The 223,095-nt window shown below is 41.1% G+C and overlaps 7 protein-coding genes across 11 annotated transcripts; 3 read left to right on the top strand and 4 right to left on the bottom strand.

Moving 5' to 3' along the window:
• Positions 1 to 15,046: 15,046 nt before the first annotated feature.
• On the top strand, positions 15,047 to 21,393 carry LOC137294738 (ketohexokinase-like). Of its 3 annotated transcripts, none has more exons than XM_067825830.1 (8): positions 15,047 to 15,121; positions 16,262 to 16,401; positions 16,785 to 16,901; positions 16,985 to 17,119; positions 18,729 to 18,807; positions 19,000 to 19,123; positions 19,239 to 19,353; positions 19,601 to 21,393. In XM_067825830.1, exons 2-8 carry the CDS (start codon positions 16,304 to 16,306, stop codon positions 19,857 to 19,859), a joined length of 927 nt encoding a protein of 308 aa, XP_067681931.1. In that variant the 5' UTR covers positions 15,047 to 15,121; positions 16,262 to 16,303; the 3' UTR covers positions 19,860 to 21,393. The 3 variants fall into 3 exon arrangements, with proteins under 3 accessions (XP_067681931.1, XP_067681932.1, XP_067681930.1); XM_067825831.1 differs by having other exon boundaries at positions 15,066 to 15,121; positions 16,278 to 16,401; positions 19,601 to 21,133; XM_067825829.1 differs by lacking the exon at positions 15,047 to 15,121 and having other exon boundaries at positions 16,122 to 16,401; positions 19,601 to 21,133.
• A 2,569-nt stretch (positions 21,394 to 23,962) lies between these two features.
• On the bottom strand, positions 23,963 to 37,694 carry LOC137294737 (pecanex-like protein 4). The gene is made up of 10 exons (XM_067825828.1): positions 37,596 to 37,694; positions 36,129 to 36,982; positions 35,616 to 35,786; positions 34,062 to 34,594; positions 33,186 to 33,322; positions 32,144 to 32,618; positions 30,562 to 31,782; positions 29,722 to 29,842; positions 28,997 to 29,183; positions 23,963 to 27,030 (listed from the first exon to the last, which is right to left on the bottom strand). Exons 2-10 carry the CDS (start codon positions 36,842 to 36,844, stop codon positions 26,779 to 26,781), a joined length of 3,813 nt encoding a protein of 1,270 aa, XP_067681929.1. The 5' UTR covers positions 36,845 to 36,982; positions 37,596 to 37,694; the 3' UTR covers positions 23,963 to 26,778.
• Positions 37,695 to 37,871: 177 nt separating this feature from the next.
• On the top strand, positions 37,872 to 54,874 carry LOC137294735 (mediator of RNA polymerase II transcription subunit 17-like). 2 transcript variants are annotated; one of them, XM_067825825.1, is made up of 14 exons: positions 37,872 to 37,982; positions 39,097 to 39,276; positions 42,227 to 42,362; positions 46,008 to 46,185; positions 46,733 to 46,894; positions 47,163 to 47,293; positions 47,463 to 47,534; positions 47,907 to 47,966; positions 48,547 to 48,761; positions 49,464 to 49,520; positions 49,643 to 49,777; positions 50,799 to 50,913; positions 53,364 to 53,512; positions 53,961 to 54,874. In XM_067825825.1, the coding sequence occupies exons 1-14, from the start codon at positions 37,891 to 37,893 to the stop codon at positions 54,169 to 54,171; spliced, it is 1,893 nt and encodes a 630-aa protein (XP_067681926.1). In that variant the 5' UTR covers positions 37,872 to 37,890; the 3' UTR covers positions 54,172 to 54,874. The 2 variants fall into 2 exon arrangements, with proteins under 2 accessions (XP_067681926.1, XP_067681927.1); XM_067825826.1 differs by having other exon boundaries at positions 37,882 to 37,982; positions 48,565 to 48,761; positions 53,961 to 54,852.
• A 22,380-nt stretch (positions 54,875 to 77,254) lies between these two features.
• On the top strand, positions 77,255 to 88,521 carry LOC137294808 (solute carrier family 35 member F6-like). Its single transcript, XM_067825925.1, has 13 exons — positions 77,255 to 77,371; positions 78,954 to 79,045; positions 80,146 to 80,213; positions 80,471 to 80,523; positions 81,280 to 81,341; positions 81,754 to 81,833; positions 82,432 to 82,567; positions 83,089 to 83,183; positions 84,678 to 84,722; positions 84,898 to 85,078; positions 85,175 to 85,257; positions 86,012 to 86,054; positions 86,276 to 88,521. Exons 1-13 carry the CDS (start codon positions 77,277 to 77,279, stop codon positions 86,476 to 86,478), a joined length of 1,236 nt encoding a protein of 411 aa, XP_067682026.1. The 5' UTR covers positions 77,255 to 77,276; the 3' UTR covers positions 86,479 to 88,521.
• A 1,968-nt stretch (positions 88,522 to 90,489) lies between these two features.
• Positions 90,490 to 141,886, bottom strand: LOC137293767 (uncharacterized). Of its 2 annotated transcripts, none has more exons than XM_067824482.1 (20): positions 141,775 to 141,886; positions 140,092 to 140,144; positions 139,586 to 139,661; positions 139,166 to 139,305; positions 138,701 to 138,758; positions 136,691 to 136,773; positions 135,802 to 135,858; positions 134,853 to 134,927; positions 131,518 to 131,610; positions 130,001 to 130,128; positions 116,224 to 116,378; positions 115,841 to 116,134; positions 113,866 to 114,114; positions 113,409 to 113,515; positions 112,347 to 112,522; positions 105,440 to 105,626; positions 103,430 to 103,519; positions 100,474 to 103,060; positions 95,804 to 95,908; positions 90,490 to 91,112 (listed from the first exon to the last, which is right to left on the bottom strand). In XM_067824482.1, the coding sequence occupies exons 11-20, from the start codon at positions 116,311 to 116,313 to the stop codon at positions 91,074 to 91,076; spliced, it is 3,924 nt and encodes a 1,307-aa protein (XP_067680583.1). In that variant the 5' UTR covers positions 116,314 to 116,378; positions 130,001 to 130,128; positions 131,518 to 131,610; positions 134,853 to 134,927; positions 135,802 to 135,858; positions 136,691 to 136,773; positions 138,701 to 138,758; positions 139,166 to 139,305; positions 139,586 to 139,661; positions 140,092 to 140,144; positions 141,775 to 141,886; the 3' UTR covers positions 90,490 to 91,073. The 2 variants fall into 2 exon arrangements, with proteins under 2 accessions (XP_067680583.1, XP_067680582.1); XM_067824481.1 differs by having other exon boundaries at positions 116,228 to 116,378; positions 141,775 to 141,880.
• A 4,436-nt stretch (positions 141,887 to 146,322) lies between these two features.
• Positions 146,323 to 155,215, bottom strand: LOC137294736 (protein cornichon homolog 1-like). Its single transcript, XM_067825827.1, has 5 exons — positions 155,130 to 155,215; positions 154,390 to 154,458; positions 153,598 to 153,710; positions 152,066 to 152,209; positions 146,323 to 151,312 (listed from the first exon to the last, which is right to left on the bottom strand). Exons 1-5 carry the CDS (start codon positions 155,208 to 155,210, stop codon positions 151,285 to 151,287), a joined length of 435 nt encoding a protein of 144 aa, XP_067681928.1. The 5' UTR covers positions 155,211 to 155,215; the 3' UTR covers positions 146,323 to 151,284.
• A 13,468-nt stretch (positions 155,216 to 168,683) lies between these two features.
• LOC137295030 (uncharacterized) lies at positions 168,684 to 176,760 on the bottom strand. The gene is made up of 5 exons (XM_067826289.1): positions 176,684 to 176,760; positions 176,435 to 176,511; positions 174,735 to 176,049; positions 170,124 to 170,273; positions 168,684 to 169,271 (listed from the first exon to the last, which is right to left on the bottom strand). Exons 3-5 carry the CDS (start codon positions 174,931 to 174,933, stop codon positions 169,126 to 169,128), a joined length of 495 nt encoding a protein of 164 aa, XP_067682390.1. The 5' UTR covers positions 174,934 to 176,049; positions 176,435 to 176,511; positions 176,684 to 176,760; the 3' UTR covers positions 168,684 to 169,125.
• Positions 176,761 to 223,095: the final 46,335 nt, after the last annotated feature.

Below are 223,095 nucleotides of genomic sequence, written 5' to 3'. Positions count from 1 at the left end.
GTTGGTACTACGGATTTCAGATAAGGTCAGAAATGCCGGAAACGTTTCTACTTGAAGCCAAATTCAAGCCCCATATAAACACTTGTATATCACTTGAAATCATAGTTACCGTCCTTGAATCCAAGCTCTGCAGCAGAGCTATTCTGCTGGAGATCCGTTAGACTAACCGGTCTCTGAATAAACCAGTTTGGATAGCAAAATATAAACTCATTTATATTGTAAAGAAGCACCCCTGAGATGGTAGATTTGCCCTGAATCTGATGGAATTTATACTTAATCATTTCGGGCTTTCACATTGCTGCGAGGGTTGGGTAACAGAAAAATAATACGGTTCAGTGACTGTGAGACAGACTTGGAGGGTTAGGTAACAGGAAAAATAGTGCGGTTCAGTGATCGTGAAACAGACCTGGAGGGTTAGGTAACAGGAAAAACAGTGCGGTTCGGTGACTGTGAGACAGACTTGGAGAGTTAGGTAACAGGGAAACTAATGCGGTTCGGTGACTGTGAGACAGACTTGGAGAGTTAGGTAACAGGGAAACTAATGCGGTTCGGTGCCTGTGAGACAGTCTTGGAAGGTTAGGTAACAGGACAAATAGTGCGGTTCGGTGACTGAGACAGACTTGGAGGGTTAGGTAACAGGGAAACTAAAGCGGTTCAGTGACTGTGAGACAGACTTGGGGGGTTATTTAACAGGAAAAATAGTGCGGTTCAGTGATTGTGAGACAGACTTGGAGGGTTAGGTAACAGGAAAAATAGTGCCGTTCAGTGATTGTGAGACAGACTTGGAGGGTTAGGTAACAGGGGAAATAGTGCGGTTCGGTGACTGTGAGACAGACTTGGAGGGTTAGGCATTGGGGAAAATAATGCGGTTCAGTGACTGTGAGAGACAGACTTGGAGGGCCTGGCCTTAGGGAAAATAGCGTGGTTCAGGGACTGTGAGACAGACTTGGAGGGCTTAAAATGGCCTTAGGGAAAATAGCGTGGTTCAGGGACCGTGAGACAGACTTGGAGGGCTTAAAAACGGCTTTAAGGAAAATAGCGTGACTCAGGGACTGTGAGACAGACTTTAAGGCCCTCGCCTTAGGGAAAATAGCATGGTTCAGGGACTGTGAGACAGACTTGGAGGGTTAGGTAACAGGGAAACTAAAGCGGTTCAGGGACTGTGAGACAGACTTGGGGGGTTATTTAACAGGAAAAATAGTGCGGTTTAGTGATTGTGAGACAGACTTGGAGGGTTAGGTAACAGGGAAACTAATGCGGTTCAGTTACTGTGAGACAGACTTGGAGGGTTAGGTAACAGGGAAACTAATGCGGTTCGGTGACTGTGAGACAGACATGGGGCGTTATTTAACATGAAAAATAGTGCAGTTCGGTGACTGTGAGACAGACTTGGAGGGTTAGGTAACAGGGAAACTAAAGCGGTTCAGTGACTGTGAGACAGACTTGGGGGGTTATTTAATAGGAAAAATGGTGCGGTTCAGTGACCGTGAGACATACTTGGAAGGTTAGGTAACAGGAAAAATAGTGCCGTTCAGTGATTGTGAGACAGACTTGGAGGGTTAGGTAACAGGGGAAATAGTGCGGTTCGGTGACTGTGAGACAGACTTGGAGGGCTAGGCATTAGGGAAAATAATGCGGTTCAGTGACTGTGAGAGACAGACTTGGAGGGCTTAAAATGGCCTTAGGGAAAATAGCGTGGTTCAGGGACTGTGAGACAGACTTGGAGGGCTTAAAATGGCCTTAGGGAAAATAACGTGGTTCAGGGACTGTGAGACAGACTTGGAGGGCTTGGCCTTAGGAAAAATAACGTGGTTCAGGGACTGTGAGACAGACTTGGAGGGCCTGGCCTTAGGGAAAATAACGTGGTTCAGGGACTGTGAGACAGACTTGGAGGGCGTGGCCTTAGGGAAAATAGCGTGGTTCAGTGGACTGTGAGACAGACTTGGAGGGCTTACAATGGCATTAATGAAAATAACGTGGTTCAGGGACTGTGAGACAGACTTGGAGGCCCTCGCCTTAGGGAAAATAGCGTGGTTCAGGGACTGTGAGACAGACTTGGAGGGCTTGGCCTTAGGGAAAATAACGTAGTTCAGGGACTGTGAGACAGACTTGGAGGGCCTGGCCTTAGGGAAAATAACGTGGTTCAGTGGACTGTGAGACTTAGAAGGAAAGACAATACAGGGAAAATAGAGTGGTTCAGGGACTGTGATACAACTGGAAGCCCGTACACAGACTGCAAAATAACAGATGACATATTATATTGCACGATACATTCTGGCCCATTTTCTGACACTGAATTCATGCGTAACAGAGTCTAGATTAGCTATGTTTTTATAACATACATATATTCCCCTGCCCTGATGCAGGACTTCAGGCTGTCATTAACACTCTGAAACAAACATATGGACCGACTCCTTAGTAAGTTCAGAGAAATTAGATTTGTCGAAATTCTAAAACTGTCTTTCTCTCATACATTAAATGACGATTTAAGCAATACAGATCTTTAAATAGTTCACTTCAGAGGCTAAACGTTAACCTGGTCATGTTAATGCTGTTTATTTGGATTACGTAAACATTTACAAAGAACTGGAAAGGCCTGTTTACATGCGGCGTTAACGGTGGGGGCATACCGAGGGTAAAGGGCGACCTTCAGCGGCAGCAACTGATTGAAGTAGGCACTGGCTCAGTGTGGAAGCAGCTCCAAGAGATGTATATGCTGGAGACATTTACAAAGATGTTATCGTAAATGAAATAATTAGGTTATTGGAGTGCAGCTGTCGATGTCATAATTTGATTACAAGCTGGAAAACAAGTCTACATGGTCGAGCCATTTGGCTGTGGCAAATAGGGATCTGGGTGAAATACCGGATACTTGGTTGACAGTTTCTTGAATTTCCTTTTGAAAGGGATGTGTTTTTCGTTTGGATTCAGGTCAGTGTGTAGAACCAAACGCGTTGCACGAGTCTTTAATGAAGATGTATGTAAAGTATGTTGTATGTACTTTGCTAACACGACACACAACTTGTGGCCGTTTGCAACATCTGTTTGATATTTATTCATCAGATGGAACATTTTAAGTGTGTTTTCCAACACGGAATTCTAAATTTATTTCATTCTCTCAGATGCTTTGTAGGCAGTTAATCACGATGTCGCGACCTCCAGCAGCGAAACACATTTTCCCTACGGAAAAACTGATTCTCTCTTTTCCTGTTTCCTATTATGGATCTAGCTACTGCAGAGCGTGTAGTTCTAGGACATGTTGCTGTTAAGACTGCGACACATGAATATATGTCAGCATATATAGAAAGCGTTGGTTACATTTTTTCTAGAGCGTGTAAAAAAAGAGAAATCCATCGCTTGACATGCTAATGTGGTAATCTCAGACTTCACAGTGGATTTCCTTCAACCATATTTACGGTCAAACTTCACCTCCTAAAAGGATATTTATGACGTGGTTATTGTTTACAATGTTGTGTTTATATTTCATCATATCACTTAGCTGCAACTTATTTCAGGGTACACTGAAATTCATGTATGCACTTTCTCAGTAGCCCCATCGGACCCACACTCCAAGTGCGACACCCATCCTCTAGCACACAGTCAGCGATCTGACCCACTCAGCCTCCCCTGTGACTTCTACAGACTCTGAAGTCAGACAACTTGAAATCCAGATCATGTGCTTTCTAGATCGTATGGTTTTACATGTGTCCCATTTCCGAACAAACAGTGACATGTAAAAAGTGGTCAAATGTAACATATACTATGCTGGGGATTAAAATTGAAGTACTTTTTGGATCCCCTCCTCAGTGTGAGTCCACACTCTCAGTGCAAGAAACCTAAGGCTAAAAACATAAGTGATATGTTTCTCTGACATCGGAACGTCACTTTATTTGTGCGCGTAACAATTTTTCTTTGTCAAAAATATTTTTGAGTTGGCCGCGTCCCGACCATCCATTTGTCCGCTACAAGAATGAGTGTCTGTAAGAACGTGTTTGAGTGATTCTATACAAGTCATAACACACGTTAAACTTCCAAAGGTTTATATCTCAGAAGAAAAAAAAAAATAAAAGTGTGTTCCTCCCGCGTCACTTTTTTATGACAAAAATTAAAAGTCCTACCGAACTCGTCACTTTTTTAAAAATGTGCCCGTGAAACATTTAATTTTTTATGCAGCCTGAACACCTGCCGACAAATTCGGCGTGGAAGCCGCAGTGTCGGAGTGGGTTTGACTCGCCGATTGCAACACGCATATACATGATGTCGTATATAAGAAAGCCGGCTAATGTCGCCTTCTTGTAACTTAGCGAAAGGTCCTTCTGGCACGCGAGATTTTAAAGAGTTTTTTTGCATAGCATTTCAGTGGCAATATTCTATAACCTAGAAATATGAACGCAGTAGTTACAAACATATAAAACTACAGATACATAAATGATATGCATTACAACAATTTTACAAATCATATGTACTATAATCACATGGAAAGAATATGAGGAGTCTATGGTAATACACCAAATTCATTTAAAATTGTAAACGTAATGACATTTTGGGGAATAGTTTCGGGACTTCTGTTAGAAAAAAATGTTAAAAATTGGTCTTTTCTTGAACGTGTAGCAAAATGTTTCATGAATAAGCAATGTTTGTAGTAGTGATTCCGTTTCTTTGCTACACTTGGTACAAGATATTATGTGGTGGTGTTCATTTTCTAAAACATTGCACATTTCAGAGTGACGTTGTAATAGTGGGGATGCAGGTTTCCAACATCTTCCAGTTTTAATTTTGAGTTTATGATTCAATTACTTTAAAAATGCGACCTGGGAGCTTTGTTTTTAACAATGAAATAGGTAATTCTCAAGGTTTATGGATGACTTGACCAATATGTAAGTTCTTAATTATGTACACTCTAAACCTAAGTGTTCTAGTTCTGAACACTGTGAGAACACCTGTCCTGTAACAGATTTAGAACGCAGTCGGAGTGTTCTGATTTTGACACTTTGTGCTCTGCCGTCAGAACACTAGTGTTCCACTTACAGAAGGCCCGTGTTCTAGATTTCAGAGCACTCTTTGTGTGTTCTGTATGTGTTCAATTCACAACACCCCCGAACGCCTCGGACGCTGTAACAGATTTAGAAAACCCTTCGAGTGTTCTGAGCCTCATATCAGAACACCAGTGTTCTCAAACTCCCACCAGCCTTACTTGAACGTATAAAAACATTAAGAATATGAAGCCATTCAAAAGCTATTTAAGTATACCGAGAATATGGAAACGTGTTACTGTTTCAAATATTTTGTTAGAACGCAGCTGGGTAAATAGAGTGTAGGAGTAGTTAACGTATAACTTGAACTCACTTGTTTACATATTACCACATCTGCGGTTACAGTCGCATAGCATAGAAGAACGAGCTTAAAAAGAGCTCCTATATCTCAGGGTCGGGCAAGGATGAGATAACTTTCTCTGACGAAGCGTTTGTACTTTGAGGACACATCTGTTGAATTGACCACCTCTTCCACTACGAAGGCTTGAAGAACATGCCACCATGTACGCTCTAAGGTAGTTTAAATAAAAGATGTAGTACACCGACATGAGGTTCAGAACGTCAGCCATGATGCCACCCTCCACAGTCACCTCACATGACACGGTGTCGGCAGCGATGTGGAAGCCGACCAGAGCATCATCTCTCAGGAAGCCACAATTTGGGAACCATCGGAGGATTTTGTCTTCAGATCCCCCTCAATCTTTTCCAAGGTCACATCCTACAACACTACGCTAAAATGTCTTCATTCATTTGAAAGATACGCTATTTAATTTTATACTTAACCCATGACCCATAATTTTGAACGAAAGTACTATTCTTTTTCACCCATAAACAAATACGAAAACGCTTATCCAATAGTTTTGGTAAAAAAAAAAAACAAGTTCCGTTTTGTAAGAATATACACATTTACGCTTGTACATTGTGGAAGAATCTTTGTAACCACCTACTTAATGATACATTTCCTTAAATTACAGGATATAAAATAATGTAACACGTTTAGTTTTATATACCACTCATCCTTTTAACTTCTATCATTGACCTCTTTGTGGTCTTGTTTGATTTGGCACCCCGATGAAGCCTTGTTTTATCGTCGATGAGGTGAATCACAGCCAGCATTCTCATTGGATCCGAGAAAAAAAACCCAGTTGCTTAACAGTTCAGTCCACACACTTGAACATAATGTTTGAATCACGTAAATGTAATCAGGAGTGTTGCTGGAAATATATTCCTCGTATAACACACCCATGTCATTTGCACGAGTTACTTTATTAAATGCACCATGAATCCAGCCTGTCCACGCTCAAGTGTTCTATTTTCGGACGCCTAGTTTTCTATATATTTTCAGATATAATCAACTACGGCTGTGAGATTGAGGTTTAGCCAGCCATGCCGCAGCATGACCTTAGTATATGCTAATCTATACCCAAGGAAACATGTAACATTTAAATGCCGCTGTGTTCCTCGAGCTGAATAATGGCGGCCGCCAAGACACACAAATCAAACTTCAGTAGATACCTACGTCATTCCAATACTCCAGCAAATAAAGTTATGAAATTTGTGTGTAAATTTGTTTGTGGTAATTAACTATAGAAAATACCCTTAGTAAACCTCCAAATATCACTGACAATATGTTTTTTAACAATAGGGCCAAACAACTTTAGGTTGCGTTGGGGAAGAGATGACTGCACGTGACGTCATGACGTCACTTTCATGACGTCACTTTGTTAGATAATCAACTGTTCTAATCAGAACACACGCCGTCTGAATAGATATCAAATTAAACCTTACGGAACACATGAAGTCCTAATGTGTTCATTTTATCAAATGTAAAAGAACACTATGCGTGTACTCTGTTATTTATCACTTGTAAACCATATATAGCCAGACTTTATCCAAATATTTTGAACTTTTTGAGGAATCATTTTCCTCTTGCAAAAATAGATCTACATGTATTTTTATTCTCCTTCTGGTAAGAAAAGGTTAAAGTAAGAATAGAGAAAACATCAATTTCATCAAAATATTTTTAAATGTCCACTTGTATAGTGTTCAACATTGTCTTAAATATCTTAACAGCTTAATGATTTTGTTAAAGTATTTTATTCATTTCATTTCCGAAATCAGTCTTCTAATAACACATTGTGTTCTGAAATGAGAACACCTACCTCACACACTTTGAACACGTGTTCTAAAACAGAACACGCATGTTCTAAATATGGCCTATGCGTTACATTTCAGAACATGCACGGATCTGGAGTAAGCATATTCTATTCCCTCTAAACAGTCAATATTGTAAATGTCAATGTAGAGGACAGGGACCTAATACAGTCGGTGTAGTAGACGTCAGTGAGAGGACAGGGACCTAATACAGTCGGTGTTGTAGACGTCAGTGAGAGGACAGGGACCACTACAGTCGGTGTTGTAGACGTCAGTGAGAGAACAGGGGCATAATACAGTTGGTGTTGTAGACGTCAGTGAGAGGACAGGGACCTAATACAGTCGGTGTTGTAGACATCAGTGAGAGGACAGGAGTCTAATACAGTCGGTGTTGTAGACGTCAGTGAGAGGACAGGGACCTAATACAGTCGGTGTTGCAGACGTCAGTGAGAGGACGGGGGCCACTACAGTCGGTGTTGTAGACGTCAGTGAGAGGACGGGGGCCTAATACAGTCGGTGTTGTAGACGTCAGTGAGAGGACGGGGACCTAATACAGTCGGTGTTGTAGACGTCAGTGAGAGGACGGGGGCCACTACAGTCGGTGTTGTAGACGTCAGTGAGAGGACAGAGACAGAACAGATGTATCTTCTTGGTATTAGAGAAATAGCCATTACATCTAAAGAGTCAGTGTATTTGTAAACATATTTCCGGTTTATGTTTTTAACTTCCTATCAGTTCACTTCCCTGTCTGTCTTTGCTTTAGATTCTCATTCATTTCTTTTTCTTCTCGACACATTCTTCACAACCACGGGCCCACACGCGTTGCCTGTAGACATTTCACCAATGATTTCCACATGGACTGCGTCCAGTGCGTGGTCGCCCATTTCCTTAACGACTTCCAGTTGGTCTCGGGGCGCCTCATCATGATGTTAACCATCCAAAATCCTCCATCATTCCAAGCAGGAGCCATAAACGTATCGGACGCTGTGTCATCAAACTTATCACCACCTTACGTAGCTGTCATGAAGTTTTGCCGCCTTTCCTGACATAGCCATGTGTTGTTGACGGCCGCCATGCATCTAGGTGTTGGTGGGATAATCACTAACGGATTTATGCATTTCTAATGCTATTCACTGTATTCATCCTACCTGATTCACTGAAAGAAGAAAGCTAACATTCTCAATTCCAATTTCGCTTAAACGTGAAATAGATTTTGCACACTAAGATTTTACATTAAGCATGTATCTAAACACGACTCATTGCTGAAAAGCCCTGGCTAAAATCACTGTACGAAAACTTTTGACTATATTTTACGTGAACTTCGGTGACTGTTACGCGAGTGACTGATGGCATTAGGCCGCGCGTCTTGATCTACAAACAATATCAAGATGAAGGACACACACGCAATGTTTCCACATGTGTACCCGACCTGAGCTATCGTCTTGACGTAAGCCACAAGGTTCAATAAATCGTGCAGAAAGCGTCGCACTCGATATCTGTTTCAGATATCTCAGTTAGTTTGTTTTCAGACCTGAACTATTAAGGGTGAAAAAAATGTTTTATTTAGGTTAGGTTAAACTCCACATATACACTGTATGCTTTACTTCAAGATATTTTGCAACCATTCACGTTTTCGTACAGTTCGTGTACACATCGCTATTGAAATTGTTTGTTTTATGATTTCCGTTGTATGAAGTTCGAGTGTTATCACACTATTACAGCAGATGCCGTCTGTCGGAGGCTGATAGATATACTGGGGCGATTTGTCTATGCGTTAAGGTAAGGAGATACAGAAGACTGCAATGTTCGCGGTAACACAGAAACCTGCAAAAAAACAACAACACGCAAACAATATTTTGCATGCGTGTTTTTGGACGCATAGATTCTGATCTACTTAATTCTAAAAATACCTTAAAACAGCAACATATAAAAAGTTGTTTCAAGTTGTTTCAAAGGCATTTAGAAGTTGGAGGAATCAAACTAAAAGTGCTTTATGGTTCAACTTCTTTATTATACAAGGTCACAACGTTTCGAGACAGATTCTAGTCTCTTCTTCAGGTGAAGTGAGGGTAAAACTAAAGGGTTGCAGTATATATACACATAACAGTAGACTGATAACAATGGGTAACAAGATATACAGGTTTCTATTGATTGATGTACAGGCTTCGATTGATAGATGTACAGACTTCAACTTATGAACAGGCTTCAACTGATTGGTGTGCAGGCTTGTGTTGATTAGGTTAACGAGTTACAGGTAAAGATGTTTGGATAAAGGTTAGTCACTGAGGATAAGGTGTCTCCATGCCTTGGGTAACACCTCCGTCTCTGTTGATTGAGGGATTGTTCCGCTTGATTGCAATGGCTTCTAGGAGCTTCCGTTTTTTTTAAGTCATTGGCGTTCCTAACTAATGTCCTGGTGTTGTCCCAAACAATCTTGTGATTGCGGTTGTGCATGATGTGTTCACATACAGCAGACTTCTGATCCAAATTTTGAACTGATGTTTTGTGTTCTTTTAACCTGATAGCCAGTGGTCGACCAGTTTCACCAATATATGTCTCTTTACAACTGCATTGGATCTGGTAGATGCATCTTGCTGGGTTGTTGCATTTAGGTGTTGTTGGCCCACGTCCATTAGCTGATAGTAGCGTTTTCAGGTTGGTGTCGCTACGGAAGGTGACGTCTATTCCTGTTGTTTTCTTGATGAGACGGCTGATGCGATGACTTATCTGGCCATGGTATGGTATATTAATTCTGATGAATTAACATACCATACCAGGGCTTGACATGATTCGGGATTGTAATGAAAATTTCACGCGCAAAACAATTGAACTACGTATACTATCCACAAACGGAAACGCAGGGACGAGAAACCTGCTGCGAAAATGTTGCATTTTCAAACATGTTGAGCTCCACAAATAGACTTACCCCAACTTATGAGATGGTTGTGTCTATACAACCAAGTGGATACGTGTAGATGAAGGAGACGATGTGCGCAATGGTGACGATGTAAAACGACACCGACGTCAGGTTTCCTGGCTCTTAGACCAATCTATTTCAACCTGTTCCGTACAGTTTGACCGGATATCCTCTAAAGACAAGGCAACCTGGTTGCTGTGTTCTCACCCGTGGCACTACGATCACGCAACTGTAGTACCCGGATGTACAGAACTTCGTCTGCAGTGGTAACTCGAGGTCTGTCCGTACGGGGACGGCCATTTGTTATACCTGTTTGGTTGCAACGACCTGCGAGCCACGATACATTTCCCAGACTAACATTCAGACGCCTGGCAACACTAGACTGGTAATCTCCAGCATGTCAAGACGTGACGTAGTGATTTGACCTTGAAATTGCTTCAAAACAACTGCCAATTTCCGAAAGTAATATGGATTTTCATTGCCAGACAGTGCATGCTCTTTTTGCACAATTTTAAGTGGAAGTTGATTTCTGTTACGTTGTGGCGATACCTTTCTGATCCTTGTAAGCATTCTCATCGAAATCAACATTTTTAGGTAAAATCGATTTTCAGATAGTGCAGTTGTGTAAAGTCATCACTTGTGTTACATATTTTGACGATTGTTTGAACACAATATGTAATTAATAGATTTTGAAACATGTAAATCGCCTGTGCGTTGCTTTTTGGGATATATATATGTGTGTGTAATTTTCTGCACGCACTCGAACAGAACCTACCGCTTGCACAGCAGACTGGTAACACAAGGCAACGGCACTGTCTTGTCAAAAGGCAAGTTGTCCATATCATTGCTGTTCCAGCATACTCGTGCCCATACCTAAGTGCTAGGTTTTTGAGGGCTTCTTTCAGTAATAAAACATTCAATTATACAGTGACAAAATCTCACATTTTATAGTATGACCAGAAATCATTGAGAATTTGAGGAATGTATTTAACTGGATTTCTAGAACAAAAACCTTGACCAGCTCTCAAGTGCTTGGTTTCAATCAAGAGAGACAACTCCTTTAATCCGTTTTCAATAGAGTGTGAAAAATTATTCCCCTTTGTTTAGCAGTGATCAGTGATCCTTAGTATGGATGATTTAGAGAAGAGGCAGTTGATTTCAGAGTGTTATTTAACAAGGACATCAGATCAGCTGAAGTGATTTCAAGTAGACCAGGTATCCCTGTGTCCACTGTCTATCGTGTTTTGAAAATGTTGCAAATGGAAATGGCACTGAGCACCAGGGAGGCGCGTGTAGGCCCAGAAAATTGACTGTTGGTGACAGTAAGCGGCTTGGTATTCTTGTTTCTTAAAACAAACGAAGGAGTTTAGAAAACGTAAGGCTGGATATGATTGACAGAGGAACTGTGGAGACAATTAGAACTGAGCTGCATGCAGTGGGTTGACAGAAAAGTCAAGGAGTCCCAGCACCGATAATGAAACCCGAACAAAAAGAGCAATGGTTGAACTGGTGCTTACAGCATAGAAATTTTAACTGGGACAATGTGATTTTCTTTAGATGAAAGTTCTGTGTGGTTGTTTCCTAATACACTGACATTCTGGACCAAACAAACTGAAAAACACTTGTATCAGCGCCCTAAGTACAGTCCGAAGTTAAATGTGTGGGGTGGCATATCTGTGTTACGGGCAACGCCCCTCTGAATATTACTATTCAGGGAGTATGAACAGTGATCGGTACACACATATTATCGAAGGACATTTATTTCTATCTACTCACGTGTACCATGGAAACTTTTGGATTTTCCAGCAGGACAACGACCCAAAACATCGTTCAAAACATTCGTAGGCCTGGTTTCGGACCCAATATATGACATTGTTAGAGTGGCCAAGCTGTAGCCCTGATCTAAATCCAGTAGAAAATATTTGGGGACTTGTGAAGGAAAGTGTCAAGAAGAAACATCTGACAAATATTGCTGAAAATAAAGTGGTCAGATATGGGGATAGCATGGACCACGACCCTTTAACTTGTTTGAAGAACAATATGCCCCGCCTGCCTTGCTGCTCGTGGTGACTTGACAATTTACTATCTGTTCACCTTTGAATCTGGAGTTATGTTTCTGCTAGTATTCACATTTTACATGTGAGTAATAAGTGAAAAAAATTTAGAAAATTTAAATCTTTAAATGCTCAATAACTTCTGGTCATACTATAAATGAAAGTACTCATTGGTGAGACAGCCCCTGCTCCTTGCAACAGGTAGGTACAAAAGATTCTGGTAGTTACTTCGTTGTTTAACGCCGCATTCAGCTCTATCCTAGCAACATGGCGACAGTCTGTAACTGTAACTGGACCAGACAATCCAGTGATCAACAGCATGAGCATCCATCTACACAGTAAGGATACGGCGACACGTCTCAACCAAGTCACCGAGCCTGACCGCCAGATCCCGTTAGTCGCTTCTACAAACATGGACAAGTGAAGACCAGTTCTACGTCGGACCTGCAGGACAGATAAGACATGGGTTCCTGAGGACAAATTCTAGGTGAGATCTTCAAAGGAGAGATAAGACATGGGTTCCTGAAGACAAATTCTAGGTGAGATCTTCAAAGGAGAGATAAGACATGGGTTACTGAAGACAAATTCTAGGTGAGATCTTCAAAGGAGAGATAAGACATGAGTTACTGAAGACAAATTCTAGGTGAGATCTTCAAAGGAGAGATAAGCCATGGGTTCCTGAAGACGAATTCTAGGTGGGATCTTCGCGGGTGGTACAAAAGAACCGAACAGTGACAGCAGCAGAAAAAGACGGGATTAGGTACGACTCACTCACCCACTCAAACTGTTGGTGATTGTATGGCCAGATCCACATACTGAAGTGTCACCTTCCACTTGCCAGAGCGGTACGGAATAGGTCTGGCTTGGAAACATGATACGGACAAAGTACAATTTACAAAGGAAAATAACAGTTTTAGATTCAGTTAAGACACAACAACCTAATAATGTCATAGTTCTAATCACAAAAGACATTGTTTACAATTGCAAATAATACATGACTTAAGATCACATTTAAATCTGGTTCAAAAAGGAATTAAAGAAATTGCTATATGAAGCAAATGAACCCGTTGCATTTTCTCACTGCAACCAGACACACAGACTGAAATCACTGAATGCTCTTGATAAAGATACGCACCATCTTAAACGGGAAATATCACGCCCACAGGTAACACGGTTTGGAAATATCAAAATTAGCATCAACATGCTGATTGTCATGAAGCCATATATTGTATGTTCCATGCAGTGGAACATGTACTGCTTATATGGGTGATTGCACCGTGTATACAGAAATGGGAAATGAAATAAAATGCAGTAATTTTACCTTAAACCTAATTGACACACTCACTCAATGTTATTACTTTTGTGTGACAGTAGTGTGAGTAACAAAACCCCGCAATAGTAGAATATTTTTCCTTACTGAGTTTTGTTTGCATCCATACAGAATGAATGCCAAATATAATTTTTTCATGTGTGTAAGTATCGGGAGTGATTTGTGTGGGTTCAATGCAGTGACGAAAATAGTGAAAACATGGGATAAAAGCGACAATGAGCATGAATGAAAACGATGAATTGTCAGCTTTTGTTATAACTGCTGAACATCAAATGAAATGTGAAGAAAATGCCACGACGGACGCTTAAAGCATACACGCCATCAACCAAATGCAGACAGGCGACTCGACTTCGGCCTTAGCCAGGTTTTCCAACGTATCGCCACCCGCCAGATCAGTGTAATACTGAATGTTTATGCCTTTAAATTCTTATACTTCACAAACCGGAGCGTGAATAATCGTAGGAATTTCTCCTTGGCTTTTGCTTCTGCACCTACAAGGTTAACAGTTCAGATTTATAAAAGCACACATGAATAGAGGAATACCAAAATGTGAGAAAAAACACAGTAAAAAGCGGTATGTTTAACCAAATGTTTTAAGAGCATAAACCTCAAGTTTACGATTTTGTAAGCAATGATATATATGTATACAACCGTGTATAAAGTCAAGAACAGGCATATAGGTGCTTTTATCATGGTGTACGAAGGTGATCTAAACATGTGTGGGCAACAGTCATTATTTGGTATAGATGGAGACATGATGCCTTACTTCAGCAACAGTTTGCCGTGACTCCGAAAGATATCTGGTCAGACTGTGCGGGACAGGTTGAAAGAGACTGGTCTGAGAGCCAGGCGACCCTAAGTCGGGCACGTGCTACGTCGTCACCATCACGCGCGCTCATCGTCTCCCTTATCTACATTACCTTCTTCCAAACTGGTGTAAAAATTCATGCACTAAAGTCTGTTTATGAACGAACTACACATGTTCGAAAATACAACATTTTCGAAACAGATTTCGGATTATTTGGGGTTTTTTTGTTGGTTTTTTTTTTTTGTTGGTTTTTTTTTTTCATTTTTATAGTATATTATGACGGATGGTGGAAGAGGCAAGTGATGCAAACGTTCGTTAGCCACGCCACTTATCCGGGTTCGATTCCCCCACCTGAGTACAACAGTTCGAAGCCCATTTCTGGTGTCCCTTCCGTATTATTGCTGGAATATTGCCGGAATGTTGCTAAAATGTTGCTATACCCATGCTGACCCATACGAAAGCATACTTTCTGTTACTTCCCAAATTAATGTTTCTATGTATCCATTTTACTTTCCCGGTGTCTACACGTATCTGTAATAAAATCAGTCATTGATTAACGCCTCATCAAAAACTATTGGCGGCAGCCTGTTTGACCGCAACAGAAGATACAGTATAATGAAAGAACTGAATATTGCAAATATTGCTAACACCAAACTCTTTTGTACTCAAATGTTCGCGAAGGCCACGATGTCATCCTGTGACAGAACAGGATACAATTTTAGAGTGAGAGTATGTGACAAACACCGGCCTAGATTCAGTTAACTTGTGACCTGATTACACAGCTGCTAGGCTGCAATGGCGCACCGGATCTAACTCCTGTGTAGGGTGAGTACAGACCGGAACTAATGTTGTATGAATTCAGTGAAACTATTACTTCATATTAAATCGTATACTGCACTTGAGAAGACGTGCGCGTACATCCCAGGTGACACTCTGGCAACACCTACAGTTTTTCCGGTTTAACAGCGTGGTGCAAGGTGTGTACGCAGCAGCGTTCTCAGGGGCCCTGTTAGGGTTGAGCAAACAGGGACAGATGCAGCGATAGAGGCGGGCTATGCTGCATATCGTTTACTTACATTTCAGGTGCTTAAAAGTGATCTCTGTAGTATTATTCAAGTAACACATTTAAGATTTGGCTGCGTGATTGGTACAATTCTTCGTTATCTTATTTTACTCGTCTCATTCCGTTATAAGCAGGGTCTACCATGGAAATTATTCCATTTTGAATGGCAATGGTGCCGTTGTACAAAATGTTTGTAACAAGCCATGAAGTCAACTAAAATTGAGTATTATTTTCCCTCATTATATTTAAACATAGGGATAGAACTCTGTTAATTAAGGTACAAAATTAGTTAAAATATGTACTTATTTAATAGAACTAAGAGAACTGAGAGCTAATATCATCATACACCGAAAGATGCATTATTTTGCAGACGAACATTTGTTCTATAATGACTTTACGAAGTTTGTGGAGAGAAGTACATCTTTCTCAGGCTCTTTCGGAAAGTGTCTTTTGAATAATTACATGTTATGAAGTTCTGGCACACGATTACTGTTGTATTCAAGGTAAGTGTGAATACATCCGAGTTAGAGAACACGATATAAGAGGGCTATTACAATGGGTATTCCGTTCATATTTGAAGTGACTTGAAGGTAACCCACCTGTACCCAGAAACCACATATTATGGTTATATCGTGTACCTAACTGAGTAGGAGAAAAGCAATCATTATGGATGTCAACTTCTTTATTGTGAATAACACAACGTTTCGAAGTGTATGCTTGCTACACCATCAGGCGAGCAAACACAGGAGCAAGCATACCCTTGCCGTTTTATTCTCAATAAAGGTGATATCCATAAATATTGCTTTTCGCATGTTGTCCACTTCTAAATGACTTTCAAAGATTTACATGAGTTGGGTTACAATATGAACCACTTCTATTACTGCCATGTTATGTTACCCCAGCATATACTAGTAGTAGTGATCCACCACGTTCTACTGTGTACGATGTCACGTGATGGGAAGCGTGTGCTGTGCGTGGGCCTGGTGTGTCTGGATATTGTGAAGATGGTTGCAGACTATCCCCAGGAAGACTCCGCCCAACGGTGAGCCTTAGGAGATGCAGGGGTTGTCGTAATTTGAATCTGACAAGAACAGACCGTCCCAAAGTGGAATGTAATGAAAGATTAACTGAGATTCGAACGCACAACCATAGGGATCTGGTAGGAAGTGGCGAATGCCGGCAACTTTGGAAATATGCCCTTGCATACCTAGCAGGAACTGAAACTCTTCAGAATAACTTTGATCCCTCCGAATACCCTCGTAGACATTCCCTGTCTCACCTGTAAGTCTCTCGGGCTCTGATAATGAATTGATTAAACAAGGCTTCACGAGAGCAATTTGGAAGTTTTTTATTTTGTTATAAATCAATATGTAAAAACGGACAGCATCTATCCAAGATGACATTTTCTACTATTATTTGTAACAGGTGTTTGGATTGCGTGTGGCAACGCGGTGGCAATGCATCAAACACGTCATCAGTTTTGGCGTTACTGGGGCAACCAGTTGAATATTTCGGAACAGTAGCACAATCTCAAGAACTAAGGTAATACTACCTTCATAAATATGTTTTGGTGACTACACACCTTTATCACCTGAACAAAATATATCGCTGTGTGTTTTTTCCAGGTTTCTCAGGGAGGATTTTGCCAGCTACGGGGTCAGCCTTGACCACATCGTTGTGTGTCCGAACACGTCCTGCCCGCTGTCCGTGGTCATCGTCAACACCCGCAACGGCTCCAGAACCATACTGCATACTAACAAGTGGGTCAAACTGCAAACCATACTGCATACTAACATATCAGTCAAACTGCAAACCATACTGCATGCTAACAAGTCGTTCAAACTGCAAACCATACTGCATACTAACATGTCTGTCAAACTGCAAAGCATACTGCATACTAACATGTCGGTCATATTGCAAACCATACTGCATACTAACATATCAGTCAAACTGCAAAGCATACTGCATACTAACATGTCGGTCAAATTGCAAAGCATACTGTATACTAACACGTCGTTACAACTGCAAACCATACTGCATATTAACATGTCGGTCAAATTGCAAAGCATACTACATACTAACACGCCGTTACAACTGTAAACCATACTGCATACTGGCATGTCATTACAACTATAAACCATACTGCATACTGACACGTCAAACTGAAACCAATACTGCGTACTAATACGTCAGACAAACTGAAATCATTCTGCTTATTAACACGTCGGTCAAACTGCAAGCAGTACTGCATACTAACACTACCCGACGTTGTCCAAAACAAGTCAAACCATGCTGACTTCGACCCACTGACCTGTGAGGGCCGACTCATTAGAACCGTTGGTCTGTGGTACCATGTTCGATTGTGTGTCTTCAAAACGGTTTTCCTATGTACCTTTCTGTTACGTAAATTTCACATTTTTGCGTTATTTGTTGTTTTACGCCGCACTCAGCAATATTCCAACAATATGGCGGAGATGGGGCAAATTGTTATGGATAACAACTTCTTAATTGCGTGATTGCGACATTTCGTTTCGAACGGTACAAGAATCTTTAACGAAACGTCGCAATCACGCAATTAAGAAGTTCTTGTCCATAACAATTTGCCCTGTTTGTACACATCAACTTCTAAAATGCCACTCAAACAGATATGGCGGAAGTCTGTAAATAATCGAGTCTGGACCAGACAATCCAGTGATGAACGACACACAAGATCAATGAACAGTGAAACTATAGAGCAAAACACACGAGTTGGTTTACCGGCATAAAAGGCGATACAGCGGATCGAAATGTACGGTTGAAACAACGAACAGAGACTCCGTTGTATGTCTTTGTGCACCCACGAATGTACTGCATTTCACTTCTTGCACTGTTGAATCAGTGTTGGAAGCAGGTATATATATATGTCTTTCACTGTTGAAAGGAATCAGTGTTGGAAGCAGGTATATATATGTGTGTCTTTCACTGTTGAAAGAAGCACCCCTGAGCACTGCAGAAATTACTATATACATTAGGTGTCTTCCAATAGGTACTAGTACACAGTCCTTGCTGTGAGAGTAGATAGACACGTTGAAAGTCAAGTCGTATATCTTCCTCGTAATGCACTCCCTCTCGAAAATCAGATCATATACACTGTAATCAAACATCGCAGAAAATGCAGGACTGAAGCTTCTATTCGAATAAGGTAAAGAATGTGTCAACCCCTTTGATATAATTTGGTCTATAAAACAAACAAAGGGAAAAAACGACGAAGGGAGGTAACTCTAAATCAAGGTCGAGCTGATCATTATCAGAGTCCTTCAATCACTTTGCTGCCACGATAATCATTACACAGCCTTGATGTTAATGTCTATATGTGCTGTGTTTTTCCAGCAATCTGAGAGAAGCCAATGCGGATGACTTCAGGACAATAGATCTTTCCGGGAACAAATATAAGTGGATACATTTTGAGGTTTGTGTAATCATAATGATAATCTTGTTGTAAACATGGCATCTGATCACCTTACAATAAAGACATGTTTCTTCCGAATTCTTATGATAAAACCGTGTTTAATCGAACCCGACCGATGCTTTAGCCACTAGGAGTCACCTGTAACATCCACAAAATATTGTACAAGGTTGATTGTTTCCTGTGCTGTTGCAGTGTCGCCCCAATGTGCAGGAGACGGTCCGAATGCTGGAGCATGTGCACAATCATAATATAACAGCAGGTGTACACAGTGTTGTTACCTCTGTCGAGTTTGAAAAGCCAGGTCGGAAAGGGTGTGGTAAGTTTACTCTGATTGGCAGTATATATTTTGTGTTAGATCTATCCGCAGGGTTTGCTCAGACATTACTTCACAGACATCTTCAATGACAACTCATAGAAACGTTGTGTTGCAGAGCAGCTCTTTGCATTGCCGGACTACCTATTCCTGAGTAAGGAGTTTGCCCAGGATTTTGGCTATGACAATATGGAAGATGCAGTTGTAGGTTTCTCCACCAAGACTAAACCTGGGTATGTTACGTGACAAACAAATACACGAGACAGTATTTAACTGGATTGCCGGCTCAGACATTACATATTGGACTTTTTTACGTGGCGATGCCCCTCAATGATTCACACCCAATGTCGAATGATATAATGTCTCCCAGTCTCAGATTTATCTGGCCCTGACTGACACAGCTGTAAACCCGTAGTTTCAGTTGTCATGTCCCTCAAGTCATCGGCTCCATGCTGATGATTTATCTTGTCATTATTTCAGAGCCACGGTCATCTGTGCCTGGGGGGACAAGGGTGCTGCTGCCAAGTCGTCTGATTCAGACGTGGTTATTTCCCCTGCTGTAAAACTTGAACGTGTCGTTGACACCTTGGCGGCTGGTGACACATTCATTGCCGGATCTATTTTCTCTCTGTCTGGCGGAGAAGTATCTATAGCAGAGGCAATCGGTTATGGTTGTGAAGTGGCCGGGAAGAAGTGCGGGATGAGAGGACTTAAGGGTCTAGCGTCTCTGAAATCTTAAATTTGTGGATGTCCAAGTGTAAACCTCTACAATAGTCGAGGTGCTGCTTCGTAAGATGTGTGTGTGTAAGGCAGTGTGGCTCTGTTCTTCATGGTTAATGAGAAGGGATATTTCTGACTGTCAAAACATTGGACTGGTTTAATCATATCTACTTTAAGATAGTACTCAAGACGAGAAATCTTTATATGCGAGAAAAAAAATATGTACGTTGCAATTTTGCCCTGGATCTGTTATAGTAGTTTTAAATTTAAGTTAATGATAATGTTGCTTGAAATGGAAGTGTGACTATTAACCTTCAAGGACCCCATGTAGCCTGGTTTGTGGAATCCCACTGGAGCTGAAATGAAACTCCAGTGCATACAGATCCGCTGAGTAAAGCAATGCTGTTGTCGAACATAACATGGCTGGAACAAACTGAGGGGATAGAATAGCCAAGTGGGTAAAGCGTTGGCCCTCCAAGTCAGATTTCAGTTCTCCACATACGGACAGGGTGTGCCCCGTGGTGATACTACTGGAATATTGCTGAAAGTATCAAAAACACAACAGAAATCCACTTACAAGTCAAGTTGTACGAAATTATTGTGAAAACGGGAAGTAAGACTTGTTGCGGTGAGACAATCAATAATCGTCCAAATGCCGCTGACCTCCATGCTCGATGGCCACGTGCTGTAACGCACTTTTTAATTCGTCACATTGCCAACAGTCATCAAAAGTGCAGACAACGTCAAATTGTGTACTTGAGCCTGGTCACGTATTATGAGACACTGCTTTGATTGACGCGGTCGTATCTAGACACGTTGAACTCAAAGCCAATGTCAATCTGAGAAAGATTCGACAGAGAATCGGTATGGTATAGGGTGAAATTTCTGCATATAATACCAAACCCCGTATCACATTGTGCAAAACAGACAGTGCTATCGTGCCTTGCGGTTAAAGCGTTCGCTCTTCACGCCGGAGACCCGGGTTCGATTCCCCGTATGGGTCGAATGCGCGGAGTCAGTATCTGGTGTCTTGATCTTGCTGGATTTTGCTAAAAGCGGCGTAAAAGCAACTCACGCACTACAAGGCTGCGAGGCTACCCCATAGAACCAACGCTGTGCTGAGGTGATCGTTCAACTCCCATACTTGAACACTGGCCAGCGTAAATGAAGGCTACGACTGCCGTAAGTCTGTATGTTACTTATATACTTGTATCACTACTTTCTTCTAGACAACGGTTCAAGAATCTGTATCGAAACGTCACACTCAGGAAATGAAGAAGTTGTTATCCATAACAATTTGTCCAAGTTGTTTCCTAGGTATGCAGAAGATGTGTAAGTCTTTGTTGATCCTGTAAACTGTTGTCAACATATGCTATCAATCTACAGCTCCATGACTCCTGCACTCATCTTAATCAGGAATGGACTGTATTCACACAATAACGGTTCATGATATTTTAAAGTCGTTTTATTTTCTTTAGTTTACATGACACACAGTTATCAGTAGCATATGAAGACTAAATATGGGCAAAAACAATATTAAATTGTCTATTTCACTGAGTATGTCCACACGATATATACAAAAATATGTTTATCACAGAATTTCTGGTACAAAGTACCAATGGCAAAATACAGAAAATAAAACATACATTAAGAGACGACATTTTACATATGCAATACTCAAATAACTCCAAACCATCTATAATTTAGAGTTGCGTTTGCAGTCATCTTCATTCCCCTCCACGATCTGGTCTTGCAGAATTTCGTCGTATCACTACCTATGAGTTATTACCCACCATACGTCCCTCCACCGCTCACGAGTACACACGGCCTGCATGTGGCGTTGCAGGTCAAGCTATGAAATGAGGACGTAAGCATCTAAATAAGTGACTCCGTGCGAACTCTACGTTGGTTGATATTGAAGCAATGCGTTGAGTAAATAGCTACACAGTCACATGACACATTGAAAGAGACGAATCACCATTCGAAGATGTAATAAGCTAAGCGTTCATTGGCCAAACTCTGGCTTCTCTCTCCAGGGTAACGGTCATCTTGTGATTCGTTGGTTTGAAATAGCGACTGCACTGCAAAGTGGCCGTATGCACCGAATGGTGCTGGAGGGATATATACTGTATAAGTATTGACGGTTATACTACTGTACGTGAAATACACATACCTAAAATCCCCTCATCATCATCATCATCATCATCATCATCATCACCGATGGTTAGTTTATCAACAGAATGCAATGCCTCAGCAATGAAAATAGAAGCGAAATGTTACGCAGAAGATGCGCCAATTCCTTGTCATACGCCACATGCATCACTAGGGCTAAATAAAAAACGTTGAATGTTTCTCGGGCATCGGCACGTCACTTTTATTTGTGCGCGTGACAATTATTTTATTGCCATTTGAAAAAAAACAACATAATTTTGCCTTGGCCGCGTCCCGATCATCCATTTGTCCACTACACCAATGAGTGTCTGTAAGAACAAGTGTCACTGAATCTACAACTCGTTAACACGTGATTAACGTCCCACGCGGTATTTCTGAGAGAGAAAAAAAACAAAACAAATATGTTAAATCAAAAAATTTTAAGAAAAGTCCTACCCCTCTCGCCCCTTTTAAAAAATATGTGCCCGAGAAACATTAAGTATTTTATGCAGCCTAAAAACCAAAACTATATTAAGTCCTTGAAGGGCATTTAGAAGTGAAATGCATAAGGATGAAGATTTATGGATATCAACTTCTTTATATGAGAACACAACGTTTCGGAGTTAATGCGTACTCCTTCATCAGGTTTCCAACGTTTCGGAGTTAATGCTTACTCCTTCATCAGGTTTCCATCTGATGAAGGAGTACGCATTAACTCCGAAACGTTGTGTTCTCATATAAAGAAGTTGATATCCATAAATGTTCATCCTCAAAACTATATTAGCTGTTCATGCAGCTAAAACTGAACATCCATTTTGTGAGTATTGCACACAGAAATGAAAACAGGTACAAAACATGAAATTACCCTGTTTGGGGCAGACATTAATTACCATCATGTATAGAAAACACGTCACACCAGCACTAATAAAGATATTTTACCATTTTGCTATTTTCATCGTATTTGCTGCTAAGGGTACTCTCTCCAGTAGATGTATGGTCATAAATACCTTAAAGATTATTTAGTTCAAGTGTAGTTCTGACTTCTTTCAGCAGTACAAATGGACGGCTACAAACCTTTGAGCTAAATGATTTTGACATGTTTTTGTTTGATATGGGCATAAGTAGATCTCTTAACTATTCTACTTCCATGTTTTTTAAACATAGGCTTGTGTTGCGGTATCTCAACCTATGCCATCTATCAACATTCAACACAATACCTTTGATAGTGGAACACTTGACTCATAATGGTCTCCATGATAAAACAAAATACTGACTTTGCTGACTAATGAAAAGAAAGGAAAATAATTTTGATTATTAATATTTGACACAAATAAGGTTACAATTTATTACAAAATATAAGATACATCTATGATCATAAACACTATCCAAAACTGATTTAGTAATAAAAAAAATTAGAAAAGCATCAAACACAAGGGTATAACTTCATAAGCTGTTAATGAAATGTTTTCGCGAATGAATTTACAAGAGATTCCATATGGTACCAACGTTTACAGAAACTTTGTGCAACCATGGAAATACATGTAACATCATTACCATTCATAAACAGTCTAAGTAAACTTTGTCTCCGTGTATTTCGTTACACTCAGCCACTGAGTCTAATAAAATCCAGTAGAAGGTCGTGTCAGGTAACCTTTGAGCGACTAATGACCATCCAATCAAACGCGAGAGGGTTAAATAGATTTAACAACGGCTACTATTTAGGGATCGGGGGGGGGGACTTTCAAAATATTCAGGTCACTGACACCGATCTCTCCACAAACAAAAATCCAAATATAACACAATTATCTGACCTGCAGTATATATGCTTTGGGGTTTCTGTTGACAAGGTTACCATTAGCTAAAGGTCAAAATGTATGTGCGAATGTCCACTTTCGCGATTTGGTAAGCTGTGTTCTGATTGGTCAATCTCAAAGGTTACCTGACGCGACCTCCCATAAGGTTTTGTTAGACTCAGTTGTGAAGTGTAACGAAAGGTTCTGAGAGTTTACTTAGGCTGTATTCATAAACGACTTCTGTAAAAATATACATCTGGTTTTTTTTCAGTATCGTTTACCATTTTTCACTACCATTCAAATGACAATATATAACGAGTTGACATATTTATTGTTTCCTGTAAATTTGCACGCTGCACAAGCTGCATTTTTACAGTTTGTCTGTGACTACGTTGATGATAATACAACACCTAACACAAATGGCATTAAGAAATTAAAACAGATAAAGCTGTCTTCCCAAGATAATGCTGCACATGACTAAAAATAAATATTGGACAACCAATGCGTTCATAGACTCACCCATTTCTCCGCATGCCTTCAGTGTGTCTGCAGACACTAGTTGAGATTCTTTGGCTATTCCAGAATAGGAAAATATCATGAACAAAATGAATACATGTAAAAAACAGAATAGTGTAACACTCACTCACTCTCAAAGTTTGGGCAAAAGACTTGCCTTACATTAGATTTGCATCCAAAAAAAGCATGGAGTTTCTTAAACATGTCACAACACTGTATTTAAGTCATGTCATGGATACACACACACACCCAGTCATCAGAGGCATGGAGGAACAGTATACTAAATATCAGCTTATCAAATTTTGTCATCTCATATTCCCATCTCATATTTATTCTCGGAAAATATATTTTCAGTGTTATTTATCAATGAACTTAAAACTCTGTGAGGGAGTTTGGTGAATATCCCATTTACAACCACAGGAAAGCCAGATATTGGTTAATTATAGTCTGCTGGCAGTGAAAACGTACCAATGAATTTCACTTTAAACTAAAAACTAAATTAAACATATTGAAATAGAGATCGTGAATCATCATAATTTTACCTTGCCAACTTGAAGACATAAATCTCAGAACTTTATTCACCTCAGAATAAAAGTTGCTTAGCAAACAATCACAGATTCAAATTGCTGTTATTGGTTTGCATTACATGGGGGTAAGTGTAGTTAGAACGGTGAAACAAATGCATGTGTGGGACGTGATGAGCCTTAATATAGACAAACCCTCATGTTCTCAGTATTTCATTTCATCAACATACACAGCATATTCACTGCAAACAGACTATAGATAGTGTTGATCCAATATGGCCACAGAAACAAGGCTAGGGCTGAGGATAACGGATGCATGAGCTGCAGCAACTGGTGTGCAGCACGTAAAAACACACTGGTAGCTCTGTTGAATAGCTAAACTATTCCAGGTATATCACTATTATAGAACTATGATATCAGTAAAAAGTGACTGAGGGAGGTTAGCACAGTGACACGGGCCTGTAGAACTGTCTGACTTACAGAAAAACTCAAACAGAAAACAGAGACTCCTGCTAAAGTAATTACATGTCTTCACATTGCTGAACTATTGGTGGGTTTGGATCTTTAATCTGTAGTAACAAATTTATGATAAGTGAAAAACACTTCAAGGAAACTTAAAGGAAAGTATTAAACCTGAGGCAAATGACAGAGATGATGATTGCTGTGAAGCTGTTACATTCAAAGTTTGTTTGAAACAACCAGGAAAGCCAAGCTTGTCACCAATACAGCATGGTACAGCAAGAAATTTGACCTTTAAAAACAACTCAACAATAATAATAACAGAAAAATACATAAATCAAACATGTTCCATATTAATTAGCTTCACGTTTAAGTAGTACCATCCACAAAAACATGTGACCTTTATTGTGGCTGGCAATACACATATACAGCTATCATGTTCATTAGCATCATGAATGTTTGTATGACAGGAACTGAGACACTAAGCATGCTTCTACCATCCATGCAACAGTTTCCGGGAGGTGGGATAACAGTATTCACATGTTCCATTCAGTGAGTGGGTGGGGCTTAGCACAGCTATGTTCTCTGTAACAGTATGTGTAGACAAGGGGTTCATAGTGTGAGCATCAATCAAAGTTAGATGCCACACTAAATCAGTTTCTCAGGGGTCACCCATCAAAGCATTCACATTACTTGATTTCAAGGGCAAATGTTTCTTTTTTCACAACAGTGTAGTAGAAATCCATTAGTATGTTCAATCTGAGTCAATATCCTCACATCAAATCATTGGCACTTGCTTCACAACACTCCACATTTTCCATACTTATGAAGAAAAATAACACAATTTCATTTTATGTAGAAAATCATTATCAATAGGCAATAAAGCGGTACCTAGTTTGAGTTTCAAACCTCCTCTTGAGAGCTGAGACATCACAAACTGATAATCTAAATCTGTACCAATGACAGGTATCATGTTATATTTTCAAATACTGTAAACTGTCTTATTTCCAAGGCTTTTAATTTTCACGAGTGATGGTCATTAACCCTTGTCGCGCCTTCTTATTTTCGCGAGGTGATCTTGTTACAGGGGTGTCTCTGAATGTTTTTACATGACACGCAGGTGTGTGACCATTGAGTTGTTATAAAATGAACAGATTTGCAAAGTGATCTAAAGACAAATTTAACTGATTTCAGAATTAATCCTTTTTAATTGAGTGTTAGAGCAATGAAAATAGAATGTTAATCCAGATTAGCCCAGCGGTGCCACGTGTTTCAGCAATGACACCTGTATTGTTTTAGTGTTGTTAACTTACCTGAATAGAGTGTATGATATATCTATGTTATCGCATGTTTTTATTCTCGCATCATGAAGTTAGACACGAAGTTTGCGAAAATTAAAAGGTCACGAAAATTTGGCTGTTTACAGTATTTCACAGCATTAATTCATCGTAGCCCCTGTCGTTGCTGTCAAGGCCCCCCACCCTATGTAGGGCCTCTACAATGTTGGGATAGTAAGTGGCTCAGATGAGAAGATAGGGTAGCCAAGGGGAGGGTCTGCCGCCTGTACTGTCAGGTTTCTTAAAATGGTGGGATGTGCTTGAATGCTGTAGCGTTCCTCATCGTCGTTTGTCAGATAGAGAAGCTCCATGCTGAGGTTTGCCCACTGACCTCGGACAACCTCAGGGCTAAGCCGGCCGATGTGCACCATGACATCCTGGAGAGACAGCACCCGACTGCTGTATGTTCCCTGCAGGAGTTAAACAATATGTCAGCATCACACCAAGAAACATGTACACTTCCAGGGCTTACAAGAGGACTGTGGGCTGACACTACTTCTGCCTATGTAACATCCAAAACAAACTTAACATCATTCTAACATGATGAAGGACATGATTTTTCATCTCAACATGATCTCTCAGGGAATGCTGCTACAAAGTATTGCCGACCTTTAAGACTTCATAAATCAAATGATATCATAAATCGCTCTTCCCTTGAATCTGGTTGCTTTACATTTTACACTGTTTACTGTTTACAAGTCTGAAGGATGACTGTGGACAATTCATGGAATCTCACCCAAGTGTCATACATCAAATATCGCAGCACTTTGAGGTTTAAACCTTTGACTTAAACATGTGTCGCTATTGTGAATATACAAAGACGTTGATCATGCATAAAGACACGAAATTTTGTCATTTTTAGAAATTCAAGGTTTACAATTAACTTTGACCTATTGAAACAAAATTGTGACCAGCACAATCATATAGATCAAAATGGAAATCTCTGTTTTTCTTGTGCAGATCTTCAAACTTACCATTTTCCCAAAACTCACCTCAATTTTACACTATATACGAAATATATGAATATTTGCAAAGATGAATGACTGTGGAGGTATTCCAACATTGGTGGATTTGTTTGGCTCATGGAAAGCATGCCTACTACAACCATTTAGAAAATAAATGTGTCATGACTATAGTTATTCGGTATAGCTTCTTATACTGCAAGCATATACTGAAAACAATGTAAGAATATGTACTGAAACGTCATTGCTGTGAAAATAAAGAAGTTGATCCATCCATAAAGTTGCGTCATCTCTATACTACCAGCTTCTAGAATGCCATTTAAACGTCTTGAATTTCTATTGCTTGTCCTAAAAATCACTTGAAGAAAAATTACTTTCATACATGAATTAGGAGGGGTATCCCAAAAGCGGTCATCCTCACCTGGACAATTATAAATGCAACTGTTTCAATGTTTTATTTTTCTACATACTATCTGTCAAGCTCAAGCAAATTGTTTTTGCCATGTCCCAGACTCACGATCCCCATTTTGTTTGACTTTTCATCTTGGTACCCCCCCCAAAAAATGCAAAATCAGCAATAAATTCATCACTATCTTTAGGAATCAATATGAAAGAAAAAGAAAAATTTTGTGTGATAAGCAGAAGTCCTCTAAAATCAAACATAGATATTAAAGTGCATAAAAATGCAACTTGAAACAGCAACTGCTTGTTAAGGTGACTCCCCCAACGATATTTACTGACAGAGCTTGTTTCGGAGACACTATCCACTCCAACTTTCAGATGACGTAAACAAAAGGACATAACTTATTCTAATGTCTCACTTATTCATGCATGATGCCAAGGGTTCAAATGAAATACTGAATGGTCACAAAAGTGTCAGCTCTAAACATACTGTAAACAGTGCCAACCTGAATGTCTGGACAAAATGGTTTTGAAAACTTAAAATGGGGATGTCCTATAAAAACAGCCTCAACTAAATCCAAATCTTTGAATGGTGATGATAACGTTTATGCTAAACATATTTTATATCTTATTATCTGACCCCATGCCATCATCCAAGAGATACCAAATGACAGATTGCTTTTCACTTTCTGTAATGTTTTAAGAAATATTACACCCAAATGTGTTGTGCTGACAAATATCTTGTTAACCACATTAACCCCATATGTACAATTTCGGATATGCCTCTGCTGATGATTCCTTCAAATTAAAATGGAAGCTTTTCTAACAATGGACATTAGGAATATAGTGAGGCTGACCACGTTTGGGACACCCCTCGCACGTGACCATTCAAATACTGAGCAATATTTTACCAAATTTCAACTTGTGGATGTGCATTTTCTATTTCATGCATTGTTGTTGTTCAAATGAAACAAAGCAACATTCCCTGTAGGAGGTAGTGTGTACAACTGACCTGGATTGAGTTGTGTCCGAGGGAGAACAGGTTGTTCGTGTTGGCCAACACAGACTTGCTCCACTGCGGATCACTATCACGCCCAATGTACCAGCTGTCATCATAGTCCTGGAGGTATTCAATCAGCTCCTCGTCTGATGAGATCGGCCCCAGCAGCACTTCATCTATCATCAACTTCAACCCATATCTGCAGGTACAATACAATACAATGTATGCAACTTGTCCACTCTCTCCACTGAGCCAACAGGGACTGCTCATCCATACAGTATGTTTCACTGGACATAACATAAATACTAGTATGGACTCTGAAACTGGTGTAAATTTCTACAGAGCAGGCTCTTTTTACAACCACTAATGCAACCTAGTGTGGACTCCAGGTCAGAAATTGTCCCAGGATCCATACTTGTAAGAGCCAATTGTTGATTGGGTGGCAGTCCTGCTGATAATGTGTTACATCAGTCCAGCTATCATACAACAGTGCTCATTACATCCACCCACTGGCATGCCTGACCAGTCAGACTTTCACTTCCTTGTTAATCACTGCATGATACAATATTCCAGATATTTGACTGCAGCCTGTACATAATCAAGTCAGCACCAGACAATCAAGTGATGTATTGTGAACAAAAATCCTTGTCAACTGGTTATGAAGAAGTCAATTCATAGGTTGCTGGGGACCTGTACAAATCCAGAATCCCCATAATGGATGCAGTGATGCCAGTTACCTGAATGCTTTGATGACTAGGTTGTATAGTTCTTTGTCCTCTGCCAGCCAGTCCATCATGGCATTCCATGGAACATCACCAGTGTAACATTTGTACAGATAGTTGGGGCCATTTGGTTTGTCTGCAAGAAAATTATCATCACTGAATTAGCTTGCTTTTCAGTACAGACAATTCTTTTTCATACAACCAAATGTATCAAATTAGATACCAGTACTGATTGTCTAATGCTGCAATGAGCACCATTCCAGTAACTTAAAGTGTGAAACAGACAATCTCATGTTTGATATCATCAGCAATGATGTTTGCAGTTGGATATGATGACATGCAGTAACTATTTCCATGTGTCAGAAAATCCAATCCTGTTGATCGTCTCTAAAATAACTATGGGTTGAGGTAAGTTGAAATTGGGTTTAACGTCATACTTGAGAATACTTTGCTCATATGACTAAGTGCATGCGTGTATGAGTGGCTGCTTATACTAGCCAAGACGTATGAGAGAGATGGCATGCTATAGTCTTACATGGATCCACCACTCAGACACTGCATATGCCCCTGAGCTGACAAGTCCTTGTTTCATCCCCTTAACATGGAGTACCCGACAAGGTGATAACAATTACTATATCCTTGACACAGCCATATAGTTACAGATGTATGTCTGGTGAGGTAAACAATATCACATTTATCAACATGTATCAAGTGTGTGTTGAGTAGTCAATACAGCAGAAGTCAGCATGGATAGGTCATTTCAACTGGATTTTTAACAGGCTTTCCACAGTAAAATCTGTAAGCAATATTCTTCAGAAGTTGAAAGAAATGGATCGCCTTACTATCTCAACTTACTTTGACTATCAAATGCTGAAAAGCAAGCCATAATCAACTGAGAATAGCAGTTGGTCAGCGCATCATCAGCACCAACATCAATGGCTACTTTCTCCCCAGGCAATCCTGTGGCTGACCAGTCCAAAAGGCTGAGTACACTGCGGTACCAAGTGACGGGGAACTGACCAATATGCCTGGACAGTTGGGAGTACTCTATAGGCAGTTCCCGCCACTTGACGGGCAGGCTGATATGGGAGGAATGTTGACACTTAAAGTCCGGGGAACCTGCCAAGTTGGTGACAGGTTTGTATATATGGTTCACAGGATTCATTTTTGAGTTTGTGACTGGTTTTGAAAACACTGCAGCTGCCACTGGCTTCTTAGGCCGGGACATGTCTTGTGCAGGGAACCCAAACTCAAAATCATCCAACAAATCATCAATTTCATTATCAAACATGTTCTTTGTTGGTTTGGCCGCCTGTGAGTATGGAGCTGGTGAGGGTGCTTTGGGCTGTGACATTGAGTTCTTTGATGTTCTGAGATTCATCTTTTTACGATTGTCACTATCTGCATCAAAGTCATCCGACCAAATACTGTCAGTAAAACTGTGAATTGAAGATGACCAAGAAGCTTTCCTCTGCTTCTTGCCAACTGATTGGGCTGACGGTGGCCTTGCTCCATTGTCAACTGCAGCAAGGTTGTTCTTGATCAAAGAATTGTTCACTGACTGCACATTTGTCACAGTATTGTTTCGTTTGTTATTCAGATCTGATGTGTGGTGATTGTGATTAATTTCCTCATTAGTTTTAGTTTCTATCACAGGTTGCGCTTTCTTAATACTTTCTTCTTTCCTCTTTGTCTTGTTGACATGATGAAGGATCACCCACACAAGGCTTTTCACAAAGAATGTCATGGTGGTGTTGACACTGTCCCGAGTGTCAATCACACCTGTCAACACATTCCGTGCATCAGAGTATGTTTTGACTTGCGCTGAATCCATGGGGGTCAGAGAGTGCAAGGGGTACTTGTTAAAGGTGCAAGGTGAGAAGCCTCCCTCCTTCTCAAATGCTACTTCAAATATATCATCTAGTCGGGCTGCCTCGGCTGTGTGGCAGGAAGTCTCCTGCAGCTCCAATCCCTTTACACTGACGGTACAGAAGCCAGCCCCTCGCTCCAGGATCATCACCCACAACAGGCGGTCCTGGAAGCGCACCAGGTAGTGATTGCCTGGCTTCGGCTCACCTGGAACAACGGTCACAATCATGTTGATGAGGAACAATTCTCCAGACAAGCTTAAGTAAGTGAGTGAGTTTAGTTTTACACTGATTTTAGCAATATTTCAGCAATATCATGGCAGGGAACACCTGAGTGAGTTTCGTTTGACGCCGCACTCAGCAATAATCCAGCTATGTGGCGGTGGTCTGTAAATAATCGAGTCTGTACTTTGAGTACACCTCTGACATCCTAAACCTTAAGTATACATAAAGGAGTATATGTCTTAAATCAACTATAGACTATTGGAAACAGACCTGAGGTATCTCTTTTAACAAGGATGACAACTAAAACAAAATATCCTACACTCAATACATACAAAGCTACTGACCTAGACTCCCATTGGCAAATGCAGTCTTGAGGCCTCTTGCGAACTGGGGTGCGAATTGTCTGTAGTAGACCGTATCAGTGCACACATTGGCAGATCCACCTACAGCCTCTGCCCAAAACTTCTGCGGGCGAGGAAATCCAATAAAAAATAGTGGCAGGGTGAAGAGAGGTAGGAGTGGGGCTGAGAGAGCAGCAGCTGCCCCAAGTATTGCCAAAATAATGGGGAAGAAGATAAGAGAGAGAAAGATAACAATGGCAGTAGAGCCACGTCTCTGTTTCTTGTCAAGCCAGGAGGTGGAGATGAGGACAAAAAAGAAGTAGAGTTTGTTCATGAGCTGGAAGAGTCTGTCTCGAGCCAGTCCAATGATGAGGAGGAGTAGAGGTGCCCCTAGGGATGTGACAGTGGCAGAGCTTGCCAGGCTGAAGATGTGCAGCACTGACATCTCCAGGAGGCCATGGACACTACTCTGCCAAATCTGTTGGCAGAACAAACTTGACCTTATTTCACATTCACATCATCATACAAATGTGTGAGCTGGGTTTAAAGTCACTCTGATCCCTACTCCAGCTATATCTTGCCCTGCTAGTCTGTTAGCTTTATGTGGGAGGTAAGCCCGACATGGCGGCGGTGTCAGATGTGTTTACAAATTCTGACAGATATTAATATCTGACATACATAACTGATAGAAGCAAATAGCAGTGCTCTAGACAACCAGCCATCTATCGATCTTCTCATGTATGTAAGCACATTCTTTTGGTCTAAACCTTGTTACAATTGTAAAACATTACATCACAGAGTCAAACTTTTACTATTTACTTTGCTACTGCTGGGACAACATTGTAACACACATTTTGTAAATTCTTAATGAGTATCATTCTGCTTCCCCTCGTGACGTTTAAAAATTTGGTGAGCAATCAACAATTAAGGTGAATCTTCCAATCTTTTAACAATGACATAGATTTTTAAGACATCTAAGCTTACAAAGAGACACCATGTCATACCATTAGAAATAAGACATGCAAGACATCAATGCTGTACATACCACTCTGAAAGCTCGGACAACACCAAATGTGTACCATATGGCATGGTACATGTCCAGTCCATTTGTCGCAGATGTTGTCATCACATTGGTCTGTGTGACAATGAGAGACAAATATGCTAGCATCAGCAATGGGCCAACTGAAATCAAACAGATTCTGAATCAGGGTGGCAGAATGAACGAACAAGACATGGCAGACTTGTGTTCATGACATTCTTTGATGTTTTATTTACTCTAGCTCTATGTAGTGAATGTTCTAACATAATACTGATAAAATCCATTGACATATTTAATTAATTTCATTAAAGAGACAATAGCACCACTTCTCATCAACTGAAAAATGTGGATATATGTGCAAAGTCTTTTCTACATGATGAAGAAATGCTAAGCACATTGTTACATTTGAGTACATCAATAATGATCTGATGACGATGGTAGAGGACAGCGACTTAATAATGACAGAAACTTCAGCATTTGTTATGACTGCAATTTCTACCGAAGAACATAAAACAGAAAGAAGTCTTGACCATATGATGTTAAATTGTTTTCCTTTTTTTCAACCAGTATGTAGATGGTTTGCTAAAGTGTTTACCCCACCAGAAATTAGTTTAAACGAATGAATAATACTATTAAACAAAATATCATAGAAACCAAACAGTGTGACTTGATCATGTTGATAATGGATGAAACATTTCATTGTGGGCAATGGAACAAACAGTTATTTTAAGAACAGAGCTCTCAAATTCTCATGTACGTTGTACTCCACTTGTGTTCACCCAAGTTCAAACCTTCATATGGTACAGATGAGAGGAACCAACAAAGCAGTCAAATTTTATGAACATTTTCAGGATGATGACAAAGTTGAAAGTGTCCACTCACCAAAAGTAATAAACACCCTCCTCATCAAGCCAAGGTACAGAAGCTGAGTCTTCCTTCTTCTGTAGACCCTCTGAATCTGGGAGCTGTGAGGAAACAGTATATTCCTATATAATCCAAAGAAGACATACACGCCTTGTGAATCTCGCAGCAGTTTCTCTGCTACACAAACTCCAATGATGGCATAGCCCAGGATGTCCTTCACATTGGTGCTAATGCTTTGAGAATAGTAATTAAGTGTTGCACTTTCTCCCACAATTACAGCAAACATGATGAAATGATATGCAAATGTTGCTAAGCCCCATGTCCATAGAAATCCTTCATTTTTAGCCACCCGCTGGGACTCTCGAAGATTCTGACTGGAGGATATCCTGTTTGTAGTTCGGCACAGGTTCCAGATCTGTGTGCCTAGATGACCAAGGTCAATGCTAAGGATGTAGCCACATATGGCTGAAATGACAACTGTTGCAAACACAAAAGGAATGAAGTAGGCTGCCAAAAAAGCTCCAATGGACAGAACAAGTAGCACAATCAATCTGAAAGAAAACAAGAAACACTGTAAAAACATACTGTCAAGAGTTCTCATGGTCATTACTATGTTCTGCAGATGAGTGTACTTGCTATCTTGGGTCCTTAGCAACAGGAAAATGTTACATGTAACACACTACACATACTTCCAGTTGAAGGAACGAAGGGGGATCCTCACATGATAGGGAAAATAAAGACATTGAAGACTGCACAGTATTACCCATACAACATTCAATTTCATAGATATGTACTGCAATACCATCTAAATGACTTGGTGTATTAAGAATTCATGTAATTTAATGTAAATACTTGTGTTTCTTGGGAATTAAAAAGACCCTAGAAGAACTGACAATCTTCCTGGTACAGCAATTCCACGACAAATAATATCTCCAGTATTATCTGACAATATGTAGGTACTACCAAAGCTCAAGGATACAAGAATGTGCAAAACATCACACTCATACCTTATTGCCAGATATATATCATGATATATTGTCACTGTTTACACATCACTGCCACCAAAAAGATCTTTTTGTTTTCATCTTTCAGTCTTTCAGCTAAAAAATATAACTCAAAAATGCCAATTACAACATAATGAAATAGATATCACAATATTGATACCTATCACACACCTTGCAATGCTATGCAAATTTGCTACACAGGTTTCCAGGCAAAACACATGATAAACTACCCTAAATACTGTCACATGGAAGTATGTAACCACTAGTTAGCATGGTTACATGATACTAACATGAATAGAGAAAACACACTGAGTCAACTACCCACCATGCATTGTCAGCTATAACCATGATCACAACTTCAATGACATCAACCAAGGAAAAGTAACATTAATCATCACCTTGAAGCACAATGCATCTGCAACAACAACCTGGAGAGGAAAATCCAAAAAATGATGCTAACCAAATTTGTTTTTGATGACTGTTCACTGGTAATGAGGCAATCATCGATTGTGAGATTTCAACTAATTCCCAACACCATTGGTAACCATGTCTATGCTGAGGTACAAACCTTGCATTAGAAGCCATTGGTGAGCCTCCAAGAAGAAACACATGCACCTGTTCCATAAGCCAAAGGAAAAGGGCATCAACTGGCGGAAGGATGCCAGTCACCCACAAGAGAGGAAGGACAGCAAACAGGATGTGGAGAACCTGGTTGGCTACTTGGAAAGTGTTATAATACCTGAAGTTGGAAAACATGAATTTACATGCAATAATAATGCTGATGAGGAACGGTCATATTTCATAACGAAAATAAACCAATTCTGTACTGCTTTTCCAGGTTAACATGCAACACTGTGGTAAATGAAGGCTATGGAAGATCATTGAATGGATCTGACCACACTAAGACTTCACTATAACCAAACAAAAAGAATATTGCTTGTCATAAGGAATGTCATTACTCTTTACAGCAGAAAAGATCACAGAATGTAAATACTAAAACTTGAACTTCTGTCTGTATTTGTTGACAATGTTCATTCTATTCTTCGTTGACAACTTTTTATAATGTGCCATCATTACTTACCAGTACAATACATGGACAGATGTACAGACAAGAACATAAAATGGTCGCATGAGAGGGGCTATCTCATACACATCCATTGTTTTGAAAATAGCTGGCTCAGGTGGTGGTGCTGCTGTCAAAGAGTACTGAGCTACGCAAAGAGTCAACCAACCAAACATATGCAACACAGCAGTAGCGCCATAGTTAAAACCATACAGTCGGTTTAGTGTATAGGGCAACAGATACCACAGAGTCAATCCACACATCGCTCCAGACACGAGAGCATGAAAGAAAATGTTGAATTTGTAACTTTTCGGTGGGGTAACAAATTCTACAGTCTCTGCTCCACAGCAGGACTCAAATTCAATTTCATCCTCTTCTGCAAACAAATTTTTCTTGTTTCGTATTTTCAAGTCAAGTTCAGTCTGTTGCATTTTGACAACAGTGCTGATGACTTGCAGCACAAGCACAAATATAAACATACACGCACCATAGACACAGCAATAGAGAAGCAGTTGCTCCTGTATGACTTCATCGCTGTAATTTAATTCCAAAACAAGGGTAAAAATGCCGCCAAGTAGCCATGGAATGATCCACAGGAGAATCTGATTAAGATAAACATACGCTGGTGCATCATAGCCAAGGCGGAACTTTGGACCACCCAGGACAGTCTGTGGAAATCGTTTCCAGAAAAACTCCTGCTTGTAATCGTTCAGCAGTGGTACTCCAGTTCCCATGATTGTGATCTTGACTTTGCTCTGGGTGAAAGGAAGAAAACAGATGACTTCTGATGCACAGTGGACTTCAAGATGCTGTTGATGGTAGGCTGAGGTATCTGTGGGCAAGCTTCACCACCATTGTTTTCGTTGTCATTCCTGTAAAAATGTTAAACCCATGTGAAATAAACATCATCCCAAACCTGTTTCTTTTCTACCATGTCTTCTCTAACATGTTATGGTGACTGTAAATCTACACTTGAATTTACTGATTCATTACTGATAAATAGTCTGAAATTTCCAATATCCATAAGCCTGATAAGTATAGACATGAGGCTGACAGTGACAAACGTAATATTGGCACACTTTAAGTTGGACATTGAACATGATGGATATTTTAATGCTGAAAATGCTGACTGTCTGCCAAATGGGTATTCTGAGGAACATATTTCGTTGGGGTTCACAAGATCACTACATTTGTTAACCAACACTATAACTCATAAATGCTTATAACAAAAAGAAATAGGCCTAGTTTAGATCATGATGTGCTAACCATTTATACCATATTCACAACTGATAGTATTTCAATCTGAAACTGAAGGCAATATTCCACGGCTGTCAGAACAAGGAGTATGTTATGAATTATTCAAAACAAACAAACAAAAGATGGAATATTTAAATGCATTTTAAATAGGTCAATAAAGTTTCTTGAGGATTAATATTTAACTATTTACCGAAATTACATAATAATCATGCTATGATATAATTTTACCTTGCTTAAAAGACCTCATGAATGACCCAATTTGATACATTTATGTTGTCTTGAGCACAGACAAACATCAGCCATTTTGACACAAATGGCATTTCCTTTGCAACGACAAAGCTATCATCTTTGCTTTCGAATCACAAATGTTTTATATATTTTGTGTATTACTACTTATAAATATATATAAGTATTTATTTTATCGGGTTTAAGAAATATCTAGAGTCATGCTGGATATTATCATCTGGGAAAGAAAATAAAAGGATACGGAACTAATCCACGCACCTGCAAAGATATTTTCAAAATGGCGTTGGCCGGTGTGACAGTAACAGTTGAACCTGTGTTAGAACACCAAATTCAAGAAGTAAAGCTCGATGGACAGGAAGTTTACGTACCGTACGGATATTTTATGTTCACTTTATCAATGCACACAATTTATGTTAATGTGAGATGACAGAGTACATCCTACCATAAACAAATACGTTGCGTGCCGTCGTTTGTCATGTTAGTTCAGCGTTGTCTTTGACTTCATTCTGTGTATGGAAAGTTTTCAGGAAAAAGTGACCGTTCCATTTGGGGAAAATCGGGTGTACCTCATTGTTGAAATCATGCCACATCAGCATACTTCCATGGTTTCGACGTGTAGATACTTTCAGCAGGGGTAAACAAGATAATTTCAAAATTTCAGTTTTCATAAAATATGAAACATGTTTTATCCCACTTAACCCTCACTTGAAATGTATGTTGTTTGTTATAGTTATTTGGGGGGGTTAGATTTAGCATAATGTTATAGTTTACCTTTTTATATAAAAATTGCAAACCTTGTATTCTTAGGCATAGAAATTATTAAAGAGAAAGAAATAAGAAACTGAGGCTTTGTCCCAGTCCCTTTTCCTGTAATAATGATGATGTTTACCTTTACCATTACTGAGTGAGTGAGCGAGTTTAGTTTTACGCTGCACTCAGCAATATTCCAGCTATATGGCAGCGGTCTGTAAATAATTTTGTCTGGACCAAACAATCCAGTGATCAGCAACATGAGCATCGATGTGCGCAATTGGGAACCAATGACATGTGTCGACCTAGGCAGCAAGCCTGACCACCCGATCCCATTAGTTGCCTCTTACGACAAGCATAGTCGCCTTTTGTGGCAAGCATAGTTTGCCAAAGGCCTTTTCTATCCCGGGACCTTCACGGGTCTTACCATAACTGAAGGCATGATAGGCATCACTATTTATAAAGAATAATACAAAACATGTTTCGTATTCAGCACAGAAGTTATTGTGACAACACATGTCACTAAGACTAAGATTGGCTACCAGTTAGTCAAGTGACTTTTTACCAAATATATTATAGTGTAATGTGAATGTTTTTTTCAAATATTCAAAAGGAAAGCTTGTTCTTAATTTTGTCAAACATGACAACAAAACGCTAGTTGAAACATTTTGATGATAGTGTGGTAAACAGGGAAAGAATGCATGACCTTAATATTCTTCCCCTTTCTATGCAGGCCATTGTCTATGTCAGAGAACCTCTCAAAGCTTGCACATAAGATTGATTTCTACAAAGATGAGAGCGAGGGAAAGGGCAAACCAACATCAGAAGGAGAGAAAGATGGTGATGAGGAGAAAGTCCTGGCCCCTTTTCAGCCATCTCTGTGGCCCTGGGATTCAGTCCGAAATAAACTTAAGTAAGTGATTTAACACTGTTGGTTTTTAACATGTTTAAAGGTCACATGCAACCAAAAAATCAAATGTAATTAAAACACAGTTATCACTTATTCGATATATATAAATTACATTGCTGATTAACAATAAATAAATAAATAAAATTATAAGCATATAATTGTAAATCAAAAGTGATATATTTTGTACTTAGGATTACCTTCATCGAAATGAAGCAGCCACTATACTAAACCTAGTCAGAGGAAGTGGGCGTGTTAAGTGTGATCATGGTGATGGAGCGTTTTCACTGGCCACTGGTTCATTTGCCAATACGTTTAGCCAGCTCATTGTTTATGGCTTATAAGCCGGATAGGTATTAACTTGACTAAATACTTGTATTGACTATTTACTTGTTTGTGTACGCAACCAAGATTAGACTACTGCTCATGACCTCATACTCAGGGCAGGCATACTGTTTCAAGCTCCTTGAACCTGTTCACTGCGCATGCGTTATGAGCTGTTGAAACCACTTTTTCCCCAGCTGTGGGGGAAAATTAGTGAATCGTTTGAACTCCAGTTTCACAGGCTTTTTCTCATCGCATCATTGTGTTTTACGTTGCGTGTGACCTTTAAACATTGCCAATGCAGAAATAAAAAAAGTTGTATATCCCTGAAAATAGTCTTTGTTCTTCATGCTTATGTTGTGACTCAATGTTTGTAATTTGCTAAATGAAGGAAATTACATGTCATTCACACCTTCTTTGAGCATGTTTAACATATGTCTGAAGTGTATGCAGATTACTAATCATGTTTAACGTGTGTGAAGTGTGTGTTGGTTATTTTGACTGCCTCTGTGGCCAAGGGGATAGAAAATATGCAAGAGGACTAAAGACCTATATTTTGATCCTCAGCCAAATCATGCTGAAAGACTTAGAGGATGGTACTAGTTATCTTTGTTATTGCATGCTGTACCTGGCACTGGGCATTAAAGACAAATTAAGCATAGCTCCCCTTGTTTAAACTCTGTCATGGTACCATCAAACCAGCTTTTGTCCAACGCATATACAGTCACTCCCAGGGCCAGCATGGATGACTCCGGTACATAGGTTGTAGGACTACCTGTGGTAATGTTGGCAGTATACCTATCTGATCAATATTGGTAACAGTTCAAGTTGCTATTGTTCACTATTCATTCTGATTGTACAGACATTCCTTATGAGTTGATTGAAGAATCATTTTACTTCAGTGTCATCATGATCAATTTAGACAGTTGTCAGCTGACATGTATACAGTCAGGCCGCGTTAATCTGGACATTTCTGTTTTTCATCAAAAACGTTCGGATAGTGAAACGTACGGACTACTGAAACAAACTTTTATGATCACAACTACAGTAGGGTTACTTCCCTTTGACATGGCAATACAAAAACATACGAACGTATACAAGTTTATAAAGACTTTATTACAGTTTGTAGACATAATAACTTGAATATTCATATAATAACGAATCAATGCATACAATCATGTTTGGATAGATTATACATACACGTAACAAAACTCACTTGTGAAAGAAATCTATATGACGATAACAGTTCTGAATGGTGGAACTTTTTACTTCGGACCAAGCAGTTTTCTCAGTGCTTCACGGAGATTAAGCATCTGTGGCCGGTCGGCACACTGGATGAAATGCTTGACAAGATATTTCTTGTAGTGGGCCTTGAAAGTTCTCATGATGCCTGCATCCATTGGCTGAATGTGCGATGTGATGTTTAGAGGCAAGAAATTAACGTTCACGTTGGTCAGTTTGACATTGGCACACTTGTGACTGGCAGCATTGTCACAAAGTAAGATCACGTGTCAACCACTTGATTGCATCTGTCTGTCAAATGATCATTGTCAATCACAAAACATATCCGATGTCCGAAATTGTGTTCTTGCTGATAGAATGTCCGAAATCTTGACCAAAATGTTTACACATAAGATCAAAACTGGCTTTAGGGTTTTCTCTCTTTTTTTGTGCGGGACTTGCCATTATGACTGACAAGCGTCAGCTGATCTCATTTTGACACGATCAGTGTTTTATACAGGAAGTAAGCATGACAGGTATTACTCCAACTAACCAAAAGTGAGACCTACTAATTGATCAAAATCACAACCTAATGACATCTTCAACTTGCAAGTGTCACTTAACAATTACCACTGAATGGGGCTCATGGTGTGAAGGGATTATCCGAACCTTTTTGATGTACCGCCGGATTAATGAAACAAAACTATGTGTAATTAGCTAGTCTGTTACAGCTGATTAATGTTCAGATACAGAGAGAGAAGCACCGGATTATTGAATCAACAGGTAGTGAGTTTGCATAGTAAACATGATTGGTTACAGCTAGCTATTGTTCGGATATCGCGGGAATCGGATTGTCGGGGTCCGGACTAACGCTGCCTGACTGCATCTAGCTCTTAAGATATGAGGGGTATCATGTCCTATAGTCTAAGTAAACTTAGGCTCACTATCAGTGTTATTAATGGTAACCATGTCATTATGGTCATCAGGAAGCTGTAAGCCTATATCCCGCAGTTCAGATATCTGTGTGTTATGCATATTTTCATTTGCTGAGAGATCAGTGTCAGTGACGGGAAACTTTTTAAGTCCCGCTGAACCCTAAACAGTAGCTGTTGTCTGATAATTAAATCTGTTTGGCCTTCTCACATTTGATTGGATGGTGTAAGGTCGCTCAAAGGTTAGCTGATGTGAACTTATACTAGGACTTGTAAGACTCTGTAGTTAAATGTGATAAATAATTCTGAGCCTAAGATTACTTAGACAGCCATGTTGTAGAGATATGGGTTTGGGTTCATGGGAAGTAATATTTGACATGTCCCAGCTCTATTTCCGTTCTTCACTCCCATGGCATGGTGGGTATAAATAAACCAGATTCCTGTGTGATGATGATAAGATAGTCTTTTTGCTGTGACAGATCCTCCCTGACAGAGATCAGCGTGTTGTTAGATGTTCTCAACTTGGCCAAAGAGAAACGGTATATGGTTGCTGAAAATGTCTCACAAGAATCACCAGATCAGAAAGTTTCCTTACAACTTCTAGCAAAGAAGAAGGTGAAATATGTTGTTTCATGTGTATATTGATTATGATTAATTACTGTTTCTAATTCAACCCTTTTATTGATACATCAGCTGCTGGTAAGAGTTAGTGAATGACTTTTCTAGAGAATTTATGTAATATGAAGATATTTTGGTTCTCCAAAAATAGGAATATCCTTGCCTTTTGAGATGCTGATGAATATTTTTATAGTTTATTGATACAAGCATATGAATGTCAATCTTGATTGATGATTTAATTTAATAAACCTGTAGATGATAGATTATCATGCTCAATATCAAAAATATAAATTTTTCCTTATCCTGACTCATGCATAGTGGAATGCTTGAATCCCTTGCAGTTCCTTTCAAATCGTTAATCAACCACGAGTAGCCTCCCTTGAGCCCGTGCACTTTGGCACACCAACAGGCACATGACATGCCATGCTCTTCACTCCCTCCTTATTCGCCTTAGAGAACGGACATAAAGGCACCGGGGTCCTGGGGTTCTAATATCAACCAAATTACAGCTGTATTCAGTTTTGTTTATCTGTATATAACAAAAGAACTACCTAAGTGTGCATAACTTATTTGCCTTTTTAACTCAAGTGTTTCATAACATTTGATGAAAACTTGTTTGTGTTGCAAATATCAGTTGTCAGTGGTTGACCCGCATTCCTATTGTCCCTCTTGCACTGACATTTGCTCTTTCAGCTCAAGTTGTTTCCTTTGTCAACAGTTCAATAGTTATATACTACCTGTTCTTAGGCTTGCAGAGGAATATAATAGAAGGCATAACCAAGTCCCATTGAGTAAATATACTAGTACAAGCGCTAGTAATGCTTTATTGACTGATGCTGAAATCCATCATTCAAGTGAATCCGCTAGTGGCTCCCAGGGGTAGTCATCTGATGTAGTGGCATCTATCACCAGTCAGAATAGATCATCGTCTTCTGAGCTGCCGTCATCCCAGGCTATAAGAAGCACAGGGCAGCGTCAAGGGGCAATCGCCAGCCTGACCGGCCAGTGTTTGCAGGTGCGTCCCTTCCGGAAACGAAGCGTAGCGACAAGTCTACACTGGCACTTGGGAAGAAGAAATCGTCAGCTTCAAAGACGTCATCGAGCTCTTCACAGAAGTCAAGGTCCTTCTCTCTGGAGATGCTCCTACCACACGAAGCAGATGTTTTTGACAAACCCCCGATTCTCCTGCCAGATGTTCCAGTCTTCTATCAGCCTGTTACATCGGCTGGTGCGACAGCACTGGTTTCTACTCTGACACAGGACTTTAATCAACCCCTACAGCCATGATACCATAAGCAATACTCTCTCCTTTGACACTTTGCAGTTGTCAGTGTTTACTCGGTCTACTGACATCAGCCTAAGACTTGACATACAAGTGGAGATTGCAGTTATGCCCGTTACAGATTTTTGTCAACGATCACCTGAACATTGCCAACCTGTTTGTTCTACCGGATTATTAGTCATATCTCCCCAGGTGGGCACACAGAGACAGTGTCTATAGGGGAACTTACCTGACAAAGCCAAACTGCATAGTTCATCTCTACATAGATGCATCTCTCCAAGGATGGGGTGCTCATGTTGACAACAAAGTAGCCTTGGGGAAGTGGTCAAGACAAGATAATGCTCTTCTACTCATTAATCTCCTAGAGATGCAAGCAGTGATCAACACAATACAACAATGGTCAAGTTGACTCAGAAATGCCAAACACAGAGTTCACACAGACAGCTTCACGGTGGCATTCTACATGAGTTTGTTACAACTCACGTTTCACCTGTACAGCATCATTAACAAACTGAACATATTTGTGAAAATATGCCACAGACACTCAATCTCAACCACTGCAGCCATCTCCAACAGAATGGATGCTACACCCAGAGGCATTCCGACTCATAATACAGGCAATATGATTCCCAATAATAGATGTTTGCAACCAAGGTCAACAAACAGATACAGACATTTGTGTCACCAGTACTGGATCCACAAGCTCGGGCAACATACACTCTCAGCATACCATGGGAGGGACTTAACGCATATGCATGTCTGCCTCAGTACTACTACCTACTATTACACAAAATCAAGCGGACAACATGCCTACAACTGATTTTGGTCTCACCTTACTGGCCAGCAGGGTGTGGTTTCCCGACCTCCTACAAGATCTCGGAAACCAAACCTTAAAATTACCAGACTGGCTGAATCTGCTGATTCATCCACACACCAAGCAAGTACACGGCAACCCGTCAACATTCGAATCACGTATGGAAAGTATTAAAGCATGTTTGGAGAGGATATTCTGCCAGAGCGGCAAAGGCTGTCACTTTTGCCCTATGCACATCTACTCGGACACTTTAAAGATGATAAGTGGAAGAGATTTGCAACACATGCAAGGTGGAAAGGATTTAATGCAAGTAAAGCATCACATCCTCCAGTGGCAAATATGACATATGTTGCGGCTTACTGCTTGTTCCATTTAAGACATACAAGACACATAAAAGGCTCAACGTTATCAACATAGCTAGTGGCGCTCAGTACTTTTTACTATGCAGACTGGCATAAAGTTGACTAAAGTGTCAGAACTACTGGCGTTATTATGTTTCTTCCTTTTGGAAGACCAACAAAAGAAACTCGAGGCTCCCATCGTGGATCTCATCGTAGCACAACAACATCTTACAAGCGACGCTTATGAGCCTCTAGATCAGACGTCCTTGGACATGATAACACAAAAAACAATGTTTTCTGTTGCCCTGGCAACAGCCGCCTGGATGTCAGAAATGCATGTGCTACATTATGTGTGAAGACGCTTTGAAAAAACAGCACATCAAGCCACTGTGCACTTGATGAGAGATCAGTAACTCAGATGGCATTTTATTGCTAAGTATCAGTTGCTTGGACAGTCTGACAGACAATGTCATATCCCAGCACTGCCTACAGTTATTAGTCCAATTGGGAACTGCTTGATAACAATTATAATGGCTGGGTTGCTTCTGGAAATGTGATACATTGTTTGCTACCTTCACTACCTTGGAGATATCGTCTCCGAAGATGTTGCTGGCATTCACCAGTTCGATCCACTAGCTGTCACACAAAAGTCGCTGAGAAAATCTCACCTTTCTTTATCACGTGACTTGTCAGTGCCAGTACAATCCATGGAGTAAAATGGTTGAGAGTCCATGCACACGTCTCAGACTAGCATGATTATATCCCTGTACTTGTATCCGATATTTGTACCCAAAGAAGGGATTGCTTCTTCCGTGACACATGTATCAAAATGATGAGGTTGCTCTAAGATAACTCATGGGTGAATAATGGTTTTATGGGAACTTCAAGGTATTCAGGTGTTCCACTATGTTTGGATAGAAGAACGAGACAAGCATAATAACCATGAGTCAGATAAGTATGAAGTGTCAATTTTTCATCAGTAAATTACATTGATACGTCATTGCTAAACTTTCTAATTAATGATACCCCTGTCTGAAAATGTACTGGGTAACTGAAATGTGCTGGCAAACTGAAGATAATAGCTAGAATGTTATTGTGTGAGCAACATTCTTAGATATATGGACATTTGAAGGGTCATTTTCTGTCATATCAGTCAAGTTGTATCTGTTTTGAACTGTCAGTGACAAGTAACTCATCATCTACAGAGTCTGATAGAAGCCTCCGCATGCCTTATGAGAGGTGCTGACCGACTGAAGAAATCTCAGATAGATGCCTCTAACAGAACCCAGAATGACTTCCACATTGAACTGCTCAAATTGCGACAGAACTGGAGGCTTAAACGTGTGGGGAATACCATTTTTGGGGATCTCAGTTATAAATCTGGTGAGTCAAGAAACCCTGGTAAGTAATTTGTATTTGTCTTCAAAGTTGTCAGTCATATGTGTAACTAGTATTATATACAGTGTGGGTTCTGGCTCACATAGGTGCACCAGGGCCTAGAAGCTTCTAAACAGACCGGCTTGACTCCCACATCCACAAAAAAAGTAGTGAGAGAGTTTGTGCTTTGTGCAGTACCTTTTTTCCCGTCATTTTTTCTGTATCCATGCACCTGCAAAGTGACTAATTGGAGTGCACTTACACCAGTGACATCTTTAGAGATACTTTTTGCATTCTGGAACTAGATTTGCCCCAACTCAACTTTTTTTTGTGGCTGTGGGAGCCGAGTTGGCCTGTTTAGAGGATTCTAGGCCCAGGTGCACCTATGTCAGACACATGACCAAACCTTCCGAGCCTACTTTCTATTGTCAGCTCAGCATTTAAATGTTTCGTGACATATAGATTAAATGATGAAATTGAAAGATGCTTAACTGAGGTATAACAAATGCACAGTGTTGGTTTGTCTAGGTTTAATTCACTTGTTTGTCTGCAGCTGGTTCCAGGTTCATGCAAGCAGGCACATTCGAGGTTGTGAAAAGTACTGAGTCATCGTTAGAGCAGGAAGCAGGGGGTCCAAAGAGCTGCTTGGAGGTGCACATCCCCAGTGAGCTGGAGGGCGTGGCCTACATCCAGGTAGAGGTCAAGAGTGTCCCAGGTGAGGCCAGTATTTTATTTGGTCATCATTGTCCCTTATAAGTAGCATGCCTGAAAGTCTACTTCCTCATATGTAGTACAGTATTTGTTCTGTAAGTACTTGGTTGTTTTAACATTCAGTTTTTATGTCCATGACTTTAACCTTTGGTGAATAATTAATTCATCCATGTACTTACGATGGAGGAACGTAAAGTATACACATCTACAAAGAAGAAACATTGTGCAGTGGTAGTAATGCTGTTGGAACTCACTCCCTGTCTTTGTTTCAGACATGATGGATCTGACATCGGCGACGCTCAAGATGCCCGCTGGCCTGGGGTCGGTCCCATCTGATGCTTACTGGCAGCAGAAACTAGAAGTAGCACAAAATGTTCTCTTTTGTAAAGAATTATTTGCTCAGGTATTACATGTTGCTTTATTTTTTTGTTAATAGTTGAGTGAATATCGAATGATTATATATGTTTTTCTAGCTTATGTTCCAGTATTTTCTTGCAGTGATGTTTGATCACTTATCACACACTGAATGCATTGAACTACCTCTAGTATGAGAGATTTAAACTTCCTTTCAGTTAGCCAGAGAGGCTGTCCAGGTGAAAGGCACCTCCCCACACATGGTCATCAGCAACCAGATAATAACCAATGTGAGTAATGCGTACAGTTTTGTAGGTACTTGTCATTGTTGAAATGCTGGGGAAGAATACCAACCCCAGTGTACTTTGAAGTGGTTTTACTGTTTGTCATCATGAAAATGTATATATGAAGCAATTTTGGAACACGTTAGCCAGGATATTAGCGAAGCAGGATGAGGTTCTGTGCTTGTATAGCTGTATGGGCCTTTTTGCCCAATATAAAACAGCTGCATTACACACTGCAGGGTGGCAAGATTTGCATGCAGTCCAGAGGATATGTCATATATCTACCAGACCAAATTTGAAGAACCTGTGATTTGATTTGTTTAAACATTGTAATGTTTAATGCCATGCTAACAATATACTGATGAATGGTTCTTGCAGGTGTTTCCGGGGATTCAGCTATGCATAGTGCTCTGTCATTATACAGGAAAGGAAAAGAAGGTAAATATTCTTAACTGACTTAAAAAATGTGTGAGACACTGTGAGATATATTACACATTGACAGCAGAGATATGTCAGGCAGCCACATGAAGGATGTTTCTGTGTATGTCATGATTCTTGATCCATCATTTTCAGAATGGGGATGGTCCGGTATGTTTGTTTTCAAAAGCTATTGAGTTGCACCATGAAATTAAGAGGCAGATACAACAGTATTTTGTGCAAAATATCATACTGGAGTAAGAGTCCAAAATGACATACAAGTAGAAAGGGAGAATGATTGTTACATACTCACTGTGAACTAAGAACTTAAGGACACCTGTAGATTATACACCTGCAGATACTGTGGACCAGGGAGTTCAGTACACCTCTAGCTTGCACACCTGTAGACACTGTGGACCAGGGAGTTCAGTACACCTCTAGCTTGCATACCTGTAGACACTGTGGACCAGATAGTTCAGTACACTTCTAGTTTGCACACCTGTAGAGTTAAGTAGAGTTACAGTTAAGTAGACATGTAGCTTGCACACCCATAGGCACCCATGGACCAAAGAGTTAAGGTCCTTTCTGTGGTGTTGTGTAGATGCCTCTGTCACCTCAGAAGCTGGAGCACAACCACGTCCTGGAACACTCACTGCACCAACTCCTGAGAGAGGTCCACTACCGCAACGTAAATCTTGATCCACCACACCCTATGTTTGCCACGCTTGGTATGACAAAGCGCCGACGTCTGGCCGGACCTCAAGGCGTCACACGTGGGGAACTCATACAGATGGCAGCACGATATGGCAGATCAAGGTGAGCTGATTACCATAAGGCTTTGATGACATTTGCATTATCATTATCAGTGCAGATGTTATATCATTGCCAACTTTACATCCCATTGTAGTTGATCATTACTGATATTTAGACTGACACTATTAACTGTCTTGTTTTAGAGCCCATAATGCTGAACACCAAGGTTCTGTTGTCTGCATAGGTACACTGTGTGTATCCCAGTTGTTGTGGAATGTACTGTGACATATCTAAAACATTGCTCAAAGCAAAACCATAATCATGTTATGTTTAGGACATCAGATGTTTTTCAACTTTTTGCTCATGTGTGGCTGATTGGTCTGATAAAACAGTGTCATGGACATCATGTTAACTTCAAACAAGGATAAACAGTGTGGTGTCATTGTCACCAGCAGAGGTCCAGAACATGAAATCTAGGTTAGACCTGCTCCTCAGCATCCATACTTGTCGCAAGAAGCAAATAGGTCAAATTGGTTGGAGCATGTTCTTGTATCTCTGTTTTAGGGATTGTTGTTTTTGAGGTCAGTCACTTGATTGTTTCATTCTGAATTGATAGTGTACAAACTGTCATCATAATATGGCTCAATGCAGATTAACTAAAGAAACAAGGCCAAGGTCTGCAAAATAATAGAGGTTGATACACATCCATTGATGAGAAATAATCCAGACTGGTGATTGATATGTTCTGGTATGTTTACTCCCCAGTGACACCCTGTTGGAGCAGATCATCAAACAGACCAAACATGCTGTGCTACGAGTCAGGTGAGGAGCATGGCTGACACTTTATATTTTGTAGAAATGTTTTGTTTGGTTGTAGGAATGGCTAGAATTATTAGGAAAGGGATTTTTCAGTTTTGATTTTTATATTTGGCTTGGTTTTTCAGAACGATGCATTTGATAGATGAACTTGCTGTGTCAATTCAAGACCCACAGATCACTGCTCACTGGAACTGCCTGAACAACAGTCTGCAGTCTAGTGTGCGCATCAACATAACTTCATATGGCTACGAGAGTGTCAGGTAGGCTGGGCAGATGATAAATGGTTTTCGGGGTAGGCAGGATAGTGTCAGGGTGGATGGAAAGGAACTGGAGTAGGTCAGACAGACTGTTTATGTTACATATTTCTGGGGCAAGTTTGACAGTGTCTGGGGAAGGACTGACTGTGTGTGTGGCAGGTCTCACAGTATCAGGCAGGGGGTCAGTATCAGCAGGGATCAGTATCAGCAAGGGGTCAGACAGTATCAGCAGGGGGTCAGGCAACAGTTAGGGACAGGTCAGACAGTATCAGGAGGGGTCAGACATTGTCAGGAGGGAATCAGACAGTATCAGAAAGGGATCAGACAGTATCAGCAGGGGTCAGACAAGTGTTATGGACAGATCAGACAATATTGGACAAAGGTCAGACAGTATCAGCAGTGGATCAGGCAAATGTTGGGACAGGCCAGACAGTGTTTGGGACAGGTCAGACGAATGTTGGGACAGGTCAGACAGTGTTTGGGACAGGTCAGACGAATGTTGGGACAGGTCAGACAAATGTTGGGACAGGCCAGACAGTGTTTGGGACAGGTCAGACGAATGTTGGGATAGGTCAGACGAATGTTGGGACAGGTCAGACGAATGTTGGGGACAGGTCAGACAGTGTTTGGGACAGGTCAGACGAATGTTGGGACAGGTCAGACGAATGTTGGGGACAGGTCAGACAGTGTTTGGGACAGATCAGACAGTGTCAGGGGCAGGTAAGACCGTATCGGGAGGGGGCCAGACAGTATCAAGGGCAGGTTTTACCATGTTGGGTGCCAGTTAGACAGTGTCAGAAGGGTCAGATAGTGTCGTGGAGACAGTGTGACAGTGTTTCAGGTAAGTGGTAATGTCACAAACTTGCAAAGTTGAATTATTATGGGCACTAGATTGTGTTTATTTATATATTCATGTCGAGGATGTCGTAAGTGGTCATTCTTTGTCATGTTGCCATTGTAGGGTTGGTCTGATGTAACTGAACACCTGAGTGGAGTTTAATGAGTGGTTTGATTTTGTTTGCAGGACACACCTGAGTTTGGTGATTGGAGTGGACTCCATCCAGGTAATACTGAAAGATGGGCGGACGTGTACACTGTCATTTGAAGACAAGGAACTGAAGGATCTGATCCACTGGCAGGTAAAAACTCATGTTGCTGCTTGTGTCAGGGGCGTAGCTATCATTCTGAAAAAAGCTTTGCAACTTACCAGACCGACACAAAAATACTGGCTTGCTGCACTCCTTTTTTAATTCAAATACATGTAACAGAGCGGTGTGTGTGTCTTGAAGGCCTTCCTTATACGAGGCTAATAAACGACAATGGTGCAGAGGTTTCTAGTTCGCTAGCTTCTGATAAGAAGGCCTGAGTTTAGTATTAAGGAGGTCTGGGGTCCTTCAAATTTGCTCCTATAGTCTTTGAATCTACGGACTTGTAGAATGCTTTGTCTTTGAGAGTAAGGAAGATCTTATGATGTTCCTCCTGTATTCTGAATGATGTTTTGTGCTTGATTTCTTTGATGTTGAACCTTGATTCCCAATTTGTCTGTGATATTGAACCTTGAAGTTGATTCCCAGATTGTCATTGATTTTGAACCTAGAAGTTGATTCCCAGATTGTCTGTGATGTTGAACCTTGATTCCCAGATTGTTTGTGATGTTGAATCATGCTTTATACCAGTGCTCATGTCTTTCACCAGAGTGGTAAAAGAAAGCAATCACATCATTTTGAACACATCAAACTGACACTATGTCACATATATTTAATGCAGCTGGCACATTATAACACTTGCTCACTGGTTACAAGGGAGACATGGGTTGATGTACCCTCTCTTCAGCCGTGGCGAACTTTAAGGTCACATGCAACGCAAAACACAACTTTGTAGATTCTGATACCTTTTGGAATGGACTTACAGAAACAAATTATCAAAAATGCAATTTGAACTTATAATGTTGAAAAATAATGTGATGAAAAAAAGTCAGCAAAATTGCAGTTCAAACTATTCACTAATTTTCCTCCAGCGCTAGACCAAAAAGTGGTTTCACCAGCTGTGCTGTGCTGCACTGTGCCAATAGCACGTGTGCAGGGATTAGGTTCGCAAGGCTTGAACCGGGAACAAGTGAAGGATTATTGATGTGGTCAAAGCTGAAAAACAAGAGATGTTTTTGTTTTTTTTGTGATTACAACCATCTTGGTTCGGCAGTAGTAAATATACACTGCCCCCCTGCATGCAGATCTGCAGACCAAGCTTTCAAGATAGTGTAGCATTAGAAATACTAATTTCATTGCTAAAAATTGCTCAGCTTGAAAACGGAAATGTTATAATACATCTCAATAGAAAGATAGAAAATATATGTTGATTGTGACAAGCTGTCTCTGTCACAGACAAAAACTCAATATCTGTTTTATTGACATTGATGTGTGTGCCTGCCTGTCTGCTGATATGCAATACGCAGCTTCAGTCATTGACCACATGCAATTTGAACTTAACACCTTTCAGCCTATACACCATAAACAGAATACACAGATTTTTGGCTCATGTACCTGGGTTCTGTCTCTGTCACATTATGTAATTAGACAGACAGACAGGTGCGATTATTGTACACATGACGTTTTATTATGTCTGTGGGTTGCAATCAAACTGCATCCATTTTTCCTGAATGACTGGATTGGAGAGAAACCAGTGCAAACTCCCATTGTCAGTGTCAAGTTCTGCTTTGAGCTTAGACGAATGCCTGTTTCCAGCCCTAACACAGTAGTTCACCATCTCAGTATTTGTTGATTGGATTGAATGGAAATGTAGAGAGGATGTTTTTAAAACCCAACATCTCTAAGTACATTATTTATGGATAACAAGTTATGTAAATGTTGCAACGTATCAGTATGGATTCTTGTAGCGTTTTGACTCTTCAATGACAACAGTACATGAATCCATACTGAAACATCACATCATATACAAAGAAAGAAGATTTTATCCATAAAAATAAACTTACTTTCTTATTACTCACCATACTTCTGAAATGCCAATCAAATGCATCATCCCTATATACTCATAATGAGCCTTCTGTGTATGGACAAAGGAACCAGTCAATGAAAAGTCTTTGTTACACCTGAGTGCACACCCACCCATTATGGCTAGGTTTGATCTCCTGCGTGCTTTGTTTCGAGGGAAGTAAACTGAAGTACGCATTATTGCACTTTTGATTCAGGATTGGAAGCTTATATTTTTGTTGTTATTATGTGTCTTAAACAAGTGATAATTGTGTTTTGATTATGTTTGGTTTTTTTTCGTTGCATGTGACCTTTAAAGAAACTTAGAGGGTACATCAACCCATGAGTCCCAAGGGAAACAACATGTTTATCGTACTGTACACCTCAATGTTAGTTTTGAACTGCTTGAAGCACAGATATCTGATCATGATAAGGAGTACCAGAGTTAGGCAACAGCACATGAAGTGAAAAACAAATTCCCACAGTTCAGCATTTCCAATGGGTAACATAGAAAATGTTACTTGCATGTAAACTGGGTAAACTGATTGGCTCTGCCAATCACAAAGTGTATGTGATAATAACTGATGTGTCGCCCTGTTCAGGTGTCACAGTTCCACGTCTTGGTGGTACAGCAGCTGGTCAAGTTTCAAGGTTGGATGCTGCTGTCCCTCAGTGGCGGCATCGGATCTGGGGACATGGAGACATTCGGCACCGCGGCTTCCATCATGTTTGCTTCTCCCAAAGGAGACAGGTGGGTAACTCTCAGAACCACTTTACAGCACTCTAAAATATAGTAACATTTTGTTTATTCGGCATGGTGCTGAAAACAGATGAATACTTTTGTAAGTCTTCTGTTTGTGGGAGGAGACAGCAGTTGGGAATAGGGTGGTGATAAATCTTGGCTTAGGTGTCATTGTAGCCTGAAGTCCCATAGCTGTTACAGGTGAAGACTCAGGACATCAGGACGAAGTGGTGGGTGCTGGATCATGCCATGATAGTATAGTAATGGATAGTCAGACTCACTGTCCATGTAGTTACATGTCATGGTATTCTGAGTGTGTAGAATGATGCTTACGTTGTCACTGGAAAGTGTGGTCCATTATTTAAAGACCGCCATTATTCAGCTTAAATATTGCAGAGTACAGCATTAAACACATGAAAGAGATGAAATGACTAACACCTGAGTCCTGTTCTTCCAGAGTACTTGCGTTAAAGAGTGGACCATCAAGTGGGCTGTCACTTTCTTTGAAGAACCTTGATCCCTGCGAGTACAACAAGTCGTCGCCCGTCACAGACCCCAAATGGTACAATCTCGGTGGACAGTTTAAAGCTATTAATCTGGACAGACTAGAAGGGAGGAACTTTGCTAGCAAGATGGACATGTTAATGGCTAAACTGACGTCAGGATGAAGGGTTATGTTGTCACATTGCCAGTAACTTATGACCTGAAAGTGTCATATTGGGAAATAATGGATATGATACCATAGTGTCCAGCATTCTTCATCCAGTGTGAAAATGCAAAGGCTTTGAACCTTAAAGGATGTGTGAGGTTCACAAAAAAGAAACAGAGAGAATTGGAGGCCAGATGTGAGCAGTTCATGCACAGGTTACCTTGGAAACATTTCATTGTGGGAAGGTCAAGGTTTCTGTAATGGCATAGATCAAGGTCAAAGTTCATCCATGTGATTAGACATCATGTGTGTGAAGTGACACAGTTGTATCAAGTGAAGGTTTTTATGTGACCTTTTCTATGACTTTCCTTGTCATTGTCCTTGAAATGATCAAGGTCAGTGAGAACAACCAGTGTTAAGAAATTCCCTTATATTGCCATTGGCTCAATGTGTGAAACATTTTCAGTTTGTAAAGCTTATGGACACAGCTTTGAAAAAGGTTTTCACGACTATTGACATTTGTTTCATGACAAGAAGAATCGTTCATCCATTGATCAGTCTCATTCTGTGTATTGTGACATTTTCATAAACTTGTATATTTTGTACCTATGGAACATTGTTGAATCATTTAGTGAGTATGCAGAGATACTCCTGTAGAGATATGTTAATCATTGGCATGAAGCAATGTTTTCAGTGAAAATGAAAATAAGAGAGGATAAAAATGTTTTTATTTTACACTGAAATTACTGAATGCAACTTTATGCATTGGTTCACATTTATTAAGTGTATGGACAACCAGGTTAAAAGTTTGTAATCATCCTAGTTCAGTATTTCACATGGTATTTGCCACAGTCATGTTTCTAGATTGGTGAGCACCATACACATGCTGGCAGGTTCCACCAATGTGGTAAATTTTTAAGCCTCACTTTCAGGCTAACACTCTAATGTTATTGTGAAAGGATGTGTAAGGAAAATCACTCTCTAACGCTCTATAACACTACAACTGTGCATGTCAACATGTGTAAATATGTTGGCAGTCATTATTCTCCACAACCTGATCTTGCATTTGCACAAAATGTAGGCCATGAGCTGAAAATGTATCCATGAAGTCAACATCATTTTAATTGCCATTAACAATGGGATTTTCTGTTAGTGGTGTTGCCACGTGATACCTTTATACTTCCACCTCCCAGGTGAGGACATTCTCCCCACCTCTTTGGTCGCAATGTGATGCCCATTTCTGGTGTCTCCCTCTGTCATATTGATGGAATATTGCTGAAAGCCGCATAACCCAAACTCCCTCACTCACTCCCAGTCACCTATAACCCCTTGCACTATTATCAGTGATACTATCATTGCTGTGCAAGTGAAACGTGGATTAATGTGCAAAAAATGTATACAATGCTACTGCTAGTCATGTTTTGGACACCAAAGCCTGGTTGATTGTGAGTTTGAAACGAAATATGAGGTGTTGCTCCATGTCAAGCCAGATTCGTGATATACTGCCGCTGTCTAAACTCAACCAAATGGTCACCAGTGTTGTCCTGTAGATATCATCTCCATAAAGATGCTCTGACTTTCGATGAACATTGAATATCTTGCAGTTTCGTTTGGCGTCATTCATGTTTGTAGTATAGACAAGGCGCGTACACAAAGGTTTTCGGCGGATTCGTCATTACATTTAGTCTTAAGTATTTTCGCAGACACTTAATACACTGAAAAGAAAAAAAAATAGTTAGAGGATGTTCCGCATACTTTGCATTCAATACGCGTGTGTGCATCATGCTCCAAACGAACACGGGTATGTCCCAATGGTGCGCCGTGCAGTAACATGCATGTGCGAGTGGCGAATCTCTTCATTGGGATCGAGTCGTTATGAACTTGATTTTGTTTGTCTCAACAATACTTTTAACTTCTTTTAACACTAAATCCAAAGGTTAATTTAAAACTTCACTTAATGCTTTTGGGGTAGCAATTTTTGTAATATTTGAACATCAGCACTGACAACTTCAAGCTGCCCATAGGAGACATAGATGAAAACAAGGAGAGGCAATATAAGCACACGGTAGTAAATTCATCTTGGGTCGCAAACTTACTCTGACTTGAAGTTCGACAAATCGGCCCTTTTTACTCATTTTAACCATGTGTGCTATGCCTCCGACGATGGGGCGGAAGATCGATACTTCGAGCCCTACGGGGTTATGCCAATAAACGTTAAATGGTGGAACTTACTGCTACCCTGTGTGGCGCTCGCCGGTTTCGCGGGCTTTTTCTCTATCGCGGTTTTTTTCGACTTTATAGGTTGAATTGGCATTTTTGTTGATTTGTTTCGATACGTGCATACCGAAAGGCATCAGAATCTGCATAGTTGTGTTTTACGTTGCATGTGACCTTTAACGGGGTAAAATAAGGACTTGTCGACTCAAAGCAGGTGTATACGTCTCGGCGGGGTGCCCTGGTAATGGTATCTCAGAGAGCTTTCGCTGCAAAATCTGTACATGTCTGAGCTGAGCACAACCGTTGTTGTATAAGTGCAATAATCAAGAACGATACAACAAGCTCGCCCTATCACGTCTCACACCTGCAAGAATGAGGATGAACGGCTATAGTTCAAGCATTTGAAAATTGCCTACAACTTTCAAATCAATATTTTAAAACGTTCAGCAATATCTCAGGTTGGTAAAACAAGTCTGTATCTAACGACCCCCAAGGTAGAGTCATTCAAGTCAGATCTCTTATTCAGCTAGGGGCCCTCAATACGTGGAGTACGTGCACAGAGTTTAAACTATTTACCTTGCACATGATCGATTTGTGTCTTGTTGCTGAATGTCATTTCTTCATACAATGTTATGGATTTAAAGAGCGAAAAGAGAGCGAGAAACGGACATTTAGTGATTACACAATGCCATTTAGGAAGTGGTGAAATGTAATATATACACCTTATCAAAAGTAACGCACCACCACACTTTAAGAATGTTGTGGTACATAAAGATGACTGTGCGGACGAAAATGGTATTCAAAGACCGTTGAATAGGATATTTGTGATCTTTAGGTATCTTTCTCAGTTCTCATAGGCAAATCACCTGTAAAAAATGGTAATACATGAGTTCGAGGCAACATCTTTTAATGACAACAATACCAGACAAAACAAGCCCCTGAAAAGTATTGCCACCCACAGTTATTAAATGAACACAAGACATCGAATGTGCATAGAAATTGAACCTTATATGGGACAGTGTCTGACACGGAGAAATGTCTTCAATATCTTGTGTATCCACCTCTGGCAGCAATGGTCCCCCTGACACGACGTCTCATGCTCTCAAAGAGCCTCCGGATCCTCCTCAATGGTATTCTGTTCCACTCCTCCACCAAAGCCTGGGACAATTCTTGCAGGGAATTGACTTGGGGTTCCCTCTGCTTGACCTGGCGGCCCAGAATGTCCCACAGATACTCCAAGGGGGTTGAAGTCAGGGCTTCGAGCTGGCCATGGTATCGTGTCTATGGCATTGTTCCTGAGAAACTGGCGAACAGCATGGGCTCGATGAGGTCTAGCATTGTCGTCCATGACGACAGGTCTGCTTGCAGGATTGTGGTTGTCAAAATCAGGCACCACATGTTCATTCAGAATCTCATTCTGGTATCTCTGTCCATTAAGATTCCCAGGAATGATGACCAGATCAAACTTGCAGTCAAAGGAACAGCAACCCACACCATGACAATACCTCTTCCAAAGGGTACCTCCTCCTGGATGTTTCCCTGGTGAAATGCTGCTCCTCTTGACCTCCAGAATCGCGCACGGCCGTCTGTAACGTGCAGGAGGAACCGACTTTCGTCGGACCAGTGAATGCGCCGCCATGATCTAATGTTCCACCCCTCCTTGGTCTTCTGACTGGACGTCTTGCTCTCAGACATGCAGCATGAAGACGTCTCCGGACAGTGCCGATGGACAGTCTTTGGAAAGGGCGCCATAGGTTCAGTAGCAGCACACTGTTGAGGAATGGATTATACCTAGCCATTCGAACCAATGCTCTGTCCTCCCTGGCATCTGTTTTCCGTGGCCTCCCTGTCCTGGATCGGTCCTTAACATCTCCTGTGGCACCATGTTTGGCAATTAACCTGCAAATCGTCGTGTGGCTTAGATTCAATTCTCGGCCAACAGCATGACATCCCGGTCCTGTGAATACCAATGATCTGCCATCTTTGTCCAATGGACACCTTGGGTGCCATTTTAACCGAAAAGTCACTCAGGGGATGAAAAACGCAGCCTAATTTATCTGAGGGTAAACATGCATGCTTTAGGCAGAAAGAATGCACAGAACAACGTTTATTTCATAGAGACCTATCGTAAAAATCATCACTGGAGAAATTGTTAAGTTAGGGTAATTAATATTGGGTGGTGCGTTACTTTTGATGAGATATATATATACTCATGGAAAAATTTAAGGGAACGCATGTCGCTTAGGGCAATTCAAAATTTCTGTTTACTAACTTTAGCGCCGTATGTTATCGTTTTCGTGAAGAGCAGTTCACTCAAACTCACCATAATGCATGCACGTGCACTACATGCACATAGATTTACACGTTACATGTATGTGCACTGTCAAACACAACGGTTAAAAACATTGTTAACATGGCGAGACAGTACTTAACTTTGGCACAGAAATGGGAGGAGTTGGCATGGTTAATGGTGGAAGCTCATTACGACAGGTTGCAACAACTTTTCACACGTCTGTTAGCGTGATATCCAGACTTTGGAATCTCTATAGAGCGACTGGTGACGTCAAAATGAGGCGTGGTCGGGGACGGAAAAAGAAAACCACCCCACGGGATGCCCTGACACTACGCCTTATTGCTCTGCGAGACAGGTTCAAATCCTCCTCCAAAATCAATACGGAATTTTGGCGAAGAACAAACGTCAGAATTTGTTCACGTACAGTGCGTAATCGTCTTAAATCGGCTGGTCTAACAAGCCGCCGTCCATTGGTTGGAATCAACATAACTGAGCAACACTAGCGCTTGAGACTGCAGTGGGCACGGAACCATGGAGGAAGAACAGTACGTCAATGGAGAAACACCATGTTTAGTGATGAGAGCACGTACACACTAGACCATAATGAGGGTCGAATTCGAGTTTGGAGACGCGTTTGGGAACGTCACAGTGCCTGCACCATCAAACAGCATGATCGTTATGGAGGGGCACTGTTATGGCGTGGGGCGGGTTTACCTTTAACCACAAAACAGATCTTGTGCGTGTTGATGGCAGGATAACAGGCTACGATATCGTGACGAGATCTTGAACCCGATTGTGATCCCCTTAGCGCGTACAGCAGGTCGAATGTTCGAGTTCCAGCATGACAATGCCCGCCCTCACATCGCTCATGTTTGTCGGGACAGACTGAGGGCTGCAGGTGTCCGGGTGTTGCAATGGCCGGGTAAAAGTCCTGACCTTAACCCCATCGAACATCTTTCGGATGTTCTTGGCCGCAATGTTCGGGACAGACCTGTTCAACCCAACAATTTGGATGAGCTTTTAGTGGCTCTCCGGGAAGAGTGGCGTAGAATTCCGATTGGTACCATCCCTACACTCATTCGCAGCATGCCACGATGATGCCAAGCAGTTCTCCAGAGACATGGAGGACACACCCGATATTGATTTTCATCACTTGACATAAGCCTATTCATCTGTATGAACTTTTCTCTTACTGATTCAGAGATTAAAAGTCACAGCTATTTCATGCGTTCCCTTAAATTTTTCCGTGAGTATATATATGTGTGATATTGGGATTACACTTTCTTAGTAAAGTACAAATTTTAGTACTTTGTTGAATCCCATCCGAGATTCGAACCTACACCCTCAGAGTCAAACCCCAAATCGCCAGCACACAGTCATCCGCTTAACCCGCTCAGCTACTGCGACTCCCATTTGTCGGAGCTATAATCAGAACACAAACAGATACCCCGGATCGGTGTACGTCTGTCGTAATGTAAAATATATGTTATGTTTGCTTACTTAATTTTCTGTTTTGTAGAAATTATATTGTATGATTGTAATTGCTGTGAATAATGCGCGGTGGAAGTAATAAATATCGGGGGACACACGATTTCACTGCAGCTAATAGAAACATTGTATTTTTAACATTTTGAGTAAATTTACCGTCTCGTTGACTGTGGTTGTTATGATATAAAAAGGAAAACTAACACAGGTTCACCCACTTGAGGTCAGTAGAATGTTTTTTAGATTGCTCGATATTGTTGTCATAGCAATGACTGTTGGGGCTGTTATTTAGTCCGTAATCCATAATTGGGAAAATAATACAATCTTTTATGATAAATTAAGTACAAATTTGTCGGGACTCAGTGAGTAGTCCGGATTATGGAGAAAACCGGATTGCACAGATTCGACTATTGTTTTCATGCTTTAGTACAGAGTGTCAAGAGGGTGAGTGTGAACGAATGTTCACGAATATAATGACCCCGTAAGACTCAATCCTCTATATGCTTAAACCTATGCTATTAATAACAACACAGCAGCCTCTGAATCTATAACTTTTCCTTGCGTTTTTTCAACCGATCTTTCTATTGCTTCTTACGGTCAGAGCTCTACCCTGATTGTATAATCATATCTGCTACAGGCATGTACTATCTCATCTACACGGGACCAACAGTGCCTGAAGCATATCATGTCGATTACAGGAAGGAATGGTAATCAGAGCGAGAATGGGACTCGAACCCTCTCCGCGGATTCTCCACAAATGAGGTGTGCAACTATGCTCGGCCACTACTTACGGGATCGTATACTCACGAGAGCTTTGTGAAACGGGCCCCAAGGTTAGAACTCATCTTCAACAACCCATGCTTGTGAGATGCGACTAAAGCGATCGAGTAGTATAGGGAATGACAGTTCTAAAACACTTTCAAGAAAAGTCTATACAAAGCCTTATTTAGTAAATAAGGCTTTGGTTGGGCCCTTAGCTCTTGCTACTATTACCCCTACTACTTAACGTGTGTTGGAGGTAACACTGTGCCGTACGGTACGATCAATAATTCTTCTCTTACAAACCCCCTACCCGGCCCATCCCTCAAGTAGTATAAGTTAGGTTCGTCGGCTTTCATATCCACTTTATCTATGTTGTAAGTTTTGACTGACCATATAGGATCGGTGGCCCGCTTACGGCTATCACCCTCGTGTTCCCCCGGCTGGTATAGATACCTCACTAGGGCCCTATCTGGTATCTGTTTCTCCTTCCCACGCAATGGAGCGGGCGACTCTGCAACTATTGATTTTAGTTTGATAGCGTCTGCCGGTTTCTTACCGGTGAGACGGGTGACTTCATGGTTGATTGCCGACACCACCTTGGGTAACCTCGTGACCCATTCAGTCGATCGTTTTCCAGGGGTGGCCATCTCCCTAGCATACTGATGGCCGAACAAGCGCTCAGCCAAAGTCCTATTAAATCTCTCAACTATGGATTGGCTGCGATGGGCTCTGGCCGTGCCACGCCTGACCTTTGTATCGTGTTTGGCTAGCAGTTGTGACACGGCACCCATGAACTCCCGTCCGGGGTCAACTTGCAGCTCTGTTGGCCACGTCAGCGGGCTGCATTTGTATATGCGTTCGAATCCTCTGGCTACCTGGGTCGAATCTTTCGTGGTCAAGGGTTCGGCTTCCTTGTAACGACTGGCTACGTCCACTACGGTTAAGGCATACTTGTACCTCTTGTCGTGGGGTAGGAACAGTAGGTCTGCCTGGTGAACGCTATTAGGTATGTTAATACCAAACCTCCTTCTAGGCACGTAGCGTGGTGCCGGCAAATAGATCTGCCACAGGGCTTGTTTTTCAAGCCACGCTTTGGCTTCCTCCGGGGGTACTCGCGCTATTTTAGCTAGCTTATCTACTGCGCTAGCTCCTTTCCAGTACCCACGCGGGCTGTAGTAAATAGCCTCAAATTTTTTCATGTCCATACGCGTATGTGTTTATCCCATCAATAGCTATCCAACGTTTCGTGTCCATAGGCGACAGGGACGTCTTGTTTATAGTCAGTCCGTATATCTTATGTCCATCACTTCTAAGTGTGTTCATTTTATGCCTAAAGGTACGGGTCTTGAACAGGGCTTCCTTGAATCTGGCGTGTTTGATGTGTTGTTTCACCACATACTTCTTAACCCCCTTAGCCTTCCGGATCTCACTATTGTCGGCTTTCAGTATGGAGTACATCTTAGGTCTCAAACCTATGTACTCGGCTATGGGCGTGCCAGCACACTCGTCCTTCATCTTACCTAGGACCTTTTTATTTACCGTACTGTGTATGGCATGGGTCTTAGGGTAGTCGCTGGTGTCGTATAAATCGAGGTGTTTTTTCATGTCCTCGTACACGTCCTCGGTTCGAATCTCCATCAGCAGGGAATCCGTGTCAGTGTACAGCACTTCACACCTGTCACCGTACTGTTTCTTGAGCTCGTTGTAGTAAAAGTCGTACATCAGGTGTTTGGATAAATCGAGGATGCTCATCCCCACGTAAACAGGCCGGTTGAATTTTATGTGACTTTTCTTCATGTGTAGGGCAACCAGGTTGTCTGTGAATATCTTACTACGGTTGAATGCCGGACTGGCTATCAATCTCCTGAGCTTGTCTTCCTCACTCGACCGAACCAGCTTCACGGTCACGCGTTTCCTCAGGTTCTCCATAGTCTTACCAAACACCGAGTTGTTCATGAGCTTGTAGAGATTTTTCTCAAAATCACTGGTGGCTTTTTTTCGTAGGTCTGTGTTCATTCTGATGTAGGGCTCCATCCATGGGCTCTGGTCGAACATGAGCACCCTGTGTATTTTGGTCAGCCTCATACCCAACGACAGGTACAGCTGTAGGTTGCGATAGTGAACGATGTACTTGGTCTTATTCATTAAGTTAGGAACGAGTTTTTCAACGTCTGTCACACGCCCACCTAACAAGTTATGTTGGTACTCAGACATCCAGTCTGGGTTAACCCTCATACGTTCGGGGGCCAGGGTGTAGCTGTTGTGTGATGTGTGTAATTCCTTGGTATACTCTAAGTCAACCTCGAGGATATACCCTTTGTTCGAATCTGGTTTCTCCCATAACATCAACGTGGGGTACCCATTCGAATCCCCCTGTAGGTAGATACTGGCTCATGGCCCAGCCGTACAGGTTGTTTGCGTCGAGGTAGAGAATGTGATTGGTTGGCTTGCTAGGATCGTAACCTTTCACGTTTTGATTATTTGCTTTCGCGTATCGTTTGGATGCCATGGAAATCCCACCTCGCAAGCCTTTCTCAATGAATAGGTGCATGTCGTAATCTGTGAGCAATTCCAAATTAACTCCGGTCTTTTTAAGCAAGGCGTCCCACGACAGACCTGGGCTGGTGTAATACCATGCGGGGTCGAGTTTATACTGCTTGAAACACGTCCGCCTAAACGTCTCAAACACGTCGGCTAACAGCAGTACATCTGTCCTCAAGTACAGGTCGTGATAATCACCCAGGTTCTTACAACCCAGTTTATTCCATACGTTAGTCGCGTGCGAGTAATCATCTTGTGAGACGGATGCCTCATTCAGCTTGCTATAAAAGCAGTCAATAGGGGGTAGTCTGGTCTCGGTGAACTTGACCCAACTATCCATGTACTCATAGGGGTACACACCCTTCCTCATAAGCAGGGGTCTAGTCTCGGCGTCTGTGTATCGATCGGTGATAGGGAAGGTATTGTTGGCCTTGACCAGACTGTCGAGTGACGACAGGAGGAACTGAAACGAGTCAATGAACCTAAGTCCGTTTAAGCTGAAGGAGATGTATCTCTCCATGTTGTTGGGGATGCACGTTATATTACCATCGATTTTCGCGATGGCCTGCATGATCAAGTGTGAGTCGTACCCTCTCAAGTTGTGAAAGACAACGGGGATGTTTATTGTATTAGGGTTGATTTTAAGCTTGAGGTTGCACGCGCTGTGAGCGGCGCCTCTATACTTACCAGTTATGTGGCAGTGATCTCTCACCGAATCACCGTTAAGTGGTGAGTCACACACATGACATTTAGTGCTACGCTTGTGAGCTAGCTTGTCGTCTTGGGTCAGACGCATGGGAGCGATTTTATACAATGCATTCCTAATAATTTTTTCTTCCTCCTGCAAACACTTTAGAAACCTTTCAGCCGCGTCAGGGCCCCTATACACTACCGGAGCTTTCGTTTCCCCGTCACAACGGACGACAATGTATCCAAACCCACAGGCTTTATGCTCTTGTGTCTTGTGGGTGAAGCTACCACTGGGGGAATCCCCACCCACAACCAAGGCTTCGAAGTCGGCGTATATGATATAAGGCACAGACATTTGGTTCTTGTGGTTACTGAATTTTAGGATATTGTTATCTTCCTTAGGCATGTCGACTCGTATAGCCGTCTGCCCCACACCTTGGCAATCCTCCCGGTGGGATTCTAATAAATCAGCTCGACTGAAACCGTGTAGGCATCGTACACAAAAGTGTTTTTCCCCATCGTGTTTCGACTGGTCGTGCAACAACCGGCTGAGATGTTTTATCCACGTGTAGTGATACTTGTCACCTCGTTGGATCATGAATATATTGATAACTTGACGATCCTTCACCGGGCTGACCCTGTGTACTATTGTTTTGTTACCTTCGTGCCCAAAGACATTTATAGCCATATTATTCTGTTTTTCTACTTTAGTGATCTGGGATATGGGGGTGGGTTCATCTATACCATCCCAGTTGAGCCCATCATCCTGAGGATAATTAGAAGGCCTGTTCGGATTAGTGTCAGCTGGAAATAAGGCTGACCTGATAGCTAACCTCAGGCAATCGTTTCCTCTATTCTTAACGTTTACTATGGCATGTTTGTTCCTATAGTAGGGTGGCAAGGCTAGGTATGACCCGCCTCTGAACGGCACGTAGTTAGCTATGTCTAGATAGACATTATCGATTTTATCTACAGCCCACCCGGACCCCAAGTGTGTGTAGCATTCTAGGTATTCTCGTATCTGCTGAAAACTGGTATCGATTGATGTGTCAATGGTCTCTGTATGTGTGACGACCTCTTGTTTACCTCGGAAGTAAGGCTGAACATACTCAGTGGTACTCCCAACCTGCTTATCGAACGACATTTTCACTGTGATCTGAAACTTGATACTTCCTAGGTTATTTAGTTCCTGGTTGACCTTATCAGCTATCAGAGGCTTGATATCTGTAATGTCTATGTTTCTATCAACGTGCATGCGCCAACCTCTCAAATAGTTGCCTACAGCGTGCTCAGTGCGCACAAACTGTAGGTCAATAGCTCTATTCTGTCGTAATAATTCTACAAGCTGTGGTTTTCTCATACGGGAATACCCGCCTAAACCCAAATCGTGTGCCTCGGCTTTCAGTTGTTTTACAGTGGGAGGTTTTGCTACGGGGGCATGTGATAACAATGCGGTTAACCCGGCTCTCCCCAGGTTTGAATAACCCGTGTATCCAAGCTGTTTTGCTTGAGCTTTTAATTGTGTTACCGTAGGAGGGGCTTCTAAACCTAGTAATCTCAACAATGCTGACTTCCGCATTCGAGAATACCCGATCACACCTCTCTGTTTTGCGACCCGCTTCAGCTCGCGCACAGTAGTCATAGTGTTTACACCTAAGAGAACCAAAGTCTAATTGGTTCACAGTAAAGGGAGGTAACCCTTAAGTGGCTGTTTCACGCACTGTTGGATATGTTTAATTGGAGTCTATCTTGAGCAGTCGCCTACGTTCTTTTATGTAGCCCTTTTTATTCTCGTAGATGAGTTGATGTCTGACTACGTTCGCTCCGTGAGCTTTACATAGACAGTAGTGCCCTTTAACCCCGATACCACACACAGAACACGTGTAGTTAGGACTTCCCATATGGAAACAACAGAACCCCTGATTCCTGCATTTCCTACCACAGGCCTCGGTCTTCCCCATAAGTATGTATTCGCATCGGTATGGAGCGGGTCTCATGTTTACTTATATAGGTATTTTAATTTAATTGCTTCGCAACCAACGCAGTAGCTGCTATACCCAACACTATGAAGACCAGTTCACGATTCATTTGTCCCTTGGATGGTGTGTAGTACTGAGCGAGTGTGGGTTTATTGAGCGGTTCCAATTGTTTACCAGTTAGTAGGTAGTATTCTTTCATTGCTTCATCGACATCGTTGAATGTTTGAACGGCATGGTTTTCACGCTGGAGTTGTTCGTTAATAAAATCAATCCTCTGGAGGCGTTTTTTAGCGTACTCGGCCTGTGCCTTTTGTAAGTTCTCAGTAGCGAGATCGTGCCGCTTCCTGTCTTCCTGTATTTCAGCCGCGTGATCATCTCGTAGTTTCGAGAAGAGGAAATTACTCCCGGAAAATGCCAGGGCATTCACTAACGCCCCACCGACCATCATAGCTATTGTGGCCATCCCTATATTTATTTCATTATATTATCAGGTATTATCCCTTGTTTTACTAGGATGTCTTTTGTGGCCATCGCCATACCAAGGTTCATTATGAGCATACCCATATCCTGCAGGTTGAAATCTAGCTTGATAGTTGGTTGTTTAAGCACCATTTTAGTCAACCGAGCGTACCCTACTGCTAGACTGGCGACCACTGTGGCGTGGTATGCGTCGTTGACGAACGTTTTCCCCTCAGACATTATGTATATATAAAAATATTTTAAATTATAACATGATATGCGGGTCGACAGTGGGGGTAACCCCCACACCCCCAACAGTGGGGGTTACCACCTCAGGTACCACCTCACGGTGAGGGTTTCCCTCACGTGTATATAACCACGAGATAGCCAAGGCAGCAGTTACGCCTACAGCCAACAACAGTCGGGGGTTGGTCACTTTATGTTGGTTACACCACCGTTTTTTACCGGCAGCTACTCTCTTAGGATTCTTCTGTCTGGTTACTGTTGGGGTCACTTCCCCCACTGTGGGGTGTACCCCCACTGGTTCCTGTGAAGGAGTCACTTCCCTCACTGTGGGGGGTACCACCACTGGGGTTTCCTCCTCCTCCCTGGCATCCATCTATACTATTGTTATTTTTTTTTTCACTCTCAAATTGACAATGTTTTGCCGTGATAATCGCCGCCGTCACTGGAGCCAACAACATACCATATTTGTGGTACAGCCCGCAGCTGATAGAGCTCACGGCGTGTTCGATAAAAGGGTCTTTCTCGAGGTCCTCCCACAGGTAAAGTCGGCGCTCTGGTGGAATGGGAAGGAAGTATGATACAATACCGGTGTATATCTGGGTCATAGCCGATCCTATTGTCTTTGTCATTTCTGCTCCGAGCCGGGACTCGTATCTAGCGTACAGCTTATCGATTTCTTCGGCTGACATTTTGTGAATTTTATCCGGAGTGTAGTCTCCAAAGTAATGTTTGGCTTTGTCGCCAACAGCCAACGCCACCAGTTTCTCTCGCTTATCATCAGTGGGGGTACCCCCAGGTACCAACTGTTCGAGCAATTCCTCACACTCCATCTTATAATATAACAAGTAAGATTTAGTTTTAACTATATAATACCCGATGCAGACAAAACACAGAGAAATGAAGGTTAAGTTGCACACGACAAATACTTCAAATATCATAGCTATATGCTTAGCTTTGCTTAGCTTTGCTTAGCTTTGCTTAGCATACTATATAAGCCACGGGTTGGTCGGTCTTTAGCACGAGCTTAGCATGTTTAGTTTCAGCGAGCTGTTTCTTTACCCGTTCCCGTTCTAATTTGCTCATCACATCGTTCTCTCTCAAACACTCCTCAAACGAATCCCTGTCCTTGCAGTGAAATAAGGCCACCCATCGCGTCTGCTCCCTGAGGTCTTTCAACACCGAGTTGAACTTCTGCGTTAGCACCCAGACGCTGTGATTTGCATGCCGGCCGGAGAAGGCCAGGTACGATAGCATGTCTCTCTTTTTTGTTATCTCGCGATTAGCGCTGCAGTCGTCCAGTATGAACAGCGTCGGTTCCCCTTTAAATTTCTCGTGAAGAGCTTTCAACCAGTCCTGCAGGCGTGTTCCAGGGTCGATTTTGTGTACGTCCGGGTCCGTCATCACCCAAGGTCGCGCGTACGTTTTATTCATGCTCAGAGTAGGGCACATGATAACGATGTTATCGAACACATCCTTGTAGTAACCCTCCAACATATCCAACATGAAAACGGTCTTCCCACAGCCAGTCTGCCCGCACACTATGGCGCAGTGTGGGTCAGTGGGTAGTTGTGGGTACCCCCGGGTACCCCCACTAGTAGATGGCTTGCACGAATCTCCCATTGTCTATATTAAGTTGCGCGTCCATAATAACGTACAGATATAATTTCAACTTACCAGCGGGTTGAGCCTTCTTAGTAATCTGGATGGTTATCCCTTCGCTGCCGTTATCTATACGGCGTCCGCTACCGTACAGTTTATCATCATCCGTGGATCGCATGTCCAACCATAGGGCGTACTTGGTGGTCGGGTATTCACCGATCTGCACGGAGCCGAGGTCCAGGTCCTTTGTTATGTAGTCCCCCACTGGTAGCTTTTTTATCTCATCCCACTGCTGGTGTGGTCTCATACCATGACTGAACAGCTGGTTGGGCACGCCCTCGATGGTCACTTCCACCTTTTCAATCTCGGGGTTGAAAAACTTCTCGCTGTCCCTCCGGAATGGCTCGTAATCCTCCACGGGGACGACCAGGATACCTTTCATCGATCGCGCCGGCACGTTCAGGTTGATATTCCACACAGTGTCACTCTTATCTCGCACGACTGATCTATGCCTCAGTACGCGATCGTACAGGATAGCCATCTTCCCAGAGTACTGGCTTCGAACCTGCCTGGCCAGCTCCGGGCTAGTGACCATGTCGAACTCCAGAGAGATGTTGTCTATGGCATAACTGGCCTCATCACCGTTCGGCGTACGCACTACTTTGCTATAGTCGTTAAACGTGAGCTCGTATTCGAGCCTATCACCCAGCGCGGCCTGGTAAAACGGCGCGTGTCCCGTGAGCAACTCGAAGTCGAGCGGCACGCAGAATCGATTCCCGTATGCTCGAGCGATGGCCTTTTCACCGTCCGATAGCTTGTCTAGCTGGTCTGGCGTGAAGGCATACCCTATGCGCGACCGGGTTGATTTGCTGATACCCTGGTACACATCATTGACTCGTTCTCCCTCGCTTTTCCAGAGATCCCCGTAGCAGTGAAACACGTCGCTGTCGTCGAATCTCAGCACCTCGTTACCGCTGATCTTGACGGTCGTTTTCTTGATGATAGCTCGACCCACGTTCCGCACTAGCTCGCGTTTGTCGTTGTCGGAGGTCAACGTGATATTGAACGCCAGTCGAACAGTGCCTGGTACAATGAGGTCATTCTCACCAAGGTTTGGAAATCTAACCAGCAGAGTTTGATTCTGGTCTATCTTGCTGGGATTGTTGGTGATGGTCACCGACTGGCGCACGGCTCTGGCTCCTAATGGCTCTCTCAATCTTCTGAAAGGATCTAATTTTCTGCCGTACATTATTATATATAAACGAAATATATTTTTAATACTAAATAATGGCTGAAGACATACCTATGAATGAGATGTGGGACGATAGTGCCCAGGCATTCAATGATGACCAGGAGACCTCATTCTCGCAAGGTGGCGAGCTCCTTAAGGGCGCCGTCGACGATTATTACAACGCAGTTGAAAATAGAGACAACATCCAGCCGTTGGGAAGGGAATATTCCAAGTTTACCCTCGATAGAAATGGCACGCTGCGTTTTAAGGGGATCGATCTCGTGAATAAACGCACGAGAGAACCGCTTGCTTTATCAACACTGAGCAGTAAACATGGGAGTAAATTTGTCTGCGATGAACTAGGCTTCATAGATTACGGTGGCGCGCGACCTAAGCAGTATCCTCCGAAGTTAGTTCAAAGTCTGGAAGGCATCAGGGACGCCCCATCGGATCAAAACATGACTTATGATATTGAAAAGGTGTTGGACGACTACAAGAACAAGCCCTTCCCGGGTCTCGAAATTACCTTTCGGGAACTGAAGGGGTTGGACCTGTTGATGCAAACCATTCGTGGTCAGCTCTGGAAAAGCACGGCCAAAATGAGTGAGATAGACGACCACATCGCCTATGAAAAGAAAAAACTCGGTGAAACTGAGGACGAGTCTATGAAAGCCACCATCGAGGAACGAATACGTAATTTGGAAGATGAAAGGCAGACCTGGTTGGAGACAGCGTCCGGCTACAAAGAAAAGCTTAGATCCCAGGTCAGCCGTGTGCGGGAAACAATCAATCAAGTCCTCCACCGAGACACCACGTTAGCAGACAGGATTCGGATATTGTTCCGGGAGCAAGGGATCACCATCGCCAGCATTCTGACTGCATTGGGTTTCATTATATCAACCCTGGTGGTGTCACTGACAGGGGGTACCCCTGTGGGGCCTGCCGGCGGCGGGGGAACTCCCACACCTGCCGGTGGTGGTGTTAAAGACTGGATAAAAAAACTCGGGGAAGGCCTAGCTAAACTGGCTGGTAAAGCCGCCGAAGCCCTTCCCGGCATCCTGGGTAGCATCGTCTCGTGGTTGTTGAGCGCTCTGGCTAAAACTGCCACGTGGCTCAGTCAAAACATGTGGGCAGCCATCGTCGCCCTGGTGGGCCTGGTGTACGTAGCGGCTAAGAAATCTTTAACCAAATAAGTCCCAAAGCTACCCCACCAACCACCAGGGCCGTTTTACTATCAATATGCTGCTGATAGGAGGCCTGCATATGAGGGGCCACCTCCTGTGGTGTTGGTTGAACTTTAGACTCCGGGGGTGGCGCCACTATACCCGTTTCACGTGGTGGGATGTGTGGGATATAGGGGGTGTTAATATCGGGGTTGATACCCAACTTTTGATCCGCCGTGGCTATGACTATTTTGTTGTTATAACCCACCACTTTTTTTACTCTCAGTTGCATATCACTCGGAGCCATGTACAACCCCACGCCGAACACGTAGTTGACTTTCGATCTGGCGTATTCTAACACGTTTTGGTAACGGTCGATGGCCCGCGGGAGATCAACTGGAGAATTGATAGCATCCTCAACGTTGGAAACGAACTGTGTCTGAGCGTCGTAAGCAGTTCCCTTACCGAGGATGTTGGAATGCATCATCGACTGCGCACCCAACAGCGCCCACACGTATGTTCTAATCGAGTCGTTCAAACGTATTGTACCAGCACGAGTGAATCCTTTCGATGTTTTTGAGATCATTTTAGTCCAGGCTGTGGATGCATCATGATTGGTTTGTTTTATACAGCTGACATGGATCTTTTCATTCGTTGTGGGGCCTGTAAATGTATGACGGTTTGGGTTGTATGAACCATCTTTAGAACCGGGCCTATATGTTCCGGACCTGTAGAAGTACACGAGAACTATACCGAGACCATGGTTCGCACCAGGAAGGCGAAAGTCTTTATTCGTTGGAATCTCAAACTCCCCACAAACACGTTCATAAGCGCGTCTATCATAGGGGTTATTCGTCATACTCCACGCTTTATCTTGGGGAAGAGGAGCACTTATTTCCTTCAATATTCGTCTCGTTTGATAATAAATATGAAACAAAATAACCGCCTTACTCAGTTCGTCTATACCGTAGTCTGGTGTCACACCCGACCCTGTCGTCGCACACCACACAGCAAAGTTGAGTTGGTTCTGCCAAAACTGCATTGGGTTTTGATTCCAGTTTACCACCGCCTGCGCGTTATTAACGGACACGATATAGTTTTCAAAGATATTAATAAAGGTTGTTTTAAACCCCGTGCCATCTGCATTCACCACGATTTTCAAGTGTGCTAAGTCCATATTATAATATATAAATTATATATTATAATATGTACATAACACTTCCAGGAATAATGAGCGGTGAGGCAGTTCAGCTGACGCACGCGATCGATAACACGTCAGGTCAACTCGAAGTCGCACTCTGCGATATCACCTACCTACCGCAATGGACTAACATCAACGCCAGCAACAATAAGCTGTTCGTCAGTGGAACTCGCAGTCAGATAACTGACGGCTACTACAGCGTGTGCTCTCTAAACGACGAGGTCTTCAAACCCCTGGGAGCCGAACTCAAGATGAACGACTCAAACGGCACAGTGGTGTTAATCAACAACGGAAGAAACCCCTTGAGGCTCGGCCGACCATTAGCGAGGATACTCGGTATGTCTCCTGACGAGATAAAACCAACAACAACCGTCACAGGCACGAAGTTACCCTAGTACCGTACCGAGAGCTGTACATTCATCTCGGTCAGGTGAGCACAACGTACAACATTCAAGGAGGTCACCCTTCCACTATACTGAGAGCAGTGCCGGTGAAAACTGAGAAATACAACGACGGTAGAACCGAGTCGTTTTCACCACGGCAGTATAAGAGATTAATCCAGGGCAACATGCCTGAGCTGACAATATCGGTGTTAGATATAAATCATAATCCTGTAAATATAGGATACCTCAGCTTAACGCTTCATGTAAAATGACCAGCGCACAAGGGCCCGGAGTGAAAAAATGCGTCAATATCGGGATCTCCGACCTCGGAGACACACGCGGTTTCGACGCTCCCGGAGTAGATGGTAAATCGTACGCCTTGCAACTGAAAAACAACATTTACAAACGTGTTGAAATCCCCTCCGGTGGAACCCTAAGTGATATAGTAGATACCACAAGAGCAACAGTCAACACTAAGTACGCCCTTGTCAACACTGGTAATAATAATTGGATAATATACCCATCGTTCGGGGGTAAACTGTTCGACTTAGACGATGTTGAGAGCACTACCGTCGCCCGAAACAAGCCATATATACTCGTCTTCACCGAAGATGACAAGTGGGTGTTGTTACCCGATAACGACGACTGGTTTCTCAATATTAGACTCGTCTCTCCCTACGTGTTTACTGATAACAAAGAGAACCACCTAAACAAAGTCGTGAACAATGGAACCCTGCTCGTGGCTTATGTCCCAACTCAGAGACGTAGCATAGTCGTCAGCCCAGTCAACACTATAGCAGCCCACATGCTATCGAGTAAACCGGCCATACAAAACGTGAAATTGCAGTTGGTGTCTGAATTCGAAGGTGTGGTCACTATACTAGAGGATCTACCGGCAAACTCAACACTGATCATCAAAGTCTACCTAGGGGAACCATCTGGGAATGATGTCGAGATCGTGAAGGGGATCAAACTCGGGTGGGGGAAACAACATCAGTATCAAGTTTGCAATGTTTACGTGCGGGTGGATGTCGGCTCCAACACCAGTCTGCAGGGGGTCAACGTGATCGTGGAAAACAAGATATCACTAACCAATATCTTCCTGCCTGCCAACATACACTTCATGGGTATGAAGTTCACCCCTGAACTATTATCAAAAAACCAGTTGGAAATTATATCGTAATAGTATAATAATGACCAGTCATCATCCCAACACTACGCTTAACGACCTAGGAGATACGGAGGGATTCGATCAGCCTGGTGAGGAAGACGCCTTATATATCCTGCACTTCAAAGACAACGTGTACAGACGGGTGTCGTTATCAGATTTTAAAGAGCCCAAATGGAAGATCAACTTAACACTCGCCTCACCTTATATCACAATGGATGAAAATGAGTGGATCTCTAAGATTAGTAACAACGGTAGCTGGATCGGGGATTTCATCATTCCGGAGAGGGGATTCAAGATAATTATTAATTTCGTAAATAAGTTAAGTTCTGTAGGGAAAAAAAAATTAACATTTAGCAATCGTTTGAGTAATATAAATATTCTTGATATATTCTCCCCTTCCACACTCATCATAGAAGTCTTCTTTTATTTAAGCAATGAAAACACCTCAAGAATACACCAAAGTTTACCCGGGGTGACAATACGCTGGTATGACGAACACCTAGGCCAATATTGTCGTATTGTTATACAACGGGATACCCCGGGTCATATAAACCGCTTAATAAGCCTCAGTGGGGTTTTGATTACAACAGGAAAGTCTATTAACCTCTCACCTATTACCCTGACTAGTGGTCTAGACCTTATAGACTTCAAATTCACTTATGGACTATTAACTGAAACCCAATTAAAATATCTTTCATAATATATATTATAGGATGGGTCTGTACCCAGTCGTAGAGGAAGTAGCGAAGACGTTGGAAACCGTAGATGGGTTCCGCTTGAGGCAGTTATGTGATGTGAAACGTCAACTAGAACATGACCGTGACACGCGGAAAGCACTATGTAAGAAGTACAATAGAGCTTTCAATATCGTGGACGGGGCTGACACTACCCTTATGGCAACCAGCATGGGACTAGGGGCTGCAGGTCTTGGGTTGTTAACCACCATCGTGGCTGCACCTATAGTGCTAGGTTTTGAAATAACAGCTGGGATAGCAGGGGTGTTAGGGTTGGCGCTTAAGTTGGTATCACGCAGACTGCATCGTAAGGCATTGAAACACGACGAGATCAGGGTTCTGGCCGAAGCAAAGCTCAACACAGTGAGTGAGCATATTTCCACGGCACTCTGTTAGTAAGATCTCAGAAGAGGAGTTTCGTTCAATCCTCTCTGAACTCACAAAATATAATGGAATGAAACAAGATATTCGATCCAAGTCTCGTAAGTCTGCTATCAGCGAGGACGAGAAAAAAAAGTACATAGAACAGGGGATACAAAAAGCCCAGCAAGCCTTTATTACAAACACCAAAGTGATCGTAGGCGGTTCACGTTAAACTGATATAAACGTGTATTGATCGTACCGTACGGCACAGTGTTACCTCCAACACACGTTAAGTAGTAGGGGTAATGTATCTATACCAGCCGGGGGAACACGAGGGTGATAGCCGTAAGCGGGCCACCGATCCTATATGGTCAGTCAAAACTTACAACATAGATAAAGTGGATATGAAAGCCGACGAACCTAACTTATACTACTTGAGGGATGGGCCGGGTAGGGGGTTTGTAAGAGAAGAATTATTGATCGTACCGTACGGCACAGTGTTACCTCCAACACACGTTAAGTAGTAGGGGCAATAGTAGCAAGAGCTAAGGGCCCAACCAAAGCCTTATTTAGTAAATAAGGCTTTGTAGAGACTTTTCTTGAAAGTGTTTTAGAACTGTCATTCCCTATACTACTGATCGGGTGGTCAGACTGGCTGATTGGGTTAACACGTCATCGAATCCCAAATGCGTAGATTGATGTTCATGTTGTTGATCCTCGGGCTGTCTTGTCCAGAACCGATTACTTACACACCACCGTCACACAGCTGCAATATTGCATAGTGTGGCATAAATATAGATTTTTAATTAGCCTTTGCTCCAACAGTGCAATAGCTTCCGGTAACTATTTGCATACGATTAAATATTTTCGGAAAATTTATTTATGTGAGAGTTATTTTCCGAGAGTTGTAGATTATCTGTGGTTACAAGAAGTTATGATTTGTTTGTGACAAAAAATAGCGATATTTTCATCAACCGATACACTTGCGTCTGTAATCTCCGATCGATATCACTGATGCGCTCACTGTACAAAATCACCATCACTGGACGCCTGCCTTAAAGTACACATTAATGAAGCACCACCCATTTTCATGCTACAAGATTGTGTTTAACACAACACACTGATCACACATGATATGGAAACCAAAGAGATGATTATAATTTCGATAACTGAACCATCTAAAGTGTCAATCCATCAACTACCAACACTGCTACTACTTTCGGCTGTAATTTATTGATGGTCGTGGGGGGGCACTATAAACGTTATCAATAACCATGTCCCAAACTATGGTCACGTGGTCCATCGTACACAAAGTTCCCCCAAAACGTTCACTGTTCAATCCTAAGCCAACAGTAATGGAGATATCAGTATTTGGTGTATCCTCCCCTCGCACGGATAACTGCTGCAACCCTCCTCCTCATGCTGGAAACCAAACGCCGAATATACATCACTGGAATCCTCTGCCATTCCTCATGAAGAGCCTGGGCTAATTCCTGTACATTTTGAAAAGGTGGATCCCTTACTTGAACCTGACGCCCCAGATGGTCCCATAAATGCTCAGTTGGGTTGAGGTCAGAGCTTCTCGCATTCTAAGGTAATCTGTCAACTGTGTTGTTCTGCAAGTATGCGATAACAGCTATGGAACGATGGGACCTAGCATTATCGTCCATAAATACTGGCCGACAGGCGAGAGGGTGGTTATCAAAATGCAGGACAACAGCAGCTTCCAGTAATTCCTGTTGGTATCTCTGACCATTGAGTGTCCCTTGAATGGTGATAAGATTCAGCTTACAGTCATAGGAGATACAACCCCACACCATTACAGAGTCACCACCAAGGGGTTTAGCTGCATGGATCATCCGCTGTTGATAAGCCTCATTTCTCCTTCTCAAAACGGCCATCAGTAACACGAAGAAGAAAACGGCTTTCACCGGACCAATGGATCCTGCACCATGTCCTCAAAGTGTGGTTTTGCCGTTGATTACACCACGCCAAACGTTGAGCCTTGTGTCTATGAGTGAGTAAGGGATGTCTGATTGGACGACGTGGACGGAGTCCAGCGCGTGAATTTCATGCTAAGTGCATGTGTACTAGTATTTATACATAACTGGTTGACTTCTCTGTTTTGATCCTTTTTGCTACAATCGACAATTATTTTTCGTGGTGCTTAATTATTGCTGATTTGTATATTTTCGAAGCTCTCCTAGAACTTAGATAGTCGTAAGTTAATGTTAATGTATGGCGCACTTACGACTATCTTAGCGCTAAGAGAGCTTCGAAAATGTAGGTCCAGGGCTCCAGGGGGTGAATAGCTTCCTTCAGCTATTTGCTTATTGCAAAATACTTTGTAGAATCAGGGACACTATATAGATCTACAGATTATCCCAGGTAAAATATATTAACCTCAGATTACCATAGAAGTGCAACAATGAGATTCCTTGAAAAAAGGCTGAGTTTAAATTGTGATACATATATATTTCTCTGGAAACTGTAATTCCACGTTCATTTTTTTGTCTGATTTGTGAAATGTACTCAAAGTGCCTGGCAACGCACTCGGGATAACCGCGAATCACGTGATTGTTTTGTGTCACATGATCACTTGTCAAAATGGCGCTGTCCGGTATGCAGATAGCTCTGATGATTGGGATGCTTGTTACTGGTAGCATCAACACGATCAGTAAAAAAGCACAGAATGATTGTGTGTATGTCTTTGAATTCATTTCACGTTTTGTGATGGAGTGACAATAGTGCACCTCTCCACTTGCAGATTAGTTACGTTGACGTATGGACATTATTCTCGCCACACGCCTCTTCCGTAAACAGTGTCACTTTGAACATAAAGAAGTTCTTGCCTTTTTATTTTTTTCCTCAACCTTCTTTTTGACTACACTATGTATTTCACAACTCATACTACATACAGTTTTTTTGTTATTCTGTCAGTTTCAGTTAACCCGTAAACATTTTTTTCCACGTATAACTTTATCCCTATTAGAGCATGTTGAACCATTCTATACAAGTATGGAAGGATTCTGTCAAATTTCCGCAAGTATTTATTGACAAGTTGGAACAAAACAGTAATTGAATTTTCTTTTCTTTTATATTTCAACGTATTCATTTTGGATAAGTGTGACTTGGGTAATATGTTGGCATTCTATTCTCAAGTTTCGGCATGTTTCTAAATCGTATTGACATTTGACAGACTTTAATCCAAACTAGTGAAAATGGATATATAATAGTTTCACACAATACATGTGGCAGAATGCAAAAGGCACAATCAGACATCACAACAACAGACTCCAAATGTTATTTTATTTTTTAATGTAATCATGATTTCTCAATACTAGTTCAGTATTTCAAAGTAATTTTGACATATCCTGTCATTAGTACTTTTCATCCTCGATATCTGCAGGATACATGTTCCGATAAGTTTCTACTATACCCTGGATGCGTCTACGGGTGCATTGATTCTATTACCTGCCTCTTCTGGCTCCGCATTCTCACAGTAGCCAGTCAGCAAAGCCACTGTTACAGCCGACTTTGTCAGTGTCAACAAAGGTAGTGGTCGCAGCCGCGTAGGTTTGCAGTGCGATTTGGGGGAACTGATACAAATTAATTGATAGGTCTGATACTTAAAACAAACATATGCAAGAACTCCCTCAACCTCTTTCAGAGAACCTCTGCATAGTTTCTGTTGCCAAGTGTAATCAATTAGATATTTACAAAAGCGAAAGAGAGTAGTGATTGGTTTGCTCAACTTCCCAGCATAGAAACCTCTTTGGATAAAAAGCCAGCCAAGTGAGGTAATACGTTTATGATTTATCGGGCTGAGCTGAAGATGCATCCAGAGTATAATGGAGATCTATCCATCAGAACATATACCTAGGAGATATCAAGGATGTAGCACTTTTATGTTCATATAGTATTACCATATCTTCAATACAACTGAATTTATACATCATAACCCTGTCTTGAATTATTTTTACATTTATTCCTGTCTTCTGTGTACCCCTGAAGATTCGGGTAAGAATTGTTGTCACCCATGCTTGCTGTCAGAGGTGACTAATAGGATCAGGTGGTTAGGCTCGCTGACACATGTCATCGTACCCCAATGGTGAAGATCAGTGTTTATGCTGTTGATCACCAGATTGTCTGGTCGAGATTTGATTATTTACAGACTGTCGCTATATTGTAGTTATATTGCTAAGTGTGGCATAAAACCTCACTCGCTCACTGGCTCACCCACTCACCCGCTCACTCACTCTTCTATATCTTTTGTTTTGCCAGTGCCCCTGGATACCCAGACAGAAGCGCCAACAGTACAACAAAACCACATGACTTTGATCACCCCTGGTTTCAAACCTTCATCATGTTCATAGGTGAGTTCTAAACATTATCAGTGAGCGGACTGACTTGGACCTTCAGCATTTTTACAAGAGGCAAAGGTTTTCCTCTGCATAACGGTCTGTGGAAATCTGAAACCTGAAGCCAGAGTGTTTTTCATTTAGGTAAGCCATTTACTTACAGAGTATATTAAGCTGAACAAAAATAACTGAGAAAATATAGCTCAAGCCAAAATGAATTGAATGGAGACAGTTTTTCATCTTGCTTGATCATGTTGATCATTACAGAACACATCTTTGGTTCATTTTCATGATATCTGTGTATAGTGGTTTCCATGGGTTTGTGTTTATAACTGCATTTTGAAAATGAACTGGACATGAAACATAAACTTTGCTGAATATGACTGAAGGCTGTCAGAGGTGACAGATGGAAACATAAAGCAGTTTAAACATTTGTTGTTAGGCTGTTGTCACCTTGTCTTTCAGTTGGTAACTTTGGCTTTTATACTGAAAATACTAGTTTGATTCCCAACATAGGAAACATCTCTTGGTGCTGCTAGTTGTGATGCTGCTGCTGTATAAACACGCACAGACACACACAGACACAGACACAGACACACAACACACACATGCACATACGCACCCTCCCTTCTGCACTGTCCTCGAGGAATCTGCACCTCACACAGCAGAGAGAATGATCAGTTAGACTCAGATGTACCAGGTGTTTTCATGTAGTTCTAAGACGGAGTACTCAAAGGAAGAAACACCCAGCCATCACAGTGATGTCCACTTGGGGTGATTAGTAATGTAGTCTTGTGTGGTAGAGGTGTGACGATACAGGTATTTCAAGATACAATACAGATCTTGATATTTTGGGACGATATGATTCATACAAGAAATGCATACATTTTGTTTGATAGCATGTAATAGTGTAAATTTTGTCATAACCAACAATTTGTAGTAAAAATTTAAAAAATTTAAGGTCAGCGATACATATCACAATGCGAAAAAAGTATCAATATATTGTCACAATTATCAATGCCATGAAATATCGTCACACCTCCATTGTGTAGTATATTTGATATGCGCAGCAGATTTGATGTTGTTGGTGTGATGTCATGTTTGTGTTGTTTCAGGTGAAATGTCCTGTCTGTTTGGTTTATGTGTCATAAGAAGAAGAGAAAGAATTGCGTATGCAAAAGAGGTATGTAGATGAGAATGTGTGGGAAATTGCGTGATTTCAGTTGATTTATTAAATAATAATTGCCATTATTGCTCTAAATGAAATGTCAAGATCATCATTTTCTACAACAATGGAACCTCAGTTATGAATTATTTATGGTTTCATTGTATATTCAGGTTATATTTCTATTCTCTTCCCTCGGGTACTTTAGGAACTAGTAACATTCCAACAATTAGTGTAGGAGACCTTTTGTGTTGAATGATATATACATACTTTAGGTGACGAGCCAGACGCTTCCACAAGCTCCCATTCGTCCTCTACAACAGAAAAGGTGAGACTATCTCCAGGTTCTATGGGTACGTGCACAAGGTGGCTCAAGTTGTACTCCAGGAAACATTTGAGCCTTACAGCAACAAAAGCACACAAAGTAGCATCAAGTAACATTGCAATTTGCACATCTAAAAATAGCTCTACATCTCTGTCACTGCATTGAGGATTCAGTCATGTTGAGATAAAAAAATCAAGTTTGCAGTCAAATATTTAAAAGTACTTTGCTAAGGTGATTGGAAACTTTAAGCCACTTTGAAAATGTTTGATTTCTCTTAATTTTCTAATAGTTTCATTAGAAATTCCTTTGTTATTATTATTGTCAGTGCAAGTGGTCATTAGAGAAAGCATTTCTGGGAACTCAGATGTCGATTTTTGTAAAATGTTGTCAGAACAGTATAATGACATTTGTGATAGTTGTCTCCCAGGCTGGTGTGATTAAGCACAGTAAAATAATTTTGAAATAGCAAGATTAAAACTGGACTTTTATGGATTAGAAGATTGAGTTGCTCCTGAATATGATAGTTGTGTGTTTGAGCCTAAATTTACATTGTTTATAATGCATGTGAAATTAAGATTCAGTAAATGTTTTAGAATATAGGAAATTATTTGAATGTCACTGCTATATGCATGTCTGAGACATTGTTAGCTGTGATTGTACCTCTAGAAAATATTCTCTATCAGGATTTGTCTCAAAATCCGAAAGGAATACCAGAATATCTATACACGGTGTCTACTTATGCTATAATTCTCATTGCAGAATTTTTGAACTTATTCTGATTGTGCCGACGTTATGTGACCTTATTGGAACATCACTAGCTGGTAATTTTCCATTCTGTATTATTACTAATTAGGCTACAGAATAGAATGAGTATGTTAAGGAAATTACATCACTTCTATTATTATCCCAGGAGTTTTACACCAGTGGGGAGACTATTTTGTTTAATCAAATCCAAACATTAGGTCTGAAGATTAAACACTTCAACATGAGCCAGTGCCATCAAATACAAGAGAAGCAGAATATTTACTAGAATAAAGTAAGAAAATATATGTTGCTTCGTATAATAAAAGGAATGTGGTGCACATTCTGTCTGGGACAAGAGCTCCAAGTCAGTCAGCAACGTCTGGCAATGATGAAAACCCATCCATGAAGTTATTTTTTTCAAAAAGAGACTTCATAAGACTAGGCATGACTTTGCACATACAAGCTGAAACTGAGACAGTTGTGTTTCAGGGATTGGTCTCCTGTACGTGGATGCCTCTGTCTGGCAGATGCTGAGAGGGTCCATCATCATATTTGCTGGCATTCTGTCGGTAGGTCCAGTAAATCACATCATCATCCAGGTAGACATGATAACAGATATGCAAGCTGCAAGGTTAGTTTGGCCTTTCCATGACTTGGTATAAAGTTTTAAAACATGTCAGATGGTTGAAATAAGAATATTTATTACTGATTGCCTTGACAATCAAGGACTACTGGCTGTCACCAATCACAAGAGCTCCTTTCCTTCCCCAAGCAAGGACTACTTGCCTTCCCCAATCAAGCATTACTTTCCCTCTCCAATCAAGGATTACTTTCCTGCCCCAATCAAGGACTATTGGCCTTCCCCAGTCAATCAAGGTTTACGTGACTTTACCTGTCAAGGATTACTTTTCTGCCCCAATCAAGGATTACTTGCCTTGGAACATGTACTTTGATTGTTATCCCCTGCTGTGTGTTTAGAGCAAAGTGGAGTACTTAGCATTAGGTTCTGTCCGTACAAATGTATGTATGTACAAACTGGAATATCTTAAGAACCTGTTTCCTGTTTCAAAATCTTGACAACAGAATCATGTAAATGTTTGTATTGACTTTAATGTTTCATGGTATTTATTTCATGAATATTATTTTCATATCAGTGGCATGTTTCAGAAAATATTTTTGAAAAGGAAACTGACGTGTATCCACTGGTCTGGGATGATTGTGACGATGTTTGGTCTGGTGTTGGTGGGATGTTCTAGTGTGTTCAAGAGTCAAGCTGGATCATCTGCATCCAACACGTTGCTGGGTATGGATACAGTCTTCACAGCTGAGTTGATAACCTTGTTACAGGCAGCATTGCCCATCACACATTGGTCTTGTCTCATGTTTTGTTATGACATTAATCAATTATGTACAGTTTCATCTCTAAAACAGTGAAGGAATGACAAAGAAAAACAAAGGAATTTGACAAACATTTCTCCAGTCATTGTAGTGTGTGCTGTTTGAGCAGGAAGTAGTTAAAAATGCTAATGACTAGAAACATAGGAGATATATCAGAAGCAGTATTTTCTGGCTTTGCCTCGGAAATCTCAGAGTTTAAAATCCCCAATGCCTGCTTTGTGTAGCATCACTAGCTACAGACTCAGATGACTTGATACAGTGGTTCTACACTGTCCTCTTTATACTAGCATTCAGCAAGATAAATTTGTGATATTGCTCATGTAGTGGTTGAGTGAGTAATGTTTGTCCAGCTGGTTCTAGAGTGTAATACCTGACCATTAAAGTGAATAGTTATTGCCCATCTAGAGGTAGATGTGCTTCTTTCAGGTATTGCCTTGATAATCTCCAGTCAGATTGTCAGCGCCAGCCAAATGGTTCTTGAAGAGCTATTTTTGAAGAAAAGAAATTTTCCTCCTTTACAGGTATTTTGTTTTGAATTCCCAGTCAATAGTATTTATATATACTTACATGATTATTTTGTATTAATAATTGTTTTCATATATGTGGAGGGGTAGCCTAGTGGTTAAAGCGTTGGCTTGTCACGCCGAAGACCCGGCTTGAAATCCCCACATAGGTACAGTATGTGAAGCTCATTTCTAGTGTCCCTTGCCATGATGGTGCTGCAATATTGCTAAAAGCAGCATAAAACCAGTCAGTCAGTCAGTCAGTACATATATGTATCATCTCTTGTAGCATAGAAATACCAAGTGAGAGATTTTCTCTCAGCATGCCTTGCTACCAAACGACCTGCAACACTTCCATAAGACCCGTGAAGATGCAGGATAGAACTGATCTTCAGTAACCCATGCTTGTTGTAAGAGGCGACTAATGGGCTCAGGTGGCCAGATTCGCTGACTTGGTTGACACGTCATTGGTTTCCACTGGATTGTCTGGTCCAGACTTGAACGTTTACAAACTGCCGCCATAGCAGTATCTGTAATACTGCTGAGTGTGCTGTAAAACGTAACTCAATCACCACCATACAACCTTGCTACCAAACATCCTACATCACTTACCTCATTCCACACATCTTTCCATATGACATCCATACACCAACCTTGCTACCAAACATTCTACATCACTTACCTCATTCCACACATCTTTCCATATGACATCCACACACCAACCTTGCTACCAAACATCCTACATCACACCAACCTTGCTACCAAACATCCTACATCACTTACCTCATACCACACATCTTTCCATATGACATCCATACACCAACCTTGCTACCAAACATCCTACATCACACCAACCTTGCTACCAAACATCCTACATCACTTACCTCATACCACACATCTTTCCATATGACATCCATACACCAACCTTGCTACCAAACATCCTACATCACACCAACCTTGCTACCAAACATCCTACATCACTTACCTCATTCCACACATCTTTCCATATGACATCCATACACCAACCTTGGTACCAAACATTCTACATCACTTACCTCATTCCACACATCTTTCGATATGACATCCACACACCAACCTTGCTACCAAACATCCTACATCACACCAACCTTGCTACCAAACATCCTACATCACTTACCTCATACCACACATCTTTCCATATGACATCCATACACCAACCTTGCTACCAAACATCCTACATCACTTACCTCATACCACACATCTTTCCATATGACATCCATACACCAACCTTGGTACCAAACATCCTACATCACTTACCTCATACCACACATCTTTCCATATGACATCCATACACCAACCTTGGTACCAAACATCCTACATCACTTACCCCATTCCACACATCTTTCCATATGACATCCACACACCAACCTTGCTACCAAACATGTAGCTTTATTTCCAAATTCCAAACCTCACTTTTCAACAACTAACCTCATTTCTAAACAAGTCTAGATATTTCCTCTGTGTGTTTTTCAGGTTGTCGGTATGGAAGGGACATTTGGTCTGCTCTTGATGATGTTTGTGAGTATGAAATTAATGGATTTCCTGAGTATTTCTGTAACAACATTGCCATAAGTTAAAGTGAGCCTGGACCAGCAGAGTGGCATAGTCAACTTCCTGAAGGACAAGCGTGACATGCTCCCTCCATTGTGTTACATGGCCGCAAGACTGATATGGTTGGCTCTGTTTTTTTCAGATTGTGCTCCCTGCTATGTACTTTATCCCAGGGAAGCAGGTGAACAACAGCTATGAGAACAGTCTTGATGCTCTCTACCAGATAGGGAACAGTCCTCGTCTCCTGATATTCTGTCTGCTGTACCTCATCTCAATTGCATTTTATAATTACTTCGGGCTGTCTGTCACCAAGTCACTCACAGGTAATATTATTCATGTGTATACTGCTGTACGTCAAATGTATAACTGTTAGTTTGAAAAGACTTACAAAACACTGTGTTGTACACTGTGTGTTCCAGCTGTGCATAGGACACTGATTGACGCGTGTCGGACCATGCTGGTTTGGGGAGCGGATCTGTTCATCTTCTATGCATTTGACAAGGTAATTTGTATTCAAAAGGTGAGAAACAGTTGGTCAATATTTACACCTAAGTTAGCAGTAGTTCATGTATTTCCCACTATCCCCTAAAAATGGAGTTTGAGCAAGACAAACCAGCGATTGAAAGTATGAGCAACTGATTGTATGACCACACAATGCTAATAATCCATGTGAGGATTTTGTGTTAGAATAGATTCCTGGCCTATACTGGCAGCAACCCAAATGGTCAGGTGGTTAGACTCAGTCGATTGCATGTCATCGTATGCAACACCAAGGAACAATGCTCAAACTATCAATCACTGGATTGTCCGCAATCATACAGCTAGAATATTGCTGTCGGTGACTTTAAACAAAAAATGAGAACTAATTCAACTGACCAAAACATCTTACAAGTTACAGTTATGGCACCCAGGCCATCTGTCTACCCCAATCCTCATAGTGTCATTGTTAACGATCTGGATAAGATCGCTATTCAGCAAGCCATGCATGTCGTATAAGAGGTGACAAACAGGATTGTATGGTCAGGTTCACTGATTTGATTACACGTCATCATGTCCCAACTGTGTTGAACGATGCTCATGATTTTGATCACTGGATTGTTTGGTTGAGACCTGGTTATTTACAGATGGGCACCAAATAGATGGAATATTACTGAGTGCTGTGTTCAACAATAACAAACAATCAAACACCATAGTGTTCAGGATATAATGTTTCTAGAATAATCTATGAACATTCATGATTCTTTTCTTCATTGCAGAACTTTGGGGAGCCATTTGATAAGACATATGGACTGTTGCAAGGTAATACTCTGTCTCCATGGAACAAGCCTATGACCTGTCATCTCAGTGTATCATCCCACGAAAACTTACAGTTCAACACAACATATTTTAGACGACTGTGATATTGATGTTAAACCGTTATATGGAATTACTTCTCATGATTATGTATAGGAGTATAAACTTCATCATGTTCAACATAACACCATTCCTTGTGTCAAGAATCTTCCTCAATTATATTTCAGTTGATGGGTTCTTCTTCTTGATGATTGGCACAGCTCTGTACAACAATTTGCTGGATTTCTCCTGGTTACCGTGCTGTCAGACAGGCCAGGAGATGCAGCACATCCGCCCCGAACAGCGCCACATTCAGGGGGCTGAGGAATCCTACTCTTCTGTTGATGAACGCTCTCAACTTCTGGATGGCAATAAGCGTTCATATGACTAGACAGCTGTAAAACATGAAGTCAGCACTCATTGGAGATACATCATCCTAGTGAGTGAGTTTAGTTGTACGCCACACTCAGCAATAGCCCAGCTATATGGCAGCGGTCTGTAAATAATCGAGTCTGGACCAGACAATCCAGTGATCAACAACATAGCATCAATCTGTGCAATTGGAAACCGATGACGTGTCAACCAAGTCAGCGAGCCTGACCACCCAATCCCGTTAGTCGCCTCTTACGACAAGCTGAGTCACATTTATGGTAAGCATGGGTTTCTGAAGGCCTATTCTACCCCGGCACCTTCACGGATCTACATCATTCTAGGACCATAGGTTCAGCCACCATGATTGTTGTCAGTCTAAAATGCTGATCAGGTGTGAGCAGTGTGGACCAGGCTGACTGAGAGTCTACATCCCCACTCCATCATCATCATCAGTCACTATGTCAGTCACTGGCGTGGCAGGTTCAGCCAGCTATGATCACGAGGGAATATTGCCAAGGCATAACATTCACTTTCGGGAAAATTGACACTGCAAAGTTTTAAAAAACAAGATGGGCACAGATGAAGACTGTTGGTTTCTCAGGATTACAGCAAGATTGTAGCTAATTGTTGTGGTCCAGTTCCTCTATGCTCTTCCCAGCAGTGGATCTGTTCAGTCTAATCAACTGGACAACTCGATACATATTCTTGTCATGGGAAGTCCTCTTTAAGCAGAACCCTGACAGCTAAAAATGTTCTCCAATCACTTGTTACTTTGCATCTCAATGTTTGATAGGCAAATGTATTTTAGTTATGAAACTCAAAGGAAAACAATATTATGGTAATGTGTAACTGTTGAAAACACAATAAGTTGTTTCCATTTCAGTATTCAGTATTTTGTGTGACATCTTCTAGTCATATTAAGTGTTACCCTTAACACTTAAGCATTTACTGTAATATATGTGCTAAGCACCCAGGTCCTGGGGTTCAATCCCATCATGACTACTCCCAGTTTAACTACCCGAGTCTTTGCAGTTCAGGCCTTGTGTAGTCTTTCCAATTTTGTTTATAGAAAAGAAGAGGCTAAATTGTGATGTCATTCTGACTTTAAGTCACAATATGATTTGAATGACATCACCACCGCTGCAACGCAACATTACAACTACGTATGATAAAGTCTTCAAATTTTCAAGAATTGAACACTACTTGATCCAGCCAATCAGATTTAAGAAAACAGTGAGTTTTTCCCGACAATTTGGTTTGTTTTTAACAAACCACATTAACAGACTGAGAATGAAGCTATGGAGTGGTATTGTCAGTGGCAGTTTAAAAGAGTGGCAGTATGTTGGTGTTGCACTGACGAAATGGAGGCTACACTGATGTTGACAGTGTACACTGTGCAGCTTAGATCCTGTTTCACAATAGCATTTTCATAATTGGAATTCTAGTCAACATATCAGTGAACTCGCTTCTTGTCGTTGTATATTCACATTTCATTTGACACATCAGACTTTAATATCCTAATTCTACTGTGTTAAATCTTTTATACAATGTTGTACGAACTGTGTGAACAAAAAGACTTTTCATTTCCTAAATGTCACAATTCTTTGAATAATATCCAAATTTTACAGAATCGAAATCTTTTATACAATCTTGTATGAACTGTTTGAATATATAATGTACTTTCAAAAAAACACAAAAAACCCTTTTCATTTCCTACATGCTACGAACCTTGGAACAAGTAAACATCCTCTGTACACTCCCTAGTCATCTGTCTGTAGGCAAGCAATTTGGGGGGTTTTCCCACCCTTTCGAATGGTGCTACTGCATGGACATTTGTTGCAGATCTACAGCCGTTAATACAGAGTACATGGCATTGAGGTGACGGAGGTACTGGTTTTGTTAGTTTACCTCAATGCGAAACTTTCACTTTCAAAACCTCAATACTCAACTATTTTGTTTGTGAACTTTTTGACCAAAAAATCAGTATTTTGTATTTGTGGTTTTATGACTTTTTTTGCTGTTGTAAATATTGTACAGATACAAATAAATTGATACATCATTATGTTTTTGTTGACACGAAATGATCTTTGAAATAGGTTGTGATCTTAGTGAGGATGTGAGTTTAGTCTTACTCTGCACCCAGCTACAGTCCAGCTATATTGCAGTGGTATGTAAGAAAGCAAGTCTTGACCAGACAATCCAGTGATCAACAGCATGAGCATCAATATGCCCAGTTGGGAACTGATGATGTGTCAACCAAGTCAGTGAGCCTGGCCACCCAATCCCAATAGCCGCTTCTTATAACAAGCATGGGTTGCTGAAGACCTATTCTAACATGGATCTTCACATCACAACTGTTAAAAAAATGGAATCTGGACCAGACAATCCAGTGATCCACAGCATGAACATTGATCTGCACGATTGGGAACCAATGAAGTGGCGACCTGATCACCTATCCCATTAGTCGCCTTTTGTGGCAAGCAGATCTTAATGCAGAGTAAACTGTTGGACAGTGAAATCATACATCACATCGTAAGCCCATGGAGATCTAGATAAACGACTTCTTAAAATCGGTCCATTCACATAGAGAAAGAGAGGAAATTGTTATAATTTTTGTTGCATAGCATTATAAACACATCTCTATTGAAATTTGTGAGATGTGCCATATACTTGGGTGAGAACTAGACTAAGGAAATATGGTAAAATGCTGCACGGTATGTTTTGATATTCAAGAGTACTTGGTTCTTTTGTAATTTCCAAGGAATGGATGCCAGTAAATAAGTACAGTATTATGTCGAAACCTTTTCAATACAGGGTTGCATTCTATTTAAGACGGCACTGGATTATCTGGTTGCTGTGGTATTGCAGAGATACCAATCCTTAAGCTTTTGACCATTGAGTTCTGCCATTAGACTTAATCTTTGAAAATCATGCTTTTCTACTCAATTTATGAAAATCAATAAAAGGATACAATTTAACAGGGAAGTGTTTCACAACACTCTTAGCATTGTGCTCATTCCAATTAACTTGTCAAGAATTTCAGTAATTTGTGTCACATGACCAACAATTTTCATAATGATTGGTCACATGCATTTCTGCCTAGAATATTCCTTGTGTAAAACAGAGCACCAAGTCAAAGCATACAGCAGACAAGTATTACACTTTTTATGTCTAAATTACACTTTTTGACCTCCAGTATTACTTTTCTTCCCCAAAATAGGGATGGCATCTAGTATTGCTGACCGTGCTAACTTTCACCAACAACTGTGACGATGCTACTCACTATCTCATGCCATTCATCTAATCACCTGTCCTCCTGTTTCCCCTCCCTATCAGCCAGTTATCTTAGCAGTCCTTTTTCCCTACCCATCTATCTTCCCGTTTCCAGAACTGTTCGCATGTTGCATTACTCATCCCTTGGTTGCATTACTCCTACCATAGGTGCCCTAATTATTTGCTTGTTGCCATACTGATTCCCTTGTTGTCCTACTAATTCCCATGGTGACTGAACTGTCCTCCTGTTGCCCCACACATCCCCCATTTGACCAAACTGTCCTCTTTGTGCCCTATTGATCCTCCAGGTGCCCACACTGTCCTCTTTGTGCCCTATTGATCCTCCAGGTGCCCAAACTGTCCTCTTTGTGCCCTATTGATCCTCCAGGTGCCCAAACTGTCCTCTTTGTGCCCTATTGATCCTCCAGGTGCCCAATCTGTCCTCTTTGTGCCCTATTGATCCTCCAGGTGCCCAAACTGTCCTCTTTGTGCCCTATTGATCCTCCAGGTGCCCAAACTGTTCTCTTGGGTCCCTACTTCTCCTCTGGTTGCCCAAACTGTTGCCCTAATCAACCCTTTGGTTGCCCAATCTGTCCTGTTGCCATACTCATCCCCTGGTTGCCCAATCTGTCCTGTTGCCCTACTCATCCCCTGGTTGCTCAATCTGTCCTGTTGCCCTACTCATCCCCTGGTTGCCCAATCTGTCCTGCCACACTCATTTTGTGGTTCATCTTCAAGTAAACAACAATCACACAAATTCCTTTCAAACCTGTTTAATCAAACATATAAAAGACTAAAAAGCTACCACTCACACATATATGACAAACAGTATTACCTCTGAGCACTTATGCTGTTTAGTGTGCACACACAAATGTACATCAGCAAAGAAATTTTAGCACTATTAAAAATAAACGTACCACTAAAGCATGTCCTCACAAACACATTACTAAATGAAAAGAAAATTTTACAGTTTTACCATTTGTACCTTCTCATCTTCTCGAAATGTTCATGAAACCATCTACCTGTGTAATATGAAATAACTGAGTGTTCTCTTCTCAATGTTTACAATGAGTACAATCAGAGAAACCAAATTCAAATTGTTAATGAAAAATGATAATGATATAAAATAATAATGGGAAAACTAACAATTTGGGATTCTGCTTGTGCGTCCTGAGACAGCTTCTGATCTCCAAACAAATATGACTGTAAATCACAATAAGGGACAAAATGATGTGAAGCACTAATGTTTTCTACACTTCATATTTCAATGCACTGAGAAGTCAGGAATACACAGCAAACTGCAAAAGCTTTGGTACAAATCTTGAAGCAGTAACATCCAATCTAAGCTGAGATTCGGTCCTCCTCTTTGACAATTTCAGTCTGAAACAAGCACAAATAATGGTTAATTAAGACATCCTTTCCAGTAGGTTTTAGAAAGATGTCTGTGATGCCATTTTGTAATGTCGCTGAGTCAAGCCACCAGACTCACTCTGGTTTCAGCCTTGAAATCATTGGTCTCCTTCAATTAGATCTATTGTCTAACCTGACTTGTAGTTTAACCCACTTGCCAGCAACTATACTCAACTGCAAAAAAAATGTGACTTTTCAAAACCAAATGCACATTGTAGTTCTTACATGGTTGTGTTCTTATTGTAATTGTATCATTTTTTATATTTTTAAATCCAACTTGACAGTTATTATCAACCAAACATACCTAGAAGACAGTGGTGGCAAAAGGTTCCACATGACAAACGTAAAGATGAAAGTGCATGTGCAGATCACAACTACCAACACTACCAATGGAAGTGAGTCCTACACTCACCTGAAATCATTCTTGCATTGACACAAGAGTCATGCTTCAACTTCAGAGAGATGAGAAAAATCAAGCCATGGGACAATTGCAAATTGGATAGTTGGCATAGATGGTATCAGGCCACTAACAACATCAATGACCATCATGCAGTGGGCGACCTGCAGTAACATCACAATATCAAGACCAGCAGATTGAACGCAACCATCTGAAGGATCGCTTCACCAGAGCCACGGCAACAGATAGCTACAGCGATATGCCATATATTTAGGGACAAATCACCGATAGTGACAATCTGAAAATTTTAGTATTCATTTGAAATCCAGATTTTGTAAGTCACAGGTAACATACAGTCGTGAAATTTAACCTGACGCTAAACTAAAACCTTCTCTTTGAGCATGTGACAGTCACGTGACATATTCTGTCGTCTGCTTGTTTAAACTGATGATTTCTTGTAGCACGGGAAAAAATATTGAATTGTCACAATTCATGAAAGATTTAATCGTAGCGAAGTTCCTACAGCACAAAAAATAGAGTGAAATATCCAGTGATCTTGGTCCACCCAAGAACACAGTTTACAATGTTATAAAAGGATTTCAAGAATGTGGAAGCACTGAAAATTGGCTTAGAAATGGACGTCACCAATCACTGACTGAACGAGATACTTGCCAACTTTTAAAGGTAGTGAAAAGCAGGCACATTTCTCCATTATCAGAAATTACCTCAGCATTTAACCAGAATAGGATCAGGACTGTCTCTAAGCGTACAATTCAAAGGAAATTATTCCAAAATGAACATCAGGATTAGAGAAGTGAATGTGAAAAAAACGTCTCGCTTGGTGAATTAATGAAGAGTGGAGTCGTGTCATATTCAGTGATGAATGTAAAATAATTATTGGAGAAAATAACCATGTGTATGTGTGGAGAAGACCAGGAGAAGAGTACACCCCTCAGTGTTTGAGCACCGGGTGTCGTGCACGTCTTTCTTTGTTGATCTGGGCCTGTGTTACTTGGCACGGTGTTGGGACACTAACTGTTGTAAGATAAATGCTCAGAAATACATTGATATTCTTGACTCACAGTTATGGCCAGTTATTGTCCACCATTTCCCGAATGAAAATTACATATTTCAAGGTGACAATGCTTCTGTGCACAAAGTCCGTATCGTAGCAGAATATAAACAAAGAAATGACATCAATGACATGCTGTGGCCAGCAGAGTCTCCAGATGCCAATATCATAGAAAATTGTTGGCTAGTACTGAAAAATTGATGGCAACAACGTATTGTTTACATTAATATCCATAAGGACTTGAAGCAATAAATCTGACATGTGTGGGAAAATATATCTGTGAACTATATCAGAAACCTATATTTGTCTATTCCACGGAGTCTGAGGAAAATAATTGCTGTGATTGGATACATCACTAAAAATTGAGCTCATTACTTCAGTAATTTACTTTTTATGTGAGTTTGACTTTGATGCTACTGCGCGTTTCGCCAGTGACGTCAGCCATGTTTGTTCCTAAATATTAGGCACACCGCTGTAGACCAGTGGGACTCACGTGAGACCCATTGGTGCTGATACAGTACATCAATGTTTCTGTGAAAGAAACCTCTGCTGCTGAGGTACATATTGTGGTCCTCACTGCTCATTACTGCCCAAACCAAATGTAATGGGCGAGTCAGCATTGCAACCGACATTATGAAACATGGAGAACTCTGCATTATTCTGATGAAAGCTGATAATGTTTTGATGTCTGATGGCAGAGTGAAAGACAACGAAGGAGTGGGGAGCTGTTTTCCAGTGAGTGTATTGCTGAGAAGACTCATGGGGTGGTCCACGCATCATGGTGTAATTGGTCTTAACCAGAGAGTTGGACCCATGGTGTTCTCAAATCATGATCAAAGACAAAGAAATGGCATGACAGCTCTTGCTACACTGACCAAGTCATGGGACAACATGCCGTACCACACTTTGAACGTCAAAGAAGACTCATCCTTCATAACGACAACGCTTGTGCCCACAATGACAGAGCAACACTAAACAATACTAAACTTCCTGAGACAACATGGCATCCAAACCCTACAATGGCCTGCACTCAGTCCGGATTTATATCCAACAGAACACCTTTTTGGGACGAGATTCAAAGAAGACTGAATGACCTCCTGCCAAGGCCGACAACTCTGTCTCAGCTCGATCAAGCATTTTAGTGGAGTACAGTCCCAAGTGTCTATTCTTTTCATCGACCAGCTACTTCATTCCATGTACAGACAATGCAACACCATCTTCAATGCCTTCGGAAGTCAACACAATACTGATTGTAAGGTATCTTGGTGGTGAATTTGTGTGAACTCCCAAAATGTGTTCACCGTAATTCTCAAGTCAGAATGCAATCCTTCATTGTTACTTACAGCGAATTAATGTGTGTGGTTTAAGGAACCTCTATCGGTGTGCTTTTCTTTTGCAGTTCAGTATACTATATTGTCAACACATCATTCAAGACCAACAAAGAATTTTCTCAGTAGCCAGCCAGACCACACCAGCACACGAACCCATGAGCTCAATGACCTGTGGAAGGGTTGTGTGTCATAAAATGAGGCACTACTTTCTCAGCTGAGACTTTTGCCACAAGTGAGGCATAGCTTTGTGAAATTCTATTCATTCCAACAGCTCAGAGTGCATATATTTAATAAAGAAGTTGTATATCCATAGAACTAGCTCCCTTGTTCATCATACCAACTTCTCAATCCACCTTATAATAAAAATTGTCCAGAATACCCTAACTACATTCTTAATTAAATTTAATAACCAAAACATATAAATCTTTTATTTATTATTTCCTAAATGTCTACTACAACAACAGCAGACTGAAATAGACTAATATTTTCTTCTCTGTTATACATGTGAAACAGATGCTTCGTTTTATGGTTAGTAATATTTCAGCTGTAACACTGACCATCCCAGACAAGTCGGGACCAGGTAAGTCAACTCAAATCACAGAGGTTGGTGCTGGGGTAACAGGGTGGTTAAAGCATTTGCTCATCTTGCTGAAGAGTCAGGTTCGATTCCCCACATGGGTACAAAACAGGTTTTTACTCAAGTCCTGTATTTGAGGGTCCCTGAGAAACATGCTTAAAATTTTCAGGGGTCCTGGATAAGAAAATGTGGGTCCCAGACACTTAAATATTATTTATACTGTTATTGTATTGTGTTTCATGATCAACACATTAATTGTTACAGTAATCAAAGGAGTGAGTGAGTGAGTTTAATTTCATGCCATACTCAGAAACATTCCATCTATATGGCGGCGGTCTGTAAACAATCAAGTCTCGACAATGCAGTGATCAACAGCATGAACATCAATCTGCGCAATTAGGAACTGATGACGTGTCAATGACATCAGCGAGTCTGACCAACTGATTCCGTTAGTCGCCTCTTACGACAAGTAGAGTAGCCTTTAATGGCAAGCACGGTTTTCTGAAGGACTATTCTACCCCAGACTGTCATGGGTTCAGTAATGAAATTATGAGTGATACCATAACCCAGATAGTTGTGAACTCAACAGACAACTTACTGTTACTTGACTGGAATTTTGACAAAAGTATTTGGACTTTTTCTGTGTCCCTGGGGATGCACTCATAAATTTCATTGCATCCAGTCAATTTTAATGCGTATAGGATGCAGAATTTACACACTGTAAATCCCATATACGTGTGATGCCCATTTCAGGTGTCCCCATTGTAAAATTGCTGGAATATAGCTAAAAGCAGCGTAAAACTGAACTCATTCACAGTCAAAACAAAGAACATTCAACATTCAGCCAACATTCTGAAAGGCCATACAGTCATACAACACATGCTATTGCGCTATTGCTGAAATTTTAACAGGATCAAAATTATATAGCATTTATGAATGCATAACAGCAGGCAGTTGGATAGGGACACCATGCACTCAATGTCAGAACACGACTGGCTTGCTGATAACTATCAGGTACATATGTGGGTGTTATTTAGTTCAAGAGGCTGTTTCTGTTCTTTCCTGGTCTGTGGCCTGATGGTGAGCCTGTGTGGAACCTGCACCCCTTACAGAGATTATGGTTTACATTGCTTTCAGCAATATTCCCGCAATATCATGGCGGGCGACACCAGAAATGGCTTTCACACATTGTACCCATGTGGGAATCAAATACAGGCCTTCAGTGTGACAAGCAAATGCTTTAACCACTAGGCTCCTAGCAGAGCCTCAAGTAATCATACCAACCTCTTTGTAATCTTCCTGCTCTTTGTTTATTTCCAGTATTAAGGTTTTGATTTTTTTGTTAAGCTCCAAACGCTTCTGTCGTTGAAACCTTGGTGGGATGTTTGGCTGCAGAATGAAGACAAATCACATATCATAAATCTTTTTTGGATAATGTGTAACTTGGCAAGGTGCATACTATGACAGTGGACAGTGATTGGTAAATAGGTGGATCAGACAACCCACGGATTGACATCATTGCAAGGGGTTTAAACCCTATATTATGTGTGCCAATCAGAACTTTCCAACCATACTTATCCTCTCTATGGGCAGTATGTATGAAAGTTTTCTGATTACAGTTAAACAAACTGATCTCCAGGGATACATCGTCTGTATGCCATCACTGACATCCTTGAAATCAATACCTTCATATTCAAACACTTATCACTTATCATTTTATCAAAAGAGTCAAAATGTCAACTAGAAGCATTTTTTTTAAAATACACTGCAAACATACTACACAAATGAACTTTACTGTGACCTCAACTGTGCATCTGTCACTCATGACCTTTTCAGATCCTACTACTCCAGTATGTAATTTTCTGAATAGAATTGATATTTTATACTTATCCTGACTCATGCATAATTGCTTATCTCCTCTACCTGTTGAAGGTAGTGGAACACCTGAAATCCCTTGAAGTTCCCTTCTAAAAGAAGCGGACGTAAACTTCACACTCGCCCATGGGTTACCTCCCCTCCCGCGCACATGGTCAGCTGGTTGCCATGATACTCACTCACTCCTATAATCACACGACAAGAGAATATGAGAGTTCAGCGAGTCTGTGAGGGGCGGTGGCAGATGGGGGGCAATGCTGCCTGAGGAATCAAATGACGCTGTAAACTATCTAGTGTGTATTTGACATCTTTCCAGCATTGAAAGTCACCAACAACTTCCTGATATTGGAACAATAACACCACATTCAGTGCAGGGCGTTGTCTCTCAAAGACCAATCAGATTGTAGATGTGACATAAACAGCTTTCTTTGCAGGGCGTTGTTTCTCAGGTACCAATCATTTGTAGACATGACGTCACAGGTGTAGTAGACAACTGATCATCGTGAAATCTTGTTCAAACGGTGATATCCTTGATAGCATTTAGGTTTGTTTGCTGTTTGGCGAACACGTGTCTAGAAGAGTAAAACGAGTAAAGCGTGCAAAAAAAATTCAGCCCACTGAAACTGATGTAGACAAATTGTCTTCCAAGTAGAAGTGTCGGAATTTTCCCCCGAAGATAATACCGTAATCTCTTGTGATCAGAGGTGTATTTTGCAGTGGTATGTTGTTGTAGTCTTGAAAAAATCTTCGTGACATATTCACCGTTGAGAATTCTCAAATGCTTGAAGGTGCATGCATTGATGACTGTTGCCCGAGGTTGCAGTCGACATCTGCCATGTCTGTTGTAGATGAAAAGGGTTCTGAGGCATTGATGATGTCATCGGTGTCGATCTAGTTGCCGATGTCCATTGACTGATGTCTTCACTCCGCATCATCAATGGAGACTTGTAAAAAACCCTGATGTTCTTCTAAGGGGACAATCTCTTCCCAGAACGATTTCTACATCGAAGAGGGATGATTCTGTGATTATCTTACAGATGAAGACTTCGACTTCGATGACTTAGATTTCTTGGGCTGTGACAGCCCTGCCTCAACAGACAGTCTCTTCTGAGTCGTGGGAGGGGACTCGCCCGACCTTGGACACAACCTAGGAGATACTGCTGGCATATCGCTGGAATGAATCTCAGTATCAATAATTAAACAGTTAACCGATTTTATTTCACCAGATTTCGATATGGCTAATGTGAGCCGACGTTGTTTATCTCTAGCAGGTCTGTGAACAAACCATTAATATAATAAGAATTCTGCTTCAGACAATTTAATACAAAATACACGAGTATGAACAGAACATAAAGGTTTACATGCCGGCCAAAGTAAATGTGGGTCAACCGCCGACAGCCGTAACCTGCACTGAAAAAACGATTTCATGATTTTCTGAAATACGTGTTAGAAAAAGGCACCATAATCACAAATTTGTACAATAATAATAATAATAATAATAATAATAACTAGGATTGCCTCAAGGGCAATACTGACGGTCTTCAGACTTCCTCCATACACCCACCGTGGCTATCTTCACTTGAACAGTTTCTTTGGATGCCAGCTGGACCGTCTATTGCAGTGTTTTTTACATTAATTTGGCACAAAGTCAACAATGTTGACACGAACACAAACTTCACAAACTGCAGAAAAAAAGAAACTGGATGGCAAAGTCAAATATACAAACTACTGGAAAGATGACAACCTGACATTACCCAAACACTAACTGTTTTGTTTGTAGGTCATAGGTTCCAAATTGCCAAGTATACTGCTAAGTGCGACGTAAAACAATATACAAACTAATAGGTTCCAAATTGCGCAGGTCAATGCTCATGCTGTTGACCACTGGATTCTCTGGTCCAGACTCGATCAATGACACTGCAGCCATATACTTGGAATACTGCTAAGTGTGGCGTAAAACAATATACAAACTAATAGATTCCCAATTGCGCAGGTCGATGCTCATGCTGTTGACCACTGGATTGTCTGGTCCAGACTCGATCAATGACAGACCCCAACCATACACTTGGAATACTGCTAAGTGCGGCATAAAACAATATACAAACTAATAGGTTTCCAATTGCGCACGTCGATGCTCATGCTCTTGATCACTGGATTGTCTTGTCCACTCGATCATTGACAGACCGCAGCTATATAGTTGGAATACTGCTGAGTGTGGCGTAAAACAATATGCAAAGTAATAGGTTCCAAACTGTGCATGTTGATGCTCATGCTGTTGATCACTGGATTGTCTGGTCCAGATTCGATCATAAAGAGACCACAGCCATATACTTGGAATACTACTGAGTGCGGCGTAAAATTCAACTCACTCACTGTAACAGAATCGACTATTTCCTTAACCCTCATGTATTTCTGTGAAGATTCGCTGTTATGCCAGTGTAACGCAGGAATACGGCTGAATGCGGTGTAAAGCAATATGCAAACTACTGGAAAGATTAGAACCTGACATTTCCATACCACTAATACTGCTGAGTACGGCGTAAAGCAATATACAAAGTGATAGGTTCCACATTGCGCAGATCGATGCTCATGCTGTTGATCACTAGCTGGAATAATACTGAGTGCGGTGTAAAACTCAACTCACTGACTTGTACACGATCGACTATTTCCATAACGCGCCTGTGTTTCTGTGACCATTCAGTGTTAACGCAGAGTAATGCAGGTGAAGGGAAACTCAAGTTCTAATTTGAGTGTGCTATAGCGGTGTTAAAAATAGATATCTGCTTCTCACAGCGGGACTGGAACATTTTGTTAAAACTTGAGTTGATTTAGGCTGGAAATGTACAAATTTTCTTTCCGGCGTAATTGTAACGTAAGTATTGATTTACATAACCATAATGTGAAGCAAAGATGTTCCCCATTCAATGAGCTACAGTTTGGTATGATAAACGATGAAATCCATTGTGTTTCCGCAGAGTTATGACATTTTAATGAACCCTACCAAAATGCGTCTTTGAAAATTTGACCAACTTTGAAGGGCGATAACTCCGAAACTATTTGAGATATCAAGATGCCTTGAACAAATTAAGCTTTCCAGGGTATGGGCTTTCTAATGGTGTAACAAACATGATTGTGCCATATGCCGTTCTGGAGAAGAAGATTTTCAAAGACAGGCACTGTCAAAACGCTAAAATCGGCGAAAATTTCAGTTTTTTCAAAATAGTGCTAATTTTCTTCTGCTGCAAATCTTTTTTTACATGTTAAGTCGATGGGGAATTCAGTTGTCTACATTGTGTGTAATTTTGGTTAATTTATCTCTAATAGTTTTGGAGATATTAAGGGTGAAAGATTTTCACATTTTGGGTTGTCTGCCCTTACCGGAAGTCGGAAGTCGGGATTTTTTTTCCATTGTATACCTTTCAGCATATAGGCTATCATCCCTGAAAGTTTCATTGAAATTCATCCAGTGGTTAGGTCAGGAGAGCTGGCACAAAATTCGTACAAATAATAATAATAATTCGGATAATAACAGTATGTCTTCCGACTTTCAGTCTGAAGACCTAATAATAATAATATATATATATATATACAAGCCAAAAACTGCATACAACACAAATTTAGTTAGAAAAACCAAAAGAATGAAAGACTTATCGCCATAGGTGCCTCCAGCCACCCTCATCGGGCGATAGGCAGAAAGTGAGGGGAGGTAACTCATGGGCGAGTGTGAATTTTACATCACTTTTAGAAGGGAACTTCAAAGGATTTCAGGTGTTCCACTACCTTCGCCAGGAAGAGGAGATAAGCAATTAAGCATGAGTCGGGATAGGAAAAATAATTATGTAACAAGTTTCACTGGAATGACTAAGTACAAGATCATTTACTTGAAACAACAGTGTGCATGGATGTCACCAACACAAATCAAGGATCCTGAATAAAGGGATGAAGTATTTCAGTAATTCAATATTGAGACAAAATTCTGTGTGTGCAGTTTGGAAGTATGATAATGAGAGTCGTATATGAGAAAAGAACAAGCAATGACAATCATTTGTCCTTGTGCACTAGAAAAAGCCAAGGCTTACCCTCATGTTCCTTAAGCTGCAAGATTTGTCTGTGTGTGTCATGGGGGCTGTCATTTCACTGTTTATGAAGTTGCTGTTGTTCATATTTCCTTCAGAACTGGGCTGATTCTGCTGCATACAATACTTCAGCCCTGGTTGTCCAAAACCACCCTTGTTCTGCTGTCCCAAACCACTTGTATTCATTACCTTCTGCTGCCCTACACCACCATTGTTCACTGGCTCCTCTTGTCTTGTGATATGTGAGAGATCCTTTTGGCTGACATTACATCTGAGACTTTCCTGATGTGCTTCAGTCATGTGCTCCTTTTCCTGAATGACATCTGACATCTGCTGCCCACCACCATCCCTTTTGGTCTGCTGTCCTTGGCATTTCTCAACATCCACATCTAACCTACTGGCTTCTGAACTTTCAGAGAGTTCTGATTGATGGCCACTTGATTTGGATACAGAGTCCCTATGATGAGGGTGACATTTTACTTGGTTGATGGTGCTTCTCTCTTCAATCCCTTGATGCTTGTTTGAAGTGAATTCCTTAGCCCCAGACTCCTGTGTCTTCATCTGTTGTTGAAGGGAATAGGTGAAGACGGGAGGTGGACAGAAAGGCATCATGGGATGTGACATCAGAGGGTTAGCTATAAGTGGGCCCATCCATGGATACAGGTGAGACCACATAGCAGGCATGTAGCCAGAATTGCCTGGCAGGGGATATGCTGCAGATGTTGCTTTACTTGATGTCGTCTCAGATTCGTCAGAAGCACCACCTTGCACATAATTAGCTGGAGCTGGATGAGGGGTTGGCTGCTGTTGTCTTGGTCTGACTTCACTTTGTGCCACATACTGTAGATATGCCTGGATAAGATGTTCCGGAAGTCCGACAGGAAGGCCACCAGGTTGACTGGACTGCTGTGAAGGTCCAAGTCCACTGGCATTTCTTCCTGAAGATGGAGTGGTCTGTTCTGCTCGCTGGACATTGTAGTGATGGTTACTTAGTTTCTGATCATCTGTCATCATCCTTTCAGGAACTTGATCCTGCTCCTGACTGTCATTTAACACAGAGGTTATCAGAGGTATTCTTGGAATTGTGGTCTTCTCATGGTTTCTGTTGACAGTGATGCTACTTTCTGTTCTGCTTGCAGAAGGATTCTTTACACTTAATTCAGCAAAGGATGAAACAAGGAGATTGTTATCCCAGTTCTCCGGCTTCTGTGTGTGAGACTCCAGTGCCACTGGGGGCACTTGGACACTCGATTGATCTTTGTGATCATTCACTTTAGCGTGTGAAATTCCATTTAGAGGGATTTGTTTCAACACCTCTTGATCCACCAAAATATTTCTTTGTTGCCTGTGGACAGGAATTTTGTCAGCATTGTTTGAAGCAGAGTCCCAAAATCCTCCTACAAACCCTGACGAAACCTTGGTTTGTGTGAAACAGTCATGTCTCTCTGGAACTAGGTGTGAATCCAAAAGTGGCTCTGTGTTCGTCTCAGCCTCAATCTTGACAACACTTGCTAAACAAAATTTTTCTGTTTGCAGTGGACTATCAGTCTGCACAGGAGTGTCTGCTGCAGAATGCAAAGAGTTTTCTAGGAATCCTGGGACGGGTTTGGGAGTAAGCTTCCCTTCAGTTTGCTCAGTGCGATCTGCAGTACAAGGCAAAGTTTCTCCTAGCAACAAAGGGATGGGTTTGGGAGTAAGCAGATCTTCAGTCTGCTCAGTGCTATCTGCAGTACAAGGCAAAGTGTCTCCTAGCAACAAAGGGATGGGTTTGGGAGTAAGCTGCTCTTCAGTCTGCTCAGTGCTATCTGCAGTGCAACACAAAGTGTCTCCTAGCAACACATGGATCTGTTTGGGAGGTAAGAGAGTCTCATTTACTTTTTTCCCTGACTTTTCTTTCCTGGGCTTATACTTGAGCAGTGGATATGATGGGCCTTCTGTTTTCCATTGACACTCAACATCCCAGTCATCATTAGTGTCCTTGTGGCTTGAAGAGGCTCTTGAAAAGTTGGCTTTAACTTGGTTTCGAGCATCTTTGTTGACATTATTAGAGTTTTCATTAGTACTAAGCCAAGGTGTATTTGTAATCAGTCCATGTGATTTCTTCTCCTGATTAGCTTGACTGAACTGGATATTTCTGATAACACTCCCCTGCTGAGTATTTGTGCAAGTGCTGTCATGCAAGCTTGACCTTTCATAAATCAAAGATTTTGATTCACCAGTACAACTTTTATCAACAAGGTTTTTGAACTGATGGCATCTCTCCTCTGAACACTCATATTCTTTGAGTTCTGAATCAGTACTGTCTGTATCCGCTGACTTTGAGTAGCTCCAGTCATCTGCCGTGGGTTTGCCAGGGCAGAGAGACCAACTATCCCTTTTACCTGGTTTAGGTTTGCACACTTTCCTGGTTTCAGATTTTGGATTTAGGGGTAGACACCATGAAGGTCGGGTTTCAAATTCATCCAAGTTGTGGCTTGATTGATTGACAAACGCTCCAGGATACACCAAAAACTTGTCTGACAGAGGGTACTTCAATCTAGAAGGAGATGTAGAGGAGGCAGCTAGCTCTGACAGGCAAGTGTTCACGTTCCTGAAACAAATCCGTCAGTACAGATGCCTTCCAAACAGAACAACCCGAAAAAGCTTCCCGAAGGCTTTTTCAGTATTCCGAATGTCAAATTAAGTACAAAATACAAATTTTAGATTGCTAATACATTATTACTTCAATCACTGGTTTAAGCAAGGGATAGGTAGCCCTGGGTTGAAAGGTCCCCCAAGCGAGTACACTGTATGACACTGTCCTTTCAATGTGGCTCCTATGGTTAGGTTGTTGGACTTTGCTGTGCCTTCATGTATCCTGTGAATAGCCATCACAATTACATGAATCAAATCTAGTTCCTATAAACACAAATAGCAGTTTTCATGGGGACAGAAAGGTCTATGAGTGTTTATGCCTCACCTTGTGTTTGGCTGCTGCTGGGGTTTTGTGTAGTGGGCAGTTTCCATAATCTGTCGGTTTGCTTCTGTTTGTTCAAGCTGTTCCTGCCATCTACAACACATTAAAGTTTGCGAAAGCTACAATACCTAAAGCAAAGGGAGGGAGTGCTTCCAAGACTGACTTAAAACAAGGCATGTTCCTTCCTGTCAAATATCGGATGTTTTCCTTTCTGTGAATCAGTATGTTTGCTATCAAAGATCACACATACACCAGGGGGTACAAATACATAAATCATTTATTGACACTGTTATAAATGAAACCCCGTCGTTAAAACTACTCATTCCGACATTTAATTAACTTAAATCAACCTTTTCGACAACAGTGCACAATTCTCTCCCGTGAACAAAATTTCAACCAACCAGAAGGGCACGCCTTCGTGATGTAATATGAGGTATACCTATATGGGATGCTGTAGTATTCATCTACATTTCAGAGGGTGGATTATCTTGTTTATAGATTTGTCTAAACCTGCAACTGTGACATTTGTTTTGAAATATGAAAGATTTACGTTTGCACAATCTACTGTCATATAATTTCGTCACCTGCTTTGCATATCTATCAAAATCGCTTGTTGATATAATGGATATAAATCGTTCAAAATCATTTTGGTCATGGTTCAAAAACATATTTAACTGTGAGTAGGAAGTAGTTTTGATCTCTTTACTTCATGAAAACAAATCATAGTCTCAAACAGGCATTAGACTGTGACACCACGATTTTAAGAAATGGCGGCGCCCTGTTGCGAACATTTGCCAGTCTGAGAAAAAATGCTATTTAGAATTGATTACACCCAGTTGCAAAATCTAAACTACTTTCTACTGGCAGTAAAATATGTATTTGATTTACAGACAATAGGATTTTACATAACATTACTTATAACATACCAATTTCTCTCTTGGAAGCAAGATGGCTGTCAATATAATACTACTTACATTATTACTGTCACTTCGACCCAAACCCTCCATTGCTTCTGAGGAGGAAATCCTTACGTTACAAGTTGTGTCATGCAAAATCCTTTTGGTTATCAATCATTTACTCGTAATTAGTTTTGATTTTGTCAATTCGATGGAAACAAATCTAAATAGCATCTTCTATCTTGGAAACAAGGCAAGTGTCCAACCACCTGATTTATATGTAGAGGATTCCACAATGCTCACTTTGCATTCACAAACAACATTTTTAGCATGAACTGAGGGATCCCATGGACATCTGTGTATGGTGACACCATCACATGACAGCTGGAAGCATTTGACTGCAACCTAACGATTCAGGATGTCTTTGTTGACATCAAGAAATTAGACAATTGATGAGCTTATTACACATTTTATACACAACTAACTGAAAAACCTTCGTCACATGACCTCACTTAATGGCTCTGGAAAGAGAGTTATGTTACCTGTTAGTGGTTTCAATGGCAGGCGAGAGGGAAGGAAACAGGACAAATTGTTACGGATAACAACTTCTTTATTGCGTGAGTGCAATGTACTGATTCTTGTACTGTTGTCAAGCAGGAATGCTTGCACGTGTCAAGCGTGTCAACTTCTAAAATGCCACTCAAATGAGAGGGAAGGAGGCGGCCTGTTGGCAACTCGTTTTTTAAGAAAAAAAAAATGGGTATACCACTTAAGACTAACTGCAAGTCTTTCATACGTAATTGCTAAAAGGGTACAAAAAATGTGAGTTTACTCTTTCTCTAAACAACACACATAGCAATATTCTGGCAATAAGATGGCAACCAACCGTGTCTTTTTAATTTGAGCACACCATCATGGTAAAACAACACTTAATAAAGTCACCTAGTCTAACAACATTCATGACCTAACTTGGGGCTTTTGATAGTCAGTTCCTTTAATTATAACACTTTTTTTTGTTTCTTGACTTCTCTTTCTCTTGTTTCTTCTACATGATGACAAAGTTTTTAAGTTTGTCACCCCATCTATCTCAACTTACAGTAACAACCTATACACCTACTTTCTCTGCTGCATGTCGAGCTTGGCTGTTTGAATGTTAAGGGTCAGTGCCTGTTGCAGCATCGCCTCCTCTTCGTCAATGTTGCTTGGCTGCATCGTCGTCAGTTCCAGTTGTTTCCGAGTCCTCTCTCCCCATGGTGACTTACTTGTCACCACACGACTCCAAGTACTCTGACGGTTGGGAATTTCTAAATGTAAAAAATACTTTACTGCGAAGCCTGCTTGTGAGTTAGTGATATGTTGCCTTACATAACATTACCACATGTACAACTACTGGACTAACCCCATGTAGTCGCATGTTCAGGGCCAGGGTTTTACGTGATGTCAGATTCCTGCGTATTGGACGCAGAAAATTGATGAATGACTCCCAAACTAAGATCCAGTGTGTCTTTATGGACACAATATTTGAAAATTATTTTAAAAAAGAAGTCTAAAATAATATGTACAGTTGTCTGCTTCCCAAATTCAGTGGCTTTTCGCTCGCTAATGTGATGCAACAGCAGGAAGTACCTCAGTGTTTGAGGAATTTTCTCGTACCCTTGCCAAGAGCATTTTCGCTGTTGTAAGAAATGATTTTATTGGATAAGTATTCTAATGATGCTTATTGCCCACTGTCTGCTCTACGGATCATGATTAGTCAAAATTGTGCATGTGACCTAAGGCAGGCAATCATATTACAGCAATGGACATCGTGCTTGTAAACGAAAACTTATTCATTCAGACGAAACTTTGGGTAAAATCCCACTATTCTGAACGTGTTAGGAAAAACATAACCTAATACACTTATCTTATGGAACTTAGTGGATGTATCGTGCTTGGTTATGACATGTGTTATGGCAAATGTTTCATGCATGTATTTGAGCATTAAAATTCCCGTCTGAGCGTAAAGTTCGGGATGACAAAATTAAATTAAATGTCAAATTACATTACACGATCGCTCACAAAAGATGGAAACAATAAGTTATTGTGAACATTTGACAACTTTTATGAGCACTGTTGTTGATTTTATTCTTTTGTTTATTCCCTTTGATTACTTTCTCAAAACATTGTTACTTAGAACCCATTGCCTAAGCAAGTGTCCAAGAATTATTTTGGTCTTTTCTTCACTAACATAGCGAAAAATAGTTTATAATTCTAACCCTGTTGATAATATAGTCATCTGAAATTTAAGAAGTGTTTCCAGGCATTGTGAAAAGTCATAGATTTGATAAAAAAAAAGTCATCTGCTAGTTATGTTCTGAAACTTATATATTATTTTGATGCGACTACTGCCTGACTGGTTTACTTATATAATATCTGCTATATAATATTGATTAATATATTCTGTTTCCAGTCATTATTCTAATAACATTGAAAGAAACTACAGTATATCATAATAAAGTCATTATCAAATGGGAAGCATCCATGACCATTGATGTACATTTGAGTTTGATGGACTCCCAAATTTGAAAATATGCCATGAGTCCCCAGGACTCCATGTTTTGAGGAGCTATGTAAATCCCTGTTCAGGGCTAGATTTTATCATAAAAATCACATGCTTTTGCTCATCTTGACTCATGTTTATCATTTAAAGAATCCAACAAAAAAGGTGGTGGGGCAGTGACCTAACAGCATTCACTGTGGCTGTCAGTTGATACAGTCTGATAGCACACCTCCTGGAAACTGTTCTTGCAGTTTCCTTTAAAGTGTACACACAAAACAGTGACTGCCTTGTGAGAAAGATGGCAGAGCTGAAATCTGGTGGTTCAGTTTTATCCTTAAAGGTCACATGCAACGTAAAACATGCAACTTTGCAGATTCTGGTACCTCTCGGTATGCACTTACCGAAACAAATCATAAAAAATGTCAATTCAACCTATAAAGTTGAAAAAAAATGCAATGAAAAAAAAGCCCGCAAAATCGGAGTTCAAATGTTTCACTTAATTCCCCCCAGCGCTGGGGGGAAAACTGGTTTCAACAGCTGTGCTGCGCTGCGTCCATAACACATGCACAGTGAATAGGTTCGCGGAGCTTGAAACAGTATGCATGCCCAGCGGCTGAGGTCGTGAGCAGTAGTCTAATCTTAGTTGTGTACACAAACAAGTAAATAATCTACTCGTTACGTAAAACAACTTCTTGATTGTGGTAAGCAGTCTCTGTCACAGAGGATGCTGTGTCTGGTATATTCACACCTATATGTTTGTCTGCCTGTCTTTTAAAGACAACATGCCATACACAGCTTCAATAATTAAACACGTGCAATTTGGACTTAACACCTATCAGACTATACGATATAAAAAAAATTAAGTTGATTTATGACTCGTGCACCAGAGTCCCATGTCTGCCATATTATGTAATTAGGCACATGTGATGATACACATGACATGCTTTTATGTCTGTGGGTTGCAAACAAACTACATTCATTTTTTTTTGGATGACTGGATCTGATGGAAACTGGTGCAAATCTTGTCAGTTTCAAGCCCTGCTTTGTACTTGGATGAATGACCGATTCCAGCCACGCAGTAGTTTACCATCTCTACTGACATGATTTTTTATTGATATTTTATTCAGAGAACATGTATTTTCCAAACCCAACATCTCTATATACATTCTTCATGGATAATGGCTTCTTTTCGTGTATATGATTTTGTTTGACAACAGTATATGAATCCATACTGAAACGACGCATCAAGTACACAAAAAGAAGTTGTTATCCATAAAGAATCTTAGTTTCTTGTGACTGGCTATACTTCTAAAATGCCCATCAAACAGATCATCTTTCTGTACACACAAATGAACCCTCAGCATATCAGCAAATAAAACAGCCAATCGGAAGCCATCGTTACACTTGAGTGCATATCCACCCGCTATGACTGGGATTCGAGGGATTCGTTTCGGGGGAAGTAAGCCCAAGTACAAAATATTGCACTTTTGAATCGCAATTGTACGCTTATAATTGTGTTTATTTGGTTTTTTTAAGTAGCAATGTATATTATATGTCAGGAATAAGTGATAAATGTGTTTTAATAATGTTTGATTTTTTGGTTGCATGTGACCTTTAAGATGAACCAGCACAACCGAGAAACCTACAGTGATAGTCTCTAGTGTTGGGAAACGGAAACCAAATCCTCTCTCAATTATCAGACCATTATCGATATATACAATATATATACATTTTCAATAGAATCACATTTTTTTTTCGTTATACTAATAAAGACCAGACCAATTCTATTTCTTGTTTTACGGATTTTTGTCCTCTGAGAACTTAAAGGCAGGCAGGAAAAAAAAAAAAAAAAAATAATTTCCAATCAATGTAATATTCATTCTAAATGCTCAAAATATTTTACTTTTGGCAATTTATGAAATGAATATGGGTGCAAAAATAAGCTAGAAAGTATTTTCTTATGAGTTTAAATTTTTAGCCGATAAAAACATTAGGATTTTATTTTTTGAGTGGGGGAAATTAATTTTTATTTTTTTTCTCATTCTTGAAAAAATATGGCCGGCGGATCCGTAAAACAAGAAATAAAATTGGTCTGGCCTAAAGTTTTATTTTAACTTTTATAACTAATACTGAAATGCAATGATAAGTTACACATGCAAGAAAGACACTGGAATTGCAATTAAACAATAAAAGTGGATAAAAGTTAACAACGCACAGAGGTTTACATTTTTTAGCATGTTTGTTCGTGAATATTCATCAACATTTGTCAAGTGTGTTATACTAAAACAAATAACTTCTCATTTGAAATGTGTCTTTTTTTAACAGGGTTGTGAATTACTACTGGTAAACCTGTATATACCGGTACAGTATCTTGCAATACAATTATCGCAACATGGATCTGATTCTGCAAATGTATTTGGTCATATCAAGCTAGCTCCCTTTGAATTATCTGCCCTTGATTTCCACAGCACCATAATGTGCTGTGAAAGTACCAAATACTTGTATACTTTAATTTCTGTTCGTTCCATGTAACACTTTACAAGTGAAAGTGTCTTTATAAGTGGCTCCAAAAGTGCCATATATTCTACCAAATGCTTTCAGTTTTGTAGGTTTGAATGGTTTCACATGTGACGTTTTGGAGACATTGAGTGACCTCAGATGGAACAAACTTCTAAAAATAGCAAGATTTATTGTTGTCAGCTTCATGCTGAGAATAACACGACACTTCAGAGCGTATGCTTGCTCCATCATCATCAAGTCCTGAAGTAGCAAGCAGACACTTTGAGATGCATTGCTATCCACAATAAAGAAACTGACATCCATCAATATGGCTTTCCTGCATTCCACTTCTACATGTCCTTCAAAGATGTAATATCTTATTTGGGCATAGTAGTACAGCCTCTGGCTCTGAGTGACAATTAGGAGATTAACCTAAACACACTAGTTTTATCTCTGTTCTACCATGACCCATTTAAAATTGAACTTCCTCGCTCTGCAGAAGACACTGTGTAATCTGGCAGGGGATGAGAGGTGAGTTAAACACGTCTGTAAAGGGAGTGGTTGGTGCCATTTGTATTTTTTTATACATTTCACCATAGAAAATATTCTGTCTAAAGAAAAACAAACTACTGTTTATTCAATGCAATAATGTTATACCTAACAGCTTGTTTTTACAATCCCAACTCTACACAACTGAAAATAGCCAATTGTTTTGTTTGCCGTGATACTCCAACCCCCTGGTCACATAATAATGGAATCATCTGACCTACTTATTTTCTTGGAAATAGAGTTACGCAACAGTTTGAAATGGCGGACGAGCTAGTGTTTACATTTTGCAAAAGTCTGAAATTTGATGTGAGAGTGGAAAATACTTGACTGTCGAATCAGAACCCTCCAGAATAAATAAAAAAAATAGTTCCTTATTATAGACCCATGACCTGTAACTCATCAAAAACTGTTGACTTTTATGATCAGACAGTGTCGATCGTACCCTCACATACTTGCCTCCACCCTGGCATTAACAAAAGAGTGACAGTGCTGCTTTGTGACAGGTGTGCACAGGCGACTAACTTGGGATTCCTTGAAACTTAGTTTTCATCATTTGGGCACGGATTGAGGCCAAGCTTTCTTTAAAGTGTACAAACATAACAGTGACAGCCTTACAGGAAAGATGGCAGAGCAGAATTCTGGTGGTTCAGTTTTTTTTCATATATTATTGTGAACAATGCACAACAGGACATGATGGAGTAAATTTTGTGTTTCACTAGACCATTATTAATCTTGCGAATTTCCCATTCTAACAGAACAAATATAACATTTTCCAGGTAGGTAAACGTTTACTAATGTTTTCCTGCACAATTTTGTATAGAGAGGGGTGTATTTTTGCAAGGCATTCCGATTCATTTGTCAGATATTGGTTTTGTTGGGAGCTGTATATTTTCATAAAAGAGGGTACTATAATAGCGAATTTCCCAGATAATTGTGGAAGAAAAGTCACATAACTGAATTCTAATAAATTCAGTTGTGTTATAAGTCATGTTGGTGGTCAAGATGAAGTAGTGTTGCAGTGTTGTGTATACGTGTGTAGTGAAGTGACATAAAATGTTCAATCCAAAAATTTCAAACTGCATCTGTGGAAAATTCCAAAATCCGCGTCAAAATCCATGGAGTTGTTGCTGTTATGATCCGCCATCATTGTGGTCAAGCGCAAGTAGTTCTCCATATAAGACTTGTTAATGCGAGTTGAAATGGCCTAAAACCATATGAGCGTCAATTCTGGATTGACGCTCTCTGATTTTACGGAACCAATCTGAATCCAGTATTTTCTTGAGTCATGGTAGAATTATTTTTGTTTTATGATGGGGAATATGTTAACAATTTATCATAAAGGCCAAACATACAAATTTGGTAGGACTATAATGACATTCTAGTCAAGGATCTTAGTCACTGAAGGTCACACGAGATCTTTAGCTCAAGTAATTGACCTAAATCATGTTTTTGTTTCATTTTGCAATAGTTCATGTCAATGAAGGTTTATATTGGATTCGAATCAGAATGAATAACTGACATACAGTAACAATAATTACATACGTTTAGAAGGTTGAAGCACACTCTGTTGAAGACATCGCTACACATGAAAATCATGTTATACTATCACTTTTATCATTAAGTTCGGAAAACGTTGCAATACAGTACTTCAAATATAGACATTACATTAAGGCTCTATATGATTTTGTATATCTGCAAACCACTGGCATACAGCCATAAACAGTGACAATGGGCAGCCTGAAAGTATAATGTAATGCAGCTATGATAATGTTGCACACAGACAGCTATTATGAATTTATGACACATGCACTTGAAACCTTCCTGTCAATATATCACAATATATGAGGACTGGTCAAAAAGTTCTAAACCTACATAAGTTCTAGACACCAGCTAATCTAAGGATTGTTGTTGGGCACTGTTCTTCATCAGCATTTCCAATTATATAACTCTAATAGATCAACTAGTTCAAAAGCAACAGGTCGTTGAAGCATACTAGGGTATACATACAAGTACAGCAGATTTGAACTCGTCATTACCAGCATAGCATTTTCCACGGAGATGTTTCTTCAATTTCGGAAATTGGTGAAAGTCACTTGGGGCCAGGTCTGGTGAATATGAAGGATGAGGAAGTTCCTCAAAGCCACATTGATGTACTGCAGTCTTTGCCAATGAAGAGATGTGAGACGAAGCACTGTCATGTCTCCAGCCCTCAGCATCTCTCACATCATACTCATATGTACACTGTCCAAAAACACTCGTAAGATTAGTTGGTGCGACCAGACGAGAAATTATGCAGGCTTAGAGCTTTTTGACCAGCCCCTCATAGGTTGCAATATCTGTTAAATTATTGCAGTATATCACAATATGAAAATCAGGACAATATCCAGCCCTGAGTTTCAATCCTTCTTTCATTCATTAGAATACTGCTAATATGTACCTCTTTTGATGGGGTTTTCAACGGTAGTGATAAGAGGGGGTGTTTTAGATGTCCGTCTGGGTGTCTGTCTGTGAGGGGTGTGAGGCTCCGCCTTGTTGTGCTGCTTCTCATGGTAGGATATGCTCTCATAGTACTTCCTGCTCACAGGGAGAGTGGGAGCACTGTGCTGCCTCTCACTTCAAACAAGAAAACATCAATACTTAACTCCCTGTTCTGGGCTTCATATATAAGCATTTGATACACTATCTCAGAATGGCATAATATAACCTGCAGTCATGCGTATAAAGACAAGGACAGGTACGTAGGGGCAGTGATCATCACTATCTCAGAACGGCATAATATAGCCTGCAGTCATGCGTATAAAGACAAGGACAGGTACGTAGGGGCAGTGATCATCACACTAAATCCACACCAGGGTGAGATGAGCTATTTTTCAGCAAAATTTCATCTTTATATATACATGCTCGATATGCTGTTTTGATTTTTTTCAAAAGGAGATTGTGAAAAGGAAAGATACTTGACTTACAGCATCAGGCGAGTTGTAAGAGTGGTTTCATACTGTTCCAGACAATAATTCAGTCATTTTAAACCAAAATCAAAGGTTTTGTTCATGCCCAAATAACAAAACTCACCACAGAGAATTACGGACAAGTCTTTTTTCCTTATTAGCCCTGGGACTCAAATAAATGAATACCCAATAACCTGTAATCTCCACCCCACCCCCTACCAAGGTTAGTAACATAAATAGCCTCGCACTCAGATTGGTAGCCACAATCAGCCTCCACCCAAAGTATTGTTTCCCGCAACCAGCCTCTATCATTGTCTATTATCTTACGGTTTTACGCTACTCTTTCCTTTTTCAACAATAAAAGTTACATGCACTGAAATGATCAAAAACATTTTGAGCATTATTTCAGTTCCACAAATCACATAAATAACGACCAAAACACCCCCCACAAAAACTTATGTAGGTTATACATCTTCCAGCTGTTGACAAGCAATAATTCCAACCAGGATCTGCATCATCAGTTGTCTTGTGGGAGATAAAATAGAAATACTTGCGCCTCTTTCTTCAGTTCAAAGGCCTCTTCTTCATTTCTCAGACGTTCCTTTTCTCTCTGCTTCTGCAGGAGTTCATCTCGCTTCGTGTCCAGATCATCTTTGAATAACTGAAGAGCATGGAAAAAAAAAAACCAGCATAGAACAGTGGCATACAATGTCTTTCAAACTGGCAGTATGCCATTTGGAAAACAAGGAAAGCCCTTTATGGAACATTTGAACTGATGAAAATCCAATTCATTAATTCAAGGAGTGTACTCAGGAGCATAAAACATTCTGATGTGATGAACCATTAATTACTTGACTAAGTAAAGTTTCAGGTTGGTTCATGTGATCAACTTAAATGCTGACACTGGTGGTTATCAAGGATCCAAATTGTTTAGGATCGAGTTTACATCAAACTTGGGCACTAACTAAAGACCATCATTGTTGACACTTGTCAGTAACCATTGCTACTCACATCATGGCTGGGATTTTTACGGAGTCTCTCAAGCTCTGATTGCTGTGTTCTCAGCTGCGCGTCCCTGATGCGCAGTCTCTCCTCTCGTAGTTGCTGCTCTGTATGCCGTCTTGGCTGCTGCTTCATCAGCTCGTGGTAGGCATCAAGATGCTGGCTTAGCAGGGAGGTTTCAGGCGGGGTCTCAATTACTGGGGTGTTGCTTCTTCTGGCCGATCGAGGAGCATCATGCTGTCTCACATTTTCACAGCTCTGCCGAAAAGAATTAGAATGAACTGAAGTATTGAGTACTTAGAACCATATGTCTCTGGTATAATAAAGAGTTAATAATGAAACAAAACAATGTTCTCATCCATTTGTGACAATTTGTTTTAACCCATAGCAACTTATACCTACTGTTAACCCATAGTAACATGATAGTACAACTGCTAAACAAGACAACATTCGTTGAATCTATAGATTCACTTTAAATTACAGCATTTACAGTGGCCACATGTATAAGGAGACCCTCTTGTACACACCTTCAGATTCAATGCTTAAGTACTGTTGGAAATAGAAAAAAAGTGTTTTTTTAGGCTGTTATGTCAAAATAACTTACTTTGGCCTCACTGGGCCATTCAGAGGGATGCACAACAGGATATCCAGAAAAGCATGTTTACTTGCTAAAATCAAGCAAAACTTCGAAAAAACACGATGAAAACTACAGACTATAGATGGCAATTAGGTCACTCAGCTATGTATGACAACGGACCGTCAACACCTGTCATGAAATGCATGCATTGTCTACTGCCATAAGGGGCCATCTCAAAGATATTTTTTTGCTTTTTCATGTGAGTTGAATATGTCTCATCTATTGATTAACATCTTACGTGCCTTTCTTTTATCAAGTTTAAGTTCATATGAGTATGATTCCTGACACCCATAGAAAAGCACTGTATTAAATGTCTCAATATATATTGGACTGGATATTATATGTAAATTATGATGTGTCGCCTACTTCCTCAGTTTAATTCCTCGAAGGAATTATCATATATTAGCTACCTGTATCCTTAAGCCTGACCCCTCCAGATCAGTAAGCTCCTTAAGCAACAAGTAGGCATAGACACCTTTTCGACCTCTGCCACCATAAACAACCTCCTGCAGGCAAATGGTCGAAAATACCCACCAGCCATAAAACCTAATCCCAAGGGAGTAATCTATCAAACTGCCTGTAATTGTGGACACTTTGTGGAAACATCCAGACCCATCAACACCAGAAAGAAGGACCATCAGACATCAACCACCAAATCGGCCACATCAGACAACATAGCAACTCATCCCAATCATCGAATCAACTGGACAGATTTCACCATTCTTGCTAAAAACCAATCAGACCCAACACAAGATAATGGAAGGAGTGAGCGAGCGAGCGTTTTACGCTGCACTCAGCAATATTCCACCTATGTAGTGGTGGTCTGTAAATAATCGAGTCTGTACCAGACAACAACAGTGATCAACAAACGCGACAAGCATGGGTTGCTGAAGGCCTGTTCTACCCAGGGTAGACCTTCATGGGCCGCGACAAGCATGGGTTGCTGAAGGCCTGTTCTACCCAGGGTAGACCTTGACCGGCCAGATAACGGAAGGAATCAACATGAAACAATGCCAGCCCAGATTAACAATCTTCGCTGTGTGCCTCACTGGCTTCTATGTATATCCCCCTATCATATCATGACATTGTTGATCTCGTATACATCCCATGCTCTGTGTACCACTGGTTACCATCGGTTTCCATGTTTATACTTGCAATGACTTTGTTATCTCCTTATCTGTGATCAACACTTCCGATTCATGGAACATGTTTGATGTCAATACCCTCTGACACTGTTACGGTAACATCAATAAATCTACTCTCCTAGGTGCAGCCAACAAGCATGAAGTACACTACTTCATTCTAAACTAAATCATGCCAGAGATCACAATATCAAGCTGACCAAACCTTTTGACCGGTATAAAGGGCAGCAGCAACATCAGTCATTTTCCTTGTTTCGTCACCGCCTGCATCATCAGAACTTCTCTGTTTCCTCTTCACCTTGTCCATCAAGTCTGCCAGGCCTTTGTCACGCTCCTCCTTGGATATCTGTTTAGGATGTTTGTTATCAAAGGAGCCGCTTAAATTTTTCTGGCCATACTTGCTTTCTATGAAATCAGTGTTGTTGAAAGTCTTGTGAGGAAAGCTTCTCTGTTCTGATGGCAGTGATGGAGCATCTTGTGTTGAGGTCTGTTGTTTTTTCTGAAGAAGCATAATAATGAACGTTAAACATAAAAATGGCCGAATCTCTCGTTACACAACTAAATATATTTAAAAGCCAACGTAGACACTGACTGCTTTCTTTTTTTCAGATTTGCGTAGTTTCTTCTCTTGTTTATGTTCTTTAGCTTCGAGACGTCGCAAGTTTTCTTGTAATTCATGTTCTTTTCTCTTGGCTTCTGCAAGTTGCCTCTCAATTTCAAGTCTTTCTGGACTTTTTGTGACTCTGTAAGAAACAGAACAGTCACATAATCCATTTAATCACAAAAATGTAATTTTCTGAATAAAATTGATATTTTATACTTATCCTGACTCATGCTAATTGCTTATCTCTTCCCTGGCGAAGGTAGGGGAACACCTGAAATCCCTTGAAGTCCCCTTCCAGAAAGAAGCGGACGTAAAATACACTCACCCATGTGTAGCCTCCCTTTTCCCTCGCCCTAAGCCATGTGACCGGCCATGCTTGTCACTCTCCTTGTATATTGCCCGACACGCGAATATAGGAATTCAGCGTGCCTGTGCGTGGCGTCTGGGAGTGCTTCTTACATGAGTCAGGATATGTATAAAACATCAATTTTATTCATAAAAATTACATATTTTTCCTTATCCTGACTCATGCTAATTGCTTACAGAATCCGACGGAAACAGCGGTGGGTCAGGCCACGCTGGATTCTGCTGGCTGTCAAATACGTCCAATAATTTTCCCCCACACTGAACTTGTAACAGCGATAATATGGTCCTGCTCTTCTAATATTCATTGTAGATTCTGGGGGGATCACATCACATCACATCCATCCTTATCTTCAGCCAAAGTTTTCGCTGACTGGAATGTGTGACTAGCATCCTGCTAGATTCTGATGCAACTAATTGTTGAGATATTGTAATGAAGATTAGTTGCGACCCATCTTCAGGTACAAGTATCTTCATTACAAGTACAGGGTCATAATCACTCATGCTAGTCTGTTTAAGACATGTGCATGGACTTTCAACCATTATACTCCACAGAGCGTCTGGCTTCCACAAGTCAAGTGATAAAACGGGTGAGTGAACTCAGCGCCTTAGGGAAACTGTTAGTTGCTGAGCAACAATAAGAAGCACAAACTGATGAATGCCAGAGACGTCCTCCATGGCTGTGTCTCATAGGTAGTGGTTGGCAAACACTGTGTTTGACTTCCAAAAGCAGCCCTCCATTATAGTTGATAGCAAGCAATTCCCATGTAGCGGTAGCTCTGTAAGGGGTGCCAAGACTCTGACTTCATGTGGGTTGGAGGCTCGTGGAGGTTCAAATCCTGCTGCTTTAAAAGGCTCTCAAAGTAACAGCTCTGATCCACACTGACATAGTGCTGCAGGATACTCCCGTAAGTGTCTCAGTAGATATAGGGATAAACAGACGCTTGAAACGTTGCCTTCTAGACTTGGTATGTGCGATGTATATCTTCAATGCTCTGATTGGACAAAATGATAAATCTTGAGTATCAAGGGGTCCACGGATTGAAGATAGTGGACTCATGCAGTTGAAGTCTACAGCATGAATTTCTGACATTCGTGCAGCTGTAGCCAAGGCAAGTAAGAATAGCATCTTCTGAGTTAGCAGCTCAAGTGAGGTCCAATCAAGCGGCTTGTATGCATCACTTGTGAGATGTTGGAGTACAACGTTTAGATCCCATGCTGAGCTCTAAATCTACGTTATTGATCTTCCAACCTGAAGGAGCGTAACAAAGCAAGTGGCTCGTGTACTTTCGTCAACTTGGTCCCCAATTTCCATGGTGATGACTGAGCTGAGAGCTGCCAAGTATGTAGATAATGTAGAGCCTATCAGACCCCTGGAATATCGTAGGTGACATTAATATTCTGTTATCTGCGGATAAGCTGCCTTCATCGCCGTGAAGCCTTTCTTCTTGGTGTATGTCTCAAACCGCTTCCACTTGTCATCATGAAGGGTGCAAGTGAATTTTGATGGCGATCTCATTGACCCTTGCTTGATTATGTAGAAAGCCACTGTGAGTTGTCTGTGTGGATCATCAGTAGCTTGCCTTTCAGTGTTTAGATGGGCACCTCATCCTTCGAGAGACGTGTCTACAAAGAGATGGCTGTTGAACGCTGACTTATAAGTTTCTGCGCAGGCCCTCGACTGGGGAGTCCACCAAAGTGGGTATTATCTCAGATGTCCAGTGTCGTAAATCGGTCAAGACGTGAAACCGTGACTCAGGAATCGCTGTCATAGACATAGCTGTAGGCATCTTCGTCTGGTCATGTCCTGAGCTAACGTGAGCATACCAAGTAGACATCGTGACTGTTGTAGTGGTAACGGAGAGAGTAGAACCTGTTCTCACATCGACTTGACCTTTGACCCACCGAACTTCTGGGACAGCGATATATTTCAATGCAGTGATGAATCATAATCCCTCGGAATTTAGATTCACAAGTCATCCGAGCTGAGTTAGTAGTCTGGTAGTGAAGTCCACTTGTAGACTGAGTTGACTTCTCTCACGATGCGCTTGTATGCTGTGAAGATACGTCATTCTTCGTCTTAAGATCCTCATCCCTCCTCATTACGAATTGACATGCAAAGGGAGTCTATTTATAGTTGGCTGCCTGTCCGATCAGAAACTGTCATTCATTACTGCAGATCTCCTGATAGGCATAGCTGGATCTGCTGTTAGAAGACCTCTATGCCGTCTGAAGAATCAAATGACGCTGTAGATTGCTAATATAGTGTGTAATCGACATCTTTCCATTGCTGCAAGTGTGAAAGTTTAACGTAGATGACTTCCTGACACTGGGGCAATAACACCACATTCTGCGCAGGGCTTTGTCTCTCGGGGACCAATCAGATTGAAGACATGACATCAGCGGCAGGGCGTTGTCTCTCTGGGACCAACAGGTTGTAGACGTGATGTCACCGGGGTAGCAGTCAACTGATCATTGCGAAATCTTGTTCAAACGGTGATACCCTTTCTAGCAGTGGTATCTTGTAGTCGTCTCGAAGAATCTACCTATTCGTAGTTGAGAATTTCCCAATAGAGACGTCCACCCACTTTAGACGGTTGTGTGGGAACGGCTGAAGGTAGGAAACTCCAGTTGTTCATACCCTAATCTTCAATGTTTACCTCCTCTCTCTGGACTCCGGAGAACTTGGACTTGTTAGTGTAACACTGACTTGTCTGCTTGAGCACTGTTGTCAAGGTGTCGATGGACTTGATCATCCTGACTTCTCTGGAGTCTTGGGTGACATCCTTGCTACCTCATTAATCTTGTCGATGAAGTAGATTCAGTCCCACACTAGTTGACTGCTGATCCCTCATCTGAGTGACGAATGCTGACAGGATCATTCTCTTTTCCCCGTTGGCAGGTTTGCTGAACTTTGCGATGAGAGTCTCGTTGACGGCTCTAAACCGAAAAAAAAAAATGCATGTCGTAGCTGTGTCGAGCTGAGCAAGTCTCTTGTCGTCTATCTTGTAAGATTTGCTGCAGGCGGGACTGATGATTCATAAACTTCATCGATGTCCGTTGCTCTGACGAAGGGCTCCATACTATGAAGAGGGAAGCGACGAATGTTGAATAACGGTACATGTTGTTGTTGAAACTACGATGCCGACCTAGACTTCATTTTAGACGGCCCTGCTTATGTGGAAGATCTCTGAGATACAGGGGACGACACGCCGGACCCCCAGACATAGCCCCGGAAAAACGCCAGACATTTCACTGGAATGAATCTCAGGAGATGTAGTTAACAAATTATCAGAATTGAAATCACTTGTTTTAGACATGACTAATGCAAGCCGCCATTGCTTGTCCCTAGCACGTCGGTAAACAGACAATGAATAGAGAGTAAATTCTGAATCAGACAATTCTATGCAAAAGTTACACCGATTATAGAAGCACATATGGGTTTGCACGTCTGGCAAATTAAATGAGGATCAACCGCCAACAGCCGCAAATCTACATAGTAGACACGATTTCATCAATTGGGACTGTCTCAAGTGAATAAATACATGCTTAATATGACATAATTATGACAAATTTGATAACATATAATGCATATACAAATCCAAATACCATATATGAGCAGAATTTATTTTTAAGACCAAAATAAAGAAAGAACTTATCGCCGTATCGGGATCCTCAGGTGCCTCCAGCAGCCCACATAGGGCGATAAGGAGAGAGTGACAAGCATGGCCGGTCACGTGGCCTAGATCACAGGAAAAGGGAGGCTACACATGGGAGAGTGTACTTTAGGTCCGCTTCTTTCTAGAAGGACTGCAAGGGATTTCAGGTGTTCCACTACCTTTGCCAGGGAAGAGGAGATAAGCAATTAGCATGAGTCAGGATAAGGAAAAATATGTAAAATTGATATTTTATACTTATCCTGACTCATACTTAATTACCCCAACATCCTCAGGTAACAGAACATTCAGACTGTCGACCAGGTTGATGTGAAGAGCTCGATCTTTCCTCTTCCAGACTCCTGGTGGTACCTTGTTGTCTAGATGGGCACCCCATCCTTGGAGAGATGCATCTACGTAGAGATGGTTGTTGAATACCGGCTCTAACATACAAGTCCCTATGCAGACATTCAATCGGCAAGTCCACCAAAGAAGAAATGGCCTCAGATTGTCTGGGCGTAGAATCTGACCTCTGTTGTTGAGATGAAAATTCAAGCAGCGTATTAACGGGTGTGGATACAGTCTTCCTCTTCTGGTCATGTCCTGAGCTGACGTAATAAGACCTAGTTGACACTGCCTAGTGTCAACGGAGAGAGTAGTGCTTGATGTATCATGTCTTGAATCTTGACCCATCAGTCCCCTGGGATAACAATACGGTTCAATGTGGTGATGAAACGAATCCCAAGGAACTTTAGATCTTGTTGAGGTTCCAATTCTGACTTTAAGTGGTTTACTAACCATCCGAATTGTGACATCTAACTGTAGTCTGAATTCATGTTTCTCCTGATGAGCTGTACGCCATCATCCAGGGAAAAAGCGCTGCATAGCCCTTTCAGGTGTAGATAATTGACAATGGGTTTGGTTACCGGAGTAAATAGCCACGGGGCCGAAGATATTTCAAACGATAGAACTGTCCATTGGAAATGCTGACTGTTGAAAAGGAAATGCAGATACGCCTATTTCCTCCATAGGGGCAAAGAAAAGGTGTAACGTTGAGTTGTTTGCTTGAGTACCGTTGTCAAGGTGTCAATGGACTTGATCATCATGACCACTCTTGAGTCTTGGGTGACTGACGTAGATACCTCTTCAATTTGATGAGGACAAGAGACCTTGATCATTCTTTCTTCCTCGTTGTCAGGGTTGCTGAACTTGGAGATGAGGGTCTCATTGATGGCTCTAGACCAGGCTAGTCCGAAAAAGGTATATCTCGTAGTGCTGTCTAGCTGAGCAAGACGCTTGTCTTGTATCTTGTAAGATCTATTGCGGGTATCACTGATGAGCTTGTATGATTCATCTACGTCTGGTGCTCTGCGAAAGGGCTCCATGTGGTAAAGAGGAAAACAACAGGTGTTAAAAGGTGGCATATGTTCTTGCTGAAACTTGGTTGCCAACTGGAATGCCAAAGATAAAGTCTCAGGAATCGTAGATATCAGAGATATTGGTGGAAACGTCAAAGTGTCTATATCCTCATTCTTCATCCTGGAAGTCCTGACCATTCGTGATCCACTAAGTGACTTCAGAGTCCGAGAAGAGGGCTTCCTCCGAAGATGACGATCGACAATATCTGTCTCCATCCTTCCATGAGTGACTGCCTGATGCAGGATCGATGTCCTTAGAGTGAGATGCATTGGACAAATGCTGATGATCCTTCCTAATTGAGTCCAAGTCTGAAGGGGACGACGAGTGCTGATGGTGCCTTCGACGTACCGGGGAGACTGATGAAGATAGTTTGCATTCATGAGTAGACATGAGAGTACAAGCACTCAACGAGTAGCACTCAACGAGTTTGTAGGTGGATCCCTCTCAAGACTGTGACATGAGGACATAGACGACGGAGATGACCTCTTTGAGCAGGAGCGTCCATACGATGCCTCTTCATCCTCTCGGGGGAGTGCAGATGCAATGGAGTGCTCACACAGAGTGGCAGTCGACATAGTTGAAGACTGAAGTCTCCGCTCCTCTTCAAACCTATGCTCCATTAAGTTCATCATGTGAGTGGTGAACTGCTGCATGAAAACGCCGGCGTCAAAGGGCTGAGTGGTGTGTGGTGATGTCTGATTCGTGGAGATGTCTGATGCCATGATTGAGACTGCTGACGAAGTCTGCATAGACTGATGACCCTTGCATTCGTCCAGGAACGGTGAACGGTCTTTGCAGACTGACATTCTGCCCCTTGTGTAGAATAAGCGGCGGCTAATCATAGATGTGTCGTTCCTGAAGAGGGACGATCCATTGCCGAAAAACTTCTTAGCTGTCGTAGTATGTTGACTCAGCGACGACTTCGTCTTAGATGCAAATGACCCCATCTCTGTTGAAGTTCTTTTCTGTGGTCTAGTGGATGACTCACTGGAATCATGACACAGCCCCAGAGGAACGTCAGAATGGTGGCTGGAATGATGAATTTCAGCAGTTAGCAACACACAGTTACCAAAGGCTAAATCAGCCGATTTAGACATGACTAATGAAAGCCAACGTTGCCTTCCCTCGCACGTCTATGAACTGAATAAATGTACAAAGCAAATTCTGAGTCAGATAAATTGCTACAAAATTTACAGTGAGAAGTGGAAGAACAGATGGGGTGACATGCCATACTAACTAAATGCGGGTCAACCACTGACAGCCGTAATCTATATTGAAAACACGATGTCATCAACTGAGACTAAGTCTCAGTTTGGTGAAATTACGTGCTATATAAATACCAAATAATTACAAATTTTATTAAAATCTAAATTTTAGATATTTACATACTTACCTTACCATAGGGCTTATGCATATTACCTCAAGCATTGCTTAGAAGAGATCAGACAGTCGTTGATACGCCATTCTACCGAATGGCTACCTCATGTTTCGACGAGTGTATAGGAACGAAGTGACGCGATCTCACCAATCGCGCATGCGCAAGCAATCCAAAACTTCACTTTTACTGAAAATGAAATGAGTCCGAAGAAGTCCAGAGTGGGGAGGAAAAAATATACATCGTTGGGTGGGTGTAATCTCCCTATGGTAAAGTAAGTATGTAAATATCTAAAATATTTAGATTTTAATAAATTTTTAACTTACCTTACCATAGGGTTTATGCATGAAAATTCGACAGATAGGTTGGAGGTGTCGGACTTTGGAGGGCCAATCAGTGATGAATCCATCTTGTCGGAGTAAAGGCAAACCGAGGAGGCTAGCTGACAACTGGAAGAAGAGACAGATAGTAAATCCTCAGTAAACAACCAACTCCAAACACGTAACCATGAAAATAACAAGTCACCATAACAGGCGCTTCCTTAAGACCCAAAGGTAAGAAAATTCACAAGTACCTAGTGGGTGGAAGGTCGGGTGAGTTGCTGCGCTACCACTAAAGGACCGAAGGACTGGAATCCCTCCACATCTTCGACCGCAACATTACGAAGGTAATGGCTTGCGAAGACTGTGGAAGATCGCCAGAAACATCCCTCCATAATGGCCGGAACGGAACAATTCCTGTGTAAGGCCATGGTAGACGCCAAAGCATGAATTTCATGGGGATTGCTGGCCGACGGATGTGGTAGGTGTTGAGCATCGTATGCCGCCAGAATAGTGGCTCGTAACCAGAGCGCTATCGTGTTCCTGGAGACCTCTGCTTTTACGGACGCAGCATGCGGAGTCTGCTCAAACACGACACGGGTGACATCCAAAGCGTGAATTTCACTGATCCTAGCCGCAGTGGCTAGCGCCAGTAGAAAACTGTCTTCTTTGAAAAATTTTCAAACAAGGCCTGCTCCAAGGGTTCATAAGGAGGGCCGCGGAGATGGTCTAGAACGATGTTCAAGTACCAGGCAGGTGGACGAAATTTCACCTTCGTCATCTTCCAACTTGAACGCTTTTAACATGGCGAGGAGTTCTAGCACCTTGGAAACTCGCCGGTCATACTTGACTGCTAGGACGGAGTTGAGCGCTGAAAGGTACGTCGCAATGGTGCTACCTCCAAAGTGTTTAGATCTTCTAAGGTATAGAAAAAACTCCGCCAGAAATTGAGGAGATGCTGATAACGGATCCTGCTTTCTGAGTGTACAAAATTTCTCAAAAGACGTCCACTTGTTGTCATAAAGAGATGTCGTGGATACCCGGTGCGCACACGCAATGACCTTTGCCATCCGAGTAGAACAGCCCTTAGCCCTTAGAGCTTTCTGTAAATGGTCCAGACGTGAAGACAAAACCTCTGATCCTAGCCGCAGTGGCTAGCGCCAGTAGAAAACTGTCTTCTTTGAAAAATTTTCAAACAAGGCCTGCTCCAAGGGTTCATAAGGAGGGCCGCGGAGATGGTCTAGAACGATGTTCAAGTACCAGGCAGGTGGACGAAATTTCACCTTCGTCATCTTCCAACTTGAACGCTTTTAACATGGCGAGGAGTTCTAGCACCTTGGAAACTCGCCGGTCATACTTGACTGCTAGGACGGAGTTGAGCGCTGAAAGGTACGTCGCAATGGTGCTACCTCCAAAGTGTTTAGATCTTCTAAGGTATAGAAAAAACTCCGCCAGAAATTGAGGAGATGCTGATAACGGATCCTGCTTTCTGAGTGTACAAAATTTCTCAAAAGACGTACACTTGTTGTCATAAAGAGATGTCGTGGATACCCGGTGCGCACACGCAATGACCTTTGCCATCCGAGTAGAACAGCCCTTAGCCCTTAGAGCTTTCTGTAAATGGTCCAGACGTGAAGACAAAACCTCGCTAGATCGGGATGGTGCAGACGGCTGTGTGGATGGCGGAGTAACTGCGGCCAATCCTGTAGCAGTAGGGGGTCCCCGTCGGCGAGATGACGCAAGTCAGGGAACCACGTTCTGGCCGGCCACCTGGCGCGACCAAAAGCAGATGAATCTGCCGCGTCTGACTGATCTTGGCCATCACCACCGGTAGAAGCACTGGTGGAGGGAACGCATACGCGTCCAGCCCCTCCCATGACAGGGACATGGCATCTGTCGCCCAAACCTGCGGATCCGGAACGGGAGACACGTACAGTGGAAGTTGATTGTTAAGTCGTGTCTCGAACGGGTCGATGAACGGTTGGCCGTGTTGTTGACACAACAGACGAAATGCTTCCGGGTCCAGCATCCACTCTGTTGGCGATGGTCTGCCTGGTCTGGAGAGGGCGTCTGCTAGTACGTTTCTGCAACCCAGTATGTGACGAACCTGAACTCGAACATTGCCATCGTCGAGAATGTTGGATAGCTGAAACATCTCGTGGTGCCCTGATTCCGCATCACCCAAACGACCGTGGAATTGTCAGAAGCTATCAGCAGGCATGTGTTCTGCAAAACGGACATCCAATGCTGAACTGCGAGAATGACCGCTTGAAACTCTAGGCTGTTGATGTGTCACCCGCGCTCGATGTCGGACCACAGCCCCGAGACTGTCTGACCGTTGAGGTGAGTGCCCCAACCTAGAAGGGAAGCGTCGACAAAAAGTTTGTGGTCGGGTGTCAAGTCTGTCAAGGAGACGCCTACGCAAACGTTCGACTCTAAAGTCCACCATCGCAGATACCGGTTAAGACGATCTGGTAGAGGAAACTTGATACGAAGGTCGTCGGCTTGTATGTACGGCAGGAGAAAACGTTGTAATGGCCGAAGCATTAGACGACCTCGTAGCGTCAAATCTTGAGCCAATGTGAGAAGGCCTAACAGAGACTGCCACTCCCTGAGAGACATCGGCTGAGTGAAACAGCGATCGTCGAAGGCTGCTATCCTGAACCAAGGCGCCGGTGGAATCCTGACAAGGTTGTGATGAGTCAGAAACAAAACCCCGATGAACGTCAACTCCTGGGATGGCTCCATATGGGACTTCTCTCTGTTGACGATCCACACCAGTTGTTCCAGGAGGCGCGTGGCAAAACTCAGTTGTCTGCATAGCCACTGAGGATCGGTAAGATTGAGTAGACAGTCGCCTATGTAGGGGTCGAAGTCTATGTTCCGGAGATGGAGCAAACGGGTGATTGGCGCAGTGATACGAGTGAAAAGCCACGGGGCCATGGAAATGCCAAATGGGAGTACCTTCCATTGGTAGTGACGGTTGGCGAACACAAACCGCAGGAACTTCCTGTGCAGCCGATAAATCGGGACATGGAGATAAGCATCCTGCAGGTCGAGGCTGGCTAGCCATGATCTGGGTCCGAGCTTGATCCGTAGTTGTCCCAGAGAGATCATGCTGAAGTGAGGTGGGTCTTGAAGATACAACCGGTTGATGTGTATCACGCGCAATTTCCCAGAATCCTTCTTGGGTATGAGGAAGATGGGTGAGTAGAACCCCGGGGACTGGTGGGGGTCTAGCACTGTCTCTATGGCGTTCTTGGCTAGTAACGCTTGAATGCTCTCCGTTAATATAACACTTTGGTTTGGAGAATACACGCGTGACTGGGGCGTTGATGTCAGTGGCGGCGACATGGTGAGGGGGAGCTTGTAACCAGTCCGAAGTATGTTGGTAACATAAGGATCTTCTAGCATTGTCCAATTCTTCCAAATGATCCCTAATCTCCCGCCTACAGGAGTGGGTCGTATTGGGACGACTGAGGGCGGGAGGTCCCAGTTGCGCTGGACCAAGCTTTCAATGACCAGAGTAGGGGCGCTTGCCTCTACCCCGGTTGGGTGTCGCAGGAGGTTCCCTGGAGCACTCAGGGGCATGGAGTTGACCGTCACCGGCTGGCCTACCACGACTGCATCCTTTGCCGAAGGCTGAACGGATGGAGTCGCGTCTGGGAATATAGCGATGCTTGCCTCTTCCACGGGGTGCGGAGGAGCCACGAAAAGCAGATCCAAGGGCTTCGAACGTCGACAACGACACTTCAGTGTTAGTTAGTTCAGCATGTTGTTTGTAGACGTCCGGGATCATATCGTCGAACAAGTAACGGGATGAAAAAGGAACCCTAAACAGTTTGAGCTTGAACTCTTCCTGCCAGTTGCAGGGATCCAAGTAACCCGAGCGTTGAACCGTTGTCGTCATCAAGAGCCGCTTTTAGATGTGCCAGCAAATCATATAAAACTTTGCCTTGCCACTGAAATAGCGTCGACAGGTGGTCCACACGAGAGGCATTATCTTCCGTGAGATCCCAGGCGGCTGCCGACGTCGCAGATGCCAAAGCTGAAATAGGTTTCAGCATTCTCTTTAACTCTGTGTCGATGGCTAACAGTCTTGAATCTTGCACTCTGTAAGAATTCTGGGGCGAACTCTTCAACCGTTTCAGTGATTCATTGTGAGCCGCTCCACCATCAGCTAAGTCTAAACTGTGAATCTTGTAATCCCCTTTTTTCGATTTAGGAGCCTTGATGGTAGATGACTGGGACAGCTTAGTAAAATCCGCATCCAGAGAGGCAATGGCGTAAGCCACCATCTGATGTGGGGGAATGAGAAGCTCCGGCAAAAACCGTATTGACTTGTGATCATCCGTACCAGGAGACGGTGAAGGACAGTCGGGAAGCCTGTCGGCGATCCAGTCGTAAACCGCCGATGGAGATAAATAAGTACCGTCATCATCAGAGTCAGGAGCGTCGTCAATGTAGTCCGCAGAGAAAAATCTCTCTTCCATATCATCCCAGGAAACCGAAGGAGTGAGGCGCCGGTGACCAGGTGTAGATGTGGATGACCGAGGTTCACGTAGGCGAGCATCAGGGGAACTCGATTTGAGGCGCCTCCGTGAACGGTGAGACGGTGGTGTCCTCGAGCGCGAATGGCGTTGGCGTCTAGAATAGGTCGGTGATCTAGAGCGTCGATCCCTATCAGGTAGGCGACGAGGGGAGAGAGACCAAGAACGAGAGCGATGCCGGCGACCACGACGAGGACTTCTTGAGCGACAGGATCTGGGAGTATTAGAACGAGAGCGTCTGTCACGCCGAGAACGTTCAGCTTCAACACGTCGAGCTTGCTCCTCCATAAGCTGCTGATGGAGCAACTCTTCTCTAGAGATAGTGGCAGTAGATGTATAGTGTAGGTTGACAAGGGCGTCGGAGCTGGCGTAGACGCTGGTAGAGAAACGACGGATGAAAACGATGGCATCGGAATAGGCGTCGTCGCTGCTGCTGTAGGCAACGTTTCCGCCAAAGGCGCAGCAACCAGCATCGGCGTCGGGAGCGTCAGAGAAATCAAGGTTGACGATGACGCTGGGTCAGCGCTCGGGCGTAGTAAGGTTCTCAGTAGCGTCTGCACCTCCAGCAGAGAGCTGCAATCCAGGCGTCGGATCCGAAGGAGGCAAAGGAAGCGTCAAAGGAGGCGCCGACACCGCTGATGGAGATGGTTGATCCTCTGGCGTCCTTGCAAGCGAAGACCGTGATCCCAAAGAAGAAGCAGGAGACGACATTTTCCGTTTCCTTTGCGTAAACCTTTTCTTCTTAGCCAACAAGTACGCCTTGAATTCCTGCACAGTAAGAGACGAGCAATGATCGCAGCGATCATCAAAACCACAAATAACTACTGCACAGTTCGGACACCAGGGGTGGGGATCCTCTGCCGACTTCTGCACCTTACAGAGTGTGCAAAATTGTCGGGTCATAATAAGGTTGCAACATGTAGAAAGCAAGCAACATTGAGAACCACGCCATAAAGAAAAACAGTTAACAAGCAAAACCCCCTATAGTAGAAAAAATGGAGCAACACCCCTGTGGAACAAATGAGCACGCCCTAGCGACGAGACAACAGAGAGAAACCAACATGGCTGCCCCCATGGAACCACGCACGGCGTAGGAAGAAAAACGACGATAAAATGGATAAAAAACAACAATATCAATAGGCAAAGGGAACGGCTTGGGAACCAAACTTCACCCACATGTGCTGAGAAAAAGGATAAACAAGATGAAAAACTAACGAGGTAGCCAGGTAAGTGAAGTAAATTTACACCAAACTTCACCATTCTTAGGGGAGGGAACGGTAGAAAAACATACCTACCAGCACAAAAAGCACTTTAATGTCAAACACAGTAGCAAATAGCGTAACAAACGAAAAAACATGTCTGACGTATGAGATGCTTGAAGTAAAAGTGAAGTTTTGGATTGCTCGCGCATGCGCGATTGGTGAGATCACGTCACTTCCGTTCCTACACACTCGTCGATACATGAGGTAGCCATTCGGTAGAATGGCGTATCAACGACTGTCTGATCTCTTCTAAGCGATGCTTGAGGTAATATGCATAAGCCCTATGGTAAGGTAAGTTAAAAATTAACAAAATATGATGTAAATACATAAGCCAAATACTGCATGCGACATAAATTTAGTTAAAGGACCGAAATAAATAAAAAACTTATCACCGTATCAGGACCCCAGGATGCCTTCAGAAGACCTCGTCAGGCGATGAAGAGAGTGACAAGCATGGTGGGTCATGTGACCTCTGTAGCAGGAAAGGGCGGCTACTAATTGGTGAGTGTATTTTATGTTCGCTTCTTTTAGAAGGGAACCTTAAAGGATTCCAGGTGTTCCAATACCTTCGCAGGGGGAAGGAGATAAGCAATTAAGCACGAGTCAGGATAAGGAAAAACACATACTAATCATTTCATATGCTGTTACCTTCCAACAATGCACTGCTACTCGTAAGTATAAAAGTTTCTCCCAACAAACTAATATTGTATTTTTTAATTGGTACTTCTCACACGACTGTCCAAAACAATCATGCAAAATCATTCTGGTCCATATAATTGCGTTTTCGTCCAAGAAGTGAGAACCTGTATCGGTCACCTAGACTTCATGTAGGCTGCTTTACTGCTGGGTTTGTGGTTTGGTGGCTCTGTGTTTTGTCCTTTCTTCTGTTTTTCCTTTTTCTCATCCAGAGTCTTCAGGAGCTGATCTCTGATCGCCAAAAGTTCCTTCAAGGATGGGATAAAAATAACAGGGATTATCACTTGGGTGAGATCAAGCATCTTTTTGAAGATAAATAAGAGCATGATTTTGAAGATAAATAAACTCTTATCCTTTGAAATATCAATACAAGTTCAGCAGCAGGAAAACACAGTTTATATCTGTTGCTGACTTTCTTGTTCCTTTACATCACAGGGTGGAATTTTTCTTTATACTCTTGGTGATTCTGGCAAGGAATGTATCACAAACTCATTGTAACGACTACAAGCAATGATAGAACTTGAATATTGTTATATCTGACATTAAACAATATTTCATCACTCACAAAGGCATCCTGCAACAGTACCATTGTCAACAAGTAACAAAACATTGCAAGAATACTTTTTGTAAGTTTCAATGCTTAATAATGACATTTATGGAAATATTCTTAAAATGAGAAAAGAAACAGACAATGCTATAGTTTGGGGAGTCTGTTAGAGCACCTCTCCACTTGTGCATACCACAAGTTCTATCAATAGAGTCTAATGTATATGAATAACATCAAAGCTATTGACATATCACTGGACACCTGGTCACGACACTACTCATTAAAAACATTTTCCTTAAACGAGGATTTGGACATGTGTGACAACATAAGATGTTGGCAGTGTGTATTTGCATTTTTAAATACAGATTATCTGACAACATTCAATGATCATGTTGTAGTTCTATTGACAGTGTACCTGACACATTACCCCAAAGGATTTTAAACCTGTAGAATTGAAGAAAAATATCCTTCATTCCCTAACCTTGTACATCTGGGACAATGTAGGACTCAACCTGCATTTAACAGGTTTTAACCTGCATTTGATTTTTGGGATAGACAGCTATATCCTACATTGAACAACCCTGTAAATACTGCATCAAAAGTGGAAAATCTTCTACTGAAGATGAATTTCATGTATTGCTTGTCTGTGAGTGAAGTTTGTATTAAAAGCAAAGTCCCACACTGTAGCATCTCAGACAGAAAGCATTTATCAGTATGTTGTATGTTAAAGTTGTTTTGTGTGTATACCATGTCCAATGGTGAAAGCGAGTATGTGAGTGAGTATAGGTTTACACAACAATATTCCAGTTATCTGTCTGCAAATTATCAAGTCTGGACCAGACAATCGAGTGATAAACATCATAAGCATCAATCTGCGCAATTGGGAACCGATGACCTGTCTTAACCAAGTCACCTCGTCTGTCCACCCAATCCCATTAGTCACCAATTACAAGAAGCATGGGCCACTTAAGGCCAATATTCTAACGCGGGCCTTCACAAGTGGGAACAGCTAAAAGAAACCAAAAGACTATCACAAGGTCCATGATATGCTGGTAGTCTGGACAGTTGTGCTCATTGCTCAGACACACACTTTGTCCTTCCTCCTCTGTTCATTCTTCCTCTGCTTCTTGTTCTTCTGCTTCTGTTCCTCTTTCTGATGCCTCCTGGATCTCTGGACAGCTCGCTGCAAGAAAAATAAAGGAGGACAGTTAAGTTCAACAACAGCACGACTGAAACTGGTGAAGTGTGATGACTCACTGCTATCCTTAAAGAAAGTTAGGTCTAGTACCATGTACCAGAGGTGGTCAGACTCGCTGACTTGGTTGACACATGTCATCGGTTCCCAATTACATAGCTCATGTTGTTGATCACTGGATTGTCTGGTCCTGACTCGATTATTTACAGACCGCCGCCATATAGTTGGAATATTGCTGAGTGCGGCGTAAAACTAAAACTCACTCACTCACTGTACCAGAGCATAACTATAAACCATCGTACAGTCTTACATCTAGCGATATTACACTGGAATAACACTGCCATAAAAATATAACTCTGCAGTATCTTCCGAGGGCAAATAATATACCACTACGTGCAAAAGCTGGCTGATACTTATTTTTCTACAACTGAAGCCATTCACATCTTACTACATCTTGAAATAATCTTGCCTTTGGGAATTTTTTTTAAGCATTTTAAACGTATTTGGCAACTAAAATAAAACATCTATTTGCTGATGAGATACTGTCATACATTTCATGAACAGAATGAAGCTAAATTTACCCACATACAGGAAATACTGTGCAATCCTTACTTATCAAGAAGACTATTCGCACGCAGTGACCATTGAGATTTCTAGCAAAATCATGTTTTTCAACCCAAAAGACACATTTATTTTGCAATCTGTCAATAACATCTAGAGAGAAAACAGGTTAAGGAGTTACACCACCCAAAGCATCTTCCAGCTTTAATACGTGATATATCTGAATTCTCAGTTCGTGAGTATTTGCATCAATTCGTACACTTTCGTTGAGAACATCTGGGGCACCTGGATGTGTGGCTCCATGTACTTTATGGAGAGCTAACTGTATTATCACTTATATGAATAAAGTAATATTGTCACGTTCCTTACTGCTGCAGCAAAATATTGTGACATAAATGAAACGTTCAATACATGTCCAAGTTAACCTGTCAGTTTGGATCAACACTCAAGACTTACAAGCATGGGTGCTGAACAAGTCAGTGTATCAACACCACTTTCCTGCCTCCATCTCCCCACATACAGAGAAAATATATGTCTCAAACAACTATGCACCCTCTTACACCTGTTGTACAGGGACAATATACAGTCAAGTCTCGTTAATCCGACATCACCCGTTGCACACTAAATTGTCGGATTATGGAAGTCTCAGAACATATCACGCCCCATGATCGAAAATCACGATTCAAATCTCTGCTGTCACTGTGAACAACAATAAAGCAATAATACATTCAGAGTTCATATGTATTTTATTAGCACATAACATAAAAATGCACAACATTTACATATTTACCATTTGCTTATACATGTACTCACATGTGTCACATTCGTTTTGTATTGTAAGCATGTTTAGTGTATGCAATCAGTATACATCTACACTGTATTCCTAACAAAAAAAGTCTTTCTGGCATTCGGCCTTGCTTGAGATTTTCTTCAGAATCTGTTGCATATTTTCAAAGGCATCAAGATAGGTCACGCTGAACACATCCAGATGGTGTTAACAAAACTTGCCAGTTCGTTCAGGTGTATTTTAACAGCAGAAGGCTTTGGAATGGTGGGTTCCTCACTGTCGTCAACCTCGTCCTCCATTTCACTGGTTTCTTCAGTCATCCTCACCATGTCGATGATCGCTTCGTCAGATAGTGATTCCTCGTATGGTAGATCACTGTCTGCATTAATGAAATGTTCGGTTGATGTGCTTGGCCCATACGCTGTTTTCACAGCCGTGGAGATTTCTTCAATTGTCTTCTCTGCATTGATGGCAACATCTGTGGTCACCGGTTCAGCTGATGGCAGAATTTTGGTGTGGAGCCAGCCGTTAATGATGGTCTCTTGTTTGACATTGTTCCATGCACTTCTGTTAAAGAGGAGGGCTCACGTCACGTCCAAGGCTTGTTGAGTTTCATTCTGTGCATTCTCCAAATAAAGTTTCATTTGCTTTTTCCTGTACAGCAATTTGAAATTTTTTATTATCTCCGCATCGAGTAGCTGAATGTGTAACGTATTGGGCGGCAAAAAGTGACACTCAACATTAGTTAACTGGCAAGTAGCATGGGAGGGGCATTATCCAACAGCATGATCACGTGGCGTCTTTGTTTTTGCATTTGTCGGTCAAAGTTCACAAGCCAATCACGGAAAATTAAGGTCATCCACGCTTGTTTGTTTACGTACCAGTGGCAAACAGACATGGGGTCATGTTCTTCCAAAACATCTTGGTCGATTGAATTTGTGAATAACAAGTGGCTTCAACTTATCAGTTCCAGTTGCATTAACTGCCAGCATCACTGTCAGCCGATCTTCAGTTCAACTTTGTAAAATAAACCTGTCGGCCAGATTTCCTGAAGCGATTGCCTGCTTTCACTGACAACTTCTAATGATACAGACGCAGATTCACCATGAACTTTGTGATTCTTTATCCCATGCCTCGGTTTGAAATGACCAACCAGTACTGTATGCAAAATCAGTCACGTCTAATCCATCGCCCAGCACTTTGGCCTGTTTTCATCAGTTTATCATTCAGTATCACATTTCTTGATCTCACATCCGTAAACCACAGAAACAAAGCATTCTCCAACTCCTCTTGTTTTGGTCTTCTGTTTCTTGATGAGGACCTGTCGCTTGATGGAACAGCCAGCCATTTTGTTGACTCTTTCAGGATGTCCGATATCGTTGATCTGCCGATCTTAAACCCAAACTTCTCACTTGCATAAGTGATAATTTCATTCTGGGTCACTTTAGGTTTACTTTGCTTGAAGAGGCAAATGTCCTTCTTGATCTGCGGTGTTATCTCTACTCTCAGACGCTTACTTGGTGTTGGACAAGACATTTTATCGACTGTGTAAGGTATATCGTTCTCATTATTTTTATACTAAACATTGTAAACTGTCTAACTCACTTCTGTTATATTGAGTGACGTGTCAGTGTATTCAAGGTTAATTGATCCCAAGCACTGCCCTCCTCAGTGTCGTATTAACATGTCTCATTACTCTGTGATTACGACTGTCAGCTGTTGATTGTGTGCGTCGGAGTCGGAACATGTGACTTCCGGATTAATGAGAGTAAACAACGTTCATTCAATTTGTTCCCAACAAAAGAGTCGCAAAAAGCCGATTATCAGATTAAAGGAAGTCGGAATAATGAGAGTTAACTATATGTCTCAAACAACTACATACCCTCTTACACCTGTTGGGAGGCTTGCTGGGGTCTCTCGCTTTCTGCCATTCATCGTAAGACTGGAACTTCTTCAACTGGCACCAAATGCAATTATAAAGATTTTCTGAATCATTAAATGTCTAATGAGTCCCTCAAATATCGTGCATCTGACACATGATGAACACCAGTGTTATCCAACAGACTGGATCCATAGCTTCTAGGCATTAAGGTGTTTTAGACAAAACGTACTGACCTTTCAAGGACTTCAACATTTTCAGTTCTCCTTTCACACAGGTCATCAGAAATATTCTTTCATCAACATGTAAAAATTTACTTGCAGAATAAGATTGAAAATTTCAACAAACTTTCCAGGATCCTTTCTTCACTGATGTGAAGAATGTGCAGAAATGAGCTGACATATTGTTACTGACTATAGTTACTGACGTATAGTAACGTAGGTCTACAGCCAATGGCTGACAAATATGCTTCCTTTCAAGAGTTTACTCTCACCAGGGTAAATACAGCCACTTACTTCTGTCAACTGTTCTAAACTAAATCTTGCAAAAATTATTTCATACTGTTTAAAGGTACTGCTTACATATGAGCTGATGTATATATTTGGAACACTTCAAAAGATTATTGTTATCAGTTCATTAAATGATAAAAATCAGTATAAACTGGCGAATTCTTAACAAAACTGTACATAAAAACACTACTGTTAACATGATATTTGCACTTGCTTTTCAGCAATCTGATACATAATCCTTGTGCAATGCATAGGGTTTGTAGTTGGTTCCGCTAAGTTAGTGGTGAAATCTATCTTCAATGTAATCATTCGCTTATACATAACACATAGTAAGTTTTTTTAGTGAGTCTAAACTTTTGAAAAGAAGTACATATTCTATCATGGTCTCGAATGTGAAACCAGAGTCGTAGTGAGACTGAGCCCCTGTGAAGAAAGCAACTCACATCATCCTCTGTGAGAATGTAGTCATCAGTACTGCTCCTTCCTTCAGACCGGAACTTCTGGAAACACCACCCACAAATACAACAAACTATATTTAACATAGCCATGGCTCACAAATACTCAAAACTGTAGCTCCCAACCTAAGCTGAACAACCATATTATAAAAGTTTTGGATGCACTTTTATGACATCTAGTTGTTGTTCCTACCCAAAACAACATGGGGGACATATGATCAAAATGTCTTTGAACCGATGGATGGCATTCATTGTTATCACCTTACATCCCTCACTTAAAGTATGATCACCTAACAGCTGTAATAATGTGCCTTTCTTATATTCAAATTAATTTATAGATCAAAAAGACATCTAAAAATTACTCGAATTCAGAGCAGCTTGTGAAGCCATTTGTCTTGTTAAGGAGGGATAGACACTGAAACAGCGAGGAAGCGGAGGTGGAGAATCTTGTGAAAGAGGGACTGCACACTTCATTTTGAATGTTTACAATGGTCATTTAGTAAACTTTCAGCACAAAACAGGCCGGAGTGTAACCCTTCAGTCCACATATCGGGATCCGCCTATGACGGACATATATATCAAGTACCAAAGACATATTAATATTGCATGTATTTATCTCACAGGACACAGGCAGCAAGGACCACCCTGTAATCTCAGTCACCCTCGGTCTATACATAGTAAGGAGGGGCGGTGGGGTAGCCTAATGGTTAAAGCGTTCGCTCGTCACGCCGAAGACCCGGGTTCGATTCCCAACATGGGTGAAGCCCATTTTCTGGTGTCCCCCACCATGATATTGCTGGAATATTGCTAAAAAGCGACGTAAAACTAAACTCACTCACTCACTCACTCACTTACACATAGTAAGGATGATACTAACCCTCGAGAGAAATTCGAAGAAGCTCTCTTCCTCTGTATCTTCTGTGGTGTATGTGTCAGGTCTCTTCCTCTTGGACTGGAACTCTGTGAGGGCATTTACTGATCATCATTGTTGCAAAAATAATATGTACATATAAAACTAAATACTGAAGGAAAAATGGTACATGCACATGCACATGCACACGCACATGCACACACATAAAAATGTAGTAGATGAAAGGTTTTCATAAGCATTCCGATCAAACATGAGAGTGGATTCCATGAGGCACTCCCTTGCTCATCTAAAACTCAAATATGCTTGGTGGTTGATGCTAATAGTCACCTGATGATTACAGGTTGATGTTCAATGTCCAGTGTAGACTGGAACAAGGCTGTAATTTTGCTTCCCTTTAAGGTCAACTTTAAACACCCGCACAGTCTAAGTAAACTTGGGCTCAGTATTATTTGCTACACTCCCATACTGAGTCTAACAAAACTTAAACCACCAGTGTTTGGTTTCAGTTCGTAGTCTAACCAAACCAGATAGTAGATTAAGACCGAGACTACTTTTTAAATGTTTGCTTTCATGTTGGAATCTCACCAGCTTTAACTCCACTTCATTGTTTGCCAACTACATCCAATCACAATTTAAGGTGTCTCAGTCAAAGATCTTAGTTATTTAGAAAAGCAACTCGTTCAACACCAGTCAACCAGAGGCATATACTGCCATGACATCGAGTTCCCAGAGACTCTGAGGTCATAGACAAAGCCTATGTTTATCAAGGAAAATATCAGATCACAAATCATTATTATTACTACATACTATACACTATTTCCTACTGTTTATAAGTATGGAAGATATTTCTTATCATATTATTCAAGTAATATGACTACAACTTAAATAAGTTAATTTTTAATGAAAATGCAGGCTTACACATTTATGTGTCCAGATAAACCATGAAAGAAGCAAAAACTTTTTTCCTTTTGTCACCACATCCCCTTCCCTCTTCTATAATATTTTCCTTTCTACAAAATCAGAAAATTTCTATCAAAAGATTTCTGAATATGTATGGTCGACTATGTCCTGATATCAGTGGCATTCGTCTTAGTAACATCATACAACAGCGTGAAATACCTCAGTGTTCTAAACTTCGTATGAATAACGTGAGGCGATTCATTTCATGGCGGGTATCTATTGAAAGCTCTGAATATCAACAATATCAATGTACCCTTGCCAAGAGTATTTTCACAGCTGTAAGAAGCAATTTTATTGGATAAAGATTGGTTTCTAATGATGACTTTTCACCCCAGTCTGCTATGAGGATCAATCAAAATCAGACACCTGACCTAAGTCAGCCAATCAGATAACAGCAATAGGTACTGTGCTCATAAATGAAAACCCGTAGATTCAGACATACGTTTTGAATAAAATCATGCTATTCTCAGCGTGAAGTCCAAAGTAATGAAAGCCAAGATGTCACTTGAATTACATTACGCGATCACACAATAAAGATGGAAATAGTAAGTCATACTGACATCTTTTATGAGTGCAGCTGTTGATTTTATTCTTCAGTTTATTTGATTTGTTTAATTACATCCTCTAAATAGGGTTAGTTTGCTCATTGAGAACTCTCACATGGTCCCGATGCCAAAGCAAGTGTGTGAGAATAGGTTTTTTTCCAATAACATAGCGAAAAATTGTTTATAATTCCAATCCTGTCCATAACATATGGCCATTTGAAATGTAATGAGTGTTTACAGGCATTATGAAGAGTGATAGATTTGAAAAATGAATCATGTTAGTTAGGTTCCTAAAATTATGTACCATTTTAGATGCGACTTCTCCCTGGCCGAATTTTTGGCCTACAGAATCCAGGGACTGCTGATGTCTTGGCCATTTTTTTGGCCTACGGTGCTGAATGAGCTAAAGTATAGAAAATAGATGGGTCGGGACGACATCCGGCCTTCTTGACTGGTACAGTAAAACATATTTAAAAAAATGGTTGTACTGTATTACATGAGGAACACTCACTTTTCTTGAAGACAAACTCAGAGAAAACATCCATGAAAATCTTTCTGAAGAAATCCATCTGAAATATGAAGTCATCATACAGAAAACAAATGCACCATATCAAGAAACCTGAGACATGTTGACTGTGTCCACCACGTCCACAAGTCCATCTCTACAGTAGTCTACCTTCTCCAGCAAGTTGGTCCGTGCAAGAGAATCAAGCTGTCATATTCCTCACTTGTTAGTGTTCATGACTGGTTTTAGACTGGTTTATACTGGGCAGATCAGGCTGAGTTCATACAAGTATTTTTTCAAATTAAGACAATGAGATAAGAAAGTGTTTTTGCCCACGAGTTAAACTCCCTTTGTTTCAAGCATTAATGAGGGACTCTAAAACCGAATGAAACAAATGTGCAATGAATTGTGGTTTTTCTATTTGTCATTTCAATGAACTATGATTAGCACTCAAATGGAACAATATCTTACCAGCTCCTCATCGTCTTGGTAATAGAACTGGGAATATTCATCATCAGAGTCATAGTAGTCACTGCAGTCTGAGTCAAAGTCAAAACCATGGTGGTAGTGGGCGTGGTCACAGTTGCAGTAGGAGGCTCGTGCCTCCCTATCTGAAACAGGAGGCAGCAACCATTGATCTGTCTGGTTTAGAACAGATTCACACACACTGAACTTAACAATATTCCAGCTTTATGACTGTGGTCTATGAAAAAAATACCCAATCAAATGAAATCTGGACTAGACAATCAAGTGATTAATAGTCCATACCTTCAGATACAATTAATTATGCCATGGGATATCGCTGCTTCCCACACACAAGCACTGATTCCTGGAGAATTAATCCAAAGTGATATCATCTCCTGAATGCCTAGCTGGGTTGAGTACACTCACCTTTAAGTCTCTGTAATCCATAGTAGGCTGCACTTACTTCCTGGAACCTTTTAGTGGCTTCAGGATCATTCTGACACTGAGACAGAAGACGATCACATCAAATCAAAATAAATCAAAATAAAAGCAACAACTGAACACTTGTGAATGAACTCTAACGGATACTAACCATCTTAAAACTGGCTACTTGGCTATCATTGCTGGGTCATAGTCAAATTAGTCAAATTCATTCTTTCACATTAAGGTATTGGAAATCAACATGGACAGAATATATGTTACACTATATCCTGGTGATATTTTTTATGTCATGGTTTAATTGTCCGAGATTGTTTTTGTTAAAAAGTCTGATACAATATTTGTACAAAGTAAGCCCTAATACATGTGTACAAACTCAATTTTACCATAGAAAGAATGGGTGGACACACCTAAATCATTATCATCTCTCGACAGGTCCCTTCCTTACAGCATACCTACATCACAAAACTGTTGCAACACAGGAAATTACAAACCTTATCAGGGTGATGTTGTAGGGCTAGTTTCTTGTAGGTCTTCTTTATGTCCTCTGCAAACGAGTTTGCAAATAAATTACCAAATATGCACATTGGTTGGTGCCAGAGTTTCTGTATCTCATCCACAGTGCACTTAACATGTACTACAAGTCAAACTGGTCAATGCACGACATTCTTGAGACCACTGAAGATTCATGAGGATTAACAGCATGGGGGAAAGTGCAAAGGTCAAAATATGATTAAATAATTGAGGACAATATGCAACCAACATTTGACCAACCCCCAAATATATTTTGACTTATCAACAAAAACACCTGACTCGTATATGGGATTACACTCTCTCAGTAAAGTACAGATTCCAGTACTTTTGTTCGGATAAGACCCATTCAGTAATGGAACCCACTACTTCAGTCAGGCACCTAATCGCCAGCACACTAGTTCAGTCACCTAGTCTAGCATACTGCCAAAGAGGCACTGGCACAGGGCATGCTGCTTCGAGGTGGTGGAGATGTGAAGAAGCTTAATTAGATCTTTAACAGAGTGCTTGAGATGGGGTTGTAGTTGTGAAACACCCTGGACAGATATACACCCAGTAGACCTAATATGTACTGTCAGAGGGGCTGTGCACATCAGTGTGTTTTAGCACCCTTGTTTTTCACTGCTTTTGCCAATGTTTCATTTCACTCGAAATCAACAAATACTGAATCGTTTGCTTCAATGCATGCTCTAACATGTCATTTAAAGTGCCAGTTAAATCACACAAAATGTTGCATTTACCTTTGAGTACATACTGCCTCACCATGTTGAAGTTTATATATAATAATGACTCAAATTTTACAGTGTTCTGATATACTAGTATATATTGTTTGTAGCATATTATAAAACATATAAAATACCTATTGCATGTTTTGGAAATAGTTCCTTCCATTCCACCAATTCTTTCTTTTTCAGAATAACAGAGGCAACACTAAGCAGTTCGCCTCTATAGTATATGTTGTATTTATTATAGGGGTGTTCAGTCATTTTTGTGAGTCCTCTAGTAATTGTTGTATTAGGTTTTGCTAAGAATTCTAGTATACATCAGTTGGTACTTATTACTAGGGATGGGGGAACAAGAGGAACCCACCCTTGAATTTAATCTTTGACGTTCCTTTGGCCCTGTAACCCTCTGAAACGTTCTGGCAAACCTTTCTGGTCAATAGTTTTTGACTACGTCATCAACAGGCCATTCGCATGTGACGGAAAATAGAAACAAAAACACACGAATGTATACATATCTACATAGCATATAAAGTATTTACTCACACAGCATTACCGAATAAATAAGTACACTAAGAACACAGTCTGTCATAAGGGTGTCATATCGCACGTGAATTTTCATGCGAACAGTCATCAGCTTGTCTTGACTCTCTACAATTGTCAACACTTACCACAGACAAACATTTACTTTCATCGTCGCTTCATCAATTGATAAATAAAGGTGTTAATTGTGTCTTTACGCCTAAATTTGAGTATCAGTACAGACCAATTTCACGTCTCAACAGTTACAAGAGATGCGGACAGAAACTGCAAATATTAGCCTACACCAGCGTTATAACACAATGTCAGTGACATTTCTCCTTGGATTTAGAATTAACTGACATCCTACAATTGTCTTCCATTTAATGTGTTAGTATAACATACCTTCTGTGGCGTCAAATTTCAATCCCAATATTCGCAGGTACCTTAACTTCTCGTCGCTAAAAAGCGCCATTTTCTTCCGAAACAGTCTCGTGATGTCGCATGGAATCACGGTACAGCATGGGCGAGTTTATTTGGAGTTGGTGGGGTGTCAAAGACTGAATATATGCGTATGCATATTCTCCAGTTCCGATAGATGTGATACTGTTCAGATTTTAAGTACAATATATTAATTACATAAAGATTTTATCAATAAAGTATTAGATTTAACCATTGTATTTGTTTCAATGTCAACACCATATCTGGCTCAAGAGGTACGTGCTAGAACAAATTGAAAATGGTTTAGTTTATTAATATATCTTCGTTTTTCACATTGCAAACCTCATGGATTTCAAGGTTTAAGAGTTTACGGCACGAATCAGTTTGCACAGCACTGTATGTTACATTATTACTGTTTGATTGGCTGACCCGCGTGGCATACCTGGAATATTGTCTAATGTAATTAAAATAGCTCACTCACTCAAGATTCCTACAAAAATGCGTGGTATAAATAAGTAAGTAGGATTTGTGTATGTTGAATAAATGTTTCATATTTTATTCGTATATCATCTGGGAAATATCAGATAATAAATAGTATTATGATGTTGTGATGATAAGTTTCCCTGTTCATATTAATGAAAGGTAGTATGCAGTGTTTAACAATCAAACCCCCATGTATGGTATATAATAAAGTATAGTTTTGCACTGAAATATTAAAAAACTAGGACGCTGTTTCTTTGAAACACTATACATACGAGAGAGGAGACAAACACAGTCAATGCTAAATCGATGTAAACTTCGCGTTGGTAGCTGACGTAATGACTCCGGCAAATCCCCCATTCCCGTCAGTACCATATGTTCGAATGTTTACTTTTTTCACATGAACAGTTGACTCACCATTTCATAATGATTCTTAAATACCCGATCTCGATAATATTGTCGGAATCGTACAGTGGACCCTGTCCCGTCTTACAATCGCACAAAGATCAACAAGACAAAAAGTCTTCGACCCTTCCAGATTTCATGCTTGGAGAATGTGTTATTCCTCCAAGTGACAAAGCACGTAACTTCGCTTATATACTTGACTCATCTCTAAAAGCAGAATCTAATATTTCAAAAGTCTGTAAAACGGCACTCTGTAGCATCAGATTCCTGAACGTGATCATGAAGACCGCTGTCTCTCTAGTCCAGTCCTATGTGTTGTTGCTCCAGGATTACTGCAATACTTTGTCATGCGGTATCCCGAAACACCTTATCACCTTATGGCGCCCGACTGATGACCAAGACAAGAAAGGATCAACAGATGAGACCAGTCCAAAAGAACTTACACTGACTCAATACTGCAGAGAGAAAGAGTCAAGTAGGAGATTCTGGTACTAGTGCTCAAAGTCAGGACTGGCACCCAGGGGAATGAAATCAGGAGTGCATCTTCTCCTTTTCCAACATGCACGCAGCAAAACACTGGCGCCTGTTCTCTTGAATAGCTGTCCACAGGAGATAGATCCACCACAGAACTGATCATATCCACCACAGAACTGACTACGTACGTTTCAAAGTTGAAAATCCATTTTTTTTCACTGAAATATATTGCTAATCCTTTTCTATTCTTTTTGTGCAGACTCCAAAAAGTGCTTTTGAGCATTTCCTAAACTGGATACCTGTACATGGTCCCCAGACAGCGAATGGAACTTCTCCTAGGAAACGCTGCCTAGTCGAAACCACCAAGAACTTTTCGGAAAATATCTCGACTCCCCAAAGACTGCAACTTTCTGCATTACCCAGAGTGTCAGAAGGACTGTGCTCGCTAGGAAGAACCCGAGCACTCTCCTGATCTGTGCCAAGAGATCAGGAGCTACCAAACCAGTTATTTGTATGCAAGGGCACCGAGAACAAAGGGGATCCTCACGACGGTGTACTTGGGATGCAAACGAGACATTTCAAAGGCGAGGTCCGTATATTTAGAATGCCTTTCCCGAATCTTGCCAATCACGTTGCTGTCAAAAGGGGCAGAAAATTCAATGATATACATGTATATAAATTCATTAGCATTATCAAGATCAGATCAGGTTTGTTAGCAGGAATTTTTTTGAGGCTGTATATGGGCCTATTCCAAAGAAGTTAAAAGTATCATTTTCCATGTCACCCTGGACAAGTTCAAAGTGGTACCATGGATGGACCTCCGAGTCCATATAATTAGTGTCATTGTTGTTATCATAAAGTGTGACCCGTGAAGGTCCCGGGGTAAAATAGGCCTTCAGCAACCCATGCTTGCCATAAAAGGTGACTATGTATGTCGTAAGAGGCGACTAATGGGATCCCAAATGCGCAGATCGATGATCATGCTGTTGATCACTGGATTGTCTAGTCCAGACTCACCCACTCACTCACTATCATAAAGTGTAACAAAACGTATGTAAAACTATTGTTCGATTAAACTTAAGGGTTTCTTTCGTTAATTTCTATTTTGTGTGTATTGAAGACGCGATTTACGTGTACCTTCTACATGCTTTATTTTCTGAGATAAAATATTCTTTTTGGCCGCCTCTGATAAGATCCACCAATACGTCAATCCAGCTACAGACGACAACATGTATGCACAATGATCTAGCTGCACTGGTCCATAGTGGCACTCATGAAACTATTGTCAGATTAGTGCAAGTGCAAGGTAAGGATACCATCTGTGGGATAACTCTACACCTTGCTTCGCTGAGCCATTTAGGTTCATAGCCATATATACTACAAGCAAAAAGTACGGGAACACTGGGACGTCTGTCTTCCTCATGCACTGGGCTGTTGTGTCTGGGCAGTGGAATCAAACATGGTGCGGGAGTGTTTCGGTACTCTCGTTTTTCGCTGTTTTTGACAAGGTTTGATTTCACTCATGTTCCAACATGTCCATCAAAGTGCCCACTAAGAGCACAAAAGCTGACATCTACATGAGAGTAAAAATGGCCTCATCACGTTTACCTTTATTGCTGTCAATATTTCCCATACGTTTTGTTTGATGTATATATTTGCCATGTATGGCTTATCTAATGAACGAATTAAATACGTTGTGATTTCATTCGCTTTGAATAAGACGTGTTCTGTATTACGTTTTACTAGCGTTTTTTTCCTTCTCTTAGTCAGAATTGGAACTATATATGGAGCAAATATGATGGGAACAATGTAGAGAGAATGAAACCCCATGATGCCATAATCTCATCGTTTAATTAGTACCAGGTTTATCATCCAATGGACGTTTTTCAGTCATTACTATTCATACAGTTGGTATCGTTGGGTACCACATGTGGAGGGGGGGGGGGAGACAATACCTGGCCCCTAAATTTTGAACGCGATGACAACTTCATGGAATGACGTCATGTGATCCTCAGTCAGATGTGGGCGTCTCCAGATGACTGGGGGCAAGATATGGCAAAGTGAGGGGTGAGTATGTAAGAACTCAATCAGGAGTTGACAGGATCTGAGCAGGCCTCTAGATCTTTGGGTGCAATTAAGAGAAGTCCCGTAAACATGTACATTGAGGATAACTGTATGTGTGTTAAGCGAAACTAAACGCTCCAGTAATTGAAGTCATCAGTTTTGGTAAGCTGGTGAAAGTGAAAGTGAGTATCAGTGAGATATGGAAGTTGTTGTGGTCTTTAGAAGGGTTATGTATGCAATGTATCCAGTGAAAATATCTAGATAGGAAAGAGTAAATAAGTTTGGTTCTTGAATGATGAATACCACATCCATTGTGCGTATTTTTTAAAATTTTGTTTCTGTAGTTTGAACTCACACCCAAAGACATCACAAGGAGAAAATTGCACATGAGGTCAGGCTGACTTTCTGTCTGTGTAGTCCACGTTTGATCACACAAACCTTCCTCTGGTTGGTTTGCCATAAAAGGCGACTCAGCTTGTCGTAAGAGGCGACTAACGGGATCGGGTGGTCAGACTCGCTGACTTGGTTGACACATGTCATCGGTTCCCAATTGCGCAGATTGATGCTCATGTTGTTGATCACTGGATTGTCTGGTCCAGACTCGATTATTTACAGACCGCCGCCATATAGCTGGAATATTGCTGAGTGCGGTGTAAAACTGAACTCACTCACTCACTCACTCCTCTGGTTGGTCAGATGTATGCTCCCTTTGTCATATCACTTCAATTTGTAACTCACTAAATAAGTGAATAAACTAGATCTAGATACCTTTTATCTTATGTAAGTCAATTATATGTGGTGTACAACCTGCTCTCTTCCTCTGAACAATGGTTCTAACTATGTGTGTGAATTTCACAGATCAAAGCAATCTAAGATTGTCCAGACAGATGTATTTAGGGTGCCACTGTTACACCTCTGAGACCCACTACAAAAATACAACACACAAATGTTAGAAATGGGGCTATTAATCCTATTATATCATTCTAATATATGAATGGACAAATAGGGACCTTCTAAAGCAATCGGTATGTGGTTTAAGCCCTAATTTGGAAACCACTGCCTGGACTGGGAAAAAAACCCAACACATAGTTGTTTAAAATTTCTTTATTAAAACTGGAAAAAGCATTGTTCAAATGTTGAAGCATTGTTCATGTCATTCCAATTGAAGGTGGTTTGATAACTTAAGCCCTTAGACAATTAATATTCAAACAGATGAAATTAAACTGGTTCATCACCAAGTGACTCTGACACAAAGGGGAGTTTTGACGTTTAGTTATGAAACAGAATAAATCAGCTGAGCAGATTGAACTAGGAAACATTATTTTCACTCTGTAGAGGCATTAATTAGATTTCGTTGAATGGTAATTTGTACATTCAGATGTAGGACACTGTGACTGGATGATATTTAAACCCATTCCATGACAGGTACATTCCATTTAGTTTTAAATGAAGATGCAATTCATGTTTTTTTGTTTGTACATATTACATAGAAAAATGCATATAACAGCAGGCAAGCGCAAATGCATGATACATGTACTTGAGAGTGGTATCCATACCATGTACTTCTTACATGCAGGAAATCTATTACTGTATAACAACAAATCCTCCTCGATCATCATGTGTAGAATGTCTCCATCATATTTGTAGAACCATTCACAACCAGTGTCCTCTGTGAAAATAAATGTTACCACCTCTGTTGCTCCTATGTCTAACATGGCACACAGCTTCACTCGCTTCCTAGTGTCATGATGTTTCAATCTGGCTCCAGGTGAAGCTATGGTCAAGGATATATATGAACAAAAACATAACACACTTGAAAATCAAGGAATACCAGAAACATCATCATATATTTTGTGTCTCCTTTAAGTTGCGCAAGTACTAACTATTCATTTTCATGTGATGGCATGAAAGCTGATTAGAATACATTTGTAAATGATGCCTTAAACTAACCACTGGCTAAAAATAATGAACCAATCACTAAATTGCACCAATGGACCAAACATGGAAATAACAAAGAATTCCACAAGTTCTGAAGCTGACCTTTCCTAAATGGTAAACTTGACTGTTTCTGGTTACATGGCTAATGTTAAATCAAACACTGATACCACTGAGGCATAAGTAAAACTATCTGTGCAGTGAAATACACCCTTTTCCATCACTTAAAGTGAAGTTTATTCATGGACGCCTACAAGTACTTCCATAGACATTTACAGAACTTGCCCTGTATGGACGTATATATGGAGGTGAGGAAAACAAGAATTCCTTGACATCTCAAAAGTTTTCAAAATGTGCTGATTATTATGAGATTATTAATTTGTAATTTTCTGCTAACACCCTGACTAGTTTTAACTGGTTCCTATTCCTTTCTACTATTTTTCTATTCACACTCAGTGTGCAACAAAGGATCATGAAACAGCTCCAAGGTTTTGGCAGCAATACGACATGTTGGAGTGAAAGTCTTTAAAATGAAGACAAACATTAAAAACAAGGCTGAAGTATCAGAACTGGTAGTTTTTAGTAGAGCAGTAGGTTGGACAACAGAAAAGCATGAAAACGCAACAGTGTGAGACATGGTGCTGAAGTGGAATTCACTTTTCTGTTGAGTAAATAACAAAAGCCTCCCAAAACATAGACCTGAGATCAAAAATAACTAATAGTAATACAGAATTGGAAATAGTAAATCTGAAAAAATGCTGAAATAATAATATAAACTAAATGTCTACAAAACAAGGCACAGATGAAACAAGTCAAATGTACATTGCCTTAAGTAAACAGTAGTAAGAACAACCACAGAAACAAAGTGTGTAAGCAAATGTCTCACTGTCAATGACTTGCCCGAACTAGATAAACCATTGCTTACTGTACATAACCCTCAACATGTATACCAACAAACATCCGTGGTAATAGTACTCTGTTGGTGCTCTCAGGACCAAACTTTACTTGCACCTAATACTTTGCCCACACTGAAGTGTTCCTACATAACTTAAAAAAACATACATTCCACTTTAATACAATCTTTCTGGGCTCCGTTCCTCAAGGTGATTATAGTGCTATGACAGTCATAAGTCCATGTTAAAGTATGAGACTTATTACTGTCGGAGCACTATGATCACTGTGAGGAACAGGGCGCTGGTTTCACTGTCAGTATTACACAAAGAACATAGTAGCTAAAACCCAAGAGGAATTTTTTGAGGATGTCTGCTATGCTTTTGTGGTCATTGAGCAACCCAGACTGTTCTGCCCCGGGAGTATTTTTGCTACTAAAATGATAAAGAATCCAAAAGTTAAACTGCCAAAGTTAGGAAAGATAATGGTTTGCAACTGTCATGTGTTGTTTGTCGCAAAAGTCAACAAGAGCTGAGCTGCAACAGGTCTTGTTGTAACGTTATGACATCACAGCACTGTATGACATAATTTTTCTACAAAATAAGGACATCAAACATATTGAAACTAAAACATACCCACTCATTTTAATCTCTAGATGATTAAAATATTTTAAAGGTTAAATACGTTTAATATACATTTATGAAAACTGTGAGGGATAATTCTTTACAGTTTCATTCTGAAAGTTTGATTGAGTCCTCAATATGGCAAAAACTGCCTGGAAGAAATTTATGATACATGTGTTTAAAATGTTTAAAGAAACCAATACAAAAAATCATGGAGGCTAATCATTTCACTTCTGTTGTCATGAAGCAACTTTGGCAGAAGATCTTAACTTAACTCTCATACACCAATCAAAAGACAGTCTTCAGATAATACCCTGACTCTAAGCACAATACACATGATACAATACAAAATGGATATTTAAATAGATTACTGATATACATCACAACTTCCTGTTCACTGACAAAGCACTGGTTATTTGCTTCACTAAAGCCAATCTTCTGACTTGCCGCAAATGGAATATAAGCACTGGGATATAGACTACGCCACTGCACACATACACACAGACAATAGAAGAATATAAACACACTTACACATCAAGAGAAATTACCTGGCAGGTGCTAATGATTTTGAAAGTACATTTGATTAATTGCATTGGACGTATTGGAAGAAGTCGGTATATCACATGATACGCATCTAGCTACTAACATGACATGTGACAAAGTTAACCTGTCAGGTAGGAAACATTCCGTATCTGTTTTCAATGTAGTTCTTCAGAAAGTATGATTCACAGTGCAGTAGCCAGTATTTCAACCTTGTTCTGAAGTTACTGGTTTTATGGTTACAGGAAGAATCTAGTCATGGTTTGTGAGAGGAGATCAACATTTGTCATTTTCTCAAGTGGAAGTTTACTGATGTACACCTATATCACTGAATGACAAATTTCTTCACATCTTTTGCAACTCACATTGTGTTTCAGAGTCAGTAAGAATAGGAATCCAGTGTTCTAAAGGCTGATCATGCATCATGGTTTGTAAATCTCATTTTTCACAGCTGTGAATTCCGGGTAAGAATATAGGTCCTCGTGCAATCGAAGCTTGTCAGAAGATGTTTGTATGTTGCTTTATCCTTATTGCATGGATCAGTAAAATGTCACCTAACCTGACTATTTGATGAACACAAAATTAAATGTTAGCAAAACAAAATACCATGACAGTTGAACTAAGTCAAGTATGTATAGTTTATGTTCCCAAACCGACCCTGTTCAACACCACACCCACTACCTCGTCCTAATCTTATGACTTACGGCTTCCTTGAAAACACAAAACACACATCTTGTAACATACAGCCATACGTAAGAATGTGCAAGTACCAGAACAATACAAATGGTGGGCGAGTTTCGGGAAAAGCCATTTGAGCAAATCCATTGAAATCTCAAGTATCATCAAGATATATATGCAACATAAGATTGACTAAAGAGCTGCTTCAGCTTAGCCACATATGGTGATTTGATGTAAAGACTGAGAAAGTATGGCGTCAGTTACTATAAAACTGTTCAAAGGGATAACAGTCTTAAAAAACACACACTTACACCTGACTATGGGAAACATTAACCTATTTAGGTATTCACATTTTAATGTGTCATGAGTTTCCAAATGTGCTAGATGTACAATAAGTGCTAGATACTAGGGTTTGGATTAATCGTTGTTTAATGTTGCATTCAGCAATATTCCAGCTATATGGCAGCAGTCTGTAAATAGCTGGGTGTGGACCAGACAAGCCAAATCAAATGCTGGTTAAGCCACAACCTTTTGTCACTGTGGCCACGTGCACATAGAGCACAAAAACAGACTGAAAATCCACACTGTACTCTTCCTGAGGTAGGCATACCCTGGTCTTCATACTCCTGAAAGAATATGTTGACAGACCAATGATCACACTCTGCATAAATCTAGGACACAAACCTGGTACTACATAGTGACAAAGGAAGTCAAATCAACACAAACACAAAAGCAGCTTTATAAATCTTGTCACAGTCAGTTGATGTAAAGCATTATTGTAAACAGGAGGTGTCACCTCCTACGGATCAGAACTGTTCATGACTTGCACAAAACTTAAAATGTGTCTCAAATTTACCCGTGCTGAAGGACTTAATGATACAATGCATCTACTGCTGTCATACCTAGTGTCTGTTTCATAAACAACCTGGAAAAACTAAACAAAATATGTAATTACTAAGTCAAATGTTTTAAGGTGATTCAAGTGCCACTATACCGGTGCGGTGAAACATTGAAGTTACACTTTTAAATAATGTAACAAAAGAAGATTTTTAAACATTTTAACATTAATCAAACAAACATCTGATACCACTAAAATGCATTTCAGTTTGTGCCAAAAGTGTATGGTCTAACAGCCTGACCTTGCCTGACATTACTTTCAGTTGATTCTGGAGTAATGAATGGACCTAAAGTCCTGTACGTTCTATGTGTTCTCAAACTTTAGTGCATTGTGTGCACTCTCTTGCCTGTATTATCTGATGATATATGTTGTGATTCCATCTTGTGTCAGCCATTACACAACTTTACACAGCCAATTTGTCACTTCCATGTCAACATGTTAATCACACAAACACTGGCTGTTCTCTTTACACCACACCAAGCATCCTCAGTTGGACACTAGGACATATATCATACTGAAACAGAGAAACAAGGAGAACATAATAAGCAGGATATTGGCACTGTGCAGCACATTCCTCGAAAATAAATCAGGTTGGTAAACTGAAAAATATCGAGAAGCTTCACTTGTCCAAGACACACTTATCATGTATAATCTAACTACTCATTAACATGATTACACAGTTGCCAGATAATACTAGTGTATTATTATTTTGCTGCAATGTGCAATGGAATGGTGACCATGAAACGTTCAGTAATTGTCAAGTTACATCATCATAATCTGAGAACAACCCTGCCAGTTAGTTAAGCTTGCGGTAGGCAGCAATATTCATCTGGTTTTGGCATGACATCAGTCACGTTACAGGAAGAAATGTCACAACCTCAGTTATCAGTATATGACAAGCAAATATGTATACGGAAGAGTTAATATTCCAGCTGTGGGATGTAAACCATCTGGATCACGCAAACCACTGGTTGCATCAATACACAATGCCCTCCATTGTCAGGGCATGAAAACATGCAATCAGCAGCCTGCTTCATGTCACCTTAAAGCTGTGACATTCCTAAGTCTGCCACTTTAGTACATATTGATGACAGTCTTAGTACTATGATCACACTATACTGTATGGGGTCTTGGGTGGGTCACTAGGTCATCTCTTGTGATACTGATGGAAATGGAAACCATGTAAACTGGTTCCCTGCGCTCTTGTATATGGTGTCAAGAGGAATGCTACAGAAAGGACTATGAAAACACTGTAAATTTGTCTTACCTGTAAAGATAATAGAAGAATGATATCAGATAAAATGCCAGTTTCACCCAGCCCTCTCTCTGTGCTCGATTTAGTTCATCTGCATTCATTATTGTTGTGGGGTCATACAGACCAGGTGAGCTCATGACAGGTCTGTTCATGTATCTAGCAATGAAAGGAAGCAACCAGACATCACACATCAATTTACAGCTTATGTAGGCTGTCAACAGACCTCCCACAATGAGAGAAGGAGAAGTCTATGCCTTCTGTTTACAGTTAGTCACTTAATGTTGGCACCACTGATGATCCTACAAATACTATTAATGGATTCCATGGTCGACTCTATGTTTAAGCCAAAACCTGATCATGAAAACTAAAATCTGTGAAAGGAGTTTTTTCAGCAATCATGAGTAACATGGTATATTTACACTTATCTGTACGAAAAATAAATCTGGAAAACAAAACCCAAAAACTTCAAAGTCTTTCTGATATTCATAATGGACAACTGGTTATACTTCCACTGAAACTATCTGAGAGACAAGTCTCAGCTATACAGCACAAACTCAATGGTACACTTTTATTGTCATTCTCACTTGTTCACAACAACAACCTGCAACAGAGATTTGTGAATACAGTGGAAGCTGTCTAATTCGGACTTGACAGGGACCGAGTTTTGTGTCTGAATTACGAGGAGTCCGAATGGGACTGGTGAGAGTCAAGAGTTAGCTCCCTTGACCAGGAGATACGCATGCACAGTACTTTTACGATGAAAGCCACAACTAAATGAATGTATATGTAGTGTATAGATTAATTTATTTATTCAGTGGTTTGACTGACAGCATGGCCGTGCCTTACGTGTGAAAATAGTCCCTACGGACAGTTTGTTTGTGCTTTGCAAACCGCCGATTCAGTACAAAGATTTACATCACTGTTTCTAACTGTTTCCATCAAAACGACACTGATCACGAGTGAGTCATGTTAGCTTGCTGAACTGCTTTGTTAATTCCTTTTGCTAATTGGTCATCATCACACCTGATAATCCGTTTGAACTTGGCAATCGGCTAACTACAAAGCACTTCCGCCTCAGGCAGTCCCGCTAGTCTGATTAATTAGCAATGTTTTCGAAGTAAATTACCTTGAAGGGCAGAGATTTCAGTCTGAAATCCAAGTTACATGAAGTCTGAATTAGTTAGCCTATGTGTAATGATAACTTAGTTAACTTCTGCCGGGACCAACAATTCAGTCTGAATTATACAGAAAAGCGAGTTATTTGGGGTCCCAGTAAGACAGCTTGCACTGTAGTTTAAAAGTAAAGGTGGTTGTCCACACACAAACACATTCAATTAAAAGCATTAGGGTAGTGAACTTCATACACATTTTCATAACCTCCCAAAATGCACAACCTGGAATCAGTGCACACAGGATTTCACTGGCTACCTCCTGGCTCTTTCCCTACTGTATTTTAACTAATCCTCATGATGTTTTACAAGTGGTGGAATCGCTTCCCACCTACCTTCTGACATGATACACTAAAAGCCTACCTTCCCACCTACCTTCTGACATGATACACTAAAAGCGGCAGGTTGAAGAGAACAGTCCCCAGCTGCCAGGCAAACACAAACAGCACTGTGTAGAGAATCTGTATTGCATATTCAGGCAACACAAGCTGGAAAAAAATGGAGACAATACCAAGTTTTCTACAGACAGTGAGGACAAGGTTTTTCAAAGAATTGTTATTATTTTATGTACCAACATGGCCACTGAAACAAAACATCAATTCATTATTCAGTTAGATATTTTTGATATCAAGAAACACTGAGCTTTATTGTAATGACTGAAGCTATTGACCATTCCAAAGATTGCTGTGACATAGGTTAGTATCAGAGAAAGAACCACCACATTGATCAAGGTCAAACAGATAGCATTGTACACCTTTGTAAACAGGACGCAGACAAATACAGTTATTAAATGGATCTGACTGTAACAGTATGTATTTTATTGGTTGGGTCTCACAAGAATACCGAAAGAGTTGAAATATACAAAAAAGGCAAGTGCCCTTATGCAAATATCACTTCATGTAAACCACTAAAATGTTTATGTCATAATGGAAATGAAGAAACTGTTATACTCATATATGTATTGTTCTAACTGTAGGCAAATGTGCAACAGTTCATATATTAATGGTATTTTTGCTGGTGATATACACGAATTCTGGCACTTGTGTCACAAAATCATTGTGACACAAATTTTTATCAAATAATCATAAGAACCTCTACATACAAATTCATATTATGCATGCACTATGCGCTCATACAAACGCTACATCAGAAATCAGAAATACACACCGGATTCAAGCTGTTACACTGGTCTATGGGATTCTTGTAGTCTGTTTTCAACTCGTCAAATGCAATTATCTGAAATAAGTTGAGCCAAGAATGTTAGTTACGTACAATGTGTCAGCATGAGTGTAGAGACAAATTATTAAGCAGAAACATGTAAAATATTTTAGCTATCATGGTTATGAGCGACAGAAAATGCCAATGCTCAATACTTCTCAAGCTTACCAAACAGTCACTTTTATTCATAAAACAGAAGTCAAGGGATCTATAAAGATTGAATGATATGTTCATGTTGCCAACAGCAATATTCCTTTTCAAGTATTATCCCTGTAAATCCAAAATGTACATAACAGTTTCTGGTTCATACAACCAATGAATATCAACTTTTTAGCTTGAGCACCTATCCACACAATGTGGGCACAATTACATCCATGTGCCAGTGATACCTACTCACCACTTGCCCATAACTCTCATAAATTGGCTTTATTTCAGCTGGAGCATTCTTTATGAGAACAGGGACTTGAAAAATTAGTTCTCATGATTCAGATATCTCTGGACGTGACATACATACGCCTCTGACAATGCATGATGAATCACTGATGACTGACTAAAATGAGGCCGGTGTTCAGGTGTTCGCATCGTCATAAAGAATATCAGTGTTAATGAATGATTACAGATGTTACAACATGTTAGTATCGTAAGGTTTACATATACATGCTATATAATTGCAAAAACGCAAGTCTTACGTGAAATATCACGAAGAATATTAGCACAGCAGTAAAAATAAGAGCGGCTATGTAGCAAAACGCAGCAAACGTGAACGCCATGATTGTAAACTAAGGGCGTGTAACTATGTGCAACTTCCGGTGTTGGTCGCATATCTCTTTCGGATCGATTCCTCACGGAAAAAACATGGTCTTTAATTTAGTACAGTGATTAGTTGAAAATTTAACAAATTTACCACTTTTGACCATTTAGACACATTATGTCTTTCTGTAACGTTGTCACAGAAAAAAAAATCATTGTATGTTCCCTCTTAAAGCAATGTTTGCGACCAGAGACCATATAATATTATATGGTCTCTGTTGCGACACACCAGAAATGGACCTCATATAAATGGGTACTACAGAAAGGAACAAACGAATAATACTAGAAATACGGCTAGAACGAAATTACTAATGCGTGCCACTGCATGGATGTCTTTATAACATTTTTAACATTTTTATTATAATAAATAAGACCTCTTTTTCCTAGGTAAGATCCGGGCTTGACATAGCCCCCCCACCCCCACCCCCACCCCTCACACACACACGCACGCACGCACGCACGCAAACACACCAATATGGTAGGTGTAGGTGTCGCTGTTCTGTTTGTACTAGAATGTCACAAATGGTTCAAAATGCTGTAAACCTCGAGGTAACAACTTTATCCTAAATACTCTAGTCCGAATTCTGTACTCATCCATCCATTACTGTCGAGCTTCAGGCAAGGTGATAATAAATACTTGCACCATTTTTGGCATCGGGCGTACAGTGAGTGCATCCTGCACCACCGGTGACATCCGTCATAAACTCATGCAGCGTCGAAATCATTCAGAAACGTATGGTACACGTTAAAATGGGGAAATGTATCGGCCATGTTTCTGTCAATCTGAGATATACAACAAAGTATGGGTACAGATACAATGCTACATTCTGAGGGATGTCATTTAAACATTTTAACCCCACATCGGTCTGTGATAACTATCTCAGTCTGTTTAATTATTGTTTCCATTACAAAAACTGACCTTAAATAAATATTTAGCAAAGCACCTTGCATGAAATTTGATTTGACGCATCGCGCATGGCTTGTGCACTTTGTGCACAATGAGTAAATCATATTTTTCGCTTGTGTTTTGACACCTGCAGTTCACACACCTGATATTGTATGAACGGTTGATTATTCTCTAGAGGCTGAATGTTATGGAAAACATAAATTTCGGTGTACGTCATGCTTACAGAAAAACACCATCTCCGCACCGTGTGAATACTGGAATGGCCCAGAATAAAGTGGCCAGACTTCTTGATGTCCATCAAAACACAACATCATTTCTACGGCTACGTTTTCAGCATACTAGGAATATGGAGGACCCGACTGTCCACGCGTGACGTCACGTTAGCTAGACAACCACATTGACGGCTGACGGCTCTAATTAAGGAATCAGTACCAAACTGCCAGTTTGACCGCTCGGACCATTCCTGGTTTGCGCCCTTTACGGACCGACTTAGAGAGCACAATACCCTGGTCCCGACAGCCTGCAATACGCCAGTTTTGTTCCCACGTCACCGACAAGCACGTCTTGCCTGATGCACACAACATCGACATCGACAAGATAAAGTGTTTCGTTCACGTGCTGACACGTGTGTGCGGCCACGTGCGTTGTTCAACGTCGGTTGGTGGTGAAAGTCATTGTCAATGGCAGTCTGAGGGGCCTATGATATAGCATGACCAGAAATTATTGAGAATTTTAGGAACATGTTTAGCTGGATTTCTAGTATAAACAACCTTGACCAATTATCAAGTGCTTGGTTTCATTCAAGAGAGACAGCTCCGTTAATCCTTTTCCATTAGTGCGTGGAGACTTATCACCTTGTTTCTACTTGCTAGCAGACGACATTTTCAGTGATCCTCAGTATGGATGATGTAGAGAAGAGGGAGTTGATTTTAGTAGATTATAACAGGGAGTGAGTGAGTTGAGTTTTATGTCGCACTCAACAATATTCCAGCTGTATGGCGGCGGTCTGCAAATAATCGAGTCTGGACCAGATAATCCAGTGATGACCAGCACGAGCATCGATCTGCACAAATGGGAACCGATGACATGTGTCAACCAAGTCAGCGAGCCTGACCACCCGATCCCGTTAGTCGCCTCTTACGACAAGCATATAGTCTCCTTTTATGGCAAGCCTATTCTACCTATCCTGGAGGCCTGTTCTGTCCTGGACCTTCACGGGTCATGTTATAACAAGGACATCAGATCAGCAAAAGTGATTTCAAAATGAACAGGCATCCTTTTATCCACTGTTTATCGTGTTTTGAAAAATACTGCGAATGGTGAGCACCAGGGAGACGCAGGTAGGCCCTATAAATTCATTGTCGGTGACAGGCGGCGACTTGGTTTTCTTATTTCTAAGACAAACGACGGAGTTTAACAAAACGTAAGACTGGACATGATTGATAGAGGAACTGAGGCTGTTTGTAAGGAGACAATTAGAACTGAACTGCATGCAGTGGGTTGGCAGATTGGTCAAGGAATCCCATCACCGAACAAAAGGAGCGAAGGTTGAACTGGTGTTTACGGCATTGAAATTTTAACTGGGACAATGTGATTTTCTCAGATGAAAGTTCCGTGTGGTTGTTTCCTAATGCACTAAAATTCTGGACCAAGCAAACAGAAAAAAAACTGTGTATGAAATGTAACGTGAGGGGTGGCATGTCTGTGTTAGCAGGTGCTGGGATTGAGAACTTTGACAATTGTTCATTTTCGGGATTATGAGCCGTTTTATGAATTCAGAATGGGCCACTGCCCTTGTATCATTTTTTATTCTAATGTGCGCAATGGCACATGGTCCCTGCTTTTCCTAATCCCTGATTAGCAGGACAACGACCCAAAACATTGTTCAAAGCATTCACAGACTTGGTTTCGGACCCAAAATATGACATTATTAGGTTGGCCAAGATATAGCCCTGACCTAAATCCAACAGAACATGTTTGTGGACATATGAAGGAAAGTGTCAATAAGAAAAATCTGACAAATGTTGCTGGAATGAAAGAAGAGGTGGTCCAATATTAGGACATCATGGACCACGACTTTCTACCTTCTTTAATCAGTAGTATGCCCCACCGCATTGAGGCCTCCATCGCTGCACATGGTGACAAAATACTAACTATTCACCTGTCTTTAAATCTCTGGAGTTATGTTCACATTTAATACGTGAATAAAGAGTGAAAAAAAATTATAATCTTTAAATTCATTTTTGGCCATGCTATACAGGGATGAGATCATTGGGTATCATGCACAGCTGTTGTTCATTCAAGGACAAAAATGTAAGTTCATGCCTCAACAAGATAATGCCCGTCAACATGTCGCTCGTGCTGTGACGACCCGTGAAGGTCCCGGGGTAGAATAGACCTTCAGCAACCCATGCTTGCCATAAAAGGCGACTATGCTTGTCGTAAGAGGCGACTAAAGGGATCGGGTGGTCAGGCCCACTGACTTGGTTGACACATGTCATCGGTTCCCAATTGCGCAGATCGATGCTCATATTGTTGATCACTGGATTGTCTGGTCCAGACTCGATTATTTACAGACCGCCGCCATATAGCTGGAATATTGCTGAGTGCGGCGTAAAGCTAAACTCACTCACTCACTCACTCACTCACTCGTGCTGTGACAAATTTCCGGAGAACATTCCAGTACTTCCCTGGTCAACTGTTTCTGCGGGCCTGTCCCATACCGAAGGATCGAATGGATTTTACGTCAAGCCCAGAACCAGACATTAACGTTAGATGAATAGGGATGAGCGTTCGATCAGACACGGAACAACATTCGCCAAGCCTTCCTCAATCGCTAAGTGCAATCAATACGTCGTCGTTGAGAAGCCTGGATCCACGGCAATGGTGTACAGACGGGACACTGAATTTGTGAACCGCATCTTTTCAAGGGCATGTCAGTGTAAAGCAATACAGATTTCGATATTATTCTGTCAACAGGAAAACAGTGATCAAGGAAAATACGACAAATCATGTCATCATCGCTTTGCATAAAAAATGATATCACATCAATACAGCACAGCGACTTTCTTCCTCTAGTGTATACACTTTCATTCAGAACGACAGATTCGTCCATCTTATTATTATGTGTATATGACGTGGGCTAACACAAATGCAAATATCCATCTTTAAGCAAGAACATGACTAACTTATTTTGTAATGAAAACTCACGAAACACTTCGAGCTCATAAGTTCACAATTTCCTGTAATCTAAACACCTTTTGTGTATTTTTGCACACTTCCAGAAGTATGAATGAGCACAGATAATTATATTTCACTTCAAAAGTTGGCATTAATATTTTTCAAAAGCGATTATCTCGAATGTAGGTTTGTGTGGTTTATCACTATCTTCTCCCGATTTGATCGACTTGTTGAAAGCTTGATTGATGCCTAGAATGTTGTAACCCTGTCGACACAACTACTTCTGAGCAAGAGTGATATGACGCTGTTTGAAATCTTGGTAAAGAGAGCCTGCTACAAGCGTGACATGCAAACACCAAGGCTGGAGCTGAATATTGCTCGACACGATAGGAAAATTGACTAATGGGAAGTTGAAATAATCCCTTTTTCGCGAATCACCCATGTGGAGAGATTTTTGGCTTGTTGATGGCGATTGAATGATATCAAATCATCGATATATGACGTTAAATATTTTTGACAGATTACCTTGTTTAGAGTTTGCCATCCCAAGTAGAAATACTTAGTCATAAGCATAAAGATATAAACCCGCAAGCAGGGCCCATGAGTATGCCCCCTTCCTGTTGAAATGTTTTTCCCGAAAATTTAACAAAGATGTGAAAATCCAGAATTTCACGTCTTCTCGGTAAACTTCAAATGCCATTTGCATTCATTGTTGACGCATTGCTCTGAGCCTCTGAAGATAGATATTTATGCAAATGTATACAAATGCCCCATGGATCAAGGAATGAAGTATTTCCTTATGTTTGTTATGAGATGATGGCATACAATGTTGAAAAATCTGTAAAGATTTGAGCAAATCCTTTGAATTTATAGAGTGAGTGAGTGAGTTTAGTGTTACGCCACTTTTAGCAATATTCCAGCAATATCACGTCGGGGGACACCAGAAAGTGGGCTTCACACACTGTTCTCATTTGGGGAATGGAACCCGGGTCTTCGGCGTGATGAGCGAACGCTTTAACTACTAGCCTACCCCACCGCCCTGAATTTGTAAGAATCCACATGGTGTTGACACCGCTTGATCCAAATACTTTCTGGGAATATTGAGAACATTTGGTGATATATTAACTGAACCCAAGCACTATCGCTCTCTTTGTACTTATTTTGATGTTCACTGGAAGACGACATCCAGAACATCCAGTACAAAACAGGGATTGACACGTTTTCAGGTTTAAGAGTCTGAAAGAATGCTGTACAAAACAGGGATTGACACGTTTTCAGGTTTAAGAGTCTGAAAGAATGCTGTACAAAACAGGGATTGACACGTTTTCAGGTTTAAGAGTCTGAAAGAATGCTGTACAAAACAGGGATTGACACGTTTTCAGGTTTAAGAGTCTGAAAGAATGCTGTACAAAACAGGGATTGACACGTTTTCAGGTTTAAGAGTCTGAAAGAATGCTGTACAAAACAGGGATTGACACGTTTTCAGGTTTAAGAGTCTGAAAGAATGCTGTACAAAACAGGGATTGACACGTTTTCAGGTTTAAGAGTCTGAAAGAATGCTGTACAAAACAGGGATTGACACGTTTTCAGGTTTAAGAGTCTGAAAGAATGCTGTACAAAACAGTCGAATGCAATCATTTTCGCTTGACATTTTGTAAGTTCACCTCCATTTAATTCTTTTGGTGGAATATTTTCTTTCTACTTTACACTGGAGTGATTTTTGAATGAAAATGTTGGTAGACACAGTTGGAAACGTTTCTATTCATGCCAGATCTATGTTGGCTTACTCGTGGTAGTTTCTGTTGTGTCTCTCCAATATAAGTCAATCCACAAAGAATACATTCAGTGCTATGTACATATATGTATATGACGTTTTATGCTTGACATGACAAGTCTTCAAATGATTTTGTGCAGTATGTTTTGACAGTAAAGTTGGATCTGAAGTCAGGATCCGTTATGAGTTGGTTTCTGTTTCGGCCCAAACAATTTCTGTTTTGTTCATAGTCTGAAGTCAGTAGTACGATTGTAAGTGCGATTGGCGCAAACATTAATGTACAAGTGATGTGGGTGAAATCCATTCATGGTCGTATAATAAATAACACAGGGAAAAGAATTTCATTCGTTAAAGTCAGTAGGTACAGCATATAATTTGCATGTGACAGCATGTTGAACGGAATTGTAACATGTTCTTGTTTGCAATAAGGATCCTTGAAAAGATTGCGTAGGTTGTTCTCCGAAATCTCTAATCGGAGCGGCAATATCTTGTAGTGGGTACGAGCACATTCATGGCTGTTGTTATTTATGGCGGTGTGTTTATGTTTGAAAGTATAAAAATGTCGAACTGCCTAGAGGTTTAAACTAACATTGATATAATGGTATGGCTGGGTTACGTCGAGACAGGAAACACATAAGGCTCAACTGTTTCTTAGAACTCTGGTCTTGGTATTGACACACGAAATATTTAGCTTTGAACTAATATGCCAATGCAGACTTTCAAACTGTAGTGACAAACCAAGGGACAGTCATCAAATATGTTTCTACTTGACCGACAGTGTCTATAACAGTGTCACCATGACAACACACAACACAACATTGGGACCGGTAACAGGGATATCCGGGTAATAACCTGGGCCCGGACCCGTTGTGACTAATAGGTTAAACAATGTAGTATGTTATTATTTTATGGTTAAAATGTAGCATTGTCTTTGAAGATTTGGCCGTAGTTATTTCCAGTCGCCTGATTTGAATGTAAATACGAAAGTCTGACATCATTTTAATAAATGACAAAGTTAAATAAAATGCGTGTAAATATTTACGTAATATGTAGTGTATTTAAGTGTGACTAACAAATATGTTCCTATTTCAAAACATCGACATAACTGTTTCAATAATCATGAAACGTTGAACTTTTTCTAATAAACAGAACCATTGTACGATACATACTGTGTCAAACGGTTGTCTTAATGGAGCTCTGTTAATTTAAAAATGTTCTTCATACGTCCAACTAAATGTACTTAAAAACGTTTCTTTACACTAACGGCTTTTTCTCTAAGAACGACAATTGTTTAAAAACGATAGATACTTAGTAGCGGAACTACAAATACAGCTACAAGTACACATGCACTGTTAGCATGGAGACATACAGCAAGCCTTTCACCGTTGATACTTGAGTGACATCCAGTTTAACTTTCAAAACCACAAAACCAGGTTCAGTGGTTAAAAGGTTAGTGAACGTCATGGTAAAAGGTGATCACCATAGCAACAGATAATGGGATTGTCGGTGCAGGATTCGAGTGGTATCTGCGGTCACACGTGGTATAGCTGGAGTGCTGCCGAGTATCGCAAACAAACAAACAATCAAGAGATTGTAACAAATCGCAAACGATCTTTTTGAGAACACATTGACTCTACTCTTGAGAGCCCAACATCATCAGATATGTCACCATCGATGGATATTGATGATGTTAAGGGTGAAGGTTTTGTGTTGCCAGTGATCAGTCTTTAATGTTACGACGGGGAACCGGGAAGATATCACACTGACTGGGAATTTCTCCTCATCGGCAACGGTCTGGTCACTGGTGACATTACCTTGATGACATCACACGATATATTCCAAAAAAGAAGGGGATCTTCATTTTCTTATTTACGATTAAACATGTTCAGGTGATTTATCGGGGTCAATCAATGTTGATACGATATTATTGAATGTTTTGAGAGTGCATCACCATTTGCACTTCCTTACAACCATAGTTATTTGGAATGTAGTCGCTGTTGCAAGATGATTGGCGGATGGCATGTAATTTGCATGTACACAGTTTCTATTTTAAAACAAACGGCTAGAAGCAAATACTAACAAATGTGTGATGCAAGATGAGTGTCAAAATTAATGTTCTAAGTGATTTCTCGACCTTCTTGAAACCCCCCCCCCCCCCCCCGTCAAAATCAAGAATTTGACCCTATGAACATGTATGGTGTTGTGCACGTGCATATCATTGTGTTTAGGGGAATTAATAGAGGGAAATAGTGATGCGTTCATAAGAAATCTGTCATTGGAACGTTTGTTAACGTTTACACTTCCTATCCAGTTTGAAAGTTCAGATTCCCCTAAGAGTATACGTTGTGAAATTTCAGAGATGAAAATAACAGAACTCCCCTAGGACCATCTGAATCCACATACAGTCTAGCATGCTGTCCTACGAACTTTCGCACCTGCAACGGACTAGAGGTGCTGAGGGCAGACACTGCTTTTCAGAAGTCGACCTGTCCTTGGTCTGTCCTTGACATGACCAGAGGCACGATGCTTGGCATTCAGTCTGCTCATCAAAGTGTCGTCTCTACCAATGTGTTCAAACTTCTACCGATGACACGACACGACACACCAGCTATATGCATACTCAGTATCTGCCATCTGGGGCTCTGGGATAGTTTTCGGCGCATATTTTCAAACTGAACTATACAGATGTGCTGCGCTGTGATTGTCAAGTGGAGGGGTGGTTAACTTATACATTTAAATGCACGTATTTCAAAGGAACTCACACACACACACACACACACACACACACACACACACACACACTATGCACATTCATACTGAGTTCCAGCTAGGCTTTTTAACAGGCGTGGTGTTTTGCATTGTTTTTGGGTGGCGTTCTTCCTTAACCTTTGTTTACAGGATAATATCGAAATATGTAACATTTGTCATATTTGGGATTTCAATTTGTTAGTAAAGTACAAATTCAAGTACTTCTACTTTTGGCTGAGTCCCATCGGGGATTCGAACCCGCATCCTCAGGCACGTAATCGCCAGCACATAAAGTCAGCCGCCCAGCACATAAAGTCAGCCGTATGTATGATTTAAAACTATGGATCGTGACAAGCCCTTGAAGAGATGTGAAAAAAGTCACTTTACAAATTCAGTATCGTTTTTCTCCACCATCGGTGTTGACAAAAGGCTTGACAACGACGACGCATAAACAACACTAAGCGACTGAAGAAAGCTTGGGGCATGTTGTAAAAAAACAGCTAACTTCAATTCTGTGCTTGACGTAAACGTTTCATCTCAAACGTGCTCGGTAAGGGACAGGTCCGGAGAAACAGCTGGCCACGGGGATACCGGAATGGTTGGTCTGCTGTCTCAATACATCTATCACAACACAACACGTGGACAGTCATTGTTTTACTGAAGTACCTTTGTCCATGAATGAACAAAAAATGCACATGATTACCCAGTGACCTCATCCCGTATAGCAGACCTATCGGACTGCCACTGACTATGACAAGTAGTGTAAGACCATTAGGTGTGATGTTCCCCCATACCATAACGCAGTCGCCGTCATCGAACAAGGCACGCGTCAGCATACCGTTCACCTCGCTGTCTGTACACCTTTGCCCTGCCATCTGAACTGTCCACATGAAACCTCGGCTCGTCAGTGAACAAAGCACCCTTCCTTTACCGTAGGCGCTATCTGCACCAGGCGACGTCGGCATAAGGTTTGAGCGACATTGGACGTGTTGCAGGAAGTCGGAACAGGATGTTGTGCTCCCTCAGTCTGTTCCGTACTGTCCTGGAACTGATTGGACATAAGCCAAGAATGGTCCTTAAATTGGTCAACTGAATGTGGTTGCTGAGGTGGCGCCACGCGTGTATGGCCGGTCCGAGACAAATCTCTTGTGTTTCCACTTTGTTGAAAACTTCACCTAAGGTGGTGACAGCAGTCGCTCTGCAAACTGATGACCAGGGGTCGGTGGCCCATATATAGGTACAATTTATTCAGCAAACTTTCTGTTGTCACCTGCAACAATATTACTCTAATATTGCTAAAAGCGGTGTAAACTAACTCCTCACTCACCCACTTTTGGGCCATTCCAGTCTCCAGCCTGTCCATGGCGCACAGAAGCTGAAAGCCATGGTACGACAGACCAGCAGTTTAGGTTGACGTTAACGTGTGGCTAGAGAGTAATCAACAGTTCTTCAGTTTCCAATATTCACAACTTCAGCTATCAAAAAGCATGCAAAAAGTGAGTAAGTTCATTGTGCACAAAGTACACGTGCCAGAGACTTAACTTCAAATTTCTTGCAAACGTATGCAGCTTTAGACTGTCAGATCAGGTCAAAGTGTCCTATCTGTTTACGTCACTGGATCGGGGTGACCATTCACTTATAAAACTCGTAAATTAGTAACAGGGATTGTTGACTAAAAGAAAGACACATATTTCTTTCACCGTATACAACGTGCTTACATAAAATGGGAAAGTTCGTGTGTCAGGTTATTTAACTAATACAACCCGGTCTCCAATATTCGAAAGTTCATGGGAGCCCGATTTGTTATTCGGCATGTTATCTATGATTGGCAACCCGTTTCCGACAAGCAAATATAAAAAAAACAGCGACAGTAACAAAGGTTAAGGTAGACTGACGGAAAGATCAAGTTGTCGCTCACTAATCACGAATCAGTTTGTCACAACTCCTTTCGAACGATTTTATTGGATAACATTTCAACCAATCATCCCGTGATATGCACCATCATTAATAACCCCCTCGAAACATTTCTTAGAAATGTAGGTGTTCCGTGAAACCTTTTGTCCGTTATCGTTGTTGTGAGAGTTCTAATATAATAAATGTGTGTCAGGACACACGCCATAGGGCGGGGGAAACGGGGTATGTGGGATGAGTTTGAGCAGAGAATATCTTTTCAGAATGTTTTCCGTCAGTCCGCGTCTTCACGCATAAATCACACACTCTTGGAAAACAGAAACGCAAAGGCGTTTTCAGCAGTTCATTTCGATCTATTTTGTCAGCAACCGTTATTCTATTAACCATGTCGTGGGTGGTGTGTATTGAGCAAATAATGCATCCCAAAATGTGTTTGTAAACATTTGCCATAAAAAGTGAAAACAATATATGAACAGTGCATGCAGAAATGGTTTTCCACGTAATGCACGTACAACGTGTCGGAAACATGAGTAGAGATATCGACTATTACTGACCAACCCAAATTCATCATTTAATTACTACGAAATTTACGACGTAAACATAAAAATGAATGCCTCTGACCGCAATATCGTCATTGGACGTTTGGACGGGGTTGATTCAACGCCCACTACAGCAGTGTATCTCGACTATGATAAAACCGAGTCAGTTCGACCTAAGATCGTCCCAAAAGTGGAATACCAAGAGTCTCGTCAGAACTATTCATCCGGGTGTTTCATCTACGTCACCAGTTCGCTATAGCAACAAACATTTCGGACACTCCTTCCCTGGCCATCCACATCGCCTGATCTGAACCCGAACGAGCACCTGTGAGACGAACTTGATCGATACGTCCGTAAACGTCACTATCATTCTCAGATACTTGCAGATCTTGCCAACGCGTAGAAGGAGGAATGGCTAAGAATTACCCAAGCAAAATTCCCACGACTTAAGCAATACGTTCCTAGTCGGGGTCGAACAGTGACGACTGGAAGGGGTGGTGTCACCAGGTACTGACCTCAAAACACAGCATACACATGGAACACACACCACACATATGCAATGAGTCACCTGGAGTAATGCTGACAATGACAACAATATGTATAGTATTCCCAGAAATTATTGACAATCATGTTGCGTCATGTAACTCATTACGTTTATTAACTTCTGGCGTTTTACTTACATAAACATGTTAAAACATCATCCTTTTACAGTCTCAGTCTTGTTTTAGTACTTTGTTAGACCTCCTTTCTCAGCAATGCATGCCTGAATACGCCTAGGCACACTACCCATCAAAGTTTGTAGGTAATCGCGTGACAGGGTATCCCAATATTGGACCACCTCGGCCTTCATATCTTCAATATTTCTCAGTCCCTTTTGGTTTATTCTGTCCTTCATGACTCCCCACACATTCTCAATTGGGTTTAGGTCTGGGCTGTAACTGGGCCAGTCTAAAACTTGAACATTTTCGCCCGACAACCACTGTTTTGTGTAGCGCGCAGTGTGTTTTGGGTCATTATCATGCTGGAAAATCCAATCATCTTCATACAATGTTTGTGCTGTCGGAAGAAGGTGACCATTTAGAATGTCAACGTATCTTTCTTTTGTCAAGTTTCCCGTGAAAACACACAATGGCGTCACTCCGCGAGCCGATATGCCACCCCACATGTGAAACTTCGGGCTATGTTTGGGTCGCTGGTAGATAGGTTTGACAGTATCTTTGGTCCAAATTTTCACACAATTAGGGAAAAGCCAAACAGAACTTTCATCCGAAAAGAAAACATTATCCCAATCTTGATTTTCATGAGCCCGACACCAGTTTAAACGTTTTTCCTTTTGTGCATCTTTCATCAACGGCGAGGGAATTCCACGTTTTTTTCACCCAATTAAGTCTCTGTAATTCCTGCCTAACTGTTTCATTGCATACCTGAGGACTTCCTCTGCTAATCATTTCATTTCTGATGTTCTCAACACTTTTCAATTTGCCCCTACTCACAATCTGCCCAAGTCTTCGGCGATCCACAGCACTGAATTTCCTAGGCCGACCTTCCCCTTCTTTGTGCTCTATCCCGGTTTCTGTTTGAATATTCTTCAAAGTTCTGTATACTGTAGACAGAGGAATACCATGTCTACAAGCTAACACTTCAGCATCAGCCTCACCCCTTTCAAAACCATCTAGAATGAGCTTTCTTTTCTCTCTTGTTGTAAATTCTGCCATGTCAACAACACAGGAAGCCGTCTGCTCAGACAAGGGAGATAACTCTTGACGTAGTGAGCTGCCTTCTAAGCCTTCAAGAGTTGTCTCCCTTATTTAGTATGCTTAGTGCATAGTTAAAGCCCTTTTTCCAATCTTAGCATCATTAGAAAAAAACAACAAAGATTTTCTCAATAATTTCTGGGAACACTGTATGTTTATGTGTGTGTGTGTGTGTGTGTGTGTGTGTGTGTGTGTGTGTGTGTGTGTGTGTGTGTTTGTGTGTGTGTGTGTGTGTGGAATTCCTTTATCCGTAAGTTTCGAAAAATGAAATCGCACAAAAGTTAAGCGTTAATATCTTCTATGTTAAAACTTGACCAAGACACCCAAAGTTCCATTTCTTTTGCCGTTCAGTATATGTTCAAACGTTTAATACATTTTCTTGCTTTTGGCTTGTCTTCTTTTTTGTGAGAGTGTAATACGAAACAGACCAAGCACTCTCGGGATTTACACACGGTGTTACACACTTCGGTATTAACATACGGAGTTACTCAAGATGAGATCCATGAAGGGATTGTCTCGTTGTGTAATCCATATGAGCAACATGAACACAGACATGCTCGTTTGGCGTCAATGTTAGCTAAACCGAGTTAGCTAAATCTAAGACATAGAGAACAAAAACATTTTCACTGCAACAACTAACCTTTATTGACTGTACGGATAGAAAGTGGTTATATTAAATATAAAACATTTTCTCAGCAACAGCCAGCCTTTATCAGGATTGTCGGACGGATGGATATTGAGTACGAATCCACAAACATAAAGTCAGATCTAGTCTATCTCAGCAGGGGTGACTTCTGCAATGAAACTGGTGACAATAATTCTTTGAAATAAACTTCAATAATATATTTATATACGCCAAGCACACACACACATAGTTAGTTAGTTAGTTAGTTCGTGTGTGTGTGTGTGTGTGTGTGTACAGAGAGAGAGAGACAGATAGAAATCATATGGATCTACGGTCTCACATATATTGACATTTGTAAAGCACGATTTGTTATCACGTATCAGTGGTGCAGTGGTGTTAGACATACAGAGACGGATGGTGCATTCCAGTCGGGCTTCTTAACCAATCACAAGAACGGTTCCAGTAGTTCCGTAAAGCAATCCACCAATTATTGTCAATGCAAAAGACCAGCTCAAGTTTAGTATCTGATTCACTTCTGTTGCCTTGGCAGCAAAGACGATGATTCCAATAATGGTAAATCCAGCTGCAAAACGAGAACGGTAAACCATGTAAAACGAATAAAACCCAATATTCTACACAATGATGCATCTTACTACTTGTTCACATCTATTCAGTTTCAAAGTTGCGTATATATATTTGCTATCCAATAGCTGCTGTTTCGTCATATAAATACCTTGCTCGTGTCTTTACACCCGAACTATACTGGAGTATGGCACAGGATACTCTTACTTATTCAAGGAAATCTGAGCATGAGCATGTAAGCATGTGTTTCAGATACTTAATGCTACAATTGTTCCAATACTGTGTTATGATTCAGAAGTAAGAGGTGTAAATTATTGTGGGAGTGCTTAGATTACATTATCCAAATGGATTTTTAAAGCTGCCAGGAATACTACTGCAATAAATATTAGGGTAGAAGAGTTTCACTTCAGTATATCAGTATGACTTGAGCGGTAAAGTACTGGTGTGATGTTAATATGATGCTATAAAAGGATGAAGGTGAAAGAACAAATTGCGTTACACACAACAATATTATTTTGTTAAGGCTTGGTTTCTATTCATATATGGGAAATCAAATATCTAGTTACAAAAATATTTATATTTCTTGTAGAATATTGCAGACGCAACGCATCTGAAGGAATAATTTGTCTACAAACATGTAACATCTGGCATATTTAGTGATAATTCATTACCATATACCACGAGAACATACAATGGGCTGTTTCAGCAGAGATTTCTATTATTATGGAATGGTAAATCAGTGAGAATTATTGTAGGCGCGTTTCATGTCTAATTCATCTAAAACACTCAGATAATGAATAGCAATCAAAATAGTCTTTTGCGTTTTCAGATTTTCTTTCTTCAATCGTCTTACCCGCAGCAAAGGCCAGCACAAACGCTATAGTTTTGAACAACATTTGGTCTGTCTTGAGAAACAGGTAGACAATGATGAGTGCCAGAGAGCCCAGGCCAAGCAGGAATCCAAGGATCACCAGAGCCTTGGTAGCAGTCTGCCAGTCTAACTCTGCAATGAAAACCCGATGTTTCTTGATACGAAAAAGAATTTGAAATATTCGGACACGTATATAGAGATTAATACACGCGCGAGTGTGTTAATTTCATTATTATCCATTTGTATCTGACTTTTTGTTTCTAAACATCAAAGTCCACGTAAAATGAAATCAGCTGTTGCCGCTTGACGTAAAGGTCAAAGTCCCGTAAGAATACAGTAATACGGCACTATGGATGTAAACTCCCTGTGTAATGGTACTAAGTAAAGAGTGCGATATATTGACTGACTACTCTTGCACGAATACAAAAAACAAACACATTTTGAATTGAAATTTAATCTTTATCAACTTAAGTAAATGTAAGAATTGTATAACTGGAAACATTGTTAATGGGAAAGTTACTCGTCGTCAGGAGAGTCACTGAGAGGAGAGCTAGCAACATGACGGTTTGTAACGGGCTCGTCTCACTCACTGCCATAGAAGACTTGCCAATATTGATGTGGAATGTACCCCCGGATATTGGACCTCCGAAGATACTGTGAACAACATCACTAGACAAGGCTTTGCACGTGTTTGTGTACGACATGCACTGGGATGTGGATTTAGTTTGCACAACGTCAGATGACGAAACGACTGAAGACGAGCGAAGCGAGCATGGATGCATGGCAGGTTGATTTCCGGTTGAAGACAACAGATTTCCCACTTCCCTGTGTTGAACATCAGAAAGACGTGAATAATTGTTCACACTCTGTACATTTTTATGTCCAGACACTTGCATGATTTGCGTTGGAGCTACGTTATTGTCCTGCAACTTCTGAATCAAATGTTTGCGGGCACTGTGGTTAGTTAGCCGTTTGTCGCCAGTGATGTGTGCTCCACTTGTCATCCTTTTCATTAACGAGTCGAGTTTATTTTTACCTATGGGCTGTCGCTTAAACCATAGTTGACCAAGACGCGGTCTACACTTACAAGCTGTGGCAAGATAATAAGGTACGTCGGAATTGCAGTGATCTGACGGTCTATGAGATCTGTACAGTTTGTACATGGCAACCGGACATCTGCTTGTATTTTCGTCATTGGCCCACGCCCGAGGAGGAAGGACTCGCGCATTTCTTGGATCGGCCCCAGTGCGTGTCTTCGTTTGCCTCTCGGACATCTCAAGATATTCCCTTCCATCAGTGTCGGTCCTAAATGAAATGTCACCCCAGCATAAATTGCGCATCACGAAGTAGATTGTGTTTTCCCACCATAAATTGTTTATTATGGAATCACGATTGTCTCCATCCAACTGCCCAGAATTTCACAATTTGTTTACTTCGTCATCTGCCAAGGCCTCAGATTTATTTGGTAAGTTACCCTTTCCATCTCTCTTTAATTGTCTTTGTTTTGACATGAGTACCGTTTTCATTTGTCCAAAAAACGGGATCAGTCACTAGGGGCCTGCCATAATTGGCTTGCTTTAAATGTCTGTCAAAACTGCCAAGCATGCCACGTAATGTAGCTGGTTGATACTCTTCACCATTAACTTTCCAGGCACTCATGAAAAACTTTGTTAAAATTTCGTTGAGCTCAGTGGGAGGAATGTCATGAATTTGTCGGTGTTCATTGTGCATGGAAGACATGTACGAATTCAAGATAGTAAGATCATATTCCGTCTTTTAGCAGTGTTTTCGTTTTCTTTTTTCTACAGAAAATCCTGTATTTCAATGTCAAAAACATCCCGGAGTTTTTCGACTTTAGGCTCATCAAAGAAATTGTCATTGAGGAGATCATTTAGTACTTGCGTAGGTGAAAATTTGTTTGTTCGTAACGTTTTGTATTTGATAGCATTTCATTGGTTTGTTCTCGTAGTAGCGACACTGAACATTCGTAGTAAATTTGTAGTAAAAGGTTATGAATGAAAAAAGTAGTTCCACATTCTATTGAGGTCATGGTCGGATAACTGACCAATGAAATTCGTTTTAGGGTTTATTACACGTGTGCAACATATGGTTTCTATGTAATCGGTTATGTTTCACTGTATGGATAATACACTTGTGTAGTTCTGCTGTCTCTGATAATTATTGTCATGATTAATACAGTTCTAGAATGAAAACCCTCCTTTTGTATGGTCAGGTTTTGCTATGTAAAAAGCTGTAATAAAGTGAAAAAAAATCACTGAGCTCTTTTTCGTCGTTTTTCGGGAAGCGATTGGTTAAAATTTGCGTTACTTCCATTTCTCTTAACACGATGATTTGTTTCTGGTAGAACAAATTGTGTAGTAGAACACATTTGAAAATTGACGCATCAGTAACAAATATCAATAACAAAACCAGTGTCCCATTAATTTCACCGTTTTCAAGTCATTTTGTTTCAGCAGAACAATTAACTAACTAGCCTTTGCCTATGTTTCTGACAGTTGCCTCTTACAGGGCAGAATACGCTCACAGTTGCACCTGCTCGTATCAATGTCTGACAATGCTAATAAACAAATGCTCATTTGTTGATTTAGGAGAAATATATTTTATTTAACTCGTAACGTATAATGATGTAAACCAATGTATTAGATAGATAACGATTGCGGTGAAAATGTCTGCTATGACATATGTCTACCGAAAAAAAAAAAAAATGATGACATTTGTAAATGTTCTAAAAATGTTGTACAGTCAGTGATACCAATGTTGTCATTAACTGACGATGATAATATTGGAAAATGTCTCATTTTTTAATAGAAATCTTTCTGCCATTTCCGAGGAGTACCATAAGAATTCAGGAGTCGTTACTTGGGTGATTGGCGCTTAATGGTAATTTACGTTCAGCTATCAATCTCTTAGCTGAAAAGAGACTAAGGCATGTAATGCACTAATGAAAGTGCGAGTGTTCTATGTTTAAGGCATAAACTAAATCACTTCTATAAATTTCTTTAAAACTTCATTTATTCAACGATCTATTGAGTTCAATATATGCCCAAGGTGCACCGAAATTTTATCCCCTTTGCCTATTTAATGTATTCAGCAAATATTCGGTGTATCTTCTCTTATCAAAACCCTCCTCCGGGCAGGACCCATAATTCTCAAACGCTATCAATACATGTCAGCTAACACCTCTCTACGTCGCCGAATCTTACGTATGTACATGTGCATGGGCTAGTGACCTTGCACAATGTGGAGTAATGTCCGTGTGTATAAAAAACTGACTGATATGGTCAGTCGGGGAGACCAACCAGCGAGACCAAACAAGAGTCACGGGAACCAAGCAGGGAAACCAGATCATCGACAGAAGTGGACGGATTGTGCGGCTAGTCGGGGTGTCGGCCAAGGCCGTCGTCCCACCTACGACTTCGTCGACGATGAAGAATGGCCATCCGACTTCTGAATGTGTGAATGTGACAGAGCGGGTCTCCACATGAGGAACACTGGCCACTCAGTTTACCACTGTATATACCTTTTCGGCCTTCATTCGAGCAAACAATAATACATTTAAATATAAAACATGGCTGCTGCTGCCGTCTTCATCTCTACTACAGACTCTTGTCTTCCTTCTAGCTCTTGTCCACTATCCTTAACTACCACTCGACAGCAACCATAACAAACGCTCTTTGACATTTACATGCATATGTAGTTTGAGGGACTATTAGGGTATGAGCATTACATCAGTCTTATTTTAAACTATAAACAAAGAGTTGCTTTCGTTGGATCATGACTGTCATCCCCTCCACCATACACTGAGACCGGTAGACACAACAGTATGGGAAAGGAAAGTCTGCGTTCAAGATTAGATTCATTTTGTAGTTTAATCTCAGTTATGTCTCAGCCAAGTCAAATCACAGGACATTAATCACAATAACCTGTTAGTGTTCGTTCAGTTGATGCCAAAATATACCACGACTCAGAGACGATTAAGAAGATATATTCAGAGGCAAAAGGTATTGTGACATGGAATTTTTTCAGTGTCACTAATTTCAGTGAGGACTGGTTTTAAGAGAAGGCCTGATTCAGTAACCACGAACGTCACACTAGCGACTGTTGAACTTGCTTGTGATTCCCCTATAATGCTATGGCTCATTTGCATACCTTGAAACCATAAATGTGCATTGCGTTTGGGGCAGTATTTGGTTTAACACCGATTCCGTTTGTTGTGTGTGTAGCACAATAACTATTGCCTTTGAGGAAATATACATAAACCATTTCAATTAGAAAAAACCTCATGCAAAGTATACGCGTCAATCGTCATCAAACAATACATATTATAACATGATGTACGCCAATACTATGAGTGTACCACTGTGAAGCCTGCATCATGTTTGGTGTACGCTTCCAGTGTCCCCGCCGTGCTGGGATATTGCTAAGAGAGACGTAGAAGTAAACCCACTCGCTCTTACTTCAGGTGAAAATGTGTTTTTTTTATTTTAAATATTTGACTATCTGTTTAAAAGTTATCTGCTATTTTCGGCATGCATTCACGCTACAGATTCGGAAATATTAAAAGATCCTTACCTGCCGACCCAAATGAAACACAGATTCCGGCACCGCAAGATTTGAATAACCCCAAATGCATGTCAATCACACCGTAAGGTGTGTCCGTACTTCCTGCCATCCAGTAATCAGTTGCAAATCCAATGATATCAAATAACAGAGCGGCTGCTGCCAGTCCTAGCCCAACCTTTGACAGCATAGATGCCTCCGAAAAACCCATGTTTACACGTCTTGCAGATCACAGGGGTAGTGTTGACAGCGACAGTGTTTTACACGTTTATACCATTATAAGCGTTGTGTTTAGAGTGTCATCTCCAAGTTACCGCATTCTAATTGTTCAAACGTTTCTCGAAATCCACCAATCCGAGTAGCTCTGATAAAGAGAAAGCTACGCGTCTGTGTGTGACCCAATCGGAGAGTTCTTTACAGTCTAGTGTAGAACGGCAAACTGTCAAGATATTAAAGTGGAATAGAAGTGTAGGCGGCACACCGACGAGGTGCTTCTGTTGGAGTATCAGGTGTGTTTGAATCAACCTCACGCATATCATCCTAGTCCTTAACTTTCACATTAACACTAAAGTAGTAGTCAACGAACCAAATAAGTAATGATTTGTTTGAGTGACATACTAGAAGTTGCTGATGACTACACTTTACGATTGGTCAGCTTCTTTATTTTAATAGACAACGGCAACGCTTCGGTATAAGTCCCCATACCATTGTTAGGCCACATTCTTGAAAACGGTTTAAGAACCTACATCGAAACGTCGCCACTGTTGAAGTAAAGAAGTTGATCATCCATAAAGTTTTGTTATCTCCAAATGGGTTATACACTCTATAAATAAGAGCGCTGACAAGCAGCACGTTCCCCCACCTGCAGGCTGGTGTTGATGTCTTTCTATCTCGGAATCACTCACACATACGAAAACGTACGAAATTAACGTTCAATTTCCAAAGCCCGTTTTGTGACTTTGACAACTTTCGTTGATTTGGTTTTTTTATATCTTGTCTTGAAAATGTGTTCACACGTGTGAGTGGAAGCGACAGAACCCTTTCCAAATCCCTAAGAAATCTCTTCTAAAAGACTGCGAATTGTACAACTGCAAATATATGAGGTGTATCTATTTGTTTCTGCAGTATTGCAGCTGTACGATGGTGTTTGTAAACAAAGCTGGTCAAACAATCCGGTGATTTGCCACCAGACGATACGATGACAGAGCATGTGTTTATGAATCACTGTGAAGTAAAGATGATACCAGGTGTTCGCGGAAAGGTGAGTACATCCCGTCCCATCGGTTACACTCGTGTAAATATATGCAAGGTCTGGTCAATTGTTCACCTGAAATAAAAGTGGAACGTATGTTTCAAGTCAAATTAGGGTCAGATGTCACTGATGCATCTAATTTCGAGATGTCCTCCCCGTGTCTACCAATAAACCCTTTGAGAGCTTCACTGAGGCCTTGAATATGGTAACCTAGATGGAACAATTTCTTAGCAAGAGTGGCATGACGCTGTGTAAAATGAGCTGACCTCAGATGTTGTGAAATGTTCACACGAAAGACTGGAGCTGTTAGAATATTGCTTGACATGAAATCAAAGTTGACTAGTGGGATCTTAACACAACAAGGGGGTTAGGCTATAGTCTGTTCCAAGAAAACACATGTTCAGTTTCTAGGGTAACTGCCTGTTGTGGCAAGAATCACATTGGGCTGAAACACTCTCACCAAAGTTTATTTTCATTTATCGCCGTTGTAGCATACGTTCAACCGTTGTAAAACAGTGGACGAGAGGTTCAGAAAAACTACAAAAAAGAAACAAAATACCTTTTGAGTAAACAATACAACTGAACCTAATGAAATGTACATGTATTCAAATCGTTAATTTCAAAATAAGCAAATAAGCAATTACGTTTAATAAGTTTTCTGGTATCTCGTTTGGACATAGAAGCAAGAAAAATTGAAGACGTTACTCACATCTGTGTTCTGCCATGACTCGGTGTGTTTCGCTCGCAACATGGAGGCCTTCTGACTGCCTGAGCCCATGTGCTTCTGATCATGTGATCAGATTGCCAGGATGTAAATTGTTACAAATATGAAATAGTTTAGTCAGCAACCTGGATTCGAACCTATAACCTGCGTGTTTCTAAATGGTTGGTGTTATAATTCAGTGAACAATCCTTTACACCACAGGCAGTTGCGCAGATGTGTTGACAATTTTAAATATTAAAATAAACCTTTACTTCTTTACTTAAATCAAGTTGAGTGTTCAGTGTTCTGCACGTACACTGCCTTTATTACATTTGAAGACCGTACATGATATTGTAGCAGTGATATTTTCATGCTTTTCATAAATCAGTTTGGTTTGTTTGCTGTGAACTATTTTGTAACTATCTTATATAAATTGGTGTTACAGTGTTTTATTCTTTACAAGGAAAATAGGAATAAAAATATTATATAAGCCATAAAAAGGTCACTAAAAATATTGAAGGTTGGTGGTAGTGTTCTAAAGTTTGTGGTTTTATGTATATGTCAATCATATTGACATTTAGTACGGTATGGAATGTATTCCAAATGCATTTTATTCATTTGAAACGTTTCTATTGCATTTGTGGTTCAGAAAAGTGCCGGATCAAGAATGTTGTCTCACTTCGGCATTTTGTGTATCATCTGTCCCTCAAATAGAGCTACTTCGGAGGTTACGTAGTCATACTAACGAATGGCACTTGCACTTGGCTGGACGCATGTCTTGTCGAAGTCCAGATTATCAAGATCACATACTAGGCTCTATTCCACAAATGGGTAAGATGTATTCTCATTTGTCCACATATGTCTATTTTTCATGTACAGCTTTCTAGTATCTACAAAAGGGTTACCAAATATTTATCTGGCTGTATGTTTTTATAGTTGTGAACTTTATTGCCTGTCAATATATGTGTACATATTGCTAAGGTTAACAGTTTCTTGGGCAAACTAGGTTACTGGACCATGAATTATTTCCCTTGGTGGCACAACCAATGTATCATGTATTTATTTCACTTGCTCAGTTATGTTGAATAACTTCATTGTTGGATTACAGAACTTATTGTGGCAAACTGCTTGTACTGCCTATGCCAAACATCATGTATTGTACAAATTTTAATAAGAATGTTATGTCATTCCAGGGCTTACAATTACCAATATGAACTTCTGAATAAACCACCCCTCACCCCACTACAGCGAGTCATGTGATTCTTGGCGCCTTAACCAGCTGTAACAATATTTGAACATTAGTACCTGCATTTAACTCATAACTTCATAGTTGTATGTATATCTGTATTCAGTATGTTTACCAGTTCCTTATCTTCCGTTCACACACATGCATTTACATCTTATAACTTCACAATGATATAACAAGCATGGACATGACATACACATTTTTCTCATAACTTCAACAATTAGCTATAAAAGAACACTAGAAGTGTTAGAAGTATTAGTATTGCTTTACAGTCCAGTAAGATGTGAGACGATATCAGCATCGTCAAACACTGGCATTCTTAGGTGCAACAGATGGGTCTTTTCTCTCTTAAACCCCTCACCAGGTCATGTATATTTCATCATGTTGACCCTTTTTCCTGTTACATGTATGAACCTGCAAAGATAAAACCTAACTCAGAGATAATGAGTTCATGGAAAATAAAGTAAAGCAGGAATACGTGTCAAGATACAAGTTCGTGTTGACTTGTCCTAACATGAACGCTCTTTAGCGGGAGTGTGGCAACTCCATTGGAACACAGTGAATATGACCTACCCATATAACTTAATCACAATTATGACAAGATAAAAATGTGCTCTGTATATCACGTGGTGATATAATGAAAATCAGTTTCCTGTCAGCTAAGGACAAGTGTATATACCTAATTATGTATTAGAATATAGCTACTCGAAAGTCGAAAATATATATCCTGTATAATATCCTGTACGTTAACCCATGCAGTTCTCTATACGGAATAATATGTATGAGCCCAGGTAAGACCGTGCAGTATTCTATATAGTTCCCCATACATTATGCCATGCACTATCCTTCGCAATGTGTAGTATCTCATACATTAACTAATGTAGTTCTCTATACGGCATAATATGTATGAGACGAGGTAAGACCATGCAGTATTCTATATAGTTCCCCATACATTATGCCATGCACTATCCTTCGCAATATGTAGTATCTCATACATTAACCAATGAAGTACCCTTCACAAATACCATACATTAACCCATGTAGTACCCTTCACATATACTATGTATTAACCCATGCAGTACCTTTCAGATATACCATGCATTAACCCATGCAGTATCCCTCACATATACCATGCATTAACCCATGTAGTATCCTTCACATATACCATGCATTACCCCATGCAGTATCCTTCATATATACACGTACCATACATTAACCCATGCAGTACCCTTCACATATACTATGTATTAACCCATGCAGTACCTTTCAGATATACCATGCATTAACCCATGTAGTATCCTTCACATATACCATGCATTACCCCATGCAGTATCCTTCATATATACACGTACCATACATTAACCCATGCAGTACCCTTCACAAATACCATGCATTAACCCATGCAGTATCCTTCACATATACCATGCATTAACCCATGCAGTATCCTTCACATATACCATGCATTAACCCATGCAGTATCCTTCATATATACACGTACCATACATTAACCCATGCAATACCCTTCACAAATACCATACATTAACCCATGCAGTACCCTTCACAAATACCATACATTAACCCATGCAGTATCCTTCATATCCTTCAAACCAGCATTAACCCATGCATTACCTTTCTCCTGTATCATGCATAAACCCATGCATTACCTCTCACATATCCCATGCATAAACCCATGTAGTACCTTCAGATATCCCATGCGTAAACCCATATAGTAACGTTTTTTTTCACATGCCCCATGCATAAACCCATATAGTACCTTTCACATATCTCATACATTAACCCATATAGTAATCTTCACATACCATGCATTAACCCATGCATTACCTTTCACATCTATCACACATTAACCTATGCAGTACCCCCCTCCACCCCCAATATCTCATACAACCCATACATAAACCTTCAGAGTATCTCATACATAAGCTCATGCAATATTCTGTGCATTCATAGATGCAGTATCCTGTACATTATCATATACCATGCAGTACCACACGGTGTCCTTCCTATACATTAGCTCATGCAGTACCTCACTGTACCCTATACAACACCCCATACTATAACTCATGCTTTATCCCATACAGTCTATATCCTCTACATTAACCCATGCACAACTGAGGACGGTCTCCCAGTAACAACGGAGCCGGTTGTACCCAGTGCAGTAAACATGAAGTCATACCGTTAAACTGCCAGCCAGTCCTCAGCAAGCACCTGCCAGTCACTTATAACAGTGCCATGTTCCCATGCAATATCATGGGATTCAGTCATGCCCGTACACAGCATACCACTGCCATTACTAGTCCCAGTATAACGTGCAGTATACTGTCTTGTATCCAAGCTCTAATTCGTACAACTCACATAGCATATTCAAGCAGTGTACAGTATCAAGAACAGAGGGAACAAATTAAAAGGTGAATATGTTACGTTCTGATTTACAAGCATTCTCGAGCCTAGATTTAAATGAGTTTATGGTCTCCTTTACCTCGTCATGTGAGGACTGTGGTGTTTTGTAGACACTCTCGAAAACATAAGCAGTTGATATGTTTATCTTGACAATTGATTAGACATTTATCCCCTAAATGACGCAGCTATACAGTCAGCGACAGTGGAATTAAAACTCCGTTGTTAACATTGTTGCATCACGACCCATACCGAATCTGTTGGACTTTCTGCAGAAACCTACAGCACTGGTGTTGTCTGGCTGGGATTCGAACTCACAACTAACGCATCATGACTTGCAATTGTATAAGTAACCTGGTGTTATTACACTAACACATATGACTTGTATAAGTACGCCGTTTTTTTGCGTTAAATATAGTGAGTGAGTGAGTTTAATTTTACGCCGCACTCAGCAATATACCAGCTATGTGGCGGCGGTCTGTAAATAATCGAGCCTGGATCAGACAATCCAGTGATCAACAACATGAGCATAGATCTGCGCAATTGGGAACCAAGTCAACGAGCCTCTTAGACAAACATAGTCGGCGTTAAATATAAATAAATGACCGAATCAGTGCCAGATGATAGAGTATTAGGTTTGCAGCACAGTGTAGAAGCAGCAGGGAAATCATCTCATTGGGACTTTGTATGGGTGTACTGGATTTTACAGCGCTTCTTGCAATATTTCGGCGCAATGAAGACCTTTTGGCCTGCCTATCTCATAGAAAAATGTCGGTCTTATGATATGTTATGATATAGGATATTTATAGCTCAAATGTCCACGCACTAGCGCATGCTCAGGGCGCTGGTATGATCGGTTCAGAATCGATAGTAATCTAGTTCATTCAGGTCTCTCTTCCATGACAACAAAACATTTTAATAGCAAAAACACCTCATTTACGCCTTTAGTGGCCCCAGAAGAAAACGTTTCGCATTCTGCACACTGATTCGATTAAACGGGTGTTTGAATTACTACACAAGATATTATGCACATGCCCCGAATGTCAATGCCAGCGTTGCTGTGGTTAAAAAGATATTGCAATACATATTTTGCATTTTTTGAAACTATTAGAAACATGTATTAGAAACTAAGTTTAGTGTATAACATGACTAGCAAAATAAAAACAAATCCCTTCTAATCTTCCTACAACTACAATGGATAGTTCAGCAGTCCACGATGATGCACGAGGTCTGCGATCAGTGGCAGTTAGTCGCACCAGTTTGATGCGAGTGCTCTCCTTTCCACGTGCACTGCCGACCGCTGCACCGTGCCGGTCATGCATCAGGGCACGACATTGTTGTTAGTTACTTGTATAACACAATGTTAGCCGCACAAGTTCCCCCAAAGACCAAATGTTGGTCTTTTATAGTCGTGTTCGTGTTATGCTATGAGGCCGTGAATATTTAAACGGTAGCAGTCATCATCACTTCTGTCCATGTATCAGTCATGTATTCGATCCCGTAATTAGTATGTCATTACCGCTAACTTGTGCAAGACATAGGCGATATAGGGGATAGTGTTGCAAGTTAGTAATCTTTTTAACCCAAAATAAACGTATAAAACGCTTCCCTTACCTGTAATCGAAAGGTTTTACCATCTGAGGGTCTTAATGACTTTGCACCAGTGTATTGAAAATGTTTGTAAAAGTCTATGGAACGATCGTTCATAACGTAACATAGGAAATCGTGAATTATATACATATGGAAATTAATTAAGCAACACCAAATTCAAAGACACATAAAAACTTAACAAAGTTTAACGAAGTAATTTTGATGATTGATTATTCAATTTTGATGTATTGACATACAGCATGAGCTTTTCATGGGTTGATATGACGCGCGTGAAGCTTGCACAGCGCACGTGCATTGCTTTAACCTCAACTTTCGAAAAATGCACTTTTTCCCTGGGGTGTTTACAAGCGCAGGTTGTCGATTGCATTCGGTTTTTCATTCATTTCAATGTCATGGCACGTAGGAAATTATCAGAGGCCACTCGTTGGCAAATAATCGGCATGAGGAATGCTGGTATGTCTCTAAGACAAATCGGGACTCAAATCGGACGACATCATTCCATAATTTCAAAACTTTTGAAAAAATACCGGGCCACTAATGAAGTTAAAGACCTGTCTAGACCAGGAAGACCCAGGAAGACCACAGTCCGGGAGGACAGAGCTTTACTGAGACTTGTACGGCGCAGGTCCTTCGACTCGAGCTCTCGGTTGAGACAGGAGTGGCTTCCAGGGAGACCCATCTCGAACAGGACTGTTCGGAATCGTCTGAAAGCTGCAGGATACCGGGCAAGGAGGCCAATCAAGCGACCCAGACTGTCTCCAGCCCATAAGGCAGCCCGACTGGCCTGGTGTAATGACCGTTTGCACTGGAACATTGCCTCTTGGAGGAAGGTCCATTTCTCAGATGAGAGCCGGTTCTTGCTGCACATGGTGGACGGTCGTACTCGGGTCTGGAGGCAGAGGAACACAGCAATGGCTCCACGGAACATCCAGGAGACTGTGGCCTTTGGGGGAGGTTCCGTTATGGTATGGGGGTGCATTTCCATGAACTGCAAGTTGGATATCATTACCATCCGTGGCAACCTTAACGGTGTTCGTTACCAACAGGAGGTTCTTGACAGGGCTGTGGTACCTCATTTTGAGAACCATCCTCTGGCAACGAGACCCATATTTATGGACGACAATGCTAGACCTCACAGGGCGCATGCTGTAAATGATTTTTTGCGGCAAAATGCAATTGACAGAATTCCATGGCCTGCCATGAGCCCTGACCTCAACCCCATTGAACATTTGTGGGACTTTATTGGCCGTCGTGTGAGGCAGAGAGACCCACCAGTCCATAATCTCAACGAATTGACGGCTGCCCTGCATGAGGAGTGGAACAGGATCCCCCAGAATCAGATCCGGAGACTCATCCAAGGAATGAGGAGGCGTCTGGAATCGGTGGTGCGTGCGCAGGGAGGACACACTAGATATTGATGAAAGTCGGTGTGCAGACTCTCAGATGACTGTTCTTTCTTTCCATGTGACATTTGTGTTAATACACCTGACAACAACGTCTGTGGATGAATAGTAAATTGTGTCCATTTTTTCATGAATTTAAGACAGTTTTAAGAATTTGGATTTCGTTGCAATAAAGCAAAGTCTTGATACTTTTTCCCTTTAAGTTGTTTGTCAGAGATCGTCTGTTGAATAAAAAAGTGTCAAACTATATCAACCCGGCATATTTTGATTGTCAGAACACTTCAAAGTTGCTCCAATAGAAAAAAATGGGGTGTTGCTTGATTAATTTCCAGGTGTATATATCTAAACATAGCTGGCTACACGCCGAAGTCGATCTACTGGGCGTTCACTAAAGATTTATGCTTTATTTTTTCACCTGGTAGATAAGGCTGACGGAGTTACCTCCCTTCCCTAGCCAGATGTCCAAACTGGAGATTGTGCTCACTCAAGTATGATAATGACTACTGGGAATGAGGCACTTCTTATTCCCCATTTATAAAATATACGAAAAGTCAAAAGAATTACGTCTGAGCATTTAATACACCCAAACTGAAACAAAACAGTAAAACCAATGAAAAATCCGTACTCACTGCACATTCACCGATAATGTGAGTGAGTGAGTGAGTTAATATTAAACGTCACATCGGCGATATTGCAACCATATCGTGACGAGAACGAGTAATACAAATGAATTAATAGCACATACATTGTAAAACCCTGTCGACGAAGGACAGTAAACTAACTAGGATATTACAGAGTAGAATGTAAAACTAGTGAATAGACCTAAAACAATGTAGCTATAAAGGACAGTACAATATAAAAATGAGCTATAGGTTGCCAACAACTGAAGGTAGATCACCATACTAAGGACCATGGGGACTTACAGTACATTTGCTTCCTGCATGGACCCTAGTTGGATTTACATCATCCCTTCAGCTGTTAGCAATTTAGACAAATCTAGCCATAAAGTAAAAACACACTTTACTTCAAATTTACTTCAAATGTTTTTGGACTTAAGTACCCTCTCAGGAGGACAATTATTTTACGGTACTTCAACCCCCTTCGAGGGTACAGCCACTAACGATTTGAGTTACTAATTTAATCATCCAATTATAAAATATTTATCTATTTACAGTTCAGTTAATAAATCTAATTCCTTTAAAAATGCAATAATTAAATGAGGGCTAATATTGCTAAAAAGATCCTTCATAGTTTGTGAATTAAAATACTGATCCCTTGTGATGGAATACTCAACACAGTCAAACAAGACCTGCTTGACTGTGATTCTTTCATCACAAAGGATGCAGAACGGAGGATCCTCACCTTTCAAAAGGTATTCATGAGTATATCTCGTATGGCCAATACGACATCGCCGCATAATGACCTCCTCAAATCTTGATTTACAACCCAAGTGGGTATAACCAATATAAGGTTTTATTACATGTAATTTATTTACACCCACATGGGTGTCCCACCTCTTTTGCATCAGATCTCGGATATACGATCTAATTGTAGCTTTATAATCAGAGTATGGGATAAGAAGTGGAGTCACGGATTTTTTTAGTGCTGCCTTGGCAGCAAGATCGGCCATTGTGTTGCCAGAAATGCCTACATGGCTTGGTAACCAACAAAAGACGATGTCGTATTGGCCAGTAGCAAGATTATTATATAATTCAATTACTTCTATTAAAAGTGGATGCTTACATGACATGTTTTTAATTGCCTGGAGGCAAGAAAGAGAATCGGAATAGATAATATACTGTTTATGTTTAGGATGTCTTTTAATATATTTAAGAGCCGTTAATATAGCGTTTGCTTCTGCTGTGAAAATGGAACTATTATCTGGTAATCTGAAAGATATTGTTCTGGATCCATTGACAGTGGCACAAGCCACAGCGCCACCATCCTTGGACCCATCTGTAAATAAAGATTTGTATGTGTGATAGTTACTTTTTAATTGATTATATTCTTGTTTATATTGTAATTCATTTGTTTCTGATTTTTTAAAACTTGTCAGTGTTAGGTCAACTTCGGGTCTAACTAACTGCCAAGGTGGAGACGAAAGTAGACGGGAAGGAGATATATTGGCTAGCTCAATGCCGCAAGCAGACAGAAAAGGTTTCACTCTAAGTCCCAGAGGCGGAACAAGAGAAGACTTTTTATTGTATAGATCCTCATAAAGAGGATTAAAAACACAGTTAAATGCAGGATTGGCCTCATTAGAATACAGTTTTGTTATATATTGTAAGGAGAGTTTTATACGTCGTTGAGTAAGAGATGGCTCATCGGCCTCGACGTAAAGACTGTCAATAGGAGAAGTTCTAAATGACCCAAGACATAGTCTTAGACCTTGATGGTGGATAGAATCAAGTAGTTTGAGGTTGCTCTTACAGGCTCCACCATAAATGATGGAGCCGTAATCAAGTTTCGAACGGATGAGAGATCTATATAAATGGAGTAGGGTAGTTTGGTCTCCTCCCCACTTTGAATTGGAAAGAACTTTTAACAGATCAAGTGCCTTCAGGCATTTAGTTTTAAGGGATTTAATGTGGGGTAGAAAAGTTGGATATGAGTCGAAAATAAGACCCAAGAACATGGCCTCCTTTACTACTTTGATGGGGGTGCCATTTAAAAATAGTTCTGGATCCTTATGCGGTTTATACTTTCTGCAGAAATGCAAACAATTTGTTTTTGTTATCGAAAATTTAAACCCATTTTCAAGTGACCATTTTTCAATTTTATTGAGACAAATTTGTAATTGCCTCTCTATTGTATGCATATTTCTACCTCTACAAGAAACATTAAAATCATCCACAAATAGTGATCCATCTGCTGATTCACTTAAAACCTTAGAAAGACTATTGATTTTAATACTGAATAAAGTCACAGACAAAATACTGCCTTGTGAAACACCCTGATCTTGATGAAAATAGTCTGAGAGGTTTGATCCCACACGTACTTGAAACTGTCTGTCATTTAAAAAAATAGATATAAACTGAGGCAAGCGACCTCTCAACCCAAAAGAATGTAAATCTTTCAAAATACCATGCTTCCAAGTAGTATCATATGCTTTTTCGAGATAAAAAATGATTGATACTGCATGATGTTTTTAATGAAACAATTTTTTACAAATGATTCCAAACGAATCAAATGGTCAATTGTGCTTCGGTTTTTACGAAAACCACATTGTATATCAGTAATCAGATTGTTGGTTTCTAAAAACCAAACTAAGCGATTATTTACCATTTGCTCAATGGTTTTGCAAACACAGCTAGTTAAGGAAATAGGTCGGTAATTTGATGGATCTGTATGATCCCTCCCAGGCTTTGGAATAGGAACAACTATGGCTTTTCGCCATGAAGGGGGAAAATGTTGTGTTATCCAAATATGGTCAAATATGCCAAGTAACGTTTCGAGACATGATTCAGGCACGTGTTTTAAGAGTTGTAAATGGATATCATCAGGTCCTGTTGCAGTATCGTGAGCCTGTGATAGCGCAGTATGAAGTTCATGTAATGAAAATACCGCATTATAATCTTCACCATTATCAGATTTAAAGTTTACTGGTTTCTTCTCTTGGTGTCTGGAATTTTGGATGATAATTTGAGGAGGACGAATGTTTAGCCAAAGTTTCACCCAGCTTGTTTGCAATATCAGATTTTTCAGTTAGTATTATCATTTTTGAGATGCTGAATACTACTGGATTTGGAACCCTTGCCTTTAATTTTTTGGATCATATTCCACACCCTTGACATAGGAGTACGGGAATTTATTTTGGAAACATAATTTTTCCAAGTATGACGTTCAATGTGTTTAAACGTTCGTCGAGCTTTAGCGTAACTGTTTTTAACATTATTTAAGTTATGAACAGTGGGATGAAGACGAAAATATTTCTCTGCTTTCTTCCTCTTTTTCCTAGCCTGTTTGCATTCATCATTAAACCATGGTTTGCGGATGTGCGGATTTACAGAGGACTTAGGAATAATTTCATCAGCTGTATGTTTCAGTTTGTTCGAGAACATTTTAATTGGATCACGTACATCCATGAAAAGGTCTGGTTTAAGTTCCATAAGGCAGGTGGCCTGATATAATGGCCAATTGGCCTTTGAAAAATTCAATCTTGTTACAGGTGGATCATCGGAAGGGTTAATTGCTGTAAGTACTGTTGGAAAATGGTCACTACCACAAAGATCATTATGGACTGACCATTCAAACTCATTATAAACGTTTGAATCAGTGAGTGACAGGTCTAAGGAGGAATATGTTCCCGTTGCAGGGTGTAAATATGTGTCAGAGCCATCATTGAATATACATAAATTATTATCAGGTATAAACTCTTCAAGAACTTTCCCTTTACTGTTGGTATCAGGACTTCCCCATAATGGGTTATGTCCATTGAGATCACCCATTATGATACAGGGTTTTGGTAATTGGTCATACAAATCTTGAAGATCATTCTGATGGAGAGTGGAAGAAGGAGAGATAAACAAGGAACAAAGAGTAAGGGTTATATGTAAAGTAAGACGAACAGCAACAGCCTGAAGATTGGTTTTAAGAGGAACAGGGCTATGAATTATACCATGTCTCACCAATATGGAAGATCCACCAGTGGCTTTGTCACCAGGGGGTGAAAAAGAATGATAAGAATGGTATTTACGCAATTCGAACTTATCATTTTGTTTCAAGTACGTTTCTTGAAAACTAAATGCTGATGGTTTAAAATCCTGTGCTAGTAATTGTATTTCATAAAAATTGGTCCTAAGTCCTCTGCAATTCCATTGGATCAAGGAGTTATTGTTCATTTTATAGCAGGTGGTAGTACTGGGGACCGACTTTTCCCCTTCCGAGGCGAACTGCCTCTATTTCGCGCACGGGGATGAGGAGAGACGTCCATGTCTTCTAAACCACCAGGATCCCCTCCTCCGCCGACACAGGGCTGGAACCCACGGCAAACGGGTTGGTGGACCAAATATCCCCCCGGGTCCACTATTGGGGTGTTGGCGAGCTCTTGGCTTTACCCAGCACCCACCACGAGGAGGTGGCTCGCCACGGGTGCCACCGATAATGTGAATGCTAAGACTTCTGTATAAATGTCTTCACTCCAATGGAAACTATTTCTTAGTACTAACTTAACTGTAACCCCCAGGCTGGTACTCTGTACGGACATCTTTGTCCCGCAACAGTCATCGAATCAACTCCCAGCCTCATCTCATTAACAGTGTCGCCAGCTATAGCCACGAAATGCACGGGATATTTCAACCCTCGTTCATGTAGGCAGGGTGACGGGTGCGTTCGATGACCCACGCTAAAAAACGAAAACATCATTTTCCTTCTGTTCATGCCCCTCTCCTTGACAGACTTCAGGCATTCACACCTCACGGCCCTTTTCAGGACCACCCACATGCTCTCTAAAGACGCTTTCTCGAGGCATCACATCGCCGTCGTTCCACTCTCCCTCTCCTCTCCTCTCCTCTCTCTCCCTCAGGTTACACAACACCAAATGTTTTCCCATAGACTTTTATAGCAACTTTATATTAAAAATAAAACACCCAGGCTATCAACAGCCATTCCATGTACACATGGGCACAGTCTAGCCTCTCAGCTACAATAAAACACAAGTTGTGGCCAGCTTGTCCGGCACATTTGCCAAGCACAGGAAGGGGAACAACACATCAACCCCCCAGCTCCACACCGAATGTCACCTACTTCAAAATATATGCACACACATAAGCATAACCCATGGTGATAAAAATGACAGCACTAAATACTTAAAATTGTGGTCAGTTTTAATAACAGGGTGGATGTGCTTTTAAAACACATACACATCTTACACTATTTCATCCAATCACAGCTGTCACAGGCCTCTGTCCGTTTGCTGTTTCCATACGGTCCTCGCTCCGGCAGCATGTGATATTGATATAGTGTAGTGGAACCCTCACCCTCACCCTCACCCTCTCCTGCCGCCGCCATCTTGAAATGAAGCCCATCTCGCGAGATCACGCGAGATCGCGCACAAACCACCTTTGCTTAGCAACACCCTCGTTGCTAAGGACCACGTCACACCTCGTACACACCAAGTGATGACGTCATCCCAGAACAATCGAATGGCGTCACTTCCGGTGATGACGTCATCCTAGAATGTCGAATGACGTCACAATGTGCGTCACGTGACCGGAAGTGACGTAGAACAATCGAAAGACGAGACGAAAGACAAGGTGATAATAAACACTTGCACGACTTTTGGCATCGGGTGTACAGTGAGTGCGTTGTGCACCACCGGTGACATTCGTCATGAACACATGCAGCGTCGAAATCATTCAGAAACGTATGGTACATGTTAAAATGGGGAAATGTATCGGACATGTTTCTGTCAATCTGAGATATACAACGAAATATGGGTACAGATACAAAGCTACATTCTGAGGGATGTCATTTTAACATTTTAACCCCACATCGGTCTGTGATAACTATCTCAGTCTGTTTAATTATTGTTTCCATTACAAAAACTGACCTTAAATAAATATTTAGCAAAGCACCTTGCATGAAATTTGATTTGACGCATCGCGCATGGCTTGTGCACTTTGTGCACAATGAGTAAATCAGTTATCGCCTGTGTTTTGACACCTGCAGTTCACACACCTGATATTGTATGAATTATTTTACGGTACTTCAACCCCCTTCGAGGGTACAGCCACTAACGATTTGAGTTACTAATTTAATCATCCAATTATAAAATATTTATCTATTTACAGTTCAGTTAATAAATCTAATTCCTTTAAAAATGCAATAATTAAATGAGGGCTAATATTGCTAAAAAGATCCTTCATAGTTTGTGAATTAAAATACTGATCCCTTGTGATGGAATACTCAACACAGTCAAACAAGACCTGCTTGACTGTGATTCTTTCATCACAAGGGATGCAGAACGGAGGATCCTCACCTTTCAAAAGGTATTCATGAGTATATCTCGTATGGCCAATACGACATCGCCGCATAATGACCTCCTCAAATCTTGATTTACAACCCAAGTGGGTATAACCAATATAAGGTTTTATTACATGTAATTTATTTACACCCACATGGGTGTCCCACCTCTTTTGAATCAGATCTCGGATATACGATCTAATTGTAGCTTTATAATCAGAGTATGGGATAAGAAGTGGAGTCACGGATTTTTTTAGTGCTGCCTTGGCAGCAAGATCGGCCATTGTGTTGCCAGAAATGCCTACATGGCTTGGTAACCAACAAAAGACGATGTCGTATTGGCCAATAGCAAGGTTATTATATAATTCAATTACTTCTATTAAAAGTGGATGTTTACATGACATGTTTTTAATTGCCTGGAGGCAAGAAAGAGAATCAGAATAGATAATATACTGTTTATGTTTAGGATGTCTTTTAATATATTTAAGAGCCGTTAATATAGCGTTTGCTTCTGCTGTGAAAATGGAACTATTATCTGGTAATCTGAAAGATATTGTTCTGGATCCATTGACAGTGGCACAAGCCACAGCGCCACCATCCTTGGACCCATCTGTAAATAAAGATTTGTATGTGTGATAGTTAATTGATTATATTCATGTTTATATTGTAATTCATTTGTTTCTGACTTTTTAAAACTTGTCAGTGTTAGGTCAACTTCGGGTCTAACTAACTGCCAAGGTGGAGACGAAAGTAGACGGGAAGGAGATATATTGGCTAGCTCAATGCCGCAAGCAGACAGAAAAGATTTCACTCTAAGTCCCAGAGGCGGAACAAGAGAAGACTTTTTATTGTATAGATCCTCATAAAGAGGATTAAAAACACAGTTAAATGCAGGATTGGCCTCATTAGAATACAGTTTTGTTATATACTGTAAGGAGAGTTTTATACTTCGTTGAGTAAGAGATGGCTCATCGGCCTCGACGTAAAGACTGTCAATAGGAGAAGTTCTAAATGACCCAAGACATAGTCTTAGACCTTGATGGTGGATAGAATCAAGTAGTTTGAGGTTGCTCTTACAGGCTCCATCTGTATGATCCCTCCCAGGCTTTGGAATAGGAACAACTATGGCTTTTCGCCATGAAGGGGGAAAATGTTGTGTTATCCAAATATGGTCAAATATGCCAAGTAACGTTTCGAGACATGATTCAGGCACGTGTTTTAAGAGTTGTAAATGGATATCATCAGGTCCTGTTGCAGTATCGTGAGCCTGTGATAGCGCAGTATGATGTTCATGTAATGAAAATACCGCATTATAATCTTCACCATTATCAGATTTAAAGTTTACTGGTTTCTTCTCTTGGTGTCTGGAATTTTGGATGATAATTTGAGGAGGACGAATGTTTAGCCAAAGTTTCACCCAACTTGTTTGCAATATCAGATTTTTCAGTTAGTATGTTATTATCATTTTTGAGATGCTGAATACTACTGGATTTGGAACCCTTGCCTTTAATTTTTTGGATCATATTCCACACCCTTGACATAGGAGTACGGGAATTTATTTTGGAAACATAATTTTTCCAAGTATGACGTTTAATGTGTTTAAACGTTCGTCGAGCTTTAGCGTAACTGAGTTTTACATTATTTAAGTTATGAACAGTGGGATGAAGACGAAAATATTTCTCTGCTTTCTTCCTCTTTTTCCTGGCCTGTTTGCATTCATCATTAAACGACCCGTGAAGGTCCCGGGGTAGAATAGGCCTTCAGGAACCCATGCTTGCCATAAAAGGCGACTATGCTTGTCGTAAGAGGCGACTAACGGGATCGGGTGGTCAGGCTCGCTGACTTGGTTGACACATGCCATCGTTTCCCAATTGCGCAGATCGATGCACATGTTGTTGATCACAGGATTGTCTGGTCTAGACTCGATTATTTACAGACCGTCGCCATATAGCTGGAATATTGCTAAGTGCGACGTAAAACTAAACTCACTCACTCACTCATCATTAAACCATGGTTTGCGGATGTGCGGATTTACAGAGGACTTAGGAATAATTTCATCAGCTGTATGTTTCAGTTTGTTCGAGAACATTTTAATTGGATCACGTACATCCATGAAAAGGTCTGGTTTAAGTTCCATAAGGCAGGTGGCCTGATATAATGGCCAATTGGCCTTTGAAAAATTCAATCTTGTTACAGGTGGATCATCGGAAGGGTTAATTGCTGTAAGTACTGTTGGAAAATGGTCACTACCACAAAGATCATTATGGACTGACCATTCAAACTCATTATAAACGTTTGAATCAGTGAGTGACAGGTCTAAGGAGGAATATGTTCCCGTTGCAGGATGTAAATATGTATCAGAGCCATCATTGAATATACATAAATTATTATCAGGTATAAACTCTTCAAGAACTTTCCCTTTACTGTTGGTATCAGGACTTCCCCATAATGGGTTATGTCCATTGAGATCACCCATTATGATACAGGGTTTTGGTAATTGGTCATACAAATCTTGAAGATCATTCTGATGGAGAGTGGAAGAAGGAGAGATAAACAAGGAACAAAGAGTAAGGGTTATATGTAAAGTAAGACGAACAGCAACAGCCTGAAGATTGGTTTTAAGAGGAACAGGGCTATGAATTATACCATGTCTCACCAATATGGAAGATCCACCAGTGGCTTTGTCACCAGGGGGTGAAAAAGAATGATAAGAATGGTATTTACGCAATTCGAACTTATCATTTTGTTTCAAGTACGTTTCTTGAAAACTAAATGCTGATGGTTTAAAATCCTGTGCTAGTAATTGTACTTCATTAAAATTGGTCCTAAGTCTTCTGCAATTCCATTGGATCAAGGAGTTATTGTTCATTTTATAGCAGGTGGTAGTACTGGGGACCGACTTTTCCCCTTCCGAGGCGAACTGCCTCTATTTCGCGCACGGGGATGAGGAGAGACGTCCATGTCTTCTAAAAGTTGAAACTTGTTATAGATTTTTACAGGATCACGTGATCCCTTTTGTATGCGATCAGGTTTTTGTCTGGAATCTAGTATTTGACAGGGATTTTTCACAACAGGAGATATTGTTTGTGATTCAGTCTGGCATGCTGATGTTGCATGGTGTTTATCAACAGTAGGATCTGATGCAATTAAAGTGTGTTTGTCAGCTTTAACCCAGCTGATATCTGTTTGACATGCAACTGACAGAACAGACTTAATATTGGGGCGAGCAACAACTGGAGAATATGGTACACCTGATGACTGAGGGGAGGCTACATTAACTAAACGTTTTGCCTCATGATATGTGACATTCTTTTGGATTTTGATTTTGACAATTTCATATTCACGTTTCCAGACATGGCATGACTTTGACGAAGACATATGATCTCCAAGACAATTGACACATTTTGGAGAAGACAAACAGTCAGAACTTTCATGATCATCTTTACCACATCTATAGCATGTTGCACGATTTCTGCAGGTTTGGGCACCGTGACCAAACTTTTGACACTTGTAACAACGGAGTGGGTTTGGAATATACTGTTCCACTTCGATGTTACAATATCCAGCTTTTATGTACTTTGGGTGTTGGGCTTGAGAAAAAGAAATTAAGTATGTGTTGGTATTCAAAGTTTCTCCATTTTTCTTAAACGTGAATCTTTTAACATGAGTGACTCCTTGGTTTTGCAGTTCAGTAACTATTTCCTTTTCACTCATGTGGGCAAGCCAGCTACTGTTCAAAGACTTGTGAGGAGAAACTGAAACTTCAGCATTTGCAAGCTGTTTTGTGGCTATTAGGGTAGCTGATTGTTTTGCTGTTTTACACTCTATGAGGAGAAACCTTGATCTAATTTTTCTAACAGCTTGGACATCACCAACAAGTCCATAAATTGCTTTTGATGTGGCAAACGGATTTAGCTTGAGTGGTTCACCATCAGTCGAAGATACAACCAAGAATCTACTCCATGTATCTGGATACCTGTTTGTGATATTTTCCTCATCAGAGGACAAACACTCATCTAGTGCTCGTTTATGTTTTTTGGGTTGAGCCATGGTTAATAATAGAAAGTTCACCATCCCAGCTCCCCACCCTCCACCGAGTATCACATGGACAATGCTATACACCAGTGGGTCTCCGACTGGCAGCACCAAGGATACTGGAATGGTATACTCCAGCAGAAGATTAATAGAAAATTAATCGATCTACCAGATTGGCCCATGAGCCACCGCCTTCTGGGCATAAGACTCTAGGCAAAGTTAGTAACATCACTTTTCAAATTTACAAGTGTTATATGAGTGAAAAGCCAAGACCAAAATTGAAACAATATAAATTCAAATTTTTGCAATTAAATAATCCACGCACAGGGCTTGGCATGACCAGCCGATTGGTCGAACCGGGCCCATTCGACCACCCGTCTAGGCGAAGTCAGGGCCAAAGTAGTGTATTGAGCAACAGGAACATGATTGCAGGCCCCTATTGCCCTCAACCACCAGGATCCCCTCCTCCGCCGACACAGGGCTGCAACCCACGGCAAACGGGTTGGTGGACCAAATATCCCCCCGGGTCCACTATTGGGGTGTTGGCGAGCTCTTGGCGTTACCGAGCACCCACCACGAGGAGGTGGCTCGCCACGGGTGCCACCGATAATGTGAATGCTAAGACTTCTGTATAAATGTCTTCACTCCAATGGAAACTATTTCTTAGTACTAACTTAACTGTAACCCCCAGGCTGGTACTCTGTACGGACATCTTTGTCCCGCAACAGTCATCGAATCAACTCCCAGCCTCATCTCATTAACAGTGTAGTAGTATAGGTAATGAGAGTTCTGGACCACTTTTCAAAAAACCCCTCTAAAAAGCCTCATTTACTAAATGAGGCTTTGGTGGACCCATTAGCTCTTGCTACTATTACCCCTACTACAAAGCCACGCCATCACGTTTACCGTGACTTGGCAGGCGGTAACACTGTGCCGTACGGTACGATCAATAATTTGTTGTAAGTTTTGACTGACCATATAGGATCGGTGGCCCGCTTACGGCTATGTTATGTTTATATCGATGAAACAGTTTAACGTGAACCGCCTACGATCTCTTTGGTGTTCATAATAAAGGCTTGCTGGGCTTTTTGTATTCCCTGTGCTATGTACTTTTTTTTCTCATCCTCGCTGATAGCAGACTTACGAGACTTGGATCGAATATCTTGTTTCATTCCGTTATATTTTGTGAGTTGAGATAGGATTGAACGAAACTCCTCTTCTGAGATCTTACTGTCAGAGAGTGCCGTGGAAATACGCTCACTAACTGTGTTCAGCTTTGCTTCGGCCAGAACCCTGATCTCATCGTGTTTCAATGCCTTACGATTAAGTCTGCGTGATACTAACTTAAACGCCAACCCTACCAACCCTGTCACCCCAGCCGTTATTTCAATACCTAACACTATAGGTGCAGCCACGATGGTGGTTAACAATCCAACGCCTGCCGCCCCTAGTCCCATGCTGGTTGCCATAAGGGTAGTGTCAGCCCCATCCACGATATTGAAAGCTCTATTGTATTTTTTACATAGTGCTTTCCGCGTGTCACGGTCTTGTTCTAGTTGACGTTTTACATCACATAACTGCCTCAAGCGGAACCCATCTACGGTTTCTAACGTCTTAGCTACTTCCTCTACGACTGGGTACAGACCCATCCTATAATATATATTATGAAAAATATTTTAATTGAGCTTCAGTTAATAGTCTATCAATGAATTTGAAGCCAACAAGGGTCGATTATCATTCATGGTAATAGGTGTTAATCTAATAAAAGATATTTTAATTGAACTTCAGTTAATAGTCTATCAATGAATTTGAAGCCAACAAGGGATAGCTTATCATTCAAGGTAATAGGTGTGAATCTCATAGATAAATAGTCTGTTGTAATAAAAACCCCTTGCAGGCTTATTAAGTAGGTTAGATGAGAGGCTGAAACATTATTTTGTATAATAATACGACAATCTTGGTCTAAGTGTTCGGCATACCAGTGTATTACCAACCCGGGTAAAATTTGGTGTCCTCTCAAGGAGTTTTCCTCGTCAAATCTCGTAAAGGAGACTTCTATGATGAGTGTGTAGAAGCTGGAGCTTATAATAACATCCCCCCCACCACCACTGCCAATTGTTAATTTACCTCTTACCCGTAACATATTTTTTTTCCCGCCACTCCTATATACTGGATTTGATAAACCATGCGGAATGAAATTTGAGAACCAGGTACCGTTGTTCTTAATCTCAGAGATAGTAATACCATCTTCGTTAAATATGATATAAGGTGAGGCGATTGTTAAGTTGAGCGGCCATTTGGGCTCTTTAAAATCTGATAACAACACCCGACTGTACACGTTGTCTTTGAAGTGCAGGATGTATAATTCATCTTCCTCACCAGGCTGATCGAATCCCTCTGTATCTCCCAGGTCGTTAAGCGTAGTGTTGGGACGATGACTGGTCATTATTATAATATTATTATATAATTTCCAACTGGTTTTCTGTTAATAATTCAAGGATTAAATTCATACTAATAAAGTGTATGTTGTTAGGTAGGAAGATCTTGGTTAGTGATATCTTGTTTTCCACGATCACGTTGACACCCTGCAGACTGGTGTTGGAGCCGACACCCACCCGCACGTAAACGGCGCAAATTTGATCCTTGTGTCGTTTCTCCCACCCTAGTTTGACTCCCTTCACGATCTCGACGTTATCCCCCGATGATTCCCCTAGGTAGACTTTGATGGCCAGTGTTGTGTTTGACGGTATACCATCTAGTACTTTGTCCACGCCTTCGAATTCAGACACCAACTGTAATGCCACGTTTTGTATACCCGTTTTACTCGATAGCATGTGGAGTGGTGAATTGTTGATTGGGCTGACGACTACACTACGTCTCTGAGTTGGGACGTAAGCCACGAGCAGGAATCCATTGTTCACGATTTTGTTTAGGTAGTGGTCTTTGTTATCAGTGAACACGTAGGGGGAGAAGAGCTTAATATTGAGAAACCAGTTGTCGTCGTAATCGGGTACGAACACCCACTTGTTATCTTCAGTGAAGGCGAGGTTATATAGCCGGTTCTTTTTGATGGTAGTTCTATCAACATCGTCTAAGTCGAACAGTTTACCCCCGAACGATGGGTATATTCTCCAGTTGTCATCACCGGTGTTGACGAGGGCGTACTTAGTGTTGGCTGTTGCCCCTGTGGTATCTATCATATCACTTAGGGCTCCACCGGAGGGGATTTCAACGCGTTTGTAAATGTTGTTTTTTAGTTGCAAGGCGTACGATTTACCATCTACTCCGGGAGCGTCGAAACCGCGTGTGTCTCCGAGGTCGGAGATCCCGATATTGACGCATTTTTTCACTCCGGGTCCTTGTGCGCTGGTCATGTTACATGAAGTGTTAAGCTGAGGTATCCTATATTTACAGGATTATGATTTATATCTAACACCGATATTGTCAGCTCAGGTATGTTGCCCTGGGTTAATCTCTTATACTGCCGTGGTGAAAATGACTCGGTTCTACCGTCGTTGAATTTCTCAGTTTTCACCGGCACTGCTCTCAGTATAGTGGAAGGGTGGCCTCCTTGAATGTTATACGTTGTGCTCACCTGACCGAGATGAATGTATAGCTCTCGGTACGGTACTAGGTCGGGTAACTTCGTGCCTGTGACGGTTGTTGTTGGTTTTATCTCGTCAGGAGACATACCGAGCATTCTTGCTAATGGTCGGCCGAGCCTCAAAGGGTTTATTCCATTGTTGATTAACACCACTGTACCGTTTGAGTCGTTCATCTTGAGTTCGGCTCCCAGGGGTTTGAAGACCTCGTCGTTTAGAGAGCACACGCTGTAGTAGCCGTCAGTTATCTGGCTGCGAGTTCCACTGACGAACAGCTTATTGTTGCTGATATTAATGTTAGTCCATTGCGGTAGGTAGGTGATATCGCAGAGTGCGACTTCGAGTTGACCTGACGTGTTATCGATCGCGTGCGTCAGCTGAACGGCCTCACCGCTCGTTATTCCTGGAAGTGTTATGTACATATTATAATATATGAATTATAAATTATAATATGGATTTAGCACACTTGAAAATCGTGGTGAATGCAGATGGTACGGGGTTTAAAACAACCTTTATTGATATCTTTGAAAAGTATGTCGTGTCCGTTAATAACGCGCAGGCGGTGGTAAACTGGAATCAAAACCCAATGCAGTTTTGGCAGAACCAACTCAACTTTGCTGTGTGGTGTGCGACGACAGGGTCGGGTGTGACACCAGACTACGGTATAGACGAACTGAGTAAGTCGGTTATTTTGTTTCATATTTATTATCAAACGAGACGAATATTGAAGGAAATAAGTGCTCCTCTTCCCCAAGATAAAGCGTGGAGTATGACGAATAACCCCTATGATAGACGCGCTTATGAACGTATTTGTGGGGAGTTTGAGATTCCAACGAATAAAGACTTTCGCCTTCCTGGTGTGAACCATGGTCTCGGTATAGTTCTCGTGTACTTCTACAGGTCCGGAAAATATTATGCCGGTTCTAAAGATGGTTCATACAACCCACACCGTCATACATTTACAGGCCCCACAACGAATGAACAGATCCATGTCAGCTGTATAAAACAAACAAGTCCTGATGCAGCCACAGCCTGGACTAAAATGATCTCAAAAACATCGAAAGGATTCACTCGTGCTGGTACAATACGCTTGAACGACTCGATTCGAACGTACGTGTGGGCGCTGTTGGGTGCGCAGTCGATGACGCGTTCTAACATCCTCGGTAAGGGAACTGCTTACGACGCTCAGACACAATTCGTTTCCAACGTTGAGGATGCTATCAATTCTCCAGTTGATCTCCCGAGGGCCATCGACCGTTACCAAAATGTGTTAGAATACGCCAGATCGAAAGTCAATTACGTGTTCGGCGTGGGGTTATACATGGCTCCGAGTGATATGCAACTGAGAATAAAAAAAGTGGTGGGTTATAACAACAAAATAGTTATAGCCACGGCGGACCAAAAGTTGGGTATCAACCCCGATATTAACACCCCACATATCCCACACATCCAACCACGTGAAAAAGGTATAGTGGCGCCACCTCCGGAGCCTAAAATTCATGTGGAGGTACCCCCTGGGGGTGTGGGGGTTTCCACCACCTATCAACAGCATATTGATAATAAAACAGCCTTAGTGGTTGGTGGGGTAACTTTGGGACTTATTTGGTTAAAGATTTCTTAGCCGCTACGTACACCAGACCCGCCACGGCGACGATGGCTGCCCACAGGTTTTGACTGAGCCACATGGCAGTTTTAGACAGAGCGCTCAACAACCACGAGACGATGCTACCCAGGATGCCGGGAAGGGCTTCGGCGGCTTTACCAGCCAGTTTAGCTAGGCCTTCCCCGAGTTTTTTAATCCAGTCTTTAACACCCCCACCGCCACTTGGAGTTCCGCCGCCGCCAGGTGTGGAGGGAACTCCCATAGTACCCCCTGTTAGTGACACCACCAGGGTTGATATAATGAAACCCAATGCAGTCAGAATGCTGGCGATGGTGATCCCTTGCTCCCGGAACAATATCCGAATCCTGTCTGCTAACGTGGTGTCTCGGTGGAGGACTTGATTGATGGTGTCCCGTATACGGCTGACCTGGGATCTAAGCTTTTCTTTGTAGCCGGACGCTGTCTCCAACCAGGTCTGCCTTTCATCTTCCAAATTACGTATTCGTTCCTCAATGGTGGCTTTTATAGACTCATCCTCAGTTTCACTGAGTTTTTTCTTTTCATAGGCGATGTGGCCGTCTATCTCACTTATTTTGGCTGTGCTTTTCCAGAGCTGACCACGAATGGTTTGCATCAACAAGTCCAACCCCCGCAGTTCCCGAACGGTAAATTCGAGCCCTGGGAATGGTTTGTTCTCGTAGTCGGCCAACACCTTTTTAATATCATAAGTCATGTTTTGATCTGATGTGGCGTCCCTGATGCCTTCCAGGCCTTGAACTAACTTCGGAGGAATCTTAGGTCGCGCGCCACCGTAATCTGTGAAGCCTAGTTCATCTTGGACAAACTTACTTCCATGTTTACCGGCCAATGTTGATAAGGCAAGCGGTTTTCTCGTGTGTTGATGCATGAGATCGATCTCCGGGCGAGACTTCAAACGCAGCGTGCCATTGCTATCGAGGGTAAAATCGGAATAGTTCCTTCCCGACGACTTGAGTTTGGATTTATTTTCAACTACGTCGTAATAACCGTCGACGGCGCCTTTAAGGAGCTCGTCACCTTGCGAGAATGAGGTCTCCTGGTCATCATTGAATGCCTGGGCACTATCGTCCCACATATCATCCATAGGTATGTCTTCATCCATTAGTATTAAAAATATATTTCTTTTATATAACAATGTACGGTAGAAAATTAGATCCTTTCAGAAGATTGAGAGAGCCATTAGGTGCCAGAGCCGTGCGACAGTCGGTGACCATCACCAATAATCCCAGCAAGATAGACCAGAATCAAACTCTGCTGGTTAGATTTCCAAACCTTGGTGAGAATGACCTCATTGTACCAGGCACTGTTCGACTGGCGTTCAATATCACGTTGACCTCCGACAACGACAAACGCGAGCTAGTGCGGAACGTGGGTCGAGCTATCATCAAGAAAACGACCGTCAAGATCAGCGGTAACGAGGTGCTGAGCATCGACGACAGCGACGTGTTTCACTGCTACAAGGATCTCTGGAAAAGCGAGAGAGAACGAGTCAATGACGTGTACCAGGGTATCAGCAAATCAACCCGGGCGCGCATAGGATACGTCTTCACGACAGACCAGCAAGACAAGCTATCGGACGGTGAAAAGGCTATCGCTCTAGCATACGGAAATCGATTCTGCGTGCCGCTCGACTTCGAGTTGCTCACGGGACACGCGCCGTTTTACCAGGCCGCGCTGGGTGATAGGCTTGAATACGAGCTCACGTTTAACGACTATAGCAAAGTAGTGCGTACGCCGAACGGTGATGAGGCCAGTTATGCCATAGACAACATCTCTCTGGAGTTCGACATGGTCACTAGCCCGGAGCTGGCCAGGCAGGTTCGAAGCCAGTACTCTGGGAAGATGGCTATCCTATACGATCGCGTACTGAGACATAGATCAGTCGTGCGAGATAAGAGCGACACTGTGTGGAATATCAACCTGAACGTGCCGGCGCGATCGATGAAAGGTATCCTGGTCGTCCCCGTGGAAGATTACGATCCATTCCGGAGGGACAGCGAGAAGTTTTTCAACCCCGAGATTGAAAAGGTGGAAGTGACTATCGAGGGCGTGCCCAACCAGCTGTTCAGTCATGGTATGAGACCACACCAGCAGTGGGATGAGATAAAAAAGCTACCAGTGGGAGACTACATAACAAAGGACCTGGACCTCGGCTCCGTGCAGATCGGTGAATACCTGACCACCAAGTACGCCCTATGGTTGGACATGCGATCCACGGATGATGATAAACTGCATGGTAGCGGGCGTCGTATAGATAACGGCAGCGAAGGGATAACCATCCAGATTAATAAGAAGGCTCAAACCGCTGGTAAGTTGAAATTATATTTGTACGTAATTATGGACGCGCAACTTAATATAGACAATGGGAGATTCGTGCAAGCCATCTACTGATGGGGGGTACCCCCCCACACCCCCCAACAATAAACTGCCCCACCTCCCCACTGACCCACACTGCGCTATCATATGCGGGCAGACTGGCTGTGGTAAGACCGTTTTCGTGTTGGATATGTTGGAGGGTTACTACAAGGATGTGTTCGATAACATTGTTATCATGTGCCCTACTCTGGGCATGAATAAAACGTACGCGCGACCTTGGGTAATGACGGACCCGGACGTACACAAAATCGACCCTGGAACACGCCTGCAGGACTGGTTGAAAGCTCTTCACGAGAAATTTAAAGGGGAACCGACGCTGTTTATACTGGACGACTGCAGCGCTAATCGCGAGATAACAAAAAAGAGAGACATGCTATCATACCTGGCCTTCTCCGGCCGGCATGCAAATCACAGCGTCTGGGTGCTAACACAGAAGTTCAACTCGGTGTTGAAAGACCTCAGGGAGCAGACGCGATGGGTGGCCTTATTTCACTGCAAGGACAGGGATTCATTCGAGGAGTGTTTGAGAGAGAACGATGTGATGAGTAAATTAGAACGGGAACGGGTGAAGAAACAGCTCGCTGAAACTAAACACGCTAAGCTCGTTCTAAAGACCGACCAACCAGTAGCATATATAGTTTGCTAAGCAAAGCTAAGCAAAAGCTAAGCAAAGCTAAGCAAATGCTAAGCATAGCTATGATATTTGAAGTATTTGTCGTGTGCAACTTAACCTTCATTTCTCTGTGTTTTGTTTGTATCGGGTATTATATAGTTAAAACTAAATCTTACTTGTTATATTATAAGATGGAGTGTGAGGAATTGCTCGAACAATTGTCGCCCGCAGGCCCCACTGATGACAAGCGAGAGAAACTGGTGGCGTTGGCTGTTGGCGGCAAAGCCAAACATTACTTTGGAGACTACACTCCAGATAAAATTAACAAAATGTCAGCCGAAGAAATCGATAAGCTGTACGCTAGATACGAGTCCCGGCTCGGAGCAGAAATGACAAAGACAATAGGATCGGCTATGACCCAGATATACACCGGTATTGTATCACACTTCCTTCCCATTCCACCAGAGCGCCGACTTTACCTATGGGAGGACCTCGAGAAAGACCCTTTTATCGAACACGCCGTGAGCTCTATTAGCTGCGGGCTGTACCACAAATATGGTATGTTGTTGGCTCCAGTGACGGCGGCGATTATCACGGCAAAACATTGTCAATTTGAGAGAAAGAATAATAATAATAGTATAGATGGATGCTGCACAGGAGGAGACCCCAGTGGATTCACAGGAACCTGTGACGGTGGAGACCCCAGTGGTGGTACCCCCCACAGTAACCAGGCAGAAGAATCCTAAGAGAGTAGCTGCCGGTAAAAAACGGTGGTGTAACCAACATAAAGTGACTAACCCAACCCGACTGTTGTTGGCTGTAGGCGTAACTGCTGCCGTGGTTATAACATGGTTATACACCTCCCACAGTGAGCCACAACCCAACAGTGAGGTAACCCCCAACAGTGGGGGTATGGGGGTATCCCCCATGGTAGACCCGCATATCATGTTATAATTTAAAATATTTTATATCATATATATAATGTCTGAGGGGAAAACGTTCGTCAACGACGCATACCACGCCACAGTGGTAGCCAGTCTAGCAGTAGGGTACGCTCGGTTGACTAAAATGGTGCTTAAACAACCAACTATCAAGCTAGATTTCAACCTGCAGGATATGGGTATGCTCATAATGAACCTTGGTATGGCGATGGCCACAAAAGACATCCTAGTAAAACAAGGAATAATACCTGATAATATAATGAAATAAATATAGGGATGGCCACGATAGCTATGATGGTCGGTGGGGCGTTAGTGAATGCCCTGGCATTTTCCGGGAGTAATTTCCTCTTCTCGAAACTACGAGATGATCACGCGGCTGAAATACAGGAAGAAAGGAAGCGGCACGATCTCGCTACTGAGAAATTACAAAGAGCACAGGCTGAGTACGTTAAAAAACGCCTCCAGAGGATCGATTTTATTAACGAACAACTCAAGCGTGAAAACCATGCCATTAAAACATTCTACGATGTCGATGAAGGAATGAAAGAATACTACCAACTAACTGGTAAACGATTGGAAGCGCTCAATAAACCCACACTCGCTCAGTACTACACACCATCCAATGGGCAAATGAATCGTGAACTGGGCTTCATAGTGTTGGGTATAGCAGCTACTGCGTTGGTTGCTAAGCAATTAAACTAAAATACCTATATAAGTAAACATGAGACCCGCTCCATACCGATGTGAATATATACTTATGGGGAAGACCGAGGCCTGTGGTAGGAAATGCAGGAATCAGGGGTTCTGTTGTTTCCATATGGGAAGTCCTAACTACACGTGTTCTGTGTGTGGTATCGGGGTTAAAGGGCACTACTGTTTATGTAAAGCTCACGGAGCGAACGTAGTCAGACATCAACTCATATACGAGAATAAAAAAGGCTACATAAAAGAACGTAGGCGACTGCTCAAGATAGCCACTTAAGAGTTACTATGAACCAATTAGAGATTATACACACCTACGTATAGCTATGTCTGTGGAAAACATATTCAAATATGAACTGGCCTTATGGGGAAGCTTCAGATTTAAGATAATAGTGGACGTAGTATGGATTAAAGAGGGTGTTAAGTATACTCACCCCTTCGAATGGGAGCGGGATATCGCGTCTCAATACCATATAGAACGTTTTTCGAGTATAAATGAATACAAGGAATACTATACCCAAGGCGAGTACTGGATTGAAACAGCCACACTATATATTTTACCAGGTACGTGGGACGATTTGACAGAATGTCTAGAATTATACCCGGCCACCAGAAAATATTTTTTAAGAGTTACTGCCGACCAATTAGACATTGATTCTCTTAGGTGTAAACACTATGGCTACTGTGCGCGAGCTCAAGAGGGTCGCAAAACAGAGAGGTGTTATCGGGTATTCTAGAATGCGGAAGTCAGCATTGTTGAGATTACTAGGTTTAGAAGCCCCTCCTACGGTAAAACAATTAAAAGCTCAAGCAAAACAGCTTGGACACACGGGTTATTCAAACCTGGGGAGAGCCGGGTTAACCGCATTGTTATCACATGCCCCCGTAGCACGTCCCACTGTAAAACAACTGAAAGCCGAGGCACACGATTTGGGTTTAGGCGGGTATTCCCGTATGAGAAAACCACAGCTTTTAGAATTATTACGACAGAATAGAGCTATTGACCTACAGTTCGTGCGCACTAAGCACGCCGTAGGCAATTATTTGAGAAGTTGGCGCATGCACATTGATAGAAACATAGACATTACAGATATTAAGCCTCTGATAGCTGATAAGGTCAACCAGGAACTAAATAACCTAGGAAGTATCAAGTTTCAGATCACAGTGAAAATGTCGCTCGATAAGGAGGACTCCACAGGGGTCACTGAGTATATTCAACCTTACTTCCGAGGTAAACAAGAGGTCGTCACACATACAGAGACCATTGACGCATCAATCGATAATAGTTTTCAGCAGATACGAGAATACCTAGAACGCTACACGCACATGGGGTCCGGGTGGGCTGTAGATAAAATCGATAATGTCTATCTAGACATAGCTAAATACGTGCCGTTCAGAGGCGGGTCATACCTAGCCTTGCCTCCCTACTATAGGAACAAACATGCCATAGTAAACGTTAAGAATAGAGGAAACGATTGCCTGAGGTTATCTATCAGGTCAGCCTTATTTCCAGCTGCCACTCATTCAGATAGGCTTTCTAGCTATCCCCAAGATGATGGGCTTAATTGGGATGGTATAGATGAACCCACCCCCATATCCCAGATCACTAAAGTAGAAAAACAGAATAATCTGGCTATAAATGTCTTTGGGCACGAAGGTAATACAATAATAGTACACAGGGTCAGCACGGTGAAGGATTGCCAAGTTATCAATATATTCATGATCCAGCGAGGTGAAACGTATCACTACACATGGATAAAACATCTCAGCCGGTTGTTGCACGACCAGTCGAAACACAATGGGGAAAAACACTTTTGTGTACGATGTCTACACGGTTTTAGTCGAGCTGATTTATTAGAATCCCACCGGGATGATTGCCAAGGTGTGGGGCAGACGGCCATACGAGTCGAAATGCCTAAGGAAGGTGAAAATATCCTAAAATTCAGTAACCACAAGAACCAAATGTCTGTACCTTATATTATATACGCCGACTTCGAAGCCTTAGTTGTGGGCGGGGATTCCCCCACACCCCCTAGTGGGGGTAGCTTCACCCATAAGACACAAGAGCATAAAGCCTGTTCGTTTGGATACATTGTCGTCCGTTGTGACGGGGAAACGAAAGCTCCGGTAGTGTATAGGGGCCCTGACGCGGCTGAAAGGTTTCTAAAGTGTTTGCAGGAGGAAGAAAAAATTATTAGGAATACATTATATAGAATCGCTCCCATGCGTATGACCCGAGCCGACAGGCTAGCTCACGCTAGTAGCACTAACTGTCACGTGTGCGACTCACCACTTAACGGTGATTCGGTGAGAGATCACTGCCACATAACTGGTAAGTATAGAGGCGCCGCTCACAACGCGTGCAACCTCAAGCTTAAAATCAACCCTAAGACAATAAACATTCCCGTTGTCTTTCACAACTTGAGAGGATACGACTCTCACTTGATCATGCAGGCCATCGCGAAAATCGATGGTAATATATCATGCATCCCCAACAACATGGAGAGATACATCTCCTTCAGCTTAAACGGACTTAGGTTCATTGACTCGTTTCAATTCCTCCTGTCGTCACTCGACAGTCTGGTTAAGGCCAACAATACCTTCCCTATCACCGATCGATACACAGACGCCGAGACTAGACACCTGCTCATGAGGAAGGGCGTATACCCATATGAGTACATGGATAGCTGGGCTAAGTTCACAGAGACCAGACTACCTCCTATCGACTGCTTTTATAGCAAGCTGAATGAGGCGTCCGTCTCACGAGACGATTACTCGCACGCGATTAACGTATGGAATAAACTGGGTTGTAAGAACCTGGGCGATTATCACGACCTGTACTTGAGGACAGATGTACTGCTGTTAGCCGACGTGTTTGAAACGTTCAGGCGGACATGTTTCAAGCAGTATAAACTCGACCCCGCATGGTATTACACCAGCCCAGGTCTGTCGTGGGACGCCTTGCTTAAAAAGACCGGAGTTAATTTAGAATTGCTCACAGATTACGACATGCACCTATTCATTGAGAAAGGCTTGCGAGGTGGGATTTCCATGGCATCCAAACGATACGCTAAAGCAAATAATCAATACGTGAAAGGTTACGATCCTAACAAACCAACCAATCACATTCTCTACCTCGACGCAAATAACCTGTACGGCTGGGCCATGAGCCAGTATCTACCTACAGGGGGATTCGAATGGGTACCCCACGTTGATGTTATGAGCATTGCACCAGATTCGAACAAAGGTTATATCCTCGAGGTTGACTTAGAGTATCCCAAGGCATTACACGCATCGCACAACAGCTATCCCCTTGCACCCGAACGTATGAGGGTTAACCCAGACTGGATGTCTGAGTACCAACATAACTTGTCAGGTGGTCGTGTGACAGACGTTGAAAAACTCGTGCCTAACTTAATGAATAAGACCAAGTACATCGTTCACTATCGCAACCTACAGCTGTACCTGTCGTTGGGTATGAGGCTGGCCAAAATACACAGGGTGCTCATGTTTGACCAGAGCCCATGGATGGAGCCCTACATCAGAATGAACACAGACCTACGAAAAAAAGCCACCAGTGATTTCGAGAAAAATCTCTACAAGCTCATGAACAACTCGGTGTTTGGTAAGACTATGGAGAACCTGAGGAAACGCGTGACCGTGAAGCTGGTTAGATCTAGTGAGGAAGACAAGCTCAGGAAATTGATAGCCAGTCCGGCATTCAACCGTAGCAAGATATTCACAGACGACCTGGCTGCCCTACACATGAAGAAAAGCCACATAAAATTCAACCGACCTGTTTACGTGGGGATGAGCATCCTCGATTTATCCAAACACCTGATGTACGACTTTTACTACAACGAGCTCAAGAAACAGTACGGCGACAGGTGCGAAGTGCTGTACACTGACACGGATTCCCTGCTGATGGAGATTCGAACCGAGGACGTGTACGAGGACATGAAAAAACACATCGATTTATACGACACCAGCGACTACCCTAAGACCCATGCCATGCACAGTACGGTAAATAAAAAGGTCCTAGGTAAGATGAAGGACGAGTGTGCTGGCACGCCCATAGCCGAGTACATAGGTTTGAGGCCTAAGATGTACTCCATACTGAAAGCCGACAATAGCGAGATCCGGAAGGCTAAGGGGGTTAAGAAGTATGTGGTGAAACAACACATCAAACACGCCAGATTCAAGGAAGCCCTGTTCAAGACCCGTACCTTTAGACATAAAATGAACACACTTAGAAGTGATGGGCACAAGATATACGGACTGACTATAAACAAGACGTCCCTATCGCCTATGGACACGAAACGTTGGATAGCTATTGATGGGATAAACACATACGCGTATGGACATGAAAAAATTTGAGTCTATTTACTACAGCCCGCGTGGGTACTGGAAAGGAGCTAGCGCAGTAGATAAGCTAGCTAAACTAGCGCGAGTACCCCCGGAGGAAGCCAAAGCGTGGCTTGAAAAACAAGCCCTGTGGCAGATCTATTTGCCTGCACCACGCTACGTACCTAGAAGGAGGTTCGGTATTAACATACCTAATAGCATTCACCAGGCAGACCTACTGTTCCTACCCCACGATAAGAGGTACAAGTATGCCTTAACCGTAGTGGACGTAGCCAGTCGTTACAAGGAAGCCGAACCCTTGACCACGAAAGATTCGGCCCAGGTAGCTAGAGGATTTGAACGTATATACAAACGCAGCCCGCTGACGTGGCCAACAGAGCTGCAAGTTGACCCCGGACGGGAGTTCATGGGTGCCGTGTCACAACTGCTAGCCAAACACGATACAAAGGTCAGGCGTGGCACGGCCGGAGCCCATCGCAGCCAAGCCATAGTTGAGAGATTTAATAGGACTTTGGCTGAGCGCTTGTTCGGCTATCAGTATGCTAGGGAGATGGCCACCCCTGGAAAACGATCGACTGAATGGGTCACGAGGTTACCCAAGGTGGTGTCGGCAATCAACCATGAAGTCACCCGTCTCACCGGTAAGAAACCGGCAGACGCTATCAAACTAAAATCAATAGTTGCAGAGTCGGCCGCTCCATTGCGTGGGAAGGAGAAACAGATACCAGATAGGGCCCTAGTGAGGTATCTATACCAGCCGGGGGAACACGAGGGTGATAGCCGTAAGCGAGCCACCGATCCTATATGGTCAGTCAAAACTTACAACATAGATAAAGTGGATATGAAAGCCGACGAACCTAACTTGTACTACTTGAGGGATGGGCCGGGTAGGGGTTTTGTAAGAGAAGAATTATTGATCGTACCGTACGGCACAGTGTTACCGCCTGCCAAGTCACGGTAAACGTGATGGCGTGGCTTTGTAGTAGGGATAATAGTAGCAAGAGCTAATGGGTCCACCAAAGCCTCATTTAGTAAATGAGGCTTTTTAGAGGGGTTTTTTGAAAAGTGGTCCAGAACTCTCATTACCTATACTACTAGTGTCGCCAGCTATAGCCACGAAATGCACGGGATATTTCAACCCTCGTTCATGTAGGCATAGTGACGGGTGCATTCGATGACCCACGCTAAAAAACGAAAACATCATTTTCCTTCTGTTCATGCCCCTCTCCTTGACAGACTTCAGGCATTCACACCTCACGGCCCTTTTCAGGACCACCCACATGCTCTCTAAAGACGCTTTCTCGAGGCATCACATCGCCGTCGTTCCACTCTCCCTCTCCTCTCCTCTCCTCTCCTCTCTCTCCCTCAGGTTACACAACACCAAATGTTTTCCCATAGACTTTTATAGCAACTTTATATTAAAAAAAAAAACACCCAGGCTATCAACAGCCATTCCATGTACACATGGGCACAGTCTAGCCTTTCAGCTACAATAAAACACAAGTTGCCAAGCACAGGAAGGGGAACACATCAACCCCCCAGCTCCACACCGAATGTCACCTACTTCAAAATATATGCACACACATAAGCATAACCCATGGTGATAAAAATGACAGCACTAAATACTTAAAATTGTGGTCAGTTTTAATAACAGGGTGGATGTGCTTTTAAAACACATACACATCTTACACTATTTCATCCAGTCACAGCTGTCACAGGCCTCTGTCCGTTTGCTGTTTCCATACGGTCCTCGCTCGGGCAGCATGTGATGTTGATATAGTGTAGTGGAACCCTCACCCTCACCCTCACCCTCTCCTGCCGCCGCCGTCGCCGCAGCCGCCATCTTGAAATGAAGCCCATCTCGCGAGATCACGCGAGATCGCGCACAAACCACCTTTGCTTAGCAACACCCTCGTTGCTAAGGACCACGTCACACCTCGTACACACCAAGTGATGACGTCATCCCAGAACAATCGAATGGCGTCACAATGGGCGTCACGTGACCGGAAGTGACGTAGAACAATCGAAAGACGAGACGAAAGACAAGGTGATAATAAACACTTGCACGACTTTCGGCATCGGGTGTACAGTGAGTGCATTGTGCACCACCGGTGACATTCGTCATGAACACATGCGGCGTCGAAATCATTCAGAAACGTATGGTACATGTTAAAATGGGGAAATGTATCGGACATGTTTCTGTCAATCTGAGATATACAACGAAATATGGGTACAGATACAAAACTACATTCTGAGGGATGTCATTTAAACATTTTAACCCCACATCGCTCTGTGATAACTATCTCAGTCTGTTTAATTATTGTTTCCATTACAAAAACTGACCTTAAATAAACATTTAGCAAAGCACCTTGCATGACATTTGATTTGACGCATCGCGCATGGCTTGTGCACTTTGTGGACAATGAGTAAATCAGTTATCGCCTGTGTTTTGACACCTGCAGTTCACACACCTGATATTGTATGAACGGTTGATTATTCTCTAGAGGCTGAATGTTATGGAAAACATAAATTTTGGTGTACGTCATGCTTACAGAAAAACAGCATCTCCGCACCGTGTGAATACTGGAATGGCCCAGAATAAAGTGGCCAGACTTCTTGATGTCCATCAAATACATCATTGCTACGGCTACGTTTTCAGCATAATAGGAATATGGAGGATCCGACTGTCGACGTCCATGCGTGACGTCATGTTAGCTCGACAACCACATTCTGCTGGGCACCCGTGGCGAGCCACCTCCTCGTGATGGGTGCTGGGTAACGCCAAGAGTTCGCCGACACCCCCGTAGTGGACCCGGGGGTATATTTGGTCCACCAACCCGTCAGCTGTGGCCCTGTGTCGGTGGAGGAAGGGATCCTGGTGGTTGAGGGTAACAGGGGCCTGTGACCGTGTTCCTGTTGCTCAACACACCACTTTGACCCTGACTTCACCTAGACGGGAGGTTGAATGGACCCGATTCAATCAATCGGCTGGTCACGCCATGCCCTGTGCATAGCCCTGTTTTACACTGTTACATTTTACACTTACATTTTTCGGGTATTGGTCATTTTAAAATCTAGAGTACAAATTATTGATACATTTACTTACCTAGAGTCCTATGCCAGCAGGCGGTGGCTCATGGGTCAGTCTGGTTATATAACCTCTGAATTCCGTGTTCTTAAGAACAGTGTCATGGGGCGAACCAGTCTCACACTTATTCTTTAAGATACCGTGGCTTTTCAAGTCTGTATTTTCTGGAGTATGACATCCCTGTAACGCTTGTGTTGCAGTCTGGTTTCCACTGCGGTACCGTCCTTGTTGACAATCCATGGCGGGTGGGGGGCAGGGTTGTTGAATGACACTAACACACCATGGCTAAAAACGCTCATTCTGGTTCATCTAAAACGAGCAAACGTCGTCATATGTCTTCTTCATCCGATGAAGAGATATCTACTTTCACAAATGATTCCTGGCCAAGGTTTTTGGTCATTGAAAGTTCTGATGGCCATCCTTTAAATACCAATCCTTTTTGCCGTCTCCAAGGGCATCCAAGGTATCTGTGGAGAGGTAAAAAACGTCACACGTTTACGAAATGGTTCTCTTTTGATTGAATGTTTACGTAGGCAACAATCTGTCAATCTGCTGGGAGTAAATCAGTTTGTAAATAGCCAGGTTGTTGTTTCTGTTCACAAAACTCTCAACAGCTGTAGAGGTATTGTTAGAGTGAGTGAGTGAGTTAATATTTAACGTCACGTCGGCAATATCTCAGCCATATCGTGACGAGAACACTTGAATGAACACTTAAATGAAATATATGCATATTGTAAAAATCTGTCAACGAAGGACAGTAAAGCAACTAGAATATCACAATTTCAATTAAAACTAGCATGAAAAGTTAAAACTAATATCACTAATATACTATTTAGACAATACAATATAAAAACAGGCCATAGATCGCCAACAACAGAAGGTAGATCACCATACTAAGGACCATGGGGACTTACTGTACCTTTGCTACCTGCATGGACCCTAGCTGGATTTACATCATCCCTTCAGCTGCTGGCGAGTGTAGAAAATGCTAGCCAAAATTAAAATAACAAGAATACTACAATTAAAAACCTGGTAGATTTAAATTTACAGAGAATGTTTTGGGACTTACATACCCTCTCAGGAGGACAATAATTTTACAATACTTCAACCTCCCTTGAGGGTACAGCCACTAACAATTCAAGTAACTAATATAAACTACCGATAATTAAAATACATCTATTTACAGCACATACTACTCACAATTCAACCAAGAAATCAATTTCCTTTAAAAAATCAATGATTAAATGAGAATTAACAGTGTTAAAAAGATCCTTGACAGTTGGTGATTGTTGGAAAATGTAGCCGAAATTTAAAATGACAAAAATACTACGATTAAAAATTGGTCAGTTTAGATTTCACTTTGAAAGTTTTGGGACTTACGTATCCTCTCAGGGGGACAATAATTTTACGCTACTTTAACCCCCTTTGAGGGTACAGCCACGAACAATCGCAGTTGACAATTCTTACCACCATGGTTAAAATATCAGCTTTCTATTTACAAAACATATTATTCAAAATTTATGTAATAATTCTATTTTCTTTAAAAATTCAATAATTAAATGATAATTAACATTAAAAAGATCCTTCATTGTTTTGACATTGAAATATTTATCCCTTGTGATAGAGAATTCAATACAGTCAAGCAATATATGCTTGACCGTGATTCTCTCATCACAAGGGATACAAAACGGAGGATCCTCACCTTTTAACAAGTATACATGAGTATATCGTGAATGGCCAATACGACATCGTCTTAAAATAACCTCTTCAAATCTGGATTGACAACCCAAGTAGGTGTAAGCAATATACGGTTTGATTTCATGCAATTTATTTACACCCACTTGGGTGTCCCACTTCTTCTGCATCAGATCACGGATGTAAGTTCTAATGCTAGCTTTGTAATGACTGTAAGGAATAAGAAGTGGTGTCACAGATTTGTTGAGTGCTGCCTTGGCAGCAAGATCGGCCATTGTGTTACCAGAAATGCCTACGTGGCTGGGTAACCAACAAAAGACGATGTCGTATTGGCCAGTCGCAAGACTATTATACAATTCAATTATTTCAATTAAAAGTGGATGTTTACAAGAAGTATTTTTAATAGCCTGGAGACAAGAAAGAGAGTCAGAATAGATTATATACTGTTTATGTTTCGGGTGTCTTTTAATATATTTAAGAGTTGTCAGTATGGCGTTAGCTTCAGCTGTAAAAATGGAGCTGTTACCTGGAATTCTAGAAGATATTGTTCTGGATCCATTGACAGTGGCAGAAGCAACTGCACCACCGTCCTTGGAACCATCTGTAAATATGGGTTTGTAATTGCTATATTTATGTTTTAATTGATGATATTCTTGTTTATATTGTAATTCATTAGTTTCTGATTTTTTAAAAGAAGTTAATGTTAGATCAACTTGTGACCTAACCAACTGCCAAGGTGGAGAAGAAAGAAGACGGGAGGGAGCTATGTTTTCCAGCTCAATGCCGGCCGAAGAAAGAAAGGGTTTAATTCTGTGCCCAAGAGGTGGAACAAGAGAAGACCTCTTGTATAAATTTTCATAAAGTGGATTAAACACACAATTATACGCAGGATTAGATTCATTAGAATATAATTTAGTAATGTACTGTAAAGACAATTTTATGCGACGTTGAGTAAGAGATGGTTCATCGGCCTCAACGTAGAGACTGTCAATAGGTGAAGTTCTGAACGACCCAAGATAAAGTCTTAGGCCTTGATGGTGGACAGAATCAAGAAGTTTAAGGTTGCTTTTGCAGGCTCCACCATATACGATGGAGCCATAATCTAGTTTCGAACGGACCAGTGATCGATATAGGTGTAAGAGGGTAGTTTGATCCCCTCCCCACTTTGAGTTGGAAACAACTTTCAACAAATCTAGTGCCTTCAGGCATTTAGCGTTGAGGGATTTAATGTGCGGTAAGAAGGTTAAATGAGAATCGAAAATTAAACCCAAGAATTTGGCCTTCTTAACAACTTTGATGGGAGTGCCATTTAAAGATAGTTCAGGGTCTTTATGCGGTTTATATTTTCTACAAAAGTGTATACAATTAGTTTTGGATTTAGAAAATTTAAAACCATTTTCAAGACACCATTTATTTATTTTATTTAAACACAACTGTAATTGCCGTTCAATAGTATGCATATTCGTACCACGACAAGAAATATTAAAGTCATCCACAAAAAGTGATCCATCGATTGAATCAGTTAAAACCTTAGATAAACTATTGATTTTGATACTAAACAATGTAACAGACAAAATACTACCTTGTGGAACACCCTGATCCTGATTATAAAGATCAGACAGGGTAGAACCCACTCGGACCTGAAATTGCCTGTCTTTTAAAAACTCTGTTATAAAAAGAGGCAAACGACCTCTTCACCCAAAGTCATGTAAATCCTTTAAAATGCCATGCTTCCAGGTGGTATCGTAAGCTTTCTCAAGATCAAAGAAGATCGATACAGCATGTTGTTTATTTACTATAGCATTTTTAACGAAGGATTCTAAACGAACCAAATGATCAATGGTACTACGATATTTCCTAAAACCACACTGTATATTTGTGATCAGGTTATTGGTTTCAAGATACCAAGTTAATCTGTTATTCACCATACGTTCCATGTTTTACAGACACAACTTGTTAAAGAGATTGGTCTGTTATTAGACGGATCGCTATGATCCCGGCCAGGTTTTGGAATGGGGACTACAATGGCATTACGCCATGAAGTTGGGAAATTCCCTGTAGTCCATATCGTATCAAATATATTTAGTAGAGTTTCCAGACATGATTCGGGCAAATGCTTTAGGAGCTGATAATGGATATCGTCGGCCCCTGTCGCAGTATCATGAGCTTGCTCAAGAGCAGTATGGAGCTCATGTAATGAAAATAACTCATTATAATCTTCGCCATTATCCGAATTAAAATTTATCCGTTTCTTCTCTTGTTGTTTCTGGTATTGGTGAAATGCAGGGACGTAATTTGACGAAGAAGAATGTTTGGCAAGAGTTTCACCAAGCTTGTTGGCAATATCAGCTTTATCCGTTAACAAATTGTCATCATCCTTCGTATGGTGTACCGTCGATTTGGAACCTTTGCCCTTAATTCTTTGTATCATATTCCACACTTTTGAAATCGGTGTACGGGAATTGATCTTAGATACATAGTTTCTCCAAGACTGACCCTTATTCTGCTTAAACGCACGTCGAGCCTTAGCATTGAACATTTTTACTTTATTCAAATTATGAAAAGTAGGGTGGCGTCGAAAATATTTTTCAGCTTTCTTCCTACTCTTTCTGGCCTGCTGACATTCACTATTAAACCATGGTTTACGAATGTGTGGAACTGCAGAGGATTTTGGTATAGATTGGTCAGCAATGTTGTTCAGCATATCTGAAAATAACAGTATAGGATCTTCGCTGTTCGCGAAAAGGTCATGTTTTAAGTAATTAGTACATAGTGTCTTATATAATGACCAGTCAGCCCTGGCGAAGTTCCGTCGTGACAAAGGCGGATCATCACCAGGATGGAGTGTTTTAAGAATGGTTGGGAAGTGATCACTCCCACAGAGGTCTTCATGGACCATCCATTCAAATTCATTATATAAGGTAGAATCGGTGATTGACAGATCCAGGGAAGAATATGTCCCCGTTGCTGGATGCAAATAGGTGGGTGAATCATTGTTAAATATACATAGGTTATTGTCTGAAATAAGTTCCTCAAGGATTTTACCTTTATAATTAGTATGGGCACTTCCCCTAAGCGGGTTGTGTCCGTTGAGGTCGCCCATGATGATACAGGGCTTCGGCAGTTGATCATACAGATTTTGAAGATCCGATTGTTGAATAGTAGAAGATGGAGGAATATATAAGCTGCACAATGTCAGTGCAATGTGAAGGGTCAGTCGAACAGCAACAGCTTGAAGATCTGTATTTAAAGTGACTGGGCTATGTATGACACTCTGATGAACCAAAATAGAAGCGCCTCCTGCTGCTTTTTCACCAGAGGGAGAAAAGGAATGATAATCGCTATATCGTCTTAAGTTAAAGCTGTCTGTGTTTTTCAGATATGTCTCCTGGAGACATAAAGCTGCCGGCTGATAATCTTGGACGAGTAATTGCACTTCACTGAAGTTATGATTCAATCCTCTACAATTCCACTGAATTATATTGACCAATTGAGTCATGGTGCTACAATCGGGGACCGTTCACGTGAACGTGAGGAATTTTTCCTCTGTTTGTCCTGTGAGGACAATATTGTTAGAGACAGGGCACGTTGTTTGTACGATATGACAGAAGATGAGATTGTGGCAGAACTGAAAGATCAGGGAGTTACTTCTGTTAAACGTTTCAACAGAAAACATGAATCAACTTTAGTCAAAACAAATACCTATCTTTTCACGTTTGGTCTGACAACTCTTCCAAAATTCATAAAAGCTGGGTATTGTAATATTGGAGTGGAGGAATATGTACCAAATCCACTCCGGTGTTACAAGTGTAAAAAGTTTGGACATGGTGCAAGATCTTGTACAGGTAAATCAGTATGCAGTATGTGTAGTGGAAACCATGAAGGCACTGAATGTACTAATGAGATAAAGTGTGCCAATTGCAGTGGTGAGCATATGGCATCATCGAAAACGTCTCCAAAATTTGAGTATGAGAACAAAATCTTAAAACTGAAGTGCAATAATAATATCTCATACTTCGAAGCAAAGAAACTGATTCAGACTCAGTCAAACCCAGCAACAGTTCCTACCTATTCTGCCACAGTGTCTTCTCCTGTTCCCTCTTCTGTCAAAAAAGCTACCCTCGTTTCAACATCTTGTCAGACTGAAATATCTTCGATAAAGGATTCTCAAATAACCTTAGATGACGCCACTCACTCATCACAAGATTGTCAGCGATCATCAGTGAGTGAGTGAGTGAGTGAGTGAGTTAATATTTAACGTCACATTGGCAATATTTCAGCCATATCGTGACGAGAACATTTCTATATTGAAATGAAATATGTATACATTATAAACACCTGTCGTCAAAGGACAGTAAAACAACTAGAATATCACAGTTACAATTAAAACTAGTGTGGAGAGTTAAAACGAATACCACTATTTGGACAATACAATATAAAATACGGGCTGTAGATCGCCAACAACTGAAGGTAGATCACCATACTAGGGACCATGGGGACTTACATTACTTTTGCTACCTGCATGGACCCTAGCTGGATTTACACCATCCCCTCAGCCGTTGGTGATTGTAGGAAAATGTAGCCGAAATTTAAAATGACAAAAATACTACGATTAAAAATTGGTCAGTTTAGATTTCACTTTGAAAGTTTTGGGACTTACGTATCCTCTCAGGGGGACAATAATTTTACGCTACTTTAACCCCCTTTGAGGGTACAGCCACGAACAATCGCAGTTGACAATTCTTACCACCATGGTTAAAATATCAGCTTTCTATTTACAAAACATATTATTCAAAATTTATGTAATAATTCTATTTTCTTTAAAAATTCAATAATTAAATGATAATTAACATTAAAAAGATCCTTCATTGTTTTGACATTAAAATATTTCTCCCTTGTGATGGCAAAATCAATACAGTCAAGCAAGATATGCTTGACCGTGATTCCTTCATCACAAGGGATACAAAACGGAGGATCCTCACCTTGAAGTGTATATTCGTGAGTGTATCTAGTATGGTCAATGCGACATCGTCCCATAACAACCTCCTCAAATCTGGACTGACAACCCAAGAAGGTGTAACCGATATAGGGTTTTATGGCATGCAATTTATTTATGCCTACTTGAGTGTCCCACTTCTTCTGCATCAGATCCCTGATAAAAGATCTTATTGTAGCTTTATAATCTGAGTATGGGATAAGAAGTGGTGTCACAGATTTGTTGAGTGCTGCCTTAGCAGCGAAATCGGCCATTGTATTACCAGAGATTCCGACATGGCTTGGTAACCAGCAAAAGACGATGTCGCACTGGCCAGTAGCAAGATCATTGTATAATTCGATGATTTCAATTACAAGTGGATGTTGAGAAGACAAATTTTTAATAGCCTGAAGACAAGAAAGAGAATCCGAAAATATTGTGTAATGGTTATATTTAGGTTGCTTATTAATATATTTAAGAGCCGTGAGTATGGCATTAGCTTCTGCCGTGAAAATAGAGCTATTGTTGGGTAATCGGGAAGATATTATTCTAGATCCAATAACAGTGGCACAAGCCACTGCATCACCATCCTTGGATCCATCTGTACATAAGAATTTGTATGCGTCATATTTACTTTTCAACTGATTAAATTCCTGTTTATATTGAAGGTCATTAGTTTCAGATTTTTTAAATGTGGTCAGTGTTAGGTCAACTTGTGGTCTCACCAATTGCCAAGGAGGGGAAGAAAGGAGTCGAGAAGGAGATATACCATCCAGATCAATGCCGGCAGCAGCAATCAGTGATTTAGTTCGTACTCCAAGAGGCGGAACTAGAGAAGACGTTTTGTTGTACAAATCCTCATAAAGAGGATTAAATACACAGTTATATGCAGGGTTAGACTTGGTAGAATATAGTTTTGTGATATATTGTAAGGATAGTTTTGTACGACGATGTCTTAGAGATGGCTCATCAGCTTCTACATAAAGACCTTCAACTGGAGAAGTTCGGAAAGATCCAAGACACAATCTAAGACCTTGGTGATGAACAGAATCTAATAATTTAAGATTACTTTTGCAGGCTCCACCATAAATTATGGAACCATAATCGAGTTTAGAACGGACGAGTGATCTGTATAAGTGGAGAAGGGTCGTTTGGTCCCCTCCCCACTTGGAGTTTGAAACAACCTTTAATAAATCAAGTGCCTTCAGACATTTAGCCCTCAGAGATTTAATATGAGGTAAGAAAGTAAGATGTTGATCAAATATCAATCCTAGAAATTTAGCTTCCTTTACAATTTTAATTGGAGTACCTGCAAGATGCAATTCTGGGTCTCTGTGTGGCTTATATTTCCGACAGAAATGGATGCAATTGGTTTTAGTTTTTGAAAATTTAAAACCATTTTGTTCTGACCAATCATTAATTTTATTTAGACACATCTGTAATTGTCTCTCAATCGTGTGCATATTTCTACCACGACATGACACATTAAAATCATCTACAAATAATGATCCATCAATGGATTCATTTAAAACTTTAGATAAGCTGTTTATTTTTATGCTGAATAACGTTACCGATAATACACTACCTTGTGGTACCCCTTGGTCTTGATCGAAAATGTCAGACATGGTGGAGCCCACACGTACCTGAAATTGCTTATCTGCTAAAAACTCAGATATAAATAGACACAAACGGCCTCTCAAACCCATTCCATGAAGATCTTTTAAAATTCCATACTTCCAGGTCGTATCATAAGCTTTTTCTAAATCGAAAAATATGGATACGGCATGTTGTTTTTTGATGATAGCATCCTTTACAAACGTTTCCAATCTAACCAAATGGTCTATAGTACTTCTATTTTTTCTGAAACCACATTGAATATTTGTTATAAGATTATTTGTTTCAAGGTACCATATCAGTCGGTTATTGACCATTCTCTCCATGGTCTTACATAAACAGCTGGTAAGAGATATTGGCCTATAACTAGAAGGGTCTGTATGATCCCGGCCAGGTTTAGGTACAGGAATGACGACAACATTCCGTCACGAAGAAGGAAAAGTCCCTGTAGTCCATATATGGTCAAAGATACATAATAACACTTCAAGACAAGTGTCAGGTAAATGTTTCAATAACTGATAATGAATATTATCACCCCCTGTTGCTGTATCAGGTGCTTGCCCTAAAGCAGTGCGCAATTCATGTAAGGAGAAAACTTCATTATAATCCTCACCGTTATCAGAAGTGAAATTTAGTTTCTTTTTTTCTTCCTGGTTTTTAAATTTCTGAAATTTTGGTGTGTAGTTTGATGAGGAAGAGTGTTTAGCTAACGATTCTCCAAGGTTGTTTGCGATATCTGCTGTATCTGTTAGTAATGTGTTACCCTCCTTCAGATGGTGAACATGAGATCCGGAACCTTTTCCTTTAATTTTTTGTATCATATTCCAAACTTTAGACATTGGAGTTCTAGAACTGAGTTTAGATACATACGTCTGCCAAGACTGGCGTTTCGATTGTTTGAAGATACGTCGGGCTTTAGCATTTGATATCTTGAATTTGTTTAAATTGTGGACTGTAGGGTGATTACGGAAATATTTTTCTGCCTTCCTCCTGGCTTTTCTAGCTAGTTTACAGTCGTCAGTGTACCATGGTTTACGTATATGTGGATTTGTAGAGGATTTAGGAATAGTTTCATTTGCAATTGCCAGTAGTGCTTCTGAAAAGATTTCAGTCGGATCAGAAGTATTCAAAATTAATTCTGGTGTAATTGTACGTAGGCATAATGTCTCAAATGAAGACCAATTTGCCTTTGTAAAATTATATCTTGTCGAAGGTGGAATATCGGCTGGATGAATGAATGAAAGTATAGTTGGAAAGTGGTCACTTCCACAAAGGTCATGATGAACTGACCATTCGAATTCGGTGAGTAGTCTTGAATCTGTCAATGACAAATCAAGTGAGGAATATGTGCCTTTAGCAGGGTGTAGATATGTATTTGAATCATCATTAAAAATACATAAGTCATTATTTGTAATAAAATCTTCTAGGACCTTGCCCTTAGTGTTTGTGTGTAGACCACCCCAGAGCGGATTGTGGCCATTCAGATCACCCATGATGACACACGGTTTAGGTAATTGATCATATAATGACTGAAGATCAGATTGATGAAGACCAGAAGAAGGAGGAATGTACAACGAACACAGTGTAAACACCACATTTAATGTAATTCGAATGGCAACAGCCTGGAGATTACTGTTCAGTTTGACAGGGCTGTGGATCACTCCCTCTCTCACCAAGATAGAAGATCCTCCAGTGGCCCTTTCACCTGGGGGAGAAAAACAATGATATGAGTTGTACTGACTTAATTTTATTGTATCTGTCTGCTTTAAATATGTTTCCTGCAGACAGAAAGCTGATGGTTTGTAGTCTTGGACCAGCAATTGTAAATCATTAAAATTTGTTTTAAATCCTCTACAATTCCACTGAATTAAAGGTTGTGACCTATTCATCTCTTTGGCGGATTGACTGGAGATCTGGCACGCCCATTTCTTTTAGGCGATAGACTAGTTGTCCTGCGATGGATGTTTTCAGAAACATCCATCCGTTCCAGTGATCCAAACTTGTTGTAAAGTTTAACAGGATCATTTGACCCTTTGGATATCCTCTCGGTCTGTTTGTTGCGAGAGGAAGAGTCAATTTTATGTCTTGCTAACGCATTCCTTTCTTTCCTAGATTGGGAGTTTGGTGATGAATCATTATGTGATCCTGATCTCTGCGGAGGTGTCACAGAAGTAGGTTCTGAAGAATCAGAAATCTGTTCAGCTGGGAATGGATCTGCTGTCTGCGTAAAAGACTCAGATGAAGAGTAGGGCTCAGGATTTACAGAACTGATCCATGTCAAATCTGTTTGACACTGAACTGTTGCTGAGGAAACTGTTGGCTTTTTGAGAACGGAAGCATATGTTCCCGTCTGGTCTGCATTGGATACCAGTTTCTTTGCTTCTGTGTAAGAAATATTTTTTGTACATTTTATTTTACTTATTTCCATTTCTTTTTTCCATACTGGGCAGGCTTTGCTCGATGATGAGTGTGCTCCAGAACAATTCTGGCACTTTTTAACATCACTGGTACAATCTTCTGTAACATGGGAAGTTTGGCTACAGTGTGCGCACGTGATTTTGTTCTTACACGAATTATACCCATGACCAAATTTTTGACATTTAAAGCATCTCAATGGGCTTGGTATGTACATTTCAACATGCAAGTTGCAGTACCCTGCTTTAACTGATTTTGGCGCCGTTGGAGATGAAAAAGAGAATAAGTAAGTGTTTGTTTTGAACGTTTCAGTGCCTTGTCGCCTGGTAAATCGTTTCACAAACGTAACCCCTTGATCATGCATTTCTGAAACTATATCAAACTCTGACATGTCATCAAAGAGTCGATCACGATCTCTTATGATGCCTTTGCTGGTGTTCAATGATCTATGAGGAGATACTGACACTGATATACCGACAAGTTCCTCGATTGACATTAGGTTCGTGACTTGCTGTCGCCTGGCACATTCAATGAGAATAGATCCATTCCTCAGACGTTTGATAGTTTTTACATCACCTGCAATTCCATAAATTCCCTTAGCAACCGCAAAAGGGTTTAATCTGATTGGTGTCTTATCAGGTGTTTCCATCACCAAGAATCGGGGCCAATACTCCACTGATTTTGATATAGGAATCATATCATCATTCTCTGAATCAA

This window comes from Haliotis asinina, chromosome 8 (genome assembly GCF_037392515.1).
Source record: "Haliotis asinina isolate JCU_RB_2024 chromosome 8, JCU_Hal_asi_v2, whole genome shotgun sequence".
In the NCBI taxonomy this organism is placed as follows: domain Eukaryota; kingdom Metazoa; phylum Mollusca; class Gastropoda; order Lepetellida; family Haliotidae; genus Haliotis; species Haliotis asinina.
This window is presented reverse-complemented; position numbering and strand designations above follow the sequence as displayed.

Excerpts from the sequence above, each read along its gene's own strand:
- LOC137294738 (XM_067825829.1), top strand. The coding sequence starts at position 16,187 with ATGACTTTCAAAGATTTACATGAGTTGGGTTACAATATGAACCACTTC. Across the intron at positions 16,402-16,784 it reads CAGGAAGACTCCGCCCAACG|GTGTTTGGATTGCGTGTGGC; the intron begins GTGAGCCTTAGG and ends TATTTGTAACAG. Across the intron at positions 17,120-18,728 it reads ACCATACTGCATACTAACAA|CAATCTGAGAGAAGCCAATG; the intron begins GTGGGTCAAACT and ends GTGTTTTTCCAG.
- LOC137294737 (XM_067825828.1), bottom strand. The coding sequence starts at position 36,844 with ATGGGAACTGGAGTACCACTGCTGAACGATTACAAGCAGGAGTTTTTC. Across the intron at positions 34,595-35,615 it reads CCAATGGCTTCTAATGCAAG|ATTGATTGTGCTACTTGTTC; the intron begins GTTTGTACCTCA and ends GTTTTCTTTCAG. Across the intron at positions 29,843-30,561 it reads TTCAGCATTTGATAGTCAAA|ACAAACCAAATGGCCCCAAC; the intron begins GTAAGTTGAGAT and ends ATTTTCTTGCAG.
- LOC137294735 (XM_067825825.1), top strand. The coding sequence starts at position 37,891 with ATGGCGTTGGCCGGTGTGACAGTAACAGTTGAACCTGTGTTAGAACAC. Across the intron at positions 46,186-46,732 it reads GGATCTCAGTTATAAATCTG|CTGGTTCCAGGTTCATGCAA; the intron begins GTGAGTCAAGAA and ends GTTTGTCTGCAG. Across the intron at positions 49,521-49,642 it reads CATGCTGTGCTACGAGTCAG|AACGATGCATTTGATAGATG; the intron begins GTGAGGAGCATG and ends TTGGTTTTTCAG.
- LOC137294808 (XM_067825925.1), top strand. The coding sequence starts at position 77,277 with ATGGCGCTGTCCGGTATGCAGATAGCTCTGATGATTGGGATGCTTGTT. Across the intron at positions 84,723-84,897 it reads GTCTGCTCTTGATGATGTTT|ATTGTGCTCCCTGCTATGTA; the intron begins GTGAGTATGAAA and ends TGTTTTTTTCAG. Across the intron at positions 85,079-85,174 it reads TGTCACCAAGTCACTCACAG|CTGTGCATAGGACACTGATT; the intron begins GTAATATTATTC and ends TGTGTGTTCCAG.
- LOC137293767 (XM_067824481.1), bottom strand. The coding sequence starts at position 141,844 with ATGGCGCTTTTTAGCGACGAGAAGTTAAGGTACCTGCGAATATTGGGA. Across the intron at positions 140,145-141,774 it reads GAAATTTGACGCCACAGAAG|AGGACATAAAGAAGACCTAC; the intron begins GTATGTTATACT and ends ACTCGTTTGCAG. Across the intron at positions 134,928-135,801 it reads ACATTCTCACAGAGGATGAT|TTGAAGAAGTTCCAGTCTTA; the intron begins GTGAGTTGCTTT and ends ATTTGGTGCCAG.
- LOC137294736 (XM_067825827.1), bottom strand. The coding sequence starts at position 155,210 with ATGGCGTTCACGTTTGCTGCGTTTTGCTACATAGCCGCTCTTATTTTT. Across the intron at positions 154,459-155,129 it reads TATTCTTCGTGATATTTCAC|ATAATTGCATTTGACGAGTT; the intron begins GTAAGACTTGCG and ends AACTTATTTCAG. Across the intron at positions 152,210-153,597 it reads TTAGTGTATCATGTCAGAAG|ATACATGAACAGACCTGTCA; the intron begins GTAGGTGGGAAG and ends TTTCATTGCTAG.
- LOC137295030 (XM_067826289.1), bottom strand. The coding sequence starts at position 174,933 with ATGGGTTTTTCGGAGGCATCTATGCTGTCAAAGGTTGGGCTAGGACTG. Across the intron at positions 170,274-174,734 it reads TGTTTCATTTGGGTCGGCAG|AGTTAGACTGGCAGACTGCT; the intron begins GTAAGGATCTTT and ends TTTTCATTGCAG. Across the intron at positions 169,272-170,123 it reads TGTGCTGGCCTTTGCTGCGG|CTGGATTTACCATTATTGGA; the intron begins GTAAGACGATTG and ends CTCGTTTTGCAG.